We start from the raw sequence: 242,970 nt of genomic DNA, 5'->3' as shown, positions 1-242,970 counted from the left end.
ACATGAATGTTTACCCTGATAACGAAACACTGTAAATCTTTACTACATATAGTAAGTGAAACGTGCGTTATACCATTGATTGCTCTACTCATTAAATTTTGAACCTTACATGAACGTTTAATGCTGCTAATACACTTCAACATTTAAATCACTTCAATGTCTGCACCTCTGGTTGTTGTTGTTGTGGTCTTCAGTCCTGAGACTGGTTTGATGCAGCTCTCCATGCTACTCTATCTTGTGCAAGCTTCTTCAACTCCCAGTACCTACTGCAGCCTACATCCTTCTGAATCTGCTTAGTGTATTCATTTCTTGGTCTCCCTCTACGATTTTTACCCTCCACGCTGCCCTCCAATACTAAATTGGTGATCCCTCGATGTCTCAGAACCTGTTCTACCAACTGATCCCTTCTTCTAGTCAAGTTGTGCCACAAGCTCCTCTTCTCCCCAGTTCTATTCAATACCTCCTCATCAGTTGCGTGATCTACCCATCTAACCTTCAGCATTCTTCTGTAGCACCACATTTCGAAAGCTATTCTCTTCTTGTCTAAACTATCTATCGTCCGCGTTTCACTTCCATACATGGCTACACTCCATACAAATACTTTCAGAAACGACTTCCTGACATTTAAATCTATACTCGATGTTAACAAATTTCTCTTCTTCAGAAACGCTTTCCTTGCCATTGCCAGTCTACATTTTATATCCTCTCTACTTCGACCATCATCAGTTATTTTGCTCCCCAAATAGCAAAACTCCTTTACTACTTTAAGTGTCTCATTTCCTAATCTAATTCCCTCAGCATCTCCCCAACTTAATTCGACTACATTCCATTATCCTCGTTTTGCTTTTGTTGATGTTAATTTATACCATCCTTTCAAGACACTGTCCATTCTGTTCAACTGGTCTTCCAAGTCCTTTGCTCTCTGACGGAATTACAATGTCATCGTCGAATCTCAAAGTTTTTATTTCTTCTCCATGGATTTTAATACCTACTCCGAACTTTCTTTTGTTTACTTTATTGCTTGCTGAATATACAGATTGAATAACATCGGGGATAGGCTACAACCCTGTCTCACTCCCTTCCCAACCACTGCTTCCCTTTCATGTCCCTCAACTCTTATAACTGCCATCTGGTTTCTGTACAAATTGTAAATAGCCTTTCGCTCCCTGTATTTTACCCCTGCCACCTTCAGAATTTGAAAGAGAGTATTCCAGTCAACATTGTCAAAAGCTTTCTCTAAGTCTACAAATGCTAGAAACGTAGGTTTGCCTTTCCTTAATCTTTCTTCTAAGATAAGTCGTAGGGTTAGTATTGCCTGACGTGTTCCAACATTTCTACGGAATCCAAACTGATCTTCCCCGAGGTCGGCTTCCATCAGTTTTTGCATTCGTCTGTAAAGAATTCGCGTTAGTATTTTGCAGCTGTGACTTATTAAACTGATAGTTCGGTAATTTTCACATCTGTCAACACCTGCTTTCTTTGGGATTGGAATTATTATATTCTTCTTGAAATCTGAGGGTATTTCGCCTGCCTCATACATCTTGCTCACCAGATGGTAGAGTTTTGTCAGGACTGACTCTCCCAAGGCTGTCAGTAGTTCTAATGGAATGTTGTCTACTCCCGGGGCCTTGTTTCGACTTAGGTCTTTCAGTGCTCTGTCAAACTCTTCACGTAGTATCGTATCCCCCATTTCATCTTCATCTACATCCTCTTCGATTTCCATAATATTGTCCTCAAATACATCGCCCATGTATAGACCCTCTGTATACTTCTTCCACCTTTCTGCTTTCCCTTCTTTGCTTAGAAGTGGGTTTCCATCAAAGCTCTTGATATTCATGCAAGTGGTTCTCCTTTCTCCAAAGGTCTCTTTAATTTTCCTGTAGGCAGTATCTATCTTACCCCTAGTGAGATAAACCTCTACATCCTTACATTTGTCCTCTAGCCATCCCTGCTTAGCAATTTTGCACTGCCTGTCGATATCATTTTTGAGACGTTTATATTCCTTTTTGCCTGCTTCATTTACTGCATTTTTATATTTTCTCCTTTCATCAATTAAATTCAATATTTCTTCTGTTACCCAAGGGTTTCTGTTAGTCCTCGTCTTTTTACCTATTTGATCCTCTGCTGCCCTCACTATTTCATCCCTCAAAGCTACCTATTCTTCTTCTACCGTATTTCTTTCCCCCATTCCTGTCAATCGTTCCCTTATGCTCTCCCTGAAACTCTGTACAACCTCTGGTTCTTTCAGTTTTTCCAGGTCCCATCTCCTTAAATTGCCACCTTTTTGCAGTTTCTTCGGTTTTAATATACAGTTCATAACCAATAGATTGTGGTCAGAGTCTACATCTTCCCCTGGAAATGTCTTACAATTTAAAACCTGGTTCCTAAATCTCTGTCTTACCATTATATAATCTATCTGATACCTTTTAGTATCTCCAGGGTTCTTCCAAGTATACAACCTTCTTTCATGATCCTTAAACCAAGTGTTAGCTATGATTAAGTTATGCTCTGCGCAAAATTCTACCAGGCGGCTTCCTCTTACATTTCTTAACTTCAATCCATATTGTCCTACTATGTTTCCTTCTCTCCCTTTTCCTACTCCTGAATTCCAGTCACCAATGACTATCAAATTTTCGTCTCCCTTCACTACCTGAATAATTTCTTTTATCTCATCATACATTTCATCAATTTCTTCGTCATCTGCAGAGCTAGTTGGCATATAAACGTGTACTACTGTAGTAGGCGTGGGCTCCGTGTCTATAATGCGTTCACTATGCTGTTTGTAGTAGCTTACCCGCACTCCTATTTTTTATTCATTATTAAACCTACTCCTGCATTACCCCTATTTGATTTTGTATTTATAGCCCCATATTCACCTGACCAAAAGTGTTGTTCCTCCTGCCACCAAACTTCACTAACTCCCACTATATGTAACTTTAACCTATCCATTTCTCTTTTTAAATTTCCTAACCTACCTGCCCGATTAAGGGATCTGACATTCCACGCTCCGATTTGTAGAACGCCAGTTTTCTTTCTCCTGATAACGACGTCCTCCTGAGTAGTCCCCGCCCGGAGATCCGAATGGGGGACTATTTTACCTCTGGAATATTTTACCAAACAGGACGTCATCATCATTTAATCATACAGTATAGTTGCATGCCCTCGAGAAAAATTACGGCTGTAGTTTCCCCTAGCTTTCAGCCGTTCGCAGTCCCAGAACAGCAAGGCCATTTTGGTTAGTGTTACAAGGCCAGATCAGTCAATCATCCAGACTGTTGCCCCTGGAACTACTGAAAAGGCTGCTGCCCCTCTTCAGGAACCACACGTTTGTCTGGCCTCTCAACAGATACCCCTCCGTTGTGGTTGCACCTACGGTACGGCTATCTGTATTGTTGAGGCACGCAAGCCACCCCACCAACGGCAAGGTCCATGGTTCACCCAAAAACCCAAATATCAAGCTGTTATTCAGTCTCTTACCACACAGTCTGCATGTCTGGTGTGACTGTGCTAATGGCATCTCTGATGCTTTGCTGAAATGTCATAAATCAGGTACTACTACTTTGTACACAATATCTTTCATATACCCGCAAAGAAAGAAATCTAAGGGGGTAATGTCAGGCGATTTTGAAAGCCACGGAATTGAGCCGTCCCTGCCTGACCACTGGTGAGGCTTCACTTCGGTGGTGTATGTGTAAGTTTTGATCATACCAGGTCCTTTTCTGAGTAACCATACTTTCACAACAGACTGTGGCTCGGTCTTTTATCTGATGTTTGAGTGCATTGACGTCTGATTCTGTCTGATCGTGCTGCAAAGTGAGCTCTGCGAGTATCTCCGACAAGCCGTTTACTTGCTCTGCCAAACGAGTGATAATCTTGTCAAGTAATCACGTCAGTCTTTCTTCGGTCTTTGTTAGATGGTTCGCATTGTTTTTCACAAATTGCGAAATGCTTTCGTCATTCTTTGTCTGTTTTTCATTTAGGTTGGAAATACCTTTCATGGTTGTGTTCAACAGTACGATGAAATTCGTTAGACAGTGGCGTTGCTAGCACTACATTATTAGCTAAGGCGTGCAAGCGCAAGTTTGGTTTGGAATTTGATCTTTCGGAAGTTGACGGCAAAGAAATGAAATTACTTTCTGTCACAATCTGATTTTGTATTTGGATACTCAGGGTGTTGTCGCATGTGTCGGTGTTGCTGTGTGTATCAGTATTCACGTTATCTAATTGTTGTTCCATGTTGGATTGTTTTCCGGCTTTGACCATAATGCAAAATGCGAAAAGAAAAGTAATTAAATTCGTAAGTGTGTAAAATGTGTGTGTAGTCCCTATAACAAAGTCATTGATCTTGTTAACATGAATAAATGAAACCAAATCTTCACACGCAAAATTTCAGTCTTGCTGGATTATCGCCATGTGACAAGAAATGAACTTGAATGCGGCCATTTTGTGTATTGGAAAGAACCTATTGTTTAAGATGGTAACTATCGTCGTAATTTCAATGCACTTGCAAACTGTCAGAAAATGAAATGAACCTGAATTTTAAATGATTTTAACACTGAATCTGAGCACATTGTAAACTGAATGCGAATGCGGATATGTTGCGTCTTGCCGTAATGTGGAATTTGGAAACGCAGTTTGCGATTTCGGCCAGGTCATGTCCGGGATTTCATGATTGTTTTCCAAATAATGGTTGATAATTGTTCCTCCGGTTGTTGTTGACTGTCATGGAAAAGAGAACAGATTGTATAATACATGTAACGAAGTCCTAAAACGCAGTCGCCAATATAAATAATAATACTGCTTCTGTGTGTGAAGATGAGAATTCAGACCAGACGATTAATAATATTTCAACGTATTAAAATTAGTCAATATTATTTCCCCACACATTGTCTGGCGTGCGAACAATGGCATTGGTGGTTGAGGTCGTGTGTTTGCTAAGTATTTTTGTATTACCGTGTGAAATATCGGACTTCTTGCAGTAAAATTGCCGTGAAAGTTGACTTATGGTTCTTTTATGCTAGGACATCAACATTTGCTCCTCCTCATCAGAGAAGTCATCCTCAGCTGCTAATTTGTACGATGGAAACTATCATATTTGTGAATTTATCATAGCAGGCTTAATTCACTGTTGTCATCAACATTCAAACAAGCATACTCAGGCTCACTTTCTTCCTCAGGTACCTCTGAATACAAATCACTTGAAAATTCTTCATTTAAAAGATGGCCGTTTAGATGATGTGTCGAAACTTCCCTGCACACATAACGCCTAAAACAAATTATTGTCCTAAATAACTAGCAAAACCGGACCTAAAATTTAGTAAATTTACATCCGATTAGAAAATTAATTATAAAAGTATGTGTGGTAGCAGTGGGTTCCTTCGTTACAGGTGATACAAACTCAAAACTATGTTACAGTAACTTTATATAAATATGATCACTGTGAAAAAACCACACATCATGTAAGTGATGTACCAAAAGACCGCAGACACAAATCTCCTACAATCACATAGCTAACATTCCGCTTCGACTGTTTCTTTGAACGATGTATGCGACTGCTGCATTTCACTACATTCTTAGAAGTACCTTAGTGAGCCGTTTGGACTCTGTCTTGCAACAGCATTAGTGGTTTCACGCGGAAGGTACTGCTACTTAAAAAAATTAGTAAAATGGTGGTTTAAGGCCGAAAACAGTGGCAGTGTATGGGCTAAGAGCAAGGTACTTCTCATCCATTCAGTACAGTACGCTTGAGTGTTCCAGCGACCAAAGGGATAGTTTTCATGTGATTCATCTCCATGGAAACTTATGGATGATAAGTTGTATATCATTAATGTACTTCTGTTGGATAATACCTCAGCTGTTTTATTGATGGGATTTATTTCATAAGTCGATTTCGATATCGTCTTCTGATACTACTGTCGCGGTCCAACTCATACGAAACATCATGGTACATCGGAAATCATTAGTGCTATTAACATAAAAATGCCAGTTTTTGTGTCCACACAGTATGAAAGCCCAACATACAGTAATTGAAGTTTTATGTCAGGCCAACTAAAACTTATTTATTTTCCACTGGACAGGCATGAAACTGAGGTTACTGTACATTACGCTTTCATATTGGGTACACACAAGTTCCGGCATGTTGTATGCTTACAGTAACACAAGTGACTTTCGATGTTGTTAGGTTATGGATCTTTTTCTGTACTTTAGTTGAAATGCACTGCCACAAGCACATCTGAAGATGAATTTTATGACGTCGTAATCGATCATGTGAACTATGTGGTCGACTCACATTAATGTGACCACTGCCAATGCCCGTCGTCAAGGAGCAGCAGGTTTGAATCCTGCCTCGGGTATGGATGTGTGTGATGTCCTTAGGTTAGTTAGGTTTAAGTAGTTCTAAGTCTAGGGGACTGATGACCTCAGATGTTAAGTCCCACAGTGCTCAGAGCCATTTGAACCATTTGAACGAGCAGCAACCACTCACAGACGGCATGTGACAGCACTAGCAGTGGAGGGTATATAAAGAGTGTCAGGAGGATGCGGAAAACAGTGGAGTAGTTGTCGTAATGCGAAAACGGAGCGATTTATCTGATGATCAAAAGGATAATATCATTGGCTTTCGGTCCAAGGAGGAAGCATTTCCAAAATGGCTAAGCTTGTAAAATGTTCAGGTGCCACTGTGATTAAATTATACCGTGCACGGCAAATTCGTGCTACCCAAAATTGTCACCGAGGCCATTTTAGAGCACCACGGGCCGTAGATGAAAGGGGTGAACAACGGCTGCGGAGATGTGTAAGGGCGAATAGACGTGGAACTGTCGATGAAATAACGACCCAGATGAACCAAGGGGCTACCAACTGTGTTTCCTCAACCACCGTTCAGCGAACGTGCTGCGTTTGGGCCTCTCCAGCAGGCGTGTGGTTCATGCACCCCTAGCTGGCTACTGTTCACCGGCGTAGAAGGCTGGAATTTTCACGCCACTGCAACTGAATGTCCACAGGTGGCGTTTCCAGATGAATCACGTTTTATAACCCATCAGACAGTTGACAAACACCCTTCAACAGTCGTCGGAAGCGTCCAGGCAGGAGGAGGGAGCATTACGGTCTCGGAGAATGTTTTCGTGTCATTCCCTGGGTAATCTCGTCATTCTAGAAGGCACAATCGATCAACACAAGTATGCATATATCCTCGGTGAACATGTTTACCGTTACGCGCAGTTTTTTTTCCTCGGCGCGATGGCATCTACCAGCAGGACAATGCAACGTCTCTCACAGGCCGCAGTGTACGTGGATGGTTCGAAGAGGGCCAAGATGTTTACTGCGGTCCCCTGACCACCAAACTCACCAGATTTAACCCAGTCGAAAATCTGCGGGTCTACTCGGTCGGGCTGTTGGAGGCATTGGTTATTCAGGCTTTTGACTGGTGGTCACATTAATGTAAGATGATAGTGTAGAAGGCATGCCGAAATGCGTCAATTATTTGGATGATCTGTTTGTGACCGTAGCCTTTGGAAACGAACATTTGCACATCGGGTTGATCTCCTTCGAAATGAATAGATCTCGACAAATGCCTAATCTTGTTTTCATTCCAATGAGGCATATCTTCCTGATATCCTTAGTAAAGACGGGTTGTAGTTTATGCAGGAAGAGTGGCTGTCATTGGCAATCTGCTGGCCCCCAAAAGTCTTCAACAATTCACTACTGCTGGCATTTTATACGCAATTTTGTACATACTTACCAGCCTATAAATCAATGACGCAGGAAAAGATTTAAGTCTGACAGGTCTAGAGCTAGCCACGAGCAATCTAGAAAATCATCTAAAGAAGTCATCAACAGTATCTGTTCTTTCGAGAACAGTTACTGTCTTCATATAAATATATAGTTATAGGCTACCCAGCCATTGCCCTTCGTTTGTATGAATGCGCACAGGTTGCCCAAACTCTTACGGGAATCGCCAAAGCGTGCGCGAGTAATGAGTGGATGGGCAAATGTCTATAAGGTACAATACATATGAAGAATTGTGGACAGTTGGGAATGTGAGTCTCACGGGAAGCGTGCAAGGGATAAGTCCCTGCAGTCGCGCTATCCATCTGTGTCTTCGGTGGCTCAAATGCATAGAGCGTCCGCCATGTAAGCAGGCGATCCCGGGTTCGGGTCCCGGTCGGGGCACACATTTTCAGCTGTTCACATCGAGGTCAATCAACAACACCTGTTGGCAGAGCTGAGGGTTTCATTTAGTCATCATTTATTCCAGGGAAAAACTGCACGGCCATCAACAGTATCTGTTCTTTCGAGAACAGTTACTGTCTTCATATAAATATATAGTTATAGGCTACCCAGCCATTGCCCTTCGTTTGTACGAATGCGCACAGGTTGCCCAAACTCTCACGGGAATCGCCAAAGCGTGCGCGAGTAATGAGTGGATGGGCAAATGTCTATAAGGTACAATACATACGAAGAATTGTGGACAGTTGGGAATGTGAGTCTCACGGGAAGCGTGCAAGGGATAAGTCCCTGCAGTCGCGCTATCCATCTGTGTCTTCGGTGGCTCAAATGGATAGAGCGTCTGCCATGTAAGCAGGCGATCCCGGGTTCGGGTCCCGGTCGGGGCACACATTTTCAGCTGTCCACATCGAGGTAAATCAACAACATCTGTCGGCAGTTGAGGGTTTCAGTTAGTCACCATTTGTAACGAACACTGTTCAAAGTGCCGTCAATGGGAACAAGAGGTGACCGAGACGTCTAACCAATGGCACCCCATACCATCACGCCGGGTGATACGATAGTATGGCGATGACGAATCCACAGTTCCAATGTGCGTTCACCGCGATGTCGCCAAACACGGATGCGATCATCATGATGCTGTAAACTGAACCTGGATTCATCCGAAAAAATGACGTTTTGCCATTCGTGCACCCAGGTTCGTCGTTGAGTACACCTTCGCAGGCCCTCCTGTCTGTGATGGAGCGTCAAGGGTAACCGCAGCCATGGTCTCCGAACTGATAGTCCATGCTGCTGCATACGTCGTCGAACTGTTCGTGCAGATGGTTGTCGTCTTGCAAACGTCCCCATCTGTTGACTCAGTGATCGAGACGTGGCTGCACAATCCGTTACGGCCATGCGGATAAGATGCCAGTCATCTCGACAGCTAGTGATACGAGGCCGTTGGAATCCAGCACGGCGTTACATATTACCTTCCTGAACCCACCGATTCCATATTCTGCTAACAGTCATTGGATCTCGACCAACGCGAGCAGCAATGTCGCGATACGATAAACCGCAATCACGATAGGCTACAATCCGACCTGTATCAAAGTCGGAAACGTGATGGTATGCATTTCTCCTCCTTACACGCGGCATCACAACAACGTTTCACCAGGCAACGCCGATCATCTGCTATTTTTGTATGAGAAATCGGTTGGAAACTTTCCTCATGTCAGCACGTTGTAGGTGTCGCCACCGGCGCCAACCTTGTGTGAATTCTATGAAAAGTTAATCATTTGCATATCACAGCATCTTCTTCCTGTCTATTAAATTTCGCGTCTGTAGCACGTCATCTTCGTGGTGTAGCAATTTTAATGGCCATTAGTGTATATTGCCACGGGTACTGACTATCAACAACCTGTTTAGATTTTAAAGATAACAGATCAGAAATTGAGCTGAATTGAAATTGACCTTGTGGTTTATGAGTTCCGCTGCCATAAGACCAGGTGGCTGGCTAGAACGTACTCGTATTATTTACAGCCCATGGCGGCTGGCGGAAAATGCATAGGCTCTCCTTTCTGAACGCAGGATCCATTTGTATTGTAATCGTATTTACTGTGTCCTTTTAAGTTTTCCTGAATTTTTAGAAGTTGCGTGACCGTATCGGTAGATGCAACAGAGTCAATTTTAGCCTGCAAGGTGTCATGATTTTCGTGTACAATGATCTGCAGTTCTTTTATGGCTGCTTCATGATTCTGTAGTGTGTCTTCATGTCAAGAAACAATAGGCTGAAAATGCTCACAAATTTGTGTTTTTACGTCTTCAGAAATGTTTTGATATTTCGATTCAGTTTTGAGTATCTCAGTGGTTAAATCTTCACGTGTTTGTTTCTGATTTTGTTCCATTGTGCCTAAGTTTTGAAGTTGTTGCTGTGTTTGTTTCTCTGTTTGATCAAATTTTTGAATTAACTGCAATAACAATGCGTTAGTGACTGAAACATGTTCCTTTGTGCTTTTCGTCAGTGCGTTTGCACCGGCAATGTTCGTATTTTGAAAAGCAGAGAGCGTGTCTTGATTTAATTGAGAAAAGTGTATTGATGCAAAATTGGAATCTACGATATTTGCAAGATTTTGTTCTGTTATTTCGCACTCCTAAGGCAAACTGTTACCGGCCGATCGATCGACACTAGTTCCCTGTTCACTGACTGTATCAATTTCTACCCAGATATTTACTGTCTGGTCCAAGTCCCTATGCACTATTACCAAATTATTGTCTTGAACATTTGTCAATTCGTTACTAGGTGGTCCTAAAAAGCTACGCTCGTCGTCACTGTCGTTTCTCACTTTGCTCTGCAACCTAGTTTTATGCTTTTCACTCGCCATGATTATCACACTATTTTGCACAATAAGACACAAAAAATTTGAAAAGCAAAAATAAGAACAAACATAAAACAGCACTGAAAATAATATCTTATTAGTTGCAAAAGCGACTGTGAGATACTTAATGCAAATCCACATGCATGCCACAACTATTTCGCTCATGACAGTACAGTACAACAATAAGGAATACACCTACAAAGGAAATTCCATGCATACAATTACGCGCTAGCAGTAAACAATAGCCAATTTCTAGTCATGCGCTAATTATTATTATTCGATCTACAAGAAAAACAGAAGATTCCAGTGAAGTATCCCCGGCTAAGGGTCGACAGCTGAAACTTCTTAGTGTTTACTTATTATTATCATTTCAAACACTGACCTACAGAATTGTCCCTGAGAAAGACAACTCAAACTTAACCTATTCATTTATTACCCACGATAAGCAAGGCCAACGCAATATGACTTCTATACAATGACAACGTGGCTTCAAATAATTAACACAAAAGAATGGCCCTGAATTGGAAGAAATCCTAACAATAACCCCATAAGTCACTTACCTCACAGAAAATCTTCATAACACGAACTACAGCAATTACAGTAAGCAGCAACTACAACCAGCTAAATAATGGGATTCTAACTACTATAGGCGCTAACTACTAGGAGGCACATGGTTAGCAAAAGAAAGATTTTGTTGAAGAGCAAACAATGTATTTAGCAAATTTTACCTTATTCATGTGACATCCACTTCCAAAAATTATATAGTTGTCAATAATTCCACTACCCAAACATTACCAACTACATCCATCCTCATTTTACAATGCATGTCCTGTCAACATTGGGTCTCTACGAAGGATACATGACTAAGCCATCCGCTCACTAACTGCTAACATCTAACTGCCAGTCCGTCCAACCACAGAGTCTCTTACCGAGGACGTAGAGCGCTGTCAGCGATATTGATACAGTCAATAGCGCTGCCAACATACAAACGATTAAATAGGCTACTTATGGGTTGACCTCACATTTTTCATTCTTTGGGATCCATTGCCAATTTTTGCACCAGACAGATATCTTTCCTAAATCGTTTTGCAATTTGTTTTGATCTTCTGACGAGTTACTAGACAATAAACGACAGCATCATCTGCAAACAACTTAGACGGCTGCTCAGATTGTATCCTAAATCGTTTATATAGATAAGGAACAGCACAGGGCCTATAACACTACCTTGGGGATCACCTGAAATCACTTCTGTCTTTCTCGATGACTTTTTGTCAATTAATATGCACTGTGACCTCTCTGACAGGAAATCACGAATCCAGTCACATAACTGAGATGATATTTCGTAAGCGCGCAATTTCACTACACACTGCTTGTGTGGTAGAGTGTCAAAAGCCTTCTGAAAATCTAGAAATACGGAATCAACTTGAAATCCCTTGTCATCAGTATTCAATACTTCGTGCATGTAACGAGCTAGTTTTGTTTCGCAAGAACGTTGTTCTCTCAATCTGTGTTGACCGTGTGTCAGTAGACTGTTCCCATCGAGGTAATTCATAATGTTCAAGCACAGTATAAGTTGGAAAATCCTGCTGCATATCGACGTTAATGATATTATGGGCCTGTAATTTAGTGGATTATTCCTGCTACCTGTCTTGAATATTGGTGTGACCTGTGCAACTTCCCAGTCTTTGGGTATGGATCTTTTGTCGAGCGACCAGCTGTATATGATAAGTATTTTTTTGTGGTTTTAGGGCGCACAACTTCAATGGTCATTAGCGCCCTGACTACGTTAAGAATGCACCGCGAGGCACAAGTTTAAAACAACAACTAAAAGGGAAAACACGATAAAAGACAGACTGACAGGCATAGGATTAAAAAACAGCATCATCAAATGTCCTTAGAGAGGTTTGTCAAATTGATAAAACGAAGAACGCGAGCAGCTGCTCGTGGGTCATCCGCTAAAATGGCATCTAGAGTACATGGCAGGCCAAGATCAAGACGCAGTGTGTTAAAATCCGGACAGGACAGTAAAATGTGGCGGACCGTCAGCAATTGCCCACATGGGCAGAACGGCGCCGGCGCAGCCGTCAGCAGATGGCGATGGCTGAACCGGCAGTGTCCAATGCGTAACCGGGAGGAGGACGTCCAAGCCACGGGAAGAGGTTTCAAGGCCCGAAGCTTGTTGTCTGTAAGTGCAGCCCAATCGGCATGCCACAGCGATAAAATGCGCCGACAAATTACCCTGCTACAATCCGACGAAGGGACACAACAAGAAGCTGTCCGAGGCTGGAGGACCGCAGCCTTGGCCGCGGCATCTGCAGCTTCGTTCCCAGGGATACCGACATGGCCAGGAACCCACATAAAGCTAACCGGAGAACCGACGTCCACCAGCTGCTGAAGAGAGCGTTGGATCCGGTGCACGAAAGGGTGAACCGGATACGTATCACTGAGGCTCTGGATGGCGCTCAGGGAATCGGAGCAGATGACATAAGCAGAATGTCGGTGGCGGCAGATGTAAAGAACAGCCTGGTAGAGGGCAAAGAGCTCAGCTGTGAAGACCGAACAATGGCCATGGAGCCGGTATTTGAAACTTTGTGCCCCGACAATAAAGGAACACCCGACCCCGTCATTGGTCTTTGAGCCATCTGTATAAATGAAGGTCATATTAATGAACTTCGAACGAAGTTCAACAAAACGGGAGTGGTAGACCGAACCGGGGGTAACCTCTTTTGGGAGCGAGCTGAGGTCAAGGTGAACGCGGACCTGAGCCTGGAGCCAAGGTGGCGTGTGGCTCTCGCCCACTCGAAGGGTTGCAGGGAGTGAAAAATTAAGGTGTTGAAGGAGGCGACGAAAGCGAACTCCAGGGGGTAGCAGGGCAGAGACATACAACCCGTATTGACGGTCGAGAGAGCCGTCAAAAAAGGAACGATAAGACGGGTGGTCGGGCATTGACACTAGCCGACAGGCATACCGACAAAGCAGTATATCGCGCCGGTAGGTGAGTGGCAATTCGCCAGCGTCAGCATGAAGACTCTCTACGGGACTAGTATAAAACGCTCCGATCGCAAGTCGTAAACCCCGATGTTGTATGGAGTTGAGGCGGCGTAAGATGGATGGCCGTGCAGAGGAGTATACGAAGCTCCCATAATCCAGCTTGGAGCGGACGATCGACCGATATAGACGAAGTAGGACGGTTCGATCCGCTCCCCACGACATACCACTGAGAACACGGAGGACATTTAAAGAACGGGTACAACGGGCAGCCAAATATGACACATGTGGAGACCAGCTAAGTTTCCTGTCAAATGTAAGACCTAAAAATTTTTGTTGTCTCCACGATTGGGAGAGCAACGGGACCGAGTCGTAAGGACGGTGGGAGAAACTCTTTGTAGCGCCAGAAGTTAATACAGACCGTCTTCTCGGCAGAAAAACGGAAGCCATTGGCGACTCTCCAGGAGTAAAGACGGTCAAGAGAACGCTGAAGACAGCGCTCCAGGACACGTGTACACTGCGCGCTGCAATAGATGGTAAAATCGCCCACGAAAAGGGAGCCTGATACATCAGCTGGGAGGCAATCCATTATTGGATTGATCGCGATGGCGAAGAGAGCGACGCTCAAAACTGAACCCTGTGGCACCCCATTCTCCTGGTGAAAGGTGTCTGACAGAACAGAACCCACACGTACCCTGAACTGTCGATCCATTAAAAAGGAACGAATAAAAAGAGGGAGGCGACCGCGAAGACCCCATGTATGCATGGTGCGGAGAATGCCCGCCCTCCAACAGGTGTCGTAAGCCTTCTCCAAATCAAAGAACACAGCCGCGGTCGGGCGCTTCCGCAAGAAGTTATTCATAATGAAGGTCGACAAGGTAACCAGATGGTCAACAGCAGAGCGGCGCCTACGAAATCCACATTGTACATTGGTAAGTAGGCGTCGAGACTCGAGCAGCCAAACCAAACGAGAGTTAACCATTCGCTCCATCACTTCACAGACACAGCTGGTAAGCGAGATGGGTCGATAACTGGAAGGCAAGTGCTTGTCCTTCCCCGGTTTAGGAATCGGGACAACAATAGACTCGCGCCAGCATGCGGGAACATGTCCCTCAGTCCAGATGCGATTGTAAGTACGAAGAAGAAAACCTTTACCCGCAGGAGAAAGGTTCTTCAGCATCTGAATATGAATAGAATCAGGCCCTGGAGCGGAGGACCGTGACCGGGCAAGTGCGTTTTCGAGTTCCCGCATGATGAATGGGGCATTATAACTTTCACGATTCGAGGAGCGGAAGTTAGGTGGCCTAGCCTCCTCTGCCTGTTTGCGGGGGAGGAAGGCAGGGTGGTAATGAGCGGAGCTCGAAACCTCTGCGAAAAAGCGGCCGAAGGCATTGGAGACATCCTCCGGGGCCACAAGGACGTCATTCGCGACCATCAAGCCAGAAACTGGTAAGTGGACCTTAGTGCCAGATAGCCTGCGCAGGCTACCCCAGACAACAGAAGAAGGAGTAAAACTGTTGAAGGTGCTTGTGAAAGCAGCCCAGCTGGCTTTCTTGCTTTCTTTAATAATACGACGACACTGTGCACGTAATCGTTTATAAGTGATACAATTCGGCACTGTAGGGTGGCGTTTAAAGGTGCGTAAAGCACGTCGACGAGCACATAAAGCGTCTCTACATGCTGCGGTCCACCAGGTGACCGGTTCGCGACGTGGAGAAGAAGTAGGGTGAGGGATGGAATATTCAGCAGCAGTGAGAATGACTTCCGTGAGGTGGGCTACCTGACGATCGCAGCTTGTGAAGGTTTGATCCTGAAAGGTCGCCCTGGAAGAGAAGAGCCCCCAGTCTGCTTTGGAGATGTTCCAACTAGATGAGCACGGGGAGGGGGTATGCTGCAGGAGATGGATAACACACGGGAAGTGGTCGCTCGAATATGTATCAGAAAGTGCATACCACTCAAACCGGCGTGCAAGTTGGGTAGTACATATAGAGAGGTCTAAATGGGAATAGGTGTGAGATGTGTCCGAAAGAAAAGTAGGGGCGCCAGTATTGAGGCAGACAAGATTGAGCTGGTTGAAAAGGTCTGCTAACAGGGAGCCCTTCGGGCAGGATGCCGGAGAGCCCCAAAGGCGATGGTGGGCATTGAAGTCTCCAGTTAACAAAAATGGGGCAGGTAGCTGAGCAATAAGCTGCATCATGTCTGCCATGGTAACGGCAGATGACGATGGAGTGTAGACGGTACAAATGGAAAATGTAAAAGCGGGGAGAGTAATGCGGATGGCAACTGCCTGCAGGCCGGTGTGCAATGTGGTGGGATCGTAGTAAATATCATCCCGGACCAGCAACATAACCCCTCCATGAGCCGGAATACCTACCACAGGGGGTAGGTCAAAACGCACAGAGGTGTAGTGTGCCAAGGCAATTTGATCGCATGGGCGTAGCTTCGTTTCCTGGAGGGCTACGACGAGCGGACGGTGCAAGCGGACCAGCAACTTCAAGTCCTCTCGGTTGGAGCGAATACTGCGAATATTCCAGTGAATAAGTGCCATCGTAAGAAGAAAAGGAAGATGAAAGAAGTGGTCACCTCGAAGGCCGCTGAGTATGATAAGTATGGAGATATTGCATCAGCATACTCTGAAATGAATCTAATTAGTATACATATGAATCGGAAGACTTGGTTTTATTAGATGGATCTATTAGTCCCAGTAACCATTTCAAATGAATGTGATCTGCTACCACACGAACATTTTTTTCCGTAGAAATACCACTTAAAATACATAGCCCCATAAACCACACTAAGCATTTCCCTCTCTGTCGTCGAGAAATTCCTTTCCACTGCATTCAGCTGTCTTGATGCACAACCCACAGGATGCTCCTTCCCATTAATTTCGTGACTAAAAGCCCACCCCAAGGCCAGACTGGATGCGTCGCATGCCAGAATGAACTCCATCTCAAAATCTGGGAAAACAAGAACCGGATGTGACGATAACACTTACTTTAATTTGTCAAATACTTCCTGACACTCCTCCGTCCACTCAAACGTTACACCTTTTCATAATAACCACGTCAACCGCTGTACTATGTCGGCAAATCCCTTAACAAATTGCCTACAGAAATTCGAGATCCCAAGAATCGACTGAACTTCTTTAATTGTTTTTGTTTCTGGAAAATCCCGCACTGTCTGTAACAACCTTGGATTCGTCCGCACTCAGTCATTAATAATAGGGCTCAAATATCTGACCTCCTCCAATACAAAGTAACACTTCTCATTGCACAATGTCAAATGTGCACTTCGCAACGTATTAAACTGTTCCTTCAGACTCTGCCTATGCTGTTCCATACTACTCGAAAACACTATGATGTCATCTAAGTATACGAGACAATGCCATCGTTTCAAAACCTCCAACACACTGCCCAACAAGCCCTGAAACGTTGGGTGAGAGTTCTTAAGACCTTATGACACCCTTCTATATTGGTAGTGGCCCCAGAGCATGGAGAATGTAGTTTTCAAACGATCCTCCATAACCACTTTTAACTGATGTTAGCTGCTCATCATATTCGTGATTGTCCCAAGTGATCAGAAGTTTCAGATATATTTGGAATGGGGCACGCATCCATTACTGTCATGCTGTTGAGATAACGATAGACGCAGCAAAACCTGTATTTACTCGTCCCATCCACAGACGTTTTGGGTGAGACACGCATCCATTACCGTCATGCTGTTGAGATAACGATAGACGCAGCAAAACCTGTATTTACTTTTCCCATCCACAGACGTTTTTGGTGAAACCATGATCCCAGCTCCCCAAGCACTACTACTATATTCTACTGTACAGTCAGCTAGCTGCTGGTTAATAAAATCCTCCACCACTGATGGCAAATACCTTGGTGTATGATGGGGTTTACAGTAAACTGGTGCTTTGTTGCACATTGATGTTTTGTGCTAAGCTATTGGAGTTGCTGGCAATAGCCCTTGTGGAAAAAATAAATCCTCAAATTCCCATAGCATTTCTTCCATCCGGTACTTCTCCATTCCTTTCAAATTCTCAATTTTCTTATATAATGCAGTTCTATTTGTGGCTTGTCGTTGTTCACTACGAGCATCCCTTGTACATCAGTCCTACTCATCCAAAACATCTAAATTCGCTTTCAACATCCCTTTCCTCAAATTCAATTCCATGCGTTATAATTATCCACATTCATGGATACTACTCGTCTGCCATTTCCCTTCTGTACGCGTACTATACTGCGTTTCGAAAAACAGTGTAATGGATCGAAAGCATCATTTTCTTCTTTCTCCTAACAGCTGGACAACACACACCATACCCACTGGTGGACTTGACTCCACAGTCGCGAAAAGTGACTTCCCGCTGCCACTAGACCCACAACCATGCAAACTGAGTCTCAATGCTAATGTACACTGTTCAATTGGTTTGTTCATTATGTTGATCGCCCCTCGCAACATCTCCGCGATGACAGCTGTTTACAGTAGCAGAAATAACATTCCAATAAGCTCCACAATTCGCTGTCCAAGATCAATTTTGGCATGATGCTGAAACAAGAAATCTTCCCCGAGGTTCATGTCACAGTCTTTGCTCACAATTGGTACAACCTCCACTCACTGACCAAATAGAACTTCCCCTATTCGAAAATCCACGTTCACTAACAGGAACTGCGTGACCCCTCCATCCGCTACTCCATGCAACCTATAATGTGGTGGGATCAACTTTCTTTGACCTACTAGGCTCTTACTAACCACAGACACATGCGTCCAGTGTCCAACAAAAACTTAAATTTCTTAGTTCCCATAAAATCTACCACTGAACATTCCACCTCTCCACACATACTTGTAGCACTGAAATTAAACAGGAATTCTTTTAGGTGGACCTTGAGCTCCCTCTGCCATTTAACGTCCACCCCTCCAGTCTCCACACTGCTGATTGTCGCCTATGCCCTTATTTCCCTGGTGGCTGGCGACACTGCTTCTGCACATGTCCTGTACAACTACACTTATAACACCTTATTCTAGTCAAAAACACTGTCCGCTTATCACATACCCCTGTTGCTATGTCTACTTCCTCATAGAGAATCGGCAAGTGAATAGCAGAGTACAGAGCCCTCAGCGTCCCTTCACACACCTTTCTAGACATATTCGCTGGTAACCCCTCAAAGAGACATCCAGTACCCTCTACTTGGCCTCTTGTTCCAGAACCTGATTTGCCTCATCACTTCGTCAGACCCACGCCACCGGATTTATCTCCTGCTGTGACACTTGAGGCAATGACAACTGCTCACTCCTGGCTAATAACTGAGTATTTAAATGCGTACTATCCACTGTTAAAAGAGCTACCTTTTTCAATAAAATCCGCGGCGCTTCAGGTTACGAGACGCCTTGCGTTTCTGACTCTGCCATTGTGCTGCTTTCAAACTTCAACATCTCAAATCACAAACCTCACAATCACAAAAAAACTCCCCCACCTGGTGATGCCACTACTCCTCACACTTAATATAATAAACTACTCAAATACAACATTGAACAAAAAACCCTTAATTGTTACGTCTTACCACTTAGACTTAAAACATTTATTAGCATTATGACCCAAACAGCGACAACTATAACACTCTAGCGCCGCAAATTCAGTACAAGGTGCAGAACGACCCACAAATTAAACAAAGGTTCCAACACACCACGGCTCTCACTAAGGTTCACAAGGGAACAATACTTAAATGCTTTTCGGCACCCTTAGTTAATAACCGACACATTGCAAAAAAAAAAACAACAAAAACACACACACACACACACACACACACACACACACACACACACACGCACACACACACACAGACCCACACACACACGTGTGTAACTCTGCACCTCCCTACCTCCAAAAGTCGCCAGAGGTATGGGGATGCTGTAGTGGAGGCTGTGCAGCTCATAGCTGCAGAGAGATGCTGTGCAACCCCATTGTCCATGGCCCAGTTGCAATCGATACGGTGAGGCGCGCTATCTCAGGAGTGAACTCTTCTATGATGGCCATGCGTCAGTTTCCGATGACAAGTGGCACTTGCACCATGCCTATCCTTTCCCTGTGACAATGGAAGGTGGATCCTGGTGTGTGAATCTCCTCTGCAGAGGTAGAATGCGTCCACTGCTGGCTGGCTCCCTATTTCTTGTGAACTCCAAGGTTCGATCCATGGCCCAACCACTGATTGAAGCTGTGGTCCTCCATCGGAAGCTTTGTGAGATTCCATGTGTATCGCAACACCGTCATCCAAGACAGCTGTGACACTGAAGACACTGGTATTACCAGACCGGCCTCCCCCCCCCCCCCCCTCCATTTTATGCCCGGCAGTGCACACGTTTTGCGAATGTGTCTCTTCAAACTAACACGCAATAGGTTAGGGGCAGTGTGCTGGTTTCGATCGCGGTTTGCAAAAAGAGTTACTCACAGTCCTGTTGACTACTCCATTTCGGCAACTCTTGTACTCATGTCATCCCGACGTACTTTGCTACTTTACGTTGCACAATTGTACTATCAACAAACCTCTCACACACGTGAGACTGGTTCTGATCTAACTTCCTACCACAGCTGCGCCAGGATGCTCTGTGAGTGTTTTAGGAATTTGCTAGCGTAGTGATTACCTTGCGTAGGCGGCGCCAGTGGCGGCTGTCAGCGTGAGCTGTGAATCTGAGAATCTATTCTAAATCTCTCTCGACTGTTAATCACCAGTCTGATATTTTTAGTGTGTATTCGGTGAAGCCGAGACTCCCATTTATTTCCTAAGTTAATTGGCACGGTACACGCTAGTTGGCTGGAGTAGTGTGTATATCGTTGCCCTCAAATTGCTCGCAAGCGATAACTGTCAGTGCTCGGTGCGATTCTCCACATTAGGAGACTTTGCAGTTTAAATGCTTACGAGTTAAGACGAGCCTGTGAACGAGTGTTCACATAATGACTCTCGCGATTGTCTCAGCACAACGCGAGTCACCTTGCTCAAACACTCAACGATTTTCTGCAAGAGAAGAAGCCAATTGCTCTGTCAGCAATTTGTCTATGACAAAGCTGGTGGCCTGCATTTTCTTTCTGGCCATCAGGGCGTTTGTACTTATTATAACTCCACCCAATAGAGCTTTTGTTTTCTATCACAGGCGTCATTTCTTTCGTCGAGCAGAGTTTATCTTCTGCTACATAGGTCTGAGATAAACAGCTTTTTCTTTCATGTGAGTTTTAATGCAGCTGGCTACAGTGAGTCACCATTGTTTGGAGTTGGGATTTTCCAGACATTTATCTGCGATCTCTGGCCATGTTCCTGTAGAAAGGATTTCTGAAGGGCCATTGTTAAAAGCAGGGACAAGAGCTTCTTTTTCCTACACCGTGGCTGCAGTGTCTCATTGTGTCTGCTAGGTGTCCTGTGGCGAGGGTTTCAAAATTTGGAAATTTGTGGTAAGGTCTTATGGGACCAAACTGCTGAGGTCATCGGTCCCTAAGCTTACACACTACTTAATCTAACTTAAACTAACTTACGCTAAAGACGTCACACACACCCATGCCCGAGGGAGGACTCGAATCTCCAATGGGGGGCGCCGCGAAGACCGTGACAACACGTGAGAGTTTCAGTCGCGTGAGGTGGCGTGCCATCATAAAATTCTCCTTTCCCTCAGAGCTGTCTCTCGTAGCTCGGGCCGGAGAAATTACTTGCGTGCAATGACTAGTGTGAGTGTTAGTATTTTATATTCAAGAAATGTCGATTTGTTTATTAGCTTCACTTTGCCTATCAATAAAATTCATACATTTCACATAACTGTTTCTGTGACATATCGAGTTAACCAGAATTGTTTCAGGAATTCAATGTAAGGTGTGTTATTTGTTTGACGCCTTACAGGCCCACACCTGACTTAGGGCTACGGCTGCAATCCACTGTCACAAATTCACATTAAAATTACTTTAAGCAGTTGCCCCACTTGACTGCAAATGGTTCAAACGGCTCTAAACACTGTGGGACTTAACATATGAAGTCATCAGTTCCCTAGACTCGGAACTAAACCTAACTAACCTAAGGACATCACACACATCCATGACCGAGGCAGGATTCGAACCTGTGACCGTAGCAGCAGCGCGGTTCCGGACTGAAGCGCCTAGAACCGCTCGGCCACAGCGGCTGACTCACTACACTGCAGAGATCCTATAAAGATCCACTCATATCTCAAAAACGTGTCCTAATTACGTAATTACACTGCTACAGATAATCAGCATAGATCGGTTAAAAATCATATGCATAGTAGATTGTGAAAAGCTTGATCTACAGATGATATAAGGATCCAGTACACACAGCAAAGATCGTGAAATACTGTACCACAACACGGCTATTGGTCTTAATAAATCTTATTTACAGATGCAGTACACGGTGCTAACGACCGTAATAAACACACCACAGAAATGGCAGCCGAAAACACGCACCCTATGCTACTGCAAAAATCGTGACGCCGAATGCTTTGTTACATGCACGGTTGAGCTGACGCACCAGGAGCGCCGATGTGTACACAGCCGATGCTGGTGGCTGAGTGAGAAGCCAGCTGGATGCACTGAGTGCTCCGAACAACCCCATGCACTCGCCTGAAAAACTAATGTGATGGCTGGGCGCTACTGGCATCTAGACAATTGCCTAGACTGTCCAATTGGAATCAACTGCTGACTGGTGTCCGCACATGTATCCGCTACGTTCTCATAGCAGCCAGGAAAACGTCGTCATGCCATACTTTCACATTGCAAAGAGTGACGTGGTTCATCCGAACACAAATATGCATTCAGCCCCACGTGTGCATGAAAGGGAGAACGAACACAAGCTGGCGCCAGTCTGGAACAACAGGATATTTTTCAACACCTGTATTTTTCAACACAGACAAAGTCCTTCGTGGGATATTTTGGACACAGCTCTTAGCTCCCCCATTGTCAGCTAACAGGAAACACTTTCAACAGCAGCTTCCAATAATAAGGCTATTTCCTCGGAAATCAGAGGATTCTGCTGTTTATGCTAAAAACTCTTCCTCCCTTGCAGAAAACACCTGCAGCAGAAAGAGAGGTAATACCTATCCCAACTTGCCAAAACCAAATATTTCTCTTGCACTGAAAGCTATTTTTCTTCGTAAACAAAATTCCTGCCTAAAATATCTGCCGATGTTATATGTGCGGTATGCAGTCGGCAGTCCAACCCATTCATAAGTAAAGAACACTGTCGATCAATCCACAGACAGAACCCTTCCCACAGTATTTTAGATACAGCTCTCAGCCATTTCCAATGCAGCAAACAGCGAAAACTCAACAGCAGTCTCCAATACTAATAATACGTAAATTCTGTTAGGAATCAGAGTAGTCTGCTTTTAATGCTAAAAGCTTTCTCCTCGCAAAGAGCACCTACAGCAGAGAGAGATGTAGTCCCTCTACCAACTAGTCAAAACGAAACAGTTAGTAGTTGGGCAAACGGGGACTTCACCCCACTCTGCTTTGTTGGCAGATTTATTCAAAACGGTGGATCCAAGATGACTGTCACAGCGTCGCATTGTCGTCATGGAGGGAAATTCAAATTTCGGTGGGAAAATAGGTCAACTGGGCTATCTCCACTAACCTAACTCCTTTGCCCCCCCTCCCCTCCCTTACCCCATCTGGAAATTGGCGGGTAAAGGACTTAACCTGTTCTGGGCTGCTGGATACGATGGATGTAAGTCTTTATTTTATATGCAGTGCTGTATATTGTTTATTCAAAGAATTTGAGCTGCCTTTGATTGAGCACCAGACAGTAGCTCCATCCACGGTGCTCACCTTGAGGCCTGGAGCCCAACCGACCTAGTTCACATCATCACTACTAAAGAGTGCTGTTGACTCTTCTCCACCCCTCCCATGACGTAATCCAAGATGACGCTCTGTGGAAAAAATTGCGGGAAATTCGTTTAGTCTGTGCCTATTTGCTGGACAGGGAGAAGCTCACAACAGAAGGGTAATATAATTTCCACAAGGCAGTGCTTCCTGAGATCGCAATACGCCACAAAATTGATACTGGGTTTAAACAACTTAGATTATATTAAACAATTGCAGCACTCTTTTATTGTAAGAGCAAAAGGACCGCATAGCTAAACTGTCACAGATCGCACTAAACATATTTGAAAAGCTTTCTCAAGTGCGCTGTGTGCGCCGGGCCGCTCCACACCAGCAACCAGCCACCAGCAGCTGCAGGTGGCCACACTAAGTACATCCTGTCACGTTGGAAGTACCCACCGCCGTCCTCCTCACAGACACGGTTTCTTCCTTTGTGGCACGTAGATACCCCTTTGTGTTGAACGTGAACTGCCTCAGGAGTTGTTAAATCTGAGGTTTTAAGTAGTGTGCAGAAACTGTCACATACATATCTTGAGGAGTCGCAAAACTCTGTAATGTTGCTGCTTCAGGAGATGTGCCATAGGAAATATTAATTAAAAAGTTCGCTTCACAAATGGAACATATGTCACAATACTACTACTCAAATTACACTTGAACACTGACTCTCTCAGACTTCACGGAACTTTCCATAGATCCCTTGCCCTTTCTTGTTTGAACCAGTCTGTAGAGGCTCCTAAGCCATGCAGAAAGCATGTCGTGTGATTCCCTGATGTAAGGGAACTTACTGTGAATGAAACATTCTGATTGGTTCTTACTGAATTTACCCACCAACCTGTTGCTGCCAATATGGGAGCACTGTCCAATACATTCTGCAGTTGGAGGAATTAGTAGAATTTAAGCGGCAAACTCTTCTATGCAGATGGAAAAACATACAGAAGTCGTATTACAATGATAATTAAACACTGCAAAAGTGGTCTACATATCACGAAATACGGAAACAACCGCCAAAGACACTTTCTCAATTGCACTGCTCTGCTGCTATGGAGGAAAACTTGAATTTTTCTGCGTCAAACCGATCTCCAAGCACGCTACATTACCACTAGCGATTGTACCACTATACGATATTGATGAAGGAAACACAATTCGCAAATTCATCACTTGTGCGTCCTGCATATAGCTATCGAGCACCAGACACTTGTACGTATGCCGTGAAGACAGACAGATCCCCCTCCATCTCCCCCCCCCCCTCCAAACAAAACCATAGTCGCAGCACTAGATATTTTCCATGAGGTCGGTCAGTCATCCACCGCGGCCGGCTGTCACTAGTCATCTGCCCTCTCCCCGCATTCCCCCCCTCCCCCCCCACCCCTACACACATACACTGGCCTGGTGCGCGGTCAGAGCGCCCTCTGCGGACAGTAGTCATTCTACAAACAGATGTGCAAGGGCTGGGCTGGTCCTTCCGCACAAAGACGTCCGCTAACGGTACTGTTTCCGATATGGCCTGCTTGCTACTATAGTTCCTGCAACGCGTTGTGATTATCTCCACACTCTGGAACTACAAGAGCATACAGCATATATTTTTACATGGTTTGTCAGAATAACATAGAATTCACGTGATAGTTCTCGATATCAGCCACACAGCAGTATGCTAACGATCGCCTGCACAACATAATTCCTAAGATAAAGAGTGGTAATTATATCTCAAGACACCTGAAACTTCAGTGAGGTCATTATGTGGAACATGCTGGAAACCACTGAGTAACTAGAAACTTAGCTCGCCTGCATCGATGTTTACGTGACAACTCGAAAATAGTGTAAACAGGTAGTTCCACTCGTACTTTTTAGCGGATACCGGTGTCAATGATGTAACAGATTCCAGATCATCCTTGCACTTTACAAAGTCAACTTAGGTAATCGTAAGTGTTTCTCATGCCTAGAGAACCAGAAAACGTCTCTTCCATCTGTTTTTCATCATCCAGATACACACAGCACCACAATCAATATTCTCTCAACTAATTAAAGAGTCTAAGGTGCAAAATGGCAGTACAGCCATTCACCCGGTCAATTTACACGGGAGGGAGTAACTGTCTCACGCAAACACAATCCTATATTGAATCTCCTCAAACTTTCACGGAGAGTAGTCGCAACACACTCGATTGCAAAATCTGCCCAACGCATACTGAGGCCGGCCGGAGTAGCCGAGCGGTTCTAGGCGCTACAGTCTGGAACCGCGCGACCGCTACGGTAGCAGGTTCGAATCCTGCCTCGGGCATGGATGTGTGTGATGTCCTTAGGTTAGTTAGGTTTAAGTAGTTCTAAGTTCTAGGGGACTGATGACCTCAGGAGTTAAGTCCCATAGTGCTCAGAGCCATTTGAACCATACTGAGTATTATTTCGCTATTGACCCGCCTGGAGGGCGAAACGGTTAGGCCAGCTGCATTCTCGTGCGCTGCATCTTCAGTTCTGGTGGCTCAATGACAGCTCATACCTTAAGCTGGAAACGTCAAGTCGTTCTGGCCACCGCCTACCTCCATCACATACCACATGCCAGGCAGAATTCTCCTAGGAAACCAGCCACATATTTAACAGTGTAATTACAATTAAATATTAAGTTCGAAGGGCCAATATGATGATTTCTGGGAATGAGCGAAGTATCGCAAATACCCGCTCCTGACGGTTGTGGATCTGGAAATATAAATATCTGTATCCTCATTGTGACTGAAGATAATTTTCCACATAAAGTCCTTCATCCCCCTTACAGTTATAGCTACGTTGAAATCGCAATTCTCCACGTCAAATCCAAACCTCCCATTACGACATGCCGTAGTCATTTTCTCTGCGCTTGTCAGAACAATGACCACAGTAACTTTACACCCCAACACCTACTTTACAAACCTGTTGATCACAGCGACTCTGTGACACATCCCCTACTAAGTATAATAATTCGCCAATAATTGAATGCTGATGACACCAAACAATACTGAGTGAAAATCCGCGATAAATAGACGTGTCTCATATGTTTTTCTTGCAGGTAGTACCAGTGTGTCATAGGAAGGCAGACGTAACCGTTTATAAGCGGCCAGCTATTAAAAACACGGTTGCAACGACTATGTTACTGTCACCCTGCATAAAAAGGCTGTCTTGTTTCTACAGGTTCACAAAATCATGGCTAACGATATCCATTTTAAAATCTATTCAATCTTTATAAATCGAGATATGGTATTACCTCCGAATGAAGCGATCTTCCACACGATAGCGCGATATTGAATGTAGACGGTGATCCCTGGGGTATGTATTAACAGGCCGAAAGCGTGGGTGCACTTCGCCGGCGGTGTAAACTCGTAGTAAAAATCACCCTTCTCACCGAATTCAGAAAGTGATTCAGCTACAGAATATGGTATTAAGCCGATATTTTCAGTTTCCTCATCCTGTCAGTAGATATTTCCCACTCTAACAAACAGCATTGTAGCGTATTCTATCTCGGCACCATGTCAGAGGTTCTGCGATATATCCACTGGTTTATAGGAGAGGGAGGATGATGGTTGATTGAGAATGATCACATACAGCAGATGGTGTGCTATGTGACGAATCACTTAAAAAATGAAACGCTAGATTGAGGTCTTAAGAAATGTAGAAAATGCAATAACTAATACACTGGCTTTTCAGATCTATAGTGTTACGCTTTCTGGGAGATACGTTGTCTGCGATTTGGAAACAAGTCTCTCCAATCAACCAAGTACTTTCACTGGATCCTATGGAGACGACTGTTAATGATTACAACCACTGGTGAATCACATTTTGGTATTGTCATATCTCGAAACGAGTCACCTCCTTCGAATCTGTCTGCCAGGGACACTATACAGCAAACCTCCAACGTGGTTTTAAACGGTCCCTCTGGAACTTGTAATTGTTCCTCAGTCTCTGTCCCGCCCTTCCTGCAGCTTTGTCCATGTGATTCTCCCAATTTAAGTTGGAACTGTCAGAAGCCGAGCAGAGTTCACTTGTGGAGAAACATGGTGAGCTGTACTAATGCGACAGGACCATGTTTTGACCACTCGGTGGAAATAAGAACATGTTACTGTAGCTCTGCCAACCACATACAGTGTGTAAGGTGGGTACCAAACGAAGCTTTCTCCCGCAACAGGAGGTAGTAGAAAAGGCAGTATGAGCAGTTCCGGGAACTGGAATAAGGACGCTTATTTTGCTACTGCAGTGCGCCTCCAAACTACATACAGGTACTGCAGTTTGAAGGAGATCTGCGCCCCTCAGGGGGCATTAATGACTGTCATCCAAACATTGTTTCTGTCATCGTTGTTTTGTGCCATCCAACAGAGAAAAAATACGGACTACAAGAAAACTCCACTAATGTCATCTGATAGAGAACTGGATAACATATTACCACGTCTCCCTCTTCTGGTATAAAAGGAAAGAAATACAGTCAGGGTGTTGACATTCTCCATTTTTGGTGATTCCATTAAATATATGTGTATTGGTCCACTGGAGCAGGTGGCCAGTGATCGAAGTCGTTTGCACAGACCAGTGTAAAGTTTCATTATCTGTGCTGTAGGAGGACTATATCCCACAGGCTATCGCTCGCAAGTGAGGATTGTTGTGTTGTTGTTTGATACATTGTTTTTTTGTGCTGTAACACATCCAAGCATTATACAATATACGGCACTGGAGATAAAATGAAGACTTACATCCATCTTGGATCCTCTATCTTGAATAAATTTGGCGATAAAGCAGAGTGGCGTGATATCCCTGCTATTACAGTTCATCTTCCCTAAAACCTATTTATCTCCATAAACAAAATTTCTGCCTAGAATATGTTGTGAAACTTGCCAACTGTTAAGTGTTCTGAACTAAAACTTCAAAGACATTCCTGGAACACCTGGGTGCTGGGGAAGAATTTAGCATTGATGGATTCTATACCCTTTGAAGCATTAGTAGTTGACTTTGGCAGTGCGTGGATACATGAACTGGAGCACTGTTCTAAATCATTCACATGGATGCTGTACACACGAAGATCGTTCACAATATCATTATATACAACTTGAATACATGTTAACCAGCGGTTCAGTCTCTCTGACACAGTAAATCGCACCAATCCTAGTTCAAATAAGTTCGTACCTGTAGAGTGTCATAAGTAAATGGATAGGTCTCCAGATTGCACCCTGCGTGCTGTGTCATCACACACTGATGTGATAGATAGCTGCAAATCAGCACAATAAGTGCTGGAGGAGAAACAGATGGGTTATGCGCTGTAGTCATCTGAGAATTGATGGGCAGCATTACATGACAAACCTGTCCCCCTCCCCCCATTCTGACTGAGTACTTTAACACCTTTCATCACATTCTGAATCTCAGTCATCACACACCAGCCACCATCTGCTTCTGTGCCCATATTCAGATGCTTTGATCCACCAACAGATAAATTATATGTAGAAGTGAATAGCAATATTAGTGCACTGGAAAGAATTGGTATCCTCATCCACTTCATCCACGTTCTTTCATTTCAGTATCACCGGAATGCCCCAAAGTTCCATGGACGATGCATATGTTGGAATTCAATACTGTCCTCTTTGGGATTCCCCGTGCACTGCCGATGCTGTTCAGCTGGCTGTTGCTTTGGAAACTGAAAATGTCTGGTGCACTTCAGTGACTAGTGGACAGGTATATCCGTGCTTTGGTGTTGGGTGTCTTCATCAAACAAATCAATGAATGGCACAGACAATAGCAGATCCTTGTCCTGCTCCAAAATGCTAACCAATTCCACTACAGGTTTCCATGTGCTGGAGGTCACAGCTGCTGCTGCTGGTCCCAACAAGCTGGGCAGGCCTCGACAAGTCCCAGTTGTGCTGCTGAACAAAGGAGAGGAAGAAGAAAAACCGTTACATGCAATAATAATAATAGCCACTACAGGCATAGTTGTGGTATGTACTATTCTGCTTCTTCCTATTCTGCTGGGAGGTGTTGGACGATCTCGGCTGCTGCAGATGTGTCATAGTCCTTCCATCGACTGCCGCTGGGAGCCAGTGTTGACAGATCGAGCGTTGAGTCTCGCACAGGCATTGATCGGTCTAGGGCTACAGAAGAGGATGGGTCGCTGCAACCGAACCTGTTTGCTTGCAGGGAAAACCGTCATCAGTTCAGCATATTATTACTATCGTTATGATGTCTTTCACACAGAATAATATCACTTACCTGCTGGACTAGTGCCAGTCGCCTCTTGCATGGTGAAAGAGGCAGAATGACTAGCCGTTTCAGACAAAGTCGGCAGTTCCAGCACAAGCAACTATCTACATCAGTTGTGAAATGCATCTTTAAGCCATCCCGCCACATCACCATTATTTGCTAGAGGCTATTATTTTCAAGCTCCTCCATTAACATTTCTTTCCAGTCGTTATGTAGGAAGCTTTGAACGCAGTCCGCAGCTGCACACTTACAGAGTTTTTAGAATTCTCTCGACATGTCTGAACATTTGCATGAAGGTAAACAATGATTTCTTAAATTCCAAGCGCTTTCAAAAGCTACTCTGTGTAAATATGAAAGAAAAGATAGAATGTTCTAATACTTTCGTATTCTCTTGACATTTGGCCTCTTTCATCACGGGCCTATAACCTCACAGCTTGTAGTTAGTTACTTTTTTCGACACATTTCTTAAGCTTATTCTTCCATGTAGCTGGGTATCGAAAGAAAAACTCCACACAACGACAGTGAAGAAACTATTTTAATGGAAGTTTCGTATTTTTGTGATTATATATATATATATATATATATATAAGACAAACTCTTTGCCCTGTCCAAAGAAAACTTTCTTCGTGGACTGCATTTTCCTTTACCTCTCCGAGAACCTCTTGAGTCTTTCTCTTCTTCTCTCCCAGTCTTCTTGCGAGATCTTCAGTGTCCTTTTGCTCCTGTCGGCTCCACTGGTGACACTCTAATCTTTACCTTTATTTTTCTCTGTCATTGATCTCTGGCACATTGGTCAGTGTACATTTGTTCCTCCAATTTTCCTTTCCTTCGACCTTGAGCCCCATTTCCAAACAGTCCTTCTGAAGTACAACAACCCACTTGGTTTCCGACTTTCCCCTTGTCCTCCCTGTTGTTTCCCACACTCTCTTCATCATTCAGCCCATACTCAACCTAGTTACATGTCCAGGAAACCTTGCCCTTTTGAGTCTGATTTCCCCAGATATTGTTCTCATGTTCCAGTAGAGTTCTTTCCTAGATTTTCGCATCCATCTCTCTCCACCTCTTTTGGGACCTAGTATTTTTCTCAGCATTTTTCTCTCTTCTTTCTCTAGTTGTTCTTCCCTATTTCTTCCTAGTGTCATCGTCTCAGCAGCATATAATACTGCATTCCTCACCGACGCCTTGTAGTGGCTTATCTTTGCCTCTGTGGATATATTCTTTTTATTGTATATCTCTCTCGTCATAAAATTGGGGTTAATGGATCAGTTTCCAGTTTCTGTCAGCCTTACCCAAAACTGGAGAACGTTTCAACCGACTGTGCAAGAAGAAGCAGGAGTGCTTGTCAGATTTTTGATTTCAAGTTTGACTAAAAACTGACTACCACTGAGAAAGAGACTCCGGTATCATTGAAAGAAGTTGTTAACTACGTTCATATGTAGCAAAGAGGATCCACTTTATTATTTCTGTTGTGGTAAACATGCTGGGAAATTTCGAAAAGTTAGGCTACTTTATTTCACTTTTTGAACAGTCATGTTGCATTTTTTTCCTTGGAAATGTGGAGGGTATCAGTAAAGAACAAGATGAATGACTGCAGCAAGACACTGAAGGGATGGAAAGATGGTATCAGAGTCGTTATAATATTAAGATTATGGGAGACCACTGTTTTCCACTTCACGGAGTCATAAGCAGGTAATCCACAGAGAAAAAGCTGTATTAGATGCTTTCAGGAGAAGAGAGAAGGAACGTACAAGCCTGTGGACACATAATTCCTATGAAATAAATAGATATTTTCATGTTAATGCTTAAAAAAAGTTTATTCATATTGAAAAATTGAATTACTTTTCATTCCAGTAACATACGTCCAACCGATGTTCAAGTGTATAATGGAGTCATTTTGTGACACAACTAAACCTGCTAGGAAAAAAATAAACAGAGTTCAGATGTGGGTTCAGGACTAAAACCATTAGGTTAAATTATTACCTAACATAAAATATTTAAGAAGTATTTTTTCATCGGGTTCTGCTGTCGATAGTTGTACAACAACAGCTGGTAAAACTGTGTGTAGCAGAAAAAAATAATCTGTTTCTACAGAGATTTTTCATTCTTCATTTTAACCGATTGTGAAACGAGAGTAGATTATTTATTTGAACTCTTGTGTAATTCGGCTCAACATCTGTTATATAAAGCCGTTAAAGATACAAACTTGAAATTTGGAGACAGTGTCGTTGCTGTAGGCGTCGTTTAAGAAGGAATTTTTCGAAATTCCACCCCTAAGGGGCTGTAAAAAAGGGGATGAACGGTTTTATGAAAAATGTCGGTATCAAGCCAATTTTTTAGCTAGACCTACGAATATTGGTATTTGGTTCCTTGGTGAGAAAGAAATACGTGATTCGGAAATTTTGGAAATTTCTCCCCTATGAGGATGAAGTAATAGGTGAAATTTTTTTAAAGATAAATTATTATCAAAGAACTACTAAAGTATTTTTTAAGCTACGTCTATGAAAACTGGTATTCGATTTTCGGTGAGGAACAAAAATAACGTGTTTCAGTGTTTTTGGAAATTCAGACGCCTATAACAGTGAAATCGGGGATGAAAAGTTTTATGAAATTGTTTCAGTATGAAAACATTTTCAAAGTTAAATTATGAAAATTTGTATTTGGCTTCTGCGTTAGAAATAAAAAAATGCGCGTTTCACTGTTTTTGGTAATTCAGCCCTTAAGGAGGTGAAACAGGGAATGAAAATTTATAAGAAAATTTCGTTGTATTGAATAATTTTTAAAGCTAAAACTATGAAAAAAGGTATTTCACTTCTCGTTTAGCTATTAAGAAATATGTGTTATGAAATGAAATTTTCCATGCAAATAACACGCAAGAACGCTTCCAGAATCGATTTTTAATCAGAAGTACAGTCGGGAAAGACTATGCTTTTATGGCCTTAATAAGCGTGAAAAGTTCAAAGGATGTAGCAGTTTGTGAAAAAATAAAGTTCGATTAAAGTAAAACAAAAAAAAAAAAAAATCTTTGCAGACCACACAGTGTGTGCGAGTTAAGTAGTGGGCTCTAAGTTAGTTAAATATAATTCTCATCACTTCAGAAATTTCTGTTGTCTAATCTCGCATAGTATGTTAGTTCTTCTGCATGCATGGAAATGTAATTAGATTGATGTACTTTCATCGTGATGTATCAGACTTAATAAAAATAGCATGTGTTGCGTGAATGAAGATTCAAGCTTGTTTCGAGCACCCATCGCATAATCTTGGATTGAATAAGTCACTTCGATGTTATCGCCAACGACCTCGCCTCCACCCAACAGCCAATGCTCTCCCCCCCCCCCCCCCCCTCCCGACGTGCTGTGCAATAGACTACACACTGACAGGTGTACACACTTGGAATCTGATCCCCGTACGTATCTTATCTGTAATACAGGAAGTCGCTAAATCTCGGTGTTGGACAGGCCGCACCATTCAGTAACCAGATCGCACTGAAAGCGGTAATCAAGCTGGCTGTCAGTATGTGGGGGACACTAGCCTCACTCTTTGTCATCTCGGTGGCGACGTTGAGCCCAACCAGTGAGTAACAAACAAATTCCACACCTACTCTTGCACATATAGATGTTTAGCAAATAATAGACACACCTGTATTTCAGAAAGTAGAACATTTGTGAGATGATGCACCGATCACTTATTATTCGTCCGCACAATAACAGTTGGATGGAAGATTCGCTTTTAGCACCGCGCACTTAACGAGATAATTAGAGAATGGGGACATAGTTGGAACGAACAAGGCAGAGACAGGGAACCGGTCGAGACCTGTGAAAAGCAGCCACTTCACCATTCGTTTGTAACAATTATGTTTACGTCTACATCTATATTCCGCGTTCCACCTTATGGTGTGCTGTAGAAATTAGTTTGTGTATCATTGGCTCACTCTTCTTTTCCTGATCCAGTTGCGAAATGCGTTCTGGAGGAACAATTGTTACTGAGCCTACGTGCGACCTCGAATATCTCCAATTTTCCGTTGGTGGTGTTCCTATGAGATGTACATCTATATCTACCTGTACATGGATACTCTTCAAATAACACTTAAGTGCCTGGCAGAGGGTTCATTGAAGCAACTTCACAATAATTCTCTATTATTCCACTCTCGAACAGCGCGCGAAAAAAAAAGAACATCTGTGTCTTTCCGTGCGAGCTCTGATTCCCCTTATTTTATTATGATGATCGTTTCTCCCTATGTCGGTCGGTTTCAACAAAACATTTTCGCATTTGGAGGAGAAAGTTGGTGATTGAAATTTCGGAAGAAGGTTCCGCAGCAACGAAAATCGCCTTTGTTTTAATGGTGTTCATCGCAAATCCTGTACCATGTCCGTGACACTTTCTCACCTATTTCGCGATAATACAAAACGTGCCGCTCTTCATTGAACTATCTCGATATACTCCATTATTCCTATCTGGTAAGGACTCCAGACTGCGCAGCAGTACTTCAAAAGAGGAGGGACAAGCGTAGTGTAGGCAGTCTCTGTAGTAGATCTGTTACATTTTCTAAATATTTTGCCAATAAAATGCAGTCTTTGATTTGCCTTCCCCACGACATGTTCTATGTGTTCCTTTCAATGTAAGTTTTTCTTAACGGTAATTCCTAGGTATTTAGTTGAATTTGCGGTCTTTATATTAGACTAATTTGTGGTGTAACCGAAGTTTAGCGGATTCCTTGCAACAATCATATGGATGACCTCACATTTTTCATTCTTTAGGGTCAATTGCCAATTTTTTTAACATACAGATATCTTTCCTAAATTGTTTTGCAAATTGCTTTGATCTTCTGACGATTTACTAGACAATAAACGACAGAATGATCTCCAAACAACTTAAGACGGCTGCTCAGATTGTCTCCTAAATCGTTTATATAGATAAGGAACAGCAGAGGGCCTATAACGCTACCTTGGGGAACGACAGGAATCACTTCTGTTTTATTCGATGACTATCCGTCAGTTGCTACGAGCTTTGACCTCTCTGACAGGAAATCACGTATCCAGTCACATAACTGAGACGATATTTCATAAGCACGCAATTTCACTACAAACTGCTTGCGTGGTACAGTGTCAAAAGCCTTTTGGAAATCTAGAAATAAAGAATCAATTTGAAATCCCTTGTCAATAGCACTCAAAACTTCGTGTGTGTAAACAGATAATTGTGTTTCACCAGAACGATGTTTTCTAAATCCATGTTTACTGCGTGTCAATAGACGGTTCTCTTCGAGGTAATTCATGATGTTCGAGCATAAGATATGCTCCAAAATCCTGCTGCGTTAATGATATGAGTCCGTAATTTAGTGGATTACTGCTACTACTTTTCCTGAATATTGGTGTCATCTGTGCAACTTTCCAGTCCTTGGATACGGATCTTTCGTCGAGCGAGCGGTTGTATACGATTGTTAATATGGAGCTATTGCATCAGCATACTCTGAAGGGAATCTAATTGGTATTCAGTCTGGATTAGGAGACTTGGTTTTATTAAGTGATTTAGGTTACTTAAGTACTCCGAGGATACCTGCTTCAAAGTTACTCATGTTGACAGCTATTCTTGATTTTTTTTTTTTTACTTTATTGTTATTTTAAAACCTGTACAAATCAGGTAGGCTGGCAGCGGCACACTATGCCGCTCTTCAGCCATAGCGTTTACAAGAGTATAAGAACGGAGAATGACAGTGAAGAAAGTGACGGGCAAAAGAGAGAGGTCACAGAGACACAAAAACACGGAGTCGTTCACACGTGACGATAACAACACTGAAAACACGTTGGCACGGCGCACAGAACACTGATGAATCCGACAGCACAAGTGAACGTAGTAGTGGGACAGCGGACACCAAAAAAACACTAAACGACGTCACACACAAGAGACACAGAAGGCGATGATCTCCGGCGTGCGAATGTTCACTATGCGTGTGCGAGTCCGGGGACCTGCCAAGAGAGGAGGAGGAGGAAGGGGAGTGGGAGAGCGAGAGGGGAGAGCAGAGATGCCACGGGCAGGGAAGAGAGGGGGGAGGGAGGAAGCGGAGAGGAAGCCCGGTGGAAGAGGGGGGAGGGAGGGGACGGGGAAAAGGAAAAAGAAGGGAAGAGAAGAGAAGGGAGAAGAGAAGGGAGGGAGGGTGCCGAAAGGAAAGGACACCGGAAGTGGGGGGTGGGGCGGGGTCAAAGTTGATAGGAGGGGTAGATGGAGGGGACGAGTACATCATCAGGGAGAGGGAGCTGGAGGAAGCCACCTTGGGAGAGGGTAAGGAGGGTGGAGAGATGGAGACCGGGCGGGACGTGGGAATACAGGCGCGGCAGCGGGCGGGGATGGGAGAGGATCGGGGATACGAGCGGGTGAGGAGGATCAAGTTTACGGGAGGTGTACAGGATCTGTATCCTTTCAAGGAAAAGGAGGAGGTGGGGGAAGGGGATGAGATCATACAGGATCCGCGTGGGGGAGGGGAGACAGATGCGATAGGCGAGGCGGAGAGCATGGCGTTCAAGGATTTGGAGGGATTTATAAAAGGTAGGGGGAGCGGAGATCCATGCTGGATGGGCATAACAAAGGATAGGGCGGATGAGGGATTTATAGGTGTGGAGGATGGTGGAGGGGTCCAGACCCCACGTACGGCTGGAAAGGAGCTTGAGGAGATGGAGTCGGGAACGGGCCTTGGCTTGGATTGTCTGGAGATGGGGAGTCCAGGAGAGGCGACGGTCGAGGGTGACGCCAAGGTACTTAAGGGTGGGAGTGAGGGCGATGGGATGGCCATAGACGGTGAGATAGAAATCAAGGAGGCGGAAGGAAGGGGTGGTTTTGCCTACAATGGTCGCGTGGGTTTTGGCTATTCTTGATTCGAATTCTGGAATATTTAGTTCGTTTTCATTGATGAAGGATTTACGAGAGGCTGTGTTTAGTAACTCTGCTTTCGCAGCACTGTCGTCCATAATACAGGGTTATAGGGTTAATCTAAATGACGGACTCATTTAAAAAATTCGTATGCATTCAAGTGTAAGTCCGAAATCAAGAAGCTTTATACCAATGAAAAGAGGAAGTTTCAAAGTTCTTGGCGGGCGGCGGCGGGCGAGCGGTGATGGCTTCAGAAGCGGCCGGTAGAGTTCGCGAGGCAATAGGGCCGTCATTCCGTTTCACTGTCAGTTGTGAGCAGATGCCGACTCTGGAGCACAAGATTTTCTGCGTTTCTGAGTTTGCGAAAAGTGATCGGGAATTTCGCATCAAATTCGGTATTCAACCACAAACTCGCAAAAGCATTAGCTGTTGGTTTAAGCAATTTAGACAGACTGGAAGTGTATGCAAAGGTAGAAGTACAGGCCGACCGCGTGTGTCGGAGGATGATGTACGACGGATCCAAGAAAGTTTTGTGCGCAGTTCCAGTAAGTCTACCAGTAGAGCCAGTATACAATTTGTAATATCCCAAACAACTGTGTGGAAAGTTTTAGACGGCGTTTGCTGCATAAGCCCTACCGATTACAGCCTGTGCAGGCTCTTAACCTCAATGACAAAGAGAATTGTCTCGAATTTTACGTTTATGTGCTAGCAAAGATGGAGGATGACGCATTGCTACAGCATGTAATTTTCAGTGATGAAGCGACGTTCCACCTTAGTGGAAAAGTCAACAGACGCAATGTTCGCATATGGGGTTTGGAAAATCCACATTCACCATTGCAATACGAAAGAGACCCACCAAAGATCAACGTGTTCTGTGCCTTACCCCAAACAAAGGTTTACGAACCATTTTTCTTTGTAGAAAGAACTGTAATGGGAATCATGTACCTGGACATGTTGGAACAATGGTTGTTACTTCAAGTTATGGAAGATTTCCCGGAATTCAAACAGATTGGAGCACCGCCCCATTGGCACCATGATGTGTGAGGCTTTTTGAATGGTTCCCTCCCTCGGCGCTGGACGGGTGCAGGGGACTAGAGGACCTGGCTCTGCACTTCTGTCCACCAAGATCTCCTGATCTCACACTCTGCGACTATTTTCTTATGGGGTTAACTGAAGGAAGCTGTTTACATCCTGCCTCTACCAACCTCTCTGAACAATCTGCGGCCGGCCGAAGTGGCCATGCGGTTAAAGGCGCTGCAGTCTGGAACCGCAGGACCGCTACAGTGGCAGGTTCGAATCCTGCCTCGGGCATGGATGTTTGTGATGTCCTTAGGTTAGTTAGGTTTAACTAGTTCTAAGTTGTAGGGGACTAATGACCTCAGCAGTTGAGTCCCATAGTGCTCAGAGCCATTTGAACCATTTGAACAATCTGCAGAACCGGATCACTGCTGCTGTGCACTCAGTAACAGCAATTGTCGGATGAGTTTGGTTACGGCGTCGATGTTTGCCGTGCAGCCAACGGTGGCCACATTGAACATTTATCACATGTCTAATTATTAAAAACTAGTTAATTACTAACTATTAAATTTATTAAATTGATATCAAACATTATGTAAAAACTTTGAAACTTCCTCTTTTCACTGGTATAAAACTTGTTCATTATGTATTTGTATTTGAATAAACACGAAGTTTTGGAAATGGGACCATCATTTAGAATAATCCTGTATTTCCATTTCTATCGCACAGAGAAGGCGTTGACTGTCTTGCTGCTGTCATACTTTACATACGACCAGAATCTCTTTGGATTTTGTGCCACATTTTGAGATAAAGTTTCGTTGTCGAAACTATTAAAAGCAACTCGTTTAAATTTGGCATATGTAAGAGGAAGTAACATATTGGTTGATTCTTCTAGAAACGCACGTTCTCGGTATTTTAACTGGAAACCATTCTGTGGTGCACCACTCCTCTTTTGTAGCGTTTGACACTGCTGCTGAACGAACATAATCTACATGACACATTCGCACTTATCTACCAATGATATCTGGTAACGGTTTCAGAGTGACGAAAAATATGCAGATACAGGTCGAAGGAAGGTTTATTTCTAACAAGAAAGCACTTGAGTATGAGGACACAGTAGGTTAATGATGTTTACGGCTTCCGACGCCCCACGTATTGCTTACCATGCGACCACAATATTGGCTGCTAATGGCAACAGGGGGGCAGTACTGGATGTATTCAGTGGTAATCACAGCATGTTTCTACAGAGCATACTTGAACTGCTTAATCGACTCACAACAGTGTGACAGTGCTAGTGGTGTTGTAATAAAGCAGAGTAGTGATAACGATAAACAAAGCAAATATTGCATTATATCTACAACAACAGATGCCGAAGTGACATTTCGTCAGAAAGAAGTCCAAGGAATTTAGCAAAATGAGAAAGAAGTGTTAGATTAAATATTAGCGTTTCTGCAAGATGTGTTGGTGGCATGCATGTTATACGCTCGACTGTGCAGACAGTGTACAGTCGTGGACAAAACGAGCGAGACCCCCCACCTTTTCGTTATACTGATCCGCACAGCTTTAAAGTATGCTACACAGCATAACAGGCAAGGTAACGAAGTGCTACCAACATACTATGCACAGGCGTGAAATTGATAAACTATCTGAACTTTGTCAGACTGTTTTCAATCATGTGTAAGACTATATTAATGCTGTTTCGTGTGTTAAACACAACACGTAAGTATAAGATATAAATGAAAGAAGAAACGCTAATTAGTATGAACTTTACTAATAAAAATGAATTTCAGCTTATCGAAATAACATAACGGTTTTAGTAAGACAATGTATCCAGGATCGTTACGAATTAGCAAAATATTATGCGCAATCGGGCGAAACGGTCTGTGTCACCGTTCAGACCACTCATACTGGATTACCGGTTCTGACCTACCATTAAAGTGTGCAAATTTAGCAATGCGTGAAGATTCATACCGAAATTCAGTCAAAAATCATTCAGTGCCACACTTAAGTCAATTCAGTTATTGACAGAAGCGAAAAAAGTAGGCAGTACCAAGTATAAAATTCTACAAGAGTTTCATATTGACATCCACAGGGCGCCGGTACAGAATAAAGGTAGCAATAAAACGTATTGAGGCCGCGAAAATTTCTTAAAATTGCTTTACTGATAGTCTATCTGCCTCCATCGAGATTAGAACCGAAAACAAACCAGACCTTCCTTCCAGTAGCAAACACCTTTCACTACGCCAGCAGACAACAGTTGACTAGCCCGGGGGAAAGGAATAAAGCAGAAGACGAATAGGCAGCTGAGATGAAATAGTGAAGGCAACAGAGGATAAAATAGGTAAAAAGACAAGGCCTAGTAGAAATCCTTGATAACGCGAAACGTCGAGCCGGGGAGACGCACCAGCAGCGGTAGCAGAGTAGCAGGTGTCTGATACACAGTAATTTAGTTTAATTTCTATCTTTCTTTACTTTCTTCTGCAAAGGAGTGAACTATAAATGTGTACTTTACTGTGAAGATTGGCGGTTAGCGATTTCCTGCAAGTTTTTATTTTTGAGTAAATCTTGGTGCATATCCTTGTGTAAGCCGGCTTCCTAGTGCAATTTTCTCGCCGTCAGACCGCCAAGTCAAACAACTAAGTTTAAACATCGTGCTGTACACAGGATGTAGTTTAGATCAGTGTGTTCTAGTTTCCATATTTATCTCGTGCAACAGCTTTCGGGAAATCAGAGTTTCTAGAATCAGGTAACTGTAGATACACAGGTAAGTTTATTTCTTTGTAATAGTTTGCGTCTCAGGGCATAGTGAGAAATCTGCAGAGCAATTTTTAGTCTTTCTCTATTCTCCTCGTTATATTTTGCGTACATTCCAAACTCAGTAGCGCCATATGAGATCTTATATTTGTTTTTACACACTGCGATGTGACTCGCGACTGTGCTTTTTTGTGAGCGGACCCAAGGAGATTACGCTGCTGTCCGCAAACATCTGGTAGCAGCTTTGTCTACCGTCGACATGCTTCTGTGTACTGCTCAAAGCTGCGAAAACATCGGGGCGCTGGAAACGAGACCTGAGACAAATTTGGTGGCGTTTGGATTCTCCTGGTGACCCGGGGTGTCACTGCATTTTCTTATAAGCAACATCTGGTAGGTCCGCAATCTCTCGAGAGTGAGTGACAGACAGTGGTGGGTTGACGTGTCACTGGGCGGAAGGCGAAAGACGGAGCTCCCTACACCTTAGCAGCAGGTACGAGGTGCTACCCAGTGTTGATGATAACTGTGCGTCTCTCCTGCTGGGCCAGTGGCTGATTTTCCTGCCCAGTCCGGACAAGTGCAGAGGGCAGGTATGCTTGTCACTATCGGGTGATGGAGCCCCTCAGGGAAATAGGAGGCAAGGCGGAAAGGAATGCCAGTGTGCAATCGGTATGCTTGCCAGGGGATCTAGACCGTGATGTGGAAGAGGCCCCTGAGCCATGGTAAAAACTGCTGTTTTGAAGAGCGCGCCGCAGCTCGTAGTGTGAAGCAGTCGCTCTCCGTATCTGGCGGTGGCGCCGCTGTGGAAATCGCAGCTTTGGTGTCTCTGATTGGAAAGGGCAAAGGTAGCCCGTTCATGTGCATTTAAGGGGCGCTATGAGCTCGCCAGTCAGTCAGTTGGTCAGTCAGAGTGAGTCTGGGTCAGTCACCCGTCAACAGTTGCTGGTCTGTCTCTCGTCCGCATTTGTGCGGCAGTTAGTGTCTGTCTGTCGTCTGGAGTGCCAGTATGTCTGTCGTTCGGATCAACCTTTAAGGCCGGTTGGATCGATCGGTTGGTCGGTCGCGCACTGAGACACAAGATGCCTTGTCTGTCTTAAGTGTCGGCGCATGTGAGATCGCCACGTGAGTCCAGTGGGCCGCGGCGTATAGCGAGGGGTAGTGACTTCGCGGTCTACAGGAGAGCAACGGGAGTCAACCCACGACGTCAGTCTGGCCGGTGCGAGCTACGACGCCGTGGTGTAACTGGTTCTCCGAGCGCTTCTGGGCACCTTCAGTTACCATCTTGTGGAGCTTGGCTCGGTCCTTTCCTGGTGCAGGGATGTCGTTTTTGCCAGTGGGCGTGTTTCCTCTGCATGGTCGGGTCCGAGCCAGTATTTCCGCCGTCGTGTGTCTGGAAGTCAGTGCGAGACGCACCAGCAGTGCAGTCGCGACAGAGCAGCAGTCGCGGATGGGGCAGCGGGCAGTCGGTCGGTTGGTGCGGACCACGAAAGACGGGAGATCGGCGCGCCTTCCTGCGTCCGTTGAAGCGGCTGGCAGCGGACGGTTCGGGAGAGCGATTTTGGGGTGCTGCTGCGCCAGGTCTTCTCGAGAAATCGCAGTTTATTAGAAGTTAAGTTATTGGTGATATGTTCTGTGGTTTACTCTCGTTAAGTTATACTTGTTTTCTTGGTCAGTCTTTGGTCCCCAGCTTGCTCGTCTGTCTCTCGTCCACATTTGTTAGGCAGTTAGTATCTGTCTATCGTTCGGAGCTGCCTCTGTCATGTTTGTGGGATTCGGTGTGTTAACGAATTTATTGCTTGGAGTGTAACGGCCTAATACCTAAAATGTGTTTAGACCTTGCCTATGATCTTGAGGGGCGGTATCTGTGTACTGTACAGCATTTTAACTTGTTTGGCCAATGGTGTAGAATTTTATATAAGATTGCATAACATGGTCTTTTATTTAAATTGTCATTTTAGGATATAAAGTTGCCACCCTTTCACCGTAATACTATTCTTAGGAGTTAAAATCAAGTTGCACCTACGGTGGCAAGTTAATCTTATAATTTTAGTGTTTTGTACCATTTCCATCCCTCCTATGGGGTGCATAGTTTGTGTGCTTGTGTGAATCGTTAAAACTTTTACTTTCAGGTAATCAGGTGTGTTGCAGATTTGCACCTGTGTAGTCTTTCAGAGGTTGTTGTGAGCGGTCGTGACTACGGCCGTGTCAAAAGGGAGCGGCAAGGTTCTCAGCCCGAAAGCTCATACACTCAAAAATTTGTTTCTTTCTGCCTCTGAAGAAATTGTAACTTGATATTTAGAGAGTGCTTCCTGCTTGTAATTTAAATCTGCTTCCTAAAAAAAATGAAAAATAAAAAAGGCTTTTAGGAATAAAATTCACATTGGTTAAAAGCAATTTCATTTTGATTTCATCAGTTACTCCCTGACAACTACTTCCACGCTCACATAGTGTGATTAAATGTGTTAATGTTCTTGATGAATCGCTAGTAAATAAAGTAAATTCTTAAGAAACAGTTTTGAAAATAAATTCACGGTTCAGCCCTGCCAGCGGCTATGGAGCGGCAAGGTTCTCAGCCCGAAAGCTCATACACTCAACCGGCTGCATGTAGTGGCACATGTCGGCACGAACGACGCCTACCGCTTTGGTACTGAGGGCATCCTCGGCTCCTTTAGGGGAGTGACTGGTTCGGTGCAAGCTACTAACATAGCACGGTGCAGGTTAAGCTGTCTATTTGTAGCACTGTACCCACGGTTGAATCGCGGTCCTCAGGTTTGGAGCAGAGTCTAAGGTCTAAACCAGAGGCTCAGACGACTCTGCCACAGTATTCGTTGTCGCAGATCGGAGATAAAAAGAGTTAATGTGATTTTATGGAACTACAAGAACATCCATGGAAAGGCCCCAGAATTAGTATCGCTTAGTGAGGGCTATAATGAACTGGTAGTATTAGGAACAGAAGGTTGGTTGAAACCAGACGTTAGTGACAACGAAATCGTAAGTTCAGATTGGAATATTTCTCGTAAGGATAGGTTAGCCGCCAGTGGTGGCGGCGTGTTCCTTGCATAAAGGAATGAAATCTAGCGAGGTTATCACGGATTCCGATTGTGAATTAATCTGGGTGAAATTAAGTTTCAAAGATTGATCAAAAATTGTAGTCGATGATTTTAGAGACCGCCTGTGTCAGGAGACCTAGTGGTATAGCGTTTCAGACAGATCTTGCAAAATATCGTTAATAATTTAGCTGATCATGCTGTTGTAACAGGGGGTGATTTCAACTTGCCAAGTATGGTTTGGGAGTGTCATGATGCCAAAACTGGTGCCAGAGACAGGGATTCGTGTGACATTGTTCTGGATGTCTTGTCCGAAAATTGCTTTGAGCGGATAGTTAGAGAACTAACTTGTGAGGATAAAGTCTGGCAACAAACAGGCTGTAATTTATCGAATCAGTTAACACAGAAAAAGGTATCAGTGGTCGTAGGGCTGTGATACCATCTAGGAAAACGGGCCTGACAAAGAGTCTTAAGAAAGGTAGAAAAATATTTTTGCTTTGCAAGATTGACAGAATACAAATTTCACAGTACCTGAGCAGTGAGCATCACGGAGAGATTTACTACTGAAATTTCGGCCCCCAAACGTTTCGGGTAATGACGACGAGGAGAAAATTCATGAAATTAGAAACAATGCAGGCGATTACCGACAATCATTCATCCGACGCGCTATTCGCGAGTGTAACAGGATTGGAGGGCTCAGTTAGTGGTACAAATAGTACCCTCCGCCACACACCATTAGGTGGTTTGCAGAGTATGATGTTGATGTAGATGTGATTGATTAAACGAGGAAATATTAAAATGCAGCAAATGAAGCAGGCAAAAGGGAATACAAACGTCTAAAAAATGAGATAGAGTGCCAATTGGCTAAGCTAGAATGCTAGAGGACAAATATTAATATTTAGAAGTATATTTCACTAGAAGAAAGACAGATACCGCCTGTAGGAAAATTACTGAGTACTTTGCAGAAAAGAGAAGCTCCTGTATGAAAAATAAATGTCAAGAGCTCAGGCGGAAAACCAGTCCTAAGCAAAGAAGGGAAAGCTGAAAGGTGGAATGAGCATACAGAGGGTCTATAAGAGGAAGATGAACTTTAAAGCAACATTATTGAAATAGAAGAGGACGTACATGAAGCTGAGATGGGAGATACGATATCCGAGGATAAACTGACACAGCACTGGAAGACCTAAGCCGAAATGAGGCTTCTGGAGTAAACAACATTCCAACAGAAGAACTGATACCCTTGGAAGAGCCAGCCGTGACAAAACTGTTCCATCTGGTGTGCAAGATGTACGAGACACACGAAATACGGTCAGACTTGAAGAAGAATGTAGTAATTCCAATTCCAAAGAAAGCGGTTGAAGCCAGGCTTGAAAATTACCGAACTATCAGTTTAATAAGCCATGGTTGCAAATTACTGTAACAAATTCTTTACAGAATATTGGAAAAAATGGCAGAAGCCGCCATCGGGCATGATCAGTTTGTATTTCAGTAAAATGGTAACATGGGTTCGACTAATGGATGAATATTGTTTGTCAGTATCAGGCAGGAGACAAAAATATCCAAGGATGAACTGCATGTTTGTTTGGAGAAACTTACTATTGAAATTCCAAGAACACAAGTTCCATGAAAAGTCATGTGAAATAAGACTTCCTTCGACATACATACCATGAAATGAGCTTGGCGGTTAAATTAGGTAAGTTCGAGATTATATAGAAGTTTACTGAAATTTGTTCTTCCCTCCCACCATTCGTGAAGGAATAAGAAAGTATTAGAGGGTTGTGGGAGTAATAGTAATACCATGTGAAACTAATTATTTGAAAGACAATTTCCAGACTGAGATTTATTGCAAGAATTGTCAGAAATTGTAGTCCACCCACGAAAGACGAATCTTACAAGGAACCTCATGAGTGCGATGTCGCAAGTTCAATCTTTAGTAAGGTTCATTTGAAAATGTTGTGTTAGTAATTATGACAAGAAAATATTAGCTGCTAATGACTCACCATGTGCATCAGGAGGGCGACAGGAAATGGGTCCGGAAGGTGTAGACAGAAACCTTTTATGCGATGTATGTTTTACACTTCACAAAACGGACATCGTCGACGTTCGAGAAATGTTCAATAGTAACTGTTAACTTTCACCATGAACACCGAATGGACAATGACGCACCATAGTGATGACAAAGGTTCGAACCATCAAGATAGAAGGCAACATCCTTGGGAGTTACAAACCGTGCAGGGCGTTCAGCTAGGCATTTACTCTTAGAGTAGGCATATAGAGCCATACTGGTGTAAAGGGGTGACGAGAATTGATGGAATGTGACAGCATGCAACCGAATGTGAAACAGTCTGTCGTTGAGCTTTACTTTACGCCGTAGATGCAGGTAGTGTGATAATGTGTTTTATAGGCACAGAAAAAGACATACAGAGGTTTAATTTGTCCAGTGGTTCCAGGTGGTATGAACTGCAATCTCACACACTTTTCAGGACGGATAGTTTGCTCTCAAGGAGTATGATTTTTGTACGCAGATGAGGAATCGAGCAAAAGCAAGTTACTTTGACCAGGTATTGGCGAATAGCATTACTCATACCAAAGCTGTAGTTCTCTTACGCGCATTTTCCCACCCTTGCTTGTTGTGACGTAAGTTCTACCTGTTGCTCTTGCAAGATTACGCACAGATAAAAGTATGATAGGAGGCAAAGCACCTCCAACGTCTAGCAGCACAATAATTAACTTTTCAGACAATTTACCATTCAGATATACAGTCGGCATAATTTTATACGAACATATTAAGGCATGATGTTAGTTGCCGGCCTGTGTGACCGAGCGATTCTACGCGCTTCAGTCTGGAACCGCGCGACCGCTACGGTCGCAGGTTCGACTCCTGCCTCGGGCATGGATGTGTGTGCTGTCCTTAGGTTTAAGTAGTTTTAAGTTCTAGGGGACCTATGACCTCAGATGTTAAGTCCCATAGTGCTCAGAGCCATTTGAACCATTTAAACTGATGTTAGTTGATCTTGATAAAACTGTCTTGGTACCTTTAATTTTCATGGTACCTTTCATATCCATTTCCTCTTCAAATCCCGATTGGTCGGAGGTGAAAATAAGTTCCTTACTTAACGATGGGATAAGTTTATCTCACCTTCAAATTTTAGGGCCGATTCCGATTCGTGCATCGTCAAGTTAACGCTTTGTTTGAAATTTCGCTTTCTTACGTCTTCCAATTCTGTAACACCGTTTCAAGTTATACAACCATTCACTACGTCGCTGTAATCTGTGTGGCCCGCAATTTAATGTGCGTAAGGCAGAAGCTCGCTATCATGCACATCCTGTAAATTGTATCGAGCATCCTTGAAACGTGTAAACGCCAGTTTTTGTAACAAGTGTGCCTTGTCCTCCCTTGAATATCAGTAGTTTTCCTAATGGGCTATGTGGTCATATTGCTGTTGACTTCTGCCCCCCCCCCCTTTTTTTTTTGCTAAATTTTACTGGAGACAGGATTTGTAGCTTCCTATAAGACAATGATGGCGAACTACAGGGCTCGACACCTGTTTCAATGTTACTCTCACTTGTTAAACTCGTATCGTCATCATTATACCCCTCATGTACAGTCGTGGACAAAACGAGCGAAACCCCTCGCCTTCTCGTTGTGCTGATCCGCACAGCTTTAAAGTATGCTACACAGCATAACAGACAAGGCGACGAAGTGCTACCAACATACTATGCACAGGCGTGAAATTGACACACTATCCGAACTTTGTCAGACTGTTTTAAATCATGTGTAAGACTATATTAATGCTGTTTCGTGTGTTAAACACGACACGTAAGTATAAGATATAAATGAAAGAAGAAACGCTAATTAGTATGAACTTTACTAATAAAAATGAATTTCAGCTTATCGAAATAACATAACGATTTTAATAAGACAAAATATCCCAGATCGCTACGAATTAGCAAAATATTATGCGCATTCGGCCGCGAAAGGATCTGTGTCAACGTTCAGACCAGTCATACTAGATTACCGGTGCTGACCTACAATGAAAGTGTGGAAATTTGGCAATGCGTGAAGATTCATAACGAAATTCAGTTAAAAATAATTCAGTGCCACATTTAATTCAGTTATTGACAGAAGCGGAAAAAGTAGGCAGTAACAAGTATGAAATTCTACAAAAGTTTCATATCGACATCCACAGGGCTCCGGTACAGAATAAAGGTAACAACAAAACGTATTGGGGGCGCGAGAATTTCTTAAAATTGCTTTACTGATAGTCTATCTGCCTCCATCGAGATTAGAACCGAAAACAAACCAGACCGCCCTTGCAGTAGCAAACACCTTTCTCTACGCTACCAGACAACCCAGGCAAGCAGCCCTCTATTATTACCCCAGACATGAATTAGCCGGCAATTTCGCAATGAAAATGGCAAAATTATCTAAAGTTTCTGTTGCTTAGAGCTTTCTGAACCCAAAAACATGAATTTTCTACCTTTATGTCACCGCTTATGTGACAATTATTTGGGATGTTTATCGAAATAACAAAATACTGTTATTAGCGAGTAAATTTAGTAGGATAATTCTGCACCAACCCAGGAAATAAAGGGCCACATAGCTGCCAAACGTATTCTATAATGTTTTGAATTCTTCATTAGACTCGCCCTCAAAAACCACTTGTTCTTTCGGCTTGTAGAATTCCCGTCTCCTTAGTTTCAAAACTTTTTACAATTTCTTCTATGTTAATCTACAGTTCATAATCAATAAATTTTGGTCAGAGTTCACATCTGCCCCTGGAAATGTAGTAAAATTTAAAATCTGGTCCCGAAATCTTTGTCTTACCATTATATATCCAATCTGAAACCTTCCGTTGTCTCCAGGCCACTTCCATCTACATAATCTTCTTTCATGGTTCTTAAACCAAGTGTTAGCGATGATTAAATTATGCTCTGTGCAAAATTCTACCAGGCGGCTTCTTCTTTCGTTCCTTCCCCCCAGTTGATATTCACGTACTTTTTTTCCTGCTCTTGCTTGTCCTACTGTGGGATTCCAGTCCTCCATCACAATTAAATTTTACTCTACCTTAACTAACTGAATAACATCTTTTACCACGTCATACATTTCTTCAGTCTCTTCATCACCTGGACAGAGAGTTGCCGAATAAACTTGTACCAGTATGGTAGGTGTGGGCTTCGTTTCAATCTTGGCTACAATAATACGTTCACTATGCATTCCTGTTTTCTTATGCATTACTAAACCCATTACTCATTACCTCATTTGATTCTGTATTTATAGCCTTGTATTCGCCGACCAGAAGTCCTATTCCTCCTGCTACCGAACTTCACTAATGTCCACTGTACCTAACTTCACGTTATTCATTTCCATTTTTTAAATTTGTTACCTACCTGCCAGATTAAGGGATCTAACATTTCACTCTCCAGTACGTAGAATGCTAGCTTTGCTTTCCTAATGACAGTACCTCTAGAGTAGTACCCTCCCGGATCAGAATGGGGAAATATTTTACCTCTGGAATTTGTTACCCAAGAGGACGCCATCATCATTTAACCATACAGTAGAGCTCCATGTCCTGGAGAAGAATTACGGCTACAATTCCCTCTTGCTTTCAGCCGTTCGCAGTACCAGCACAGCACGGCCATTTTGGTTGATGTTACAAGGCCAGATCAGTCAGCCATCCAGACCGCTGCCCCTGCAATTACTGAAAAGGGTGGTGTTTCTCTTCAGGAACCACACGTTTGTCTGGCCTCTCAGCAGATCCGTTGTGGTTGCACATATCTGGATCTGGATCTGTCTCGCTGCCCAACGACGAAACGGTCCATGTTTCATGGAGAGAAAAATTAAAAATTTAAAAATTAATATTTTCGCCAATGTATCAATCCTTGGTCTTTTACCCTTTTTTTTCATTAAAATACAGTTGTTTTGCTTCGCACATGCAAAAGTGCGGTAACCGTGGCTGTAATAAAGTTTCAAATACATATTTGCACTTGCGGTAGCCTTCCCCCGTAAGATACAGTGTCTCAATACAAAGAAACTGTCATCAAAGGAACATCATATCTTACATTTGTACTCGTACAGCAATTACCCTCAACATCCTTGAAAAAATCTGCCCCGATGCAGGATAACATCTGAAATTTGTATATAACAAGTTTTTTATGACTGAGATCGATTTGAAGGTCACAGAATTTAAATTCTATACTTTTTATAAATGTGTGAGAATACGCATGATGAACGTACTGCCAGAAACAGGCGTCACTGTATTGGGCGCGAGGCTCTGCGTGCGAGGAACATTACCACTGCTGTCAAAGTGCTGTAAAGGTCATGCAGTAGAGGCGAACGATTTCATTCGATAACAAAATATCTTGGGCTTTTGAAACTTTCTGACTCACTGATAGGAGATAAAGCGCTTATCAACAAACATAAATGAAAAAGTTTCCTGCACCAATGACTGATACATTACGCCACTATGCGTCTCAGTAACTCACGCCATCATACTCAGGAGAAATACTACGTAACTTAAATTCTTTTTATGGCCGCGAAGATCAAGAATTACCTACTGTAGGAACAAGCCAAGTGGCAAAGACGTTTTACGTCGTCTCTGAATGGTGATACGAAACTGTTCATATCCACAGCACTCCTGAGCCATAATACTGCAATTAAAGAGCGATGATTGTGAGGGGAAGTCGCCAGACAGAATTTTGCACAGAAAACATCGTTGTTAACAATCGATGGTTGAAGGAACATGGCCGGCCGGTGTGGCCAAGCGGTTAAAGGCGCTACAGTCTGGAACCGCGTGACCGCTACGGTCGCAGGTTCGACTCCTGCCTCGGGCATGGATGTGTGTGATGTCCTTAGGTTAGTTAGGTTTAAGTAGTTCTAAGTTCTAGGGGACTGATGACCTTAGAAGTTAAGTCCCATAGTGCTCAGAGCCATTTGAACCATTTAAGGAACATGAAACCAGGCAGTGGACGTGGAAGAGACTTGGAAATCTCGGAGGGTAAGACAGAGGGTTCTAAACCAGATTTCAACCCGCGAAACATTTCCTCGGACACATGTGGAGACTGCCCATAATTACTAATTATTGACTGCAGATTAAAACTTAAGAAACTACTGAAAGGCAGAAAACTGAGAAGATGAGATCTGGATAATCAACAACAGTCACTGGTTGTGGCGATTTCCAAGTGACTCTTAGGTACCGATGGTTGAAACAGGGGGGAAAATGCTGTAGAAGACGAATTGATATCTTCGAGATATGAAATAGTGAAGGCAGCAAAGGGTCAAATACCCAAAAAGTCTAGTAGAAACCCTTGTATAACACACAAGGTACTGATTTTAACTTATGAAAAGAGAGAATATAAAAATTCAGCAAATGAAATATGCAAAAGCTAATTCGGATATATAAAAAGCGATATTTACAGAGAGTGCAAAATAGCAAAGCAGAAATAGGTAGGGGAGAAATAAAAAGCATAGAAGCGTGCGTAACGATATGTGCGGAAAATTAAACTATCCATTAGACAAAACAGAAGCTGCTGTACGAAAGATCAAGAGCCAGTACTAAGCAAAGGAAAGTTGAAACGTGGAAGGAATGGTTAAATATATATTCAAAGGAAACGACATTGAAGACAGTGGTACGGGAAGGGTAGGCGGAAGGAGATGAAGATGGGATGAGAACTGAGAGCTTCAGAATCGGACACACTAAAAGACTAAAGTCGAAACGAGGCACCAGGTGCAGACAACGTTTCCCCAGACTTACTGAGAGCCTTAGAAGAACATACCATGGCAAAACTATTCCACCTGTTGTGAAAGATATAAGGGGAGGTCATATAGAAAGGAGACAGAGGGAAAATAGTAAGTAAAATGTTTATTATTTGAAAAGTAATTACCATAATTGTTAGCACATTTATTCCCCGTCCTGGAACAGAATGATAACACCCGCCCACACGTTGCCAAGGTTGTTTCGAATACGCTGCAGAAGTTTCGCTGGGAAGCCCTAACATATTCTCCATACAGTCCCGATCTCTGTCCACGCGATTTTCATATTCTTGAAGCGCCGAAGGAAGACATTCGTAGCCGTCGATTTGTTTCGAACGAAGAGGAACACACTTGAGTACAATCATGGTTCCCTCAGCAACCGCAAACAATTTTACATTAAGACATTAACCATGTTGTATCACCGTGGGATAACTGTACTAACAGTTTCGGCGATTACTTCTGAAGTAATGAACACTTTACTTACTTTTTTTATCTGTCTCGTATTCGTTCGACTGTTCCTTAAATATGAGTCAGACGAAATATTTCAAAAATGTTCAAATGTGTGTGAAATCTTACGGGACTTAACTGTTAAGGTCATCACTCCCTAAGCTTACACACTACTAAACCTAAATTAACCTAAGGACAAACACACACACCCATGCCCGAGGGAGGACTCGAACCTCCGCTGGGATCAGCTGCACAGTTCATGACTCCAGCGCCTGAGACCGCTCAGCTAATACCGCGCGGCTGACGAAATACTCTCAGACTTCCAGAAGAACGTGATAATTCCAGCTCGAAATAAGACTGATGTTTTCAGACGTGAATATACCGAACCATTAGTTTAATAATTCATGACTGCAAAATAGTGACACAAATATTTACAGAAGAAAAGAACAACTGGCAGTAGCCGACCCTGGGGGAAGGTCAGTTTGGTTTCCAGGAAAAAAAGATGGATCGCGTGAGGTAATGCAGACTCTACGACTTATCTTGTAAGATAAACTGAACACAGGGAAACCTACATGTATAGCATTTGTAGATTTAGAATAAATTTTGACAATGTTGAGTTCATTACACTCCTAGAAATGCTGAAAACAGTAGGGAGAAAGTATAGGGAACGAAAGATTGTTTACAAAATGTACGGAAACAAAACTGTAGGACATGAAACGAAAGCTGTAGGTGGGAAGAGAGTGGCAAAGGGTGAAGCTTATCCCCGATGTTATACAGTCAGTACACTGAGTAATCAGGAAATGAAACAAAGGAGAAATTTGGAAAGTAAATCAAAATTCAGAAGACATTTGTCGATGGCATAGTAATTCTGCAAAAGTCGGCAAGAGACTTGGAAGATAATTTGAAACAAATGGAGGGCGTCTTGAAAAGAGGTTATACGATTAACACAAGCAAAAGTAAACCAGGCGTAATGGAATGAAGTCGAATAAAATCAGACCATTCTGAGGCAGTAAGATCAAGAACTGAGAGCCTAAAAATGATAGATGAGTTTTTTCTATATAAGTAGCAAAGTAACTGAGTTTGTCTGAAGGAGTGAGGCAGCGGGGTCAGGGATTTTCTCTGCCTCGTGATGACTGGGTGTTGTGTGCTATCCTTAGGTTAGTTAGGTTTAAGTAGTTCTAAGTTCTAGGGGACTGATGACCATAGATGTTAAGTCCCATAGTGCTCAGAGCCAAGGAGAGAGGATATTAAGTACAGACTGGCAATAGATAGAAAGGGGTCTCTGAAGAGGAGAAACTTGTTAGCAAGTCTTTTCTGAAAGTTCATGTCTGTAATGCAGTCTTGCACCAAAGTGTAACTAGACAAGGATAGAATTTTCTGGAGTGTGGTGATTCAGAAGAATTCTGAAGACTAAATGGGTACAACTACACTCCTGGAAATTGAAATAAGAACACCGTGAATTCATTGTCCCAGGAAGGGGAAACTTTATTGACACATTCCTGGGGTCAGATACATCACATGATCACACTGACAGAACCACAGGCACACAGACACAGGCAACAGAGCATGCACAATGTCGGCACTAGTACAGTGTATATCCACCTTTCGCAGCAATGCAGGCTGCTATTCTCCCATGGAGACGATCGTAGAGATGCTGGATGTAGTCCTGTGGAACGGCTTGCCATGCCATTTCCACCTGGCGCCTCAGTTGGACCAGCGTTCGTGCTGGACGTGCAGACCGCGTGAGACGACACTTCATCCAGTCCCAAACATGCTCAATGGGTGACAGATCCGGAGATCTTGCTGGCCAGGGTAGTTGACGTACACCTTCTAGAGCATGTTGGGTGGCACGGGATACATGCGGACGTGCATTGTCCTGTTGGAACAGCAAGTTCCCTTGCCGGTCTAGGAATGGTAGAACGATGGGTTCGATGACGGTTTGGATGTACCGTGCACTATTCAGTGTCCCTTCGACGATCACCAGTGGTGTACGGCCAGTGTAGGAGATCGCTCCCCACACCATGATGCCGGGTGTTGGCCCTGTGTGCCTCGGTCGTAAGCAGTCCTGATTGTGGCGCTCACCTGCACGGCGCCAAACACGCATACGACCATCATTGGCACCAAGGCAGAAGCGACTCTCATCGCTGAAGACGACACGTCTCCATTCGTCCCTCCATTCACGCCTGTCGCGACACCACTGGAGGCGGGCTGCACGATGTTGGGGCGTGAGCGGAAGACGACCTAACGGTGTGCGGGACCGTAGCCCAGCTTCATGGAGACGGTTGCGAATGGTCCTCGCCAATACCCCAGGAGCAACAGTGTCCCTAAATTGCTGGGAAGTCGCGGTGCGGTCCCCTACGGCACTGCGTAGGATCCTACGGTCTTGGCGTGCATCCGTGCGTCGCTGCGGTCCGGTCCCAGGTCGACGGGCACGTGCACCTTTCGCCGACCACTGGCGACAACATCGATGTACTGTGGAGACCTCACGCCCCACGTGTTGAGCAATTCGGCGGTACGTCCACCCGGCCTCTCGCATGCCCACTATACGCCCTCGCTCAAAGTCCGTCAACTGCACATACGGTTCACGTCCACGCTGTCGCGGCATGCTACCAGTGTTAAAGACTGCGATGGAGCTCCGTATGCCACGGCAAACTGGCTGACACTGACGGCGGCGGTGCACAAATCCTGCGCAGCTAGCGCCATTCGACGGCCAACACCGCGGTTCCTGTTGTGTCCGCTGTGCCGTGCGTGTGATCATTGCTTGTACAGCCCTCTCGCAGTGTCCGGAGCAAGTATGGTGGGTCTGACACACCGGTGTCAATGTGTTCTTTTTTCCATTTCCAGGAGTGTAATAACTAATAGGGAGGTAGAATGCGTGCAGAATAACGTGGCCAGTAGATAGGCAGTTGGCAGGGTACTCATGGGGAGAGTGGTAGTGGTGGGGGTTGTGGGTAGGCGCTGTATGGGAAATGCCAAGTGTTTGAGGGGAAGTGCCGTTCTACACTAAAGCCTTTTTTGCAAATATTAAGTGGAGCCTCTCCACACTTGCATGGTCATCATCATCGTCATTTAACAGTTCAAGTTTCCCAGGTACTGGTAATAAGCCTCTTCCACTTCGTCCTGTCGAAATTCACCTGTTGACGGAGAACATCATCCACTGTCCATTCTCTTGTCACTAGATCAGCCTTAATCAAGTCCATCAATCGGGTTCGAGGTCTTGCTTGAGATCTTTACCCATCCACCTGTCTTTCCAAATTTATTTTGACCGTTCTAGTTGGCTCCATTCTCATCACATGCCCGTACCATCGAAGTCTAGATGCACTAATTCGATCTAATAGGGATGTCTTTATTACGGCTTCTTTCCTCACCTCCTCATTCCTTAACTTGTCCATCTTGATCTTCTGGATGGTGGATCTAAGAAATTTCAGCTTTGACGTTTGCAGCCTCGATGAGTCTCTTTTTGTGAGGATACATGTTTCAATGCCATAAGTCAATACTGGTATGAAATAGCTACTAAACATCATCAGTTTGACCAGTTTTGGAATCAAGTCATCCCATAAAAGTGATCTTACTTGTTGGTGGAATTCACCCTTTTTGCACTCTGTTGGTGATTTCATTTCCGACCAAATTATCACTGGAGATTACACTTTCAAGGTAAGGAAAACTGTCCACGCACTCTAGTCGGTGGTCTCCTAGTTTTGCACTTGACTGCCATCACCACTGTCTTGGTCTTACTGATGTTGAGGTTATATTCCTGGAACTGAGATTTCCATTCATCGAGTCTGATTTGTACTTCCTCTTCAGTTTCACACCATATCATGATGCTATCAGCAAAGGCAAATGCTTTCAGTTCACCTGATTTCTCCTTGACGTTCTTCGTTATAGTATCCATAACAGTGATGAATAGTAATGGGGACAGTGCACTTCTTTGTTGAGCTCCACTCTTGGTCTCAAACCATGATGATCGTCATTCCTCAATTTGTACACAGCTAGTACAGTCTTTGTAAAACATCCGAATTTTTCTCAGTAGTCCTTCAAGGCACATTCTTTTTCCTCATGCATTCCCAGATCTTATCTCTTACAACACTATCATAGGCTTTTTCTGTAAAAATGGTTCAAATGGCTCTGAGCACTATGGGACTTAACATCTATGGTCATCAGTCCCCTAGAACTTAGAACTACTTAAACCTAACTAACCTAAGGACATCAAACAACACCCAGTCATCACGAGGCAGAGAAAATCCCTGACGCCGCCGGGAATCGAACCCGGGAACCCGGGTGTGGGAAGCGAGAACGCTACCGCACGGCCACGAGCTGCGGACGCTTTTTCTGTATCCAGGAATACAATGACCAGGTTCTTTCCTTTCTCCCAACACTTTAGGGGAATTATTACAACCTTGCTCCAACCCGCAGGTATTTTGTTATCTGCCTATATGGCATTGAGTACTCGGTGCAGTCGGCCGATGCGGCCGAGCGGTTCTAGGCGCTTCAGTCTGGAACACAGCGACCGCTATGGTCGCAGGTTCGAATCCTACCTCGGGCACGGATGTGTGTGATGTCCTTAGATTAGTTAGGTTTAAGTAGTTCTATGTTCTAGGGGAATGATGACCTCAGATGTTAAGTCCCATAGTGCTCAGGGGCATTTGGACCATTTTACTCGGTGCAGCCATTATATACCTTGGATACCTGCTGCCTTTATCATGTCCGCGTTCACTTCATCTGCACCTGAAAATTTTCCTTTAGGCATAGATTTTAAGGCTATCTCTGTTTCTGCCCAGATGATGGGAGTTTCCTCATGCATGGTGGCCATTCAAAAAGATATACTGTCACCTTTGCTTTGGATAGTACGTAAAACGAGTTCAGCTGCAAATGCAACAAAAGCAGTGGTGGGCTGTAATAATAAGTGGCTGTATTTATTACCATAGCTGACGTTATTCTTTAATTAATTTGACTGAAGTTGCGTAATTCATAGTTAAACTTTATCTTGACAACAATAAAATTTTACAAAGTTTTACGTTGATAGAATTTGGGATGGATTATAATCAGTAATGCAATATTCCTGGCAAAATTAATTATATTCTGAAAACGATTCTTAAAATATTCACTGTTGGTATAATGAAATGATTTTACAAACGTTCATGTGGGACTTACTTTTTACAATAATCTTACAACTAGCATTGCGCAAACATACCTTCAGTAGTCTTGAGTTTCCCAAAAAAATAATTCAATAATATTAGGTCCTCTTGTGATAATAGTTAGCTGATGTCTCTGTACATCTGTTTATAATCTCTTGTAAATCATAGCTGGTGGCTGGAAGGCACACCGCTCCTCTCAACCTCTCGCTTCTGACCTGCTACCGACTCGCTACACATCTCGCTTACTACTGACTTCCTACGAACGCTGAAGTGCGGTCTCACCCACCAACAATACTTTGGTGCAGACATTCCCTGCTACCACAATTACTTCCAAATTGACACATATTAGTTATTACTACTTAATCCTATTAATAAAATATAAACGTCTTTCATAAATTGTGGTTTGCCAATAGACAATAGAAATATAGACGTCTTACACATGTTACGCAGACGTAACTGCGAGAAAATTGTAACGAATGGATTCGTCCAGCACTATGGACAAAAATGGCCACTGGACATCGGCTACCATATCCTGCGTGGACTCTACCGAATGGTAGTTTATTAATTTTACTAAGTGGGGAACCAAGAGTAAAATAATGTCAATATCTTATGAGAAAGCACGTCCTCAGTACAAAAATAAGCGTGTCATTTCTTCGCAGACGTCGTTCCAAAACCCACAGCATTACTCGTTTCACCAGCTGTCAATATCCCTCAAAAATTATATTCTTTCACCGAAAAAGTCTGTAATTAGTGGAATAACACGCTAGCTAATGAAGTTTTACGTAGTAACCATATGGCAAAATACTCCCATCTTTGCGTGACATCATTTGCCAAAATCTCATTTCGATATCTAAAACCGTTTGTGAAGTATGAGCAACGTTGTGAATATTCCATTCCAGCTTTGTCGATGGCTCGCAGGATCGCAAATGAGTGTGATGTATCAGTACAATTTCCTCGAGATTGGTGACAGATAGAGACCTCCTCGCAAGTCTAAAGAAAAATTCAATGTGTTAGCTAAATTTCATTCGCAGCAACATATTATGTAATATGCACCAAACGCAAAACCATAGTGACCTCTATTTTTAAATGCAAATTTTTTCGACTTTCGTGCAGTGTCTTATGTAAGTGAAAATGTCACAGTAACTGTGACTATTTACGCAGTGATGGACGTGTAATCATGAAGATGACATAACGCAAAAATGAAATTTATTTACCGAATAGTTTCCGTTAAATCGTTTGAGGAAGATTACGGGTCATGTATCTTGATTCCGTCATCGACTAGACGAAATAGGGTAAACAGTGCCGGCCTCCACTTCCAAACAAACGAATTGACTCGCCCAGCGCTTTGGACGAAAATGGTCACTGCGAAGAGGCCAGCGTATCCTGTTTGGACTCTACCGAATACAACTGGGGAGAAAAGAGTATTACGGCACAGCTTGACTAATAAAGCGATCAGTTGACAGGGAAAATCCTGTTGCGTCAACGAAACGTCAGTTTGGTAATGGTGAGAAGTATGGGGTGTAAATATTGTAGAGGGACACTAAGATTTGACTATAACAAGTAGATTCAAGTGGATGCAGGTTGCAGTAGCTATGCAGAGATGAAGAGAGCTGCACAGGACAGACCAGCTTAAGGAGCTGCATCTAATCAGTCTTCTACGGACTGATAACCACAAGAATAGTTAGCTGTATTTACGGAGAAGGAAGGGAAAACAGGAAGCTATACAGGGTGGTCCATTGTTAGTGACCGAGCGAGGTGGCGCAGTGGTTAAACACTGGACTTGCATTCGGGAGGACGACGGCTCAATCCCGCGTCCGGCCATCCTGATTTAGGTTTTCCGTGATTTCCCTAAATCTCTCCAGGCAAATGCCGGGATGGTTCCTTTCAAAGGGCACGGCCGACTCCCTTCCCCGTCCTTCCCCAATCCGATGAGACCGATGACCTCGCTGCCTGCTCTCCGTCCCCAAAACAACCCAACCCAACTCATTGATAGTGACCGGGTCAAATATCTCACGAAATAAGCATCAAACGAAAAAACTACAAAGAACGAAACTCGTCTAGCTTGAAGGGGGAAACCAAATGGCGCTATGGTTGGCCCGCTAGATGGCGCTGCCACAGGTCAAACGGATACCAACTGCGTTTTTTTAAATAGGAACCCCCATTTTTTATTACATATTCGTGTATTACGTAAATAAATATGAATGTTTTAGTTGGACCAATTTTTTCGCTTTGTGATAGATGGCGCTGTAATAGTCACCAACGAATTAGTACGTGATATCACGGTATCACGTAACATTCCGCCAGTGCGGTCGGTATTTGCTTCGTGATACATTACCCGTGTTAAAATGGACCGTTTACCAATTGCGAAAAAGGTCGATATCGTGTTGATGGGTCAAATGGCTCTGAGCACTGTGGGACTTATCATCTATGGTCATCAGTCCCCTAGAACGTAGAACTACTTAAAACTAACTAACCTAAGGACAGCACACAACACCCAGTCATCACGAGGCATCGTGTTGATGTAAGGGTATTCTGATCAAAATGCCAAACGGGCGTGTGCTATGTTTGCTGCTCGGTACCCTGGACATCATCCAAGTGTCCGGACCGTTCGCCGGATAGATACGTTATTTAAGGAAACAGGAAGCGTTCAGCCACACGTGAAACGTCAGCCACGACCTGCAACAAATGATGATGCCCAAGTAAGTGTTTTAGGTGCTGTCGCAGGTAATCCGCACATCAGTAGCAGACAAATTGCGCGAGAATCGAGAATCTTAAAAACGTCAGTGTTGAGAATGTTACATCAACATCGATTGCACCCGTACCATATTTCTATGCACCAGGAATTGCATGGCGACGACTTTGAACGTCGTGTACAGTTCTGCCACTGCGCACAAGAGAAATTACGGGACGATGACAGAAGTTTTGCACGCGTTCTATTTAGCGACGACGCGTCATTCACCAACAGCGGTAACGTAAACCGCCATAAATGCACTATTGGGCAACGGAAAATCCACGATGGCTGCGACAAGTGGAACATCAGCGACCTTGGCGGGTTAATGTACGGCGCGGCATTATGGGAGGAAGGATAATTGGCCCCCATTTTATCGATGGCAGTCTAAACCCGCAACCCGCAACTGCCTAGTGATTACCGACCAATTAGCATACTGCCTGCTGTTTACAAAGCACTTGAATATATTGTTCATGACCAAATCACTGAACACTTGCATGAATTCAGCCTATATGACAAATTTCAATCCGGTTTCCGTAAACATCACAGCACAAACACTGCTCTAATTAAAGTAACTGATGACCTGAAATATGCCATCGACAATCGAAAGGCAACAATATTGACGCTACTGGACTTCAGCAAAGCTTTTGACACTGCTAACTTTGACATATTGCTCAGAAAAATGCAACAGCTTAATTTCTCTGATAGTGCAATGAGATGGTTTGAAAGCTACTTAAAAGACAGACAGCAATGTGTTGTCTGCGTAAATGAAAAATCTTCCTGGAAACATGTTTCCTCGGGAGTGCCACAAGGATCAGTCTTAGGACCACTTTTGTTTTCTTTATATGTCAACGATATTTCGTCGGTTCTGTCCTCCTGTAAATATCATTTCTATGCCGACGACCTCCAGCTCTACCTAAGCGTCAGACCTGAAGATGCAAACACTGCAATCGCTCAGATGAATGATGATCTGTCTTCAGTAGTGACATGGGCGGAAAACCTGGGGCTTAAACTAAATGCAAAAAAGACGCAAGTAATCTTAATAGCCCATCAGAAATTAATAAGTTCAGATTTCCGCGAACGGCTACCTCCTATTCTGCTCGACGGTACTCCAATACCATATCAGAAAACAGTGAAGAACTTGGGTGTAACTTTGGATGAGCATCTCAACTGGGCGGAGAATACAGTCGCAGTCTGCCGAAAGACGTCTGCTTGTCTCTATGCTCTCAAAAAGTTTCGGAACATATTTCCACAGGACTTGAAACGCCAGCTCGTGCAAGCACTCGTTCTACCGAACCTCCACTATTGTGATGTGATTCAACAAGGCATGAGTAGTGAAAACAAAAGACGGCTAGAGCTAACCACGAATGCCTGTGTGCGTTACACCTGCAACATTCGCCGATATGATCATGTTAGTGCTTCATACTCCGAGCTAGGGTGGCTAGGGTGACTACCACACTCTATGTCAACTCCACCGACTCCTCGTCGCGCAAGCACCCCAGTACCTTGCTTCAGAGATTAAAAACCTGTCATGTCATCATAATCGAAACACGAGGTCACTCTTATTTGGTATCCTAACTGTGCCCACTCACAAAACAAAAACTTTTGCAAACTCCTTCTCAGTTGCCGCTGTCCGCCTCTGGAACAAACTGCCCCTTACCTTGCGCAAAATTCGATCTCCTGCTGCTTTTAAGAAGAAGTTGAAGCATTTCCTACTATCATCCTCACAAAGTTCTCCACAAAATTAATGTACAAGGACAATCCCCTCATCTGTCAAATAGCAAAGCTAGCGTCTCCTATCTTGCTCCTGAGATGCCTTCCTCTTCATCTATCTCTATTAGCCACGCAATCTTCTTTTCCTTTATATTTCCTTAATTATGTTTCATCATGTCTCTATTCTTCTCCTCCCTTCACCATGAGTCTCCCTCATACTCCCTGCTGCCAGCACTCCTATCTAAAATCTGTCTCTTCAATAATGTCTAATTATAACAGTACTTGTTGACCTAAGAATATAAACTCTATATGTATGTATTTTTCCAGGTGTACCTTTCAAATTGTTTATTTCACTTTTTGTACTAGATGTAGTTTAACATGCCTACTAAAATATATGAATGTAAAATAAGTAGAATGCCTGGTTAGATGTAAGAGAGGGCCTGATGGCCCTAATCTTGCCAGGTTAAATAAATAAATAAATAAATAAATAAATAAATAAATGGTACAATGTATGCTGATTTCCTACGTAATGTTCTACCGATGTTACTACAAGATGTTTAACTGCATGACAGAATGGCGATGTATTTCCAACATGATGGATGTAAGGTTGAAGCGGTATTGAATAGCATATTTCATGGTAGGTGCATTGGTCGTCGAAGCACCATACCATGGCCCCCACGTTCACCGGATCTAATGTCCCCGGATTTCACTCTGTGGGGAAAGTTAAAGGATGTTTTCTATCATGATCCACCGACAACGCCTGACAACATGCGTCAGCGCATTGCCAATGCATGTGCCAACATTACGGAAGGCGAACTACTCGCTGTTGAGAGGAATGTCGTTACACGTATTGCCAAATGCATTGAGGTTGACGGACATCATTTTGAGCATTTATTGCATTAATGTGGTATTTACAGGTAATCACGCTGTAACAGCATGCGTTCTCAGAAATGATAAGTTCTCAAAGGTACATGTATCACATTGGAACAACCGAAATAAAATGTTCAAACGCATCTACGTTCTGTATTTTAATTTAACAAACCTACCTGTTACCAACTGTTCGTCTATAAATGTGAACCATATGTTTGTGACTATTACAGCGCCATCTGTCACAAAGCGAAAAAAGTGGTCCAACTAAAACATTCATATTTCTTTACGTACTACACGAATATGTAATGAAAATTGGGGTTCCTATTAAAAAAAACGCAGTTGATATCCGTTTGAACTATGGCAGCGCCATCTAGCGGGCCAACCATAGCGCCATCTGGTTTCCCCATTCAAGCTAGACAAGTTTCGTTCTTTGTAGGTTTTTCGTTTGACGCTTATTTCGTGAGATATTTGGCCTGGTCACGATCAATGGACCACCCTGTGTACTGATAACCACATGAAGGAATTTACACTATACGACACAATTAAAGGATCAGTTTATTGAAACCCCATAATGGTCTCCCACTGCGATGCATCAAGTTTGAAATTTGGCTCAGAGGTGCCTACGTCCTTCCTCTGTAACGTTGCAAAAGTTTGACGCCATGAGACGCCACCTTTGGGCTCGGAGACACTTCGAACACGTGCGGATAAAAAAGGGTCAGATCGAAGCAGACGAAATGAATTAAAATTTGAGCTCTGGCCGGGACTCGCACCGGGGTCTTCTAGCTTGCTAGGCAAAAATGCTAACCATTACACGACCGCAGTACGATGGTCAACATTGCTGCCCGAACTACCTAAGCTGAGTGCCCTCCCCAACACAAACTTCAATTCATTTTTCTCTTACATATTGTCACTTTTTTATTATGGAGTCGAGGTAGAAGTTGTCGTTATACTGGTTATTACTGTTAGCATTCAACCGCGATTCTTATACATGTATTTTAACAACGCGTTTCAATAGACAATGCTCTCATCATCAGGTTGTAAAGTCTATGTCATGAAATTAAACGGACTAAAAATACAAAATACCATCACAAATAGTTGGGAAGTCCATAGAGCAAAACAGAATTAAAAGTATATTGGACTGTGGGTCCTCGTCTTACATTGAAGTTGTTGACACAAGTCAATGGCCGTCCCATAGCTACCAGATATGCTGTCGCACTGCGCCGGCTCGGGAGCTGTTGTGGACTGACGTTCCTAGGTGTTTTGGCGTGGTTACAGCCGTGTGCTTGACGGTAACGCTATGCTATTGGGCGCCTGATTTCCTTATTGCATTGGTCTGCCATCGTTAGCCTCTCGCAACTCCGTCAGTGACATGCTACAAGTTTAAAGTCGCATACCTGCCCTAAAAAATTCCTAAAACCCGCTACAAATATCATTTTTTTAAAATTATCTTGTGCATTTAGAATATTGCTTTGTTTCTTTTCATGTATAGCTATCTCGAATTCCTCTAGTAAGTCAAGTTTCCTCCCTTTCTTTTCTACATGCAATATTTCTACGTTGTCTTCTATGCTATTAACGGGATGGCCTGTTTCAAATATATGGTTCGCAACAGCTGATTTGTTATAATTTCCTAACCTGAACGCATCTTTATGTTCTTTATACCGGATCGCGAAGGATCTTCCTGTCTGTCCTATATATTTTGCATCACAAGTTCTGCACTGAATCTTATAAACTACCGATCTTTCAAACTTATTTCTCTTCTCGCCAATATCGTGCTTAAGGCTGTACCTCACTAGGTTATTAGTCTGAAAAGCTATTTTGACATCGTATGGCTTAAAGATATTTGGCACCAAATTTCACCACAGTTCTGCCCAACGCCACTGTGGGCCGTGACGCCACTGTGGGCCGTGGACACGATGGGGAGGTCACCATACCCCCTCCTAGCCACATTTCACTCTTTCCTTTGGCGCTCCCGCTGCACCCACCGTTGAACCACGTGGTTTTCTTACAGATAGCCTAGGAAAAGACCGCCCAGGCCGCCAATGAAACCACGCTTTCCTTGGGGCTTTCATGTCCACATATTTCGCGCTCGAAAACAACGGTTCGACAATTTTTGCTCTGGTGTTCAGAGTGGAACCACTTGCCGCCGTTCACAACCAATCGACGAAAATTTGAACGCGATCTGAATCTGCAAAGCGTGCTTATGCTTTTACAGCCATCCTGTTTCGCACCCTCTGCTACGATAACAAAGTGATGGAACAGATGTGTGGGTAAAACGGTAAAGGGTCTCCCTTAGACCACCCAGTTCGACAACACCCTCAGTGCCACCTGCCCGTCTTTACTACTGAGTAACATAAAAATGTACTTGTACAGGAATGTGACGAGAGTCCTAGGCAGTCTATACTTCAGCTCTTGGTTCTGTTATTACGCATGCGGAATCGGAGGAGTTCCGAACTGATTGAATGTCTGCAAGCGCCTAGAACTTCGTCACAGGTTGTCTCCGTCTAGGTACAGTTTTATGCGCTCAGTATGTTGCCGAACTAGTGGTCTTAGTGAGATCCTTCGCCATTTTATTCATGCATTTGTTAATATCGCGCACATCCGTGATCATGCCACAGGAGGGTGCGAGACAGAAGGACTGTAACAGGTTAAGCACGCATTGCAGCTTCAGATCGCGTTCAAATTTTGTAGAATGGTTTTGAATGGCCCCTAGTGGTCCCACCCTGTGCACCAGAGTATAAACTGCGGTCGCACTGCACTCCAAAGGGGTGTGATCATGTTAAATGGGGTTGCAGGACCCACGATGCCCGTAGAGAAATTGATGCCAGCAGTGTCACAGGTGGTCGAGAGCGTGGTTCTGTTGCTCTACACACTGCGAACTGTTGTTTTAGACAAGGAAATGTGTGCGAATTAACGCCTCAGGAGGAGGGGTGGTTTCATTGACACTCTTTACGCTTTTCATCCCACTCCAAAGGCCTTTTCATCTTGACTCTGAGAGGTGGTGTATCTGAAACGTTTTCCTCGGCCACATATGAGAAAACCACGTGATTTCAACACAGGGCGTCGCTGGGCCGGATTGTTATAAAATTTGGTAGCAGTGTCATCGTTAATCCACTTTACACCTCACATGAACTTCTCGTCTCTGGCCTTTTTTTCGCATGTATCGACAACTTGCTGTTTGAAGCGTCCCCGAGCACAAGGATGTCGTCGTGCGGCGCTACGCTTTTACATCATCGAAGACAAAGGTTGTAGGCAACTCTGATCAGTTTTCAAACTCAATCGTCGCAGTGGGAGACAATTATGGGGTATCGAAAAAGTGGTCATTTAATTGTGTTGCCATGTGTAATTTACGCAGTTTTCCACCTGAGTATGAGACATAATGAAAGGTATAGTTAAGTAATATGCTGGTGACTGTTGTTAAAAACTGTTAGATTTAAGATTTTATTGTGCTTCTACAGGCTTGTCATTATGAATTAAACAATAGCTTGTCAAGAGTTCACAGACATGTGTTATCGAAGCCATTATGAATTTTTTGTTACTGATTCTGTGCCTAGCCTCTACTCACCTCCGTGGACGAAATTGCTTGTACTGCGCTTACTATCAACCTGCAGATAGCCAGGTAGGCAGAAGAATTGAGGGGGTCAGAAGAAAACGAGATGTAGGAAAATGCAAGGCTGGTAGTAAAATAGTGCAGGACAGTCCTCTCCGCAGTGTCTCATTTAGTACCCTCTCGAAGTAATTGCACAATCTGATCAAAAGCGTGTGGATTACATCTAATGCAAAAAAAAAACTGTGTTCGTGTCAACAGGGGAAGCCTCGTCAGAGAGGTCCACCGCATGAGCGTCTAGGGAACTGATGCCAGTGGTGGTTTCCCGTTGCCTTCCACTGACGATGATGAAATGATAATGAGGACAACACAACACCCAGTCCCTGAGAGGAGAAAAAGCTCCGACCTCGCCGGGAATCGAACTTGGGCCCCTTGACATGACAGACAGCCGCGCTGACCACTGAGCTATCGGGGCGGACTGTAACGCAAAGTAGACCCCTCAACGTCATGAGAGGTGGACCGACAGTATAAGTGAAAGCTGTGAGTATTGTGTTGTCAGCAGAGAAACAGTAATATCTGAGTGTGTCTGTCAGGAGATGTCAGTGACTTCGAAAATCGACTAGTCATCCGATCTCACCTGGGCAATAAATCCGTAAGGGACATTTCAACACTTCTGAAGCTGCCCAAGGCGACTGTTGGTGCTGAGATTGTGAAGGGGAAACGTGAAGGAACAACCACACCTAAACCAAGACCAGGTAGACCTCATGTGTTGACGGACAGGAACCGTAGAGAGTTGAGGATGGTGGTCGTAAAAAATCACATGAAATCAGTGGAAGCAATCACTCAAGAGTTACAAAGTGCTATCAGCAGTCCAATTAGCACAATGTCTGTCTGTGCGTAGGGAGTTACAAGGGCGAGAGGCTACAGTGGTCGAGCAGCTCCTCATAAGCCACTCATTTCAGTAGTCTGTGCTAAGCGACGCTTGTTGTGATGTGGAGAGCGACTTCACTGAACAGTAGATAGCTGTACACCAGTGATTTGGAGTGATAAATCCTGTCGTATATTGTGCCAATCCGATGGAAGAGTTTGCGTTTGACGAATGACTGGAGAATGTTACCTGCCACCATGTGTAGTGCCAGTAGTAAAGTGCAGAGGAGGTGATGTTATGCTAAGGCTGTGTTCTTCGTGGTTGTTGTGTGATCCCCTTAGTACGCTTAAGAGAAAGTTAAATGTGGAAGGATATGAAGACATTTTATTACACCGTTGTGTACTGCGTACTGTAGAGGAACAGATCGGACACGTTGGTTGTAACAGGATGACAATGCACCCTGTCCTGAAGCACCTCTGTGAGGCTGACGTCTGCGGACAGTATCATTCCTGAAATGGATATGGTTGCCCATAGGCACGACATCAATCTAATACTTAAAATGTCGACTTCGCTCCAGACCTCAGCATCCAACATCACTTCTTCGCTGGTTTAGGGTCTTGAGGAAAAATGGGCTGTCCTTCCTCCACAAACATTAAGCGTCCCTGTCAGAGTTCAAGTCATCATAAAGGTAAAGAGGTAGTTTAGATAGCGGCATTTTTTGCGCGATATGAACATGTTGGTTAAGAGATATATGCAGGATGAACTCCACCCACATTGACAAAATGCCTTAGATTGTTCAAGGATATTTTCTGAGAATCTATAAGTAGGGCACGCGTGATGTGCAAGCGCTGTTACACAGTAATTCTATTTCGTTTGATTTCTTATCTCCATTTGTCTTTGTATTACGATGCAAAAATCTGCACAACAGCGTACATGTCATCGCTATGTGCTGTGTTTGTTAGTTGGGAACAAGCTAGTTTCATTTATTCACGGTACTTCATGTTGACAACAGTAGTATTAAATTTACTCGTAGTACTGAAGTTTGAATTTAGTACTGCTCCGTTCAGTGTCAATTAAAATTTCCAGATTATCAGATCCGGCATTCGCCTCATAACCAAGAGAAACCTTCCAAAAAATCTTAGTCATGAGTGGAGGACTCAACCAAACTTAAACTATTTCATGACACTGATCCAGAGAAAAAAATTAAAATTTTGTTTGTGTATGTCTGAATGTATGCAGGGAAAATGTGTCCGTTCCAATAGTACAAGAGGAAGCCGCACTGAATAGGTTGCTGCAAGAGTAGTTTCTCTGTTGACGAATTTCGTCCTTCGCACACAGATATTCTTAGGAATGTATGAGTATTGTGACTTGACTACATGTTTTGCTGCAGTTAATACCGAAGAGTGCGTCGTGGAGTGTTATGTGTTTGTGTTGTTGGTGGAAGAAGACAGAGGGCAGACTAGCAGGCTGAACGTCCCTGTGCGATGGATTAATCACTATCAAATAAACCCAGTTCCCTCACGCCATGGGACACTGTGAACTGAATGTGAAACTGTTGAGGGGTGTGAAATGTAACAAACGATACAGGCGCACGGTCTGATTATAAGAAATTGTAGATCAATGCTCCCTGCAAATCTGATTCTTGAATAAGTACATAGGACAAAAAATTAGTAAGCCTTTCAGGTGACGTCACGCTAATAGTGGGCAAAACCACCTCTACTCTTGCTAATGGCCTCAGTTTGGCAAGGAAGAGAAACTACAATCTTCTTCAAATATTCCGTATTAAGTTAAACCCGCTAGCTGATGCTTAGGTTTCGTAGAACTACCAAATTGCGGTGATGTTGACTGCTGTGTTTCACCCGATGTTACAAATTGGCCAAGACATTTTCGATGCAGGTCAGATCAAGTGATTTAGCGGGCCAGTCGAGTTGTGATAGGATGCATGAGTGTTTATCAAACAAATCACTTGGTCACCAAGAATGTTCAAATGAACATCCTGATCCACGTTAGTGGTAATCTGAATGGGCGGGCCCGAATCATGGACATAAATAAATAAAATCCAAAAAATAACAGAAACTCCTCTGGACTGACCTTCACCCTCCACACACTGTGAGTCTAATGCTTCATTGGGCCGCCGTTTGTGCACTAGAAGCACTGCACCATTTGAAAAAAGAGTCACACAACACGCCTTCAGTCAGCTACTATCAAGTTTCTGTGTTATTTGGCCCACTGAAGACTTGCAGCTGTACGTGCCTGTGTGAGCAATGACGCTGACAAAGGGTGCCATTCATCTCATCTTCCTGTTGGTTACGATCCTTTTACAACCACTGTTCCTACATCTGGTTGCATGAATGTGGACGGTTTATCATTCCATGTAGACACTACAGGGGGATTGCCGGAGACACCTCTGCGCGAAGTCAGGGTAGCTGTTGGTAACCTGTCAGGCGTCTTAGACTCTACTGAAACCTTATTAGAGTTCAGTATTTATGGACAAGGATTGCAAGTTGTCGTTCTTCCGCACAAGGGCGGCTGTTACTCATTCAGCTGCGTGTTGCATTCTGGCTGACGTCCGCCGAGTCAGCTCAGCGGTTGCGTGCCCAGGAGATGTCAGCGACCCTCGCTCTGAGGCGGACTGCCTGCGAGCAGGCATGGCCGTTTCGGGCTGGCTGCTGGAGTGTATTCGGCTCCACTTCGAATTCTATGATGACCCTTGATGACCCACCCGCGATGTTGATCTTCTTCCTACCGCTGTTAGGTTTCGGCATCCAAAGCTGCCTGTGTGGTGTCACCGCCAGACACCACACTTGCTAGGTGGTAGCCTTTTAAATCGGCCGCGGTCCGCTAGTATACGACGGACCCGCGTGTCGCCACTGTCAGTAACTGCAGACCGAGCGCCACCACACGGCAGGTCTAGAGAGACGTCCTGGCACTCGCCCCAGTTGTACGGACGACTTTGCTAGCGACTACACGGACGAAGACTCTCTCATTTGCCGAGAATATAGATAGCAAAGCCTTCAGCTAAGTTAATGGCTACGACCTAGCAAGGCACCATTAACAGTATATTGCATGTATCTAAAGAGTCTAACTTGTATCACCAAGAGCGATGTACACCAATGATGGATTGAAGTTAAGTATTCCAGCAGCTACGTACTTTTCTTTATAGCATTCATTACGTATCCTGTTTCAGACCTCACGACATCCTGCGTGAGCTTAAGCGTGCATTTCGGCTTCCTCAAACAACTCGGTGTTGGCACTTCTGCCGACACTTCAGCCTGAGTGTTGAACAGGAACGTGATCCCCAAGAGGCCCTGTTGCTGGCTTCTGCGTTGATGTTTGGTATTGACAGCAAAGTGCGATGTGGCGTTGTCGGTAGACAGCCACTTTCTCCATCAGCTAATGGTAGGCTGTCAGCAGTATAACGTTCATCAGGTGAAGGCCATTATCTTGAGTACACTTTCGGCTAGTTCACAGACTGTGCTCGACCATTAGGACGTAGATTCACTACAGTATCGTAGTCATGGAATCGAGTGCAATTACTGTGAATGCTATCGATCCCAACGATCAATTCATGACGAGAGCTGGAGTATTTAAAGGCAGCTAGAACGAGGTTACGACGCAAGATTCTATTCGTAATAACTGAATGTGCTCTCCTTATATTCAGCTACATTCACTTAACAGATTCTATTCGTAATAACCGAATGTGCTCTCCTTATAATCAGCTACATTCACTTAACAGGTTGTTAACTGCTGTGTCGCTCCTTCGCTATGTGCTCTTGTGAAAGAGATACAGTTCCTTGCAACATGTCTTACGAACTAACGAGTCGTCGGCGACGAGATTCATTTGCGACGCACTGGCTTGCTTCCTCCTCCCACTTCTGTCTCTGACGTAATTTGAAGTTGCTTGTGTCAATGTGAGCCAGTTGTAATAAAATTTTCATCATTATTAGCTCTTACTTCTCTGTGCTGTAGCAACACTTTGGACTGTCTGGACTGGTATACCAACAAGTTCAAAATTATCATTTACAGTGTGATCATGGGTAAGTCCAAACACAACAGCTACTTTCTGCCATTCCGTACGTCTTCATGCTGGCCCGCCTTACTACGCTGATTTCTTTCAGCTTACTGATACATACACAACACTTCACTGTCATGATTTAGTTCAGCAGTGGGCTGTAACGTGACGACCTGGCAACGGTTCTACACCACCTATTGCGTTTCTAAGCGACCAGCCCGCTCTTTTCAGGGGGTGACTAATACACTGATGGGGGGAAAAAAAACGCAGCACCAAAAAATAATAAAAGTAGAGCAATGAAATTTCGGGAACACATTTGTCTTGGTAAGATTTTTAAGCGATTAACGTTGCAAGACCACAGATTAATATCAACACAAGCTATGCCATGGCAAATAAGAAATGCTGATACATTAATAACCGGTATGACCGCCAGAATGTTGAATGCTAACATACAGGCGTACATTTATTGTGTTGTATAGGTGCCGGATGTCAGTGGTTCCATCGCTGATGCACTTGGTCCGTCAATAAGAGGTTGGTCAATTCTGTTTGTGGTTGATGCTGGAGATGTCATTCGAAGATGTCCCATATGTGTTTGGTTGGAGACAGATATGGTAATCGAGCTGGCTAAGACGACATGTTGATGCTCATGTTGAGCATGATGAGTTACAACAGTGGTGTGTGGGGGACGTTATCCCACTGGAGTGCTGTTCATGAATGGTGGCACAATATGTCGAATCACCAGTCAGGTATCATGGTGTAACCACGACAGTGCTTCTGCTGTCATACGAAATCGCACCCCAGACCGTAACTCCAGGTGTAGATCCAGTGTCTCTAGCACGCTGACAGGTTTGTAGCAGGTCTTCAACTGGCCTCCTTCTAATCAACACACGGCCATCATTTTCACGGAGGCAGAACCAGCCTCATTAGAAAACCCAATAGACCTCCACCTTGCCCTCTAGTCAGGTCTCGCTTGACACCACTGAAGTCGCTAATGAGGGTGGCTCGTGGTCAGTGGAATGCACGCAAGAGGGCGGCTGGCTGGGAGTTATCCTTTAAATTATCGATGTATTTCAGTTTTTTATGTCACTATGATGTCAACTGCTGCTCAAATTGCTGCTGCAGATGCAGTACGATGCGTCAGAACCATACACCGTACATGAAGGTAGTGCCAGATGACCGTCCGGAACCCGATCTTCTTGCGACCGTACATTCTCGTGAACACCGTTGCCAACAGTCATGCACATTGGCGATATCCTTACCAAGTCTTTCTTTAATATCACAAAAGGAACATCCAGCTTCTCGTATTTAAAGCAAACCTCATTTGCACCCTAATAGTGGGGCTATTGGCGCCAATTTTATGCGACGCGAAATTAGAATTGATATCGTCTTTCTGATGTAGAAACACGCTTACCAACCTTCGTTTATGTTGCCCAAATACTTCTTGGTTCTGCGATTTTTTTTCCGTCAGTGTTTTTTACCCGGTGAAATAAAAATCAAACTGTCTATCTTCGCACTAGCTTTGCCTTAACAACTTCGGCTTCAGGTGTTCTATGACAGGCGTGGAGCCTCAAATTCATCTCATTCTGTCTGATGGAATGTCTCTTACAGATGGAGCGACAACACTGCAGAGCCTTCCTGCACGTGACAACGTAACTCCAGTGAATGCGACATCTTCGACAAAAGCGCCCGAGTCCCGGATACTGGGTGGTAGCAACGCACCCGAGGGCGCTTTCCCCTACCAGGTGAGTGGCGTCAGTCGACCTGTGCAACGAGTGACTCGAACTGCCCTGCAAGAGCGAAGGAACTATCATTTCCGAGTGGCTGTTGACTAGTGCAGGCATTTCTAGCTGATAGTACTTCGGTAGCTATGTCAGATGTAAAACGTAACTGTTTAGTGCAGGTGAGTGATTTGGGCACATGTAAAGTGTAGTGTTACGTTTATGTTGTTGATAACAACGAGAGATTAAAGCGAGAGCGAATCACGGTGCCGGAGTGGCAAGGAGCGCCTGGTCCCCGCCACGGATCCGCCCGGCGGACTTGTGTCGAGGTCTGGTGAGCCGGCCAGTCTGTGGATGGTTTTTAGGCGGTTTTCCATCTGGGTCGGCGAAGGCTGGCTGGTTCCACTTATTCCGCCTCAGCTACAGTATGTCGGCGATTGCGCAAAGAAGTTCTCCACGTAAGCGTACACCACCATTACTCTACCACGCAAACATATGAATGACAAAAAATGGTTCAAATGGCTCTGGCACTATGGGACTTAACATCTGAGGTCATGAGTCCCCTAGAACTTAGAACTACTTAAACCTAACTAACCTAAGGACATCACACACATCCATGCCCGAGGCAGGATTCGAACCTGCGACCGCAGCAGTCTCGCGGTTCCGGACTGAAGCGCCTAGAACCGCTCGGCCACCGCGGCCGGATATGACTTACACTCGTCTGGTGTCAGACGTTCCCTGGGGGAGGGGGGTCCACCGGGGCCGAACCACTCAATAGCCCTGAAAGAGTGGGGCGGCGGAGGGGTGAAGTGGGCTGCGGTAGTCGTCGTGGGGTTGTGGACCACTGCGGCTGCGGCGGTGACGGAGCCTCTCCGTCATTTCTAGGCCCCCTGTTAATATACAATACAATAAACTATCATTTGAAGCCAAAATGTCTAGTAAAGATTGACTCTAAAATGCATACCTTAAGAGCTATGAAAACTACTTTCGTTACTGTGAGGTAAATCTCTTCTATTGCAAGTTCTTTACTTTCCATGCGAAAAAAGTCCAGTAAACATTACCTCTAAAGCGCATACCTGAAGAGATATGAGTTGCTCATCTTCGCTGCTGCGAGTCACATCTCTTCTACTGAACATGTGTTCATAGTTCTTACGGTATTCGTTTCAGAGTCCATTTTTAATGATCATTTTTTCTTATTTTGGCCTGTGCTGTCACCACCCATGTTAAGGAAAGTACAGAACCTGCAGTAGGAAACGTTTATGTGATACTATCGAAGATGAAGCAGTTCTCGTAGCTCTTAAGATGCGCACGTTTTAGCCCGTTGTAACTGTCATATCAGCGAATATTGACCACTTCTCCGGGACCAACCTGTATAGCAACAACTGAGTCGCAGAACGTAACGACCTCATTTGGCGGACGGATCACCATGAGGTGTTCTATATCCTTACTGCATGAGACGCCATGAGAGATTTGAAATTTTTATCAGGATATGAACGAGGAACTGTTTCATATGTGTCAGCTGTCTCATTCTTCCTGCTTCAAGTTGAACTCTGGTAACGAAAAGCTCTTCACCCTCTAGGATTCGAACCACTTTCTTAAAAAGGAAGTGTGACTATTGAGTTGTATGAAGAGAGAATTATACAACACAGAGGATTAACCACAACAACCTCGCAAAGGAAATAAAAATAAATAATTTTAACTTTCACAGTTAACCTGAATGTCAGTTTCTGGGTGATCATCCTATTTTTCTTGTTTTTTAGTAGAATCTGTTTTTTTTTTTTTTTTAACTAGGAAACAACCTGTCCTTTTCTCGGCTGACTGGCAGGTCGTACTACGTAGGTCCATATTTGAAGTGTTCACTTTTGTAAAACAATACTTTTAATCTACTTCCGGAATCAGGCTACGCTAAAACTATACTGATCATTAATCTTCGAACTTGAAAAGACAGAAAAGTCGAAGCTTAATGATGACTGCACACTTGTCCATTCTGATTGGGTGTTCTCGCAGATTATTCGAGTTAGCCCCCTAGCAGCAGGTCAGAGCTGTCACCTACCATGTACTGCTATTAGTAATTCTGAAATAACTTACTATACAGATACTTCATTATTACTATTGTTATTATGTAAATTACTATTATTACTGATGCTAATCGCCCCATTTAGTCGCAGACTAGTAGTAGAGTAATAGTGGTGGCGCTTCATGTACCACATACCCCCATGAACAATGTTGCATTACTATCTAATAGAAAATAACTAACTAAAAATCATTACACGCATAAGATAAATAAAGCGTGTTTCTAAATTCGAATTACTCTCTAAGATAGCTTGCAGCTGGAATCGAACAGGAGTCACTTTGAACGATGGCTTATGTACGAAAACACACCACCTTCATGCTGCAGGGCCAAACATTTCGCAAAACGTATTTCACTCTACGAGGAGCGACAATAAAGCAATGAGCCTGATTTTCTTTGCAAGATGTGGCAACCCTGCAGGCTTGCGTAGGCACAATATCTTTGACCTTGGTCTATAAGCTGCTTCTAGTCCAAGCAGCACATCGATGCAACTGCTCAGTCGTGAATTGTGCTGTAATAAGTGAACACGTGTTTGTGTCTCTCGTCATGGAAATGGAAGCGCATAATATTGCGCAACGGTATGCCATTTCTTCTTGCTTTAAATTGGGTGAAAACGCGACGACAACTTATGGTAAGCTGCAAAAGCTTCAGTACGATGCAGAGACAAAACGCCAAAGTTCACAATGGTGCTCAAAGGGATCACCCAGACCAAAAAAAGCTCGCATTTCAAAGTCAAAAGTGAAATGTATGCTTGTGTGCTTCCTTGATTCCAAGGGAATTGTTCATAAAAATTGAGTGCCTCCAGGACAAACAGGTAACCAATACTACTGCAAAGAAATTTTAGAAAGACTTCGTAAAAGAGTTCTTCGTGTCTGTGCCAATATTGCTGATAATTGGATTCTGCATCACAATAATGCGCCATCCCATACTGCTCTGTCAATACAGCAATTTTTAAAATCAAAACAAATTTCAGTACTGCCATAGCCACCTTATTCACCAGATATCGCTCCGTGCGACTTTCTTCTATTTCCAAGAGTCTAAACGGCGCTCAAGGGACACCATTTTCAAACGACACAATATGTCCGAAAAGCTGTGACGAGGATCTTGGAGGATATTACAGAAGATGAGTACCAGAACTGTTACCATCAATGGCAGAAGCGCTGGAAGAAGTGTGTTCAATCAGAAGGGAACTACTTTGTAGGAGACAACACTAAACTTGACTAAAACGGTGAGCAACATTTTTTTCTCACATCAGTCTCATTACATTATTGTCACACATCGTATGTATATGCTGGTGGAAGGGTTATAGTGAGTTAACGTGTTGTACGTAGTTAACTAATGTAATACTTATAGTGTACAATCGTAAGGAGAGCTGAGCTTCAGTGTGGAGCAACAGCTGCCATTGTAGGAAAGCTGGACAGGAGCGGAAGAGATTAGCGAACAAATTAACACAGTAAACAGAAGATTTACTTAACTTGTATTTCTCGAAGCATATGAAGCTAGCTATCAGTGTCAATAAGGATGACACTTCCTTTACTAAAGCATGAACGATGGAGTCCGAGCGGCGATTGGGCGGCGTCTGCGTAGCTTCACATAGCAAACAGGCTCCATGCGTGAGAGGGCAGAGGGCTGCCGCCGGCCATCCTATACTGCGGCAGCAGAGGGCGCTCGTAGTCCAGATCTTCTGGAGGCGTGGCTCAGCGGGCGTGTTCCACTGGGTCCACTGGATCCGACGCGAGCGCTATCGACGTTTGACAGCAATTTGCGATTCCGCTGACAACTTTGAGGCATTTGGGAAGATATCAATATGTGATACCACAGTGCTAGTGGCCAATGCTGAGGGAGAAGCGAAACATGTAATATCCTCATACATAGTGCACACTAAGCGTCTCTCCTTCCACTGAAAATGTGCTTCCTGTTCCACTCCTTCATCGGCAGTTAGCACAGGGAATTGTTACCACATTATTTAGTTGATTTAATTGTTACAGACAAATTCCCTTATTCCGTGTAAATAAACGACAAGAATAACTTACAGTAGGAACTCGAAGATGGTTCAGAAGCAGCTAGCTGACAAAAGGTTTACTTTTATGTCAGGTAATGGCGGATTTCAATGGTACGTACTCGGAGTACTGGAAGGGAATAACCTCTGAAGTCACAGTAATCGTTGAATACCCCCCACTGGCTCCCAAACTAGTCGTGCTATTATGTGGGATACAAACTAGTAATCCTGTAACGTAGACACAGCTGGAAAGAGCACAATGAGAATCTCCAGCTGATAAATTTGTCAAATCTTGGCTATATAAAAACACGGTGCAATTTATGTCTGAGTTTTTATGTAGGACAGACAGGGAGGGCATTTCAGACTCGCTTTCATGAGCATTTACACAAAAAGACGGTGAGAATTAATATATGTCAACTTTTGCAGAAAACACAGTCTTTCTACTCCATCCTTTCTTAACATGGTAATTTTTCATATTGTTGACAAAGGGCTACAAAATGAACCTTTTAGATGAATTTGAAATACCTAAACATTCCCACCCAATTATAGGGCGTAGAAAAATTTCCGCTAGTTGGAGATCACCGTACAAATACACCAGCAAATAATTTTTTTGTAATTATACAGTGATCTCCAGCTGTATAAACACCTAAGCATGGGCACAAGCCCGAAACCGGTCATGTGACAAATAAATAATCTTTTACTGTGACTGGTAGCGGAAATTTTTCTACGCCCTATAAAGGAACAGGCACGGAGTTCAACAGCATCCACTGTGGATAAAATTCACTTATTTGCACCCAAATTCAAAAGATTTGTTGATTGATCACCTTATAGTAAAAACAGACACTACTTTGATTGCATAGCATGTGAGAATTAGCCCTTTCCTTTTATATATTACAACTATTTGCCACGTTTTTTTCAAATTTATTATATGTAACTACTTTATGTGCCTTAGCTACATTTTTTATATGCTGCTGGTACAACAGCTTGACATGCACATGGACTTGATTCAGTTACTTTAAATTGTCAATTTGTGTTTGCAGTAATCAGATACAACATATATATTTTTGGATATATCATGGCATGGCACTATGCTTCTAAGAAAATACTGAAATGTGCTAAACGAATCTAATTAAGTTTCTGTAAAATAATCCTTATACTTTACATAAATGTATAGCGAAGGTCAAAAAATTTGTAATATACCTAATTTTGTAGGCTTTTGAAGCTGAAAAATTAACCTGTGGAAACCAGTAAAGCGAAAGAGAAATATATTTGCAACTGATGACTGAATTTAATAATGATATCGTAAATCTTTTAATAACTGGACTCCGTACTCCTGAACTGGCAGAAGCTGGAAGACTTCAGGCTGCCAGGGTTTTATGTCTGATCACTGAACTAATAATAATAATAATAATAATAATAATAATGAGTAGGTCCTACTGCAGTGTGCTAGCTATTATATAGTTACTGCTGTACTGTGCTGTCAGTTAGATCAATTATCGTTGCGAAGTGAATAACGAAGCAATTTCGGTCTAGTGTGCATACTATCTAGAGCTCGGAGAAAGGATTTTCATGAGATATTTAAGCATACGCAACATATATATCTCAATATTACTGTCGTAGAAGCCTGGTTCGAAGTACAAAGTATGTGTTTAGAGGGTGGACTATGTCAGAAAGTAGTTGTTCATAAAATCTTTTTACAAGCTGTAACTTCCACTACCCTTCAGGGGTAATAATATCATCATTAGCAAACACTGTTGTACACGAATGGATTCGAAAGGTAACTGCAAAGCAGTTGAAACCGGCGATATTCGCAGTCGCCGTCCAACTGAACGCTAGTGGCAGTGCTGTTGGCTGCTTGCTTGTCCTCCACGTTTCCAAATTTCATGCTGTCCTTTGGGACCAAGTCTATTAAACGACAAGCGCGTATCGAGATCTTTGGGTACCTTTTTTCCTCTCGTCTGGGCCTACTGACCTATACGTAAGTGCAGCCCTGTTATAACAATGTAAAACATACAAGGGGCATGTCACATAGGCGGTCTGGTTAAATATGCCATATCGATATAATTTTTTTGGGGCATGCGGGTGGAGGGTGGGGGTGGATGGCAGATATCCAGGTCGAGTTTTATTTATTCGGATTTTAAATGGTTCAAATGGCTCTAAGCACTATGGGACTTAACATCTGAGGTCATCAGTCCCCTAGACTTAGAACTACTTAAACCTAACTTAACCTAAGGACATCTCACACATCCATGCCCGAGGCAGGATTCGAACCTGCGACCGCGGTAGAAGCGTGGTTCCGGACTTGAAGCGCCTAGAACCGCTCGGCTACAGAGCCGACTGATGAAATGATATGAGGACAACACGACATCCATGGAATAGAATGACCATGAGACCAGTTGTTCTATTCCATCCATGGAATAGAATGACCATGAAAGGAGCAGTTTTTTATTTATTTTTTTATTTCCGTGACAGTGGTTTTATATCAGCTGGTCTGCCTCATTTATCGTTGTATCCAAATGGTGTATAAATGTTCAGCTACATTCAGATCCGATGATGGCACCTTTAGTGTGTTGAAACCGGTTATCCAGTAAACAGTATTTAAGCGAACTTGGATTTTGATTTATTTCTACAACAGAGTGATCGCCCCACAACACACTATGCGTTCACTGCGAAATAAAAACTTTATATTAAAACTGACTTACTTAGAATATACCTTACACAAGTAACTAACTGAAAATAAAGTAAGTATGGTACCTTCTTCATTCATCCCTCTTCACGTTTTGCCACAACGAAGTGAAAAAGTGGGTGATCAGACTTTCCCGAGAAGCTCTAAAATGTGTTTTCAAATCAAGTTCTCTTCAGTCTGAATATCGAAAATATGAATATTCATTCACATTTATGAATTTGTAGCGATGACTCAAATTCATCCATGGTGCTGCATCTTTCTTTCAAAGGGATTGCATGAACATTCGTCAGTAATTTATTCAAATAAATCATTTGCAAGTTGCTCTTTAATTCTATTGCTCTCCGTATTGATTATAATAATTGTGTCATCTTGTAAGTAGGATGCTTAGGTCTTGCACGGAGTCTGCACTAGCAACTTGACCTAGGGTCCATGAATCGGTATGCTACTTTTGGTACCTTGGGGGCATTCAGACTTAACAACTAATATGATAGAATTTCAGGGTCGCCACCAGCCGAAACCGACTCTTAAGACAAGAGAAGAGGCCGAACTGAAAAATGTTCATAAAAAAAGGCATTTAAAATTATTTTCCCCCTTTTTTTGATCACTTAATTAAATTGTTCTGGCGATTTTCACCGTCCCTTTTATTACTGATTTTATGCAATGACTCGTCAAAACATATAAAATGTTCAGAGCATTCGTATGGATTTTACAATTAAAATCGGGTATTAACCTAACGATCATGAAATAATAAGCAGGATTTATGGTATATTACTCAATTAGCAGTGCTTAATAACGGCGGGAATCAATTACATTGTAACGCTTGCCTGACACTGGAACAAAACTGCTTCTCTTTAATGAGAAGATCGTAAAATTTGTAAACTTCAGCGGAAGGAAAAGGAACTGTAGTAATAAGGAAATGGCCATACGCTCAATTACTCAGTTCAGACTCAGAAGGGGGACTAAGCAAGAACCACCACCAGCACTCCCATGCAAAAGGGGAAAAGTGGGCAGAGGGAGTGCATTTATTATCACAGAATAGGAGACGGATAAATCAAATCGATGGGGAATAATCTGGTCCGGCTGAAGGCCAACCACCTATTCCACACCCACGTGGTTCCCACACAATAGATTTGTCACGGCAGATTTCCGCACTTGCATGAAAACTTCGAGAATTCACAAATAAAATCATAACATGTAATTACTTAAGGTCACAACGAAAGAAACTTATTATAAAGGAAAACCACAACCGTTACAATTGGAACAAAGGGCACGACGATCAGTTTAGAATTCAAGGGCGTAAAGAAACTGAAAAACGCACACTCACGTAGGAACAATCACCCTTACTTCCACACGAAGGATGGACAAGTTATCCTAGCTTAAACATGATGGGAAGATTCTGTGGTGGGTGAATTTCACCACGTTGTTCCACTGGGACAAAGTCAAGTCTGGTCAGTGCAAAAATTGCACGTAGTAGTCAGCTGTTACTGCTACCTCATAGCACAAAGCCTCTGGGAGACCCATAGCGTTTCAGATGAACGGAACTTAAATATTTCCGGCTATTTTACAACGGACAAAACGCAAATTTCGGAAGTTCCTAGCAGAGCAACATGGGACTGCTTCTTTACACACCAGTAACCAGCAGCAGAATGCCTTCCTCTCCACAAAGGTTCCACCGGCTACTACGTGAAAACGGAAGCCAGAGAGAGCTTCTGGCACCAAACCTAACAGACAAACAATGCCACCTCCAGAAAGACTACACCTCTCTGCCCAGGGACAAGGATCTTGAGTTGGTCACACTGCTCTCCCCACCAAGCAGCGAGCACACAGCTCTAGCTCCAGCAGACGACGACCAACTCATCTTCCACCACAAATAGACAGAGAAGACATTCAAGCACTCATTTGTTCACTTTCACACGCACGAGACGGTTCGGGGAAAGAAAAAGGTATACATGTGGAAACGTGGAACACAGTAAGTGACATGATATAATCAAACATTGATGACCTTTTGTAAAATACTTGGTTTTGTGGCAAGAAAAACATCTTTCTGCCATCAGTCTGTCCTTCTGGAGCGGCTCATACACTCAACCACAGTTACACCGTGGGCCAAATAATTAATAATTGCTTTAGTTAATGGGATATTCTTATGGAACGGCTCTGTTGAGACGTTTCAATCTGGAGAAGAAACAGAACTTCTGTTTATAGGCCTATAACAAATTAAACAGCTTTACATTTCGGGTCAGGGAATCCTCCTCGTCTTCATTGTTTTCCCAGAAATAAATCACGAGTCATTCGTTGTCTAAGCCGTCAAATATTTAAACCTACAGTATTTCTAGGAGAACGTTGTGATTTACACTGTCAAATGCACTCCTGTTGCAGGCTGGACTGTGGATGAGCGGCAACAGTCGGCCGTTCTGCGGCGCCACCATCGCTGACGCTAACAATCTCGTCACGGCAGCCCACTGTGTCCTCTACACCAACGGAGACGTGTGAGTGAATAAATCCCAAACACTCCTCCCATATATCACTATTTATCTTATAGATTTATCCACAAACCTGTAGCTTACGCGTTATGTTCCATGTTAACACAAATATTACACTTACGTAAATAACCTTGCAGAATTTATATCTGTAAAAATGGAATTCAAAATATTTTGAGGCACTCAATGACGTTTCACTTGACATTGCTACGGTTGTGAGGTACACACTTGGCGTACGTGTATGGGCCAGAGTTTCATCTTGCTCCATTAGGCAGAATGCCAAGGAAGGAAAACTAGGGCTAAAATCAAGTAAGGTATTATTAGTGGTGTGAATGAAAGCTCTCCATTTGTGTACAACAGTATATCATTCCTTGCAGCATTCATTAACTAGCGTAACTATTAATTTCTGATATCACTTATGATGAATGCTGGAATAGTTTTTCAAGAAAACCATAGCCAGTTCCTTCTGCCAGTCGTGATTAATCTGTTTTGTGCATAATTACGTTTATGACTTTCTTTTTTAAGGTGTCTTTTCACAGGCAGTAGTCTGAGGTGATGCATAATCTAACGCTGATGAAATAATCTGGCGTAACGTCCGTTTGATAAACATAGTTACACTAATGTGGTACACAATAACCCTGATCATTTATGCTGTATGATATATTTACGAATTGGGAAGTCAGCTGCATGTCAAACTACAGTTTAACTTAGCCAGCTGTGGAGCTAAGACATGTGTAACACAGGCTTCAGGTTCGAGTCAACCAAACTGCAGAATCGCAACAACCGGATATCATTTCCTCATCTACATAGTAAGATCCACATTTGTACCAATACAAAAAAACTAGGTACCAAAAAAGTCTTCCAAAACAATTTATTGCCCAGAACATTTCAATACATTTGGCCTTGACGTCTCCTAACGACACCTACAACAATCAGCAATATCAATGCTTGACAGGCCATTTAAAATGTCGAAAGAACCGGTTCAAACACTCAGTCTCATTAGGCAGAGAATGGGAAAAGCTACAAAGTAATTAAATTAGTACTATCTACATGTCAGAACATTGACTCTAAAATAAACACACAGCAATGATTTGATTAATTAAGTAAACTTGGTAATGTAGTCTGCCACAAGAAAGTTCCAACAGAATAAAATAAATTGTAATTGAAAAATTTATAGAATTTTGGCACTGTGTTAAACCCTCTTGCTATAAATTCACGCAAAATGGTGAAGATTCATCTTTGAATCAACCGTTTGTATGACTCCATCCCATTTTTCCGAATGGGAGGCCGCTTAAGTTGACTGTTTGCCCACTGGGCTTCATACTTCATGTGTTCTCCTTGTTATCTCTTTGGTACATGGCATTGAACCGCAGTCTTCACGCAGCGTACTTGCAGGGAAAGTTCTTCAAAATCAGGCACATGCGGTTCTATGAAATGCCAGTTCTTTGTTTGTCAGAAGATACAAACATGGAGGCAGAAACCTCATTTAGAACTGTGCGTGACACAGCTGTAGGAATCGTAAAGTACTTTAGTTTCTGAGTAAAAGTAGCTAGGTATAGACCGCTACGGTCGCAGGTTCGAATCCTGCCTCGGGCATGGATGTGTGTGATGTCCTTAGGTTAGTTAGGTTTAAATAGATCTAAGTTCTAGGGGACTGATGACCTCAGATTTTAAGTCCCATAGTGCTCAGAGCCATTAGGTATAATTGCAAATATGTTCCAAGGCTTTACTGCTTTAGAAAGGACCCGGAAGAAGGAGAAAACAACCATATTTTAGATAAAATTGTCAAAGTCTGAGAACTGGCACATAATTTCCTCATATTCCTTATTTTGCATTGTCACCATCGTACTAAGCGATCTGGTCCACGACGTTACATACGTCTTCTTTTTTTGGGATTCTGTACCTCTGTCGGTAAAAACAGACCACTTTTAGGATAATTTTGTTGTCTGTCTCGCTGTCCGATTGTTAAATATCCTTTTCCTCAGTAACAGATTGGCGTATCAAGTCGAAATTTATGTCACATGCTAAACTCAAAGGTCCTTTGGCGGTGTAATGAATGTAAGCGTGTAAGCGAATCAGATCAAAAGATACGGCCACTTATGTTTCATATTTTGACACTCGCAAACTCATTCATCAACATCAATAGGGTACGTCCCGTTGATCTAGAATCATGAAATTCGGCGAAAAGCAAGATTTAACAGTACAACTAAAGGAAAAAATGCGAAAACTGTTAATTTTGTTGCTATACCAATGTAAAAAAAGTCATTTGTTATCCAACAGTTTGTCTATCCGTCTGTTGAAACTCGTTTTTATTAGGAATGGCTATACATCTCAAGTTGAAATTTATGTCACTTACTAAGGTCTGTCGCCCGTTGGCGGTGTAATAAATGTAAGCTTCTAATAGAATGCAGTCAAAAGATGCCACCATTTATGTCGCATATTTTGATACTCGCGAACTCACTCAACAAGATCTATACGTACTTTCCGATGACAAAGAATCATTTAATTTGGCAAAAAGCAGTGTTTCACAGGACAACTAAGAGAAAAAAGCTGAAAACTTTTTTTGACATTTGCTATCCGGCTTCAAACTTAAAATTTTCTCGAAAGTCTTCGTACCCTACTACCGATATCCTGCCGGTATCAACGTCGATAACATGCACAAATCTTCGAGTTTCTCGATTCCCGGGATGTATGCACTATATGTATATATATTTAAGTTTGTACAAAGCCCTCAGTGCACGAGTCCGATTCGCACCTGACCAATTATTCATCACGTAGTACCAGCGAAACATTGTTGATTATCTTGGGACGTGACACATCAAGCGCTACTACGACTGCTGCTAGTAATTTGTGCGGTTCTAAACAGATCTATTTCGATCAATAACATTAATAATTTGCATAATAATAATAACAATAATAGTGAGATGTCTATACAATATGTTATTTCAAAATTAGTAGCAGTAGTAGGGGGGAAATGACGGCTATGGCCTGCTGTTAGAGGGCTAACTTGAATAATTTGTAACAACTACGGAACATCTAAATTAGAATGGCTAGCCAAATTTTGTTTTGTGAGAATTCCTTCTGGCAGCAAGTAGCCGATCATGTTTTCTTCTTGACGGTTGTTTGGTTCAAATGGCTCTGAGCACTATGGGACTTAACATCTTAGGTCATCAGTCCCCTAGAACAGAACTACTTAAACCTAACTAACCTAAGAACATCACACACATCTATGCCCGAGGCAGACCGTAGCAGTCCCGCGGTTCCGGACTGAGGCGCCTAGAACCGCAAGGCCACCGCGGCCGGCTGGCTGTAGCATAAAAGTTGTGGGAGATATACGTTTTTGCCGAACTTCACCTCCCATAATGCGTGGTGGAGGATCGCAATCGATTATCCACGACCATCGTGCACTTGCTTACATTTCTGTCAGCGCAGGTGCCGATATAGTTATTTTGTACGAATTATATAGCGTGGCTGCAATTAAAATTGGGCTACTTGAGCCAGTGTAGAGGAAGAAATAGTTGCCGCAGGGGTACCCAGTTTTATAAGAATGATGTTCATACTGTGCGCCGCAGAATTTGCGTTCTTGGTATTGTTAGTGTCATTAACTCATGACCTGTAGTTGGGCTCCGGTACTGATACGGTGAAGTAGAACAGAAGCATCAAACTGCATTACAGCTGGAGACAATCAAAATGGGTCTGGGCAACATGAGCAAGGCTTTACTCGTAAATCATAGCGTTTATACTCTTGGCCAGTGCCGATACGTTAAAGGAATACCGAGAGGTTCTGTTTCTTCGCCGGAGTTGAGAAACATGAATCGGAAATTCGAATTAACTCCCACTATGTGTATTGCTCCTGGGAGAGGGCGACGGCCAGTTGCACCCCATACTGTTGAATAAGCTATTGTTTTGATTGCTGAGACTGCTGGACGCACTAAGGGATTTTCAAGCAGTGCACTATCTGTGTCACGAAAGGTGAACGTTCCATGGTCCACCGTTCGAAAAGTGCTGCGAAGAGTTGTGAAATAGTACCTCTAGTGCGGTCCCATACTTTGGTGGATGCATATAGTCATCACACTGAGCAACTTTTGTAACCTGGAACGGTAAGTTGTTACGCATTTATGAAATTTTACCCTCTCATGAGGAAATTAAGACATGTTTCTTTCAATAGTTTATTCGTTATTTCTCTTCTGTATGTCTTTACAAATGTTTCCACAAAGCTTCGCTGTGCTACGATTACTCCTCTTTCATGAGGGCACTCTCAAGCAGCGAAAATTTAACTATAACCACCCTGTACATCACATAATGCTGTAAGAAACTAGACACAAAAACCACGGGGGATAAGACAACAGTGGTGGAAATGCTTGTTCTCGACGGTTTCAACATCTAACAAGGGAACCTCCCCATCGCACCCCCCTCAGATTTAATTATAAGTTGGCACAATGGATAGGCCTTGAAAAACTGAACACAGATCAATCGAGGAAACAGGAAGAAGTTGTGTGGCACTATGAAAAAATAAGCAAAATATACAAACTGAGTAGTCCATGTGCACGATATGCAACATCTTGGACAGAGCGAGCTCAGGAGCGCCTTGGTCCCGTGGTTAGCGTGAGCAGTTGCGGAACGAGAGGTCCTTGGTTAAAGTCTTTCCTCGAGTTAAAAGTTTAATTTTTTTATTTTCAGACAATTTTAGTGTGGGAGTAGACGTGATTACCATTCCTCCAGGTTGTACACCTCTTGTGCAACCGTTAGATGTGTTTGGTTTTCGGCAAGTGAAATACTTTGTGAAAAGATTCTACGATTTTGCGAAGCTGCACAGGTACACAGAGCAGTATTGTTTACGTGATCGTGTGTCAATTATCAAAATTCAGGCACTCACATATAATCAACTTCGCTCTCCAAAATTCCAGGACATGTTCAGATTTGCTTGGACATATGCAGGATTTGACGATCTACACACGGAAAAATTTGAAAACGATAAAAACATATGTTTTGACAGAGCACAGGGAAAACTGTACGACTGTCAAATTATTGCATTCATTTGTTGCAGTTTATGTGACAAACTCTTATGTTTTCATCACTTTTTTGGAAGTGATTATCACATCCACAAGAAAACCTAAATCGGGCAAGGCAGAAGAATCTTTTTACCCATTCGACAAGTGTATAAGTTAGGTGGGTCGACAACATGTTCCTGTCATGTGACGCACATACCGTCACCAGTGTCGTATAGAATATATCAGACGGGTTTTCCTGTGGAGGAATCGGTTGACCTATGACCTTGCGATCAAATGTTTTCGGTTCCCATTGGAGAGGCACGTCCTTTCGTCTACTAATCGCTCGGTTTTGCGGTGCGGTCGCAAAACACAGACACTAAACTTATTACAGTGAACAGAGACGTCAATGAACGAACGGACAGATCATAACTTTGCGAAAGTAAAGAAAGTAAACTTTTCAGTCGAGGAAAGACTTGAACCAAGGACCTCTCGGTCGGCAGATGCTCACGCTAACCATGGGACCAGGGCGCTCATGAGCTCACTCTCTCAATGATGTTGCATATCTTGCACATGGACTACTCAGTTTGTATATTTTGCTTATTTTTTTCATAGTTCCATACAACTTATTCCTGTTTTCTCGATTGATCTGTGTTCACTTTTTCAGGGCCTATCCACTGTGCCAACTTATAACTAAATCTGAGGGGAGTGCGATGGGGAGGTTCCCTTTTAAGGTATGGTTCTATGCAAATACATGGGAACGCTGAGAATACTATTACATTTTGCTTGACAAACATATTCTTTGCCTTGTACCACTTGTACCAACTAAAAATACCAAAACATATCGTTACAGATTTATTTTTTGGAGAGTGAGTATTTGATTACAAGCTTTCTCCAATAGTCTCGTATAGGTTCGAATCCAACTGACTTTAATGTAACTTACCAGTGAATGCGCTCCAAAAAACCGGTTTTTTGTATTTCACCTTAAATCGATATTTAGAGTTTTTTTAACAAAATAATGGTTAAAAGAACTGAATTAGACGTCAAGAAGTTGTTGATGAATCAACTTAAAGACCTCTCGGTGTATGTCCACACCCACGATTCCGCTGCTTTCACACGTCAGAGTTGTGATTAGACTCCTATACAACTGTTAGTCAAGCTGACAGCCGTTTTAGAAGATGCGCTTTGCGATGCTCTTTTGTTTGCTTTGTGAATCTTTGGTTCTCGAGTGTTGTTTCCCTCATAAACTTTTATGTACTCGTAATTGCAGTTTCTGTTATTTTGTCCTTCACGAAAGTTACCATGCCTGTAATTTGTTGCAATGTGGGGCAGTTGGCACATGTATGGTTCTAGAGTTGCTAGGAATATATGCTGGGTTTAACACGAGACCATCACTGTTGGCAATTGATGTCGTGAGAGTAGGCGAAGCTGGAAAGTGGGTCCTTGAGGCAACTAAAGACGCCAGAATAACAAGGAGGAAGAAGAAATGGAAGAGAGAAGATGAAGAACATGTAAACCAAGAAGATTATGCAACAGGAGTGTATTAGGAACAAGGGAGGTGAATCACAGATCAAATATAATATTGAAGTTTCCGAGAATTAAATTTTCTGACAAGTTTACTTTACGCACAAAAAATCTATCTGAGCTAAGTGTCTGAAATTTTTTGGCGTATTTCAAGACACTATCTGGAGGAAAATAGACTGCAAACACTAACATGGTATGAACATGAAGGAAAATATATGCTCATCAGCTCTAAAAAGCTAACCTTAATTTTAATTCAAGGTTGTAAATATTTCTAGAATAAAAACAAGTGATAGTAGTCTAGTTTTTAGAAAGACATCTTGTTAATGTGTAACTGAAGATTCAAGCATCTAACTGAGATAGTTAGTGCATACATCCCAAGTATGAATCTTCAGAAATGAAACTGTAATAAAGTCAGCGTGTGAAGAATGTGATTAATTGTATATTAAAACGTTCGGAAAGAACCGCGCATATTGTTTTACAATTTTCATCCCACAAAGAGTTTACATTTCGTGGTTAGAGTCATGTGAACTTTAAAAAAATTGTATTTCTCCATGCTTTCACAAGTGAGCTACCCTGAGGTTTCAGACTATAGGAAATGTTTTGTGCAACTTAAAACTGACGGAAGATAAGATACAGATTTATACCTATTATTTCCCTGAAGAACAGAGCATTATCTTTGTCATTCCACGAAACCTGTTTTCGCTTTATCGATTTCTTGCTCCATTGGTCGATAAGCTGCTTGCATGATTGATATTAGTTCGTAGAAACAGTGATAAGACAAGAATAAAATGGCACTGAGCACTATGGGACTCAATTGCTGTGGTCATAAGTCCCCTAGAACTTAGAACTACTTAAACCTAACTAACCTAAGGACATCACACACATCCATGCCCGAGGCAGGATTCGAACCTGCGACCGTAACGGTCGTGCGGTTCCAGACTGTAGCGCCTTTAACCGCTCGGCCACTTCGGCCGGTAAGACAAGAATAAAACGTTTAATACAACAGAGAAATATCAAACAGAACTTTCCTCCTCTGTCATCGACTGCAATTAAAGACAATGAGATTTCGCATGTTAAAGGAATGCTAGAGAGAACATATCTTCGTATTTGCAGATCTCAGGCAACACAGTAACTACATCAACTGCAACGATTATATTTCAGAAAGATGAAAATAGCATAAATATCCGAAAGTAATATGGAAACTGCGATAATAGACTTTGCACTACGGGCAGGGTGGCTGGTTACTGGTTGTGCGAAAGATATTGCCTTACCACTTTCTTTTATTTTTGTACGTGCAGTAGCAGCAGTGAGAAAGAGGAAAATTTACGTGAAATATTCATGCAGACATCACATCCACAATACAAGCAAGGAAAGGACAACAAGACCCTACCATCGGTGATACTTTAATTGAGTAAAACGAAACAACCCGTCAACTTTGACCAATGACGTCATCCATTACTCATACATAATAATGTCTTCAGTTTCAGCCATAGATAATAAAACAGTTCTGTGTTCCGGATTAGCGCTATCATTGTACATTTAAACAATTGAATGTGATTTTACAAGAGATCGCTACATATTGCTCAAAATAATCTCCCTGTGCATTTATTTAAATAATTGTTTTTTTGCTATTCATTCGGTACTTAATTTCATTCTTAGTGATATTGAGGTAATTTGGAATATTAGTTTCTTATTTTAGAACAATTTTTAATATCTCATTTTCGTTTGTAGGTATGGATTTGTCTGTTCCGACGAACCTGGATGATTTTAGAGAGGCTAGACATGTTGGCCACGATTTGTTTTTTACAAATGTGTGGTCTCCTTGCCGAGTATGTTCGATGTCGTGAGTGCGGCGACCATATGCGCCTCGCAAGTGTATTTCGTCGTCGTACTCACGACTTATTCGTATGGCGCTGCAGCAAAGACCGGTTGTGGCGGTCCATTAGACGAGGGACGTGGTTCAAAAAATCTAAGCTCGCCTTGAGAGACATTATGAAAATCACGTACTGTTGGTGCCTGAGATATCCAATGTGGCTGTGTGTCCATGAATGTCGTGTGAGTAAGCGTACAGTTGTGGTTTGGTACTCTTTTTGTAGGGAAGTTTGTGGGGAATAGATGAAATATAGTGGGCCGTTGGGGTACCGGGTGTTATGGACGAAATTGACGATCGAATTTTGGCAAAAGAAAGCACAACAGGGGGGAACCTCCGGTGGGATTATGGGTTTGGGAGGCTGTAGTTTCAGGTCAAGAGTGTAACGCTGTAGTGTTTAAAGTAGTACCCGTTCGAAGAAAGTAAGTTTTGGTCAGCATATTTGAAGATCACGTTGCAGAGGGTTCCACTGTAATTTCAGATGTTTTTTTTCATATAGGGGTTTAGGGGAAAGAGGTTATCAGCATCTCGTAGTTAATCAAAATATTGATTTCAGATCATTATCCACAGGGGCTTGCACAAATAGCATAGAGGGTTATTGGTCATCTGTGAAATCTCTTGTAGGGAAGGGGAAACGCCGGATTTCCACACTTCAAAGTCACTTTGACGAATATTCATGGAGGCGTAGTTCAAATGGTTCAAATGGCTCTAAGCACTATGGGACTTAACATCTGAGGTCATCAATCCCCTAGACTTAGAACTACTTAAACCTAACTAACCTAGGTCATCAGTCCCCTAGACTTAGAACTACTTAAACCTAACTAACCTAAGGACATCAAACACATCTATGCCCGAGCAGGATTCGAACCTGCGACCGTAGCAGCAGCGCGGTTCCGGACTGAGGCGCCTAGAACCGCTCGGTCACAACGCCCGGAGGAGGCGTAGTATTCCCCAAACATACTGTCCGTTTAAATGTTTTGTTAAACGTGTTGGGAAAATGTACCGCCCGAAATATGTTAGCTGATTTCACATTAGGATGTGGGGTTGGGGTGTGGGGGTGTGGGGTGTGGGGGTGTGGGGCGTGAATGTGTGTGTGTGTGTGTGTGTGTGTGTGTGTGTGTGAGTGCGTGAGTGTATCTGTGTCTGTGTGTATATGTGTTCCCGTGTGGTAAATTCAGTTTTCCATTTTTTTTCTTTTACTGCATTTGACAATTTTGACATTCTTCATTGTTGTATTACACTATGAAACTTCCCCTTTGAACAATTTTATATATGACTGTGCTTAAACTGACACACAATATTTTTAGCGCAACGCAATCTGTCTTTCAAAATTCCCTACAAAAGAATGGCCCTGACTAACATTAAACTATACCTTTCACTAATCACTTACCTCACAAAAATCTTCGCTGCTCAAGCTACTGCAATACAGCGAGCGCCACTACTGCCAGCTAAATAAAAGATTCAAACTATGGAAAGCACTAACTACTGATAGGGATAGTTAGCAAATGAAAGATATTAATAGAGAACAAACAATGTATTTACCTTGATATCATCATATATAAATATAGCAGTTCATGACAAATTACAAATCTCCGCCATCTCTCTCCCCACATCCACCACTGCTGGCGGCTCACCTCCAACTGCGCAACGCTACGCGCTGTTCACATCCAGCTGCCGCTGCCCAACACTACAATGGCAGACAACAATGCAAACTAGCCACAGACTGCACACAGCACAGCCAGTGATTTTCATACAGAGGTGGCGTTACCAATAAAAAAAACCTAAACAGTCTACTTACATAGCCCCCATGCTCCCCACAAAAATTTTTACAAATGGGATTGGGCAGTGGCCAATACAGATTTGAAAATTTTTTTTTCATAATTACAATAACAAAGAAATCAAATGCACACACTTATTGATACAATGTTGGTCAAAAGCTAAAATTTCCTCACAGTCCATAAAGATAGTCCTGATCATTCATTACAGTAGAATAGCAGTGTTTTTCTCAAAGTCTGAGCAGTAAAAGAAAATGCACACGGAAGTAGTGGATTTCCATGCAGTCTTGAAGAAGTAGTGTTGTCCTTCCAACGGAAAGACAGTGCTGACTCTCGACATGCAGACAAGTATTGGGTCACAACAGAGCAAACCCACTGCAGAGTCAGTCAAAGTTTTGATGAATATTGGTAGGTAGGTCATCACAGAGCAGACCCACCGTAGTCCTGGTAGAGATTACGATATTGGTGGGCCACCAGAGGTGCAGACCCACTGCAGTCCTTGTAGAAATAATGGTATTGATGGATCATCAAAGATATAGACCCACTGTAGTCCTTGTAGAGATAATGGTACTGGTGGGTCATCAAAGATGCAGACCCACTGCAGTCCTTGTAGAGATGGTCAGCAGCCATCTGTTGTGACTGTGCAGGTGCACAATCACCATTGAAGAGTCTTGCAGATAATGTAGCAAGTCCATAACCACCACTTGTGCACTCACAAAGTTTTTGAAATTGTCCTTAGAACCAGCAATGCTGTTATCCAGTCCCTTGCTGAGTTATTAACACACGTGCAAACACTAACAGTCCCTACTTCTCACATATTGTCCATATACTATGACCAACGGAAATGTGTGCAGTGAAATGAATGCTTACATGTTACTTAGTTTGATAAACTGGTGTCAATTACAATTTTATAACATGAGAATACAATAACAAAGGTACAGAATACATCATTAAAGAACATAACAATACAGATAACATTTGTAGCAAAACAGGCTTTACAAAAGAATAGAAATAGACATATACATCTGTGTTACAGGAATTATGACATAAGTAGATACATAAAATATCAGAATAACTTATGGAACATCAACTTCATACATGAGCACTTAAACAGAATGAATTATGTCTAACATCTTTACAAAGTAAATAACATATTATTAATGCCAATTATATTTGAGGATAACAGTATTCCTCATCATAGTGAATGTAGCTTAATATTAAAAGAGAAAAAAATTCTATGAAACTACACAGAGACAGGAAGAAAACAAATACACAAGGGTACACAAACACATACTGGGATAACACAAAAGGAAAGGACAGGGTTCGTTTTCAGTGTAACATTTGGTACTGCAGTCCATCCCAAAACTTCATTCCATAGATCTTTCGTCTTATTTCAACCTTTGCTTCCACCAAAAAAATCTTATCCAAGCATGCTTTCTGTATTCTGTTCATATTTCTTTCAAAATAATTATTTCTGATTGTACAATACTCATTTGGGCCCAAATCCTTTTTATATAACTTCGCAATGCATTCTTTACCTATTCTCCATAGTCAGTTTCTCATATAGTCTACCCCCTCTTAAGCTAACTTAAATCTACTGAGCTCAGATGCTAAAGTAAGGGACGAGGCAATGCAGCAGCACGTAAAACAATTATTATAAACAGCAATGAAAAAAATGGAAAATTGCAAAGCAAGCTACAGTATAAATTAGCAAAAGTCAAATTCAATAACACTATGCCTGGCAAACAGCAGCAACTTATACCTAAACATGACATAGCGCAAGCAGAAAAAATATTACACTAAAATGGCCATGTCTAATACCTATGTCACATCTTAACATTAGAGTGATGCATCACAATTTATTCTACAAAAGAAATTACCAAGTACTTGAAAAGAAAATTATGAATGCAGTTCCTGTGAAGGTAAATGTCGCTTTGTGCTCCCTCATTTTTTTGAAAAAAATTATTATATACTCGATCTGTAGACAGAAAATATTTATATTAGTACATCTATAAAATTTTATTTTAACCAATGCTGCAGTGCAGCTAGAAACTTGATATTAAACAAAATGTGTAAATAAATACATAAAGCAAGCCATATGGCATTTTTCTTAACTAGCAAGGCAATAGCTGTGAAATGTTTCTCATCGTTTCATTAGGCATTTCAGTAAATATCATAAATTACGAGCTCCACAGTATGCTTTCAACAAGGAGATGTCAGTAGCGCGGACAATGGCCTTCCCTTTCTTTTTTTTTTTCTACCTGTGCTTCTGACGAGGCACTCACACTAATGGCTTGTTCTCCAGGCGTCTGACACACCTGGGTGCCCACGACGCATTATGTGCAGGTGGTCACTTAACTTTCGTACGGAAATATTTACGACAGCAGTTTCCGCTACAGTGACAGTCATATATACAAAATTTCACAGGTCGAGAATTTACTTTGCAAATGTGTAGAAACAAAATCCTATGAATATAACAGTGTCCAAAAAAATTTTCAGTGGCATTGTGATACATTCACACATGATTCACACATGTACACACATTTCATAATTCTAAAGTACGATTCTTGGTTTCCAACATCCTTTTCCATAAGTCAGAGTCCCTAATCACTATTCATTACTCCTTACCTTATTACACATATTTATATTCGTCAACACGTCAACCTTGCGACGACACTTCAATATTTCATCATAATAAATACATAGCATAACCAAATTCCTTATATAGCACCAGCTTATTAATCATAAACATACCTCAGCAGCATAATACACATCGTCGTCGTAAAAAATATCATAACACCTCAGTCAAATCTCAAAAACGTCGTAGCTTTCTGCAATAATTTCAAAACCTAAAAAAATTCTCTGCTCATGTCAAAAGTGTCATCTGCCTCAAACGTACTTTAAAAATCATGATCCCATACCAAATACATCATTCAAAGCTCTCATAGTATCACAATGGTTCTGAAAAAATATGAGCATTTCACAAAGTACAGACAAAATACAATTTCATAAGTGTGAAGTTATCCAACTGTGTAATTGCGTAAACATGTGTCACTGACATAGTAAAAAGAATGTTTGTTTCTCTGTCAAATAATCAGATAGCTGTGTAATTCTGTGTTAGAGAAATATGGTACCGATGTGTAAAGTTGTATAAGCAAATACCATATTAGCTAGGGCTCCTTGTGCTTGCCAAACATATGGTACACAAAGCAAGCGTGTACCCCCCTGAGGATTAATGTAATTATACCCTCAGGTGTTACAGATTACAGCAATGCAATGAAATGTATCACGGAAAACTTTCTTTGTAATTCAAAAATCTTTAAAAATAAATGTTTTAAGTACAAAATTAATCACTCAAATACGTGTACTGTAGCGCTAAATGTGCGTCTTGTTGCAACATAATCTGTGTGGAAGTGTCGTAGTTATCGTCCTCCGAAAGCTAAGTTCTGCATAAGTCAATGTACTTACCTCATAATACACAAAAGTGAAATGCTTTGCGTATAGATATCGTAGTTATTACGCTTATTGTTGTAATGAAGAAAGTACTGTACAGTAACGTATTGTTATGCCACGAAAAAGGCTGTCTCATTGTTGCTATACCACAAAAGTTACTACTAAAACATGTTTTTCTTCCTAGAAGAATTCAGAAAACTGTGCAGATATAAAACAGATACACTGCAAAAGCAACATTGTAAATTGTCACTCATTAGTAGCGTCGTGATAAAAATCGTGTAGCTGTCACATAAACTAACCTCTGTGTCATCTGGTATCTCTCAGAAAGCACTTTAAATTCAGAATGTATTTTCAAATAAACCAAAATGTTGCATTAAAATCTCATTAGCAGTACTGGTAAATGTTCTAAGTATGTGAGCCTTATAGTCGTTACGTAATCGTGCAACAAACAAGCAAGAATGTACACACACAATAACACTGTGACGTCTGTTCACTATAACAATGCATTCGTCATTTCTGTTTAAATAAGTTCTCTTGGTTCTTGACTGGATATTTCACTTCAAACATTGTTACATGTTAACAGATTCTAAATCTGACAAAGCATATTAGTAATGTGAAGCGAAAAATTTTATGACAAAGACTAAGTTAAAAAGCAGATTATCTTTCAATAAATGGTTTTACATGTGAAACCTGGTGTAAACCTTTACTCTTCATAGTACTCAGAGTTTGAACTTGAATGCAATTGCCATGCGGTATACGTCGGCAAAGAATACTGGAATTTTTCTCAAGGTTAGCGTCTATGTTATTTTTCTCTGAGCCAGCCGGCGCACGTGGGTGCCTGCGGCGCGAGTCATTGTCTGTCTCTTTGTTGGCGCGCGTTGTTATTGGGATTAGGAGACCTAACTTCTACAAATTCGCCTTGCCGAGAGGGCCCAGCTCTGTTAGAATCCCGCCAGTTCTGATGAAATTCACGTCTGTCGTTTTGTCGGTAGTTTACATAGTTTCTTGTTTGTCGGTCATGTGGTGGAGAATTTCTCCCTGAATCGTAACTCTGCGCCGAACTGTTGCGTCTGAAGTTATTCTGCCTCCCTTGATAATACTTGTTTTGGTTCCCATATTGTCTGTTTCTCTGATTGTCTCTGTGATAGTCATTACTACGGAAATGCGATCTTTCTCTGTAACTATTATTACTCTGCCAACGGTTGTCGTACGGGTGGTGTCTATTTTGGTCACGATTTGCGTTGGAAGAATAGCCTTGTCGTGTCCAGTTATTGTTTCTGTCGTCACGGAATTGTGACGTATGTGACCTGTAATTGTTGTGCTCCTGTTTCCGCGTTCCCCGATTGTCAGTGTCAATTTCCAGTTCTTGTAACAGTCCCTGAAAAGCTTCAATGTCGTCTTTGCAACGTCCTGCCAAAATAATATGTCGTAAATGTTCAGGTAATTTGATTAAGCAAATGCGGATGAGTTCTGAGGGGCTGTATGGGTTTGTCAGGTACTGATTCTTGTGCAACATGTCTTCAAAATATTTCACAAGACTGGAGAATTCAGATTGTTCGAAATGTTTCATCATTATGATGCCATGTTTTACGCGGTCTTGTGTGGCTTGAGACCAATATGCTGAGAGGAAGGCATGGTAAAATTCTCCTTCACTGTGGCAATCGTGAATGACCGATCGCATTCTTACAGCTGGTTCATTCTCTAAGTAGCCACACATAAATTCTAATCTGTGCTCCAATGACCAGTTGGGAGGAAAACAATGAGAGAATTGATGGAGCCATGCTTGTGGATGAATGTCGTTGCCTGAATTCTTAAATGTTTTGAATTTACGTGTAGTAATGAACAGCTTACAGTCAAAATCATCATGTCGGCGAGTCGCATATCGGTCATTGTTAGGTCGTGTCGGCCGTTCCATCTCGAAATTCGGTGCACATTGCCAGTTTCTTTCATAACTTCCGAAATGCCCTGTGTTATTATTTTGCGTCTTTTCCGTATTTCTAAGTCCCTCTTCCCGTGTTGGGGCGCGAGTATCCTCTGAAATACGTAATTCTTGTATTAACTGTGTCAGCTGATCTTGTACTTCCCGGATTTCTCTTTGGTGTTGCGTATTAATCTGACTCTGATTTTGTTTGAATTTCCTAATTTGTTCGCACTCTTCAGTGTCAGTGAAGGCTACAGGTCTTGTGTCATTCAGATCATCATCTACCTTTGTAGATAAGTTAGTGAACTGATCTGAAAGTTCAGCTACTTTATCCGATAGTGAAATTATTTCCTCTGTATGTTTTTCTGAACCAAGTTTCAGAGTATCTACTGTGTCCTTTAAGTTTTCCTGAGTTTTTGCAAGTTGCGTAACCGAATCGGTAGATGCAACTGAGTCAATTTTAGCTTGCAAGGTGTCGTGATTTTCATGAACAATGGTTTGCAGTTCTTTTATGGCTGCTTCGTGATTCTGTAATACATTTTCATGCCGCGAAAAAATAGGTTGAAAATGCTCACAAATTTGTGTTTTTACGTCATTACAGACTTTTTGACATTTCGATTCAATGTTATGTAACTCAGTAGTTAAATCTTCACGTGTTTGTTCAAGCATGGTGTGAAGATTTTGTTCCATTGCGTCTAACTGTTGCTGTGTTTGTCTCTGGTGTTGTTCCATTGTGTCTAACTTTTTAAGATTTTGTCCCATTTGTCTCTGATTTTGTTCCATTTGTTGCATTAATTGCAATAATAATGTATTAGTGTCTGGAATCTGTTTCTCTACGCTTTTCGGCAGTGCATTTGCACCGGCAACATTCACATTTTGACAAGCAGAAAATGTGTCTTGACTTATTTGAGAAAACGGTGATGACCCAAAACCTGAATCTACAGTATTTGCGATATTGTGTTCTGTCATTCGCGATTCCTGAGGCGAGCTGTTGCCGACCAATCGATCGATAACGCTTCCCTGTTCACTACCTGTTTCACTGTCTACACCATTGTTTGCCGCCCGCTCCATTTCCCTATGCGCAATTACCAAATTACTACTTTGAACATTAGTTAATTCATTACTCTGCGGCGCTAACACACTGCTTTCATTTTCACTGTCATTTCTCAGTTTACTTTGGAGCCTAGTATTACGTTTTTCACACGCCATTATTGTCACAGTATTTCACACGACAACACAGAAAAACACAATTTGAAGATCAAAAATAAGAGAACACATTAACATAGCACTGAAAATAATATCTAGTTAATTGCAGCTGCGAAATACTTGGTGCAAATCTACATGCATGCCACAACTGTTTTACTGTACAACAATGAAAGTCTGCAACTACAAAGGAGATTTTCTCTACAATTACGCGCTAGCAATAAACAAAATCTACACTAATTACACAAACTACAACAAAAAATCAGAAGATTCCAGTGAGGTATCCTTGGCTAAGGGTCGACATATGAAACTTCCCCTTTGAACAATTTTATATATGACTGTGCTTAAACTGACACACAATATTTTTAGCGCAACGCAATCTGACTTTCAAAATTCCCTACAAAAGAATGGCCCTGACTAACATTAAACTATACCTTTCACAAATCACTTACCTCACAAAAATCTTCGCTGCTCAAGCTACTGCAATACAGCAAGCGCCACTACTGCCAGCTAAATAAAAGATTCAAACTATGGAAAGCACTAACTACTGATAGGGATAGTTAGCAAATGAAAGATATTAATAGAGAACAAACAATGTATTTACCTTGATATCATCATATATAAATATAGCAGTTCATGACAAATTACAAATCTCCGCCATCTCTCTCCCCACATCCACCACTGCTGGAGGCTCACCTCCAACTGCGCAACGCTACGCGCTGTTCACATCCAGCTGCCGCTGCCCAACACTACAATGGCAGACAACAATGCAAACTAGCCACAGACTGCACACAGCACAGCCAGTGATTTTCATACAGAGGTGGCGTTACCAATAAAAAAAACCTAAACAGCCTACTTACAACACCATTACGTATGTTTTCGTGTACTCCAGTACGTAATAGAAATTTCGCAGCTGTCGTTCTTCTTTTGTTTCCCAGCACTAGTATCAATACGATTTTTTCGAATCTGTGCTAGCAATGTTAAAGTCGAAACGCCCGACACAACTAAAATTTGTATCCCGTCTTTCAGTTCACATTTACACTGGCACTACCTGTTCGAAAAGAACGACACATGTAACACAGATGAGATTTACCTATATATGTCAAGTGGAGAGCAGGATACAAATGTTGTGTATAGCTATATAGCCGAACAAAAGAATAGGATGCTATTAGCATCGAAGGCGGAAACAAAACTGTAACTTTCAGTCGATACTATTAGCATCGATGGCGGAAAAAAACTGTACCCCATAGTGAAGTACAGGATACAAATTGTATATGTGTCGTCTTATTGGCTCTTCGCGTAGTTCAACTGAGGTACAGGTTGCAAGCGTAACGTAGTCCATTTCCACGTTTTCATATACATAGGTCAGCGGAAGTATGGGATACACATATTATGTACGTAGCTCCTTCTGCCATAGGTAGTACTACTATCTACGTAAGAATAGACTGTTAGTGGTAGCGGAGGCGAAAGAAACAACCCATGTAAAATTTATATCCCATGCTTCAGTTGACCTATACAGTGCAACTGCACGACAGTATATTAATGCTAACGAAACCGAAGAAATCGACGTACGCTAAATTTATATCCCGTACTGCAGTTAACCAATACAGTTCGAATGGGGTTCGAGATACAACCCATATATATATATATATATATATATATATATATATATATATATATATATATATATATATATATGTGACATGAGGTATTCCATGCTACCAATATTTCCATCCATCCCCCCCCCCCCCGCTTCATATTCCACAGAAATAATACGATACAAACACGCGGTATCCTTAACGTGAAAACACTAATTGCCTTGATATATGTCAACTATAATTTTCGCCTCTCGTATTCCTTTGTTTCTGAACAGTATTGTCGGCTCTTTCATCTGTGTAATAAATGCTCTCTGGCCAATTCTGACGTCATTGGTCAACGCGGACGGGTTGTATCCCCTGCTTCACTAGACCCGTTTAATTCGAGGTTGTAAATATTTCTAGAATAAAAATAGGTGATAGTAGTCTACTTTTTAGAAAGACGTGTTTTTAGTGAGTAACTGAAGATTCAAGCATCTAACTGAGATAGTTAGTGCATACATCCCAAGTATAAATCTTCACAAATGAAACTGTAATAAAGTCATCGTGTGAAGTAATGTGATTAACGCATATTGTTTTACAATTTTCATCCCATAAAGAAATTACATTTTGTAGTTCGAGTCGTGTAAACTTTAAGAAAATTGTTTTTCTCCAGGCTTTAACAAGTGAGTTACCCTAAGGCTTCAGACTATAGGAAATGTTTTCTGCAACTTAAAACTGACGGAAGATAAGATACAGATTTATACCTATAATTTCCCTGAAGAACAGAACATTATCTTTATCATTCCACGAAACCTGTTTTCGCTTTATCGATTTCTTGCTGCATTGGTCGATAAGCTGCTTGCATGATTGATATTAGTTCCTAGAAACAGTGATAAGACAAGAATAAAACGTTTAATACAACAGAGAAATATCAAACAGAACTTTCCTCCTCTGTCATCGACTGCAATTAAAGACAATGAGATTTCGCATGTAAAAGCCGGCCGCGGTGGTCGTGCGGTTCTAGGCGCTCCAGTCCGGAGCCGCGCTGCTGCTATGGTCGCAGGTTCGAATCCTGCCTCGGGCATGGATGTGTGTGTTGTCCTTAGGTTAGTTAGGTTTAATTAGTTCTAAGTTCTAGGGGACTGATGACCACAGCAGTTGAGTCCCATAGTGCTCAGAGCCATTTGAACCATTTGAACCATTTCGCATGTAAAAGGAATGCTGGAGAGAACATATCTTCGTATTTGCAGATCTCAGGCAACACAGTAACTACATCAACTGCAACGATTATATTTCAGAAAGATGAAAATAGCATAAATATTCGAAAGTAATATGGAAACTGCGATAATAGACTTTGCACTACGGGCAGGGTGGCTGGTTACTGGTTGTCGAAAGATATTGCCTTACCACTTTCTTTTATTTTTGTACGTGCAGTGGCAGCAGTGAGAAAGAGGAAAATTTACGTGAAACATTCATGCAAACATCACATCCACAATACAAGCAAGGAAAGGACAACAAGACCCTACTATCGGTGACACTTTAATTGAGTAAAACGAAATGTGTATTGCGACGAAAAAAATGAATTCCAGAAGTTGCATACACATACGCAGTATTAAATGTTACAGTGACTACTGATGCACTGTAAACAGAAATAGATAATCTGACTGATATCACTTCGGAAATATCTGTGCACTAACAGCATGAGACGATTTAATATATTTATGTCGCTCGAACTTCTTCAGCTCATTTACAAATACAGTTTTTTTAGAATTCTATCTGTCTAGAGCACGTTACAATGCACTCTCGTCTCACTGTCACATTACTGACGCGCTCGATTTCCTCAGCTGTGTCCACTCGGTAGCTTATCATAACGCAGAGCTTCTTCTCTGTGAAATTGATATTGAACAGATAACGGATGTGAGAAAAGGCAACACCGTAGGATCACCAGAGTAATCTAAATAAGAAGTATTAGGATTTTTTGGGAGCGAAAGGCTATTTACAATTTGTACAGAAACCAGATGGCAGTTATAAGAGTCGAGGGGCATGAAAGGGAAGCAGTGGTTGGGAAGGGAGTGAGACAGGGTTGTAGCTTCTCCCCGATGTTACTCAATCTGTATATTCAGCAAGCAGTAAAGATAACAAAAGAAATATTCGGAGTAGGTATTAAAATCCACGGAGAAGAAATAAAAACTTTGAGGTTCGCCGATGACATTGTAATTCTGTCAGCAAACGACTTGGAAGTGCAGTTGAACGGAATGGACAGTGTCTTGAAAGGAGGATATAAGATGAACATCAACAAAAGCAAAACGAGGATAATGGAATGTAGTCGAATTAAGTCGGGTGATGCTGAGGGGATTAGATTAGGGAATGGGACACTTAAAGTAGTAAAGGAGGTTTGCTATTTGGGGAGCAAGATAACTGATGATGGTCGAAGTAGAGAGGATATAAAATGTAGACTGGCAATGGCAAGGAAAGCGTTACTGAAGAAGAGGAATTTGTTAACATCGAGTATAGATTTAAGTGTCAGGAAGTCGTTTCTGAAAGTATTTGTATGGAGTGTAGCCATGTATGGAAGTGAAACGTGGACGATAACTAGTTTGGAAAAGAAGAGAATAGAAGCTTTCGAAATGTGGTGCTACAGAGGAATGCTGAAGATCAGATGGGTAGATCACATAACTAATGAGGATGTATTGAATAGAATAGGGGAGAAGAGGAGTTTGTGGCACAACTTGACAAGAAGAAGGGACCGGTTGGTAGTACATGTTCTGAGGCATCAAGGGATTACAAATTTAGCATTGGACGGCAGCGCGGAGGGTAAATCGTAGAGGGAGACCAAAAGATGAATACACTAAGCAGATTCAGAAGGATGTAGGTTGCAGTATGTACTGGGAGATGAAGAAGCTTGCACAGGATAGAGTAGCATGGAGAGCTGCATCAAACCAGTCTCAGGACTGAAGACCACAACAACAACATATTAGGATTTGACGTCTCATCGACGCTGAGGTTAATGGACACCGAACATTAGCTCGGTTGGACGAAGGGTGCCTGTTTAAGGAAACCACCCGGTATTCGCCTCAAGTGATTCAAGAAAACAACGAATAACATAAGTTAGAAAAGCTGTATGGGAATTTGAAACTTGTTCCTAAGGAATATGAGCCCTGTGATCATAAATAATGAGTCAACTGGCATGAAAAGTGAAAGATACCGTCTACTAGGTTTTCGAATTTTACATTTCGTAAGAGAATAACGTGACTGTGAACATCGTAACAAAGTTGTATTCAACGGTAACAAGTGTCCGTCGACGTATAAGTTTGTCGTTAGAGGGCGTCAAAATCTGGTACGAAATGAAAAACATTCTTTTCTTTTCGTTAGTACCTCAAAATCCTTGCTTTTTTAAGTTTCTCAGGCTTAACATCGATCACTGTTGGACAGAATGCTCAATAGGGCCCCACTATCTAAGGCTAGTTTTTATCCTCATATCATGTGCAGGTACCGGAAGAAGCTTTAACGTTTCTCTCAGTCGGATGACTGTCCTTGGAGATTACTCTTGGGCACTTGAGTATTTCTCGTCGAATTGGTCCACTTATTACTGCTGGGATCTCTAACGGTACTATATCACATTATTTTCTTTAATTTAGAGGACAAAAAGCGAATTTGAAAACTTTTGGTTTTGGTGGGGAAGGTATCTGAGACTGTACAGTGAAGTCATGCTGAGCATCTCTTATTTATTTTGCTCTATGAGGTCGTTCGTGAGCCCACGTGCTCATTGCGAACCGTTCCTCCAAGAGTTCCACGGTTTAGATGTATATCAGCGCATGCATCGATGAGAAATAATACTTCGTTAACATCTATGTAATACATCGAGGGATAAAAGGACTCTGTGACTACTAAGAAGAAAACTGAAACATTCTGACCATCATCTTAACTTTTCACCATTTTTTAATTTATCCAGTGCCGAAACTTTTCTGACTGATCGAGTATAGGATCTATAATGTAAATACAATGTTTTAGGTTTTTAGCCCGAAATTATGATATCATAATATTTCAAAGACTCACCATGTTACCTTCTTCAGGTTGTCCGAGCAGCGGTCTTATCTCTGCTAGCTACCTGAACTTACATCGGACTGCGTAATTATGTTCTTGTTTCGTCCTTATTTATAGCGGAGAAAAATACTATCTTGTAAACTTTATTGGCAGAATACGAAAAGAGATAGCCATATGCGGAACGAAACACACATAGACCATAGATAAAATTCAAAGGAAAATAAGAAGAACGGAGATAAAAAAAGATGGAAGGTGGCACTACGGACTTAATGCCGTACGTTGCTTTGAAGCCAGAGTGGGCGTGAGCCTCCGTCATTTTAAGAAGTCTAAAACATTAGCAGACTACTGTTTAAGGCTGCTTCTTATTCGTTATTTCTGCCATTTGTGCGCAGCAGCTGTTTTAAGGTCTAAATTTACAGCGCTTACATGGGCAACATAGTGTAAGGAAGGCAATTTAGAACGTTTTTCTGTTCTTGAATGCCCCTTATCTCTAGCCACAATTGGCTTCACTAATGTAACTTGATTTTCGTTACTATATTTCGGATAACCAGATATAGAAGGAAGTGATGTGAAAAGCATGCTTTCGTCATTAATTTAATTGAACTTTTACTGTATTTGTATCGATAGCAAATGAAACTCGAACTCCGAAACCAAAGCTTGTTTGCTTACTGATATCGGTACTGCTTCTTGTTCGTTACATTTTCAGGTTTCAGCTCGTATGCACAACATTTTTAGTGTACATGTTTGAAAAAAAACTTATCTATGTTTTCATTGCTTGCCCACAATCGCATGCAATGAGGAATAAAGCAAGACGGGCTGTCGTATCTTGTGCATATCAACAAAGTGAATTATTATTGAAATATTAAAGAAACAGAACTGATAGACGTATACCTCCATGGAGAATACAGTTCTTGTTTAATTAGATTGCCAGTGCATTAGTCTCACTGTAGTTTAACCTTCTTCTCGCTTTGAAATCTTCCCTGTGATGCCTCATTCAGTGTGTGGCCAATAGTAGCAACTTACTGGGTAAAAAAAGATATAATTTTTAAACATCTTCCAGCATTGTGGAGTGCCTGTATATGTCATTAAGGAAATGAATCCAAACCCTTAAGATCCCTCAAAATGGGTATTTTGCTTTACCATACATGTGGGTAACTTTTTAGTAATAATAGCCTAACCTGTGTACGATGTAGGCCTACCCTTCCAGTAGTAGCCTATTTGCTACTTTTCCCAGAATATTTCTCGGCGGTAAGTCTATCAGTTTTTCAGGAATAACGAAACATAGAACAATTGGAATCTACATCTACTTTGATCATATGCTTCCTTTTACTTTTGAATTTCATTTTGAGGTTTTCTAAGTATATGAGTCTATACCATAATTTGTGATATACCAATAGTTACTTATTTAGTTTCATGTTCCATGTATCATTTGCACGATAGATCATAATGTTAAATTACGGAACTACTCATTATATACTGACACCTCTTTTTTTGTAAATATGCCTCCATACTAATCATTAACAGGTTTTTAAGTTTTTTATTTAAATCAATAATTCCTACCCATCACCATTTATACATTACAGTGATAAATAATCTTCCACGAAACAGGAGGAGTTATCAAAGAGAAACATTTCCAGTTTAGTTTCCGATTTTACTTGCTGTGTGTGAGACATTTTATATCAATGGGTAAGTGATCAAAGTTTTTGGTTGCAGCATTGTGAACCCCTGTTTGTGCTACAGTCAACTTTAATGTGAGGTAATGAATGTAATTTTTTTCTTCTGGTATTGTAATTATGTAGATTTTTCCTGTTAATGTGCAGCAGATTATTTACAGCAAATTTCATGAGGAAATAACTATGCTGTGAAACGGATAGATCGCTATTCACACGCCAAACACAAGGCAGGCACGGCGGATAGATGTTCACGTAAATTTCCAGTGAAAGAATTCTTCAGAAAGGGAGCACAGCACACATACACATTCATACAACCACAAAGACAAAACTCACGCACACATGACCTCTGTGTCAGTCTGTTCTAGCCAAAATCGTTTTTTAAAGGGGAAGGAAATATGAACAATGAATAGTAATTATCAGTAAGAGGAAATTAGGGCATGAGACGCTGCCCCAACAATCAGCTCTTACGTAGCCGTGTGTCGTGCGGGGGAAGAGACTGCTTATACAGTGTGGCTCGGATGTCGGAGCGTTTGGACTTCGTGTTGTTGTTGTTGTGGTCTTCAGTCCTGAGACTGGTTTGATGCAGCTCTCGATGATGCTGCTCTATCCTGTGCAAGCTTCTTCATCTCCCAGTGCCTACTGTAGCCTACATCCTTCTGAATCTGCTTAGTGTATTCATCTCTTTGTCTCCCTCTACGATTTTTACCCGCAACGCTGCCCTCCAGTACCAAATTGGTGATCCCTTGATGCCTCAGAACATGTACTACCAACCGATCTCTTCTTCTAGTCAAGTTGTGCCACAAACTCCTCTTCTCCCCAATTCTATTCAATACCTCCTCATTAGTTATGTGATCGACCCATCTAATCTTCAGCATTCTTCTGTAGCACCACATTTTGAAAGCTTTTATTCTATTCTTGTCCAAACTATTTATCGTTCATGTTTCACTTCCATACATGGCTACACTCCATACAAATACTTTCAGAAACGACTTCCTGACACTCAAATCAATACTCGATGTTAACAAATTTTCTCTTCTTCAGAAACGCTTTCCTTACCATTGCCAGCCTACATTTTATATCCTCTCTACTTCGACCATCATCAGTTGTTTTGCTCCCCAAATAGCAAAACTCCTTTACTACTTTAAGTGTCTCATTTCCTAATCTAATTCCCTCAGCATCACCCGATTTAATTCGACTACACTCCATTATCCTCGTTTTGCTTTTGTTGATGTTCATCTTATATCCTCCTTTCAAGACACTGTCCATTCCGTTCAACTGCTCTTCCAAGTCGTTTGCTGTCTCTGACAGAATTACAATGTCGTCGGCAAACCTAAAAGTTTTTTCGTAGGTAATGAAAAACACAGGAAAGAAGAGAAAGAACGGACACTGAGTAAATTAAGGCAAATCTTATGTCAAATGACAGAAATAAAACCTTTACAATAAAGGTAAACAGTACAACAATAATTCATGTATACAAAAGAAGATCCACTTATGAATGAAATGCGGTTCACTTAAACTTTAGATTACGATCGGATCGATTAGCACGCGCGTAACCAAAGTAAGCTGACTTTTTTGCTGAAACGACTGCGTCTCTACACAATCAAAGGATCTAACATTGTCAGGAAACGGGCACGTCAGAGTGGCGTCACGGGTATGTATTACAGCGGCGAACTATGGAGGTATGAATGCGGTGAACCTAATGTTTGGGGCTAGTTAAGACGGCGGGCATCGGCTTCAAATTTCTGACGTAATGACACCTTCCTTCATTTTTTTACCTCCAGGCTATGAATAAAGGAATATAACATCCTATCTGGTAACTTTTATATACTTTGTAAGCATGTAGCATGGTACTATAGAAGTATCAAAATATTGAGCTCTCAAGGAACCTGTCAAAAACTAATTTTTACGTTTCGTAACTACAAAGAAATATTATACTTACCACGACTTGAAAGAAAAATTTACTGTTGATGCAATATGGTCATTACTCCCAACGAGAGGTAAGTACCAATACAAATGTAAACATAAAACGGCCACGAGTTACGTATAGACAATGTTGACAATGTTATTTTCGCAGGTCACTTGAAACTGGCAAGAAGCCGAAACAGACCTACCAGGTAGAATATTAAAAAACATATTACCTTATTGCAGGTCGTTTGGGGGATTCCATTTTCATTATATCTTATAACGACGTATACGAGGTCTGTTCAAAAAATTCTGGAACGTCCTTAATTTCGTGCCAATGGTGTGTTGGAGTGAAATGTTGTTTGCATCCCTGGACACGCCTACCGACGACGCTCATGTCAGGAACGTCAACAAAATTGTGCGTGCCAATCGGAGACTTGTCCGAGAGATTGCAGCAGAATGTAACATTTCAGTTGGATCATGTCATGAAATCCTTGACACAGCATCTTAGAATGCATCCTGTTGCCGCCAAGTTCGTCCCACGGCTCATGAGTCAAGACCAGAAAGATCTTCGCCTCGCAATCTGTGAAGAAATTTTTGTTCGCGCAAATGATAACGAGATGTTCCTTAAGAGAATCGTAATTGGTGACGAGACGTGTGTCTACAGTTATGATGATCAGACCAAGGTTCAATCTTCGCAATGGATCAGGAAAGGTTTTCTAAGGCAAAGAATAGCTCGTCAGGTTAAATGTGAAAGACATGCTGAAAGTTTTCTTTGATTATGAAGAATTAGTTCATCATGAATTGGTACCACAGGGTCAAATTGTTAATCGATGGTACTCTCGAGACGTGTAGCGACGCCTGAGAGAAAATGTGAGAAAGAAACGGCCTGAAATGTGGCGAGACAATTCATGGCTCTTGCATCACCATAACGCACCCACACATTCAACTCTGTTGATGCGTGACTTTCCACAAAAAAACGAAATCACGGCGCTGCCCCATCCTCCGTACTCTCCAGACCCAGCACCTGCTAAATTTGGTTCACCACAATATACCATAATATACAACAAACGCAAAATCATACACAACAACATATTACACTACTGGCCATTAAAATTGCTACACCAAGAAGAAATGCAGATGATAAACGGGTATTCATTGGACAAATATGTTATACTAGAACTGACATGTGATTGCATTTTCACGCAATTTGGGTCCATAGATCTTGAGAAATCAGTACCCAGAACAACCACCTCTGGTTGTAATAACGGCCTTGATACGCCTGGGCATTGAGTCGAACAGAGCTTGGATGGCGTGTACAGGTACAGCTGCCCATGCAGCTTCAACATGATACCACACTTCATCAAGAGTAGTGACTGGCGTATTGTGACGAGCCAGTAGCTCGGCCACCATTGACCAGACGTGTTCAATTGGTGAGAGATCTGGAGAATGTGCTGACCAGGGCAGCAGTCGAACATTTTCTGTATCCAGAAAGGCCCGTACAGGACCTGCAACATGCGGTCGCGCATTATCCTGCTGAAATGTAGGGTTTCACAGGGATTGAATGAAGGGTAGAGCCACGGGTCGTAACACATCTGAAATGTAACGTCCACTGTTCAAAGTGCCGTCAATGCGAACAAGAGGTGACCGAGACATGTAACCAATGGCACCCACAAACCATCAAGCCGGGTGATACGCCAGTATGGCAATGACGACTACACGCTTCCAATGTGCGTTCACCGCGATGTCGCCAAACACGAATGCGACCATCATGATGCTGTAAACAGACCCTGGATTTATCCGAAAAAATGACGTTTTGCCATTCGTACACCCAGGTTCGTCGTTGAGTACATCATCGCAGGCGCTCCTGTCTGTAATGAAGCGTAAAGGGTAACCGCAGCCATGATCTCCTAGCTGATAGTCGATGCTGCTGCAAACGTCGTCGAACTGTTCGTGCGACTGGTTGTTGTCTTGCAAACGTCCCCATCTGTTGACTCAGGGATAGAGACGTGGCTGCACGATCCGTTACAGCCATGCGGATAAGATGAGTGTCATCTCGATTGCTAGTGATACGAGGCCGTTGGGATCCAGCAGGGCGTTCCGTATTACCCTCCTGAACCCACCGTTTCCATCTCTGCTGACAGTCATTGGACCTCGACCAACGCGAGCAGCAATGTCGCGATACAATAGACCTGAATCGTGATAGGCTACAATCCGACCTATATCAAAGTCGGAAACGTAATGGTACGCATTTCTCCTCCTTACACGGGGCATCAAAACAACGTTTCACCACGCAACGCCGGTCAACTGCTGTTTGCGTATGAGAAATCGGTTGGAAACTTTCCTTATGTCTGCACGTTGTAGGTGTCGCCACCGGCGCCAACGATGTGTGAATGCTCTGAAAAGCTAATCATTTTGCATAGCACAGCATCTTCTTCCTGTTGGTTAAATTTCGCGTCTGTAGCACGTCGTCTTCGTGGTGTAGCAATTTTAATGGCCAGTAGTGTACAAGCGGCGTTCAATAAGTAATACAATTTTTTTTCTGAAAGCAGGTTGGCTTTATTCATGATTCGAATACATCACGTTACTCCCCAGTCATTTGACTAAAAAACTCTATTTTTCAAAATAATCTTCATTTAATGCAACCTCCCTTAGTTGGAGGCCCACATGCTCGCATGGAACCACTCTACAGGTCGACGTCGGGATCAACGTCTTGTTGCATTAATTGAGCTTTCTATCAGGCACGTACTGCTTTCTGCAGGGAGCATCCTTCATTGGGCCAAAAAGGTGGAGGTCGTTTCTTCGATTTCCTGTGCGAAGCACAGTACAGTTACGATTTGATCTTGTACCACGGGCGAAGATATGAACAGAATAATCCCTTCAGACTCGCAGAAGGCCGTCGCCATGACTTTACCCCCTGAGCGCGCGGCTTTGAACTTTTTCTTCGGAGGAGAGGTGGTGTGGCGTCACTTCATGGTTTGCTGTTTTATTTCCAGGTTGAGGTGATGAACCCATGTTTTATCAGCTGTGATGATGATCGACAAAACATTGTCACGATCAGCCTCGTAACGCACAATAAATCCCGCACAGGTGGTCCTTCGTTGCTCTTTAAGGTCTTCTGTTAGGCGGCAAGGAATCCAAGGGACACACCCCTTAGAGTACCCCAACTGTTGTACGAGTGTGTCAGCGCTACCAACAGAGACGTCCAGTTGAGCAGCGAGGCGTTTGATTGTTATCCATCGATCACCTCGAATGAGAGTGTCCGCACGTTCCAACATCGCATGAGTCACAGCTGTGCGCGGCCGGCCAGCACGTGTAAGATCGAACAGGTTTGTGCGACGTTGTTTGATGGTGATGGTCGCCTCGGCCAACTCTCGCCGTACTTTTGTTCACCGCCAGATCTCCACAGACATTCTGCAAGCGTCTATGAGTAACTGCGATGTTCTGGTCTTCCGCCAAAAGAAACTCAGTGAGACCTCTCTGCCTGGAACGCATCTCAGTTATAGATGCCATTTTGAAGGTTAGGTACAGCGTTGCCACCTACTGGAACTTCAAGAATCTACAGGGGACGAAGCGAGAGTATTCCACAAAGTCCTACAACAAAGTTCGTATTTTTTTGAAGCGAAACTGGCCGAGAAAAAGGTGTGTTGCATCACTAATTGCACGCCCCTCGTATGGCTTGCAGCAAGTAACTAAGAAAATTTAAGATATATCAGATATGTTCTTTCACATAACAAATGACTTATTTAACGATAATCTTTCCGTTGAAGTTATTTGAATACTTAATGATTAACAATGAGAATGTCGATGACTTCAAATGGAAATAAAACTGAATAGCCAAATTTCGGAATAAACCAAAGATATAAAAAATAATTAAGTTTTTGGAAAAATGATGAAAATGGATATTGGATGACAGACACATAATTGGAAAACATATTTTGCGTATAGGAGTACAAAACTGTTTTTTTTCACGTCATTAAAGCTATATGCAATGTGAAATTACTATTTTGTTTGTATCGTACGGTGAATTAATGTAGTGCATCGAATAGACGATTTCCTTAACTGTTTCGAAAAGTATTATATATAGCAAAAGATGGGATATTGATCAACTACATATCGCTACGGTTCTGACAATGTGAAGTGAAGAACACGTGTCACGTTGAAATGACGTGTCAGTGCTACGACAACCTGTGCAGCAATATTACGTAAAACTAAAACTTTATTGTCCTACCTCTGTGGCTTTCCGAAGCAGTGAAGCCTCGGGTAGCACTTGTTACGTTTCCCTCCTTCCTCTTTATTCTCTTCACTGGGCGAATGGAATACCCAATAGTTCGTGAAACCGTCTCAAGCACACTTCTTAATGAGATTTTTGCTTCTCTTTTTGCCTCTTGTGCCAAAAATTTAATGGCATTGCACTTGTGCGTGATTATGAAGAGCTTTTCCTGCACCGTGTACCATGATATACAGTACAGTGTTAGCGGCGAGAACCTCTAAGTTTGCAGGTCGGCTCTCGACTGTCAGCCCTACGGAGGAATAGCATGGAATGGCCCAGCGCTCACGACAAAAATGATAAAGGCTAAATAGCACGTCATTATGCTCAACTGTGGTATCTCATTGCTCGCATATAACTCTCGCGTTCATCTCAGTCCCGTAGTAATTTACTTAAAACTGCAACACAACACTGGACTTGCGGTATGTTTTGGCAGGCGACAGGTGACTGAGTTATCACACTGACAGCAATCACTCGAACTAGTAAACCTTCCACTTGAGCGTCTACTAAATTGATTTTTTTGCCCTTTGATCGTGTTTGTTGCTGATAGCCCTCATAAGAGGTTATCACATTTATCAGAATCTAAATTAACTTGAATGCTGAAATAATGTTAATGAAATGGCGGTTCTATCATTATTTTAGTCAATTGTTGATGGGTGAGTAATATATCAACAACGGATTGATCTCCTACAAATGTTGTGGAAGAAGTTTATTGATTAAAAATAGGACAAACAATACATGTTAAGCGTGATTACAAAATAAAATATGAACCGATGGCAGCACAGATATGCAACAAACAGTTAACACTCCCATGTGTGGCAGCTGGTTGGCAATGACTAATGTTTGTCTGAGTGAACTATTTACTCTGGCTCAAAAAATGGATTCGCAATCTGGAATTATCTAACACTGAATAGATCTTGATTGATTCGTTCTACACAGAAGCGGTGCAGCTGAGAACGAGTGGTGCGACTGTGATTCTGTTTGCCCTAACAAGCCGTTGCAGCACGTGTGGCGCTCTCTGGTACCGGTCGTGGTTCCTGCGTCTGCAGAGCAGCAACGTGCCGCGCCTGTAATTCCCTATCGCAGGCACGACATATGCAAAGTCGCAGCTGCCATCCTGTTAGACGGCTCGCAATTAATCTCTAATGGAGCCTTGAGATCTCGGAAGATTCCAGGTTATGACACTCCCATTCGGCGGTCGTAGCAAAAAAATGGCTCTGAGCACTATGGGACTCAACTGCTGAGGTCATTAGTCCCCTAGAACTTAGAACTAGTTAAACCTAACTAACCTAAGGACATCACAAACATCCATGCCCGAGGCAGGATTCGAACCTGCGACCGTAGCGGTCTTGCGGTTCCAGACTGCAGCGCCTTTAACCGCACGGCCACTTCGGCCGGCTACGCGGTCGTAGCATGGACCAATTTGACTCACTTATACAGCAGTGCGAACAAGAGGATCAAAGGTAAAACTGGCATACCTATCACGAATAAGATTGCGCTCGGCACAGCGAATTTTACGGAATGACTGACGTCTAAACTGTCAGTAGAGCTATATCCTAACCACAGGCTCCCTAGTCAAGACCAGTGCTGGTCCGAAATCACACTCAGGACAAGTGTGCCAGCTGCAACCTATTCATAACACTAGTAAAGGCCACTGTCCTCTCCAGACCAGAGTCTGAATCGGAAGTTCAAGTTTTTCCTCTCCCCACTTTCCATGAAACCTTGGTAAACTCCGCAAAAGCACTCCCACAACTTCCTAATCAAAGTTAACGGTATTGTTCTCTTTTCAGGAGAGGCAAGCAGCCTCTGACACGCAAATTCCCGCGCAGAGAGGAGCAGATGATATGCTCCCGACTTGTATTTTCCCACGGCCACTTTAGGCCGCATGTTATTTTGAGTGTCCATATAGCTCTAAAATGAACAACACGTTTATCATGGAGATCATTATCTGGACAGCCCGAACGTTACTGCCTGTCCGACCAGGGGCCCCGGCTAAACTAAGAGATGTGCTTTTGTGTCCCAACGTAGATAGTTTCAGACTCGCCATAAATATTGAATTCCTTCTAAATTGTTTTGAAGGCCTCGGGCTTCCCAAAAAACTGTGGAGGCCAAGGGACGACACCACTCGTTGGCTCCCTTGACAACGCCCGGTCCATGGAAACGCGAATTTCTATGGCCACCATCCCTGTTCACAGAGGGAATTTACGACACTGTCGTAACACGTCGGTTAGGCGACCTAAATTTCTCTCATTCCCCCTGGCCTTTCTGTGGTAAGGGCGCCAAACAGGCAGATACAGGTAGGGTGTTTTTCCGCCTCTTCGACGGAATGCATTGTCTGCGCACTGTTGCAAGGTATTCTTAGGGCCCAACATTCTGCCCTCAGTAAGTGCTTTGAGATGTTCCTTTCCTTAGTAGTTGCATGTGGCTTTCAAGCCCCAAACGCCTACTGCAAGATTTACTGCCAGCTTGATCTCAACTCTGGAAAAATACTATTCGAAATAGAGCCACCATAAAGATCCTGCATGCATTAACAACATACATGCTCTCATCAATGCCTGCTCATGCTGATAACTTCCTGTCGTCTCACGAAAACAGGTCTTGAGTGTAAAATCAACTTTAAATTGTACCCTTGAATATGGAGAATAGTGAGAGAGTGATTTGTCCTCTCTCAAAAACATTTTCTAACTTTTAATTTTTAATTGATACTTGATCACATGTGAATAGCTGTGCATTCTTTCCTACTGATTTCAGAGTTGAATATTGGTTTTCTAGTTTGTTTATAAGTCTTTAATGTGGAATACATTTCAATTAATGAGCCAAATTTAGCGCTTCTCCGACTGTTATGATTGCTGTGTGGTCGTTCCTGGTCATCTATAGCCCCATGATAAGCATTGTTTAATCAGTGGTCCTAGTGACCATTTGATTTACGCTCGTAAGTAGGATGTAGTCAGATACTTTTAAGGGCATCATTCTCTTTTGGTTCCACTTGCTAGAAGAAGTGGCGGGCACACCAGTGCACCGCCGCAACCACACAGAAGAAAGCTTATGTGATTCACTGACGGATGTTGTTGTCCCCTTTAGTCTCTCACGTTGACTGTGGTGGCAGTAGGAAGGGTGTCCGATGAGATCGCGTGAATAAATTCTTGCCATATTATGGAATAATAAGACTAAGCCCATCATCAAGGGATGAAGCTAGAAAGAAGAAGATGTAATTAATCAATTTTCATGACCAGCCAAAATATTATCTTAGATACAGGTTTTGCAATAGTGACTGTTCTTCGACAGAATCCTATGAGATTTTATTGTGGTGCTAGCCATTATACGGCGCAGTTGAATTCTTTTCTGCTGCAGCACTGCCGTAAGAGAATTTTGTAAATGTTGTTGTGCCAGTAAGATAATTCTATCACAGCTAGTTTCAGTTAAATGACATCATGAGAGGAGTAATATGTTAAGGTTTTTTAACATGTTCATAAGTATTTAGATGAGAAATGAATGTTTGCTTTAACGTACCAGTAATCCTCTCCCCCCCCCCCCCCTCCAAACCTTTAAGGAATCAACCTCCCAAATATAAAACAGCTCCAAATGTCTGATTACCTTACAAATGGGTTAGTGTTTAAAATATTTAACGTTAAGAAAGTAAAACAGTTCTGCTCCTTAATATGTAAGGTATGGCACTGGGACACTGTTGATGTTCAAGCTGGTCCAACATGTGACCAATTGGGGACAGACCTGGGATCTTCCTGGGCACTGGATTACCTTAACAATATGCATACAGTTTGTAGAGATAAATGCCATTTGTGGACAAGAAGTGCTGAGTTAAAATGGAACCAAGATACAGTTGCATGAAAGAGAAAATGAAGTGAGCATGTGGCATTGTTGGCCGGGAGGCCCCATGCGGGGAAGTTCGGCCGCCGAGTGCAACTCTTATTTCAGTTGACGCAACACTGGGCGACTCGCGTGCCGGTGATGAGGATGAAATTATGGTTCAAATGGCTCTAAGCACTATGGGACCTAACATCTGAGGTCATCAGACCCCTAGACTTAGACCTACTAAAAACTTACCTAACCTAAGGACATCACACACATCCATGCCCGAGGCAGGATTCGAACCTGCGACCATAGCAGCAGCGCTGTTCCTGACTGAAGCGCCTAGAACCGCTCGGCCACAGCAGCCGGTTGATGAAATGATGATGAGGACAACACGACATCCAGTCACGAGCGGAGAAAATCTCCAACCCGGCTGGGAATCGAACCTGGGCCCGCTGCATGGTAGGCAAGTACGTTACCACTCAGCTAAGCAGGCGGACATGCATGACAGGTAATACATGAGGATGCAGGATGCCTGTGACGTGCTGTCATGCCGTCAGAGTTGCCTCAGTCATCAGCAGCCGTGACCTGAAGGCATATCCGATGGGGTGCTCACACAATGACTTCATAAGTAACACCGCTATGTTACTCCAAAAGAATGGGACCTCTATCCAGGTCGCCACCAAATTCGCCAACGATGATCATCTGCGGAACAGCAAAACCGCGATTTATCACTGAAGACAATGCGACACCCTTCATCAGCAGTCCATGATACCCAACGTTGTAACCAGTCCAAATGCAGCCGTTTTACTGTGTTGTTAACAGCAGCCTATGCATGGGATGGTAATTCCCTAGTTTTGCTGGTGCTAGGCTCTCACCAGTGGTATGTGATGACTCAGAAGGTTGCAGGGAGTCCATCACTTGTCCTTGACTAGCAGGTGCAGATGTGAAGGAATTACAGTGTGCTTGGTGCTCAGTATGGGAATCCTGCCTTGTGGTGGTCAACCACAGTCGGCCGAAACCTTGACTACGAGTATCCCTGCTCTCGTGTTCCAGCATTGGACCATTGTTACATCCAAAAGTCTCACAGATCTGGATATAGCACGACTCTACCAGCAGGCCAGAGGGAGACCGAGGATGAGGTTCCTTACAAACTCTGTCAGGTTGTGCTAACGCTGTCTCAGACGAATACACAGGATCTTCGTGCCCATCACAGTGACCACTCAACATCTGACTCTCTTCACGCCCATTATACTCCCTACCAGGCCCTGTAACAACACTAAACACGAACAACGCTAATGCCCTCTGGTGGTCGTTCTAACAAACACAAAAAATTGGAAGTCTAATTATTTACGTACCCGCAGATGGTATGTACAAGTACAATGTTAGATTGATATTCATCCATGTCTTCTAGGTACTTCACTTTTTTTTTAGCATGCAGTGCGTTCACTGGTGTGTAGAAAAGAATTGGTGAACCATATCTGGATAATATTTTCGTTCGCCTTGATCTCCAAGTGGAGCAAACAATTTCTTCAGTCAAATCATGCTGAAGCGTAACATAGAGTGGTGTTTGTACAAACTTTGCAGTGCGTCAGGCTTGAACTGAAAAAGATCTCAATCGTAGTAGGCTCATTAAGTGTAGTATCAGCTTTCAACGTCTATGATATATGGAGGGACAACAACGTTCATATTACCAACTTGATGCTCATAGTGGCTGAGCTACAGCAGCATGCAACTCAGCACACCATCACACCAAGACCTCTAAAAGAAGGAGTGTGTGCACCTATTTTATCAGGGAACGCAACACACAAGAGACACTTGCGTATCCCTGATTTCGAGAGCGTGTAATGTACCAAAAGAAACATGATGACAGAATCATTGCTAATACTACAACTTGTTCCGCCCTGAAGACCGTGATTTACAGATAGGACATTTTGTGAAATTCAGAGACCAGGATGTGTTTGTATCACACCAATTTCCTCAATTAGCTCTGCAGGACAGATGCTAGAGATTATTAAGCTTGTTCATACGACTCAACATCAGAAGGTGATTTAAATCACATATTTTTTTCATCTGATCGATATGCCGATCAGCATGTTAGTTTGTCCAAGAGGCTAAGCAACTACTACTGTACTACTAACCACGCAACAGAAAACGCAGGAAGTTAGAATATAAACATAGGATTTTTAAGAGCTTGGATCATGCACTTACAGCTATCAGCAACTATACTACCAAGATAAATTCGTACTAGTAATGTAATATTTATCTATTGCTTATTTATCTCGACTAGATTAGGGCCCTTTCTTACATCTGATCATGAGTGACAAATACCAAAGATATTACAAATTCCCAATAATAATAATAATAGTAATAACTGACATTAATAATAATAGTAATGGTCATTTACAATAACATAGATTAGCTCAGCATATTTGAAGCCATGTTTAGATAATCAAAAGCGGAATGGATGACAAAAGTGAAGAACGCGCACTCTTACGGGAATCTGCGAGATGCCGCGTGTACTGAGCGTAATGGGGAAGGGGCAGTACATTAGCAGTGAGTGGATAAGTTGCTAGGGTAGTCAGGCGCAAGGGCGATAGCCACTGTGTCCGTACGCCTTCGTGGTCAGCGCAACTGCCTATTAAGCAGGAGACGCGGGTTCGTATCCCCATCTGGCACAAATTTTCAACTTTCCCCATCGATTTAAATCAGTGCTCATTCACAGCCAATGTCTGTAATTCCGTTGTGTCTTAATTCATAGGGGCTACTGGATCAAAATGGTGTCCGTTCTTTGAGACATGTCCAAAAGAACGGACACAACATATATACGAAATGACAGTGACAGTGGCTGCTAGGAAGGAAGAGAAACCTGTCGACAAGGGGTAGGGAGTAATTCTGAGGGAGGAGGACTGACGAGAATGAGCTGCACAGAACGTAGGAAAGATGGCTATTGTGACATAAGGTGGAGGATTAGCTGTCATTTGAGATTTTGAACTAATTTAATTTCTTTGATATTTTGAGGACGGTTATCCTAAGGCGGGTTCCTGGGTGAAGAAAATGATTTAGAGAAAATGTTAGTTCGGCAATAGAATAAGAGTTGAACACAAATAAGAGGAAGTGCAATGACTGATCAGACGACAGAGCAAACTTAGAGCATGATAATCTCTACGCTTATCGATGTGAAGCCACGTTAATTGTTTATAGGCTGGTGTGAAATGGTCGCAGGACGGGGTGGTCGAGCGGTTCTAGGCGCTTCAGTTTGGACCCGCGCGACCGCTACGGTCGCAGGTTCGAATCCTGCCTCGGGCATGGATGTGTGTGATGTCATTAGGTTAGATAGGTTTAAGTGGTTCTAAGTTCTAGGGGACTGATGACCTTAGAAGTTAAGTCCCGTAGTGCTCAGAGTCATTTGAACCATTTTCTTTTTGTGATATGGTCGACAAAGTGTACGTCACAAATGCATCTTACACAAGCATTCATCGGCAGTTCCAGCGTGTGTGAGCTTTCGTACGAAGTATAGCCAAATATGTGGATTATTGGCGTCTCTACAACCTTCTTTCGAAGCTCGAAAGGCAATACTTTTTCATATTTCTGTAGTGAGTGAAGTGGCGCTAACACGTTTTCTTACAGACTGTGGTTTCGTGTTCTGATAAGTGTAAATGGTGGTCCAGAATTATCCGCAAGTTCTTTACAGAAGAAGAAAAGTTTTTTCTGTGCCATTTAGGATTAATGGTAGAAGAGATTATCTGAACTGAGGGGTAATAAGCGATTAAGTTTGCTTGCGTTTTATATGGATTAAAAAAAAAGGAAAGATCCAAACCTTTGCTCTGTGACCGCACTGTTAGGACAAATTTATCGGCATTTACGTACTGGATGGTTATGCACAGGTTTGTTGAACTTGCACACAGATATAACTGAATGTCTTCAGCTTATAGCTGATTTTTGCAGTGGGTGAGATTAGTTGACCCATCATTAACATATGAGAAGAGTAATGGGCCCAATATTGATCCTTGTGGGACCCCTAATACTACATTTCTCCTTTGTGACCTTTTTATTCCAGTCATTTCACAATGTTGGCGGGATATAAGGTATGAGCGGAACCACTGTACATTGTCGAAAATTTCGCTGAAATCGAGAAAGCACATAATAGTCTCCTGTTGTTTATCTACAGCTTGAGTCAGTTCGTCAGTCACTTTATAAGAGTAGTCGTCATGCTGCAATTTTCCGGAAACCGGACTGATATTCGTCTAAAAGGTTATTTGATGTTAAATAATTAACAAGCTGTTCATGAAGTATGTGTTCTAAAGCTGTCGGTAATGCTGATAGAATGCAAATGAGCCTATAATCTGAAAGCTGTTTCGCAGAGTCCTCCTTGGGCAATGATTTTATGAATACCTGCTTCTAGGCTTTCGGAAAGAGGCTGGAGGTCATAGGATGGTTAAAAATGTCCGTATTTTGCGCAGAAAAATGTCGACTAGAAGTTTAATCATCTGCGCTTTTATATTAGCGTGCCCTGCAGCTGCTGAACGAATTTACGCAACTGACTTCATTAGCGGTTTAGGGCTTCCAAGCTACAGAAATAATTTTTTATTTGTACCAGTCACTGATACTTTAAGGGCATCGATGGTTTGCGCCTTGTGCATTGGTCAGGTCAAGATATCGGCGTGGCGAAATACTCATTTAGTTCCTCAATAGAAACCAGAGGTTCAGCTGCAGATTTGGGTTTGCTTATTCCTTTACATCATAATTTTTCCACAGTATGGCAGATCTGTGAAAGTCCTCAGTTAGCAAGTGAGTATAGCTGAGCTTTGCATTCCTGACAGGTTGACTAACTTAGTTGCGTAGTTGCTTGTAGGTGAGATGATTATTATCAAAGGTCATGAGCGGTCTGCGTGCCCTGTATGCTGAATCTCTGACACTCATAAGCTGTTTGAGGTGGTCTGCAAGCCATGTTACCTGTTTTCCCCTTTCTCGTACTGTTTTTAGAGGATCGTGTTTGTCGTATAAATTATTGAGTCTCTCAGTGAAGTTGGATAGTTCATTATTTATTTCGAAGTTATTTCCTGCCGTTGTCTGCCAAGAAATATAAGCGTTAGCTGTAATCTCAGAGATATTCATGAGCTGAAAATCTGTAAAATTTGCCACTTGCGGTTTGTTCTTTTGGTGCTGCAACGAGAATGTCATCATGAGCAGACAAATCAGGGCAGGAATCTGAGCATTGCAAATACTCTATTTGGAGATTTGGTTGTGAATATGAAAACAAACCTACTGCTGCTAGCTGTATGGTGAGAGGCCCAAGTGGAATCAGTGCAAGGTTTGAGTAGGAAAATATTTGTGTGAATTTTGATACAGAAGGGCTCTTAGCAAATTTATGTTGGTATCTCCAGTTACAATTACGTATTCATCCAAAGACTCAAGACATGAGAGTGTACATTCAGAGCTAGAGAACTCTCTAACTTTAGGTGGATTGTGTACTGTGCAGATGAGACGCTTTCTATTGTGCGATTTAATCTCAATGAAAATGTATTCAGGCTGCTTGTCTTGTTTTTTAGATGTGAGCACGACCATGGCGAACAAATCTAGGCGTAGGTATGCTGCCATACTGCCCCCTCCTCTGTTACGTCTACAGGGTGGTCCACTGATCGTGACCGGGCCAAATATCTCACGAAATAAGCGTCAAACGAAAAAACTATAAAGAACGAAACTTGTCTAGTTCGAAGGCGGAAACCAGATGGTTGGCCCGCTAGATGGCGCTGCCATAGGTCAAACTGATATCAACTGCGTTTTTTTTAAAAATAGGAACCCCCATTTTTTATTACATATTCGTGTAGTACGTAAAGAAATATGAATGTTTAAGTTAGACTACTTTTTTCGCTTTGTGATAGATGACGCTGTAATAGTCACAAACATACGGTTCGCATTTATAGACAAACAGTTGATAACAGGTAGGTTTTTTAAATTAAAATACAGAACGTTGGTGCGTAAGAACATTTTATTTCGGATGTTCCAATGTGATACATGTACCTTTGAGAAATTATCATTTCTGAGAACGCATGCTGTTACAGCGTGATCAGGCCGGCTGCGGTGGCCAAGCGGTTCTAGGCGCTTCAGTCTGGAACCGCGCGACCGCTACGGTCGCAGGTTCGAATCCTGCCTCGGGCATGGATGTGTGTGATGTCCTTAGGTTAGTTAGGTTTAAGTAGTTCTAAGTTCTATGGGACTGATGACCTTAGATGTTAAGTCCCATAGTGCTCAGAGCCATTTGAACCATTTTCTTACAGCGTGATTACCTGTAAATACTACATTAATGCAATAAATGCTCAAAATGATGTCCGACAACCTCAATGCATTTGGAATACGTGTAACGACATTCCTCTCAACAGCGAGTAGTTCGCCTTGCGTAATGTTGGCACATGCATTGACAATGCGCTAACGCATGTTGTCAGGCGTTGTCGGTGGATCACGATAGCAAATATCCTTCAACTTTCTCCACAGAAAGAAATCCGAGGACGTCAGATCCGGTGAACGTGCGGGTCATGGTATGGTGCTTCGACGACTAATCCACCTGTCATGAAATATGCTATTCAATACCGCTTCAACCGCACGCGAGCTATGTGCCGGACATCCATCATGATGGAAGTACATCGCCATTCTGTCATGCAGTGAAACATCTCGGTAGAGCATTACGTAGGAAATCAGTGTACATTGCACCATTTAGATTCCCATCGATAAAATGGGGGCCAATTATCCTTCCTCCCATAATGCCGCACCATACATTAACCCGCCAAAATCGCTGATGTTCCACTTGTCGCAGCCATCGTGGATTTTCAGTTGCCTAATAGTGCATATTATGCCGGTTTACGTTACCGCTGTTGGTGAATGACGCTTCGTCGCTAAATAGAGCACGTGCAAAAATTCTGTCATCGTCCCGTAATTTGCACAGAAATATGGTACGGGTGCAATCGATGTTGATATAGCATTCTCAACACCGATGTTTTTGAGAGTCCCGATTCTCGCGCAATTTGTCTGCTACTGATGTGCGGATTAGCCGCGACAGCAGCTAAAACACCTACTTGGGCATCATCATTTGTTGCAGGTCGTGGTTGACGTTTCACATGTGGCTGAACACTTCCTGTTTCCTTAAATAATGTAAGTATCCAGCGAACGGTCCAGACACTTGGAAGATGTCATCCAGGATACCGAGCAACATACACAGCACACGCCCGTTGGCCATTTTGATCTCAATAGCCATACATCAACACGATATCGACCTTTTCCGCAATTGGTAAACGTTCCATTTTAACATGGGTAAAATCACGAAGGAAATACCGTCCGCACTGGAGGAATGTTACGTGATACCACGTACTTATACCTCTGTGACTATTGCAGTGCCATCCATCACAAACCGAAAAAAGTGGTGCAACTAAAACATTCATATTACTTTACGTACTACACGAACATGTAATAAAAAATGGGGGTTCCTATTTAAAAAAAACGCAGTTGATATCCGTTTTACCTATGGCAGCTCCATCTATCGGGCCAACTATAGCTCCATCTGGTTTCCCTCTTCAAGTTAGACGAGTTTCGTTCTTTGTAGTTTTTTCTTTTAATGCTTATTTCTTGAGATATTTGGCCCGGTCACCATCAATGGACCACCCTGTATAGTGTCTGAGAGAAATGTAACCATCAAGACTTATAGAACTGGAACGAATACAGGGCTTCAGCCATGTCTCCGACAGGAATGTAATATGATAGCTGAAATCTTGAAATATGCTGCAGAACTCAGTCGGGTGGGCTGGTAAGGGTAGCAAATTTGTGTGAGCGAGTTGCAGAGTAGAGCTGTGACAAGTAGTTTCTGCTGCATTGTGGCAGGTAGGAGGAGTTGCCCCAGTCAATCACGCCCCACTGCCTTGCAGAATGCGGTGGGCAGGGGAGAAGAGAGACGCACAGGTCTGTATAAGGCAGGTAGGAAGCGGGAGAAAGTGGCCAGAGGAAGTGGGAAGTCCAAGATCAGTTACGCTTGTCTGGCACAGGGAGTGAAGGTGAAGTTGCATGAGTTTTGTAGAGATCGATAAATCACAGTGACAAGATGAGCAGTGTTTGATGATATGAGACAATGGTAATAAAAGAGCGATTATACTGAAAATAACAATAATAATAATAATAAATATAATGCATCCAACACACGGCTAAGAAAAGGCAATATATACAGTGATACGGAAGGATTAATGATTGCAATACAGGATCAAACAATAAACACCAGATATTACAACAAGCAGATTATTAAAGATCCCAATACCACAACAGATAAATGCAGACTTTGCAAACAACAAATAGAAACAGTAGATCACATCACAAGTGGATGCACAATACTAGCAAATACAGAATACACCTCAAGACATGACAATGTAGCAAAAATAATACATCAACAACTTGCCATACAACATAAACTAATAAAACAACACGTTCCCACATACAAGTATGCACCACAAAATGTACTGGAGAACGATGAATACAAATTATACTGGAACAGAACCGTTATAACAGATAAAACAACACCACATAACAAATCTGACATCACACTCACCAATAAAAAGAAGAAATTAACACAACTAATCGAAATATCCATACCCAATACAACAAATATACAGAAGATAACAGGAGAAAAAATTGAAAAATACATCCAACTGGCTGAGGAAGTCAAGGACATGTGGCATCAGGATAAAGTTGACATTATACCAATTATACTATCAACTACAGGAGTCATACCACACAATATCCACCAGTACATCAACGCAATGCAGCTACATCCAATCGTATATATACAACTACAGAAATCTGTAATTATTGATACATGTTCAATTACCCGAAAGTTCCTAAATGCAATGAAACATATACCGTACAGTTAAAAGGAAGCCACGCTTGATCAAGGTCCGCGTCACTTTCCATTTTTAACCAGACATAACGTCTGAGAAAGGAAAGAAATAATAATAATAATAACGGTAATGAATGAAAAAGTAAGGGCAACAAAGAAACTGTATATCTGGGAGATTATGTCAGTAATGAATAAAACGATTACACTGAGATGACGGAAGTCATAGGACAGCGATACATACGTATACAAATGGCGGCAGTATTGCGCACACAAGGTATAACACGGTAGTGTATTGGAGAAGGTGTAATTTGTACTCAGGTGATTCATGTGAAAACGAGTCTTACACGGTTATGGCCACACGACAGGTATTAACAGACTTGAACGCGGAATAGTAGTTGGAAGCAGAAACATGAAACATTCTATTTCGGGAATCGTTAGGGAATTCATTATTCAACCGTGTCCCGAGAATACCAAATTTCAGGCATTACCTCTCCCCACATACAACGCAGAGACCGACGCTAACGACTGGGAGCAGCGGCGTTTTCGTAGTTGTAAGTGCTAACAGACAAGCAACACCGCAGAAATGAATGTGGGCCGTGCGGCGAACGTATCCGTTAGAACAGTGCGGTGAAATCTGACGTTAATGAACTCTGGTATCAGACGACCAACGCGAGTGCCTTTGCTAACAGCACGAAAACATCTACAGCGCCCTTGGGCTCGTGACCATCCTGGTTGGGCCCTAGGTGACTGAAAAATAGTGAACTTGTCATATGAGTCCCAATTTCAGGTGATAAGAGCTCATGATAGGTAGGGTTCGAGTGTGGTACAGGCCCCACGAAGCCATCGACCTAGGTTGTCAAGAAGGCACTGTGCAAGCTGGTGGTTGCTCCGTAATGGTTTGGGCCGTGTTTACATGGAATGAACCGATCACTGACTGGAGGTAGTTGTGTCTGGCTACTTGAAGACCACTTACGGCCGCGCGGAGTGGCCACGCGGTTAGAGGCGCCATGTCACGGATTGCGCGGCCCCTCCCGTCGGAGATTCGAGTCCTCTATCGGGGATGGGTGTGTGTGTTGTTCTTAGCGTAAGTTAGTTTATGTGGTGTGTGAGTCCAGGGACCATGGTCTCAGCAGTTTGGTCCCTTAGGGATTCTCACGCATTTAAATATTTGATCCATTTGCAGCTATTCATAGATAATATGTTCCAAAATAAGTGGAATTTTTATGGATGATAATGGGCCACGCCACTGGGAGTTGTTCGAGATTGGTTTGAGGAACATTCTGAACAATTCAACTGAGTGATTTGGCCACCCAGATCGCCCAAAATGAATCCCACATAATATTTATCGAATATAGTCAGGATGTCAGTTCATGCACAAAATCTTGCACTGCCATCTTTTCGCAATTATGGGCGGCTTTAGACGTGGTGTGGCTCAATATTTCTGCTGCAGACTTCCAACGTCTCGTTGAGTCCGTGCCACGTTGCGGTGCTGCACTAAGCCAGGCGAACGAGGTCCGACACGATATTAAGAGGTGTCCCATGACTTGCGTCACTTCATTGGGTCTGGCAATGAATTAATCATCTTAATCAAAATCCTGTGACATTAGTGAAGTAGTAGTGAAATAACAGTTATATTGGTACTGTAAGTAAGAAAAGTGAACAAAAATGTATAACTAGTGTTAAAAGTAAATCAAAGAAGGTAATTGATCATAACAGGATACTGGTTTCAAGGAAAAAAATGCTACAAAATGAAATGTTTCTTTACAAAAGACCACTTTAGTCTCGGTCAGCTTAGGCTTTTAAGTTCCATGATGTTAGTCACAGAATGCTTTTCCGTAGCTGTCTTTACGATTATTCCACCATCCCAGGTCCACACATCCGCATAACTGAGTGATTGCACTGTTAAATACTTTCATGCTTTCACATGTTAGATCTTCGCGTTTGGTCACTCCTGATTTCACTAATTTCTTCTTTGCCCCAAAGATTTTAATTTTCTTGTGATAGGCGTGTCTCTTTTTTCTTTCTTTCTTTAAGCTGGAATTCCTCATTCTGCTCTGTGTCTCCTATCAATGCAATGTTCTGAGACTTGTCCATATAATTTTTCACTAGTGATTTTAAAGAATACATCTTCTGTATTTTTGTGGTGTTAATACGATGCTGACTAGATGGTGAGTAGAGCAAATGTCAATCAAATTGCATAAAAATAACTTTGTAAGGTATATACACAGATACGAGTGTAACTAATGGTCCGTCGCCTGGACGTGTAATGTTGCAGGATACCCGCCAAATTGCTGAGCGTGTCAGTGGGCAGCGTGAACATCAAGTCGGCCACCAAAGTGCCTGTGTCCGCAATCTTTGTCCACTCCAAATACAACAGCGATACAAGCCAGAACGATATCGCTGTTCTCAGGGTAAGTTTATGCGGCCTAGTCTGATCACACTTAGCACATCAGTGATGTGTACCGTTCCTACATCTCGAAGGCTGTTGTGTCCAATCTTTTCCAATCTTTCGACTCTCTCGCCAGCAACTTTTTTGCACAAACATGTTATGTATTAAACTGCAGTGTAACCAGGACCAGCCATGTCAAAGTAAACATCACAGACTTCCATTTTCGAAGCAATGGAACTCAGTTTGGAAAGTTGTCACCAGTTAAACTGCATCAGTTCAAAAGGTTATTTAAGCACTGGGTAATTGGCTGAGGCAAAGATGATAATTATTTATCTTCTCTCAGAAGGACTGAAGTTCTTTACAGTTTTGTGAACATCAAATTGTCAATAGCCACTAACAATAAGTATTGTCTGATCTGCAGCATGTCTTCTTTACTTACAAGGAAACCTCCCCATCGCACTCCCTTCAGATTTAGTTATAAGTTGGCACAGCGGATAGGCCTTGAAAAACTGAACACAGATCGATCGAGAAAGCAGGAAGAATTTGTGTGGAACTATGAAAAAATAAACAAAATATACAAACAGAGTAGTCCATGAGGAAGATCGGCAATATCAAGGACAGTGTGAGCTCAGGAGCGCCGTGGTCCCGTGGTTAGCGTGACCAACTGCTCAGCGAGAGGTCCTTGGTTCAAGTCTTCCCTCGGGTCAAAATTATAACTTTTTATTTTCAGTTTATGTGACAAGCTCTTATGTTTTCATCACTTTTTTGGGAGTGATTATCACATCCACAAGAAAACCTAAATCGGGCAAGGTAGAAGAATCTTTTTACCCATTCGCCAAGTGAACTAGTTAGGTGGGTCGACAACATATTCCTGTCATGTGACGCACATGCTGTCACCAGTGTCGTATAGAATGTATCAGATGTGTTTTCCTGTGGAGGAATCGGTTGACCTATGACCTTGCGATCAAATGGTTTCGGTTCCCATTGGAGAGGCACGTCCTTTCGTCAACTAATCGCACGGTTTTGCGGTGTGGTCGCAAAACACAGACACTAAACTTATTACAGTGAACAGAGACGTCAATGAACGAACGGACATATCATACCTTTGCGAAAATAAAGACAGTAAAATTTTCAGTCGAGGGAAGATTTGAACTAAAGACCTGTCGTTCCGCAGCTGCTCACGCTAACCACGGGACCACGGCGCTCCTGACTTCACGCTGTCCTTAATATTGCCTATCTGCGCATGGACTACTCAGTTTGCATATTTTGTTTATTTTTTCATAGTTCCACACAACTTATTCCTGTTTTCTCGATTGATCTGTGTTCAGTTTTTCAAGGCGTATCCACTGTGCCAACTTATAACTAAATCTGAGGGGGGTGCGATGGGGATGTTCCCTTGTTAGAATATGATCTAGCTTTTCAAAGCATCTTTAGAAAAATAGAGACTTACGAAAGCTGTACGATAGGCCAGATTACTGATTACTAATTACTAATACTTTCGGTATGTATGCAAAGATTTCTTAGGTGATCTCAGGTGGATGCAGTGACACGTGACATCCAGATAGTAGGGAATAGACCTGGTTAGCAGTTGAAAAATTGCTTACAGTAACGAATGTCAGTATTTGACAATAAAGGCAAAAGGGCATTTTTAGCATTGTTAATGGCGAGAGGCGTCATCGAGTGTAAGAGGACTGGTCAACAAAGATTGAGACTGATTTATTTCACAGATGTGTATTACTCGTTTTCAATGTTTACGTGATCTTTTTCAAAGTACTCCTCTCCTACTTGAATGATCTTTTTATAGCGTCTCTGCCAGTCCTCGGAACACACGTGGATACATTGCTGTAGAACTCAGTTCCTCCAAACAGAACTTACGTCATACAGGAAATGTATTCGCCACTGGCGATTTAAATTTTGACAGCAGTTTTTGTAGGTTAAATTTTGACATAAGGTGAATGGACCCATTAAAAGTAACATGGTACACTGGTTTATATACTTATAACTGACAATCTAGAGCCCTACCAGACACTTCCATTTAGACTGTAAAAGTAGAGCTGAAGACAACTTCTTGATGGTAGTGTTTCCCGCAAATAAAGACAATGGTAGTTGAATTTCATATCTGCCCTGTGGAAATCTTCAAACTATTTCTTTCTGTAGGAATCAGAGGACACCGCACAGAGTACTTCCACACAGAGCACTCTTCTCGGTATCCATTCTTGCTATAACGCTACCGACAATTTGAAATCAGTATGCCATCTACTGAGGGTTCTCAGAAACTTCACGGCCCCAGATGAGTGAAAATCTTAGTGCGATGAACGTATTTGTGTTTTTATGGAATGTTAATGAATTTTCTCACTCAAATATCGAAGCTCCTAGGGAGCATACCTTTTAAGATTGAGATTAGATAAATATATGTTCGTTTAGAGGAGGTCATTCTACAGGGTGACCCAAAAGTCCGTTAACATCTGAAAATTCAATGCTCCACGGAATAATGTAAGCAGATGGCTATAAATTGACACACTTGCTTGAAATGACATGGAGTTTTATTGAAACCGAATTCGTGATTACTGTTTCTTGCGAGAAAACTGAATAAATCCAGAGCCCTCTAGGTTTTGGAAATGAAGTTGTAGGGAAAGTATTCTATTTGGCACTCTGTCGCTTCCGCTTCCTCTAAGAACAACTGTACTTCACATGCCTATGTGCCCGTATGTACCACCTGGGCTAGAGTTATTGTAACACTTTCTCTCCGACGTTCTCGCAACTCTTCTAGTGACATGAGAACGTAAGTCTTTCCCTGCTCCGAGATTATCATCACTTCCTGAGTTCATGCTTGTATCTACTTGCCTATAGCCTCCACTCTTGTTATTGGACGTTGGTGAACCGTGACAGACAGGTATCGAGAGTTCATATCCACCATCAAAAATCGGATTACACAGATAATTTTGCTCCATCGGTACTAACCTCACAGTCGCTACATGATACAACAGCGCCGAGTTCTTCTCAGTTCCACCACATACTGTAGCTCTGCGGGAAATTTCTTTTGTGCCTGGATTAATCCTGCTGAGAATTGTTACGGAGGCAACAGTGCGAAACTAAGTCTTTACTGCATGATAAACTACTTCTTGCAGCGTTGCTACTTCCATTTTTGCGTCGTCGAGTCTATCCACTCTACAGTCATTCTTCCGTCTAATGCGCTTAACTGATTCTGTATTCTCTATAAGTTCTTGTTTATTGTTTACATAGTGTTTCTCGTGCACAGTCCTACTTGTTTAGTTAGTTCCCTACCGTCTTGGTGGTTTTTTTACCACACTCTCTTCTAGAATTGACAGCTGCATAGTATGCCATTCCCCTGTGGTTTTAGTGGCGGCTGCTGACAGTATTTGTCCCACCGTGTTATTCAAGTTTCGTACGCTCTCACCGTCCACTGCACCAAATACAGCTTTCAGCAACTTTGCTCCTGCGTCCAACCACTCTATTTTTCTTCGCACTTCTGACTGCGGTGCTGCAATAGTTGTTTACTTAACCTGTGTTCTCAGTTTCCCGTAAGAGGGCCTTCGCTCTTGGTACTCACCCCTTCCTTCCGCTAAAAGTTTGTCACTCTTTGGTTCCTTGTGTATTCCCACGAATACGGTTTGTAACCTATGAACCTTATTCCTTACTTCAATCTCAGATCAATCTCAGTTCTACCGATGGCTAATCAGTATCACATCTGTGTGTCTGGAAAACAATATTCCAGAATTTAGAGGCTACTTCTGAACTCTATTCAGTACTCCTTCCATGACGAAGTGTAACAACATCAGGAGTATGACAGTGATCTCCGGACGTCCATGCTGGTACGATTCCTAAGAGAAAAGAACTTTTACCATTACCCTCCCTTTTCCAAATATGTGTATAGATGAGGGAGAAAAAGACAACAGTAAAAAGAAGTCCTATCCTACTCACCAACAAAAATGGAAAAGAGTAAACTTCCAAAACCCATGATATACACTACAAAAATAAATTCATCGTAGCATTTAACAAAACAAAGACAAAGAATGTACACAATAACCCCTGAAACAACATAGAAACCTGATCAGAAACTACTTATCATCCGAGTGCGTAACGTGCACTGTGTGTATCCTAACTTTCATAGACGCTCTTTTTGGTACTGGTGTAGCTGATGGAACATGTGACAATGCATTCACAGCTCCTTTGAATGGCCTGACCCTGCTGACATGAGCAGCAGAGGGTTTCTTTGGTAACTGTAACTTAGTCTTTACTGGGGACGTCATTTCAGTAACTTGGTGTGGACAATGGCACTTTTTTCTGTGATCTATAGGTGTTTCTCGTGTTGTCGCTAGTACCCACAGGCCAGTTCTATACTGTGACAGTTTCCCAAACGTTTCCCGTCCGTTCCTGACGTTCTAAGGCTTTCATGTTCACTTACTTCGCGTAATCGTTTTACAAATTTCTTTGCTGGCTCACTATTAGCTCCAAGTTTAGGCTTAATCATGTTGAAGGAGGCGGCATCTTTCTGCTGTTCTCATATGGCGAAAGACCGGTACTGGTGTGTAATTTGGAACTGTATGCCACGCCTATACAGGGTGGTCCATTGATAGTGACCGGGCCAAATATCTCACGAAATAAGCATCAAACGAAAAAACTACAAAGAACAAAACTCGTCTAGCTTGAAGGGGGAAAACAGATGGCGCTGTGGTTGGCCCGCTAGATGGCGCTGTCATAAGTCAAAGGGATATCAACTGCGTTTTTTTAAAAATAGGAACCCCCATTTTTGCAGTTGCCTGGATGTGTAAGGTACTGGCTGTTCTTCAATATCTATATTTTGACTTAAAATACACCATTACTGGCGTCACATGAGAAGATGAACTGCTTCTCAAAGTCAGTAAATATCTGTACTGGATCCGATAACAGTGCTTTCTTCAGTGTCTCAAATGCTGTTTGGACACACTATTGGCCATTAAAATTTTTCCTCTTTTATTAGTAAACGATTCAAAGGCTCTGAGGCTTCTGCAAAATTTCTGAAAAATTTTCTATAACACTTACATAGGCCTAGGAACGATTCTATTTGCTTCGTCGTTTTGTTACGAGAAGTCAAGGACAGCTGATACTGTTCGGGTATCAGTTTTTACACCTTTTCCACTAATAACGTTTCCGAGGTAGTTCACTTCTGTCTGTGCAAAATGGCATTTATCCAAGCTAAAAGACGGACACGGTGTTTATAGTGTGTTGAATACTTCTTTTACACGTTTCATGTGTTCTTCCATATCTTTTGAGAATACTGTTTATCCAAGTATACCACACACTACTTAGGCTTTACTCCATGAAGCGTTTTGTATAACAGTCTCTGAAACGTAGTCAGTGTGTTCTTGGATCCAAAAGGCGTTCTGCGATACTGATAATAGCCCCATGGCGTCGTGAAGATTGTTTTAGATCTACCTTCTGAGACTACTACTAGCTGCAGATATTCACCGTTGAGAAACACATGCATTGGCTCAAATCGTCTAAAGTCTCGGTAATATTGAGGTTAGGATATGTATCAGCGTCAGTTTTCACGATCAGATATCGAGAGACGCAACAGAATCTATATTTTTTAGCACCATTAGATGATTTTTTTGAGAACAATGACTACCGATAGGCTCCCTTAATGCCCGTTTTAGAAAGCTCTCAATTGGATAATGATGCAATTACAAGACTTGAATTACAGTGGTAAAAACTAGTCATCGTTCAATGCGACTACGTTAACAGTTTTATCGATTTCTAGTGTGAGGTCTTCAATTAACATGACGCCAGCGGTGAATATCCTTTCAAAGAACTTGCAGAATTTCCAATATCTAAGGTAGTACTTCCTTGGTCGAACGGCGAGGTAGAAAGTATTCAGCCAATGGAATATCGTGAAAATGAAAATAAGGAATGGAATTAGTGCGGAAATGGTAACGTCATATTAAGGATTCATGTAAGTCTTCGCAGAAAGGATCCGTGCTGCCATAACTATGTACATCCTGAGGCAGTTCTCAAAACAATTGGAACAAGTGAAGCATATAAATCGAGACTCCAGCTTCTCTTTCCATTTTCAGTATTCGTCAAGAGAAAGCAATGTAGTCAAGAGTGGTTAGCCATCTCAGCAATAATGGGATACTTAGTAAATCACATCTTGGACTTCAAAAATGCTGATCCACTGAAACAGAATTATACCAGTATAGTTTCATTGCCCACATAATAGAGTCTTTAAATAGTTAAATGTCACCAATTGGAATGACATTACATTACAGAAATTACAATTCTACATTATGAGTGGAACAGCATACGAGTCGTTTAAGACTTCTTTACAGAACAGGCAGCAAAATGTTTTTATATGGTTATATGATTTAAGGAAGTTTCACACTTTATCTAAGTGGGCTGAAATTACATTAGGTGTTCCACAGGGTTCAATCATGGGTCCCCTTCTGTTCTTGATATACGTGAATGACCTCCCTTCTTATCTGAAACAAGGAGCTAAACTGACTCTGTTTTCTGATGATACAAGCATAATTGTTAATCAAACAAAAGAAACTCCAATAGAAAATGATGCAAATAATGTCTGTGGAAAAGTTGTTGACTGGTTTTCTGCGAATGGGCTTGCTCTCAACTTTGAAAAAACACAGTATATCCTATTTTCTACTGCAAGTATAGTTTCTGCAATAAATATAACAAATCAATAGAAGTCAGTAACCAGGGAAGAGTATACTAAGTTTTGGGTGTACATATGCAAGAGAATTTTAATTGAAAAATTCACATTTTAGATCTCATAAAGCTTGTATGGTCAGTAACTTTTATAATCAGAATAATTGATAATTTTGGGGATACAGAAATTAGCAAGCCAACATACTTTTCATACTTTCACTCTCTGCTGTCATACTGAATAATACCTTGGGGTAACTCAACAATTAGGCAAAATGTATTCACTGCTCAAAGGAAAGTGGTTAGAATAATGTGTGGGGCTCATAGTCGCACATTTTGTAGGCATCTATTTAAAAGGTTAGGAATTCTCAGAACAGCCTCTCAGTACTCAGTAATGAAATTTGTTCTCAATGACATGGACCAGTTTAAAAACAGTGAAATTCATGATTGTAATTCCAGAAGAAAGAAAAATTTACACTGTCATCTTCTTAATCTATCTTTGGCACAGAAAGGGGTAAAACATGCTGCTGTAAAACTTTTCGGTAAATTATCAGATGAAATAAAATGTCTGACAGATAGCAGTAATAGTTTCAAAAATAAATTGAAATCATATCTCCTTGACAATTCCTTTACCATGGATGAATTCTTGAATAGGAATAAATAAATCTATAGGTATAATATATGCACTTTGTGCCATTTAAGAGAATAGGATAGGTAATAAAATTTTAAGGTTTAAAAGACACCGTTGATTCATGTGTGCATTTCTTATGCACTTAACAAGTTCTGCATCATAACAGTTACTGTGAAATTGATCAATAGAACACGTAACTAACTATGAGAACGGTGATGAAAATGATGAAGTCGACTTTCTTATCCAGTTTTAGGTAAGTCTGGTCAAAAAAATGTGATTTATGTAGTCTGTTTCTAGAGTGAATGGCGTTTATTTATCATTTCTATGCTGCAGATTAAAAAGAATTTAGTTCTTTTAAGGCATTTTTAAATATTTTTTTTACTCTCACTGTGGCTGGAGAAAGTTATATGCTGTTGGCAATACTGTTCTTCCCACCTACGAGGTATAGACTAATGACTGACATGGGCGGATCCGTGTCTCCTAAAAATTTATTTTCCTTGCCACGTACTGAGCCTAACAACCTGCATTCTGTCTCTACACACGTATGTGCAGTACTGCGTCCTATGGTAATGGTTGCAGACGTTCGATGCATTACCGCTTGCGTTTAACGGACTCTTCTGCAGATGCTATTTTACCTGTTTATTTATTTACTTATATTTTTATTTCTGTGGTCCTGTGGTTTATACTACACTAGTAGCAATCCAGCTGACAACACTGCTTCTGAAGATGGCTCTTACATCCACATCTGTAACATTTAATTTCGAAGACGAAGACGTTATAACACTATAGGTTATCACCATGAAAGCGAGTCCCCTATAGTGTTACTCTTCGATGGGAATTAAAATTGATGGCGATAGTGTGTTAATGGAAAGTAAATAATCGGATAACTGAAAGATTGCTTATTGCAAGGGAGCAGCAGTTATTCTAGTGGTAATAAAACCTACGGTATTATTGTTGTAAAGTAAACCAAAATACTGTCGCCAGCCTAATTTGGCAAAGTATTCGAAATAAATATACTGTTAATAAAGTAATGTAACTACTGTTTTGAACTCTACTTGAAACGGAAAGCTGTTTGGTAAATCGGGCAAGAAAACAACAGCAACCCTAATATGTATTCTCAAAGTAGTTAGCTATGAGCAACATAGATAAATGCTTAAATGTATTGGCAACAAACTGTTTCACACTAACGTATACTGTATGTTTTAAAATCTGAGGGACAACGTTCATCACAAAGTACTACTTTATGATGGAGAAGCACATATAAATTGGCCACATGGTGCCTTTAATACTACACTATTGAAAGACAGTAATATTTAAATAGTTACTAAACTGTCATTTTATCTAACATGAAAACGATTTGTTTCACTGGAAGCATATGAGTCTGTACTATACAGAACATAAGTAAAGCATGCAGACCCTGAATCTGTTCTGTTTTTAATAAGGCCTTGCCAGTTATGATTTTAATTGTACAAATGTCTCTAGGGTAATTATTGAACTTTAGAAACACTTTCACTGTAAAATTTACTAAATTAATGGCTAAATGTAAGGTGAGGAAGCCGGAAGCTGTTCTGTCTACTGACTGTGTTTTGGACTAATAAGACACAGTAATAATTCACCTATAAACACACATAAGGAAACAAAAGAGCAAATTCAAATACGTAAAAGAGCAGTGCAGATAGATAACTTGAGGTTTTTGAACTGTAATGGCCTGTACTTGGTTTTTTATCATCACTGTTCTACTATGCAGCTTATAGTATTGTGCAAAACGTTTCATAGGAATTGAAAATCATCCCTCCAACTAAACCCTTTTCAACACTCATTATTTTAAAATACTTTAGCTATGCACTTTGATGACCACATGGAGCCTTTCACACAAAATACTAACTAACCGGTTAAGAAAATTGTTAATTCAAAAAAGTTAATAATTATGTTGAACACTTATGATTCTGCGGGCCGTTATAATCGGGAACATCCTGAATATTTCGGCACCAGGAAGAGCAACCTATCGAGGTAAACGATTAAGGACAAATCAGTGTACGCGACACAAAGTTAAGAATGTAACAGCTACGAGGGCTATCCACAAAGTACATTACGTTTAGGAATTAAAAATAAATAAAGTATTCGAAAAATGTTTTATTATACACAGATGAAAGCCACACTTAAATACTACTTTTCTACATAGTTGCCATTTAAATTAAGGCACTTATCGTAGCTATGGACGAGCTTGGAAATTCTTTCGTCGTAAAATTCGGCCGCCTGCGCCTTCAACCACGTGGTTACCTCTTCTTGAAGCTGTGCGTCGTCACCAGAACGCTGCATAGCCAACCACTTCTTCATTACTGGGAATAAGTGGAAGTCGCTCGGTGCCACTTAAAAGATTCGATAACTTCACGAGTGGCATTTGCCGTGTGGGCCCGGGCGTTGTCGTGAATCAGCAAGATCTTTGATCCCAACTTTCCCCTGCGCTTGTTTTGTATTGCTCTTCTGAGGTTGTGCAGAGTTTGGCAATACCTTTGAGAGTTTATTGTAGTGCCTCTTTCCAGGAAATCCACAAAAATCACACCTTTTCTGTCCCAAAAGAGGTAACCACGTGGTTGAAGGCGCAGGTGGCTGAATTTTACGACGAAGGAATTTCCAAGCTCGTCCATCGCTACGATAAGTGCCTTAATTTAAATGACAACTATGTAGAAAAGTAGTATTTAAGTGTGGCTTTCATCTGTATACAATAAAAAAGTTTCCAATACTTTACTTATTTTTAATTCCAAAACGTAATGTACTTTGTGGATAGCCCTCGTATTAATGAAATGTTCAGCAAATTACTGGTCCATGCACATAAGTACAATAATGAAATTTACTTGGCCTGGTGGCCATGCTGATCTTCTGTGACCAGAAAATTAAAGTCGTCAGGCATGATTATGGTTCTTGATTTAAAATGCTATGTAAGGCATCTTCTTGGCATCGGTATTTCATGATTCAGAACAAACCAATAGATGCCATAATCTAACATCCAATATGAATCCGCAGCCAAGGCATAACTGATCCACTGTTGCTACGATTTTTGCCTCATTAAGCACTTGGAATGATAGATTGTTGGATGCTGGTCACCAACTCTCCCTGCCAGAATGACTTCTCGCGAGGGTGTGAATCAGGTTTGCTTTAAATACACGCAGTAACGGACGTGAGCGTTAGTTACTTCTGAGACTGGACGTAGTGAGTTGATGTTAGTAGCCTCTATGGCGATAAGGTCGTCATTATCAACACCTCACTGAGAGTTTGAACGAGGTTGTGTAATAGGACTACGACAAGCGGGATGTTCCTTTTGCTATATTGTCGGAAGGCTTGGCAGGAATGTAGTCACTGTACATGATTGCCGTCAGCGGTGGTCACGAGAACTTAGCTTTATAACCGCTACAGCTGCAACTGCAACCCGCAAAATTCTAGGCGCTACAGTCTGGAACCGAGCGACCGCTACGGTCGCAGGTTCAAATCCTGCCTCGGGCATGGATGTGTGTGATGTCCTTGGGTTAGTTAAGTTTAATTAGTTCTAAGTTCTAGGCGACTGATGACCTCAGAAGTTAAGTCGCATAGTGCTCAGAGCCATTTGAACCACTCCGCAAAATGTAAACACACTATTGAGGCGCGAGGTTTGGATGAACGACGTAAGCACACTCACGAATAACAGACCACTGGAGTCAATAACACAGGAAGAATGAGATTAATGAAAATCAACTAGTAAGTTACTTTTACAGCAAATATTAACAAAAATAAACTTTAAAATAAGTAACTGAAGACTAAAACTTTCTAAAATATTGACGAGCAATTTCAACTGCAAGCCAGCACACGTGACGTCACACCAAGGATGTAGACGTTATGCACGAGCCTGGCCTGGCCTGGCTCGGCTCTCGCCACGGAGAGAGACTTCAGAAGTTTTTCATTTGCTCAGGATCACTTTCTGTGCTACAGCAGTGATTTGGGCAGCTTCAGAAAGGATGGTTTCGCTACACAGGTGACATCCAATGAGTAGTCCATGATCGAACTCACTGAGCTCTCCTGACTGACTCACTCGGCCCTTACTGCTTCTCCTTTTATACTGGCAGGTCCGACTCTCGTGACATCTAGTGGTCAATCCTAAATTACATAGTGGTATCCAGAAACTTTTGATTACTTAGTGTATGTTTGTGAATCATTTTTACAATGTGGGGCAGAACTGACTTCTGAGATTAATGCTGCTGCTGCAATCGTTTAATCTGGTGTTTATTTCTTGTATGTTGGGACGTAACATTAAAAAGTGTCTCATTACATGCCAATGTGTCAAAGACTTGGTAGAGTTCATTTAGGCGATGCACTATTACTGTACACAGAGTTCTCTTACTGACGGAGTGGAAAGATTCCCATTTTACCAGCCTTAAAGGATGATCCGAACGACAGACATAATAGCACTTCGAACGACAGACAGACACTAACTGCATAACAAATGCGGACGAGAGACAGACTAGCAAGCTGGCGACGAGAGACTGACCCAGACTGACCCACTGGCGAGTTTTTTTTTTTTTTCTTTATTGTGATTTCATGCCCCTGCCCCATATGGGCAGGGGAGGGCTGTCAGCAGCACAATCCGCCGCTCTTCAGCCCAGTGACATGACAACTAAAACAAGAATAAAATAGTACATACATAAGGAGGTAAAAAAGGGGAACATAAAACAGTGTACGGGGAGAAAATGGAGGTAAAAATACACTGACATGTAGAAGTTCATTGGGGACAGTTAAAAAAGTCACCAGAAAGTTAAAAAACGCAGTTGGCGATCCTTAAAACACAGAGAAGACACTGGATGCGCATGCACAGGTTAAAAGTTGGCCACAGTATTAAAAACACTCCGAAACAACACACTTAAAACCCACTTGGAGCACACACGACGAAGAATAAAACTACCACGCGGGACCTGCCGAGGGAAAGGTCGGAGAGGATGGAAAAGGAGGGGAGAGCATGGGGCAGCTGGGGAAGCGGCGGGATGAAGCGAGGAGGGGCAACCGTGGGTTCACGAAGAGGCAGGAGGCACATGGGGCGGGAGAGGAATAGGGAAGACAGGGCAGGAGGGAGCGCAGAGACACTGAAAGAAGGCACAAGAGATGGACGGGGAGTAGGAGGGGAAATCCGCTCAGAAGGGGGGAGGGGGAGGAGAGGGAGCCCTGAGGAGGGGGCAGGAAGAGGGGGTTAGAGTTGGTAGGAAGGGTAGATGTCAGGGCGAAGCTCATCATCCGGGAGTGGTAGACGGTGGAAGTTGCATTGGGAAAGGAGATGGAGGGTGTGGAGATGGAGAGAGGGAGGGACACAACGGTAAAGGCGCGGCAACTGGTTGGGAGTGGAGAGGAAGGGAGACACCAGGGGGTGAGGGGGATCAAGGCAGCGGACAATATATAGTGTGCGGATGTGTTCAAGGAAAAGGAGAAGGTGGGGGAAGGGGATGAGGTCATAGAGGATGCGCGTGGGGGACGGAAGGCGGATGCAGAAGGCGAGGCGGAGTGCATGGCGTTCGAGGATTTGGAGGGCTTTATAGAACAGGGGAAGGGCGGAAATCCAAGCGATGCTGGCATAACAAAGGATGGGGCGGATCATGGATTTGTAGGTGTGAAGGATGGTGGAAGGATGCAGACCCCACGTCCGGCCGGACAGGAGTTTCAGGAGGCGGAGGCGGTTGTGAGCTTTGTTTTGGATGGTAAGGAGATGGAGAGTCCAGGTGAGGTGGCGGTCGAGTGTGAGGCCAAGGTATTTGAGGGTAGGAGTGAGGTGGATAGGACGGCCGTAAATGGTGAGGTAGAAATCATGGAGGCGGAAGGAGCGGGTGGTGCGGCCTATGATGATCACCTGGGTCTTGGAGGGATTAACACGGAGGAACCACTGGTTGCACCAAGCGGTGAATTGGTCAAGGTGGGTTTGGAGGGTACGTTGGGACCGTTGAAGGGTAGGATAAAGGGCTAGGAAGGCGGTGTCATCAGCGAACTGGAGAAGATGAACAGGAGGGGGAGGTTTGGGCATATCAGCAGTGTACAGGAGATTGAGGAGAGGGGAAAGGACAGAACCTTGGGGCACGCCGGCAGAGGGGTAGAAAGTATGGGAGTTGGAATTGTGGATAGTCACATAGGAGGGACGATGGGAGAGGAAGGAAGCAACGAGACGGACGAAGTTGATGGGGAGAGCATAGGTCTGGAGTTTGAAAAGGAGCCCGGGATGCCAGACACGGTCATAGGCGTTCTGGAGATCAAGGGAAACAAAGATAGCAGAGCGACGGGAGTTAAGTTGGAGGGAAAGAAGATGGGTAAGGTTAAGGAGCTGGTCGTCAGCAGAGAAGGAAGGCCGGAAGCCACATTGGGTAAGAGGAAGGAGGCGGTGCTGGTTAAGGTGGTGGTGGATACGGCGAGAGAGGATGGCCTCAAAGACCTTACTGAACATGGAGGTGAGGCAGATGGGACGATAGGAAGAGGTAGCAGAGGGGGGTTTGTTAGGCTTAGGGAACAGCAGGACACGGGAAGTCTTCCACAGGTCAGGGTAAAATCCAGTGGAGAGGAGGACATTGTACAGGGTAGCAAGGACAGACAAGAAGGATGGAGGGGATTCCTTGAGGTGACGGTAGGTGACGCCATCATGACCAGGGGCGGTGTTTCGTTTGGAGTGGAGGACGAGTGTGATGTCTTGCATGGTGATGGGAGTGTTGATGTCGGAGGGGAGTAGCCGATCCAAGTACTGGAAGCTAGGGGCGAGCGGGGCGACAGAGGGGTCAGTGCGGTCAAGGACAGTGGGGAAGAGGGAGTAATCAAAATGGGGATCGTCAGGAATGGAGAAGACCTCGGACAGGTGGGAAGCAAAATGGTTAGCCTTACTGAGGTTGTCAGGAAAGGGTCGATCGTCATGGAGGATGGGGTAATGCGGGGAGGGATGGCTACCAGTAAGGCGGTGGAAGGCTGACCAGTACTTGGAGGAGTTGACAGGGAGGGTGGAGTTGAGGCACGTTCATGTCTGACGCCAGTCCCGGCGTTTCTTCGCTGTAAGGAGGTTCCGGATATGTCGCTGTAATTGCCGGTGGTGGGTGAGAGTATCCCGGTCACGAGTGCGGAGGAAGGAGCGGTAGAGCCTGCGGGATTCACGCAGAAGAAGGACGGCCTGTGGAGGAAGCATAGGGCAGTGAGGGTGGATGAGTTTGGTAGGGACATGAGCCTCCACAGCGTCAGTGATGGTCTTATGAAGGAAGGAAGAAGCATGGGTGATGTCATCAGGGTGGTGGAAAGTGAGGGGGTGGCTTTCGACCTGTAAGGCAATGGATTCCCGGTAGGCATCCCAATTGGCACGGTGGTAGTCATGGACAGCTTTTGGAGGGGCAGGTGAGCGGGTGGCTGCAGTGGCAGGACGGGTAGAGGAGATGGTGAGGACAGGGAGATGGTCACTACCGATGGGATCGAAGACATCAACGGCAAGGCGACCAAGGAGGTTGGGGGAAGCGAGGATAACATCGGGGGTGGAGTTACTTTCAGGACGGGTGTGCTGTGGGAGAGGAACAAGGTCACCATGGAGGGTGGCAAGGAACTGATGCCACTGCCGAAGGGTGGCAGGGTCACGGCTGTGGATGTTGAGTTCAGCGGCGATCACATAGGTGGAGAAGGTACGGTCAACATGGGAAATGAAGTCAAAGGGGAGAGGAGCTGTGGGGCGAATATAGATAGTGGCACAGGTGACAGTGAGGGAGGGAAAAAAGAGGCTGAGGAGAAGGTGTTCGGTTGGGTCATTGAGGAGGGGTTGTGGCCAGACAGGGAGATGCCTGAGGTGGCCGATAGCGACCCTGCCTCGAGCTAGGGGAAGGGGATTGTCAGTGCGGTGAAGGAGATAAGGGGAGATGCGGACCACATGGTGGGGTTGGAGGAAAGTTTCATTGAGGATGAAGGAGTCAACCTGGTGCTGGGAGAGGGTATGCATGAAGAGGTATTTGTTTGCAGGGAGGGAGCGAATGTTGAGGTAGAGGAGACGATACTGTTGACGAGCCATGGGGTGAGTGTGGGAAGGGTGTGGGAAGGGGAGAGAGGGGCTTAAACGACGGTGTCTAGGCGGGTGAAGGTAAAGTGGGCCTGGTTGTGGGAGTATGTGGCGTAGGTGTTCAAGTGGAAAACAGAGCGGGCAGTGAGGGAAATCTGCTGGAGTGTGTGGGGGCGCAGGAAGGGGTGGATGTTCTGCAGGACGACGGTGAGGAACCGGATGATGTCTTCTGCTGTAGGGGGAGGGCGGAGGGAATTGTTAGGGTGGATAGGTGGGTCAATGGGGTGAACGGGGACAGTGAGTTCAGGGTTGGTGGGAGGGGGCTTGGCTTTGCATTTGGAGGAATAGGTGGGGTGAGGTTCATTGCAGGTGTTGCAGGATGGGGGGAGGCGAGGTTGGGACACTGTTTGAGGAAGTGGGAGGCTTTACAATGGGGGCAGGTGGGTGGGTTCTTGCAGTTTTGGGTGAGGTGGTCATTGTACAGAAGACAACGCTGGCAGCGGTAGGATTGAGGAGGGGAACGGGACGGGTCAACAGGGTGGCGGCGGTTGAAAATCAGGGCTCCCTGCGTGAGGAGGTGGTCGATGGAGGAGGCGGACTCTGTAAAGATACGCATGAGGAAAGTAGGGCCAGAGGAGTTGTAAATACGGCGGGCAGAGCGGACTTCCAGGGAGAGGTGGGCATTCAGTTCCGCCAACACCTCAGCCTCCGTGACCACAGGGCTGAGTTTTGTGATGACGGCAGTGAGGGTCGGCGGACGACGAGGCGGTTGGGGTTGACGAGGAGAGGAGGATGTAAGGAATGGGTTGAGGGATGCGTGGGGCCCAAAGGTGATGCGGGGAAGGCGCCGGAGGAGATCAGTATGGAAGGACGGAGAGGAAGACTTGATGAGGACAGAGTCTCTGCGAGGGATAAGTTGGGTGATGGGTGCACTGGGGATGTACTTCCGGATTTCAAGGGTGAGGGTGCGGGCATCCAGAAATTTCGGATCAGGGTTGGCTAGGACAAAGGTATACAGGGAGGGGGCTGGAGAGGAGGGAGGTGGGGTGGTATCCATAGCGGGGTCAGTGGGAGGTGGGGCGGGCAGTGGCTTTTTGGAGGAAGGAGTAGAGGAGAGGTCGCCACTGGGCCGTTTGGAAGATTTTTTGGCGGGTGTTGCCTGGGAGGAGGGATGAGGGACTGGATGGATGGGGAGGTGGTGGGAGGTAGGGCCCTCCTGTGAGGCAGTAGCACCGGATGAGAGGGGAGGGCGCTCTGTGGCGGCGACTGTGGCGCGGCGGGCGGAGACTCTGGCAGGGGAAGCAGCGGTAGTCGCAGGGGGGAGAGGGGGAAAGTCGTCTCGGCGGGCGACAGGAGGGGGAGGGGGGTTGGAAGCAGGGACAGAGGCAGGAGCGGGAGAAGCAGCAGGGGCAGTAGCAGGGGTAGGAGCAGGAGTGACTTACAGGTGGGGATACATCGATGGAGAGGAGATAGATGGGGAGGAGACTGTGAGTAGGGGAGGTGCATGAGACGGGTGAATCCCAGAGGAAGCACTCCATGATGTTACAGTGGGGGCAGGTGAAGGAGAGGTGTAGATGATGGTGGTAGTTGGGGCGTCCATGATCGCAGGCGGCAGCGAACACCGAGAGACGGCGGCAGAAGAAGCGGCGAGCACCAAGAGACGGCGACAGCGGCGGCGGCAGCGGCGGCGGCTGAAGAAGCGGCGACCAGGTGGCGGCGGCGGCAGAGGAGGATGCGGCGAGCACCGACTGACGGCGACCAAGCGGCGGCGGCGGCGGTGGCGGAGGCGGCGGCGGCGAACAGACGACGACGGCGGCGGCGGGCAGCAGTGACGGCGCGCAGACGGGCAACAACGCGACAAGCACGGTCGGGGCTTTTCCACGTCGAAGATACACCCTGAGAGTAGCCCAGGCAGTGCGAGTCCTCGATGAGGAAGTGAGGGAATCCAACCCTCGAAACCCCACTGGCGAGCTCATAGCGCCCCTTATATGCACGTGAACAGGCAACCTTTCCCCTTTCCCACCAGAGGGAGACACCAAAGCTGCGATTGCCACAGCGGCGCCACCGCCAGAAACGGAAGGCGACTGCTTCACACTACGCGCTGCGGAGCGCTCTTCGAAACAGCAATTTTTACCACGGCTCAGAAACAGTGTCACACTATACATTGTTGATCTCGGAAATACGACAACTTTGGCCGTCGCTGATTTGCTATGACCCATAGGTGTTACTCCAATAGTCATACCACGTTCAAAGTCAGCTAAGTCGTGACGTGATGGAGGGTTCACTACACACCTCACTGTAACAGAATTCTTACATATCGTGCTACTTTTCACCTTAAGCCGCATCTAGCCGTAACATTCGATCGTCATAAAGGGCAGAATTTAAACTGGGACAACCCTGCCCGTCACTTGGTTTAATGATCATGTTTCACCGGCTGCCGCATTTATTGCGAGTATCTGTTTGCTACGTGTACGTATGCTTTTTTTCACAGTTGTTAGCAGTGACGTCTCTTCTACTGCTGACATGATGTGGGAAATTTCATTAGACGTCAGTAACATCAGTGTCATGACCTGAAAACAGTTTCAAGATGGAGGCAAAGTGACAAGAGTCGGCAGTGGAAACCAGGAGTTAATGGAAACATTTTGATGGCAAACCTGACGTACATTAACTGTAGTATAGATATCCTCTGACAAGAAGATTCTTTCAGTGTAGCACAGTCGGGGCTAAAAAACGAAGTGAATTACGTTGAAATGGTCCACTGAAGACCGCGAGTTTCTTAAATGAAAAACACTCAGGAAACCATCCAGGACGACCTCTAAGAGAGTTCAGACCCACTCAGCATGTGCACAGCATATTCCCCTTAACGTGACCACCGGAAATATTTTTTAACGGGTTCGAGGTTACGAAATAAGGTTTCCAGTCAGCTACCGCTTCTCTGACAGTGGAGAGTCTCCCACCAAACTGCAAGTCGGTGATGAAGAGATGGGAGGGAGAGGGGGATGGAGGCGTTCGTACAACGGACAACCAAAATTATTCTTCATGAATTAACAAATATGTTTCAGTTTATTTTGATATTCTAAATGCAACTGGAATTTGGTATTATTTTTTCCCATGAACGGTGATCTGCTGCCCCAGAAACATTCGGAAATCGATTCTGAGTAAAATCGGATGAGAAGTATTAGGTTTCTTCCTCCATTTTGGAACCAAAATTTTAAATTTATGTCGTATGCAAGTAAAATGTTGCACTTTCACTTTTCAGAGACGAGTGAGTTTTTTTCTTACGCCTTATAGAGGTTTTGTTTTAACCACTCTTTTTATCAATTTATCACATTTGTTGGATTCGTATTTATGGGTACTATCTATTTATATTTCGTAATGTCTCTTATTTTGTGTGCTATATAGAGTAATAAACATGAATTCTTGTTTTTCTGACGTGGTTTTCTAGTTAACAATTGAATTATGTGATGGGTTTGCAGACTAAGCAGAAGCTATCCTTGGGGGCTAACGTGCAGCCTATCGGATTCTCAATAAAAACTCCTGCGATCAACACGCCGTGCAACGTAAGCGGCTGGGGTGTCACTACTGTGGTGAGTATACTGTGGTTTCACTGACTGTACCATTTATTTGCGTGGACGTGTTTTCTATGTGTACAGTGTTGTATGTAAAATTTGTTGATACCTAAATGAATATGCACTTCACCGATAACGTATTTAATAATTATTTTCATGTTGCACATGGTGGTTCATGGTGTGGGTTCATGGTGAGGGTTCCTGTTGTCATGTCCTAGTTCATGAACCACGTGCAACGTATGAGTGGCCAAGTAAGTGGTCCTGACAGTCGGGATACCAGATACTTTGGAATAAGGCTGGGCATCTCGGACATATTCTGAGTCGTGGTCACCTTTGTGCTCAGACGGCAAAGGCTACCAAATCCACCGGTTAGTCCCTCAACCGTTAGGGGTAAAACTCAGTGGGACCCGGGGCAAGTAAGGATAGCAACCTGCTTCCCTGGTACTTTAAATATGATGCTGGCAACAATCAGAGCAAAATCCCTCGGACCTTTGGAGGTGACGGAGTCCCACATCTAATTGACAAACCAGGAACTCCTAAGATACGACTCGGAAAACGAATGGTAACGAGATGGGCAGCTATTAATATCAGTGGGGGCTACTCTGGGAAGAAGGTAGAGCTGGCAGAGGCTACAAGTGAGATGGGGTTGGACGTTTTAGCTGTTAGTGACATTCGCGTAAGGGGTGAGAAAGAAGAGGAAGTAGGAGAATACGAGGTCTACCTGTCAGGAGTCAAAGCAGGAATAGCACAATGGGGTGTAGGGCTTTACATCAGGAAAAAAATGGAAACCAGCGTAGTTGCAATAAGGTATGTAAACGAACGACTAATGTGGATAGATTTGACAGTGTCTAGCAAGAAAATTAGGATTGTGTCAGTATATTCGCATTGTGAAGGGACAGATCAAGATAAGATGGATAGTTTTATGACGCACTCAGTGATGTAGTTGTTAAAGGACAAGGACAGTATTCTGCTCATGGGTGATTTTAATGCCAGGGTTAGAAATCGAACAGAAGGGTATGAAAAGGTTATAGGTAAATTTGGAGAGGATATGGAGGCCTACAGGAACGGGAAACAACTCTTGGATTTCTGTACCAGTATGGGCTTAGTAATCACAAACTCCTTTCTTAAACATAAGAACATTCATCGGTATACCTGGGAAGGCAGGGGAACCAGATCTGTCATTGACTATATAATAACAGATCAGGAATTCAGAAAGGCTGTGAGTGACACACGTGTATTCAGGGGATTCTTTGATGACACTGATCGCTATTTAATCTGTAGTGAAATTGGTATGGTGAGGCCGAAAGAGCAGGAGGGCAGGTCCATATGTAGGAGGATAAGAGTGGAGAAACTTCAGGATAAGGAAATCAGGCACAAGTACATAACAGTGATCTCAGAAAGGTACCAGTTAGTTGAATGTAGTCAATTACAGTCATTGGAAAAGGAATGGACAAGGTGCAGGGACACAGTACTAGAAGTGGCTAAAGAATGTCTTGGAACAGTAGCGTGTAAAGGTAGGATGAAGCAAACAGCTTGGTGGAATGACACAGTCAAGGCAGCCTGTAAAAGGAAAAAGAAGGCGTATCAAAAATGGCTACATACTAGAACTCAGGTATACAGAGAAAGTTATGTTGAAGAAAGAAACAAAGCCAAACAGATAATTGCAGGATCCAAGAAGAATTCTTGGGAAGACTTTGGAAACTGGTTGGAGACATTGGGTTAAGCTGCTGGAAAACCATTTTGAAATGTAATTAGTAGTCTTGGAAAGAGAGGTAAGAAGGAAATGACAAGTATTTTGGACAGGTCAGGAAAACTGCTGGTGAACCCTGTTGATGCCTTGGGCTGATGGAGGGAATATTTTGAAGAGTTGCTCGATGTAGGTGAAAATACGATCAGTAATGTTTCAGATTTCGATGTACAATGGGATAGAAATGATCACATGTGAGGAAGTAGAGAAAATGGTCAATAGATAGCAGTGCAATAAAGCGGCTGGGGTGGATAAAATTAAGTCGGAACTCTTCAAATACAGTGGAATGTCAGGTCTTAAATGGCTACACAGGATAATTGAAATGGCGTGGGAGTCGGTACAGGTTCCATCAGACTGGACGAAAGCAGTAATTACACCAATCTTTAAACATGGAAACAGAAAAGATTGTAACAACTACAGAGGTATCTCTTTAATCAGTGTTGTGGGTAAAATCTTCTCAGGTATTGTTGAAAGGAAAGTGCGAGTATAGTTGAGGACAAATTGGATGAAACTCAGTGTGGGTTTAGGCCTCTTAGAGGTTGTCGGGACCAGGTCTTTAGCTTACGGCAAATAATGGAGAAGTGTTACTAGTGGAACAGGGAATTGTATCTATGCTTTACAGATCTAGAAAAGGCATATGACCGGGTTCCTAGGAGGAAGTTATTGTCTGTTCTACGAGATATGGGACAGGAGGCAAGCTTTTGCAAGCAATTAAAGGTCTTTACATAGATAGTCAGGGAGCAGTTAGAGTAGACGGTAAATTGAGTTCATGGTTCAGAGTAGTTTCAGGGGTAAGACAAGGCTGCAACCTATCTCCACTGTTGTTCATATTATTTATGGATCATATGTTGAAAACAATAGACTGGCTGGGTGAGATTAAGATATGTGAACACAAAATAAGCAGTCTCGCATATACGGATGACTCAGTTGTGACGACAGATTCGATTGAAAGTTTGCAAAGTAATATTTCAGAGCTAGATCAGAAATGTAAGGACTATGGTATGAAGATTAGCATCTCCAAAACGAAAGTGATGTCAGTGGGAAAGAGAGATAAACGGATTGAGTGCCAAATAGGAGGAACAAAGTTAGAACAGGTGGACGGTTTCAAGTACGTAGGATGCATATTCTCACTGGATGGCAACATAGTGAAAGAACTGGAAGCGAGGCGTAGCAAAGCTAATGCAGTGAGCGCTCATCTATGATCTACTCTCTTCTGCAAGAAGAAAGTCAGTACCAAGACTAAATTATCTGTGCACCGTTCAATCTTTCGACCAACTTTGTTATATGGAAGCGAAAGCTGGATGGATTCAGGTTACCTTATCAATAAGGTTGAGGTTACGGATATGAAAGTAGCTAGGATGATTGCAGGTACTAGTGGATGGGAACAATGGCAGGAGGGTGTCCACAATGAGGAAATCAAAGAAAAACTGGGAATGAACTCTATAGATGTAGCAGTCAGGGCTAACAGGCTTAGATGGTGGGGTCATGTTACACGCATGGGAGAAGCAAGGTTACCCAAGAGACTGATGGTTTCAGCAATAGAGGGTAGGAGCAGTCGGGATAGACCAAGGAGAAGGTACCTGGATTCAGTTAAGAATGGTTTTGAAGTAATAGGCTTAACATCAGAAGAGGCACCAATGTTGGCAATGAATAGGGAATCATGGAGGAATTTTATAAGGGGTACTATGCTCCAGACTGAACGCTGAAAGGCATAATCAGTCTTAAATGATGATGATGATGATGATGATGTTGCACATGTTCGTAATTTTTTTATTATTTACGTAGGTAATAGAGAGCATAGCTAGAAAACATTGCAAGACTGCACTGGGCTTGCGGCATGCTTTGGAAGGCGACGGGCGACTATATGAGTTACCGCTCTGATAGCAATTGCTTAAACTAGTAACCCCCCCCCCGCGTGATTACCTGCCTCATGTCTCTGCTAAACTGATTTTGCATATGACATTGTGGATAGCCTGCATTAGAGGTTATAGCATTTATCAGAATCTAAATGAACTTGAATGTTGAAATAATGTTATTGAAATGGTGGCTTTGTCGCTATTTTAGTCAATTGTTGATGGGTGAGTAATATATCAACACGGGATTGATCTCTTATAAACGTTATGGCACAACTTCATTGATTACAAATAGGAAAAAAAATACGTGCTAAATGTGATTAGAAAGTAGAACATGAACTGATGGTAGCAGAAATATGCAACAAACAGTTAACAGTCATATGTTTGGCGGCTGGTTGGCAAAGACTAAGGTTTGTCTAATTGAACTATTTACTCTGGCTCAAAATATGGATAATGCAATCTGAAATTATCTAAGACTGAATAGATCTTGATGGATTTACTCTACGCAGAAGTTATATATACTACGATGGTGCAGCTGAGAAAAAGTAGCAAGATTCCGATCTTGTTTGCCCTAACAAGCCGGAGCAGCCGTGCAGTACCCGTTTTCACGACGTGCATCGCACTCTCAGGTGACGATCGTAGTTCAAGCGTCTGCAGACCAGCACTGTGTGGCGTGGCGCCTGTAATTCCCTATTGTGATCACGAAACTGCAAAGTCGCGGCTGGTGATCTTCTAGACGGACCACAGTTACTCTCTAATGGAGCCCTAAAATCTCGGCTGATTCCAGCGTGTGACACTTCCGTTCGCCGATCGTACCATGGACCAATTTGATGAATTCTTCTCGGGTTATCAGTCGAGTGGTGGCGTCGTCTTGTCGCAATGTTTCAATGAGTTTCGTATCTTCGCCAGAAGATGATGGGTACGAAACTCACTGAAACGTTGCGACAAGACGACGCCACCACTCGGCTGACAACCCGAGAAGAATTCATCAGTGGAATACGCCGAGAAAGACTGCAATCGCATATGGACCAATTTGACTCACTTGTACACCAATGTGCACAATGAGATCAAACGTCAAGGCGGCAGACCTGTCACGAATAAAATTGCCCACGTCACAGCGATTTGGCCTAGATGACTGAGGTCTAAACTGTCGGTACAGCTAAGTGCTCACCATAGAATCCGCAATCGAGACCACTCAGGACAAGTGTCCCACGTGCAATCCACTCATAACAAAAGTCAAGACCAGACTCCTCTCCAGTCCGGAGTCTGAATCAGAAGACCAAGATTCTCTTCTCCACTACTCAGTTTTGAGCTTCTGTAAAGCTCTAAAATGAACAACACATTTATCATGGAGATCATTACCTGGACGGCCCAAACGTTACCGTGCGTGCGACGAGAGGCTCAGGCTAAACTAAGAGAAATGGTTTTGTGTCGCAACATAGATCATTTCAGGGCAGCCATAAATGTTGCGTTCCTTCTAAAATTGTTTTGAAGGCCAGAGGCTTCCCAAAAAAATCTGCAGGCCGCTAGACAACAGCACCTAATGGCTCCCTTGACAGCGTCTGGTCCATGGTGAACATGGAAATTCGTGAATTTTTATGGTCACCGTCTCTAATCATAAAGCGCGTTTATGACACTGTAGTAATGCGTTGGCCGGGCGATCTACACATCTCCCGCGCCCTTGTACCTGCCATGGCAAGAGACACCTAACACGTAGGTCCAGGTGGGCCGTGTTTTTCGCCTCTTAGACTGAACACGTTGTCTGCACACCGGCGCGAGAAATTCTTGGAACCAGCATTCCGCGCCCGGTAAGTGCTACAAGATGTTCCTTTCCCTAATACCTGCACGTGGCTTTCAAGCCCAAAACATCCAATGCAAGATATATTGTTATATGAGCAAACTGTCAGTTTGTTCACAATTCCAGAAAAATACTGTTTGAACAAGAGACACCATAAAGATCCCGTATGCATTAACAATGACATGCTCCCATCAATGCCTACTCATGCTGATACCTCCTGTCTCACGAAAACGATGTCTTACATGTAAAATCAACATTAAATTTTACCCACGAATATGGAGAACAGTGAGAGAGGGACCAGTCCTCTTTCAAAATTGTTGTGAAATATTAGCCAATAACAGCAGCTGAGTGGTGTAAGTCAAACAGCAGTGTTTTTTATTTTACCATAGTAACTGATTATCTACTAACATGTATATGAGGGTAATTCAAAAAGTAAGTTACACATTATTATAAAAAGGTCATGTAATTTCCATAGAATTTTCTCACTTCATTCCAAAGCTACACAGCTTCACTTTTTGACATCGTCACCTGGTCGCTACAATGGTCAGAACGTTCTACCATTCTTTCAGTACCTCGATGGTAGAACAGAATCTATTACAGAACCGCTGTGCTGACAGCATAGTCTTTGGAAAAATTTTCACCCAGCAGAAGTTCTTCCAGTTTGCCGAAAAGACGGAAATCGCGTAGTGCAAGATATGGACTGTGTGGTGGATGTTTTCAAACCATGGAGACAAAAGACCTTTCTGTTATGCGCAAACACCACCATATCATCTCATCCAAAACCCTCATCGAGAACGTTTAAGTGAAGCTTATGTTGTTTACGCCACATACACTAAGGTTACAAAAGTCACGGAATAGTAAATGGCTGTAGTATAGCGTGCACAAGGAATAAAACGGCAGTGCATTGTACTCAGGTTTCATGTGAAAAAGTTTCCGATGTGATTGTGACGGCACGACGCAATTGACAGCGTTTGAACGCGGAATGGTAGTTGGAAAAAGACGCATGGGGCATTCCATTTCGGAACTTGTCAGGGAATTCAGTATTCCAAGATCCAAAGTGTAAAAGTGTGCCGTGAATATAAAACTTCAGCCATTACGTGTCACCACGGACAATGCAGTGCTAACAGGAAAGCGACACTGCGTGAAATAACCACTGAAATCAATGCTGGACGTACGAAGAACGTATCCGTTTGGACAACGGTAATTTAGCGACTCGAGTGCCTTTCCTAACCCCACGACATTGCCGTCAGACGCGCTCTTGAGCTCGTGACCAAATGTGTTGGACCCTAGACTACTGAAAAGCCGGGGCCTTGTCGGATGAGTTCAAATGGCTCTGAGCGCTATGGGACTTAACATCTGTGGTCATCAGTCCCCTAGAACTTAGAACTACTTAAACCTAACTAACCTAAGGACATCACACACATCCATGCCCGAGGCAGGATTCGAACCTGCGTCCGTAGCGGTCGCGCGGTTCCAGACTGAAGCGCCTAGAACCGCACGGTCACACCGGCTGGAGTCGGATGAGTCCCTAGTTCAGTAGGTAAAAGCTAACCGTAGATTTAGAGTGTGGCACAGACTCCACGAAACCATGGTCGCAAATAGGTCAATAAGGCACTGTGCAAGCTGGCGGTGGTTCCATAATGGCGTTCACTGTGTTTATATTGAATAGACTGAGTCCTCTGGTTCAAGTGAACTGACCATTTGGTTATTTGGAGTCCATTGGTAGCCATTCATGCACATCATGTTCCCAAACAAAGATGGAATTTTTATGGTTAATTATTCCCCATGTCACAGGGACACAATTTCTCGCGATTGGTTTGAGAATCATTCGGGACAATTCGAGAGAATCATTTGGCCTCCCAGATCGTCCGACATGAACCCTATACAACATTTGTGGGACATAATCGAGAGGTCAGTTCGTGCACAAGATCCTGCACCAGTAATGTTTTCGCAAATATGGGCGGGTATGGCGGCAGCATGGTGCATTATTTCTGTAGGGCACTTCCAACGACTTGTTGTGTCCGCGCCACGTCGAGTTACTGAACGACGCTGGCCAAAAGAGTATCCGACACAATATTAGGAGGTGTTCCATGACTTTCGTCATCTCAGTGTAGGGCGTTGTATTCTCGTGACGAACAATGCTTTTGCTTAATTTTCTACGCGGTTTGTTCCTTATGGTATTACGCAGCGATGTCAGTGTTGCACAGCACGAATCGACTTTAATGCTTATGTCGCTTGCTGTAAACTCTGGCCGTGAACTTGCCTGTTGATGGCGCAACTTTGCACTTATTCTGCGGAGGCGAGGAGATGTGTCTTCATACCAGTGACGCTCTCTTTGTTACAGATGTCAAATGATGATCCCATATCTCAGCGCCCGTTGTGAAGTGCCTTACGAAATCAATGCCGTCCTGGTGATAACGCTAACATAAGTCCGGAGACTCCATAAAGGTTTCGCCTTTGTGTACAGGCAGTAGTGGTCGCAGAACCCAGCTTGAGCACAAACGACCTCGGGCATGGACTGAGAGCTTGCTCTTGAGATGGGCGTCTACTCAGCAATGTCCCCGATAATCACTCTGCGATTGCTGCAGATCTTTTACTGGACTACAGACGTATTGTCGTCTGTGATCGATGGTGATGGACTACCTTCCAGATCAGCATCACCCACGTTTTCGCGGCCTTGGCCAAATTGTTGGCACAGTTACTGTACGGCTGCATGCTGCACTGCATTTGGTTCGCATCCCGCTCCGGTTCGCCATGAATCTGTACGCAAGGACCACAAGAACCTAACTGTATGGAGTATTTCAACTTTGGAGTACGTTCCCAGTACCGTGCCATTTCGTTCCCATACTGTGATGCACCTGTTATCCGTACCGCAGCAGAACTGTGTCTGGAGAAAACCCAGAACGTGTACTCTCTCCTGACAATGCACCAGAAGCAAGAAAATACATATTTGTAGATACAGCATATCTCGAAATTTCGATTCGTAATACTTTGACAAAAAGTTCACTACTAGGGGGTAGCTATGTCAGAAGATAATAGGCAAAGCATCTGCTCCACGTTGTCGCATTGAATAAGTTCGCCCCTGCGGACATTCACCCAAGTGAACAGATATCCAAATCAGGTTGTTGTCGTTTCCCCTTCACTGACATTAAGGAACTGCACGCAGTTTCTCATCCGATCGTACTGACTTTTGTCATGCCACGTATGGTGCCCACACACAACACGCCAGGTTAGCCGAGAGCGTTAACGCGCTGCTTCCTGGATTCGGGTAGGCGTGCCGACCCCGGATCGAATCCGCCTGTCGGATTAACAACGACAGCCGGTGTGCCGGCCACTCTGGATGTGGATTTTAGGCGGTTTTCAATATTCCACTAGGTGAATACTGGGGTGGTCCCCAGGTCCCGCCACATTTACACGGTTCACAGATATCGGAACACGACAAACGCCTTTGTTTTAATGATGTCCATTCCAATCCCTGTATGGTGTTAGTGACACACTCTCCCGTATTTCGCAACGATACAAAACGTGCTGTCCCTATTTAAACATTCTCAATGCACTCCGTTAATCCTGTCTGGTAAAGATCCCACACCACGCAGCAGTACACCAAAAGAAGGTGGATAAGCGTAGTGTAGGCAGTCTCTTTAGTGTTCAGCAGAACTGATACATTTTCTAAGTGTTCTGACAGTAAAACGCAGTCTTTGGTTTGCCTTCCTCACAACATTTTCTATGTGTTCTTTGCAGTTAAAGTTATTCGTAATTGTAACTCCTCAGTATTTACTTGAATTTACGGGCTTTGGATTTGATTGATTTATCGTGAAATCGAAGTTTAACGGATTCCTTTTAGCACTTGTGTGGATGAACACAGACTTTTCATTATGGAGGGTCAATTGCGATCTTTTCTGAATCGTTTTGCAATTTGTTTTGATTTTCTGATGACAACTATAGATGATAAACGACAGAATCATCTGCAAACAACCTAGAACGGCGCTTAGATTGTCTCCTAAATCGTTTATGTAGATGACGAACAGCAGAGCGCCTGTAACACTATCTTGGAGAACAACTTCCGCTGCATGTGATAATTTTTCGTCAGTTACTACGAACTGTGACATGTCTGAGAGGAAATCACATATCCAGTCACATAAATGAGACGATGTTCCATAAGCATCCAATTTCACTACAAGCTACATGTCTTGTACTTTTTACACAGTCTTCTTCTGAAACAACAGAGGTACTAATGAATGTCACTATGTGCCTATAACGGGTGATCATAAAGGGTCTGAAACGCTTGTAAGGTTGTGGCAGGGCTGAAAAACAGTTGTTAAGAAAAATTTCGATACATCGAACCGAATCCCACTTCATTAGCTCTGAAGTTAGCCAATCAGGTCGTCACGCATGCAAACTGAAGCAGCCTGTCAGCGATATAGTTGCCAAACGCGCTCTTTATTTGGGTTTCCTCGAACCGATCAAGATAGCTACACAATAATTGCACTTTTTATGGTAGCAAGGATTGAACTTACAACCGTTCAGTGGTTTCCTGTGCTTTTTTCGTTCGATATCAGCTAACCCACTGAAGCACACGTTTGGCAACATCGCTCCTGACAGGCTGCTTGGATTTACACGCACAACGACCTGACGAACTTCAGTGCTAATTAAATCGGAAATGGCGCAACAAATCGAAATTTTTTCTTAACAGTTATTTCACAGCACAATCCACCTTGTAACACTCTTACAAACCTTTCAGTCTGTTTCTGACCACCCTGTATATATAGTGCTTTATTTGGGGAAAAGGGTATTCCAGTACTCTAACTTTCTGGGGGTGGAAGGAGGTGTTTTTGAAATTTAGACTTCTTAAAACTCACTTGAACGCTTTTCTGCAAATGTGCTGGTAAAAAATAAAGTTCTGTCGCACCACATCTCAAGAAGAAGAAAACACACACACACACACGCACACACGCACAAATTACAAATTGACGATAGTGCTTGTGATGTATAGTTTTGGGAATCGAGCTTTGAAGAGACAGTACAAGTGGGATATTAAAACACTGGAAGAAGGATGAGATATATCCATAGAGAAGAAATGAAACTGTCATACAGAAATTAAAAATGTCGGTTCGTGCACGACAGTGCATGGTACCAATATGTTACAAAAAGCTGCGCACGAAAATGCGATTTTCGGGGGTTCATATATCGGTTTCTATTGATCACAGAGGTAAGGGTGCGAGTGTTTTGGGTATCCCTTGGCCTAGCGACCATCTTTCTACCCATCGGAAGAACGGGCCTTCTGTAGCTATCTTACAGTACAGGGTCAATATGTAAACGTAACACACTTCTTTCAGTCAGGCAAATTGAGCTTATCGGTTGGTTTCTTGCAATAAGTGAGGTGGAGGGTGGGTTTTAAGAGCGCCATTTGTTCACAGGTGGTTCTTGAGGAAAAATTGAAAACCATGATTTTTGGGTACGAGAAGTACCAATCGTGGGGATGGTCACTTCTTTATTTCTTTTGGTGGCACATCTTCGAAATTTTTGCTGTATATTCTTAACATAATATTCACAGGGAAATTCGAATTTTTTCTCTATATCATTATCCGTTACCGAGAACTAGTGGTTCAAAGTTATCGTACTTACGCATGTAAAATGTGCGCGTAATATCTGGACTGAGAATTTAATGCAGTTTTAACTGACAAAGTGAACACATGGCAAGAGTCCTAGGGTCATCGTAAGGATTCTAAGGTCACCTAACTATGTTTTTAGTCAGTCTCTGTAGTATAGTGGGAACTTCATACCCATACAAATGCGCGGAGAATGGTACTCTAGTGAAAGCATGATCTAAAATCGGTCTTAAAATACCTTAAAAGAACTGCCAGAAATTATATAAAACTGAAAAGACTGCAAGTTAAGTAAAACATTTTTATAACATTTTTACTCTTTTGAGATACTAAAGGTAACTCAGGGGTTTTCGATGAGCAAAGTATCCAGACAAATTGTAGGGCAAACGATTTCATATTAACCTTGTATTATGCTAATTATTTGTTGCCTGTGTGTATCAAGGTATTATGCTACTTATTTTTGTCTATATGTATCAAAATATCGAAGTATATAAGTAAATTATCGAAACTTTGCTGACATATAGAATTCGTTTTTGATGAGCAGTACATGCCACTGTATCAGGAAAAATAAGGGAATCACAGGTCAAGTTCCCGCGTCAGAGTACAAAAAACGGGAATTCGTTCCCGTCGTATCACCAAAGTTACGCACTGTTAGGCTTGGATAGCAGTTGGATGGGTCGCCATCCGGGTCTGCCCAATGCTGTTGGCAAGGGGGGTGCACTCAGCCCTTGTGAGGCTAAATGAGGAGCTACTTGACCAGCGGCTCTAGTCTCGAAATCTGAAAACGGCAAGAAGGGCGGTGTGCTGACCACATGCCACTCCATATCCGCATCCAGGGTGCATTGAGGACGACAGGGCGGTCGGTCAGTATTGTTGGGCCTTGCTAGGCCTGTTGGGATGGAGAGAGTGTTTTGCAATGGAAATGAAAAATACACATGAGTGGAGACTTTACGTAAGCTTTGGAGATCTGGACCCTTGCAGTCTGGCGTTTCAACATATAGGCATTTGACACCGAAATTTTAAACACGCGAGTATAGCGGGAAAAAGTAATTAGGAGCCGCCAGAATTTTTCCGCTGCCAATTTATGGTGCAGACAGTGGCAGTGGCAACGAAAGACAAAAAGAGACAGTATAAGTGAGAGAGGAGACAGTGGCGGTGGGATATACTTGAAATCAATGGCAGAAAAAGGTGACAGTGGGAGAGAGGCAAATATACGCAGTGATGGAGAGAGGGAGATGTTGAATATAAAGTCTTAACTACAAAAAGAGACTGTCAAAGACTTTTAAACAAGAACATATTCGCTTTTTTGTGCTCTGGCAGGATCATTTGTCCGCTGGTTTGTTATTACTCTCGTCTGAGCCCTACAGGGACACATGATGTACAAAAAATTTTCTTTTAGTCTTTCTTTGTGCCGATATTTTTTTCATATATAATGGTGGAATGGACTTCTATTCTGTTGCCAGCGCAAATGATTCTAGACTTATTGAGAATTTCTGCATGGATAGCTGTTCAGTTATGAATTTTCCACCTAAAATTTTTTCTGTCTTGTATTTCGCATGGTGTTAACCTCGCTTTTGGGTTTTTTTTATTGCTGCGATCAATTTTATTGACTCAATGTTAGCATCACTACGAGTTTGGTACAAGGAACGACAACTGACCCTCAACATAAACTGCTTATACATTACGCTGACAAAAGTCATGGGTTACCTCCTAATATCGTGTCGGGCCTTCTTTTTCCTGGCGCTGAGCATCAACTCGACGTGGTATGCATTCAAGCCGATGGAAGTCCGCTGCAGAAATATTAAGCCATGCTATTTCTATAACCGACAGTAATTGTGAAAATGTTGCCGGTGTGGGATTTTGTGCACGAACTGACCACTCGATTTTGTCTCATAAATGTTCGATGAAATTCTTGTTGGGCGATCTGGGTGGTCAAATCATTCGCTCGAGCTATCCAGAATGTTCTTCAATCAGTCGTATGGCGCATTATCAACCATAAAAATTCCATCGTTTGGGAACATGAAGTCTATGAATGGCTTCAAATGGTGGCCAAGTAAACGAACAGAACCATTTTCAGTGACTGATGGTTCGGATGAACCAGAGGACCCACTCCATTCCACGTCAACACAGGCGACACCATTACGGAGTCACCAGCAGCTTGCTCGGTGAGTTGTTGACAACTGGCGTCCTTGGCTTTGAGGGGCCTCCGCCAAACCCGAACCCATCAGCTCTCACCAACTGAAATCGGTACTCGCCTGGGTTTTCCAATCGTCTTGGTTCCAACCGAGTACAGAAATGACACTGCAAGCGATGTTGTGCTGTTTGTAAAGACACTCGCGTCAGTCGTCTGCTGCCGTAGCCCATTAACACCAAATTTCGCTGCATTTCCCAACGGATACGTTCGTCGTACGTCCCACGTTGATTTATGCGGTTATTTCACACAGTGTTGCTTGTATGTTAGCACTGAAACCTCTACGCAAACGCCACAGCTCTCGGTCGTTAAAGCGGACGACGTCGGCCATGGTGAGAGGTACACTGGCACACTGTTAACACTGTGGATCTCGTAACATTGGCTTCCCTAACGATTCCCGAAATGGAATGTCCCATCTGTCTAGCTCCAACTACTATACCGTGTTCAAGGTAATTCACGTCGTGCGGTCATAACCAAGTAGGAAGCCTTTCCACATGAACCCACCTGAATATAAATGACAGCTCCGCCAATGCACTGCCCAATTATACCTTATGTACGCGATACTATCGCTATCTTTAAATCTGCATATAGTTATCCAATGACTTTTGTCACCTCAGTGTACAGGAGTATGCATACGAAGTGATTTAAAGGGGAAGCACCGCATGGAACTAATAGCAGGAAAGACAGACATAAAACTGAGGCTTATTGGAAGAATCCCCATCAACAAATCATGTAGCTTGTAAAATCCTCGTTCGACGAATATTTGAATGTTACTAGTCAGTATGGCGTACATAACAGATAGGATAGATACAGGAAACAGAGAAAATCCAAAGAGCAGCATGCTCCATTACAGGTGCATTTAACAAGCAGTCTCAGAGATGATCAATCAGTTCCAGTTGCAGACGCTGAAAGGAAGACATCCTGCATCACGGTGTTGTTTACTATTAGAGTTCCTAGAGTGTACATTGCTAGAAGTGTCAACAAATACATTGCTTCCTCCTAAGTGTGTCTCGCTCAAAGACCATGAACATAAAATTAGAGAGGTTCGAGCCCACAAAGGGGCTTACTAGCAATAGTTCTACCTGCGAACCACTCGCGAATAGAACAGAAATCGGAGAAATGACAGGGGCATACAAAATACCATCCACCACACACGGCAAAGTGTCTAGCAGAATATGGATGTTGATGTTAATGGAATTCCATATCTTCTGTAATTCTTTTCTTATGTTCGATGTTCGTACGTTTTTTAGTATCGGAGTAAAAGTGTGTACTTCTGAAGTCGTTATTTGCTCTGAGTTTGTATTTTCCTTTTTTGGTATATTTTGGACCTAATGCCTTCCTGATTACTTTTCCTTTTTTCTTTTGGATTTCTTCAGTCTCTTTCTCTCTCTTTTTAAAATTAGCCTTTCAGTTCTGTAAAGACTCTCGTGTTTGATGACTGTATTGTAATATTACAGTTCTTTGTATTTTGACATGCATTGTTTGTTGTAAATGTCTTTTGTATGTCTGAAGACGGTTTCCATTTTGTGGCAACGTATTTAATAACCATTTATTTCTAAGACAGTTCCTTGCATTATATTGCCTACATAAGTGAAAGGAGATACTCTCTCGATATTTCCACACCTAGTTTCTGGAATTTTTGATGTCACTCTCTTTCTTTTTTAATGAGCTTTGGAGACCTTATCTTTCAGTCGTTTATTTACAGATTTCTATTTGTCTTCGTGGTCTTTGGATATACCGACACAGAACAGCTAGGCCATCCACAAAAGTCAAGCAGTCTTTTCTCATATTAGTTTACCTAATGTGATTGATTTGTTGAAATCTGTAAGAGAGACGTTCGGTCGGCTGAGTCGTACATATTTTTAAGATTGACAAAGGTAGAAACTACACTCTTATTTTAAACGTCTGGTCTCTCAAAATTAGTTCAGAGCTAAAATTTATTTTTGGACCACATCTGTTTGGACTGAAACATGTTGATGTTCACCATTTTTGCATTCAAGTTATTGTTGTGTCTTCCCTAGAGACATTAGAACAAATTTAGTAGGCGACAGGAAGAAGTGAAAATCGTTCTATAATTATTAAACATTCTTTTTTCCTTCTTATGTGGTGGTGCACTTATGCAGGTTTCTAGTCATAAAGAGTTTTCTCAGTTCGCCAAAAGTTTTGATGAGCAAGGTAATTTCTGCTGTCATTTTTGAGCCAGTGGACTTCACGAGTTATGCTACGTTGATTGAAGTTTTCCGTGTGTCCTAAGTCGCTTATGGTCTGTTTGTTTCCTGCTCTTCCACAATATTAGTTAGAACTGAAATGTATCCGTATTCGTAATGTGTGATATCTCGCCTGATCCTTTAATTGTTTTCACCATTACTGTTGATGTAGCATTCACGGGAAAGTCGCAGTCACCACTCCATGTAGCAGAGTAAGCAGAAAATTTCTCCTCTGGGGCAGTGAAAGACTATGTATTTCCCTTCTAAGCAGATGCACTTCGTCTATCTTTTCTACACAGATTCGATTTCTGAAGTGCAGCAAAATAACCATCTATGGCTTTATAATCAGTGCACTTGCCCAAAATGTATTCCAACCACACATTTGCTTAGATGTGGAAACCGGTGGAAGAATGAGGATGCCTCGTATCGTGAGTAGGGTGGATGTCTCAACAACCGTACTTGAAATTCCTATTTTCTCGTTTCCAAAGCACCTTCGAGGGCTGGTGCTTCAACCTAGTGAAAGAAAATTTATTTTTGAAGTCCATACCTCTTTTGAAATATTTTTCCTATACAGATGGTCTACAAGACGGGCATATTATTGTACAGCATTTGCTTTTGCTTTACATCCAGGAAATGTGGCAACTATTTTACACGAAATGTGTATAGTTCTTCATACAAAATGGACCGTCTTCTTTCTCTTAATACGCCCATGGACTCGTTTGCATCATAAATTTTTTCTTGCAGCCTGAAAGACTATGAAATTTTCCATATTTTCGTGTGTGATTATTGTTTTGGGACGTCGCTGAGGCGGATCGTCTCCGAAACAAACACAGCCATCTTTACGAGGGACCCATACCCTGCAGGAGTCAATCGGAACATCCTTCAAAGGCTCCTACGGTCCAGATCTGTATCTGTACTCTGCAGCTCAACTTAGGTCTGTGGCATCGCGCACCTCTGGTATTATTATCGTCCTCCCCATCATACCCCCCCCCCTCCCGGCTCCATCCACTTCCCTCGTTCCACCTTTCCATTCGTGAGTGGCGCGTGTGCGGAAGGATGGTTGGTAAACCTCCGAATGAGCTTTAATGACTTTGATTTCTTTGTTATGGTTATCTCGAGAGACATACGAGGGAGGAACTAGTATGTTGTCCAACTTTTACTGGAAACAGCGCTGTCGGAATTTCTATCGTAAACCACTCCATGGTGCACATGAGCGCCCTTGTACCGTGTCGCCCTTGTAACGCTCTCGTGCCGACTGCACGCCCCTACTGACGAAATTCTCCTCTTTTTGTTGGATCTTCACAAGATCTTCTATTAATACTAATTCGAAAGAGTTCCACACCGACGAGCAATATTGAAGAATAGGACGAACATGAGTTTTTGAGCCATTTCATTCGCGGATGAACTGTAGTTCCTCAAATATTCTTCCAATGAATCTGAGTTTAGCTTCTGCTCTTCCTGCAATTTGTTTACGTGTCATTTCACATTACGCCATTGCAGATGGGTATTCCTAAATATTTTATGTTACTTTGCAGTGCTTTGCTGCCAATAGCGTAATCGATCAGCAGTGGATTTCTTCGTCTATTTATACGCAGTATATTTCATTTATTTAAGGTCACAGTTAACTGTCAGCCACTGCATCGACCGTCGATCCTTCGTAGGTCTTGATGCGTTGCACTGCAGTCTCTTGGCACTGCTACCTTTCTGTAGATGACAACATATTTTGTGAACAACCTTATGGAATTCCGGGAAAAAAATTAGTGCACTTGGAAAGACGATGTCGATTTTGATCCGATGATGACATATACCACCCGGGAGCTAGTAGATGTACTGATAATGGTTTCAACATTTTCCGCCAACAGATAGCATAGTAGCACAGCCACCACAGCGCCATCTATGTCTACCATTTAATAGGGAATGCTTACAGCCAGATGGCTCAGTGTGGTGCAAATGTGTGAAGTAAGCAGGCAACCACGTCACGGAGACGGACTTGTGCTACTTACAGAGAACTGAGAGAATTTGGAAGGGATCAAATTATGGCCTTCTGAGTGGCAGGATGGTCCTTTCAGATAGTTACTACACAAGTACGACGTGCTGCGTCGGTTGTGTTGGAAGCCCACACCAGTGAACGAGCACAGCCGCTTGTCGGGATCGTCGTATTCCAAGGGCAGCAGTGGCCGACCGAACAACTACCACACCACAGATGAAAGGGCATGTCAGCTCACACGTGTCAACACGAACTGTTGCGAAATGGGTATCAGCAATGGGTCTATATGCACATACACACATCTAGCGCGTCTTCCACTCACGACACAGCATCCACGTTTGCGACTCGATTGGTGTCGTCAGAGAACCACGTGGAAGACGGAATGGCGCGGTGAAAGCAGATTCTGCTTGCACATACGATGTAGACTTGGTGAGTGCTGCCTCATAGAGTGCATTCGTCCAAGACCAACTGGCCCCATCCCAGGCCTTATGGTCTGGGCTGCGATAAGCTACAATATTCGTTCACTTTTGGTGTTTGTGGAGGGGACGCTAACCAGCTCTCTATATGTGCAGAATGTTGTTCGACCCGTTCTTTTGCCATTCTTGCAACAGGAAGGTGATGTGTTGCTCTAACAGGGCAATTCTCGTCCATTAACTGCCCGCGAAACTCTGCGTGCTCTGTAAGACGTGCAGCAACTTCCCTGGCCAGTTCGATCTCCGAACTTGTCTCCAGTCGAACGCGTGTGTTATACGGTAAGTCATGCGTTTAGTGAGCGGTGTTACAACAATAAATCTTGAGTGAACTGGAAACCTCTAAAAGTGTGTACTATTTTTTTTTTTTTTGTGGCAGCATAAGTTATAAGCAGTAATGAACTGCAACTGATCAGTACTAACGCTGTTTATTTAAAATAAATGCTATGACGAGAGTGGGCACTAGTCACGGTTGGGCAATGTACAGTTCTAGAATGAAATTTTCACTCTGCAGCGGAGTGTGCGCTGATATGAAACCTCCTGGCAGATTAAAACTGTGTGCCGGACCGAGACTCGAACTCGGGACCTTTGCCTTTCGCGGGAAAGTGCTCTACCAACTGAGCTACCAAAGCACGACTCGCAACCCGTCCTCACAGCTTTACTTCTGCCAGTACCTCGTCTCCTACCTTCCAATCTTTACAGAAGCTCTCCTGCGAACCTTGCAGAACTAGCACTCCTGAAAGAAAGGATAAAGTTTGGAAGGCAGGAGACGAGGTACTGGCAGAAGTAAAGCAGTGAGGACGGGTCGTGAGTCGTGCTTGGGTAGCTCAGTTGGTAGAGCACTTGCCCACGAAAGGCAAACGTCCCGAGTTCGAGTCTCGGTCCGGCACACAGTTTTAATCTGCCAGGAAGTTTCAATGTACAGTTCTGTTTGGAATATTGGCGCGATATTATCGAAGGGTCGAGCCGTACATGTCTGCTTTCATGCCCGGGGGCTAACCTCGCTGCAAAAATAGTGTTCTCCTGTAATCCTTTGGTCAAAGGTTATGTAATGCGAATTTAAACTAATATAAGATTCATTAAAATATATACTAATAAAATGACAGAAAGGTTAAATACACTTTAATAGTTGATGTAATCGTCACCACACGTTTATGTTGCAATGGGATGATGATTTATTCCATTAGTTAAAGCACACTCATATTAAAATGGTTGTCCTACAAATATAGCTTAACCATTGAGACAAAATTATAAAAATTATCAAATCCAGTAAAGTTCGCGTGACTGCGTATTTCAAGTGGTAGCAGACTCGTTAATTACTATCCGAACAACACTGGTGGGTGAAAAACAGTGTCCTATATTTTTGTTTATAAACAAAATATTCGTCAGCTTATAAATAAAACTCACTTATGGCGTAGAACATATCAGAAGTCACGTAATCGTGAGTATATTCCCACTGTCTGTTTAATAATAATTCCATATTATCAGCTCAAAATAACCAAAATTATATACTGCACATTGACTAACATTCGTGAAGTGATGAATATCCAACAGGCTCACCGATTCTAAGTTCCAATTGACTCACGATTTTCTTTAATGGCATTTGCCGCCCAAAATCAATGACTTCACAAATCCTAGAACTACACCATCAGCTCTCCAACATACAAGTTACCGGTAAGACCAATGCACAACGCGACGGTGTGTCACAGATTGCTACTCTACTCAGAATGATCTCGACGTACTGCTCGCTCACTTTTATAAGCCTTCGGTTTTCCAGCCAAAATTAATGTGAAACACAAAATGTTACAGTTACAACATATACGTCAAAATATAGAAAATGGATAACCACTCACAAAATATATGTTACAATTATAGCATATACGTCAAACGAAAGGTCTTTATCTTCAGGACTGCCATCAGACGATACACACTATCTAGGAGTTTATGTAGAATTCAGTGAAACACGAAATTTGCGTACAAGTGCCTACGATAAATGATGAAATTGTTGTTAAAGCAAGATAAAAAATAAATGTAGCGTGTTCAGCAGAAGTGTCTTGTTGTGCTCTGTTCGATGGTGGGATGACATATTACACTTAAATTATCACTTTAACGTGACGAGAGTCTTTAATATAGGCCAACTTTAATATTTAATTAAATAAATTAGCAGTCACATGATAAGTTACACATATGGTACATAGTTACCAAAGGAGAGTTATAAGGCATTCTTGCTACAGTCATGATCTGTGGAAGTGTGGAGAATATGACTTTCGCATAAAAAAAGATATAAAATACATAATAATTAAACAAATAAAATACAAACAGAGGAGTGGCTTTCGGTCATGATAGCTAGTGTCCACCACTCTCATTTTATGTTTTGTTTGTCCGTATAGCACGAAATATTCAATCGTTATCAATTTAATGATTTTTATAAGAGAATCATTTGCTACTACGGACCAACTTTAGTAGTTCCTGTGATACACATTATATTAATACCTCAATAATTCGTACAGTTACTTACCTCTAACATTCTTGGAACGGAGAAGATGGTCATTTGATCAGATTTTCGTGACAAAGATGCACTGTTCCACCTATAAACACATGCCGCCCCATTTGCTGGTACATAGCCTCCTACATGTCCATCCCGTAGTCCATAGTCTTTTTTTTTTCCAAGTTCCGAAAGGACCTTGCTACATGCTAGCATTAGACAGACATTAGGTAGAGACGTCCTAGCGCTTAAAACTGCGTATTACTTTAACGGAACATATGTTTGCCATCAATCACGAAAGCCGGCCTGAGTGGCCGTGCGGTTCTAGGCGCTACAGTCTGGAACCGCGTGACCGCTACGGTCGCAGGTTCGAATCCTGCCTCGGGCATGGATGTGTGTGATGTCATTAGGTTAGTTAGGTTTAAGTAGTTCTAAGTTCTAGGGGACTGATGACCTCAGTAGTTAAGTCCCATAGTGCTCAGAGCCATCAATCACGAAAGGGTTAAAACGATGATACTACAGATGTTGATGAAAAAAATTTCAGAAATTATAAAATTCAGTAACGTTCGCATAATTGCTTATTTAAAGTGGGAGCAGGTTCATTAATTACTATTCGAATAACACTGTCGGCGATGAACGGTATGTAGTGTTTATTATATGCAAAATATTCGCCAGGTCATAAATAATTAAAGTTCACTTATGATGGTCAACATATCAGAATTCACGTAATCGTGAGCAGAATTTCGTAAATTTCGTAGTCCATTTAATAATGTAAATAATAATATTAAAGTATAGGGTGACCCCAAAGATGTGAACAATTACAGTGGCAGCTCACTAATACAAGTCACACACAAGGTACTCTCAGCGTGCCTACTCCATAGAACACGGAACCAATTGGAATATAAGATCGGCGAGTACCAGGCGGATTTCCGCTCTGGTCGCTCCTGTGCAGAACAAATCTTCAGTCTGAAGACTACCCTGAAAATCAGAGCCGTCAGGAACGGTCCAGTCACATACACCTTCGTTGACTTCCAGAAGGCATATGACTCCATAGACCGCCAGCCATTGTTCAACATTCTACATGAACAAGGTCTGGACGGCAAGGCACTACTACTGATCAAACAAACACTGACAACACGATATCTAAGGTGATGTTCAAGCGGGAAATCGCCGAACCCTTTGAGATCAAGACAGGCGTTCGCCGATGGACTCTCACCGCTCCTTATCAACAGAGTGCTGGATAAGGTCATCAAGGAAAAGAGCTGCAAATACAAGGCCATTGGAAGCCAGTGCGACTTGGACGACCCAAGGACAAGCTGGAGGTCGGTTGTCTAGCAGACGATCTGGCACTACTCACAGATAACGAAACTACAGCAATCAGACAGATAGAAGTACTCAAAGAGTGTGCAGAAAAAGTAGGGACACAGATCTCTTTTCAGAAAACTATGTTCTTCTGCACGAAATTAAACATACCAAATTTGAACAGAAAGTATAGCAAGATCAACAGGGTCACACACTTTAAGTACCTAGGTGAAGTGCTCGAACCGACAGGGAAGGAGAAAATTGCCCAAAACACTAGGTTATTGAAAATAAAGAGAGCATTATAAAAGACACAGGGTATTTACAACAAGAAATGTTTGTCCAGCTGCACAAAAATTCCTCACTACAACGCTGTAATCAAACCTAAGATGCTATACGGTAGTGAGACACTGATGTTACACGCAAAGGCGGATTCTACACAGAGTACGCGAAAGAACTTGCCCGCCTTCTAACAGCCGTGTACCGCAAGTCTCTAGAGGAACGGAACGTTCCAAATGATTGGAAAAGAGCACAGGTAGTCCCAGTCTTCAAGAAGGGTCGTCGAGCAGATGCGCAAAACTATAGGCCCATATCTCTGACATCGATCTGTTGTAGAATTTTAGAACATGTTTTTTGCTCGCGTATCATGTCATTTCAGGAAACCCAGAATCTACTCTGTAGGAATCAATATGGATTCAGGAAACAGCGATCGTGTGAGACTCAACTCGCTTTATTTGTTCATGAGACCGAGAAAATATTAGATACAGGCTCCCAGGTAGATGCCATTTTCCTTGACTTCCGGAAGGCGTTCGATACAGTTCCGCACTGTCGCTTGATAAACAAAGTGAGAGCCTACGGAATATCAGACCAGCTGTGTGGCTGGATTGAAGATTTTTTAGCAAACAGAACACAGCATGTTGTTCTCAATGGAGAGACGCCTACAGACGATAAAGTAACCTCTGGCGTGCCACAGGGGAGTGTTATGGGACCATTGCTTTTCACAATATATATAAATGACCTAGTAGATAGTGTCGGAAGTTCCATGCGGGTTTTCGCGGATGATGCTGTAGTATAGAGAGAAGTTGCAGCATTAGAAAATTGCAGCGAAATGCAGGAAGATCTGCCGCGGATAGGCACTTGGTGTAGGGAGTGGGAACTGACCCTTAACATAGACAAATGTGATGTATTGCGAATACATAGAAAGAAGGATCCTTTATTGTATGATTATATGATAGCAGAACTAACACTGGTAGCACGGAACGATTTGAAGTGGAATGATCACATAAAATTAATTGTTGGTAAGACGGGTGCCAGGTTGAGATTCACTGGGAGAGTCCTTAGAAAATATAGTCCATCAACAAAGGAGGTGGCTTACAAAACACTCGTTCGTCCTACACTTGAGTATTGCTCATCAGCGTGGGATTCGTACCAGATCGGGTTGACAGAGGAGATAGAGAAGATCCAAAGAAGAGCGGCGCGTTTCGTCACAGGGTTATCTGGTAAGCGGGATAGCGTTACGGAGATGTTTAGCAAACTTAACTGGCAGACTCTGCAAGAGAGGCGCTCTGCATCGCGGTGTAGCTTGCTGTCCAGGTTTCGAAAGGGTGCGTTTCTGGATGAGGTATCGAATATATTGCTTCCCCCTACTTATACCTCCCGAGGAGATCACGAATGTAAAATTAGAGAGATTCGAGCGCTCACGGAGGCTTTCCGGCAGTCGTTCTTCCCGCGAACCATACGTGACCGGAACAGGAAAGGGAGGTAATGACAGTGGCACGTAAAGTGCCCTCCGCCACACGCCGTTGGGTGGCTTGCGGAGTATAAACGTAGATGTAGATCTTGAGAACATTCTCACATAGGAAAGAAAAATCATTACGAAAATTATTGGAGTAAAACTCACTGAAGATGGATATAGGCTTCACTCCAGGGACACTACAGAGAAGTTATCCAACATCGCGGCGGACATTAGAAAGAGGCGACTAAAATTTTATGGACATATAAGCAGACTCCCACAGATCAGACTCACCAACAGAATCCTCGGGTACATCCAGAGACTCAAGACCACTACATCCTGGATGACACAAGTCAAAATTGATCTAGAAAGAGCTCAGACAGATTCATCGGACGTCATGGACAAAGGCGTCTATAGGCACAAGGTGTACAAGTGGGAAGTGATGTCAGAGAAAACAGCACCTAAAGCCCAAAGGCCAAAGTGGACGGAAGAAGGGAAGAGAGCCTTTAGTGAACGAATGAAGCAGTAGTGGAGGAACAGGCAGAACAAGTAGTCATGAATTTTTCGCGTGGTCTGATAAAAAGTCTGTAACGTGTGTAATAATAATAATAATAATTATAGCATAAAATAATCAAAGTTCAACACTGTACAGCGCCTAACATTTGCAAAATGTTTAAGTTCCAACAGTCCCATTCGACTCATTACTTATTTAAGTGTTAAGAAATGTTCAGTTACTGAAGCGGCCATTTACCATCCATAATCAGTCACTTCACAGGTCCTAAAACCACACTACCAGCTCTCCAACATACGACTTACCTATAAGATCAGTCCACATAGTGTGGATGTACAACACAAAATGCTGCTCGACTCAGAATTACCACAATTTACTGCTCGCTCACTGTTATAAGACTTCATTTTGTCCACCAGAACTGACAAGGAAGACAAACTATAAAAATTGGAAAAGCATTTAAAATATGTATAAGCTACAATCATAACGCATTTGTCAAAATATGGAAAATGGACCATAATTTATAATATACACAAGTTACAATCGTAACATACATGTCAAACGAAAGGTCTTTCTCTCCTGGCTTGCCCTCAGACCCTGCACAGTATCCTAAGTGTATGTAGAATTCAGTAAAATACGAAATTAGCACACATATGCCTACGATAAATGACGAAGAAATTTTTGTTAAAACACGATATAAAATAAAGGTTGCCTGTTTAGCAGAAGCGTCTCTTCATGCTCTGTTCGTTAGTCGGATGAAATATTACATTCAAATTACCTTTACAGCAGATGATTTTGTTTCGTCACAGCTCTACATGCTATTATAAAATTTTTAGGGCCGGCATTTGGTTGACAAGTAAGTAATTACGCAATACATTGGACAAAATATCAGACATATATTACAAATACATCCTAGATTGAGAAACAGTTGGTTGTTCACCTCGTATTAGGTGACAACCACGTAATCTCATGACGTAGACATCTCGTATCATTCGCTCAGAAAAAGAAACAAAACCAAGTTGGCAGTATTTTGCCCATTATAAACGACTGCAGCCATTCAAAGTCGCCTGGTACGAGCAGAACAAAATTTGTTTCAAAACTGTATGAAACCATCACTTGCACCTTTTACGGTAGAGAACAATGCCAATGTAATGACCGAAATTTCATCAGGAGGGATAATAAGCGATAGGTGTCTAGCTAAGTTCACGATTAAATTTTGATACACGATATTTTGAGGAGTGACTGATGTCATTATAACGTTCTGTGAACTAAGGCCTAATGTTCTATTGCTGCCTATTATCCAATCCGTCTGGTGTCAAGGTCCTAGATGTCGCCCTCAAGTGCTGCAAGTGAACGTGTGCCTGTAGTCTAAACTTTGTGACAACAGATCTAGTCATTATCTCAATGCGTTACGAGGGAAGTTCTTCTGTGTTTTGCCCACATCAACCGGGTGTATGAGAGAGGACCCGGTTGGCTTCTTGGGTTCTATAGGTAAAGACCTGCCGAGCGGGATTAGCCGAGTGGTCAAAGGAGCTGCAGTCTTGGACTGTGCGGCTGGTCCCGGCGGAGGTTCGAGTCCTCCCTCGGGCATGGTTGTGTGTGTTTGTCCTTCGGATAATTTACGTTAAGCAGTGTGAAAGCTTAGGGACTGATGACCTTAGCAGTTAAGTCCCATAAGATTTCACACACATTTGAACATTTTCAACATTTGGTAAAGACCTAAAATTGGGCGCCTGCCCATATTGCGGCAGTACTGTTGTACCACTCATATAGTCATCTTGTGGTTCCAGGACTGAAGATCTAATTATTGTCTCTGTACTCTATGCAACTGTAAGGTTGTCTGAGTTGTGGTGATGCTTGAGCTGCAACTAGACTGTGATGTTTAGATTGGTTGCAGCCCAGACAACGAGCAGATGTTAAACTATCGCTTATAGCACCTCAAAAAGGAGACAGTGTCAGTTGTTGAAATGCTGTGCACACAAACAGAATTAGTAGCCAGGCATAACATACGACAGCACATCATTTAAGAGGATGAATACTACATATAACCGTTTTTTCTACACGTTATTTTTGCATATTTTGTTTTGTTATTCAGCTGCATCTACACGACTTTAAAAGATCAGTAATCATGACAGTTATACGAAACAAAGGAAAGTAGAAAGTTTTCGGTCTGATACTGAGCTGGTGTTAATATCAGTCACGTTCAATTTTAATCTTTGTTTAGGTTGGGTTATGACGTAAGTCAAGTGCCATCTTCTACCATGAATTTTCAGTCCGCAGCAGAGTGTTCTCTCCTCTGAGACTTGATAAAAATTTAAGGAATGAGATTTTCACTCTGCATCGGAGTGTGCGCTGATATGAAACTTCCTGGCAGATTAAAACTGTGTGCCGGACCGAGACTCGTCGTGCTTGGGTAGCTCAGTTGGCAGAGCACTTGCCCGCGAAAGGCAAAGGTCCCGAGTTCGAGTCTCGGTCCGGCACACAGTTATAATCTGCCAAGAAGTTTCACATCAGCGCACACTCCGTTGCAGAGTGAAAATCTCATTTTGAAAACATTCCCCAGGCTGTGGCTAGGCCGTGTCTCCGCAATATCCTTTCTTTCAGGAGTGCTAGTTCTGCAAGTTTCGCAGAAGAGCTTCTGTAAAGTTTGGGAGGTAGGAGACGAGGTACTGGCAGAAGTAAGGCTGCGAGGACGGGGCGTGACTCGTGCTTGGGTAGCTCAGTTGGTAGAGCACTTGCCCGCGAAAGGCAAAGGTCCCGAGTTCAAGTCTCGGTCCGGCACACAGTTTTAATCTGCCAGTTTGATAAAAATTGTTTGCCACACGACGTCTAGAATCCGGAACGTTTGCCTGTGCTGTCCAGGCAGGCATCACGCGCGCAGAGCTTTACTTCCGCCATTACCACATCTCCTACCTTCCAAACTTCACAAAAGTTCTCATGTGTACGGTGCCGTTAGTTAATCTAAGTACCCTACCCCAAAATACTGTATCTTATGTAGACATTAAGAAGGCGTATAATCAAAGTTTCCCGTATATCATTAATTTTATTCAGCGAATATAAAAATGATCTATTCATTCCGAAAATAAAAATCCCTCCAAATTAACATATATCTACCCTACTGGCCATTCAAATTGCTACACCAAGGAGAAATGCAGATGATAAACGGGTATTCATTGGACAAATATTTTATACTACAACTGACATGTGATTACATTTTCACGCAATTTGGGTGCATAGATCTTGAGAAATCAGTACCTAGAACAACCACCTCTGGCCGTAATAACGGCCTTGATACGCCTGGGCATTGAGTCAAATAGAGCTTGGAGGGCGTGTACAGGTACAGCTGCCCATGCAGCTTCAACACGATACCACAGCTCATCAAGAGTAGTGACTGGCATATTGTGACATGCCAATTGCTCGGCCACCATAGACCAGACGTTTTCAATTGGTGAGAGATCTGGAGAATGTGCCGGCCAGGGCAGCAATCGAACATTTTCTGTATCCAGAAAGGCCCGTACAGGACCTGCAACATGAGGTCGTGCATTATCCTGCTGAAACGTAGGGTTTCGCAGGGATCGAATGAAGGGTAGAGCAACGGGTCGTAACACATCTGAAATGTAACGTCCACTGTTCAAAGTGCCGTCAATGCGAAGAAGAGGTGAGTGAGACGTGTAACCAATGGCACCCCATACCATCAAGCCGGGTGATACGCCAGTACGGTGATGACGAATACACACTTCCAATGTGCGTTCACCACGATGTCGCCAAACACGGATGCGACCATCATGATGCTGTAAACAGAACGTGGATTCATCCGAAAAAAATGACGTTTTGCCATTCGTGCACCCAAATTCGTCGTTTTGTACACCCTTGCAGGCGCTCCTGCCTGTGATGCAGCGTCGAGGGTAACCGCAGCCATAGTCTCCGAGCTGATAGTCCATGTTGCTGCAAACGTCGTCGTACTGTTCGTGCAAATGGTTGTTGTCTTGCAAACGTCCCCATCTTTTGACTCATGGATCGAGAAGGGGCTGCACGATCCGTTACAGCCATGCGGATAAGATGCCTGTCATCTCGACTGCTAGTGATACGAGGCCGTTGGGATCCAGCACGGCGTTCCGTATTACTCTCCTGAACCCACCGATTCCATATTCTGCTAATAGTCAATGGATCTCGACCAACGCGAGCAGCAATGTCGCGATAAGATAAACCGCAATCGCGATAGGCTACAATCCGATCTTTATCAAAGTCGGAAACGTTATGGTACGCATTTCTCCTCCTTACACGAGGCATCACAACAACTTTTCACCAGGAAACGCCGGTCAACTGCTGTTTGTGTATGAGAAATCGTTTGGAAACTTTCCTCATGTCAGTACGTTGTAGGTGTCGCCACCGGCGCCAACCTTGTGTGAATGCTCTGAAAAGCTAATCATTTTGCATATCACAGCATCTTCTGCCTGTCGGTTAAATTCGCGTCTGTAGCACGTCATCTTCGTGGTGTAGCAATTTTAATGGCCAGTAGTGTATATGTTCTTCAGAACAGAAAATCATTACTCACAAAATATCAAGCTAAGAAGTTTTTAACATCCGTGTAACAGTGCAGTTCACAGATACTGGCCAATATCTTTAACAGTGCTTATCTTGTAAAAACTCAGGAAGAAATCTACAATGTCTCAAATACATTAAAACAGTTTCCTCAAATGTAATTATAGTAGACACAAGTTTTAAAACAAGAATCATTCACTGAGGTCACAAAAGTCATGGGATACCTGCTAATATCGTGTCAGACCTCGTTTGGCTGGCGTAGTACGGTAAATCGACGTGGCACGGGCTCAACAAGTCGCTGGAAGTCCCTTGCAAAAACATTGATCCACGCTGCCTCTATAGCAGTCAAAAATAGCGAAATTGTTGCCAACGCAGGATTTTTTACACGAACTGACCTCTCGACTATGTCCCATAAACGTTCGATGGGATTCATATCGGACGATCTGGCTGGCCAGATCATTCGCTCGAACTGTCCAAAATGTTCTTCAAACCAGTCGCGAACGGTTCTGATCCGGTAACATGGCACAACGTTACATATAAAAATTCCGTCGTTGTTTGAGAACATGAACTCCAGCAATGGCAGCAAAAGGTCTACAAGTAGCCGAACATAACCATTTCCAGCCAGTGATCGGTCCAGTCTTGTTGGACCAGACGACCCATTCCATTCTATGTAAACGCAGCCCACGCTATTACGGAGCCATAACCAGATTTGCACAGTGCCTTGCTGACAACTTGGGTCCACGGCTTCGTGGGGTCTGTGCCACACACGAGCTCTACCATCAGCTCTTACCAACCGAAATCGGAACTCATCAGACCACGCCACACTCTTCCTATCGTGTAGACTCTAACCGATATGGTCCCGAGCCCAGGAGAGGTGCAACAGCCGTTGTGCTGTACGCAAAGGCACACGCGTTGGTCGTCTGTTGCCACAGCCCATTAACGCCAAATTTCATTGCACTGTCCTAACGAATATGTTCGTCTTACGTCGCACATGATTACTGCAATCATTCACGCAGTGTTGCTTGTGTGTTAGAACTGATAACTCTACGCAAACACCGCTGCCCTCGATCACTAAGTAAATGCCGTCGGCCACTGCGTTGTTAGTGATGAGAAGTAATGCCTGAAATTTGGTATTATTGGCTCACTCTTTACACTGCGGATCTCGAAATGAAATGCGTGTACGTTACCTGAAACATACATACTTTAGACACAGGCTAACGGCGTTAGATCATATACATGCAATAACTATTAGTAGCGCATACTGCGTGACAGTAACTTTTAAATCTCGCCCAGGTACGTGACAAAATCTTTTAAGATGAGGCGCAATAGTTCAAACAGATCACAATGAAGTCCAGCAAGAAGTTCAACACTTCTCATCTCACCTTAGAAATATCTACAATGAAACCTCAGCCTTAACACAAGCAATTCGTTTACTTGATAAGCTTTAGGTCAGCCATGACAATACAAATCAGTGACCACAGTTTTACTTTGTGTCACAAACAGGAAACTAGGAAATCTACATCTACATCCATACTCCGCAAGGCACCTGATGGTGTGTGGCGGAGGGTACTTTGAGTATCTCTATCGGTTCTCCCTTCTATTCCATTCTCGTATTGTTCGTGGAAAGAAAGATTGTCGGTATGCCTCTGTGTGGGCTCTAATCTCTCTTATTTTATCCTCATGGTCTCTTCGCGAGTTGTATGTAGGCGGGAGCAATATACTGCTTGACTCCTCGGTGAAGGTATGTTCTCGAAACTTTAACAAAAGCCCGTACCGAGCTACTCAGCGTCTCTCTTGTAGTCTTGCACTGGAGTTTATCTATCATCTCCGTAACGCTTTCGCGATTACTAAATGATCCTGTAACGAAGCGCGCTACTCTCCGTTGGATCTTCTCTATCTCTTCTATCAACCCTATCTGTTACGGATCCCACACTGTTGAGCAGTATTCAAGCAGTGGGCGAACAAGCGTACTGTAACCTACTGGCCGGCCGCGGTGGTCTAGCGGTTCTAGGCGCGCAGTCCGTAACCGCGCGACTGCTACGGTCGCAGGTTCGAATCCTGCCTCGGGCATGGATGTGTGTAATGTTCTTAGGTTAGTTAGGTTTAAGTAGTTCTAAGTTCTAGGGGACTGATGACCACAGTAGTTAAGTCCCATAGTGCTCAGAGCCATTTGAACCATTTTGTAACCTACTTCTTTTGTTTTAAGATTGCATTTCCTTAGGATTCTTCCAATGAATCTCAGTCTGGCATCTGCTTTACCGACGATCAACTTTATATGATCGTTCCATTTTCAATCACTCCTAATGCCTACTCCCAGATAATTTATGGAATTAGCTGCTTCCAGTTGCTCCCCTGCTATATTGTAGCTAGATGATAAAGGATCTTTGTTTCTATGTATTCGTGAACTAGATAAGCGCCGCAATATTCATAACATGATCTCGGTCGAACCTTCGCAATCGTTGTGTATCTCAGAGCAAGCAGAAATAATTACTGTTCAGCGAAAGTATTACGGTGGCATTAATATTTAGACTAAGATGCGCAAGCAAAAGCGTATCCAGCAAAAAGTCAGTGATGTATAACGGCAACGTATCGTATAACAGCCTCCGATCTCAGATCCCAACATCATAACATCGCCCTTTTAAAAACAACTCGACAAGCATCACATGAGAGCGACCCCAGCGCAGCAATGCTTGTCGAATGTGGCTGTTATTTCCTTGTGAATGCACATATACGGTCAGGCTCAGCCGTACCCCGCAATATCTGTCTCGAAAGATTTGCTTCCGTCCAAGAAGCACTAGAACATCACTGCAATACCAGCAAATATTACCCACGACCCGGTTACCGCAGTGCAACTAAACGCGGTACTCTTAGACGGCACAGAAACCATGTGCTATTCCTCCAAGAACACCCTGCTCTCGACTGCGTTTCCGTCTGAGTGACTCGTAAAAACATCATTCTCTCTCCAGTCGGAACGTCACTTCATACTCTTCAGATAACATATCAAAGAGGTCACCTGACTTCGTAATATCTTTGACACAGCCGCTGTCGTTTGCAATAGCTCCAGCCATAGGCACGATACCTTGCGCAACTACCAGTCCTGAAAGTAAAGCTGTGAGAGGAGGTCATAAATGGCGCCTATGTAGCTCGATCGATGTAGGATTTTCACAAAAAGGGAAAAGTTTAGGTTTCGAGTCTCGATCCGGCACACAGTTATAAGCTTCCAGGAAGCTTCAAACATCATATTGGTCTGTGGATTGCTTCTTGCACGACTTACGCTTGGAAAAGGTCGATGAACTGCACAGTCTTAATGTTTTGTCTTTGTGGTGTTCTACAGTGTGCAGCTATAAGCTTGATGTCTTATTTCTGCAGAATGGGGTCTCTCCACAGCAGCTGAAGTACGTGACGGTGAACGTGACGAACAGAGGGATTTGTCGCACGTTCATCGTACGGGAAGGAATGCTGTGTGCTGGAGGGGAGAGGAACAAAGACTCCTGCCAGGTGAGTCTACTGTTCTTTTACAGATAATAGTCCCTTCGATTCACACGCGTTAATTCCTCATAGTAGTCAAGAAATGTTTCCCACTTCCGTCACTGAATATTCGAGTAGAGTATGGCTAATGTATTCCATCTTCAGCACACTTCCCACAGAAATACGCAAAGATTATTTATTATTTAATAATTTGTTTGTATTTAAAATCTCTCTTTCACATTACTACTATCAAAAGCTAGTATTGCTTTCTGTACATCGGTATCTAATGGAACTGCATCTACTGCTACAGCTAACATATTACTGTTTACCATACCACAGTGATTACTGCTGTTAATTACGACTGCAACCACTAACAAAACTAACTGTACTTACCACTACTATTGCACTATTACCTAGAATTACTATCCACTATATGTAATAGAAATACATTTCAAACAGTTTTTTGCGTTTTATATTCCACTTGCCAGTCCGTAAGTGCGTCCTGCCACTCTGTAACACCGACGTTTTATGTGAGTCATAATTTTCAGACGTTAGTAGGTAATGTTTTACCGGTGTACATTTAGTAACTATTTACGAACTATGTCTATGTACTTAATGCAATCTGAGAAAATGCTACTCTGACAGAAAAAAATCGCAACATCACGAAGGAGTTGTTCGACATAAACGAAAGTTGAAATGCGTGTTTCTACATATGAAAGATGTCTACGCAAATTTCATGCCAATCGCATCAGAGTAGCGCTAGTAGCGTCACTATGAGGGTGCAAATCAGGTTGGCTTTAAATACACGCTGTAACGGTCATGAGCGTTAGTTACCTTTGAGATTGGACGTGGTTAGCTGAATTTAATCAAGAACGCCTTTAAGGGAACAAAGCCGCCATTGTCAATACCTCAATGAGTTTGAACGAGGTCGTGTAATAGGGCTACGAAAAGCTGGATGTTGTTTCTGCAAATTGCACAAAGACTTGTCAAGAATGTAGCCACTGTACATGACTCTTGGTGGTGGTGGTCATGAGAATGCGCGGTCGCAAGAAGACAGGAAGCGTGGCACTATCGAGAGGGAGGGACATCTGCATCAGAAACTTGAGCCGCAGTTGCCTCCATAGTGACACAACGAACGGTTAGAGATCGGTTACCAGGAGTCATGTAGAGTGGATACATTCTTGCCAAGTCTTTCTGCAAATTGCAGAAATGACGTCCTGCTTTTCGTAGCCCTATTACACGAACTCGTTCAAACTCAGTGAGGTATTGACAATGGCGTCTTTGTCCACTTAAAGGCGTTCTTGATTAAAATCAGCTAACCACGTCCAATGTCAAAGCCGTAGGTGGATCAAAACAAAATGTCCAGACACTCTGTGACCAAAATGGTACTGAAACAGAGGATGACACACTAAAGGCCGAAATACTAAATGTCTTTTTCCAACATGTTTCACAGAGGAAGACTGCACAGTAGTTCCTTCTCTAGATTATCGCACAGATGACAAAATGGTAGACATCGAAATAGACGACAGAGGGATAGAGAAACAATTAAAATCGCTCAAAAGAGGAAAGGCCGCTGTATCTGATGGGATACCAGTTCGATTTTACACAGACTACGCGAAGGAACTTGCCACCCTTCCTGCAGCGGTGTGTCGTAGGTCTCTAGAAGAGCGTAGCGTTCCAAAGGATTGGAAAAGGGCACAGATCATCTCCGTTTTCAAGAAGGGACGTCGAACAGATGTGCACAACTATAGACCTATATCTCGTCGATCAGTTGTAGAATTTTGGAACACATATTATGTTCGAGTACAATGATTTTTCTGGACACTAGAAATCTACTTTGTAGGAATCAGTATGAGTTCCAGAAAGACGATCGTGTGAAACCCAGCTCGCGCTGTTCGTCCACGAGACTCAGAGGGCCATAGACACGGGTTCCCAGGTAGATGCCGTGTTTCTTGACTTTCGCAAGGCGTTCGATACAGTTCCCCACAGTCGTAAGAGCATATGGACTATCAGACCAATTGTGTGATTGGATTGAAGAGTTCCTAGATAACAGAGCGCATCATGTCATTCTCAATGGAGAGAAGTCTTCCGAAGTAAGAGTGATTTCAGGTGTGCCGCAGGGGAGTGTCGTAGGACCGTTGGTATTCACAATATACATAAATGACCTTGTGGATGACATCCGAAGTTCACTGAGGCTTTTTGCGGATGATGCTGTGGTACATCGAGAGGTTGTAACAATGGAAAATTGTACGGAAATGCAGGAGTATCTGCAACGAATTGGCGAATGATGCAGGGAATGGCAACTGAATCTCAATGTAGACAAGTGTAATGTGCTGCGAATACATAGAAAAAAAGATCCTTTATCATTTAGCTACATTATAGCAGGTCAGTAAATGGAAGCAGTTAATTCCGTGAATTATCTGGGAGTAGGTATTAGGAGTGATTTAAAATGAAATGATCATATAAAGTTGATCGTCGGTAACGCGGATGCCAGACTGAGATTCGTTGGAAGAATCCTAAGGAAATGCAATCCGAAAACAAAGGAAGTAGGTTACAGTACACTTGTTCGCCCACTGCTTGAATACTACTCACCAGTGTGGGATCCGTACCAGATAGGGTTGATAGAAGAGATAGAGAAGATCCAACGGAGAGCAGCACGCTTCGTTACAGGATCATTTAGCAATCGCGAAAGCGTTACGGAGATGATAGATAAACTCCAGCACAAGACTCTGCAGGAGAGACGCTCAGTAGCTCGGTACGGGCTTTTGTTGAAGTTTCGACAACATACCTTCACCGAGGAGTCAAGCAGTATATTGCTCCCTCATACTTATATCTCGCGAAGAGACCATGAGGATAAAACAGAGAGATTAGAGCCCACACAGAGGCATACCGACAATCTCTCTTTCCTCGAACGAGAATGGAATAGAAGGGAGAACCGATAGAGGTACTCAAAGTTCCCCCCGCCACACACCGTCAGGTGGCTTGCGGAGTATGGATGTAGATGTAGATGTAGATGTAGATGTAATCCTATGTACCTTAACTGTTACAGACCCACCTTGTGCTTGTAAATGTTTGCTTTTTGCCACCGTCTTACATAACTTGTTAAGGAGTGAGAGATCTATATACTTCAGCAGCTTAGTACAGTCAGCGTGGTACATATGGAAGTAAATGGTAAGCGTTCAGGTAATAGTAATGTGGCTGACACCTTGGAAAACCATGTATCGTGGTTTTGCAACTCATGAATTTTCGAAGTTTGTACTAATCCATTTTAACAGATCTTCCCAGGTTGAGAATATGTCAGGCACTGCCTCTGTCAGCAAATTGTATGATGTTAATGGAATTCTGTACGTGTTTTCTTCCCCACAGGTTTACATTTTTGATTTGCTTCTTATATAAGTTTACTCATTATTTCAGCCAAACTTTTCTTGTTGCCATATTGACTGATGCACGATGAATGACTATTTCTTTCCACAGGTACTTTAGGACTAGTACCCTATACAAACTTTCCTTTTACTCCTCATGTCATATTTGTTCCCATAGTTAGTGGAGCTCCGATTTTTCCCTTGTGTTTTTACTATGCAGAGACAGTTCGCCTAGATATTAGCATAAATATTTTTATGTTGATATAGAGATGTTTTTGAAATCATATGGAAAGTGTCTTGTCATAAAGCAACTATCTTTGCACACTTCTCTGAATGTATACAACAACTATTTTATAGCACTGTGTTACTCATGTTACTGAATGTGACATGCTTTGCTCTTGATAAATATTTTTTGCATGCCACCAGTATAACTTTGTATGCAATGATCCTGGTCATACTGCAACTATGTTTGCACATTACACTGGATGAAACGGGATGTTCCCATGCCATTTGTGTGTACTGTGACATATTGGAATTTATGTATATTATTTTCTTGCTGATATTGCTACCCCGATTATTTGCTTAGTTTTATGCCACTTCTTTAGTGTTAAGATGTGCTGTATTCCGATATTTTTTCTCTTTAAGGTCAATGATTCTTGTCACACAGCAATTAATTTTGCACATTACTCTGACATGTGGACTTTGTAAATACTTTGGAAAAACTGATTGTTTGCTTAGTTATAAACCATTTTGTTAGTCTTAAGAAGTACTGAATTCTGGTATATTTTGCTCTTTAAGGCAATATCTTTCACGTTTTTTTTCTTGATGTACCATATTTGCTTTTTTCACCATTGTATTTCATTGCATGGACATACCCTCTTGTTGTATATGAAGTGTTGTACTTTATTTGCACTTTGATACTGAAATATTTTGACAATTGGTCTGATAGTCCATATGCTCTTACTTTGTTCATTAAACGACTGTGGGGAACTGTATCTAACGCCTTGCGGAAGTCAAGGAACACGGCATCTACCTGTGAACCCGTATCTATGGCCCTCTGAGTCTCGTGGACGAATAGCGCGAGCTGGGTTTCACATGACCGTCTTTTTCGAAACCCATGCTGATTCCTACAGCGTAGATTTCTAGTCTCCAGAAAAGTCGTTATACTCGAACACAATACGTGTTCCAAAATTCTACAACTGATCGACGTTAGAGATATAGGTCTATAGTTCTGCACATCTGCTCGACGTCCCTTCTTGAAAACGGGGATGACCTGTGCCCTTTTCCAATCCTTTGGAACGCTACGCTCTTCTAGAGACCTACGGTACACCGCTACAAGAAGGGGGGCAAGTTCCTTCGCGTACTCTGTGTAAAATTGAACTGGTATCCCATCAGGTCCAGAGGCCTTTCCTCTTTTGAGCGATTTTAATTGTTTCTCTATCCCTCTGTCATCTATTTCGATATCTACCATTTTGTCATCTGTGCGACAACCTAGAGAAGGAACTACAGTGCAATCTTCCTCTGTGAAACAACTTTGGAAAAAGACATTTAGTATTTCGGCCTTTAGTGTGTCATCCTCTGTTTCAGTACCATTTTGGTCACAGAGTGTCTGGACATTTTGTTTTGATCCACCTACCGCTTTGACATAAGACCAAAATTTCTTAGGTTGGTTGGTTGGTTTGGGGAAGGAGACCAGACAGCGTGGTCATCGGTCTCATCGGATTAGGGAAGGATGGGGAAGGAAGTCGGCCGTGCCCTTTCAGAGGAACCATCCCGGCATTTGCCTGGAATGATTTAGGGAAATCACGGAAAACCTAAATCAGGATGGCCGGACGCGGGATTGAACCGTCGTCCTCCCGAATGCGAGTCCAGTGTCTAACCACTGCGCCACCTCGCTCGGTGAAAATTTCTTAGGATTTTCTGCCAAGTCAGTACATAGAACTTTACTTTCGAATTCATTGAACGCCTCTCGCATAGCCCTCCTCACACTACATTTCGCTTCGCGTAATTTTTGTTTGTCTGCAAGGCTTTGGCTATGTTTATGTTTGATGTGAAGTTCCCTTTGCTTCCGCAGCAGTTTTCTAACACGGTTGTTGTACCACGGTAGCTCTTTTCCATCTCTTACGATCTTGCTTGGCACATACTCATCTAACGCATTATGTACGAGAGTTTTGAACTTTGTCCACTGATCCTCAACACTATCTGTACTTGAGACAAAACTTTTGTGTTGAGCCAACAGGTACTCTGAAATCTGCTTTTTGTCACTTTTGCTAAACAGAAAAATCTTCCTACCCTTTTTAATATTCCTATTTACGGCTGAAATCATCGATGCCGTAACCGCTTTATGATCGCTGATTCCCTGTTCTGCGTTAACTTTTTCAAATAGTTCGGGTCTGTTTGTCACCAGAAGGTCTAATATGTTATCGCCACGAGTCGGTTCTCTGTTTAACTGCTCAAGGTAGTTTTCAGATAAAGCACTTAAAAAAATTTCACTGGATTCTTTGTCCCTGCCACCCGTTATGAACGTCTGAGTCTCCCAGTCTATATCCGGCAAATTAAAATCTCCACCCAGAACTATAACATGGTGGGGAAATCTACTCGAAATATTTTCCAAATTATCCACCAGGTGCCCAGCCACAACAGGTGCTGAGCCAGGGGGCCTATAGAGACATCCAATTACCATGTCTGAGCCTGCTTTAACCGTGACCTTCACCCAAATCATTTCACATTTCGGATCTCCGTCAATTTCCTTCGATACTATTGCACTTCTTATCGCTATAAACACGCCTCCCCCTTCACTGTCCAACCTGTCTCTGCGGTATACATTCCAATCTGAGTTTAGGATTTCATTATTATTTACATCTGGTTTCAGCCAACTTTCTGTCCCTAGTACTATATGGGCGTTGTGACCGTTTATTAATGAGAGCAGTTCTGGGATCTTTCTGTAGACGCTCCTGCAGTTTACTATTAGCACATTAATATTGTTATTCCCTGTTGCATTTTGCCTACTCCTACCTTGCTGCGTCTCAGGAGGCGTCTTGTCGGGCCTAGGGAGGGGATTCTCTAACCTAAAAAAACCCCATGTGCACTCCACACGTACTCCGCTACCCCTGTAGCCGCTTCCGGCGTGTAGTGCACGCCTGACCTATTCAGGGGGACCCTACATTTCTCCACCCGATAGCGGAGGTCGAGAAATTTGCACCCCAGATCTCCGCAGAATCGTCTGAGCCTCTGGTTCAAGCCTTCCACTCGGCTCCAAACCAGAAGACCGCGATCGGTTCTGGGAACGATACTACAAATAGTTAGCTCTGATTTCACCCCGCGAGCGAGGCTTTCCGCCTTCACCAATTCCGCCAACCGCCTGTACGAACTGAGGATGACCTCTGAACCCAGACGGCAGGAGTCATTGGTGCCGACATGAGCAACAATTTGCAGTCGGGTGCACCCAGTGCTCTCTATCGCCGCCGGCAGAGCCTCCTCCACATCTCGGATGAGACCCCCCGGCAAGCAGACAGAGTGAACACTGGCCTTCTTCCCCGACCTTTCCGCTATTTTCCTAAGGGGCTCCTTCACCCGCCGCCCGGTACACGCGAAGATGTCTCGACAGCAGGACAGTGGGTGAAGCATGTAAAAGCTGGGGTGTACCATGCGACGCACCAGACTCCCCACTGCCGCTACACTCCGAGGCAGCAGCCTGAAGACGGCTGACCGCGGCCATCAACACGCTCAGCTGTTCGCGAACAGTGGCCAGCTCCTCCTGCGTCCGTACACAGCAGTCACACATCCTATCCATCCTAAGGATTACAATGTGTTAGTGGTAAAAAAAAACAAAAAACAAAAAAAGACCTTCAAGACTAAGGTTCACCGTAAACATCAAAGAAAACATGAGCCTTACTCTATAATACAACTGACATTTGTAATAGGTAATAACCAAACTGTACTCCAGAATGTATCCCTAAATGTAAGACAAATAAAGCATAGCATGACCTACATACAGCATTCTTGAAAAGACAAAGCATGAGTATGGAAAATGATATGACACAAATTAGGTGTAGTAATATCATTTGTGCGAGTATATTGTCTGTAAAGCTGTGTATGTGTTTCTTATTTCATCAGTACACATGAGAAAATCATAGCTTCCACAAGAACAAATAGTCAAGATAATGCTGTAGATTATTACTAGGCAAGATAAAAATGTCATAGTATATAGTAGTAATTAGACCGGATATGTACATTACTGTAGTCTGTTGTGTATCTCTCATAGAGAAAAGAAAAAAAATTACTAAATATATCCACAGTTGCATAAAAAAACTCCAAAAAAGTGTGAACTGCATATTGTACAAAAGAAACTTTAGTTTAGTAACAAATAGCTGTAGAACAGTTACTATTGTCAACCTGCCACGACTGATCCAAACTCATCTTTTATACTTATAAATCAGAAATGTGATCATGTGAAAAAAAATCGACTTCAAGAAAAACGGGGTCCCTAAGCCCTAAACATTACCTCAATATTATTCATTGTCATCATTTCATCAGTAACTTCACATAATACGTCGTCATATATGTAAGCCACATAAATCATAATCATACATCTCATTACATGTCATCGCCAAATCACAAATATACAATAAACTTCGTAAAACAACTCATCTGAAATTACCAAAATAACATTCCCTGTTCTCTCGACATCAATTGTCTCCCAAACGAAAAACACTCCATAGCCATAAGTATAAAACATTCAATACTGTACGAAAAATACTTGCAATCACAATAGATCCTAAGAAAAGGAAATTGTAGATATGAGCCAATATTCCTTCTGACAGTAGACAAAAAATGTATGAAAGCAACAGGGTATGGATAGCATCAGATAAATGGTAAAAATTCTCCTGAATAACAGCATTGTAAATCGAAATATAAGTGCAAAACCAATGTTATGAGATTAAATAGACAAATAGACTGTAGTGATATCAGACCAGTAGTAATCCATATCACAGAGTCGTCATCTTTGTGCTCATACACTCCTGGAAATGTAAAAAAGAACACATTGACACCGGTGTGTCAGACCCACCATACTTGCTCATGACACTGCGAGAGGGCTGTACAAGCAATGATCACACGCACGGCACAGCGGACACACCAGGAACCGCGGTGTTGGCCGTCGAATGGCGCTAGCTGCGCAGCATTTGTGCACCGCCGCCGTCAGTGTCAGCCAGTTTGCCGTGGCATACGGAGCTCCATCGCAGTCTTTAACACTGGTAGCATGCCGCGACAGCGTGGACGTGAACCGTATGTGCAGTTGACGGACTTTGAGCGCGGGCGTATAGTGGGCATGCGGGAGGCCGGGTGGACGTACCGCCGAATTGCTCAACACGTGGGGCGTGAGGTCTCCACAGTACATCGATGTTGTCGCCAGTGGTCGGCGGAAGGTGCACGTGCCCGTCGACCTGGGACCGGACCGCAGCGACGCACGGATGCACGCCAAGACCGTAGGATCCTACGCAGTGCCGTAGGGGACCGCACCGCCACTTCCCAGCAAATTAGGGACACTGTTGCTCCTGGGGTATCGGCGAGGACCATTCGCAACCGTCTCCATGAAGCTGGGCTACGGTCCCGCACACCGTTAGGCCGTCTTCCGCTCACGCCCTAACATCGTGCAGCCCGCCTCCAGTGGTGTCGCGACAGGCGTGAATGGAGGGACGAATGGAGACGTGTCGTCTTCAGCGATGAGAGTCGCTTCTGCCTTGGTGCCAATGATGGTCGTATGCGTGTTTGGCTCCGTGCAGGTGAGCACCACAATCAGGACTGCATACGACCGAGGCACACAGGGCCAACACCCGGCATCATGGTGTGGGGAGCGATCTCCTACACTGGCCGTACACCACTGGTGATCGTCGAGGGGACACTGAATAGTGCACGGTACATCCAAACCGTCATCGAACCCATCGTTCTACCATTCCTAGACCGGCAAGGGAACTTGCTGTTCCAACAGGACAATGCACGTCCGCATGTATCCCGTGCCACCCAACGTGCTCTAGAAGGTGTAAGTCAACTACCCTGGCCAGCAAGATCTCCGGATCTGTCCCCCATTGAGCATGTTTGGGACTGGATGAAGCGTCGTCTCACGCGGTCTGCACGTCCAGCACGAACGCTGGTCCAACTGAGGCGCCAGGTGGAAATGGCATGGCTAGCCGTTCCACAGGACTACATCCAGCATCTCTGCGATCGTCTCCATGGGAGAATAGCAGCCTGCATTGCTGCGAAAGGTGGATATACACTGTACTAGTGCCGACAATGTGCATGCTCTGTTGCCTGTGTCTATGTGCCTGTGGTTCTGTCAGTGTGATCATGTGATGTATCTGACCCCAGGAATGTGTCAATAAAGTTTCCCCTTCCTGGGACAATGAATTAATGGTGTTCTTATTTCAATTTCCAGGAGTGTAGAATGTGTCAGCTGAATGAAATTCTATGGTGTACCAGTCGATATTTCTGTTTGAAGAAAGGAAATGCAGGCGGTTAATGTCTTGTTCCTCTCTAGAGAGGCTCTAATCAAAATTTAAAGAAATCGTACTTTCGTCGTTTTGTAACGTAATGCAAGAATGTTAAAATCCAGCAGTGCTTCAGGTCTATTTAAGAAATCGTTGCCCAGAATGACTTCAGTTGTTAATAATGGAACGATAAGGAAGTTGGCGAAAAATGTGTGACTTTGCGTGGAAAACTGTGAGTGAGTTTGAGATTTGACTTCAACGCTTTTATCAGGTACAGCAGCATTTATTTTTATTTTATTGTGAGGTAACATCGGACAAGAATCATCAGAATTGCAGCGGATGAGTGCTGCGTCACTCATGACAGTAATGGGAGAACGAGAACCCAGAACTTCTTTTAATACGTGTTTGCCAACTTGAATGGTATTAACAGGAAGATAAAAATGTTTCAGAGGATGTTCAGATTCACGTAACAGTAAATTCCTGATGTATTTTAAGCGGATCGTATGCTCTATAGTATGTGCAGAATGCGAAGTACCCTGTGTTGGCGCGCCTTCGGCGTCATGAGACCTGGTCCGCTAGTCACTGTTGCGTAGCGTCTGTACTGTTTGGTGCAATTGTGGCTGATCCCGGCGGAGGTTCGAGTCCTCCCTCGGGCGTGGGTGTGTGTGTTTGTCCTTAGGATAATTTAGGTTAAGTAGTGTGTAAGCTTAGGGACTGATGACCTTAGCAGTTAAGTCCCATAAGATTTCACACACATTTGAACATTTTTTTCTGTTAGATGCATTGGCAGATGCGACTTCAGTGACTTGAAAAGTGCACTGACGTTCTGAATGGTTTTGATTACCTTGCTGCGGATGAATACGTAAATCTGGTTCATTTAAGCATAAAGACTGGCTGTTTATAAAGTACCCTTTATTCCTGTAATTATGATTAATATTTCTATTTCCATGTTTATTCCCATTGTGACCTTGAAAATGCTGGGCATTGGCATACGAGTTTTGCTGGTACGGCTGCTGTCTGTTGCTACGGAAATTGTTCCTGTGGACAAAATTATTGCCAGAATTGTTTTGCGAAAATGATTGCTGCTGCGACAGGTGTTGCGGCAAAGGCTGACATGTGTTGTCCTGCATTAGAATATTGCTGACTAGACTTTTGAAAATTGTGATTCAGCTGTTGGTAGCCATTAGGAAGACTTTGGTTCTGCTGAAAATGTCGTTGCTCATTACCATTTAAGTTCTGATTCTTGTTGCCAAAATTTTTGTTACGTCTTTCGTTCCCAAAATAGTCATCCTTCTTACGATTGAAAAACGTACCAAAATGACCACCATTGTGTTTGTAGTGAAAATTACGAGTGTTTTTAGAAAATTTGTTATTACTCTTTTGCTGAGAAAATGACTGATGAATTTCAAGTAATTGTAAAACGTCACGAAACGCATGTATGTTAGATGTTTGTTGACTTCTTCTTAACACACTTTTCAGATTTCCTGGAAGTTTTGAAATGCAGAGGCGAATCAAACGTAACGGGGTGGATGGCTCAGTTAAATGCTGGTTTTATTGTACCATGTATTCAAAGTATTGAGTTAATGTCTCAAATTGGAGTTGTTGAAATTTGGTAAATTAACTAATCTGTCTTTTACTGCGCGCTGTGTCGTCTCAGATCAGTATGCTGCGAGGAAAATGCTTTGGAATTCCTCAACAGAAAAATACTGGCGTGCAACGGGTCGCATTCTCGTCGACGGTTCCCCCTCCAAAAAGCTGCAAATAAATTCTAATTTATGAGACGCAGTCCAGTTTGGCGGCAAAGAAAAGGTGAATTGCTGAATCTAGTCCAAGGAATGTAGACAATTAGAACCATTACCAAGCACTTTGTATTTCCTGACACATAAAAAATGCTTGCAGTCGAATCCATCGGTTCTAAAATTATCAAAAGAATGCTGTCAGTCGAAAAAGGTGCGAGAGTTGTCATGTGTTGTAAAAAGTCTATTTCTCTGGCCGGTTTAGTCAGCTGAGGTTGCGGAGAATGTTCTATATTCTGATCGGTCAGAGGGAGTGAATCTTCCATATTTATTTGAGTGGCAAAATTATGTGAGTAGTCCTTGGAATCCTTCTGATAGAAAGGCGAGCATTAATTTTATTAAGTTCCTATTTGGTTTGGCAATTAATTTTCGTTGGTCCCTCTCGAAAGTTTTCAAGTGAGTGATATTCTTCAGGGTCAGTGAAGTGTACTGGCTGTGTGCCTTCAGACTGATTGTCGTGGTTTAATTTTAATTGCCCTACTGTGTCGGCGAGTTCAACATATTCCGCATTGAGACTGTCGTATTGCTCGTGGATTTTTAGTAGTATCAGCTTTAAGGGCCTGTAACTGTACAGCATAACTACGCGTTTTCTTTGGCACAGTAGCAACAATTTCACTAAGAACGGACTTTCTAATTTTAGCAATAAGTAGGGCTGTGTTTTGTCGTTGAGTTTCAGAAATGGTATTAAGTAGTTCATCAACGGCTACTTCTCTGTCTGAAACACACTGCTTAAGGTTGTCATGAACTATAGTTAGTTCGCTTAAAAGAAATGTGACATTCGTTACCTACGTTGAAACATTGTTTATACGGTCTGTTAAATTTTAGTGGCTGTCTTTTAATTCGTCACAGAGTGCTTTCTGATTGTCACGGAATGCGTTATAGATTTTTTATGTTCTTTGAATTTGTGATTAAGCGGTTCCAAATGAATAGCCAGTGCATCAAAACGTTCTGCAAGAGATTCATGATTTTTGGAACATTTGTCATTAAGTTCTTGAAAATGCTTTGTAAGGGATTCGTTACTGTTTTTAAGTTCGTCAAAACAAGTGGAGTGTTCATCAAAACGTTTCGTAATTGTATTGTTTTTTTTTCTTTAAGTTCTTCAGCAAAACGAGTGGATTGTTCCACAAAAGGTTTATTATTTTCGTCAGACAATGTCTCAATAGCTTCCAACAGGCGTTCAAAATCCGGCTGAGGAAAAAAGAAGTGAATTGTTGGTTGTCAGAGAACGCTGTTACGTAACAGAATTGTCGGAAAAGTCGAGGCTGGGTGTCGGATTTTGTCAGAGGGAGTGAATCTTCCATATTTATTTGTGTGCAATTACTATACACAGATAGTAAAATATTAATATTACCACAAACATTATTATTAGAATGCGGAGTCACGCCAGGATCAAGAGTGTCTACAATGTTCGTGCATTGACTATCTGGGTGCAAAGACACAGCGTCTTGCATTACCACCTCAGAAATATGGCTAGTATTAACTAGCAACAGAATGACCAGCAAAGGTATTGCTGCTGTCGGTTGCATTTTGCAAATCAGATTTTTGCGAATTCATAGTAGTGCGCGCTTTACTCACAAACATACTACGTGGCATGGTAATATAAGGCAAAGTCGAGAACAATAGATGCTAAATTTGACGAAAGATGTACAATGTTAATAGACGAATTCGCGTTGCGCCATAATTATAAGAGTAAGTAAGACAGAGCAGTACACAATTTCTGTCTGTTTCTCAAAATATTCTTACGTCGCCCGTACTGTACAAGGATATCGCTAAGCGAAAGATGTCTTTAGATAACAAAAGTATGACTGACGTACTCTGCTTTGAATTATAAGAGCTGTGCGGAAGTGATAACGAATAGTAATGAAAGACTGAACTGGTGCAATGAGAAGGGAAGCCATTAATACTGGTAAAGTGAATAATCTGACTGCAAGAATTTTGAACAGTATGAACTGTCTGAATAATGAATTTTGACATAAAACCTACGATAATCAGTTTTGCAAAAGTGATCACAGATCCCAGAAAAATCTAACTGTCTCTAAATGACATAAGTTAGACCTGATTGAATAAAAAAAAATTAAAACATTTAGTCTTTATCTCTATTCTGTGCCAATCTGGATAACGCGTTGCAGTACTGCTCTGTCTTGCACGCTGCTATACTAAAGCTGCAAATTACTCTATCTGCACCGAGACACTCGTGAGGTGCAATGAGTTCTCTGTTAGTTGCAAATCGAAGTATTTTCCGGACACACTTAGTTCCTTTCCTACTTTTGAAAAAACCATGATCAGTTAGTAATTTTAAGATTAAGGTAGGTGTAAAATGGCGCTGCAATAATAAGAGTGACTTCAAAAAATTACCTTATAATTCCTCTTCACGTAAATAAAAGATTCCATTACACTTCCTCCTTCTCAGATCAGTTACTATTACATATTCATCTTGATTAAGCAGATCGATAAATTGAGACTTTGGATTTGGAACATAACATTACAACTGCTTCCTCACTTTAACACAGCAAACCACTATCTGCTACTGCGCCTACGCGCACACCAAAGATGATAAGCTAACCCTGCGATACAGCGTACAACATCGCTGCTCGCTCACATGTAACAGCTCGAGAGCAAATATATGACGTTATTGTACAATCGATTAATACTCAAATGACACCTATCGACATGGAAGATAAATAAATGATTACTATTTCAGTAAAAAAGTTGGATGTTTTGTTGAAGGGAAAGAGCATTTAAATTGAGCAACTCAATAAAGCTTTGGTCCACCTCCGGCCCTTATACAAGTAGTTATTGGGCTTGGCATTGATTAATATATATTTTGCATGTCCTGTTGAGGGAGCAATTAAATTGAGCAACTCAGTAAAGCTTTGGTCCACCTTCGGCCCTTATGCAAGCAGTTATTGGGCTTGGCATTGATTGATATATATTTTGCATGCCATGTTGAGGGATATCGAGACAAATTCTGTACAACTGGCGCGTTATATTGTCCAGATCCCGAGATGGTAGTGAGTCAAAAAAATGGTTCAAATGGCTCTGAGCACTATGGGACAACTACTGAGGTCATCAGTCCCCTAGAACTTAGAACTACTTAAACCTAACTAACCTAAGGACATCACACACATCCATGCCCGAGGCAGGATTCGAACCTGCGACCGTAGCGGTCACGCGATTCCAAACTGACGCGCTTAGAACCGCACGGCCACACCGGCCGGCGGTAGTGAGTCCTACCGGCTCCAAGCGTTCTCAGTTGGGGAGGGATCTGGCAACGTTGCTGGCCAAAGTATGGTTTGGCAAGCACGAAGACAAGTAGTGGAAGCTCTCGCCGTGTGTGGGCGAGCATTATCGTGCTGAAATATTAGCCCAGAATGGCTTGCCGTGAAGAGCAGCATAACAGGGCGTATAATATCGTAGACGTACCGCTGTGCTGTAAGGGTGCCGCGGACGACAACCAATGGTGTCCTTCTAGGAAATGAAATGGTACCCCAAACCATGACTCCTGGCAGTCGGGTAGTACGACGGTGGTATGACAGTCAGGAAATATCCCACTGCTGTCCAGGGCGTCACCAGACACGTCTTCATTGTTCATTGGGGGTCAGTTCGAAGCGGGACTCATCACTGAAAACAATTCTACTCCAGTCAGTGAGCTTCCAGACCAAAGACGTTTCTGGAGACGTGCCTGTCACCTTCTATACTGCCTGACGACCAGGAGTTAGCGCCTGAAGTGCCATTTCTTTCCATAACAGGTCCTTTGGTTGCTATCCGCGGCAACGTTACAGCATGGCGATGCGTTGGACGATATTCAACGCCCGCTTTTGTTGCCTTTTATAGCAAGCCAACCTCGGCGAGAGTTTTTATTGCTTGTCTTCGTGTTTGCCAAACACTACCTTCGCCAGCAAGGCCACCCAATCTGTATCTAATTGAGAACATTTGGAGCATTATGGACAGGGGCCTCCAGACATCTCGGGATATTGATTCTCTAACGCGAAAACTGGACAGAATTTGGCACGATATTCCCCAGGAGGACATGCAATAACTCTGTCAACCAATGCCAAGCCGAATAACTGCTTACATAAGTCCCAGAGGTGGACCAACGAGGACCCATTTGTGAAGCTCTTTCTCTTGAATTAATCATCCAATTTTTCTGAAATTGTAATAATTTGTTTGTCTGTACATGTGCATAACATCAACTGATTTGCCTCCCATTTGAATGATTCCTTCGTGGTGCGTAGGGTCACTTTTGAACTTCATGAAAAGATAACAATTAAACTATAAGTAGCTTCATTCTGACAGTAATACTCGCACTTAAGAAACATTTATGTGAAATGATTAAACTATGTTAGTACTGCATTGTTTGCAAAGAGTGGAAACTGTATGTTCAGTTGTTATGTGAATTTGTGGATATGGGAAGTCTTTCTAAAGAAAGTAGGGTTGCAGATTAACTTCATCAGTTAGTTTAGATGTTGTTTTATTTGAAACAATCTGAAATGTTATTGGAGCTAATCAGTATTAGAGGTAAAATATAATTCTTTAGGCCGGCCGAAGTGGCCGTGCGGTTAAAGGCGCTGCAGTCTGGAACCGCAAGACCGCTACGGTCGCAGGTTCGAATGCTGCCTCGGGCATGGATATTTGTGATGTCCTTAGGTTAGTTAGGTTTAACTAGTTCTAAGTTCTAAGGGACTAATGACCTCAGCAGTTGAGTCCCATAGTGCTCAGAGCCATTTGAATGATTTTAATTCTTTAGTTTTCCTGATGGAATTTTGAAACCTTCCCGTCTCCTCTATATCTCTTTTGTTACGAAACCTTCCCTTCTACAATAATCTATGAAACACGATTTCTGTCTCTTGCTTAATAATAACAAATGAAATTTGCCCTTTGAAATTTTTTCTCTTTCTCAGTCTTCGCATACAAATTTAATTGCTGCTTATTAAAAGTGATTTTCGGATTATTTCGACGAAACATAGAATGTGTCGTTATCTGCAATAACCCAAAACTGTTCCTTACCTTTTTTACTGTTACTGGCTCAGCCTCTCGCTTCACACCTGCTACCACCTCGCTTCACATCTCGCTTACTGCTGACTTCCTACGAACGCTAAAGTGCGGTCTGCCCTGCCAACAATGCTTTCTGGTGCAGACAATCCCTGCTACCATTACAAAATGTATCAATCCACGGTCTTTCGCGCTCATTTCCTAAAATGTATCCATACGCGGTCTCTCCCGCCCTGTTTAAAATTATATCAATTTGCGGTCTCTCTTGCCAACAATACTTTCGTGCAGACATTCCCTGCTACCACAATTATTTCCAACATGACAAATATTAATTACTCCTAATTAATCCTATTAATAAAATATAAACATCTTTCATAAATTGTGGTTTGACAATAGACAATAGAAATATACACGTCTTACAATTTATTCATATTTGGTTTTGACTGACGACTTCATTCTTTTCCACAGGGAGACAGTGGTGGGCCACTCGTGTGTAATGGTACACTTGCCGGAGTCGTCAGCTTTGGAGTCAGCTGCGGTTTGCCACGCTTCCCTGGCGTGTACACCGACGTGTCCAAATACGTCGACTTCCTCAACTATTCGCTGACCAGAGCCGGCGCCGCGTCAGTGACGTCACCAGGCTACCAGACGCTGACCGTCATTGGCTCCATCGTAGCCACGTGGGCAGCGTGGGGAGCGGCCAGCCGGGTCTAACTCTGCTGCCAGTTTTACTGTGAATTGCTACCCGACAGGATGGTCTCCGAAGCAAGAAAACTGTGGCTCTTATAAGTGGATGTCTTGTGTAGGTTTAATGCTCACGTCAGTAAAAGGGAATGCGATTTTCTGCTGTTAATGTACTGTATTACATCTAATGTTATATAGTATGCTGGTACGAGTGAAACTGCCTTAACCCATAGACGACACATATTGCGCATGACATCCTTATATTGAAACCAGCATCTCGATCAGCTGACTGGAGTACTGTTCAGTTTCTCTTGAGTTTAGTGTTTTCAGTAAGGGTTTCTTTATTACAATTGTGCGCCGAAAGATATGTGCAAGCGGCTAATACAGGCTGTACATAAATGTTTACCTTGCTATCGAAACATTGTAACTCTTTATTGAATATAGTAAATGAAACGTGCGTTACACCACATATGGCTCTACTCATTAAGTTTTGAACCTTACATGAACATTTAAAACTGATAATACACTTCAACATTTAAGTCACTGCAACGTCTACACCTCTGCTAACACCCAAAATATCAATCCGGTATTCAATCTCTCGCCATACATTCTGCAACATGTCTGATGTGACTGTGCTAATGGTATCTCTGATGCGTTGCTGCTGTTATAATGTCAGGAACTGCTGTTGTGTACACAGTATCTTTCATATGCTCCCAAAGAAAGAAATCCAAGAGGGCAATGTTAGGTGATTTTGGGTGTTATGTAAGTGGCCCGTCTCTGCCAGTAAAGCTGTTGAGGAAGGTTTCATTAAGAAAACTGTGGACTTCCAGAGACCAAAGAGGGGGAAAGATGACAGTGCCTTGCATATCCAGTAGCTGGGGAACGCCATAATTCATCAACATGTCTAAGTAAACATACATACTTACATTGCTTTGAAGGAAGTAAAATGGGCCAATCACTCGATCACACATTAACCCACATCACACCTTAGCCTTGGGACTGTCCAGAATGTGTTCTCGTACGACACGAGGATTTTCTGATCCCCAGATCCGGACATTATGGCTGTTAACTGAGCCACAAACATGAAATGTAGCCTTATCGGAAAAACACACATGCTTCTAGAAATCATTGTCCTCATCCAGACAGTTCAATATGACCACTGAAAATTGTTCACGTTTTGGGCGATGATATGGTTGTAATACCCGAACAATTTGGACCTTGTACACATACAGTTTAAGAAGTTGGCAAACCATTTAATGCACTGTACCCTTTGCCACATGACGATCCCACGAAGCTTGTCTTATCGATTTCGGTGGCGACCTCGTGAAAGCGGTTTGAATCGCCTGCACGAAGCGGACGGTCTGCCGCTGCTTGTCCGTTTCTGAACTGACACCGTTGCTAAAATAGTTCCCATCCATGTTGTTTCTCCCAGCTCCACAACACATTGAGCTTTCTCCTGTGTGTGTGTGTGTGTGTGTGTGTGTGTGTGTGTGTGTGTGTGTGTTTGTGGGAGGGGGTGGAGTTAGTTCCCATTCATGTTGTTTCTCCTAGCCACACAACACATTGAGCTTTCTTGTGTGTGTGTGTGTGGGGGGGGGGGGGGGGGGGAAGATTTTTACGATATAGCTCACACAGCGCTCCTTGTAGCGAAAGTGTTAAATTAGACACAGCTATACAGAAAAAAAAAAAATGACCGGCCGAGGTGGCCGAGCGGTTCTAGGCGCTACAGTCTGGAACCGCGCGACCGCTACGGTCTTAAAAGTTGGTACTGTGGACTAAAACTTGATGAATGAAGAAGATTTCGAGAAAACAGAGAGTTAATATCAAAATCACTATAAGAGTTTTCTCTTTAACCAGCTTCTCTAATATACGAAGGTTACGCAAAAAGTAATGCACCGCATTTTTTTTCTCAGCCGAAAACAATGCTACGAATGCGAGACGTTACGTATGTATTATTTGAAGTCTCCTGATTGAGCACGCCAAGTTTCCGTCACTTCCGACAGATAGCGTAGCTGCAGGACAGTTTCAAAATGGGGTCTGTAGGTGACGTACGTTACACAGAATGTGCCATCATTGAATTTGTCACCCCAAAGAGAGAAACTGTAGCCGGCCGGTGTGGCCTTGCGGTTCTAGGAGCTTCAGTCTGGAACCGCGTGACCGCTACGGTCGCAGGTTCGAATCCTGCCTCGGGAATGGACGTGTGTGATGTCCTTAGGTTAGTTAGGTTTAAGTAGTTCTAAGTTCTAGGGGACTGATGATCATCGATGTTAAGTCCCATAGTGCTCAGAGTCATTTGAACTATTTTTGAACAAGAGAAACTGTGGTTAATATTCACAAACGCTTGTGCAAAGTCTATGGAGCATATGCTGTCGACAGAAGTACAGTTAGTTACCGGGCACGAAGGGTGTGATCATCAGAAGGCGGTTCGCCGGAGCTCCACGATTTGCAGCTTTCGGGGAGACCATTCACGGCTGTCACATCTGACTTGTTGCAGCGAGCTGATGTTGTCATTCGCGAGGACAGACGCATTACGACTCAGCAGTTGGCGCTGCATCTGTCAATCAGCGAAGGAAGCGTGGGTGATTTTATCCGCACTCTTGGATATTGAAAAGTGTGTGCAACATGGGTCCCGCGGTGTCTAACGGTGGATCACAAATCGCACAGAAAAAAACATTTGTCTTGATTTGTTGCAACTTTTTCAAGCTGAGGGAGAGGCCTGATTGTCCCGGATTGTGACAGTTGATGAAACCCGGGTTCACCATTTTGAGCCAGAACCAAAACGACAGTCGATGGAATGGCTCCATTCCCACTTCCCACAGAAGAAAAAATTTAAAGCAATTGCTTCTTCCGGTAAGGTCATGATCACCGCGTTCAGGGACTGTGAAATTGTGATTCTCATTGATGTATCATTAATTCAGAAACATATGTCAACACATTAACAAAACCCGAGATGCGCTTCTGCTGACATCGGCGCCACAGCAACCCAGGAGGTGTTCTGATGCAACACGGTGACGCTCAGCCTCACACAAGTCTAAGGACTGCTGAACACGTCGCAAAACAAGGTTGGACAGATTTACCCTATCCACTCTACAAGCCTGACCAAGCGCCCTCTGACTTCTTCTTGTTTGGATCATTAAGGGATGCCATTCATGGAAGACGTTTTGAGGACTATGAGGAGGTGATTCACACAGTGAACCACCATGACAAGGATTGTTACCGACACGGCATACACGCCCTTGTTCCGCGCTGGAGGAAGGCCATAGAACGGGATGGAGATTACGGGGAAAAGTAGGGTGTGTAGATAAAATACAATTCTTTCGTGTATGTGATTCTCATTATGTTCAATAAAGAATTGTTGCAGAAAAAAATACGATGAATTACTTTCTGGGCAACCCTCGTGTTATACTTCTTTTCTGGATATTGTTTCGGTATCTCTTCTGGATTAAACAAAAGTAATAAAACAAAAACGCTTAATTTGTGTAAAGACCGGATATTATGGTTAGAAGTGAATGTTATTGTTTGTAAAAGCGTAATAAAAATATCGCACGAAACCTTGAGGACTCGTCAGAAAACCAAATGCTTCCAACCAAACTGATAATTCATCTTCTGCTACTTTGGAAGCGACGAGTTAAATGATCCACGGTGAAGCGAAAGCAGGGATTCACTGTAACACTGCAGTTCTGTCGTTTGTGAAAAAAAGAGAAACACCATAGAGTTCTTAACTGTTTGTTTCACTTTCTCCTGGCAAAATGTAAAATCGATAGCCGCCGCATTAACGTTAAGCATTTCGGAGAAATAAGGTTAATTGTGCTGTCAAATGCGTAGTATTAATAGACCATAAAAGCAAACATGGTCCGTAGTAGGCTGTAGCGTTGTTGTTGTTGTTGTGGTCTTCAGTCCTGAGACTGGTTTGATGCAGCTCTCCATGCTACTCTATCCTGTGCAAGCTTTTTCATCTCCCAGTACCTACTGCAACCTACATCCTTCTGAATCTGCTTAGTGTATTCATCTCTTGGTCTCCCTCTACGATTTTTACCCTCCACGCTGCCCTCCAATACTAAATTGGTGATCCCTTGATGCCTCAGAACATGTCCTACCAACCGATCCCTTCTTCTGGTCAAGTTGTGCCACAAACATCTCTTCTCCCCAATCCTATTCAATACTTCCTCATTAGTTATGTGATCTACCCATCTAATCTTCTGCATTCTTCTGTAGCACCACATTTCGAAAGCTTCTATTCTCTTCTTGTCCAAACTATTTATCGTCCATGTTTCACTTCCATACATGGCTACACTCCATACGAATACTTTCAGAAATGACTTCCTGACACTTAAATCAATACTGGATGTTAACAAATTTCTCTTCTTCAGAAACGCTTTCCTTGCCATTGCCAGCCTACATTTTATATCCTCTCTACTTCGACCATCATCAGTTATTTTGCTCCCCTAATAGCAAAACTCCTTTACTACTTTAAGTGCCTCATTTCCTAATCTAATTCTTTCAGCATCACCCGACTTAATTAGACCACATTCCATTATCTTTGTTTTGCTTTTGTTGATGTTCATCTTATATCCTCCTTTCAAGACACTGTCCATTCCATTCAACTGCTCTTCCAAGTCCTTTGCCGTATCTGACAGAATTACAATGTCATCGGCGAACCTCAAAGTTTTTATTTCTTCTCCATGAATTTTAATACCTACTCCGAATTTTTCTTTTGTTTCCTTTACTGCTTGCTCAATATACAGATTGAACAACATCGGGGAGAGGCTACAACCCTGTCTTACTCCCTTCCCAACCACTGCTTCCCTTTCATGTCCCTCGACTCTTATAACTGCTATCTGGTTTCTGTACAAATTGTAAATAGCCTTTCGCTCCCTGTATTTTACCCCTGCCACCTTTAGAATTTGAAAGAGAGTATTCCAGTCAACATTGTCAAAAGCTTTCTCTAAGTCTACAAATACTAGAAACGTAGGTTTGCCTTTCCTTAATCTTTCTTCTAAGATAAGTCGTAAGGTCAGTATTGCCTCACGTGTTCCAGTGTTTCTACGGAATCCAAACTGATCTTCCCCGAGGTTGGCTTCTACTAGTTTTTCCATTCGTCTGTAAAGAATTCGTGTTAGTATTTTGCAGCTGTGACTTATTAAACTGATAGTTCGGTAATTTTCACATCTGTCAACACCTGCTTTCTTTGGGATTGGAATTATTATATTCTTCTTGAAGTCTGAGGGTATTTCGCCCGTTTCATACATCTTGCTCACCAGATGGTAGAGTTTTGTCAGGACTGGCTCTCCCACGGCCGTCAGTAGTTCCAATGGAATATTGTCTACTCCGGGGGCCTTGTTTCGACTCAGGTCTTTCAGTGCTCTGTCAAACTCTTCACGCAGTATCATATCTCCCATTTCATCTTCATCTACATCCTCTTCCATTTCCATAATATTGTCCTCAAGTACATCGCCCTTGTATAGACCCTCTATATACTCCTTCCACCTTTCTGCTTTCCTTTCTTTGCTTAGAACTGGGTTTCCATCTGAGCTCTTGATATTCATGCAAGTCGTTCTCTTATCTCCAAAGGTCTCTTTAATTTTCCTGTAGGCGGTATCTATCTTACCCCTAGTGAGATAGGCCTCTACATCCTTACATTTGTCCTCTAGCCATCCCTGCTTAGCCATTTTGCACTTCCTGTCGATCTCATTTTTGAGACGTTTGTATTCCTTTTTGCCTGTTTCACTTACTGCATTTTTATATTTTCTCCTTTCATCAATTAAATTCAATATTTCTTCTGTTACCCAAGGATTTATACTAGCCCTCGTCTTTTTACCTACTTGATCCTCTGCTGCCTTCACTACTTCATCCCTCAAAGCTACCCATTCTTCTTCTACTGTATTTCTTTCCCCCATTCCAGTCAATTGCTCCCTTATGCTCTCCCTGAATCTCTGTACAACCTCTGGTTCTTTTAGTTTATCCAGGTCCCATCTCCTTAAATTCCCACCTTTTTGCAGTTTCTTCAGTTTTAATCTACAGGTCATAACCAATAGATTGTGGTCAGAGTCCACATCTGCCCCTGGAAATGTCTTACAATTTAAAACCTGATTCCTAAATCTCTGTCTTACCATTATATAATCTATCTGATACCTTTTAGTATCTCCAGGGTTCTTCCATGTATACAACCTTCTTTCATGATTCTTAAACCAAGTGTTAGTTATGATTATGTTGTGCTCTGTGCAAAATTCTACCAGGCGGCTTCCTCTTTCATTTCTGTCCCCCAGTCCATATTCACCTACTATGTTTCCTTCTCTCCCTTTTCCTACACTCGAATTCCAGTCACCCATGACTATTAAATTTTCGTCTCCCTTCACAATCTGAATAATTTCTTTTATTTCATCATACATTTCTTCAATTTCTTCGTCATCTGCAGAGCTAGTTGGCATGTAAACTTGTACTACTGTAGTAGGTGTGGGCTTCGTATCTATCTTGGCCACAATAATGCGTTCACTATGCTGTTTGTAGTAGCTTACCCGCATTCCTATTTTCCTATTCATTATTAAACCTACTCCTGCATTACCCCTATTTGATTTTGTGTTTATAACCCTGTAGTCACCTGACCAGAAGTCTTGTTCCTCCTGCCACCGAACTTCACTAATTCCCACTATATCTAACTTCAACCTATCCATTTCCCTTTTTAAATTTTCTAGCCTACCTGCCCGATTAAGGGATCTAACATTCCACGCTCCGATCCGTAGAACGCCAGTTTTCTTTCTCCTGATAACGACATCCTCTTGAGTAGTCCTCGCCCGGAGATCCGAATGGGGGACTATTTTACCTCCGGAATATTTTACCCAAGAGGACGCCATCATCATGTAATCATACAGTAAAGCTGCATGCCCTCGGGAAAAATTACGGCTGTAGTTTCCCCTTGCTTTCAGCCGTTCGCAGTCCCAGCACAGCAAGGCCGTTTTGGTTATTGTTACAAGGCCAGATCAGTCAATCATCCAAACTGTTGCCCTTGCAACTACTGAAAAGGCTGCTGCCCCTCTTCAGGAACCACACGTTTGTCTGGCCTCTCAACAGATACCCCTCCGTTGTGGTTGCACCTACGGTACGGCTATCTGTATCGCTGAGGCACGCAAGCCTCCCCACCAACGGCAAGGTCCATGGTTCATGGGGGGGAGCGTAAAAGTGTTTTATTTAAATCGCGCGATTAGTGAATTTCGACCATAAGTAATTTTCAAGCAAATGTTTGATATTACATATTATATACTGCAATTGTCAGAGTCTTTTCCTTTGCACGTGTAAAACCAAAAATGATATTCCATAATTACACTAGGAATAAACGATATCAGAAACGTTACAGCTTCGTGTCAAATATTGGTAACAGTACTATCAGATACAGTACCTATATGCAACGTGAGGTTGCAATGTTTTTGATGTGGATTTATTCCTAATGTAATTATGGAATATGGCGTCTAGTTTTATCTGTAAAGCAAAAGAATCTGATAACTGCGGTAGATAATATTGCGCAGTGGAAATCAAAGGTACTCTTGAATTAAACAGGAAGAAGTTCCTAGTGACACTCACTTAATTACTTAAAACTACTAACTGAAATCACAATGTGCCAATATTGTTAGCAGCTACTGTGGAAATTCAAGGTACTTTTGAATTAACCAGAAAGAATGTTCATAGTGACATCCATTTAATTCAATGAAACCACATATTGAAACCTATACTCGTACATGCAAATATTATCAAAAGCTGACTCTTAGGATAAGCTGTTACTCCATAGCAACCAGCAGCCTATAAAGGGACAAGAGAATGTTACATACTCGTTTCCGAGAACAGCTGATCCAGTACTTTAAAACCAAAAACACATAAGACTCTCCATACCATAAATTCCGAAGCCGCATTTCCCCCGCCCGAGTTTACATTAATAAACTGCCAGAGGTGAGTCTGCTGTAAAATAACCAACAACAACTTTGCCACATATTAGTAAAACATCTATTAACGAATGATTACAGCTACATACATTAGAGTCCAATATAACAGACTGTGATTTACTCAACGTATCTTTAACTGATGAGGCGGTGCATCCGGTAGTAGTCCCTAATCATGTCTCTAAGTGAGAATATGTAAGCGACTGTTGATATTCTGCACGTCAATCGGGGGAAGCAGGCTTCGAGGTTTAATGGTCTCGAAAAGTTGGCTGGTTATGCTTTCTCGCGAGTCTCTTATTAAATTAACTTGCCTTTTGATAAAAAGTGCAGAGGCTTTATCCGTTATATCAGTTAATCCTAGCATACCATTTTTAGGATCTAATGTGGCTACTTTAGAAGGTACTCTGAACACTTCACCTCTCCACAAAAAGCTGGTGACTTTGGACATTATTCTCCTCGCTATCATTCTCGGTAATGGAAACAGCTGGGCAGTATAATAAGCTTTAGCAAGGATGCATGGGTTGATATAATGTGTTCTTTGAACTTGGTTCATATATCGAGTTAAATTCTCTATAATGACTCCTCGCACTTCATCTGCTGCAACTTTCCAATTTAAAGTCGTCATTTTCATGGGACATGCTGTCAGGGTGATCCCAAGTGTTTTATGTTGTCGGACTAATTTTGCCCACTAGACGTTGATATTATCAAAACCTCTGAGATTTAACATCTTACTTGTTTTTTCGTTTGCATTGGCTCCAGATGCTCTACAGTACGAATCAATCAATGTTGCTAGCGTGGTTACCTCGTCATTATTCCTTGTAATGATCCCTACATCGTCAGCATAGGCTCTTATAACTGCTTTATTTCCTAATAATGTTAAGCCTTTTAATCTAGCATGAACATGTCGGAGGAAAGGTTCCAGCGAAATGGCGAAGAGCGACATGGACAGAGGACTTCCTTGAGGAACACCTCGTTGTATTTGCATTGGCCTGGATCGTTGACAATTCACTGGTATTTTAGCATTTATTCCAGTTGTTATGTTCTTAATCAACTGTATGACACTATCGTTGAAACCTATTTTCTTCAATGTCTATAGAAGATATTCATGATTTACTACATCGAACGCTTTATGAAAATCTAAAAATAATAAAGCACACTTTATGTTTGTTACAGAAGTTATTGCAATGATATCCCTGATTTCTGCTAGATTTTGAAAAATGGTTCTGCCTTGCGCGCAGTTCTGATGTTGACTTATAATTTTATCCGTAAGGCAAGAAATTCTCTTGTTTACTATTCTACCTATTAATTTATAATTAGAATTCAGAAGTGAAATTGGACGAAAATTATTTAAATCTTTGATTCCATTATTTTTTGGTACCAGAACAATTTTGCTCTCTTTAAACTTAGTCGGAATCATTTTACCCTGAACAACCTCATTCACAATGTCCGTGATTTTCGCACCTACTGTTGGCCAGTAACGGATGTAAAACTCTGCTGACAGACCATCCGGTCCTAGGGATTTGTTTGGTGGTGAGGCGCACAGAGTCTCATACACGTCTTCTTCACTGACAACCTCGAGAAAATTTTCGTTGTCATCTTCTGTCAGCTGCGAGGCTAGTATGTCAAGGAATTCTTCCAAGGAAGCATCACTACTTTGATGTACAGAACATAGCTCGCAATAATAGTGATAAATTTCATCCATGATACCCTGCTCCGTTCTGAGAATCGTACAGTGTTTTGTTCGAATTTCATCAATAAAAGTCCTTCTCCTGTTTTTCGTATGCTTCACTAAATGATATAGGGACGTAGTTTCATCTTCTGACACCGAATTTGCCTTCGATTTTATTTTCAACCCTTCCATTTGACTTCTCTTAATATTAAGTAACTTGGCTTTGACTTTTTTGATGTTTGCTATTCGAAGTCAGGCACCTGCTGAGACTTGATCATATAGATCTCTCAAAACGGAATAGTAATATTCTATAGTGCATTTCATTTCTCTTGCGCTCTGGGCACTGTATTGAATAAGAACCTTCCTCAACTTTGGCTTTGCCATTTTAACCCACCAGTCAATAGCAGTGGCATATCTACTACGAGAACGCAGGCGTATTGCCCACGTTTCTTTAATCAGGCCTTCTAAATCATGATTTACTAACAAGGAAGTGTTCAAATTCCACTGATTCTTGAATCGGCGAACCGGCTGTCTTGTTAGATTTATGTAAGCTAAGACACTTGAATGGTCTGAAAAGTGCGTAGGAATGGTTTCTACTTTTGTCACGGAAGTTTCAAGATTTTTAGAAATGTATAATCTATCAATCCTGCTACGCGATGTTGCCGTGACATAAGTGAACTCAACAATGGAGGGGTATTTGATTTCCCATATATCCTTTAATTCTAAACCACTAACTAGTTGTTTTAGTCCACTTGAGAAATTAAAATTAGGTACTAATCTTTCGATTTAAAACACAATTAAAATCACCTCCAAGTAATAACTGTCTTGGAGTTTTCCTTAACAAGTATATCAGATCATCTTTGAAGAAACATGCCCTGTCAGCTCGGTGAGAACTTCCTGAAGGGGCGTACAAGTTGATGATAGTCATATCATAGATATTTAGTCCTATTCCCCTTCCGGATTCCAGCCGTTCCACCTCGCTTACTGGCCGGTCGGAGTGGCCGTGCGGTTCTAGGCGCTACAGTCTGGAACCGAGCGACCGCTACGGTCGCAGGTTCGAATCCTGCCTCGGGAATGGATGTGTGTGATGTCCTTAGGTTAGTTAGGTTTAATTAGTTCTAAGTTCTTGGCGACTGATGACCTCAGAAGTTAAGTCGCATAGTGCTCAGAGCCATTAAACCTTTTTGAACCTCGCTTACTGTAATCCCTTCCCTCACCAAAACCGCTGTTCCAACACTTGTTTCGGGAGACACGTTTATGTAACTGACAAAACCGAGAATTACTAAATCCGAAATTAGAACTTCTTGTAATAGGGCAATATCAGTCGCGGATTCGTACAAAAATTCCTTAAGGGCCGATAACTTCAAACCGCTCGTAATTTTATTTATGTTTATAGTGGTGACAGAACAAGATTGCGTCATTGTGCTGTCACTACGTAGTTGTTTTGATGAACTAATTTAGTTTCCTGTGGTTCAGGGTTCAGTTAAGCTGTAACACTTTTCTCGGAAGGCTGAACTTGGAATAACACTTCAATCAATTTATTAATTACTGTCACGATTTTTTCTACTTCTGATGTTTTCTCTTGTACCGCAAGCAGACTGATTTCCTGGTGAACTTTCTGATTTTTCCTCCAGTGATTCGTGTAGGACCGTTTTGGACCGAACATTCTTTGGGCTTGGGTCGCCCCTACCGGATTTTCCCTTTCCTTGGTTACGAGCTACATTCTCATTTGGCTGCGTCGGTATTTTACTTCTCGGCTTATCTGGAGCAGCAGCAGACGCTTTCGCAATTTCGGTTGCCGGCGCCTGCCCTGAGGTGTTGACCGTGATTTCAGTTTGGCCACCACTTCCTCGTTCTTTATTAATTTCACTCACTTCCTGATCGAGGGAAACAAATGGAGACTACAGTTTTGCAACCTCTTCCTGAATTTGTTTATTAACGGATAGCTGCTGATCTTTACAATCGTCTACTGCACCTGTTGTTTCTTGCAAATTAATGCTGATTACACCCCTCTCATTTTCTGCTACCGTATGTGTATTATCTTTCTGTTCATCAGTTTCCATTCGCATTTGTTCCACTGCCTACTCATGGCACTGTTTTTGCTTGCGAAGTGAGGGAGTGGGACACGACAGCTCTTCCTCTGAACAACTATCAGTTGTCTCCAGAGGTCGTTTTTTCGGTTGCATTTCAGTTTCACGAGAAGTGGTAACAGAGTTTCCCTTTGTTGTTAACGGGGGAAATTGACTGTTATCGTGAAGGCAGACATCAGCTTGGCCCGCTGCGTTAACATCCTCAACCAGTTGATCCGGGCTATCCTTTGGCAACAGATCATTTAAGGTAAGGTTCTGACGCTGTATCAAACTACTTTTAAGAACAACAGTTCGCCGCGGATATTCCTGTCTGAAGTGGCCGGTTTCGTTACATATATGGCATGTAGCCTCCTGACCTGTGTAAACAATTTGTGCCTTATACCCACAAACAGTTATTTGAGACGGAATATTCGTCTTAGCGTCCATGTCTACACAGCGGACCCCGTTGAAACACTGCAGTTTAAAGCGAGGCGACCATCTTTCGTTTACGTCCCCGTAGTTTGAAAGAGCTTCCTTAATCTTATCATTTTCAATTTCAATGGGAAGATTCAAGACACGAACGGTTTTGTAATGAACGTCCGCTCTATAGATGAAAACCTTACTTTTGTAACCATTTCTATGCACAAAATCTACTTCATAGCATCACTTTCACAACACTTTATCAACAGTCGCAGCACTGATTAACTTGACAAAAACACAGTATTTTTCCTGATCCAGTTGCCATGTATGGACGGCTTCAGAATTGAGACCAATCACCTGTGTAATCCAGTCATCTATTTCCAGGGATGTCGGCTGAACAGGACGGGATTCCTTGTCAAAAGCAAATACCAGAGTGTTCTTCCTGAGGTTTGTAGCCATGGTTAATCCAGCGACGCAATTTCGGTTAAACAACCGAAATTCCAATTAGCAGCAGCAAGACCAGAAACAGCTATCAGATCACAAGAAATAGGAACGAACACGGAGGTTAACGGACGGACAGCACTCGGCGAAGCATAAGTACAGTGATGTAAACACGGAAGTGCAGTACAACAGTTAACAGCGGCCACTCGCTAGCGCCGCTGAAACGGAACTATTGCCACTGAACGACTATCCCAAGCAACTGCTCTGCTGAGTGTCTTATAAGAAGGAAACCAGCACTAAATTTTGCCAAGAATAATTTTATTATGCTTTGGGTCATAGCTCATGACTGACAGTCGACAATCTAGTTACGATATACGGACCCATTTTCAGAAGTTCTACAGTTCCTTAGTTTTGAGTGGGTTCAATGATGTTGGTAGGAGCAGAGAAAAGAATGTCCTTAGCACATATCGCCGCTCTAAATGGGTGAAATATAAATGCATCAACTTTTGCAAGGCTTCCACTATCAGCATACAGACTTCCTATTGTTACTTACATGTCGTATTTGCGTTTTCGATTACTAAACAGCTAAGCTGTTTGAGGAAAAGGTAGGTAAAAACTTCATAGCTTCGGCTAACGCTCCTATAACGAACGTATAGCTTAGTCTTACTACTAGTCTGTGACTTCATCTTACTCAGCCAACAACCGAGCGCTTTCGAACACGTGACCAGATCATGATATTTGACGATTTTTTTAGTTTTCATTACATAAAAATAAAAGATATTTTGTGAGAATATGGACTGTAAGTGCTATTTAAATATGATAATCGATCAGAATAACAATAATCCGAACCACATTTTTATCATAGGAAAATAGCCTATTCTTCTGTCTGCTCCTTCTCCATTCCTTCCAAATGCTCAGTTTTCTAAGGTAATGTAGTTCTGTCTATGACTTGTGGTTGTTCATTACGGGGACCCTTGTGCGCCAGTCCTACTCATCTGGAACATATAAATTCGCTTTCAACAACCCTTTCCTCAGATGCATTACATGACGCTATAATTATCCACATTCATGGGAACTATTCGCCTGTAATTCCCCTCCTGTGTGTGTACAATACTACGTTTTGCAAAACAGCGTAATGGATCCAAGACGTCATTATCTTCTAACGGTTAGACAACACACACTGTACCCGCAGTTAGACTTGACTTCACATTCACCCAAAGCGACTTTCCGGTGCTACTAGACACACAACCATGCAAACTGAACCTTAATGCTGATGTACGCAGTTCAATTGGTTTGCTCATTACATTGAACGACCCTTGCAATAGTTCTGCATTGACAATGATTTACCCTAGCTGAAATAACATTCCACTAAGCTTCACAATTCGCTGTTCAAGGTCAATGTTGACATGGTGCTGCAAAAAGAAATCTACTGCTAGGATCATGTCATAGCCTTTGCTCACATGTGGTACAACCTCGACGCACTGATCAAATTGAACTTTTCCTATTCTAAAATCGACATGCACTGACACCAACATGTGACCTCCCCACCCTCCACTCCCTGCAACGAATAATGTGGTGGGTTCAACTTTCTTTGACCTAGTAGGACCTTACTAGCCATGGACACATGCGCTCTGTGTCCAACAAAAACTTAAAATTTCTGGTTCCTATAAATCCTACCACTGAACATGCCACCTCTGATTACATAATTGTAGCACTGAAATTAAATGGGAACTCCTTTAGGTGAACCTTGGTCTCCCTCTGCCGTTTAATGACTGCTTAACATTACCAAATCCATCCCTCCAGTCTCCACATTGCTGATTGTCACCTGTGCCTCCATTCCCTGGTGGCTGGCAACACTGCTTCTGGACATGCCTCGTACAACACATAACACCTTATGCTAGTACAAAACATTTTCTGCTTATCACGTACCCCTGATGCTATGTATATTTACCCACAGTGAATTGCCAACTGAATAGCAGAGTACAAATCCCTCAGTGCTCAGTGTCCCTTCACACACCTTTGTAGACATATTCGCTGGCAACTCCCTCCAAACGACATCCACTGTCCTCTGCTTGGCCTCTTGTACCAGAACCTTATTTGTCCCAGTTCATAAGTGTGCTTGGTCGTCTCTCTTATCCAGTCTGCCAATTTCTCAACAGTTTCCCCTTGCCCCTTTACTATCATACTCAACCTTTCTTGAAATTAACATGAGCTATTATATATATATATATATATATATATATATATATATATGCGATAACCATTCCTTCAACTGCTCAAACCCTGTAGCCTTTCTCAAGGTCTCAGAACACTTCACATACGTTTTAGCTTTTCTTGCTATCCGCATCTTATCCACTTACAACAATTGATTATCAGTCCAGTCATTTATCACAGCCGACGCTTCGAGATCCTCTACAAAAGAATGCACACCGACTGATACTATACCTGAAAATGGCACAATCAACCCTGCGCCAACCGGATTCATCTCCTGCTGTGGCACTTGAGGCAACGACAACTGCTCACCTCTGGCTGCTAACCGATTACTTAAATGCATATTATCCACTGTTAACAGAGCAACCTTTTCCAATAAAAGCCGCACCGCTTCAGGTTCCGACAAGCCTTGTGTTCTTTACTCTGCCATTTTGCCGATTTCATACTTCACCATGTCATATCACACATCGCACCACCAGAAGAAGGAAAACTCCTCCACCTTGTCGTGCCAATACTATTCACACTTAATATAATAAAACCCTCAAATACAACATAGAAAAAACCACCCTTAATTCTTACGTTCTTCCACTTAGACTCAAACATTTATTCGCTTCATGGCCGAAACAACGACAAATATATCACTCTAGCGCCGCAAACTCCGTTCAAGGCGCAAAATGACTCACAAATTACAGTGGCTGCATCTTACAGATACCTAGGAATCTTGAGTCCTATCTCAGGAGACTGTGAAAGAACAACAGTTACGTAACTCTGCACTTCCCGTAACTCCAAAACAAAACTGTTTATCATACCCCACATCTTGTGACTGCTGTATCCGAATGATTCTTGCAGATTATGTGGACGTTGGATCCGAGCACTGTACTGCGAAGACAATGCCCGCTTCTACAACACCAGATGAAGTCACCAGAAGTACGAGAATGCTGGAGTGGAGGATGTGTGTGTGTGGTGGGGGGGACTTAGAGCTGCTCATAGCTGCTCCAGCAATTTGTAAGCATTTTATTTTCCTTCGCCTCACGTGGTACAGGTGTCCGTTGTACACGTTGAATTCCACTCACTTGCCGCTCTGTTTTACTGACGACGCGGCCCCTATGCCCACGGCCCAGTTGTGACAGCTATGGTGAGTCACGCAATCCCAGCAGTGAACTCTTCGATGACGGATGTGCACCAGCCTGTGGTGACAAGTAGCACTTGCACAACGCCGATCCACTCCCTGTGACACAGGAAGGTGGATGCTGGTGTGCAAGCCTCTTCTGCAGCAGCCGGAATCCGATCCCCATACAGACAGATGTCAATTATCCTGCTGGAAGACCTGATCTGGTCTACTGCTGACTGACTCCGAGTCCCTTGTGATCCCTGCTCTTAATGCTAAAAGCTTTCTTCTCGCGGACAGTACCTACAACAGAGACAGATGTAATACCTCTCCCAACTTGTCGAAACCAAAGAGTCAGTAGTAGGCTGGTTCAAATGGCTCTGAGCACTATGGGACTCATCATCTTAGGTCATAAGTCCCCTAGAACTTAGAACTACTTAAACCTAACTAACCTAAGGACATCACACACACCCATGCCCGAGGCAGGATTCGAACCTGCGACCGTAGCAGTCCCGCGGTTCCGGACTGCAGTGCCAGAACCGCTAGACCACTGCGGCCAGTAGTAGGGCAGCAGGGACACCACACCACTCTACATTGTTGCCAAATTTATTCATGATGATGGATCCTAAATAGTGGGCATAGATGTGGCAACATCGCACTGACCCCATGGAGGGAAGTTCAAATTTTGGCTCGAAAATAGGTCAATTTGGCTACCTCCAAAAACGAAACTCTGGCCCACCTCCCCACTTACCCTCCTTCCCCCATCTGTAAATTGACGGGAAAAGGACTCAGTCTGTGCTGGGATGACGGATATGGTGGATGTAAGATATTATTTTGGATGCAGTGTCATCATTCTTTATTTAGACAATTTGAGTTGCCATTGATGACGACTAGATGGTAAATCGATCCAGGGTGTTCATCTTGAGGCCCAGAGGCTAACTTTACTAGTTCACAACACCATCACCATACAGTGCTACTGACCTTCCCCCTCCCCTCCCACGATGTAACCCAAGGCAGCTTCGGGAAAAAATTGTGGGAATTCTTTCAGTGTCTGTCTAGATACAGGACTGGGAGATCCTCATGACGGCAGGTTAATGTAGCGTGCACAAGGCATTGATTAAAAAATCTATTTAAGCACATTCCTTTCTTAGTTCTGAAATCGCAAAACACTTCGAAATTTCGAAACTGACTTTGGGTTTAAACAATTTTGACGATGTTCAACAACTGCGGTACTTTTTTTTTATGTCGATAACAAAAGAAACCACATAGTTACACTGTTACAAATCACGCTGAACATATATGAAAAACTTCCTCGCTCGCGTTCTGCGTGCAGGACTGCTCCACACTGGCCACTGGCCACTGGCAACCGCATCGCGGAAAAGCTAAGCACATCCTGTAGTGCTGGAAATACCCACAGCCTTCCTCCTCACTGACACGCATTCTTTCTTTGTGGCACACGGATACCCCTTGTCGTTGTACATGAAATGTTTCAAGACTTGTTCAATCTGGCGTTTTAAGCAATGTGCGCAATATTGTCACATACATGTCTTGAAGTTGTAACAGAACCCTGCAAATGCTGCTGCTTCAGAAAATATACCACAAAAAATATTAGTTAAACAGTTCGCTTCACATATTGAGTATATGTCACAAAACTACTACTCGAAACACAACTGAACACTGACTCCAAAAAGATCGTGGCATACTTGTGAAACCTTCAAACTTTCCTCCCTGATACACTTTTTGTGGGAAATAGATCGCGAAACCGATATCAGCCGCAATATCTGATATTACACGGCTAAACGACCGTAATTGGAAGTCGAAATAAATATCCCTGTAACTCTAAAGAAGACGCTCACCACTTTCGAGTTTTAGCTGCTTATTTGATTGCACTGCCAGAGAGAGAAATATTATAGTCCTACAGCTGCTGTGGTGTTCATCACTTTACTGAAACGCTGAGTGGGCTTAGTTTATATTTGTTACTGGAGTCAGGGATGTTAAGGTTCAAATGGTTCAAATGGCTCTGAGCACTATGCGACTTAACTTCTGAGGTTATCAGTCGCCTAGAACTTAGAACTAATTAAAAATAACTAACCTAAGGACATCACACTCATCCATGCCCGAGGCAGGATTCGAACCTGCGACCGTAGCGGTCACGCGGTTCCAGCCTGAAGCGCCTTTAACCGCACGGCCACACCGGCCGGCGGATGTTAAGGCTCTCATTTCTTATTTTCCTCAATTTTCAAAGCACATTGGTATCGAAGGACAGACAGTAAAACCAGAGCAATTACATATCTAAAAGATCATGACATATTTCGAATCCCACAAGAGAACGTGCAAAAAATAAACTCAAACATAATTCGAAACTCTGTGAATTTTCGATGTCCTATAAATTCTGTACTGGAGATGCTCTAAAGCCACAATGAGAGGTGGGTGACAGCATCCCATCTGTCGAACCAGAGGAGGCTGGTCTGCTTGGACTTGTCTGTGAATACTTGAACAAAGAAGACATCACGTGACTCTCAGACATCACGAAACTTTCCGGAGATACCTTGTCCCAGTCTTGTTCGAGCCAGCCTGTAGAGGCTCCTATGCCCTGCACAAAGGATGTCATGTGATTCTCTGATGTAACGGAACTTCCTGTGAATGGAGCATTCTGATTGGTTCTTACTGAATTTACCCACCAAATTGTTGCTGCCAGTGTGGGAGTACTGTCCACCACTCTCTGTAGATGGACAAATTAGTAGAATTTCAGCGGCAAACTAATCTAAATGGCTGGAAAAACATACAGTACTACTATTCCAATGAAACTAAACACTACAAAAGTGATCTACAGATAATGAAATACAGAAACAATTTACACAACTCTGCTATGTGGACTAAAGCTTGAAGTTTTCAGCGTGAAAGCGGTCTCGAGCCAGCCAGCCAGGCTACAACACCACTATCGACTGTATCACCATACCATATCGATGTAGTAAACACAGTTCGCATCCTGCACCATACAAATTCATCACTTGTGCATTCTGGACACTTGTACATATGCCGCAAAAACAGACAGATTCCCCCCCCCCCCCCCCAAAAAAAAGAAAAACATATGTACCGTATGTGGTCGCAGCACTAGATATTTCCCACGACGTCGGTCAGTCATCACCGCTGCCACTCGTCACTGGTCAACTGCCCCCTACACGCACTGGCCTGATGCACGATGAGAGCGCCCTCCGCGGACAGTGGTCACTCTACGAACTGATGTGCAAAGGCTGGGAAGGTTCCCCCGGCACAAAGGCGTTCACTAAAGGTACTGTTTCCGATATGGCCTGCTTCCTGCCTTAAGTCCTGCAACAAGTTCCAATTATCTCCAGACTCTGGGATTACAAGAACATACGTATTTTCACATGGTTTGCCAGAATATCATACCATTTATGCGATAGTTCTCGATATCAGCCACATAGCAGTATGCTACCAATCGCCTTCACAGTATAAGTCTTAAGATAAAAAGTGGTAATTATACCTCTAGAAAGCTGAAACTTCAGCGAGGTTATTACGTGGGACATGCTGGAAACCACTGACTAACTAGAAAGTTAGCTCGTCTGCGTAGATATTTACGTGTCAACTTGAAAATAGTGGAAACTGGTAGTTGCACTCGTATTTTTTTATCGAATACCGATGGCAATTACATAACAGATTCGAGATCATCCTTGCAGTTTACAAAGTCAACTACCGCTTTAATACTTACAATCGTATGTGTTTCTCATGTCTAGAGAACCACCTGTTTTTCACCATCTAGATGCACACAACACACATCACAATCGATGTTCTATCAACTAATTAAAGACAGAAAATGTGTAGAATGGCAGTACAAGCAGTCAGCCGGTCAATTTACGCGGGATGGATTAACTTTCCCGCGCAAACACTCACCCATATTGAACCTTCTCAAATTTTCGTCGAGATACTCACAATACGGAGGCTGCCAAACACGTGCTGAGTACTAGTTCGCTACTGACCCGCCTAAGGGCGACACGGTTAGGTCAGCTGCTTTCTCGTATCCTGTGTCTCCAGTTCGGGTGGCTCGACAGCTCATACCTTAAGCTGGGAACGTTAAGTCGTTTTAGCAACTGCTTACTTCTGCCATGTACCCGAACGCCAGCTAGAATTCTCCTAGTAAACCAGCCAGATATTTAAAAGCGTAATTACAGTGAAATATTAAAATAATTGGGCTAATATGGTGATTTTAGAGAATGAGCGAAGTATCGAAAATACCCGCTCCTGACGGTTGTGGATCTGGAAATATAAATATCTGTATCCTCCTTGTGACTGAAGACAATTTTTCACATAAAGTCCTTCATCCCCCTTACGGTTATCGCTACGTTGAAATCGCAATTCTCCACGTCATATCCATGCCTCCCCTTACGACAAGTCATAGGCATTTTCTCTGCGCATGTTAGAACACTGACCACAGTAACTTTACGCCCCAACACCTGCTTTATAAGCCTGTTGATCACAGCGAATCTGTCATACATCCTCTACTAAGTATAATACTTTGGCAATAACGGGAATGCTGATGATACCAAACAATACTGAGTGAAAATCCGAGATGGATAGACGTGTCTCATAGGTTCTTCTTGCGAGTGATTCCAGTGTGTCTTAGGAAGACAGGCGTAACCGTCTTGAAAGCGACCAGCTATTAAAAACACGGTTGCAACGTCTATGTTACAGTCACCCTGCATAAAAAGTCGGTCTTGTTTCTACAGGCGCACACAATCATCGCTAGCGATATCCATCTTAAAAACCAAACAAGCTTTATAAATCGAGATATGGTATTGCCTCCGAATGAAGTGGTCTTCCACAAAAACAGCGAAACAATGAATGTAGATCGTGAAAGGTGGCTGCACTGAGTCACAGCGGCAGAGATTGCGCCAGAGTTTTATTCCGTCGCCTCCACTGGCAGTTCTTGTTCAGAAGTTGTGGTGGTTAGTGCTTTGCTGAGAGGATGTCGATAGCTGTACTAGTTGAGGCCATGTCGTGTGCAGTTGTTTTGATGGGCTAGACAGCAGATGTTGTTCGAATGGAGATGTTGTAATGATCAGAGTGTATTTTTAGTCAGTATATACGAAGGTAAAAAACATTTAAAAAATTTTTTTTTTTTAAATTTCCTAACTAACAATGCCTCTTGGTCACAGGTTCAGTCAACAAAGCACCTGGCTTGTGTTCATGTATTAGACTGTAATTCGGGTTTCTATGTGCAATTATAGTAGTTCAGTTTTATTTAATTAATTCAGTGTAAATGGTATTTAAAACATCTTGTCTTATTGAGGAAGAACCGTGCCAGATGTGTACGTTGAATCACACTTCCACACACAGAACAGTTACACTTGTGCTTTGTTGTTCGTAGTTTTTGTTTCGTAGCTTTTATAGTTGCTGGGGACTTAATTAATTAATTGTGGTAACGGAAATTTCCTTCCATTCTTTGTTGTTATTCTATGCAGTCAGATTGCGTACTAATACTAGTCAGGGCCAACCGGTTACGAGACTTCGTAATCGTACATACAGCTACTAAAATTAAAAATATTTACGTTCTAAATAAATAAGCCCCCATGCACGTGGCGACCGCTGCTTTGGACCGTCCCTTGGAATTCTTTTGATAGTAAAAATACCAGACAGTAGTATTGTTGTAGTAATTTGTAGTTTAGTAACTGCAGTCTATATTGCATGTGTAGATTTGGTTATGAACATTTGTAGTTGTCTTGTCTTTCTTCTAATGGTATTTTTGCAGAATTTAATTTTTGATGTCTTGTATATGCGTTTGACAATTTTGTGCAATTATGAAGATTTCAATTGTTCGTTAATCGTGTTTGAGGAAAGAATTTCGTGTGAATGGTATTGTTGGTGATAAAGTGTCATATTGTGTGTAACTTTCGTATAGTGACGAGTTTTGTATGTTTTGTAAATGATTACGCGATGGATGAAAAAGGCAAAAATGATGGATAGTGAGAATGACGAAATTGTTAACATGGCGAACTCGCCAACACAGGAGAACAGTATGATGAATAATGAAGTAGAAAACAATTTAATAAGTCGGGAAAATAGTCCGGAACTAGTTCAAAATTTTTCACAATAAAAAATTTTTCAGAATACGAGATTAACGACAGAAGAATCTGGAATAGTATCGAACACAGATAGCTTTACTTCTATGACGAAAGAAGTTCGTTTTGCGGGAAATGTTAGGGGTGAAAAGAATTTCGAACCAGTTAATATGGAGCAGTTGATGAGTGCAATATTAAATTTGGGATCTGAATTAAAAACAGTGGGATCACAAATAGGAACAATTAAAACTGATATGGGAACAATGGAAACACAGTTAAGATCTGAATTAAAAACAGTGGGATCACAAATAGGAACAATTAGAACTGAGATGGGAAAAATGGAAACACGGCTAGACTCATAAATAGGAACGATTAAAACAGAGATGGAAACAATGGAAACATGGTTAGACTCACGAGTAGGGACATGTTTCAAAAACATGAAAGATGAATTAAAGAAAGAAATTAGAGAAGAAGTACAACCGATTTTGAATGCTCACAATAATAGATTAATTTCAATAGAAATCAGACAAAAGGAACAGAATAGAGAACAGGAAGAAAGACATCGCATGATAGTACAAAAATTTTCAGAGTTAAATCTTCAACGTGCACACGATAAGAAAGAAATATTTGAGAGAATCGAGGAATCCGTACCAAATGACAGAATAAATAACCTAACACAACAATATGAACAGTTAAATACTAAATGTGTCAATACTGAAACCCGAGTCGCGACACTTACGGAAGACGTAAATAAACAGAAAGAAAAAATAGGTGACTTATCGGAAAGAGTTGAGGAGATTTCAGATAAATTGACAAATTTTAGTTTACGTGGGGACAGAGATTCAGATGATACAGCTCCATTGCAATTTGAACGGAGGAGTACCAGAACATAAATAAACATGTTGAAAATCAGGGAAAATTTAATGAACGTGTTAAAAGGGAATTTGAGGCATTACGAAAGCAAGTCAAACAAATTGAAGGCGAAATCGTAGGAAAAGACAGCAGAAGAAATTTAGAATCACAAATAGCAGAGGGCTTTGAAGAAAATAATTTATTTCATTTACGAGGTGCAAGAAGAGAGCGCCAGGCGCGCGAACTTGACAATAATCGACATTCGGACTGGGACAGAGGCGGTAGGTCTTTGTCGCCATGAGGCGAAAACTTTGACTATAAACACTTTTTAACTGTTCGGAAATTTAAGATCTTTCGCAATTCTAAGCATGACATGCATCCATGTTCATGGTTAGATCAATTTATGTACGCACTTCCACCAAATTGGCCACTAAGTCACAAACTGAAATTTATGAGCTGCTATTTATGTCCTCAGGGGATTCACTACACTAAGTGAATATGTGCCGTAGCGTGCACAGGGCCCCGAGCTGTAGTGGTGCTATTTCCCTTTTAGTTTTCTGCACTGCTGCCTACTCTTTTACTATTCTTTGTATCTATCAAAACAACTCTTCAACTATCAATCTATCTAGAGAGTCGGTAAAGAATAACCGGATATGACTATTTTACCCGAAAGTGATTTCGGAAATTACCGTTTGGACTTACTATATTTTCTGGAGCATTCATTTGAAGTTTAAACGAAATTTTACGTGTTTATCTTCGTGACAATATTACTTCATATGTTGATGATATTCTTATTGCTAAACGTCCTTGGAGTGAGCATAACAAAATTTTGGATTCATTATTACGTATTTTTGCAAGAGTTGGCATTACAGTGAACTTGGAAAAATCTGAATTTGGTCGTTCTCAGGTGAAATTTCTTGGTCACATTATTTCTACAGAAGGTATTCTTCCTGATCCAGAGAAACTAGACGCTATTCGTAATTATGCTGTTCCTACCACAAAACGTGATGTTCGTAGTTTCCTTGGTGTCTGTAATTTTCTTAGACGCTTTGTTAGATTGGACGATTTGGCCACACCTCGTCTATGTGAACTATCTGGAAAGAATTCTAATTGGTGTTGGGATGAGGAGGCTCAATCAGAATTTGAACAACTTTGTGATGCTTTAGTTGCTGCTCCACTTCTTTCACATCCGTATTTATCTAAAGATTTTTGTTTGGTGACGGACTCATCATACAAAGGCCTAGGTGCACACTTATTTGAAGAGATAGAAGAAAACGGCGTTGTAGTACAGAAAACTATTGCATTTGGAAGTCGTGTTCTCTCTAAATCAGAAAGGAATTATTCGATTACGGAACTTGAAGCGTTGGCTGTTATATGGGCTTTCACAAAATTTCGCATATTTTTGTATGGCAGACATACTAAGGTTTACACCGATCATCGAGCTCTGGAATTTCTTATGTCAACAAAATTAACACATGGAAGATTGTCACGATGGGCGCTGTATCTACAGGAATTTGATTTTAGTATTGTTTACATACAGGGTTCTTCAAATGTTATCGCTGATGCTTTATCACGTGCACCTATGGGTTTGAAATAAAGTGCTGAAGAGGACTGCAAAGAAAACAATTATTGTTTGATGTACGTTCAAGGTGTTGCGTTTGAGAATTTTATTTCGTCTTCGCTCCAGGACATCGCTAAGGAGCAAAATAAGGATCCAATCTGGAAGGACATTAAGGAGAAGTGGAGGAGAAAGGAAAGCGTAGCGATTAGACAGTATTATTTAGTTCGCAATGATATTCTTTTTAAACGAAAATCGATCGACAACTCTGTTTGGTTAGTTTGTATTCCTGATGAGTGGGTTAATAAATTGATTTGGTATACACATTTCAGTTATGCACACTTTGGTCCCAGAAAATGCTTTCATAAATTACGAGAAAATTGCTACTTCAGTAATATGGAAAAACGTATTCGATCTGTTCTTGCCAAATGCAAATTATGTCAAAAGGCTAAGCCGCCAACTATTTCTCACAGAGCACCGTTGTTTCCTATCATTCCAGCGAAATTAAAGGAGATGGCTGCAGTCAATTTGTTTGGTCCAGTGGTTCGTTCTACTAATGGTTTTGCGTATATTTTGGTAGCAGTGGAATTGACATCAAAATATGTGTGTTTTACACCTTTACGCAAAGCAACAGCTCGTTCAGTATCTAATGCTATCATCAAACATTTTCCTAAAGAAGTGGGTCTTGTTGATAAGGTTATATCAGAGAATGGATCACAGTTTCGCTCTAAAGTTTGGCTTCGTACTCTACGGCGTCATAGATTAAACCAATTTTCATTTCACTTTTTCACCCTCAATCTAATGCTTCAGAGAGATGGATGAAGAAAAACAATAAATTGTGTCGACTTTATTGTCATCAGAATCACAGAACGTGGGATCAGTATCTTCATATTTTTCAAAACATCCTGAATGAATTCCCTAATGATTCAACTTCTTTACCGCCTATATTGATATTAAAAAACAAAGCACCGACAAATCGCATTTCTGAAATCGTTCCTTTTCCGCCTTCACGGAAACTGCGGCATTCTGAAGTTGTCAACCTGGCTCTACAAAATATTGCGTCTGCGACTGCTAGAAGAGAGAAATCAGCTAAGCGTCCTGGTCGTTTAAAAACCTTGACAGTTGGTCAAAAGGTGTTAATTAAGTCTCACCGTTTGTCTCACAAAGGAAAAGGCTTGTGTCGCAAATATTTTCTGCTTTATAACGGTCCATGTAGGGTTCGCAAAATAATTCATGATAACACTGTCGAAGTAGAAACTATTAAATCTCGGCGCTCTAAGGGAATACATCATATATCGAACGTTAAAATTTTTGTGGAATGACATACTTTTAAGAAACTAACAGTTATACGTAAACACACGGAGAGTACAAGGATACCACGCCGTGTTCTGGCGGCGGCACATACTCAAAGCAACAGTCAAGTCTGCGCGCCGCACAAGGCAGTCGTTGACCGCAAACAATTACTTCCTACGTCACGCGTACCTACAGCTGATCGAGCGCTCAGTGCGAATGCACTGACAGCCTAAACAAGTACACAGTCTAATTTCTCCGATTAAATTCAGTATAAAGCTATAGTGACCTGATAAATTATGTTATTAACGTTCAGTATTTTTCAGGATACAGTTGTATAAAATATTTAAGAACTTCAGGTAAATTCTGTGTGTGTCCGACGTTAAGAGGACTTGCTATCGAGAAAATTTCAGGAAGAATGTAATTTCGAAGAAGAAAGTAATAAACTAAAAAGGTAACTATTAACTGAGTTTATTTTTCGGGTAACATATTTCCACTTGGTACGTACTTTAGACGTAATTTGCTGCTCGCGATTACGTGATTCATACTTCGTGTTAACTGATGTTGACAATGATTGATTAATGAACAGGGTTGTTACTTGTGTATATTATGCATCGCTTGGCTGCACTGCTTTTTCACTGATGTCATATTTTTCTATTATGTACCTGCTGTACTTATTTATTTAAATTATAATTGCCACCTGATTAGTTGTGCTGATATGGTTATGTATGTAAGTTATACTTTGTGATTTATCTGCTTGCGCCTTCATGTTTACTTATTAAGATTACATATGAACATTTATTTGCTTATACTGATATGATGCTAATGACCTGTTTATTATGTAAGATACATATTTGCTGCTTTGCGTATGGATTGCATATTTATACATTTCTGTTTGTTGTCATAACTACTCTTTAATTTGGTATATAGAAATGCTGATATGCGGTGTACGAACATGGAGTTTAGGTCACACTATGGTATTAATTATAGATTGTTCGCTTGGCAGAGCCTCGTTGTAGGAATTGTGCTGCATCCACTTGTTGGCATTTTATTCTCCACTGGTTTATTTACTCGCTATTGCATGTTTTGCTTACGCTCAGTGGCTTATATTTTTAAGATAAGAAAATGAACTGCTATAATTCGACGAACGACATTAGTACAAGAAACTTCATTGAAGTCACATGAGCTGGAGGTTTTATGGAAGCTGTATAAATTTATGCTAATAGGAAGGAAGCTAACGACATGACATACCAACACTAGGTTTAGACCATTGACAGTTATTACACTGCATTCTTCGTGAGCAATTGAAGTAGCAAGTGACACTTGACAAAAGAAATACTCCACATGTTTTCTTCCGTTTTGCCATGATTCTTGAAGTGGTGTACACACTGTGAATTATTACTATCATTCACACGCCGTACTCGTACTTACTTACTGAAAGTTATTCAAACTAAAGGCTGTTAGAAGTCATGTACGCATTTCTTTTATTTAATGATGGACAAGGTAACCAAAATGTATTTTATAATTCATAATGAGTAGAAGATTTGGGTCAGATGGATTACACAGAGGTTGTGTGTCGACATTAGGTCTTCAGATTGCATGAGATGATGAATTGAAGTTTGCACTAGGATTTTATCTGTACTTGTTCGAGGAGACTGACTAGAGGAAAGAGTTGTTATGGAAGTGAAATGATATTGGTGATAAGGTTTATATGTATCGACGTATTGAAGAGGTATTATTGAGGTATTGAGATTGTGTGTAGTTGATGATTATTGGAGTTTTGGTGGACAAGAGGTAAGGTACATGATATTGATGATAAGGTTTATATGTATCGACGTAAGAGGTATTATTGAAGTATTGAGATTATGTGATGCTGATGATTATTGGGAGTTTTGGTGGATAAGAGGTAAAGTAAGTGAGGAGCATAGTTTTTTGTTGGTCTATATGGAACAAGGAGGATGAAGATGGCAGACTAGAACACTCAAGTGGAAGGAAGATTGTCTACACACACATTTTGTTAAATCTAAGCAGAATATACTTTTTTTTGGAGAGAGGAAGCATTTGCATATCTTGGCACATTGACAGTTGTTCAGCAACCGTACATTTGATTTGGCTTAGCAAACATTGGTCTTGACATGATGACTATGACGTTGACTAACTATTATCGACTGTTATACATTGCTGCCACTACTACTTGATACACATGTCGAACATCAAATCCTTGACAGAATTGCATTTACGCAGTTAACACTATTCAATTACACAGTAGTACTTAATGTGGATGAAAGATGAGTGAGTGTGTTTTGTGTGTTTTTCCTTTCCTAATCGCAAATAATTGGTACCGACCTATCTCCTAAATATAATTTTACTTGTTTGTTGTGGCTTCCACTGACACCCATAAATATTATAAGTTTACTGATATTTGTGTATTTGTAATATTTAATATGACAATTATCTGATATCATTTGTGTGTTTATTATTATTTTTATGTTTAGTGTAAGATCATTGATGATAATTTTGTAAAAGCAATTGTGTGTGCATTCAAACTGTTGTTCGTGCTTGCACCTGTTCAACATTGATGGGTGCCACATACAAATGTTTAATTTATGCTAATGAACTCTGATGAACTGTCTAATTAGTGATAGTGAATATTATGGACTGTTACCTGCACCTGCTCAACATTGCTTGCTGCCACTGATGGCACTGCTTCTACTGAAATGATGTCACTTGTTGGTGTCTGCACCTGTTCAACATTACTGGGTGCCACTGAAGGAACTGCTTCTACTGAATTAAGGTCACTTGTTGGTGTCTGCACCTGCTCGCCATTTCTGGGTGCTACTGTTGGAAGTGTCAACTACTCTGAGGAGTGCTACTTGTTTATTGAACTACTGACAAGATTTTATGTGAATATTTGTATAAACTGATTTTTTGTGTATTTACTGTTTATGAAATTTTATGAGACTCTTACCTGCACCTATTCGTCATTGCTGACGCTATTGATTGAATTGCTTAATCACATGATACTTGTGTAAACTATTATGTAGAATCACATGCATGCAAGCATTTGTATTCCTTACTGTATTTTATATATTAGGTTATTGAAGGGTCAGTGCGAAGCCAAAATTTATCTAGTTATGTGATATTTACTTATTAATATTATCTTTTATTTTTGTCTGTATTTTTTTACGAATTTGGTGGTATTTTCACCACCAATGCTGGCAAAAATACCATCAAATTCTAGCCCGTGGAGGAGGGCCATATGAAAGGTGGCTACACTGAGTCACAGCGGCGGAGATTGCTCCAGAGTTTTATTCCGTCGCCTCCACTGGCAGTGCTTGTTCAGAAGTTGTGGTGGTTAGTGCTTTGCTGAGAGGATGTCGATAGCTGTACTAGTTGAGGCCATGTCGTGTGCAGTTGTTTTGATGGGCTAGACAGCAGATGTTGTTCGAATGGAGATGTTGTAATGATCAGAGTGTATTTTTAGTCAGTATATACGAAGGTAAAAAACATTTTTTTATTTTTTTTAAATTTTCTAACTAACAATGCCTCTTGGTCACAGGTTCAGTCAACAAAGCATCTGGCTTGTGTTCATGTATTAGACTGTAATTCGGGTTTCTATGTGCAATTATAGTAGTTCAGTTTTATTTAATTAATTCAGTGTAAATGGTATTTAAAATATCTTGTCTTGTTGAGGAAGAACCGTGCCAGATGTGAACGTTGAATCACACTTCCACACACAGAGCAGTTACACTTGTGCTTTGTTGTTCGTAGTTTTTGTTTCGTAGCTTTTATAGTTGCTGGGGACTTAATTAATCAATTGTGGTAACGGAAATTTGCTTTCATTCTTTGTTGTTATTCTATGCAGATTGCGTACTAATACTAGTCAGGGCCAACCGGTTACGAGACTTCGTAATTGTACATACAGCTACTAAAATTAAAAATATTTGCATTCTAAATAAATAAGCCCCCATGCAATGGTGATCGCTGGGGTTTCTATCAAAGGGCGAAAGCGTGGGTGCCTGTCCTTGGCGGTGCAAGCTCGTAATAAAAAAATCACCTTTCTCACCGAATTCAGAACGTTATCCGGCTAAGGAATATGGTATTAAGCCGATATTTGCAGTTTCCTCGTGTTGTCAGTAGGCATTTCTCACACTAACAAACAGTATCGTAGCGTATTCCATCTCGACACCATTTCAGAGGTTCTGCCATATATCCAATGATTTATAGGTGAGCGAGGATGATGGTTGGTTGAGAATCATCGCATGCAGTAGATTGTGTGTTATGTGACGAATCCGTTAAAAAAAAATGCAACACTAGATTGAGGTCTTGAGAAATGTGCAAAATGCCATGACCAACACACTGGTTTATCAGATCTGTTGTGCTACGCTTTCTGGCAGATATTCTGTCTGCGATTTGGAATCGGGTCTCTCCATTCAACCAAGTGCTTTCATTCGCTCCTATGGAAATGTCTTTTAATGATCACGGTCAATAGTGAATCATATTTGTGGCACTCTCACCTCCCTGCAGCTTTTTCCATGTGGTTGTCCCAGTTTAGGTCGGAACTGAGCAGAAATCAAAGAGTGCCATAGCTACAACCTTCCACAACCCGCATAGAAACGTGGAGAGCTGAATTAATGCGTCAGGACCATGTTTTGACCACTCAGTGGAAATGAGAACATGTCTATCGGGGTATCAGTGACACACGCAAGTTGACCACTATCTTTGATGATCTCCTGAAAAGTGAACCGTATGCCTCTAAACTGACTTGCATCTGCGCTAAAGGATGACAAAAAGATGATGAGGAGGTGGTGGAGTAGATTATTGTTTGACGTCCCTTCGACAACAAGGTCATTAGAGACGGCGCACAAGCTCGGATTGGGGAGGGATGGGGAAGGAAATCGGTCGTGCTCTTTTACAGGAGCCATCCCGGCATCTGTTGGAACCAATTTAGAGAAAGTGGATGGAGTGATCGGTTGAGATGGATTGTAACGAAGTATGATTCAATGGCAGACTTATGATGCATTGTGGAGGGAGGGAGATGTTGCTGCAGGCCATTTATCGCGCATTTAACCATTTTTTCCCGTTGCTCTCTCAGGGTGTATCAGTTGTATGGCATAACCTGCGTTCGACTCGTATACAATTGTGTGTTCCGTGTGTGACTTAGAGAACAGTCTACCTGCAGTAGTTAACAGCAAACCTCTCCATATCACAGCCATCAGAGGACTTCCAATTGAATTTTGATGAAACATGTCCATCGATGGAAAACCTGTTACGGCACCCTCCTCAAGATGAACGAAGATTTACACGACATACTCTAACCGCTGCTGCGTCCTGGGGCTTTCATAACTACCGTAATTCTAGTGGCAGGTGTTTGCGAGGTACTGCAATACCCGTGCATACAACTGCTTTACAGATGTTCTGTTTACAGAGTTAGTAGCAGCATGGCATGTAATTTCACATGTCAAACACAGCTGCTACGCGTTTGTTTTCTTGTGAGAATCATTCTCCGTTGCTGACGATCATTTTAGGGGGCTGATGCGGGCATGGTATTATTTGTGAATAATGATCACATTGAACAGTGGGCCCTGTACACCCATGGAAAGCAATATTGTGCGTGTATCACAAAGACTTTGTGTTTTTTTTCTTTGGTGTGGAAGGAAGCAGTTTTATCGTCCTAAAATTTGTCACCGTAGTGAGTGGCAAAGAAAAATTTCAGGGTGGATGGGTGTCAGATGTTGCACATGTATTTAACATTATAGCAAGTTTAAGTGCAGAGCCTTGTAACCTTAGGAGTGCATGTGATACTTTAGAATTGATAGAGCAGTTGATTCACGTAAAATGCTTCAAACGCCGTCTGTCTAGAGCCCTTTCACGAATAAAACCACATCTTTCTTCTTAAAAGTCTGTTATATCATCGCAACACACTCGCATGTACTATACACAGATAAGGGATGCTACTGCCCTGGACATAAGCACATCTGGAGTGATCTGTTGCACTTGGATGGGTGCAGCAAGTAAGACTGGTGCAGAAAAGTTTTCGCTGAGATGTGTAATGTAGTGCGTATAGTAGCCCCCTACTTTTGGTCAGCTGGAAATTAAATCAGTGACAGTGTTGCAAGGAGGGTTGGTCAAACACAATGAGAGGAGATCTTTCAATCTCTAAATTTATCTTAAGAATGCGAGAATGCTCTGTGACTACCACCTGCATAGGGAAAAGTGGGCAATCGTAATCGCAAAATTATGCACTATGATAGAAGTGCTAGAAATATGTAGGTCAGTATAGGACGCTGTATGGTATACTTTGGTATAAATATGTTCGAGAATTAACAATGAATGGACGTAATGCACAGTCATTTATCTACAATCAGAATCTAGTATGTGGTAGTTGCAAAGTAGTGGAGGGGTGGTTTAGCGGTAATGCAGAAACTGAGAAGCATGCTGCCGTGTCACTGGTCAGTGTTGGAAGTACAGAAAAACTGGTAACATTCCTAAAATTGATTGCACATCAACTGTGATGCTTATTACAGTACATCAACACTGTCTTTTCCATACCATCCATCCATTGGTATGCTGCTGATTACCACATAATGATTGACTGAGCCGTCTGGTGTGGCCGAGCGGTTCTAGGCGCTACAGTCTGGAACCGCGCGACCACTACGGTCGCAGGTTCGAATCCTGCCTCGGGTATGGATGTGTGTGATGTCTTTAGGTTAGTTAGGTTTAAGCAATTCTAAGTTCTAGGAGATTGATGACCTTAGAAGTTGTCGCATAGTGCTCAGAGCTCTTTGAACCATTTGATTGACTGACATCACTTGTTTCAGACAGAGAGAGAGTCCCATTGGGAGCAACACCTTCTTGGGGATGGCCAGCGCTGTAACAGTGATCGAGTACATGGCTGTAATATGAGGAATCAATCGAAACGGAACAGTGAGCTATCTGCTACCCTGTCACTGTGAAAGGGCCATTTAAATGTAGAGGTCATCAGTCACCTTCCGGCATCTGGCTAGAATCACCTCACAATGACGCAAACTTGTCCAGTTTTCACATGTTGTCAATAAGAAACACTGCCTCTAACATTTATTTCAGTCATCCTGTGTGTTGTGGGAGCAGCAGCATAATTTACACCATGCAATGTCTAGTTATCTGTGAGTGTCAATGGATCGAAACATGTAAATATTAGTTTAGCACCTGCAACAGACCTCACAGTCATCGTGATAAAACAAAATGTATAGCAGTGTACAAAGCTGTAGACATACACCGCTTGGTTGTGTTACACAAGAAAAAACAATGCATCAAACAACAACACTACAACCCTCAGTTGCGATTGATAATCTGTGGAACATGGTCCTCCTACAGAACAGGCAATGAAACTTTACACTAGTCTGTGCAAGTGATTTTGACCACTGGCTCCAGTGGACCAATATACATATGTTTAATGGAAACACCACAAATGGTGAATATCAACACCCTAATGGTATTTGTTTCTCGATATATCGGAGATGAGGTAAAGTTTTATTCAGTTCACTGTCAGACGACATTACTGGAGTTTTTGGAAGTTCGTAATTCTTCTCTGTTTTGTTGGCACAAAACAACGATGATAGAGAGAATGTTTGGATGACAGACATGAATGTACCTTGAGGGGTGCAGATCTCTTTCAGACTACAGTACCTGTATGTAGTTTGGAGACACACTGCAATGCAGTTGCAAAATATGATCCTTATTCCAGTTCCCAGAACTGCTCATATTGTCTCTTCTGCTACCTCATGTTGCAGGAGAAAGCTTTGTTTGGTGCCAGCCTTACACATTGGACAAATTGTTCCATTTCCATCGAGCGGTCAAAACATGGTCCTATCGCATTAACTCAGCTCACCATGTTTCTCCACAGTTTTCAGAAGGTGGTAGGTATAGCGCCCTACGACTTCTGCTAGTGCCAGCTTAAAGTGGGACAAACACATGGACAAAAACTGCGGCGAGGGCGGGACAGAGACTAAGGAACAGTTACAAGATGCAGAGGGACCGTTTAAAAATATGTTAGTGTTTTGCTGTATAGGGTCGTTAGCAGATTGGTTCGAAAAAGGTGACTATTTTTGAGATATGAGAGTACCAAAAATATGATTACTAGTGTTTGTAATCATTAAAAGACACCTCCATATCCAATGCAAGAGATTTGATTCCAAATCACAGACAACATATCTACCAGAACACATATCACTGTAGCTCGGAAAAGTCAGCGTAACGGGTCATAGGATTTTGTACATTTCTTATGACTTTAATCTAGGGTTGCATTTTTAAAGTGTTTCTCACATAGGAATCATCGTCCACTCTCGCCTACAACCCAGTGGATGTATCACAGAAGGTCCAAATGGCATCGGTACAGTTATTCCCTCCCATGTAAGTTGACTAGCGGACTACTTGAACTGCAGTTCTGCACATTTCCCGTCTTTATATAGTTGAGAAAACATCGATTGGCGTGTGTGGTGTGTGCAACTAGAGGTGAAAACAGGTGGATGAAACTTTTTATGGCTCTCTAGACATGGGAAACACATATGATTATATGTATTAGAAGCTAAGTTGACTTTGTAAAGTGTAAGGATAATCTGGAATGTGTTATGTCATTGACATCGGTATTGGTTAAAAAATAGGAGTGGAACTACCAGTTAAGCTAAGTTAGTTAAATATAACTAAGTTAGTTAAATGTATCCCGCCCGGTTGGCCATGCGGTCTAAAGCACTGCTTTCCGGGCGGGAAGGAGCGCCTCGTCCCCGGCACGGATCCGTCGGGCGGATTTGTGTCGAGGTCCGGTGAACTGGCCAGTCTGTGGATGGTTTTTAGGCGGTTTTCCATCTGCCTCGACGAATGCCGGCTGGTTTCCTTTGTTCCGCCTCAGTTACACTACGTCGGCGATTGCTGCACAAACAAGTTCTCCATGTACGCGTACACCACCATTACTCTACCACGCAAACATAGGGGTTACACTCGTCTGGTGTGAGACGTTCCCTGGGGGGTCCACCGGGGGCCGAACCGCATGATAACCCTGGGTTCGGTGTGGGGCGGCGGAGGGGTGAAGTGGACTGCGGTAGTCGTCGTGGGGTTGTGGACCACTGCGGCTGCGGCGGGGACGCTCTCCGTCGTTTCTAGGTCCCCGGTTAACATACAATACAATACAATACAATTGTTAAATGTAATTCTGATGGCTTTACAACTTTCTATTGCCTGATCTCGCACAGTCTTTTAGTTCTTCTGCACGTATGGAAATGTAACTAGATTGATGTACTTTCGTCGTAACGATATCAGACTTAATAAAAACAGCATGTGGTGCGCGAATGAAGACTCGAGCTTGTTCGAGCACCTATCTCAAAATCTTAGATTGAATAAATTACTTTTGGATATTATCGCAAACGGCCTCGCCCCAACTCAGTAGCCAATGCTCCCCCCTTACCCTTCCCCCCCCCCACCCCCCCTGGTATTGCCGGAAATGCTGTGCAAAACAGTGACAGGTGTACATAATTGGAATTAGACATCCATACGTATCTTATCTGTAATAGAGATAATCGCTACATCTCGCTGTGGGTCAGGCCGCACCATTCAGTAATCAGACCACACTGAAAGCGAGAATCAAGCTGGCTGTCGGTATGTGGGGGACACTGGCCTCACTCTTTGTCATCTCGGTGGCCACGTTGAGCCCAACCAGTGAGTAACATACAAATTCCACACCTACTCTTGCACATATAGATGCTTAGCGAATAATAGAGAAATTTACATTTTAGAAAACAGAGCATTTGTGAGATGCTGCACTCATCCCTTGTTATTTGTCCTCACAATAACTTAGTCGAAAGGAAGATTCGTTTTAAGCACCGCGTACATAACGAGATAATTAGAGACTGACGACAAAGTTGGAACGAACAAGAGTGAGACAGGGAACAGGTCGAGACCTGTGGAAAGCAGCCACTTCGCCGTTCGTTTACAGCGACTGTGTCTACACCTACTTCTATACTCCGCATTCCACCTTCTGGTGTGCTGTGGAGATTAGTTTGTGTAACATTGCCTCACCCTTCTTGTCCTGTCCCAGTTGCGAATGGCGTGCGGGAGGAACAATTGTTGCTAAGCCTACGTGCGACCTCGAATATCTCCAATTTTCCGTCGGTGGTGTTCCTTAGAGACGTACATCTACATCAGCCTCTACATGGATACTCTTCAAATAACACATAAGTGCCTGGCAGAGGGTTCACTGAACCTACTTCACAATAATTCTATGTCTTTCCGAGCAAGCTCTGATTCCCCTTATTTTATTATGATGATCGTTTCTCTCTATGTAGTCGGCGTCAACAAACCATTTTCGCATTTGGAGGAGAAAGTTGGTGATTGAAATTTCGGGAGAAGGTTCTGCCGCGACGAAAAGTGCCATTGTTTTAATGATGTTCATCCCAAATCCTGTACCATGTCCGTGACACTCTCTCCCCTATTTCGCTATAATACAAAACGTGCTGCTCTTCTTTGAACTTTCTCGATGTACTTCATTATTCCTATCTGGTAAGGATCCCAGACGGCGCAGCAGTATTTCAAAAGAGGACGGACAAGCTTAGTGTAGGCAGTCTCTTTAGTAGATCTGTTACATTTTCTAAGTGTTCTGCCAATAAAATCAGTCTTTGGTTTGCCTTTCTCAAAACATATTCTATGTTTTATTTACTGTTTAAGTTGTTCGTAATTGTAATTCCTAGGTATTTAGTGAATTTATGGCCTTTAGAATTAACTGTTTTATCTTTTAACCAAAGTTTGACGAATTCCTTCTAGCATTCACATGGGTAATCTCACATTTTTCATTCTTTATAGTCAATTGGCAATTTTCGCAGCATACAGATATCTTTTCTAAATCGTTTTGCAATTTGTTTTGATCTTCTGATGAGTTTACTAGACGATAAACGACAGCTTCATCTGAAAAAAACCTAATAGCATGCTCAGATTGTATCCTAAATCGTTTACATAGACAAGGATTAGCAGAGGACCTATAACACTACCTTGGGGAACGCCAGAAATCACATCTGTTTTACTCGATGGATTTCCGTCAGTTACTACGAACTTTGACCTCTCTGACAGGGAACCACGAATCCATTCACATAACTGAGACGATATTCTATAAGCACGCAATTTCACTACGAGTCGTAGTGTATCTAGAAATACGGAATCAATTTGCAAACCCTTGTCCATAGCACTCTGCACTTACTGTGTGTAAAGAGCCGTGTGTTTCAGAAGAACGATATTTTCAAAATCCGTGTTGACTGTGTGCAATAGACCGTTCTATTCGAGGTAATTCATAATATTCGAAAACAATATATGTTCCAAAATGCTGCTGCATATCGACGTAAATGATATGGCCGTGTAATTTAGTGGGTTACTCCTACTGCCTTTCTTGAACACTGGTGTGACCTGTGCAACTTTCCAGTCTTTCGAGTACGGATCTTTCGTCGAGCGAAGGGTTCTATACGATTGTTAGGTATGGAGTTATTGCATCAGCATACTCTGAAATGAGTCTAATTCCTATACAGTCTGGATCAGAGGACTTGCTTATATTGAGTGATTTAAGTTGCTTCACTACACCGAAGATACCTACTTCTAAGTTACTGATGTTGGCAGCTGTTCTTGATTCGAATTCTGGATTTACTTCGTCTTCATTGGTGAAGGAATTTCGGAAGGCTGTGTTTAGTAACTCTGCTTTGGTAGCACTGTCGTCTACAGAATTTCCATTGCTATCGCGCAGAGAAGGCATTGATTGCGTCTTGCCGCTAGCATACTTTACATACGAGCAGATTCTCTTTGGATTTCGTGCCAGGATTCGAGACAGAGTTTCCTTGTGGTCATTGTTAAAAGCGTCTCGTTTAAATCCGCCATACGTAAGAGGAAGTAATATGTTGGTTGAGTCTTCTAGGAACGCACGCTCTCGGAATTTTAACAGGAAACCACTCCATGGTGTACTTCGCCTCATTTGTAGGGTCTTCCACTGGTGCTGAATGAGCATTTAGTGACACATTCGCACTTATCTACCAGTCCCATCTTGTAAGAGTCTCAGACTGACGAAAAATATGCAAATACCTATCGAAGGAAGGTTTATTTTCAACAAGAAACCCCTTGAGTGCGAGGTCGCAAAAGGTTAACACGGTTCACGGAATTCGACGCCGAACATATTGCCTACCACGCAACCACAATATTGGCTGCAAGTGACAAGAGGAAGCCGATACTGATGCTACCCAATGATGATCACAGTATGTGGCTACGGAACATAGCTAACTGCTTAATCGAAGAGTAACTCACGACAGTGCGAGAGTGCTAGTGATGTTGATATAAATCAGAACGAGGGCAACCATAAGCAAAGCAGACATTGCATTATATCTGCAACAGTAGTTGTCGAAGTTGACATTTCGTCAGAAAGAAATCCAAGGAATTTCGCAAAATGAGAAAGAAGTGGTAGATGAAATATTAGCATTTCTGCAAGATGAATAAGTGGTACACTCTGCAGACAGTGTACATTGATGACGATAGGTACTTAACAAGTGAGAGTGATATTGAAACAGGTGTCGAGCTATGTAGATCGTCATACGTCATCCTTGTTTGACAGGGAGCCATAAATCCCGTCTCCAGTGAAACTTAGCAGAGGAAAATCGTTGTCCAAGGGGCATGGAAGATCATCCGTAGCATAGTTAAAAAAACGGTTATGAACAGAGATCCGCAGCAATATGACCATGTAGACCATAAGGAAAACTATGGATATTCAAGGGAGGATAACAACTGCTACAAAAACTGGTGTTTGAGCGTTTCAAGAATGCTCGATACAATTTACACAGTCAACATGGGCTTAGAAAACATCGGTCCTGTGAAACACAACTAGCTCTTTATTCACATGAAGTGTTCAATGCTATTGACAAGGGATTTCAGATCGATTCCGTATTTTTGGATTTCCGGAAGGCTTTTGACACTACCAGATAAGCGGCTCGTAGTAAAATTGCGTGCTTATGGAATATCGTATCAGTTATGTAACTGGATTTTTGATTTCCTGTCAGAGAGGTCACAGTTCGTAGTAATTGACGGAAAGTCATCGAGTAGAACAGAAGTGATTTCTGTCGTTCCTCAAGGTAGTGTTATAGGCCCATTGTCGTTCCTTATGTATACAAACGATTTGGGATACAATCTGAGCAGCCGTCTTCGGTTGTTTGCAGATGAAGCTGTCGTTTATCGACTAATAAAGTCATCAGAAGATCAAAACAAACTGCAAAACGATTTAAAAAAGATATCTGAATGGTGCGAAAAGTGGCAGTCGACCCTAAATAACGAAAAGTGTGAGGTCATCCATACGAGTGCTAAAAGGAACTCGTTAAACTTCGGTTACACGATAGATCAGTCTAATCTAAAAGCCGTAAATTCACCTAAATACCTAGGTATTACAATTACGAATAACTTAAATTGGAAGGAACAGATAGAAAATGTTGCGGAGATGGATAATCAAAAACTGCGTTTTATTGGCAGGACACTTAGAAAATGTAACAGACTTACTAAGGAGACTGCCTACACTACGCTTGTCTGTCCTCTTTTAGAATACTGTTGCGCGGTGTGGGATCCTTACCAGATGGGACTGACGGAGTACATCGAAAAAGTTCAAAGAAAGGCAGCACATTTTGTATTATCGCGAAATATGGGAGAGAGTGTCACAGAAATGATACAGAATTTGGGCTGGACATCATTAAAAGAAAGGCGTTTTTCGTTGCGACGGAATCTTCTCACGAAATTCCAATCACCAACTTTCTCCTCCGAATGCGAAAATAGTTTGTTGGCTCCGACCTGCACAGGGAAGAACGATCACCAAGATAAAATAAGGGAAATATGAAATCGTACGGAAAGATATAGGTGTTCATTCTTTCCGCCCGCTATACGAGATTGGAATAATAGAGAATTGTGAAGGTGGTTCGCTGATCCCTCTGCCAGGCACTTAAATGAGATTTGCAGAGTATCCATGTAGATGTAGATGTAGACGTACCGCTTTACCGTAAGGGTGCCACGGATGACAAAAAAATGGCATCCTGCTATGAAATGAAGTGGATCTCTAGACTATCACTCGTTTTTGTCAGGCCGTATTGCAAGCGGCTGTCATGTTCGTATCGGACTGATGACCACAGATGTTAAGTCCCATAGTGCTCAGAGCCATTTTTGTTCGTATCCTGCTACTGTCTGGGACGACTCCAGACACGTGCTCGGCCTGCAGCCTCATTGACTGAGGCAGAATACAGTCTTCAGTTGATGAGTCCCGCTTCCAACTAACATCGATGACCAGCAAAGACGCGTCTGGAGAACCCCCAAACAGCGGTGGGGTATCAAGCTGACTGTCGCCCGCCGTTCAGCTTCACAACCGAGAGTGATTGTCTCGTGTGCCATTTCTTTTCTTAGCACGACTATCATCCACGACGTCCTTATAGAACAGCGGTACGTCGATGACATTCTGTGCCCAGTTTTGTCGCCCTTAATGACAAGCCACCTTAGGTTTACATTTCAGCATGATAATGTCCGTCCACACAAGGCGAGAATTTCTACTGCTTGCTTGTCAAACTCTATATTGGCCAGTAAGGTCGACGGATATCTTATTCCCCCGACACCAACCTCCTAACAACTGAGGTCGTTTGGAGCATTATGAGCAGTGCCATCCAACAGCTCCTGATTTTGACGATCTAATCCGCCAATTGGACAGAATTTGGCACGATATCCCTCAGGAGGAAATCCAATATTTCTAGCAATCAATGCCAAGTGTAATAACTGGAGCATTGCGTTATTGACTTGCCCAATTTGTGAAGCTCTTTCTCTTGAATAAATCATCCAATTTTTCTGAAACTGTAATCATTTATTTGTCTGTATATGTAAGTCACGTGTTCCAATTCGCACCTCATTCGGATAAGTCCTTCGTAGTAAGTATTTGTTTTCAGGGTGTATATTCTGTAAAATAATATTATTTGTAATCTTTCTGGGTGTTGAACTTTTAATGTCCTCCAGTGTAGCACTGAGATGAAGCCATGGCAATGAGAGCTGTTACAAGTGAACCAAAGAGGCGTAGCATTGGTGTCGTTCCCCCAGTTTTAAGCTCCATATTATTGCGCAAGTGAGAGACCAGAAAGATCACGAATTTCAACTCTTCATTAAATACTTTTCCCCTGAAAGTAGTCACACTGTTGTACCATACTATACAGGAAAACGAAAGAATATTTTCACCGTCGTTGACGCTGTGATGAGAACATATATTTTAGGTTTACAAATTTTATTCCAGGTCGATCTAGAAGCTATTTACATCTGTAATCTTAAGGGGAATAATGATGGTGAAACGGGTCTTAATAATATTTTGTCTGTCCTCAACAATTTAATGTATTATTTTTCGAATAATTTAGACTGGAAGCGTAGTTATCATCGTTTCGAAGTTTGTAGTACAAACGTAGTAGAAATCCAGTCGTTCTGCATTGATTTACTTCACTATTCCAATTCTGGAAGTATTCAGTCTACAAGGCTGCTAGTTTCAACTTTTATTCCTTGATTTAATATTCATGGTAAGAGGGTGGATACACAGTATAAACAGATGTGGCTGTATTCCATATGTGCTTTGTAAGTACTGAATTGTAAAGGCAATAAACTCTAATTTGTAAAGGAAGAGTTACAGATAAAAACTCCACCATTATTAAGGAATGGCAATGAGGTACTACCCATATGACCTACAGCAAATGAAAAGAGCAGTGTGTGCTACATTCTTTCACAAGTTGTTCACTGATGATATCCATTTACATAATCTTTGCGCACCGGGTGCTGATTCATGTTGTAAGTACAGCATAGTGCAGGCAGCAGGTACAGACAAACAAATTACGCAAAAAGCCGGCGACAGAAGCTATTAACCATTGTACAGAGAGTTAGCTCATCCTGATGTTCTTTCCAAATATCTCCATTGTTGAATACAATGCCCGAAGGAGTCTTTCAATAAAGTCACTTAGAGCCTCATAGAAAACAAAAAAAACGTGTTTATTGGAATGGAAACTTTATATCTGCGTGTTTGTCATGCCGCGATCAAGTTTAATGATGGTAAAAAGGAAGAATTGGGATACTAGAGCAACAGAATTATGGGAGCCCAAAGTGCAGCAGAAGAAATGACTACCGAAGCAAGAGGCTAGAACGAAAGGAAAAGTCTAGGCTTCTAGGATGATCATGAACAGGATATACAAAATGCTAATTATGGGCTTGGCTGTTTCTGGGGGCTGCCATGCCTCCATATATGAGTTGTTATCAAAATTTTAAGTTGATGTCCTGTAAACAACTGTTTAAAAAACGTATGACCAGTTATCTCAGGGACTACTACAGATATCAAAACCTAATTTTGCACCATATCGCCTCTCAGTACATTTCAGGTATTGAATCACCAAAATACACCAATCTCTAACGGATGTTTACTTACAGAGGAAAAAAGTGGAGCTTTTAAAGATAAAATTGAACACAATTTTATAAAAAATTCGTAACTAAATATAATTATTTGTCTACATATCCTGAATCTGGTTCAGAAATTAGACAAAGAGTTGTACAATATTGCCTAAAAAATTCAGGTCTCTATATACTAAAGTTTCTGTGATAATGGGTCATCAATACTGCAGTTTTAACTCTGTAGGTTGGTTGGTTGATTTGTGGGAGGGGACCAAACCGCGAAGTCGTTGATCCCAGCGGATGAGGGAAGCATGGGGAAGGAAATCGACCGTGCCCTTTCAGAGGAGCCATCTCGGCATTTGCCTGAAGCGATTTAGGTTCAAAAGGGTTCAAATGGCTCTAAGCACTATGAGACTTAAAATCTGAGGTCATCAGTCCCCTAGACTTAGAACTACTTAAACCTAACTAACCTAAGGACGTCACACACATCCATTCCCGAGGCAGGACTCGAACCTGCGATCGTAGCAGCAGCGCGTTTCCGGACGGAAGCGCCTAGAACCGCTCGGCCACAGCGGATGGCAGAGATTTAGAGAAATCATGGAAAACCTAAAGCAGGATGCCTCCCGAATACGAGTCCAGTGTGCTAACCACGGCGCCACCTCGATTGCTCAAATGGCTCTGAGCACTATGCGACTTAACTTCTGAGGTCATCAGTCGCCTAGAACTTAGAACTAATTAAACCTAACTAACCTAAGGACATCACACACATCCATGCCCGAGGCAGGATTCGAACCTGCGACCGTAGCGGTCGCTTGTTTCCAGACTGTAGCGCCTAGAACCGCACGGCCACTCTGGCCGGCCGCGCCACCTCGCTCGGATAACTCTGTAGGTACAGGATGCATGTACGCCCCATAAGTAACAGTAGAAGTGAGAGGAACAGACAGTACACAAAGTGATTTGGTGATGGAACCTACACTATATGATCAAACGTGTCCGGACAGCTCTGCGTAATGCGAAACCGGCCAAAGATGTCACGAGATGTGGACCCGCCATTATAAAAGGATGCGGGGAGTATCGTGTTGTCTACAGAGAAGCAGCGATGTTGATCTTCTTCCTACCGCTGTTAGGTTTCAGCATCCAAAGCTGCCTGAGTGTTGAACAGGAACGTGAACCCCAAGAGACCCTGTTGCTGGCTTCTGCGTTGAAGTTCGGTATTGACAGCAAAGTGTGATGTGGTGTTGTCGGTAAACAGCCAGTTTATCCTTCAGCTGCTGTCAGCAGCATGAAGTTCATCAGGTGAAGGCCATTATCTTGAGTACACTTTCGACTAGTTCATAGACTGTGCTCGACCATTAGGACGTAGATTCACTACAGTATCGTAGTCATGAAATCGAGTGCAATTGCTGTGAATGTCAACGATCCCAATGATCAATTCATGACGAGGGCTGGAGTATTTAAGGGGAGGTAGAACGAGGATACGGTGCAAGATTCTATTCGTAATAAACGAATGTGTTCTCTTTATATTCTGCTACATTGACTTAACAGGTTATTAACTGCTGTGTCACTCCCTCGCTATGTGCTCTTGTGAAAGAGATACAGTTTCTTGCAACATGCCTTACGAGCTGACGAGTTGTCATATTTTTCTTCTCGCGTAGCACGAATCCTAGGTCTAATTTCACGCCCGCGAATCTTAAGTAAGCAGTTTATTAAACTTGTAGGTAAACGTTTCCAGTTGGTATAAATATAATATAAGTGTTGTTACATTAGTGGAAGTGTTAGTGAAGTGTTAAAGAAGATCAAACGGGCTAAGAAGTTTATTTTCCTTCTCGCGCTTATAGCACGGATTTTAGGCTTAATTTCACGCACGCGTATCGTAAGTAAACAGCGACTTAAACTTATATGTAATCACCAGTTTTTTTATTCAGTACTCTTTCAATTTATTTATATCTGCCTGAATAGTTTCTAGGGTCCTTTGTTTGCGTTTTAGTCAGTACTTAAATCAGTTTATCCGATTTCTGTTTTTACCATGAGTGAGAAGTGTGTGACATGCCGTAGGATCGTTAGTTCCTCAGTTGATGGGTGCTGTAGTTTCTTTCATTGGGGTGAATGTAGTGGCGTGGGAAATGGGGACTAAATGACGCTCACCTCTGGTATCTTCAAGATGACTTAGACAAGGCAAGGAGGATCTGTACAGGTTAAAGAGGGAGAAGGGTGAACAGAGGTGGGAAGTGGCAACGGGTAATAGGGGGAACAGGCTAAGGAGAGCATCAGACAGCTTTGTCATAAATCTTGAAAATAGATTTGACCTGTTGCCTCAGTCAGAATCGGACGAGCCTCATATAGCTGAATCTGTAGAAAGGGCACAATAAGCTTTCAAGGACTTGAAAAAGGTAGGGAAATTTGTAGAAAGAAAGTTCTGTTGTTAGGTAGCTCCCATGGTAGATGGTTCAAATGGCTCTGAGCACTATGGGACTTAACTTCTGAGGTCATCAGTCCCCTAGAACTCAACTACTTAAACCTAACTAACCTAAGGACATCACACACATCCATGGCCGAGGCAGGATTCGAACCTGCGACCGTAGCGGTAGCGCGGTTCCAGAATGTAGCGTCTAGAACCGCTTGGCCACTCCGGCCGGCCCCATGATAGAGGTGTTGGCCAACTACTGCAGGAAAATCTATGTCGAGAGTACCAGGTCACAAACGCTTTCAAGCCTAGTGCAGATCTGGGTCAGGTAACAGAGGATGTAGGTTCTTTATGCAAGGATTTCACAAAGGAGGATGCCGTGGTTATAGTGGGTGGTCCGGGAAATAGTATTAACAGGGACTCTGAATATTTCATAGTGAGTGACCTGGTGAAGATAGCATCAACAACGAAGCATACGAGTGTGGGATTTGTGTCTGTGTTGAGACGCCATGATCGGCCTCATTTGAACTCTTCCGTCGGGAGGGTGAACTTGGAGTGGCTGCTTAGGACGGATATAGGGTCCAATATTGGTTTGATTCCTGTGGATGCTATCGATAGGAGGGACTACACTAGGCATGGCCTTCACCTCAGTTGGAAAGGGAAGGGAAAACTGTCTGGGTTGATTGCAAAAAACTTAAGGGGGGACATTGTCACAAGTGTAAAATACCAGTGGTCCAAGGTGTCCGGGGGATGCCTTTTTTAGGATAGGGAAGGAGGAAAGAAAACGAGTTTTGGGAGAGATTGGCAGACACAGTATGAGAAAACAGATGAACAGGAGTCAGATTTTTGCATACAGCCCCCATTTAAACAATGTTTAACAGAAATCAATGAGAAACTGCCAGTTCATCTTCGCCAAAATCCCATTAGTATGCAGTATCAGTTATCTTCATTACACCTGAATATTCCGGAACTCAGAAATAGAGTTGATGAACTACTCATTTGTATTGATGAAATGAATTCATCTAACCAAATTCACATAATCTGCCTCTCTGAACATCAAGTGACCACTGGTATAGATATGTTAGACATTTCAGGATTTAAGCTAGCTTCCTACTTCTGCAGAGTAGACGTGGATGGAGGGGGAGTTGCCACATTTATTAAAAACTGCCATAAATTCAAGAACATTGACATTAATAACTTCTGTTTAGGGCAGCATCTAGAATCACGTGCAACAGAAGTAGAGTTCCATAACAGATCCTATATAATAGTAACTATTTACCGAGCACCTGCAGGAAATTGTAATCTATTGATAAATCATCCAGAAGCTCTTTTGGGTTATTTAACAGGAAGAAACAAAGAAATTTTGATTGCTGGTGACTTTAATACAGATTTTCTAATGCAATCTTCCAGTAAACATTTACTGCAGTTAGTAATGTTGTCTTTCAATCTAACTCACACTCTAAACTTTCCAACTAGGATCACAAAATCCTCAAGGACAGCCATTGATAACATTTTTATAGACACATCAAAGGAACAAAATCATATCATAAAACCTGTAATAGATGGACTGTCAGATCATGACATGCAGCTCCTTATTTTAGATGTAAATTCTAAGCAGATTATCAAGACTGCTAAATCTGAGTGCAAGAGAGTAGCCAATCAACCAAAAATTGAGTGTTTTAGAAAACTGCTCAAAGATATGAGAAGGAAAGATGTTTATAGTGCTCATGACATGAACGAAAAATATAACACGTTCATGAACAATGTCAGTACCATGTTTGAAAACTGTTTTTCTCTAAAAGTTACTCAAATTAAACAGAAGTCTATAATAAAACCATGGATTACACAAGGAATAAAGATTTCCAGTAAGACAAAAAGGAAAATGTATCTGTCAACCAAGAATAGCTCCAATGCTGATGATTTAGCTAAATACAAGGAATATTGTAAAATATTAAAAAAGTAATTCAGACATCTAAACAAATGCACTACGAGAGGAAGATAGCAATGTTAGGGAACAAAATAAAAACAATATGGGATATAGTGAAATAGGAGACTGGTAGAACCAGAAAGGAACAGGAACAAATAGCATTAAGGGTAGTTGACACATTAGTAACCGATGGGCATAGTGTGGCAAATCTATTTAACAAGTACTTCCATTACTGATAGAATGGGATTGTCAGGATTAGTAAATAATGCCCTTGAATATCTGAAACTAGCCTTTACAAATAGCTTCAGGTACATGAATATGTCACTCACTTCACCAAAAGAAATAACTTCCATAGTAAAATTTTTCAAAACAAAGCATTCTGGCGGTTATGATGAAATATCAACAAAGTTAATTAAGGCATGTTCTTGTGAGTTTAGTACAATTCTAAGTTATTTGTGTAACCAGTCAACTATAACTGGGACATTTCCTGACCTGCTAAAATATGCAGATATTAAGCCCCTATTCAAGAAAGGGGATAAAGATACCATCAAACTACAGACCGAGTTCACTTTTGCCAGCATTCTCAAAAATTTTAGAAAAAGTAATGTACAGGCAGCTTCTCAACCATCTGACCACAAATAACATATTATCAAGAACACAGTTTGGATTTCTGAAGGGTTCTGATATCGAGAAGACTATTTATACCTACAGTGAAAATGTACTTAATTCATTGAATAACAAATTACAAGCAGCAGGTATTTTCTGCGATTTGTCAAACCACAACATCCTTTTAAATAAATCAGAATTATATGGTGTCACGGGCAGTGCTGCAAAATGGTTCAAGTCATACCTCGCAAACAGGAAACAAAGGGTGTCAGTGCAAGGGACTAGTGAATTAAGTCATCAGTCATCATCAGAATGGGAAGAAATTACATGTGGTGTCACACAAGGATCCATCTTAGGGCCTTTGCCTTTTCTTGTGTACATTAATGATCTCTCATCAGTTACACTGCCAGAAGCAGAGTTCGTTTTGTTTGCAGATGAGACAAGTATTGCAATAAATAGTATGTCAAGTGTAGTTCTAGAAAGATCTGCTAATGATATTTTCATGGGTATTAATAAATGATTTAAAGCCAACTCACTGACATTAAACTTCGAAAAGACTCACATATGCAATTCAGAACCTGTAAGAGGTTTCCACCCGGCATATGCATAAAGTATGAAGAAGAGCAGATAGAAGAGATTGACAGTCTTAAATTCCTGTGATTACAACTTGACAATAAAGTCAGTTGGGAGGAGCACACCACAGAACTGCAGAAACGCCTTAACAAATCTGTGTTTGCAATTCGATTGTTAGCTGACAAAGGCGACATAAAATTGATAAAGCTTGCATACTTTGCCTACTTTCATTCCATAATGTCATATAGTATAATATTTTGGGGTAATTCTTCAAGTCAAACAAAAGTTTTCAGAGTCCAAAAGCATGTAATACGTATTATTTGTGGAGTAAACTCACGGACGTCCTGTAGAAACCTTTTGAAAGAACTGAGTATACTAACTACTGCCTCTCAATATATTTACTCCTTCATGAAATTTTTCCTAAATAATGCATCTCTTTTTCCAACAAACAGCTCAATTCATACATACAATACCAGGAACAAAAACGATCTGCACAAGGACCTAAAAGCACTTACTTTAGTTCAAAAAGGGGTCTACTACTCAGGAACACTCATCTTCAATAATTTGCCAGCAAACATAAAAAAATTAGTTACAAATAAAGATCAGTTTAAAAGGAGCCTGAAAGACTTACTAGTGGCCAACTCCTTTTACGCCATTGACGAATTTTTTAATAGAAACAAATGATGTATTGTATGTATTCATGCTATTAGTATTGTTA

The 242,970-nt window shown here is 42.5% G+C and overlaps 1 protein-coding gene across 1 annotated transcript; it reads left to right on the top strand.

Annotated features, from left to right (window-relative positions):
* Window positions 1-33,117: 33,117 nt before the first annotated feature.
* LOC124607268 (trypsin alpha-like) lies at window positions 33,118-195,144 on the top strand. Its single transcript, XM_047139547.1, has 7 exons — window positions 33,118-33,207; window positions 71,989-72,122; window positions 81,231-81,340; window positions 126,489-126,624; window positions 145,387-145,497; window positions 177,274-177,402; window positions 194,476-195,144. The coding sequence occupies exons 1-7, from the start codon at window positions 33,150-33,152 to the stop codon at window positions 194,719-194,721; spliced, it is 924 nt and encodes a 307-aa protein (XP_046995503.1). The 5' UTR covers window positions 33,118-33,149; the 3' UTR covers window positions 194,722-195,144.
* The last annotated feature ends 47,826 nt before the right edge of the window (window positions 195,145-242,970 follow it).

The sequence above is a fragment of the Schistocerca americana genome, chromosome 3 (genome assembly GCF_021461395.2).
Source record: "Schistocerca americana isolate TAMUIC-IGC-003095 chromosome 3, iqSchAmer2.1, whole genome shotgun sequence".
NCBI classification, from domain to species: Eukaryota; Metazoa; Arthropoda; class Insecta; order Orthoptera; family Acrididae; genus Schistocerca; species Schistocerca americana.
Note: the sequence above shows the minus strand (reverse complement) of the source record. Positions and strands in the feature narration are given on the sequence as shown.

Excerpts from the sequence above, each read along its gene's own strand:
- LOC124607268 (XM_047139547.1), top strand. The coding sequence starts at position 33,150 with ATGTGGGGGACACTAGCCTCACTCTTTGTCATCTCGGTGGCGACGTTG. Across the intron at positions 145,498-177,273 it reads GCTGGGGTGTCACTACTGTG|AATGGGGTCTCTCCACAGCA; the intron begins GTGAGTATACTG and ends TTATTTCTGCAG. Across the intron at positions 177,403-194,475 it reads GGAACAAAGACTCCTGCCAG|GGAGACAGTGGTGGGCCACT; the intron begins GTGAGTCTACTG and ends TCTTTTCCACAG.